Source organism: Lithobates pipiens, unplaced genomic scaffold (genome assembly GCF_037356315.1).
Source record: "Lithobates pipiens isolate NorthernLeopardFrog02 unplaced genomic scaffold, aLitPip1_a1.2 Scaffold_18, whole genome shotgun sequence".
Taxonomy (NCBI): Eukaryota; Metazoa; Chordata; class Amphibia; order Anura; family Ranidae; genus Lithobates; species Lithobates pipiens.
The window spans coordinates 620,814,054-621,052,543 of record NW_027507758.1 but is presented as its reverse complement, the minus strand read 5'-3'; the positions used below and the strand labels follow the sequence as shown (position 1 = coordinate 621,052,543).

The 238,490-nt window shown below is 46.0% G+C and overlaps 5 protein-coding genes and 1 pseudogene across 8 annotated transcripts; all 6 read right to left on the bottom strand.

Moving 5' to 3' along the window:
• Positions 1 to 16,548: 16,548 nt before the first annotated feature.
• Positions 16,549 to 235,172, bottom strand: LOC143986854 (uncharacterized). The gene is given in 23 exon segments (XM_077485262.1): positions 16,549 to 17,679; positions 25,817 to 25,961; positions 26,084 to 26,290; positions 26,371 to 26,595; positions 26,684 to 26,806; positions 63,299 to 64,545; positions 65,610 to 65,754; positions 65,844 to 65,969; positions 81,232 to 81,299; positions 81,302 to 83,029; positions 84,149 to 84,293; positions 84,383 to 84,480; positions 84,597 to 84,720; positions 84,807 to 84,941; positions 85,069 to 85,281; positions 114,888 to 116,332; positions 120,166 to 120,310; positions 120,400 to 120,621; positions 233,471 to 233,692; positions 233,774 to 233,871; positions 233,988 to 234,111; positions 234,198 to 234,254; positions 234,889 to 235,172. Coding segments are annotated over 23 exon segments (7,977 nt in total). The 5' UTR covers positions 234,997 to 235,172; the 3' UTR covers positions 16,549 to 16,852.
• On the bottom strand, positions 65,856 to 69,660 carry LOC143989505 (uncharacterized). The gene is made up of 3 exons (XM_077489645.1): positions 69,630 to 69,660; positions 66,527 to 66,655; positions 65,856 to 66,402 (listed from the first exon to the last, which is right to left on the bottom strand). Exons 2-3 carry the CDS (start codon positions 66,620 to 66,622, stop codon positions 66,172 to 66,174), a joined length of 327 nt encoding a protein of 108 aa, XP_077345771.1. The 5' UTR covers positions 66,623 to 66,655; positions 69,630 to 69,660; the 3' UTR covers positions 65,856 to 66,171.
• On the bottom strand, positions 136,846 to 139,198 carry LOC143989479 (uncharacterized; annotated as a pseudogene). Its single transcript, XR_013277037.1, has 4 exons — positions 139,096 to 139,198; positions 138,806 to 139,012; positions 138,554 to 138,695; positions 136,846 to 138,094 (listed from the first exon to the last, which is right to left on the bottom strand). The product of XR_013277037.1 is annotated as an uncharacterized LOC143989479 (transcript).
• Positions 139,242 to 152,152, bottom strand: LOC143989501 (gastrula zinc finger protein XlCGF66.1-like). The gene is made up of 4 exons (XM_077489642.1): positions 152,081 to 152,152; positions 139,782 to 139,896; positions 139,520 to 139,654; positions 139,242 to 139,433 (listed from the first exon to the last, which is right to left on the bottom strand). Exons 2-4 carry the CDS (start codon positions 139,875 to 139,877, stop codon positions 139,242 to 139,244), a joined length of 423 nt encoding a protein of 140 aa, XP_077345768.1. The 5' UTR covers positions 139,878 to 139,896; positions 152,081 to 152,152.
• Positions 165,346 to 176,029, bottom strand: LOC143989412 (uncharacterized). The gene is made up of 8 exons (XM_077489528.1): positions 175,970 to 176,029; positions 171,791 to 172,003; positions 171,542 to 171,683; positions 170,115 to 171,013; positions 169,825 to 170,034; positions 169,547 to 169,744; positions 169,281 to 169,422; positions 165,346 to 168,229 (listed from the first exon to the last, which is right to left on the bottom strand). Exons 2-8 carry the CDS (start codon positions 171,989 to 171,991, stop codon positions 167,319 to 167,321), a joined length of 2,703 nt encoding a protein of 900 aa, XP_077345654.1. The 5' UTR covers positions 171,992 to 172,003; positions 175,970 to 176,029; the 3' UTR covers positions 165,346 to 167,318.
• On the bottom strand, positions 206,869 to 234,920 carry LOC143989475 (uncharacterized). Of its 3 annotated transcripts, none has more exons than XM_077489617.1 (6): positions 234,889 to 234,920; positions 234,198 to 234,303; positions 218,710 to 218,833; positions 212,309 to 212,391; positions 212,053 to 212,185; positions 206,869 to 208,425 (listed from the first exon to the last, which is right to left on the bottom strand). In XM_077489617.1, exons 3-6 carry the CDS (start codon positions 218,792 to 218,794, stop codon positions 207,179 to 207,181), a joined length of 1,548 nt encoding a protein of 515 aa, XP_077345743.1. In that variant the 5' UTR covers positions 218,795 to 218,833; positions 234,198 to 234,303; positions 234,889 to 234,920; the 3' UTR covers positions 206,869 to 207,178. The 3 variants fall into 3 exon arrangements, with proteins under 3 accessions (XP_077345743.1, XP_077345740.1, XP_077345741.1); XM_077489614.1 differs by lacking the exons at positions 234,198 to 234,303; positions 234,889 to 234,920 and adding exons at positions 219,188 to 219,318; positions 222,764 to 222,973 and having other exon boundaries at positions 218,710 to 219,087; XM_077489615.1 differs by lacking the exons at positions 234,198 to 234,303; positions 234,889 to 234,920 and adding an exon at positions 219,188 to 222,439 and having other exon boundaries at positions 218,710 to 219,087.
• Positions 235,173 to 238,490: the final 3,318 nt, after the last annotated feature.

Sequence of the window (238,490 nt, the reverse complement as noted above, 5' to 3'; positions counted from 1 at the left end):
GAGTTTGAAGATGTGGGTTAGAGAGTATAGGATAGCGTCAGAGGGTGACCGTAGTATTTGAGAGGGAATAGGGTCCAGGTGGTTAGGAGGGCGTTAGAAAGGAGTTTAGCAACTTAGTTTATAGTAGAAGGTTTGAATAAGGGGAGTGTCAATTGTATCTGTTGACATGGGGTCTTAACGGGGGGAGATACCTGTAGAGTGGAGATTTCATCACAAATTGTATCAATCTTGTTTTTGAAGTGATAAGCAATCTCCTGGGCAGTGAGTGAGTCAGTGGGTGGAGGCTGTGCAGGACGAAGTAGAGAGTTGAAGGTAGAGAAGAGTTGACGGGGACTGGATGAGAAGGTATTAATACAGTATCTCACAAAAGTGAGTACACCCCTCACATTTTTGTAAATATTTTCTTCTGTCTTTTCATCTGACAACACTGAAGAAATGACACTTTGCTACAATGTAAAGTAGTGAGTGTACAGCTTGTATAACAGTGTAAATTTGCTGTTTCCTCAAAATAACAACACACAGCCATTAATGTCTAAACTGCTGGCAACAAAAGTGAGCACACCCCAAAGGGAAAATGTCTAAATTGGGCTCAATTAGCCATTTTCCCTCCCTGGTGTCATGTGACTCGTTAGTGTTACAAGGTCTCAGGTGTGAGTGGGGAGCAGGTGTTACTGGAAGTTTAACATGGCACCTCATGGCAAAGAACTCTCTGAGGATCTGAAAAAAAATAAAAAAATAAAGAATTGTTGCTCCACATAAAGATGGCATAGGCTATAAGAAGATTGCCAAGACCCTGAAATTGAGCTGCAGCATGGTGGCCAAGACCATACAGCGATTTAACAGGACAGGTTGGACATCATATCCAGATGTTGTCTTTGGGAAATAGACATTGGAGTGCTGCCAGCATTGCTGCAGAGTTTGAAGGGGTGGGGGGTCAGCCTGTCAGTGCTCAGACCATACGCCGCACGCTGCATTAAATTGGTCTGCATGGCTGTCATCCCAGAAGGAAGCCTCTTCTAAAGATGATGCACAATAAATCCAGCAAACAGTTTGCTGAAGACAAGCAGACTAAGGACATGGATTACTGGAACCATGTCCTGTGGTCTGATGACACCAAGATAAACTTATTTGGTTCTGATGGTGTCAAGCATGTGTGGCAGCAACCAAGTGAGGAGTACGACAAGTGTGTCTTGCCTACAGTCAAGCATGGTGGTGGGAGTGTCATGGTCTGGGGCTGCATGAGTGCTGCCGGCACTGGGGAGCTACAGTTCATTTAATGAGATCCCCCTGCCTTCGGAGACTGGGCCGCAGGGCAGTATTCCAACATAATAACAACCCCAAACACACCTCCAAGATGACCACTGTCTTGCTAAAGAATCTGACGGTAAAGTTGATGGCCTGGCCAAGCATGTCTCCAGACCTAAACCCTATTGAGCATCTGTGGGGCATCCTCAAATGGAAGGTGGAAGAGCAAAAGGTCGCTAACACCCACCAGCTCCGTATTGTCGTCATGGAGGAGTGGAAGAGGACTCCAGTGCCAACCTGTGAAGCTCTGGTGAACTCCATGCCCAAGAGGGTTAAGGCAGTGCTGGAAAATAATGGTGGCCACACAAAATATTAACGCATTGGGACTAACTTGGAAATTTTCACTTGGGGGGGGGGGGGGGGTGTACTCACTTTTGTTGCCAGCGGTTTAGACATTAATGGCTGTGTGTTGAGTTATTTTGAGGGGACAGCAAATACACTGTTATTATTATTATTATTATTATTATACAGGTTTTATATAGAGCCAACAGTTTGCACAGCGCTTTACAACATGAGGGCAGATATTACAGTTACATTACAATTTGGTACAAGAGGAATCAGATGGCCCTGCTCGTTAGAGCTTACAATCTGAAAAGGAAGGGTAAATTAATACAAAATGTAATAGCTGTGGGGGGATGAGCTGATGGAGGAAGTAAAACAGTGTTAGTTAGAAGCAGGGTAGGTTCTAGTTCTTTGAAGAGAAGGGTTTTCAGGGATCGCCTAAAGATGGATAGATTAGGGAACAGTCGGACAGATTGGGGTAGGGAGTTCCAAAGAATGGGAGAAGCTCTGGAGAAATCCTGGAGGTGAGCATGGGAGGTGGTGACAAGGGAGCTAGAGAGCAGGAGGTCTTGGGAAGACCAAAGAGAGTGACTACTTTACATTGTAGCAAAGTGTAATTTCTTCAGTGTTGTCACATGAAAAGACAGAAGAAAAGATTTACAAAAATGTAAGGGGGTGTACTCACTTTTGTGGGATACTGTAAGATTGGTAAAATAGGTCTGCTTGGCAGTGTGGAGGAAAGAATAGCATTTTTGGAGGGCAGATTTGTATTGGTTGAAGTCTTTGAGAGACTAATGCCGCGTAAACACGATCGGATTTTCCGACGGGAAATGTTGGATGTGAGCTTGTTGTCGGAAAGTCCGACCGTGTGAATGCTCCATCGAACATTTGCTGTCAGACTTTCTGCCAACAAATGTTTGATAGCAGGTTCTCAAATTTTCCACCAACAAAACTTTGTTGTCGCAAAGTCCAATCGCGTGTGTACACAAGTCCGTCACACAAAAGTTCACGTATGCTCGGAATCAAGCAGAAGGCGCCTCACTGGCTATTCAACTTCCCTTTTCTCGGCCCGTTGGACGTCTTGTACATCACCGCGTTCCCACATTCATAATTGTTGTCCAACATTTGTGTGACTGTGTGTATGCAAGACAAGTTGGAGCCAACAACCTTCGAACAAAAATCCATGTTTGTTTTTTGGCAGAAAGTCTGATCGTGTGTACGCGCCATTAGTCCTGTGCCACAGACGGTTTTTGAGAATTCTGGTGTCATCTGTTTGCCAGGGTTGTAGGGGCCAAGGCTTGATTGTGTGTGTAGCGAGGGGAGTGAGCTTGTCCAGGGATGTATTGTAGATTATGGTATGGGGTTGTTTTTCAAGGGTTGGGCTCGGTCCCTTAGTTCCAGTGAAGGGAACTCTTATGCCGCGTACACACGAGCGGACTTTTCAACATCCAAAGTCCGACGGACTGATTCCGTCAGACTATTCGATCGTGTGTGGGCTGCAACGGACTTTTGATTCGCAAAAGTCTGACGGACTTTAGAAATGGAACATGCTTCAAATTTTTCCGACGGAACTCTGCCGGACCCGGTCCCTCCGAAAAATTCGCTCGTGTGTATGCTATTCCGACGGACTAGAACCGACGCTAGGGCAGCTATTGGCTACTGGCTATGAACTTCCTTATTCGAGTCCAGTCGTACGTCATCACATTCGAATCCGTCGGAGTTTAGTGTGATTGTGTGTGGCCAAGTCCGCTCAGTCGAAAAGTCCGTCAGAACTCCGGCAGAACTCCTTCGGAAGTCTGTCGGACATAAGTTCTCTCGTGTGTACGGGGCTTTAAGGCGTCAGCATACCAAGACATTTTGGACAATTTCATGCTCCCAACTTCGTGGGAACAGTTGGGGGATGGTCTCTTCCTGTTCCAACATGACCTCACAAATGGGCTTCTGGAAGAATGGTCAAACATTCCCATAGACACACTCCTAAACCTTGTGGACGGCCTTCCCAGAAGAGTTGAAGCTGTTATAACTGCAAAGGGCGGGCCAACTCAATATTGAACCCTACGGACTAAGACTGGGATGCCATTATAGGTCATGTGCATGTAAAGGCAGGCGTCCCAGTACTTTTGGTAATATAGGGGGGGGGGGGGGTTTACTGGGTGTAAATAGAAAATAAGATCTTAGTACCTCCTCTGCTGCCACTTCCAGCAACGTCTCCTCTCTACTTCCTCCCGACTCATCGCTAACCTGGAACTTCCTATTTATAGTTGACATCACTTCCTGTCTGTATTCCATAGAGATTTCTTGTATTTGTAAAAATGAGATCACCACATTGTGGAGCTCAGAGGAACTGCAGTCCCAAGAAATGTCTCCTAAACCTAGTACACACGATGAGATTATTGGACGAATAATTGTCAGATTTCTTTTTTTTTTTTTTTTTCCCATTCTAGTCTCCAGATTGAAAATTAAGAAGTTACTAAAGTACAAAAATTCTCGCACGACAAAATAAAAATTTGGAAGTGATTTAATGTATTTGTATTGTATTTTCAGACAAAACCTGTGCTGATTAAACGAAAATCATACCATCTCGTATCGGACAAGAAACAATTTTGTGTTTGTCCTTTCGGAAAATTTAAGACGAAAACTGTGTACTAAAGATCAGATTATCGTACGATCGATTCGAAAGCAGTATGTTTTGTACAATTTTCTGATTGTGTTTACAGGCCTATAGTGTAAATGAGGCCTTGTGCTGTGTGTGTATGTACTGTATATCCTTATAGATGGGTCATCTCCACTCCCACCAAGGAGGATAGGAGTATATTACTGCCTAGTCCAGTCTTTCTCAGCCAGGGTTCCTCCAAAGGTTTCTGGGGGTTCCTTGAGCAATGAACAATTTTTGTCTCAGTAACAACTGGCATCAGTGATCTGTAAGGGGGGCAGTCTTCCCACTGATGACTATGTAAGAATGTCCTTCTCCCACTGACCACTGATATAAGGGGGTCCTTCTCCCATTGGTCACCAATGTAAGGGACCACTAGACTGACCACTGATATAAGGGGGTCCTTCTCCCATTGGTCACCAATGTAAGGGACCACTAGACTGACCACTGATAGAAGGAGGTCCTTCTCCCATTGGTGATCAATGTAAGGGACTACTAGACTGACCACTGATATAAGGGGGTCCTTCTCCCATTGGTCACCAATGTAAGGGACCACTACACTGACCACTGATATAAGGGGGTCCTTCTCCCATTGGTCACCAATGTAAGAGACCACTACACTGACCACTCAAGGTGAGCTTCTGGTTTAGTTAGAGAATAGGGATGAGTTGACAGTACAAAATGAACTTTGACTTTTCTGGCCCCTATAGTTATACAGTGGGAACCAAGCATAATATATATAGTACATGCAATATTTCTACCACTTTTATATATGATAGCCTCATGTTGTCATTGGTTCCTAAGGAAGCAGTGGGTGGTTTGCTGCTGCCATGTCACTAGGAACCACTGTCGTCGGAAAGAAGAAAACACGCCACTCCAGGTGAGATCAGAAAGCCTAATGATCCAGCAGGTGCTCACCTCGGCACACAATGAAATGAGAAGAAATGGCCGCACACTGCTGTAGATCAAAATCCTCTTTATTTGGACATCCCAAAAATTACAGGCATCAGAATGCTGTGTAGACACGTTTCGCACACTTTGCGTGCACAGTCATTACCAACCACTGTCGTCACCAGGAATCCCTCCATTGCTTGAAAGCTGTCATTCAGCTATGGGTACCACTTGGTACTATGTACCCTATATTTATTTACCATTTTGGAAGCCTATTAGAGCCTACGGCTCTAATCAGGATGCCTATTAGAGCCCAAGGCTCTAATCAGGCACTTTAAAAAAAAAAACGCCACTGTAATTCAGGTGCCCAGCACCCGACAAGGGGCCGGAAACCTGAATAGGGGGTGGCAGCGGCGACCATAGATAGATTCATGCAATGCATGAATCTATCTATGGTGAGAGAGAGGTGACAGGAGAGAGGGGGCGGTGCTCCTGCATCCTTTATGGAAGGTCTGAACCTCCCACAGAGGCAGCGAGACCTTCCTTCCATCACAAGTCCAGGTGGAGCTGACCAGTTCCCTCAAACCATTCAACCCCATACGTGCTGGGCAACCACACAAGCAGGCAGGGGGTACAGATCTCATTAGCAACATTAAAGTGATTCTAAGACCTCAAGGTTTTTCACCTAAGCTATGACTAAGCAATACATTGAAGTGTGAAACGCATTAGCTCCTATCTGTTCCTGCCATGGCTTTTATTTTTGTTTATAATTTTTGAATAAAAGGCAAAAACTGCGGCTGTCCAGATCTTCTTCCTGTTTTAATTGCTGTATGCATTGCCGGCACGTGGGCTTCCAAGCTGGATGAGAGGTTTTCCACTTCTGTTTGACCTACCTGGAGGGGTGATATTTTTCTCTCTTTTTCACCTTAATGCAATCACCTGTGCTCCAGCACCTCCCCAGACCCCCTTTTTCCTACCTGAGCCCAATCTGATCCAGCAATGTGCACGAGTGCAGCTGCTCCAGCCACTCTCAGTCTCCCTCCTCAATGGACAGATTGATAGCAGCAGGAGCCATTGGCTCCCGCTGTTGCCAATCAAATCCAGTGACACGGGAGCGGGCCAAGTCCCGCTGTCTTATGGATGCAGCAGCAGGACTTGGGAGCACTTTCCCTCGGGGGCACCGGATGAAGAGGAGGAGCCAGGAACGCCGGGGGGGGGGGGGGGTACCCCAGAAGAAGATGATCAGGGCTGCTCTGTGCAAAATCATTACACAGAGCAGGTAAGTATAACATGTTTGGTATTTTTATTTGTAAAAAAACAAATCTTTACAACCCCTCTAACTAGTTGCCGGTACGGCTCTCGTTCTGGGACACCGTCATATGATGGAGTCCCAGAATGGCTGCTCTCAGGGTGGCAATCACGGCTGCACCATGTTGCTAGGACACGGCGCGACCCCAATCTCGCCACATACAGCGCGACCGTGCCTGCGGGTCCCTCAGACTCAATGTGTCCTGCGATCGTGTCACGGAGCTGCAGAACGGGGAGATGCCTATGTAAACAAGGCATTTCCCTGTTCTACCTAGTGACACGACAGGGATCTACTGTTCCCTGTCATCGGGAGCAGTGATCGCGGTCATGTCGGTGGTAGCCCACCCCCCCCCCCACAGTTAGAATCCCTCCCTAGGACACACTTAACCCCTTGATTGCCCCCTATTGTTTAACCCCTTCCCTGCCAGTGTCATTTACACAGTAATCAGTGCATTTTTATAGCACTGATCGCTGTATAAATGACAATAGTCCCAAATTAGTGTCAAAAGTGTCCGATGTGTCTACCATAATGTCGCAGTCATGATAAAAATCGCAGATCACTTTTGTGCAAACCAATCAATATATGCTTATTGCAATTTTTTTTACCAAAAATTTGTAGGCGAATACATATCAGCCTAAACAGAATATTTTTTTTTTTTTATATTTTTAGGGGATATTTATGTAGCACTGACCCCCGAAGGAGCAGCTGGTTTTTCTGGGCTTACTGTTTACCTTCTGCACCTCGTTCTTGTCTAGGGGTTCCTGAGGTTGATGGAACAATAACACAGTCTCTCAGTTGGGAATAGAGGGTATGGGTAGTAAAGCTCAGGTACTTTTTTGGAAACTGCTGACACTTGAAATGTCTCTCTCTAGATGATCCAGGGAATAGCCATTTGCAACTGGATATTTCAACTAACGGATAAATCCCTGTTTTTGGATTTAGCTGCTGACAGGTGATTTAAGCTTAAAGGGGTTGTAAAGGTAAATGTTTTTTCACCTTAATGCATTCTATGCATTAAGGTGAAAAAACATCTCACACTGCCGGCGCCCCCAGTCCCCCCGTTTTACTTACCTCACCTCTCGAAAATCCCGCGCTCGCCCCCGCCATCCTCTTTGCGCTCAGCCTGGCCGCTGATTGGCTGGAGTGGATGGATTGAAGGCAGCGCAGCCATTGGCTCGCGCTGCTGTCAATCACATCTAATGATGCGGAGCGTCGGGGGGCGGGGCCGTGTGATACAGCGAGCGGCTATGGCCGCCGGCTGTATCATGGGAGCGCGCCTGCAGGTGCTTCTCACCATGCGAGGGAGCTCGCATGAACGTGAGAAGTACCTGCGGGAAGAAGCAGAGACAGCTGCCGAGGGACCCTAGAAGAGCAGGATCCAGGCCACTCTGTGCAAAACGAGCTGCACAGTGGAGGTAAGTATAACATGTTTGTTATTTAACCGGTTCCCGACCAGCGCACGCCGATGTACGTCGACAGAATGGCACGGGCAGGCATATTGGCGTACAGGTACGTCCAATCTTCAATGCCGCCCTGCCATCGGGAGCGCGCCGCCGGCGGCGCGCTCCCGAGCTGGTCGGGACCCCCGTGAGCCCAGTCGCGGGACCCGCGGACTCGATCGCCGCGGGCATACCCGCGATCGTCTCACGGGACGGCTGAATGGAGGAAATGCCGTGTAAACAGCATTTCTCCATTCTGCCTAGCAACTAGTGATGCTGATCTCTGCTCCATGTGATTGGAGCAGAGATCAGTGTTCACTAAATGAAAGCCCACAGTTAGTAACACACCCCTAGGAACACTTAACCCCTACACTGCCACCCACTGGTTAACCCCTTCACTGCCAGTGTCATTTACCAGGAATCACTGCATTTATAGAGCAGTGATTACTGTATAAATGACAATGGTCCCAAAAATGTGTCAAAAATGTCCGATGGGTCCCCCACAATGTCGCAGTCACAATAAAAATCGCTGATCGCCGCCATTACTAGTAAAAAAAAAAAAAAATATTAATAAAAATGCTATAAAACTATCCCTATTTTGTAAACGCTAGAACTTTTGCGCAAACCAATCAATAATCGCTTATTGCGATTTTTTTTACCAAAAATATGTAGAAGAATACGTATCGGCCTAAACTGAGGGAAAACATTTTTTTTTATATATTTTTGGGGGATATTTATTATAACAAAAAGTAAAAAATAATGCGTTTTTTTCAAAATTGTCGCTCTATTTTTGTTTATAGCACAAAAAATAAAAACCGCAGGGGTGATCAAATACCACCAAAAGAAAGCTCTATTTGTGGGAAATGTCAGCTCCCTCGGCGTGGATCAGGCCAGATGTCGGGGCCTCGTTCTAAGGTAAGTATTTCATAATGAGCTAGTATGCGGTGCATACTAGCTCATTATGCCTTTTGCTTTGCAGGTTTAAAAAAATGTATTAAAAAATTGCGGGTTTACTACCGCTTTAATAGAACAGCACTACGTGCTGTTATTATAATGTCAATATACTATATTTATTTATATACGCTCACTTTATTGCAAAAATTACTGTGAAATTCAAGACGAAGCTGGGTGTAGTAAGATGTCCGCTGTCTTCTTCTGACTGCAGGTGTTCTGTCAGATTAGCAAACCTGGTAGCGGTGGAACGCATGCGCAGCTGATGGAATGTCACTTCCATTACCTAATCTGAAGGGTCACCGATTCTAAAAAAGAACACCAGTGTTTCGTCAGATTAGGCGACCCGTCAGAATTCTCGTCGCCTCCATCTTGCTACACCCCACACTCCTCCACAGTAAGGATACACTGAGAATGGTGAAAGTGGACATCTTGTTACACCCACTGGAGTTTTACATTTTACACTTATTTTTAACAGTAAACTGAGTTTATATAGTGAAATACAGTAGTTAGAACTCTGACTGTTTAGATGTTGAATTTTAAAAGCAGCGGCAAACCTGCTGATCTCACAGGTTTGCTAATCTGACAGAAGTTTGCTGCTTTTAAAATTTAACATCTAGACTTTTGGCGGTTCCATAGTCGTTCGTATTGCGCAAGCACAGCACATTTGCAGTACAGGGGGGTCCTTATCCACCGGGGGGAACTTTCTCGGCAAGACACCAGCATCAATTACTACAGAACTACTGGAAAATGGCTGCTGTGCTCCTCATAAACAGGGCACATCACAGGGCTACAAGAAAATGGCTGCTGTGCGCATCAACAAAGTACATAACAGGGCTACAAGAAAATGGCTTCTGTGCTCCTCATCAACAAAGTACATCACAGGACTACAAGAAAATGGCTGCTGTGCTCCTCATCAACAAAGTACATCACAGGACTACAAGAAAATGGCTGCTGTGTTCCTCATCAACAAAGTACATCACAGGGCTACAAGAAAATGGCTGCTGTGCTCTTCATCAACAAAGTACATCACAGGGCTACAAGAAAATGACTGCTGTGCTCCTCATCAACAAAATACATCACAGGGCTACAAAAAAATGGCTGCTGTGGTCCTCATCAACAAAGTACATCACAGGGCTACAAGAAAATGACTGCTGTGCTCCTCATCAACAAAGTACATCACAGGGCTACAAGAAAATGACTACTGTGCTCCTCATCAACAAAGTACATCACAGGGCTACAAGAAAATGGCTGCTATGCTCCTCATCAACAAAGTACATCACGGGGGGCGTTGCCAAGAGCGGCATGTGAGCAGACGTATCTGACAGAGCTCCTTGTCAGTATCCTGCACTGATCCTTCTCCCGGTAGAAATTCCGGTCGGAACCAACACCGGACCAGACTGTACACGAACTGGAACCTGTGCGCCTCCATAAGGACCCCTGCAGAACGGTATTCTGACTAGGAAGCAGCTTAAAGAGGACAGCATGCATTCTGAAGCCCAAAATGACACCGCAGTCGTCCAGAAAGCACGAGGGGATAAGCCAAAAGAAGCTGGTAAGACCCATCCTAAAACTCCCAAAAATCGGGGGAAAGATGCACCCAGGGATATGGTATATTATACCCAGAAACTGAACGGGGTGCTGATACAGTCCCCTGAGGAGGATATGGAAGCCACCCCAGCCATATTTAATGCTGCAGGAGAGGGGTCAGCTCCCTTGCTGAGCCCTCTGCATGTCTCAGACCAGATCTCCCCAGAGTGGGATGAAGGTGAAGTGGAAGAGAAGACTGAGCAACCTACTCTGGCTGACATACTAAGAGCCGTGCATAAATGCACAGCATCTGTGAACACACTGCAAGAGCAATTTGGGGATTTAAAAGAGGAGCTGGGACTGATCCTCCATGATTTCCAAAAGATGAGGGACCACAGCTGTGGAGGGCCGTGTCAGTGAGGTGGAAGATAAACTGGCACACAATGATCAGAGATGTCCAAATAACGGCACGCATAGCCAGAACTAGTGAACTTAAAAGTGAGGACATTGAGAACCGCCATAGGAGGAACGCATGTCCACATAGTGGGGCTCCCAGAGAAGACGGAAGGCAGGGACCCCACGGAATTTGTGGAAAAATGGCTGATTGATGTATTTGGCAAGGAGATATTCACCCCCTTCTACTCTGTGGAACGTGCACACAGGGTCCCACTAGACCCCTACCACCGGGACATCCCCCCCCGCATCCTCCTGGCCAAACTTTTCAAGATAAGGAGATAATCCTACGACTGGCCAGAGAATGCCGTAATATACAGTACAATGGGAGCAGAATCTCCTTTTACTCCGACTTTTCTGCGGAGGTTCAGCATAGCAGGGCCAAATTTGTGGAAGTCAAGAGAAGACTCCAGCACCTCCAGGCTAATTATGCCATGCTATACCCTGCCAAGCGCCGTGTGTTAGTCAGAGGCCAGGCCCAATTCTTTGAATCTGCTGCAGAAGTCTCGAACTGCCAATGAACATTTACTTCACCAAAGTGGACGCCATGCTGAGGAAGCAGAATGACATTGAGATAGGGAGCAATCACAAACCCTTTTTGATGGAGCAACTAGAAAAATTGCACTACTTTGTCATAAGTTTGACGTTGCGACCAGGAGATGCATATCCTGAAGGAATTGAGAGCAAGTAATCTTCATGCGACTAAGAGACACCTGGATTGCAATATTTCTAGTATATTGCCGGCCCCTAGCTGCCTGTTTGCGCCAAGGCCAGGCGGGGTACCCCGTTGGGCCCACAAATTTGTGTTATTTCTTTTTACTTTTATACTGTTTCTATTTTTTACCTGCTGTTTTATATCAAACCCTCTCAGGAATGGGAAGTCATTGAGTACACAGTCCGATGTGAAGGAACGATTACAATATGTGGAGGTCTATTCCAACTCCACTGGTAAAAACTCATGTTTCAGTTTTAAGTCCATTGATTACTGCTGTTGTTAATTACTCTTTTCGAACTGGCCATGTTCCTTCCATTTTAAAAAGTGCTGTTATTAGACCACTGCTTAAAAAATTCACTTTTGATCCGGAAGTCCTTTCTAATTATAGGCCTATTTCTAATCTTCCCTTTTTATCTAAGGTACTTAAGAAAGCAGTTGCAAGTCATCTTCAGGATCATCTCAAGCATAACAGCCTTTTTGAAAAATTCCAATCAGGCTTTCGTTTTGCTCATAGTACGGAGACCGCTCTTGTTCGGGTTACAAATGATCTTCTTATGTCATCTGATGCCGGTTCTCCGTCTTTACTTATTATGTTGGATTTGTCAGCTGCGTTCGACACTGTCGATCATGGCATTCTTTTAGATAGTCTTCGTTATAATGTTGGACTAAACAATTTAGCCTTTAGTTGGTTCGAGTCATATCTTACAGATAGGATTGAACAAACTACATTGGGTCATTTTAAATCTAAACCGCATGTGGTTACCTGCAGAGTCCCCCAAGGGTCAGTGCTTGGCCCGATTTTATTTATTCTATATCTTACTCCCTTGGGCCATATTATAAATCGTTATAATATTTCTTTCCATTGTTATGCTGACGATACACAGCTTTATGTAAAAGCAGCAGCTGAAACTCCTTCAGTGCAGTCACCCCTTTCAGTCCTTACTGCCTGTCTGGAGGAGATAAAGGAGTGGATGGAACAACATTTCTTGCAACTAAATAGCTCCAAAACTGAGTTTATTATGATTGGAACATCTCACCAGATTAAATCATCGCTGATAACTAGTATTGCCTTTTCAGGCTCTAAAATTCCAGTTTCGTCTGTTGTCACTAATCTTGGTGTAAAAATGGATTCCCAACTCACTTTTGAAGCTCATATAAATCAAGTATGCAAGACTTCTTTCTACCACCTTCGTAATATCTCTAAACTTCGTCCTATCCTTTCTTTTTCCGATGCTGAAAGGTTGATTCATGCCTTTGTCTCCTCCAGGCAGGATTATTGCAACGCACTTCTCATTGGGATTCCGAGAAAGAGCATGCCATGTATACAAGTGTGAGGGAGCCCCTGACATGTATATAGGTGTGAGGGGGGCCCTGACATTTATACAGGTGTGAGGGGGGCCCCTGAAACGTATACAGGTGTGAGGGGGGCCTCTGATACATATACAGGTGTGAGGGGCCCGACATTTATGAAGGTGTGAGGGGGCCCCTGAAATGTATACAGGTGTGAGGGGGCCCCTGACACCTTTACAGGCATGAGGGGGCCCTGACACCTATACAGGTGTGAGGGGACCCCTGACATGTATACAGGTGTGAGGGAGCCCCTGACATGTATACAGGTGTGAGGGAGCCCCTGACATGTATACAGGTGTGAGGGAGCCCCTGACATGTATACAGGTGTGAGGGAGCCCCTGACATGTATACAGGTGTGAGGGAGCCCCTGACATGTATACAGGTATGAGGGTGCCTCTGACATGTATACAGGTGTGAGGGGTCCCCTGACATGTATACAGGTGTGAGGGAGCCCCTGACACCTATACAGGTGTGAGGGGACCCCTGACATGTATACAGGTGTGAGGGAGCCCCTGACATGTATACAGGTGTGAAGGAGCCCCTCACATGTATACAGGTTTGAGGGGTCCCCTGACATGTATACAGGTGTGAGGGAGCCCCTGACATGTATACAGGTGTAAGGGAGCCCCTGACATGTATACAGGTATGAGGGTGCCTCTGACATGTATACAGGTGTGTGGGAGGCTGACATATATACAAGTGTGAGGGGGCTGACATATATAAAGGATTGGGGGTGGACAGGTGTGAGGAGGGGGGCTGAGTGCATACATCTGTGAGGAGGGGGAGGCTGATATATACAGGCGTGAGGAGGGGGGCTGGGTGCGTATTCGGTGGGAAAGCCCATGGGCGGGCACTGGTGAATGTTGGTGGTCACGCTGTGGGGGGGGGGAGGGAGCCTAAAGCTGTGTAAGGGGCCCAAAAATTTCTGATGGCTGCCCTGCCCCAAGCTAGAATGAACCCGGAAGTGATGCGTATCAGGTCACTTCCGGGTTCAGTGCTACCATTCCTGTTCAATGCAGCCGGAAAACCTGTGAATGAAGCACAATCTACTCTGTATTATCTTCAGTGGGAGGACATGAGGGGTGCAATAGAACCTCGATGTCTCATTGAAGAGAATCTGTCCCAAAAAAAATTCTATCACATAGGGAGGCTATTGGTCCCTTATATGTTAGCGATAAAGTGATACTAAACTGAGAAGTGTTAAGTTCTGTAACATATATATATATATATATATATATATATATATATATATATATATATATATATATATATATATATATATATATATGTAATATATACTGTATATATATCATGTCACTGTATTTTGTTTATAAAATCCTGCAGCATGTTGTGGGATCACATGATCTCTCCCTGTTTTTTGGCACCTGCAGGGAAAGATCCTCAGGGGAGGGGCTTCTATTACTCTGCTGATGTATGCTGTCTACAGTGTGAGTCTGTGTCTGGCCAGCCCTGATTGGTGATGTGCCAGTCACATGACTAAAATAGATTTAAGAAGAACAATTGAAATTAAATTATAAATGACAAATAACAGTTTTACAGCTCCTAATAAATCTTTATTGAACATTTTTTGCAAATTATTATGGTGTAGGCGGAGTCACAGATGACTGACACTAGCTTTTATTGTTCAGACGGCATCCAAGGTTTTTTATTTACTTAACAGGTATTAGCAATTTTATTCGAAAAAACATTAGATATATTTAATACTAAGCTTTTTTTGTGCGTTTCACAGTGGATGTAATCAGTCAGCATACTATGTCTAGCCCCCCCCCCCCCCCCCCCCCATAGTGTTTAGCAGGACATGGAGGGGAATATTATTTGCAACTGTGTATACGGCCACATGTGGAACTCTATTGTCATATCGGCTGCTCAGATAAGACAAAGAATGAAATGAAGAGCTTGGAAATATGAGCATGCTCAGTAGAGGACACCAGCTGGTCTACAAAATCTCAACCTGCAGTGGGGACACAGAGAGGATGGGAGGGACAGCTGAAGACAGGATCAACCAATTGTATTCCAGAACTGGACAGCATACTCCAGGTATGGCCGGACCAGAGTCTTGTAGAGCGGGAGAATTATCGTTTTATCTCTGGAGTTGATCCCCTTTTTAATGCCAATATTCTGTTTGCTTTGTTAGCAGCAGCTTGGCATTGCATGCCATTGCTGAGCCTATCATCTACTAGGACCCCCAGGTCCTTTTCCACCCTAGATTCCCCCAAAGGTTCTCCCCCCAGTCTATAGATTGCATTCATATTTTTGCCACCCAAATGCATTATTTTACATTTTTCTACATTGAACCTCATTTGCCATGTAGTTGCCCACCCCATTCATTTGTTCAGATCTTCTTGCAAGGTTTCCACATCCTGCGGAGAAGTTATTGCCCTGCTTAGCTTAGTATCGTCCGCAAATACAGAGATTGAACTGTTTACCCCATCCTCCAGGTCATTTATGAACAAATTAAATAGGATTGGTCCCAGCACAGAACCCTGGGGAGCCCCACTACCCACCCCTGACCATTCCGAGTACTCCCCATTTATCACCACCCTCTGAACTCACCCTTGTAGCCAGTTTTCAATCCATGTACTCACCCTATGGTCCATGCCAACAGACCTTATTTTGTACAGTAAAGGTTTATGGGGAACTGTGTCAAAGGCTTTTGCAAAATCCAGATAAACTACGTCTACGGGCCTTCCTTTATCTAGATGGCAACTCACCTCCTCATAGAAGGTAAATAGATTGGTTTGGCAAGAACGATTCTTCATGAAACCATGCGGATTACTGCTAATGATACCGTTCTCATTACTAAAATCTTGTATATAGTCCCTTATCATCCCCTCCAAGAGTTTATATACTATTGATGTTAGGCTAACTGGTCTGTAATTCCCAGGGATGTATCTTGGGCCCTTTTTGAATATTGGTGCTACAGTACGTGCACTCGCAGACCACTCGCACTCACAATACACAAGTACTAACGATCCACACACACTACTCAGACAACACTCAGGTACTAAACAGGTATTATGACCCCTGTTATAACCTCCTTTTTTTAAACTCTGGTTTTAACTCACAATGTAGACCAGTTCCACTAGGACAGAGTTCCAGCAGACTCAAAGATGAGCAGGCTCACCATGAGTTCTACATAAGGTTATATAGGCCTCAAGCACCTGTGACCAATTAACCACTCCCCTTAATTAGTAGGCTGAAGGAAGCAAAGAAAAAAAAAAGCTGTTTAAAAAGTATCACAAAAAGGTGTTAAAAAAGATAAAAGGGGAAGCCCCAAAAAGAACCTAAAAATGCAACTCCGCAATCGCCAGCAGTCAAAAAGCAAGACTTGTTCACTCTCCATTCAAGGTCCCCACTGTTCAGCTTCCAACCAGCAGTTTGGCCAATCACACTTTAATTGAAAAAAGGTAAAAAAAAAAAAAAACACTCAAGTTACCCCCAAGCACTTAAACTCCCCCCAAAAAAATGAGTCCCCACATGACATGTTGCGGGCACGGCATTACAGACACTAGATGGAGCCAATGATCATAGGAAATCATTGTAGGAAATTTTTCGCCATGGTTGCACAAATGAATGTCACCTTCATTCAACTATATATTTTTTAAATAGACCTCTAAGTCTCCACAGCACAAAATGTACTCAGCCAATGTAAGGTGATGACTCCATTTTTATTTTTCTACTGCTATCAATGGTCAACACGGTACAACACTTCATCCACGTCTTTTGGTGATCTCTGATCTCCTTATGAACTATTTCTTACATGATGAAGATCAGCCATGGAGTATATCTGAGGTGTATATCAGGGTGTGCTTCTTCCCCACATGAGAGCTGTGATGTCCAGCAACATTCATATAGAAGACATTTCCCGCACTCAAGGCACTAATACACCTCGAGGGTTGTGTGGGATATCCCTGACGTACAGGAAGACAGGACTTCAGCGAGGAACAATTCCTTTACTCAGGACAGGAAAGTGGCTTCTCCCCTATATGCGATTTCTGATGTCTGTAAAGATTGGATGTCTGTGAAAAACATTTTCCGCACTCGGGACAGGAATACGGCTTCTCCCCCGTGTGAGATCTCTTATGTTTGTAAAGACTGGAATGCCCTAAAAAACATTTCCCGCACTCAGAACATGAATATGGCTTTTCCCCTGTGTGACATCTCTGATGTTGGACAAGTTCTGACCTTTGTGCAAAACATTTCCCGCACTCAGAACAGGAATACGGCTTTTCCCCGGTGTGCAGTTTCTGATGCCTGCGAAGGTTGGATTTCACTGAAAAACACTTCCCACACTCAGGACAGGAATATGACTTTTTTTCCATGTGAGATAATTGATGTGTGACAAGCTGTAATTTTAGTACAAAATATTTCCCACACTCAGGACAGGAAAATGGCTTCTGCACCGCATGAGATCTCTGATGTGTAGACAGATGAGACTTCTTTAAAAAACATTTCCCGCACTCAGGACAAGGATGTGGCTTCTCCTCTGTGTGAGATCTTTTATGCTCATCAAGATTGAATTTAAAATGGAAACACTTCCTGCACTCAGTACAGGAAAACCTTTTATCTGTTGGAAGGATGGCACTGTCCCTCACAGTCTGAGGTTCCTCAGGATAAGAGGAATACGATGGTCCATCTACACTGTGTGGTGCCGGATGGACATTTGAGGTAGTCGGGTTTTCTCCTGGACTATACTGTGTGATGTCCTCATCTTCTACTTTACAGTCTGGAGACAAAGTGAGACAATCCTCGGAGGTTTTCCTCATCTCCCGTCCATCTACTAAAATAGAAATACAAAGATTATTACTAGACATGAGCTGATTGGTTCCCCTAAACCAGGACTCCGCCCACATCAGGCAGCTTTGTCTCTAAGGATCTTACAATTCCCCCCTCAAGGTAACTAGTAAATGGGTCCTCTGATCTCCTACCAGATCATTTCTTTATTCATGGACCTTAGTCAGAGAGTGAGGAAACAACGAGAACTGTCTTTTATAGGAGTGACAGTGATGAGGGGATTATAGGACGAGTGTCCCCTCCCCCTCTATCACTCATTGCCATCTTCCCAACACAAGAAGTCCTGCACTTCCTTATTTAGTCCATGATTTAGTCATGAATAACAGCGGGGCTGAGCCCCACCAGAGGTCAGAGAGTGAGGATGGGGGGAGAACAACCAAGATGAAGACTGGACTGATCCTGAAGACCACCATCTTGGGTTATTGACTCCTCCCCCATTATCACTTTCTGTTTAAGGTTCCAGAGTTTGAGAATGTTATCACATTATTATCAATATTTAAAAGTCTGTGCTCCAATCACATCATCAGATATAAAATGTACAGCTGGTAGGAAATGGGTGTAAAAAAACAGAATATATATTATGTATATATATATATCAGTGGGTAGAGGGGTAAAGTCAGGAGTATGTAATGCACAACATATTGTATATGATACAATATGAACAGTTAGGACCATATAAAGTGCAAGACGACAATGAAATGTAAAAACAGAGCATATCATATAAGGGTCAGGACTAGGGATGGCTAAACTGTTCGCCTGGCGGTCGGTTCGCGGCAAATTTTGCGTGTTCACGATTCGCCAAACCGGCGGACAATTGCCGCTGTTTGCCCGGCGGACATATGTGTTTTCAGTGTGAGAATTTTGACCCATGATGACACATCCATCATGGGGTACAGGACAGCCAATTGAGACATTTCAGCACATGGACAATTGGACATTCCCCCTACCTTATAAATAGACCTGATCTGGCGGCCATTTTACATTCTGTTTTATGTCAGTGTAGGGACAGGACGCTGTGTGCAGCAAGTAGAGACTGTAGTGACACAAATCACTAGCTATTAGGTCCACAAAAGTCCTTTTAGGACTGGTATAGGTGTAGTACAGTATATAGGGTTCAGTGCACTGCTGTGCTGGTGATTGCAGCTGTCTTTTGTCAGTGTAGGGACAGGACGCTGTGTGCAGAAGGGGCAGTCAGTTTAATCAATAGCTAGCTATTACTACTAGGTCCACAAAGGTCCTTTTAAGGACTGGTATAGGTGTACAATATATAGGGTGCTGGTGTCAGTGCACTCTATCACGGTGCTGGTGTCAGTGCACTCTATCACGGTGCTGGTGTCAGTGCACTCTATCACGGTGCTGGTGTCAGTGCACTCTATCACGGTGCTGGTGTCAGTGCACTCTATCACGGTGCTGGTGTCAGTGCACTCTATCACGGTGCTGGTGTCAGTGCACTCTATCACGGTGCTGGTGTCAGTGCACTCTATCACGGTGCTGGTGTCAGTGCACTCTATCACGGTGCTGGTGTCAGTGCTCTCTATCACGGTGCTGGTGTCTGTGCACTCTATCACGGTGCTGGTGTCTGTGCACTCTATCACGGTGCTGGTGTCTGTGCACTCTATCACGGTGCTGGTGTCTGTGCACTCTATCACGGTGCTGGTGTCAGTGCTCTATATCACGGTGCTGGTGTCTGTGCACTCTATCACGGTGCTGGTGTCAGTGCTCTATATCACGGTGCTGGTGTCAGTGCTCTATATCACGGTGCTGGTGTCAGTGCACTCTATCACGGTGCTGGTGTCAGTGCTCTATATCACGGTGCTGGTGTCAGTGCTCTATATCACGGTGCTGGTGTCAGTGCACTCTATCACGGTGCTGATGTCAGTGCACTCTATCACGGTGCTGGTGTCAGTGCTCTCACGGTGCTGGTGTCAGTGCACTCTATCACGGTGCTGGTGTCAGTGCACTCTATCACGGTGCTGGTGTCAGTGCACTCTATCACGGTGCTGGTGTCAGTGCACTCCATCACGGTGCTGGTGTCAGTGCACTCCATCACGGTGCTGGTGTCAGTGCACTCCATCACGGTGCTGGTGTCAGTGCACTCCATCACGGTGCTGGTGATCATCTCCTGCACCCTCTTCATAGCCTACCCTGACCTTTCCTCTCCTCCATTGCCTTCATGCGCTCCCGAGTCCTGAATTGTCAAAATTTCACAGATAAAAAAAAGAATGCTTGTCGTTGTCGATCCCAGATTCACTTCGTACATGTGTTATGTCAGTCTCCATGTGGTGGGACTATGTGTGCACAGCTAGTAATTATTTTGTGGCTGAAATATGACCTGTAGGTTTTTAAAGTTCTCCTGCTTTTGGCTGCGTTCGCGGTTCGTGAAACGTCCCGTCGGAAGTTCGTCCATCTCTAGTCAGGACTCCTAATATTGGTATTCAGTAATCAATGGTAGTTTGGGTGTTTACTTAAGACAAGTTGCAGAGGTCTCACACCACTGCCTCCCATTTTCTGAGACTGTCAGGAACCATAAACCGGGCATAGACAGAAAGTGCAGTTAAAATCACACCTTTAATGAAAAAAAAAAAAAAACACAGTTCAGGAATGTGGTCAAAAATAGAAGCCAGGGTTTGGAAGCCAGAATGGGTAATCAGACGAACCAGGATCAGGAGACCAGAAGTCAGTGTTGTCAGGAGCCAAAAATCAGGAGCAGGAATCAGAAGAGAAGTCAGTCAGGCCAAGTCAGAACAGGGACACAACAAGACATACTGGAGATGTTGACCACCTGAGGGCACAGAGGGAATGAGCAAGGCAGTTTAAATAGCAAAAAGGGTCTGGCTGGACTAATGAGGCAGGTAATGGTAACCAGGTGAGTCACTTTGGAAACAATGAGTGGCTGGTAATTAACCAACAGCTGAGCAGCTTCTGTGCACTGAAAGAAAAGAGCAGCGAGTAAATAGCAGGAACCTAGCCCTGAACGACCTCTCCCGTTGGCACAAGGCTTGAGGAAAAATGTCTATGGAAAGCACGGAGGAGGGCAGGAGCATGTACATCTGAGGAAGAGAGCTAAGAGCGTTCCTCCAGACCATAACCCCTCCAGTGAACTAGATAATGTATACGTCCAGGAAACCTACAGAAGTCAATGATATATCATTGAGTTTTAAAAAGGAAACATGGAATACGTTGGAAATACGCATGTGGGAAGGAAGATCTAATGCGTAGGCCACTGGATTAACCTTACAGAGTATGCATAAAGGCCCAATATACTGAGGCGCCAGTTGTAGTGAGGAAACGCAGAGTCAGAGGTTACAGGAGGACAGCCAGACCCTGTCTCCAATTTGGTAGGAGGGCGCAGGTAGGTGTCAGAGGTGTCAGAGGTTAGCATGGAGTCTGTACCTCTCTCTGGGGCATTGCAAAGATTTTTGGACCTGCACCCAAGTGAAACAGTTCCCGAAGATGTTCCTCTAACGCAGGAATTCCCTGCGGAATGTGTCAGGCAATATGGATGGCTGGAACCCATAGTTCACAATAAACGGAGAGAATCAGGAAGCGACATTGATAGCTTTATTGTGAGCAAACTCTGCCCAATGTAACAGGTCCGACCAGTTGTAATGGTGGTCAGAAATACAGCAATGTAGGAACTGCTTCAAGGCTTGGTTGGCCCATTCGGTGGCCCCACTGGACTGCCGGTTATATGCTGAGGAGAAGGTAAGCTGAATTTCCAACTGTGCACAAAACGCTTGCCAACACCTGGACACAAACTGGCTACCACTGTCCAAGCAAAAATGTATGCCAGTTCTTTTGACACAGGGAACTTGTTTAGCGGAATACAATGACATTTTCAAAAACCGGTCGACCACCATAAGAATAACTATGTTGCCCTGGGAGTTGGGTAAATCCACAAAAAAATCAAGACAAGTGGGTCCAAGGCATCTCTCCACTGGGGACATAGTAGCTGTCATGAGGTTTTTCAGAAGGAGCATGAATCCGAGAGGACAGTATTCTCTTACCCAGGTAAAATGAGAACAGGGTGAATAGTGGCCAAAACATGGTCCTGAGGTATCACAGGAGTAGGAACAGACTCATCTTCCCTTATATTTTGTATACCCGGTAAGAATGAGACTACGTAAATGAAGTTTGACAGAAAAAGGGCCCACTGAGCCTTTCTGGAAGATAAATGTTTTGCCTCAGACAAGAATGTTTGATTCTTATAGTCAGTCAAAATGAGGACTGGCACAGTGGTACCCTCGAGGAGATGCTAAGAGCTAAAATGATGGCTAATAATTCTCTGTCCCCAATCTCATAATTGCATTTTTTAAGTTTCTTAGAAAAGTAGCCACAAGCTCTAAGCCCTTGTACACACGGTCGGAGAATCCGTCGGAATGTGTCCTATTGGACCGCGTCGTCGGATAATCCGACTGTGTGTGGTATGCATTGGACTGATTCAGTCGGAATATCCGTCGGACCCAATTTTCCAACATGTTGGAAATATTTCCCGACCAACTGGGCCGATCGGACATATTCCGATCATGTGTAGAGAATTTTGATCGGACAAAGTGCCACGCATGCTCAGATCAAATTCCTACATCAAAGCTATTGGCTACTAGCCTGAATGTAGTCCCATCGTAACGAAATTACGTCATCACGTTCTGAAAGATCGGATTTTTCGCCAACTTTGTCCGACCGTGTGTATGCAACAGTTTCGGACAAGATCCGACGGACAAAATCCGACGGGCAAAATCCGACGGGCAAAATCCGACGGGCAAAATCCGACGGGCAAAATCCGACGGATTTGGTTGTGGAAATCTCCGACCGTGTGTACAGGGGCTAAGAGGTAGGATGTTGAGAGAGATAAGTGCCTACTCCAGTCTCTGACGCATCAACTTCAAGAATGAAGGGTAACGTAGGATCAGGATGTGCCAGCACTGGAGCTGTAGCAAAAGCAAAAGCAGCCTTGAGGGAATCAAAGGCTTTAATGGAATCCGGAGATCAATTCTACGGGTTGCCGTCTTTCCTGGTCATATCAGTCAGGGGTTTGACCAGAGAAGAGAAATTACGAATACATTTCCGATCATTGGCAAAGCCAAGAAAACATTGTAGCGGACGTAGACCTAGGGGGGCGAGGCCACTTTAACGCCCTGTACACACGGTCAGACATTCCGACAACAAAATCCGTCTGATTTTTTCAGACGGATTTTGGCCCAAACTTGTCTTGCATACACACGGTCGCACCAAGTTGTCGGAAAATTCGATCATTCAGAAGGCGGTGACGTAGAACACGTACGACAGGACTATAAACAGACCAGTAGCCAATAGCTTTCGTCTCGTAATTTATTCTGAGCATGCGTGGCACTTTGTGAGTCGGAATTGTCTACACACTATCGGAATTTAAACGATCGGATTTTGTTGTCGGAAAATTTTAGATCCTGCTCTCAAACTTTTGTGTGTTGGAAATTCAGACGGAAAAAGTCAGATGGACCCCACACATGATCGGATTTTCCGACAACATGATCCGATCGCACATTTTCCGTCGGAAAATCTGACCGTGTGTATGGGGCATTAAGGCTGCTACTGAAGGACTTTGCTTGAGAGTTTGTCCTCCGAGACCTTTGTGTGTTTTTGGAGTATCCTGCACCCTCATCCCTCTATCCACCTCTGTTCAAGTATTGCAATAAATCATCAGAAGACACCCCTAGACAGAGACTGAGCTTTATCTGAGTGTTCTGGAGCTTGTACCTGACAAGATCCGATTGCACATTTTCCGTTGGAAAGTCCGACCGTGTATACAGGGCATAAGACTGCAGATAGTTTCTCTGGGTCCATCAAAAACCCGGCAGCAGAAATTACATAATCCAAAAATTAACCTGTTCAAGTTGAACCCCTAGGATAGTGAATCTGCAACATACTCCTCCGTAGCCTTATCCTCTGAGACAGACAGAGGGTAAACCCGGGAACGAGGAGGAATGGCACCAGGTTGATGGTCAATTGTGCAGTCATAAGGCCGATGTAGCGGCAAAATACCTGCATGACCTTTGTCAAAGACATCACTCAATTCACGGTACTCTTCAGGCAATGAACAGACTGAAGAAATGCGCATGACCTCAATTACTTTCTGAAAACATGTGCATTGTGGCGACCAAGACAGAACCTCAGTATTAAGCCAATCAAATGTGGGATTGTGCCTCTGTAACCAAGGATAACAAATGACAACTGGGTAATGAGGTGGGGAAATGAATTGGATTATCTCATGGTGAAGAGCTCCTACAGCCATGGTCAATGGCGTGGTTCCATGGGTCACATGGGCAAGCTGTAGAGGTCTCCCATCAATAGCCTCAATGTCAAGTGAGGAGGCACGAAACTGCAGCGGTATCGAGTGCTTAGACACAAAGTCACTATGAACAAGCCTGTAGCCCTCAAATCAATTAGTGCCTGGGTATCGATGGAAAACTCAGACCAGGAAAGGGTAATCAGAACTAGAGGCTTGTTTTTCAGGATAGCTAGGGAGGCAAAGATGCCACCTAAGGTCTGTTCCCTACAGGACCTCAGGTGCAAGTGTTACCCAAACAGGTTGAACAAGACTTCAATAAGTGACCTGCCTGGCCACAGTAAAGGCACAATCTCTCCCTTTTCCTAAAGGCCATCTCTTTGACAGAGAGATGTGTGAAGCCCAGCTGCATGGTCTCTACTTCACTGGAGGACTCGGGCCCAGGAGGCAAGAGAGGTGAGGGAGGCATGGGTGTAAATGCAAAGCTCAGAGCCAAATGACAGGAGACCTCCGCAACCGCTCCTTAAAGGAAGGTATCGTTTGGAGTCTGGTATCAATGAGAATGGCAAACGAGATCAACCCCTCAAGATTGCTAGGTATGTCTCAAGCTGCAATCTCATCTTTAATGTTATCAGAGAGACAATGGGAAAAATCAGCCATGAGAGCCTCATTGTTCCAACCAACCTCTGCTGCCACAGTACATAATTCAATAGTGTAGTTGGCAGCAACTCTCGTACTCCGTTTAACCCCTTGCTGAAAGTGCTATAGCTGAACAACGGCTACAACGCGGATGGCCAGCTCTGGGAGGATGTCATATGATGGCCTCCCGTGATTGCGCCCACCGTGGATTTGGAAGCCAGAGCAGGTAATCAAACGAGCCAGGAACAGGAGACCAGAAGTCAGTATTGTCAGGAGCCAATCAGGAGCAGGAATCAGAAGAGAAGTCAGCCAGGCCAAGTCATACACAGGAACGCACTGGAGATCATAGATCACAGAAGGACAAGGAGGAAAAGAGCAAAGCTGTTTAAATAGCCCCATAGGGCTGGCTGTAGGCTGGACTAATGAGGCAGGTAATTAAAACCAGTTGAGTCATTGTGGAAGTGAGTGGCTGGTAATTAACCGACAGCTGAGTAGCTTCTGTGCACTGGAAGAAAACAGCTGCTAGTAAATAGCAGGAGCCCAGTCCTGACAGAGACTATAAAGACATTTTCCTCCATCCTGGCACAGCCAACAAAAAAACAGAGGAAGTAAATCTGGGAGAATTGTTCTGTCCGAGATCTTACTAGATTTGGGTATGGAGCAGAAGACCCAAGACACATACCCCAACTACCTAGGTCCAACAACACCTATGGTGAAAGTCAACATTGTGTTTCCAGCTGAACCCCAGAATCTCCATAAACCCAGTCTAGATACATAAATTGTGTCTGCAGCACAGAGAAGGAAGATTATCCGAGAAAAATACAGGAATACAGGACGGGGGACACAGCTCAGGAAAGTGACCAGGGGATTACAGGCTGATATCACCCAGTCCTTGTTCTACTCAGGACCAATCGGTGAGAAGTATGGGTGGAGGAATGTATTTAGCAGGTTGGATCTATTTTAAGTTTAGTATTAACTTTACTATTGCACATTTATATGATTGGCAGCGCAGCACTGTTTTGGTATATATTTAATTAATGTGAAGTGAAAACGTTTTCTGTGTTAGAAGCAGCCAGGTGGAGTTTCATTTTGCAACTATTTGCGCAAACGTATTTTTGCACATTTTTTTACAGGTTTCACAATATTTTTATCACTATTTTCTAATTTTATATGAGATTGCGCTGATAGATACTCTGTATTGTATTTAGTGTTAATGACCCACCTGTGCTGATCTCTGTAGGAGTGTACTCCTCTATAAATGTCCCCGTTATTCCATCCTCCTCCATAGACTGCTGATCATCATCTCTCACATATGTCTCTTCTTCTTCTGCTTTAACCTCAACTTTTATATCAATCAGATCTTCACCCTAAACCAAAGAAGGATTGATAATAAGATCTGTAAAATATCAATTTGAATATTGTAACAACACATTAAAGAAAGACACATCATCTCCATGAGTCCATGCTCTAGATGCTCCGTCCCACCAACCTTGTAACAGTGAGGGATGGTGTGACCTTCCTGTGTGGAGTCCCGGGAATACAGAGGACGGGGACATCTCTCTGGTGGGTTCCTGGTATTTGGTGGCTCCATCATATCCTTGTGTCCTTCTGAAAACTCTTTCATCACTCCATACTCCTCATCCTCCTCTTTATACTCTTCTTTAACAACAATACTATCATCTCCGAGGTTTCCACTCTGAAAGATATTATAAAAAAATAATTGTAACAAACATGCTGTGTATAAATCAGAACTACCAATAATTGCCAATCATTTACCTGATGATGGTGAGGGATGGTGTGATCTTCCTGTGTGGAATCCCGGGAATACAGAGGGCGGGGACATCTCTCTGGTGGGTTTCTGTAGCTCGATGATTCTATCATGATGTCCTGGTATAGATCTTTGTGTTTCAGAAACTCTGACTCCTCCATCACCCCATCCTCATCATCCTCCTCTTTTATCTCTTCTTTAACCTCCACTTTAGAATCTCTCAGGTTTCCACTCTGAAAATAAAAAAAAATAATATAAATGGTAACAATGCAGATAATGTACAGATCCTAATGATACTATCAGTGATTGTTCCTCATCTACCTGATGATGGTGGGGGATGGTGTGATCTTCCTGTGTGGAATCCCGGGAATACAGAGGACGGGGACATCTCTCTGGTGGGTTCCCATTACTGGATCCATCTGTAGGAAACACACACACTGACTGAATACATTGTTTCTATGTGTTTATCAGATGATGGGGGATCTAGGTGGAGCCTCCGTACTGCTCTCTCCTTTACAATAAAGTCTCCTCTTACCCGGTGATGTGAGGGGCGGCTGATTGTCCATCATGGCGTCCTTGTAGAGATCCTTGTGTCCTTCTAAATACTCCCACTCCTCCATGGAGAAATAGACAGAGACATCCTGACACCTTATAGGAACCTGACACACACAATGATACAGTCACCATCCAGACACATCCCTTGTCTGTTACTGGATAATGTCCCAGAATTCCCGGCACCGCTCACCTCTCCTCCATTATCTCTCTGGTGACTTCTAGAATCTTCTTTTTATTTCTCTATTCCATCAGGGAGGGAGGGGGAGGCAATGTGATGGTCATATGATCTCCAGACTCCACAGGAGGAAAACTCTAGATCTGAACACAAATAGTAAAATCAAATAATATTCCCAGAATCCTCATCACCTCACCATTCAGATCTCTAGTGTACTAAAGCCCCACTTCAGCCAGGTTCAAAGCTTGTTGCAGGCATTCTGACATCATTACATTCAACACAGGGTTAATAGTCCATCCACATTCTATATCCATCAGAAAAGGGGGGGGAATGGATGGAGGGACAGGGAGCTGTGAGGTCAGTGTGATGTCATAGGATTCTCTGACTCTGGTTGGAGGGACATTGGAAGGTGGAGCTGTGAGGTCAGTGTGATGTCAGAGGATTCTCTGACTCTGGTTGGAGGGACATTGGGAGGTGGAGCTGTGGGGTCAGTGTGATGTCATAGGATTCTCTGACTCTGGTTGGAGGTACATTGGGAGGAGGAGCTGTGCGATGCGCTCTGTGAGGTTCACTTCTACCGGGTGCGTCCCACCTCTCCTAAACTAAAGGATGAACTTTGTCTTTGGGCTTTGTCAGGACACATCAAATTTCTTGTGATCTCCGTGTACTCCGGAGACTTTACTGATCACATTTTAGGGTGAATATCCGAGACTGGGATCTTTATGGAGACATTTGTTTTCAGGACATTTACTACAAATTACACTTTTCCCTCTTTGTTCCTATTTGACTGTTATAAAATAAAATAAAGACATACATATTCCAACCCCCCCCCCCCCCCCCCGCTAAATAAACCCCCTAAGACTGATGAGGTGAGAAGGTGATTGGTGGGAAAAGTGACACATCTCCATGCGAGGACACCATCTCTTAGGACTGTTGCTTAGTGAAGAGCAGATTGGATTTGAGGATCACTGCAGATCTACACACTTATTGATGCAGATGCTCACTCCCTCACCTTAAATCATACATGCATGCTATTTAGTATCCTGGATACATGTTTAGTGGCGGTGGTACCACACTTCTCTTCCCCTCCTGGGACACCATTTGGTGGCCCCCTGGTGGAACACTTTGGTCTATGCAGCCCTGAATGTCCTTGTTTTGTTTGATGCCTGGCCACAGGAAGTGAGACCCCTTGTTGGATCCTCCCGAGTCTTTATCTATTTTAACATTAACCCTTGGTTATTGCACCCCTTCAAGTGCTTGAACAAGCTGATAAAGGCAAAACGTGTTGGATGAGTTACTCCCTCTTTGTGTGATATGATAAATATATATGAAGTTAATTCATTAATATATTATTTACATACATAAGGAGGGGTGCTGTGGGTTTCTAACGATATTCCGATACTATGTGTTTACCACTATGAAGGGGTATATGTAAACCCCCGTTGTCATAGTTTTTAAAGCGGTAGTAAACCCACACATTTTTTTTATTTTTATTTTTTAAACCTGCAAAGCAAAAGGCATAATGAGCTAGTATGCACCGCATACTAGCTCATTATGAAATACTTACCTTAGAACGAGGCCCCGACATCTGGCCCGATCCACGCCGAGGGAGCTGACATGCTCCCTCTGCGTTTCTTCCGGGTATCGCGGCTCCGGCGCTGTGAGTGACCGGAGCTGCGATATCGTCACTCCCGCGCATGCGCGCGGGAGATTTCATTCCGGCCGGCCGGCCACTGCCGGATTTTCAGGCCGAGAATCCCCTTGTGCGCATGCGCCGCTGCAGTCAGCGGCGCATACCGAGGGGAATATCTCCTAAACCGTACAGGTTTAGGAGATATTTTTTTTACCTACAGGTAAGCCTTATTATAGGCTTTCCTGTAGGTAAGTTAAAAAATTGAGTATACAACCACTTTAACCAAATTGTACAATAAAGATTCTCTTTTAATTCAGTGAATACGTTTTGAGGAAAATTGTGAATTGCACTAAACTTGTAAAATGAATTAAATGAAACATGAATTACAAATAATTTTCTCGCCTTGACAAATGGAGTCCGACTACACTGGTCATAAGAAACCACTCGAAGGCTATGCAAGTCTAAATCTACCACCAAAAAGTACACCCAACCCTACTTCAACCTATTGTAATAGTGTAAATACCCAAAATGCACCAAACTTCATATATAGACTACTAACTAGTGCAGGGATATGCGATTAGCGGACCTCCAGCTGTTGTTAAACTACAAGTCCCATCATGCCTCTGCCTCTGGGTGTCATGCTTGTGGCACTCAGTCTTGCTATGCCTCATGGGACTTGTAGCTCTGCAACAGTCGGAGGTCCGCTAATTGCATATCCCTGAACTAGTGCTATGACATTTAATTAAATAAACAAATGTCACAAATGAATAAAAATCATAAATAATCAACCCAAAATGGTGTGTATAAAAAGGTCCATAAATAAAGTCCAGCAATCAATTATATACCCATGTGTGAATAGGTGAAAAAAAGCACACAAGTCCAAAAGAAATTCTTCAAATGTGTGAGCCGTGTTGGATCCACCACCACCTATGTGAAGATTTGCTCCTTACCAAAAAAACATGACCCCCCCCCATAACAGGGGATCACAGAAAGCGTGGAAATTATATTGCAGCCTCTCAAGGCGTCAAATGCTGACTGTATGATCTCATGAAGGACGGGTTTGTTTGTGTGCGTCGGGCCGGCCCACCATACTTAAGGCCTGATATACCTAGTGTCTGTAAGTGCATTTTTATATATTTTAATACAATTAAAGCTAAGGTTTTACACTATCTGGAGCCTTCCTATTTTTTATATACAACTGCATTTATCGGTGAGCTTCGTGCGGTTGGGGAAGAATTTGGAGAGGACTGGCTTAACCCCATGCTGTGGAGATTATACAGTCAGCGGGACAGTTTGACGGCTTGATAGGCTGCAATATAATTTCCACACTTTCTGTGATCCCCTGTTATGGGGGGGGGTCATAGTTTTCTGGTAAGGATAAAATCTTTACATAGGTGGTGGTGGATCCAACACGGCTCACACATTTGAAGGATTTTTTTTGGACTTGTGTGCTATTTTTCACCTATTCACGCTTGGGTATATGATCTTTGATTGCTGGACTTTATTTATGGACATTTTTATATACACCATTTTGGGTTGATTATTTATGATTTTTATTCATTTGTGACATTTGTTTATTTAATTGTAGTGGATGACATTTTGGACAAAGTGTCATTCATGTGTAAATTTAGTTTTTGCCTCAGAACAGTAGGGGTTCTGAGAATTAATTACGTAGGTTAACTTTGACATCAGTTTGGCTGGGCTGTGTTGGAAGTTCTGCCTGGTCATGTGTGTAGTGAGATGCACATGACAGGCTCAGAACTAGGCCTGGTTGGACATTTTGGGTATCAGCCTTCTCAGAACCAATCAGTGGGTGTGCCGAACCTCGCTGAGGAGTCTGGGAAGGGGCACTTAAGATGTTGAGGTCACTTGTTCAGGGAGAGGAGTTTGTGAGGCCCGTGTGGTCTGATCTTGTTTCCAACCGGGGTTGCCCCGCGAGGGGTCCCGGTCACGGGGTGTTCGACATCCTGCAACATGCTTCTGCTGGTTACCCCCAATAGACCCGCCTGGTCTGGAGTAAGGATCCATCTGTTCCCGAGTCTCGGAACTGGCTGGTCCGAGGCGCAGTAACTGAGGGAGGATTCAAGGTGTCCGGGTGTGCTCTCGGCTTGGAGGGGCACCACAGTTCGTGAAAGTGACCGGGGGAGGACTCTTCGGAGGAGGGTCGGCAAGTGGCATCCTGAGAAGTGCCTGGTTACTGAGATGGGAAGGATATTGATGAATCCACACTTTTTCCAGTACTATGAAGGAGACAGAGAACATTCCAGGTACTGAGGAAAAAGGTTCCTGTTCACTTTCAGTTATAACTTGTACACGTTCAGAGGATTTGACAAGTTCTGAATCAACGTGCTGATTGCCATGATCTCTGGCTAGAGATCTTTTCAGCCTTGAAAGTGGTTGTAAACCCTTACAAACCACATTGACCTACAGGTAAGCCTAGATGAAGGCTTACTTGTAGGTCCAAGAAATATCTCCTAAACCTACACGGTTTAGGAGATATTTGCCAAAACACAGGCACCGCTGTCTACGGCGCATGCGCCGTAGACAGCGGTGCACAGGTGCACTGAGTGCGCTGCTGTCAACGGCGATATGCCGCGAGTGCCTGTGCGGGAGTGACGTCATTGCGGCTTCGCCGAATGACAGCACCGGAGCAGCGAAACCCACCAAGAAGATGGAGGCTCCGTACACAAGGGGACAGCGGTGACTTCGCTGGCTCCTGTGTCAGGTAAGTGACACATAATGGACTACTATGTGATGACTAGTAGCCCATTATGCTTTACCTTTGCAGGGAATCAAAGAGGAAGAAAACCCATCAGGGCTTACATCCTCTTGAAGTGCCCAGCTGCGAGTGGCTACTCTCTGGGTGGAATAAGAGACTTTGTTGTATCTGTAGTTCAAGGTGCCTGAGTTCTTCACCCGTGCCCTCTGTTCCTATACGGGACTGTGTTGTTGGATGTTACCCTTGCAAAATAAAACCTTTCAAAAGGCACTTTATTGGTGTCAGCATCCACGTTGTTGGATACCAACCCTGGGAGCCCCTAGACGTGGAAGAACAAGCCAAGCGGAGGTAACCGGTAAGCCCAATAAGTCAAGGCCGCCCCACAATGGGTTATGGCCTCTACATAATTAATTGTAATAGCACTAGTTAGTAGTCTATTTATGAGGATGGCGCGTTTTGGGTATTTACACTATTACAATAGGCTGAAGTAGGGTTGGGTGTACTTTTTGGTGGTAGATTTAGACTCGCATAGCCTTCGAGTGGTTTCTTATGACCAGTGTATTCGGACTCCATTTGTCAAGGCGAGAAAATTATTTGTAATTCACGTTTCATTTAATTCATTTTACAGGTATAGCGCAATTCGCAATTTTCCTCATTTATCTTCTCTGTATTGTTGGTGTACAGTAGAATTGCAGCTTCCACTAGGTCCACTTATAAGACTAGTGTTAATTCCGTAGCGCAGTTTCTTTCCCAGTTTTCCAATTATTCTAAGGGGAGGTCAACACCCTTAAAGGAGAAGTCCAGCCTGAGCTTGTTTTGGCTGGGCTTCTCCTTTGGGTCACAGGAGTGCCATTTGTTTTGCACTCCTGTGACCCATTTTCCGCAAGAGAGGAGACTGAAGTCTGCTCTCCGCTGACTTCGCCAATATCGGTCCAGACACCGCGTCATCCTGACAATAAAGTCTGGATCCACCAGGTGCCTGGACTGATGCCCGTCTCAGCCTCTCGGCGAGCTGCTGAGGGACTGAGACTGCCGCTCCCCGCTCCCTCCACAGCTTAGCTCTCCAGTGAGCGAGGAGGAGCAGAGAGGAGAGATGCTGACCGACAGGGAGCAGCTCTCCGCTTGGGGAGCCGATAGAACCGAGACATCGAGGGCGTACGATGGCTCGATTCTCAGTGCAGAGGCGGCGGGGGACAGATGCTGCATCCGCCTACAAAACATACTTCTTTTTTAAAGTCCCATTTGTTTCTTATTTTTTTCTCATTGTCTTTTCCGGGATATAGTGTTGACTAGAATGTTCCGGCCCCGTAAGCGGGGAAATGTTCTGCCCCTGAAGGGGTTAATCTAGGTTTCCACACTATATATGTGTGTATCATCATCTGCTGGAGATAAAAGACATCACAGTGACTATGGAGGAAGAGGACGGACATGACGGGGGTTACTGGGTGTAAATAGAAAATAAGATCTTATTACCTCCTCTACTGCCACTTCCAGTAATGTCTCCTCTCTATTTCCTCCCGACTCACCTCTCACCCGAAACTTCCTGTCTGTACATGACATCACTTCCTGTCTGTATTTCATAGAGACTCCCAATCGCAATAAAAGTGAGATCACCATCTTGTGGAGCTCAGAGGAACTGCACCCCCGAGAAATGTCTCGTGTGAACTAGGGTTGCCACTTTTTCTTCAAGCCAAACCAGAACACTTTACTGGCGCACTGTATTTTTTATTTTTTGTAGTATACACTATAGACTATATATGGGCGGCACAGTGGTGTAGTGGGTAGCACTTTTGCCTAGCAGTAAAAAGGGTTGCTGGTTCAAATCCCAACCACGACACTACCTGCCTGGAGTTTGCATGTTCTCCCTGTGCCTGCGTGGGTTTCCTCCCACACTCCAAAGACATGCTGGTAGGTTAATTGGATCCTGTCTAAATTGTCCCTAGTATGTATGAATGTGAGTTAGGGACCTTAGATTGTAAGCTCCTTGAGGGTAGGGCCTGATGTGAATGTACAATGTATATGTAAAGCGCTGCGTAAATTGATGGCGCTATATAAGTAACTTAAATAAATAAATAGACAATAGGATTGTAAAAGACCTTGAACACCTTTGGATGGTTTAAAGAGGAAGTAAACCCTGATGGGTTTACTTCTTCTTTATCTCCCTACAAAGGTAAAGCATAATGGGCTACTATGCATCGCATAGTAGCCCATTATGTGTCACTTACCTGACACAGAAGCCAGCGATGTCACCACTGTCCCCTGTAGTACGGAGCGTCCATCTTCTTCCGGGTGTCGCTACTCTGGCCACTCACAGCGCTAGAGCAGCGATGACGTCACTCCCGCGCATGTGCATGGGAGCCGCCACTAACGGCATATCGATGTTAGCAGCGGCATGCTGCTGACGGCAATAGTGCGCCTGCGCGCCGCTGTCTACGGCGCATGCGACATAGACAGCAGTGACTGTCTTTTGGTAAATATCTCCTAAACCGTGTAGGTTTAGGAGATATTTCTTTGACCTACAGGTAAGCCTTAATTTAAGCTTACCTGTAGGTCAAAGTGGTGTGTAAGGGTTTACAACCACTTTAAAGAGAGTAGTAACCAGGGCTTTTTTTCAGCTGGAATGCCGGGGAACGCAGTTCCGGCACCTCCAGCACTGAATGTATGTAATAGCATGCGGTTTGGGGTGTGCTGGAGGGTCTATTGATGTTGGCTGCTGGGGGATCTATTGTCACTGGTGGGGATCTGATTTTGTGTGAGGGTCTATTGTTAGCGATGGGGAATATATTGTTGCTGGGTGTCTTATGTTGCTGGAATGGATCTACTGTTGAGGGAGAGGTCTATTTTTACTGGTTGCTGGAGGATCTAGTCATGCTGGCTGCTGGGAGATCTGTTGTTGCTGCTGGGGGGAGTCTAATCTTGCTTGGGCGGATATTTTCTTACTGGGTGTGATATTTTGTTGTGGGTAGTTCACTGTTGCTGCAGGGAATCTATTGTTGTTGGGGTGGATTCCATTGTTGCTGGGGGGAGTCTATTGTTGTGTGGGGACCTATTGCTGGGATTCTATTGTTGCTGGCTGCAGGGGATTTATTTTACTGCTTTTCTTTTTATCATCAACATGTTCCATACAAATGATTTAGCACCACAAAATGATACTTGGTTCTGTATTCTCTAAAAGAGGCAATACTGGTAGGTGGGTAGGGGGTGCAATCACGGGACGGTGGTCAGGGGGCAGAGACAAGGGGTGACTCAGATGGGGGGAGTTCCTGCACCTATTCCCTCGACAAAAAAAGCCCTGGCAATAACACTGTGTGCTGTGTATGCCATGGCGAACAGAGGGTGTAGCAAGTGGCAGCTTGTGCTCAAAATGTTTGGGGGCAGCGCAAACAAACTGAAATACTGAAAAAAAACTAAAACATCAATTGCAGCCTCACTCTGCCCATGTGGGCCCTAGTGGGACCAGTTAAGACGGCATACGGAAACACTGATTTTCACACGTCATGCGACATGAGCTCCCAATGTTGGACCGTTCTTTCGTACCAGTGTGAACCCGGCCTAAAGGGATGAGGTGGCAAACCTAGGACAGAATTTGGCTTGTTTTGAACAGCTTGACTAAGTGGGTATTCCACCAAATCCATCCTGCAGTTGCAATATTACTACTGCTTATAAATGGGGATGCTTATTACTGAGGGTGGGTGATAGGGAGCTCAATATTCATCAGTGACAAAACAAAGTCCATCCCGTAAAAAAACAAAAAACAAAAAAATAAAACCTGCCTCGGGTGTGTGAGATATCAATGCAAAATAATCCATCCAGTGCTCCTGCACACAGAACTGCTTATCAGCGCAATAGGCCGCACATTCACAGAGGTCATACAGCTGGTTAACACAAAGCATGGATGGTCGACTGGATCAGACTGCAGGCAGGTGCCCACTAGTGAAAGGGTGTCCGCAGGTAGGGGCAAGGGGGGTCAATGGCTCCCCCTCTGGAATCAGGGATCAGATCTTAAATTCAGCACAGTTGCGTTGGTATCGGGGTGCGGGCAGCCCGCACTTGGGTGCCACCCACCAGTGGGGTGACACCATCAAGGTGCTGTCAAGCCCCCCCATCAGTGTAGTGTGACTTCGGGCTCTTTTCCTTGTCAGAGGTTTCCGCCGATCGCCTCCCCTTTTTCCTGTCAGGGAGAAGTGACGGCTAGAGATGGACAAACTTCTGACGGGACGTTTCGCGAACCGCGAACGTGACCGAAAGTTCACAAACCGCAAAGTTTGCGGCGGGCCCCATTGACTTCAATGGCAGGCGAACTTTAAAAACCTACAGGTCATATTTCCAGCCACAAAATAATTACTAGCTGTGCACACATAGTCCCACCACATGGCCACTGACATAACACATGTATGAAGTGAATCTGGGATCGACAACTACAAGCATTTTTTTTTTATATATGACATTTTGACAATTCAGGACTCAGGAGCGCATGAAGGCAATGGAGGAGAGGAAAGGTCAGGGTAGGCTATGAAGAGGGTGCAGGAGATGATCACCAGCACCGTGATATAGAGCACTGACACCAGCACCGTGATAGAGTGCACTGACACCAGCACCGTGATATAGAGCACTGACACCAGCACCGTGATATAGAGCACTGACACCAGCACCGTGATATAGAGCACTGACACCAGCACCGTGATATAGAGCACTGACACCAGCACCGAGATAGAGAGCACTGACACCAGCACCGTGATAGAGAGCAATGAGACCAGCACCGTGATATAGAGCACTGACAGCAGCACTGTGATATAGAGCACTGACACCAGCCCCAAGATATAGAGCACTGACACCAGCACCGTGATATAGAGCACTGACACCAGCACCGTGATATAGAGCACTGACACCAGCGCCGTGATATAGAGCACTGACACCAGCGCCGTGATAGAGAGCACTGACACCAGCACCGTGATAGAGAGCACTGAGACCAGCACCGTGATAGAGAGCACTGAGACCAGCACCGTGATAGAGAGCACTGAGACCAGCACCGTGATAGAGAGCACTGAGACCAGCACCGTGATAGAGAGCACTGAGACCAGCACCGTGATAGAGAGCACTGAGACCAGCACCGTGATAGAGAGCACTGAGACCAGCACCGTGATAGAGAGCACTGACACCAGCACCGTGATAGAGAGCACTGACACCAGCACTGTGATAGAGTGCACTGACACCAGCACCGTGATAGAGAGCACTGACATCAGCACCGTGAAGGAAGTGAGCCAAATGTAGAAAAAAGGTCTGTGTGCTCGATTAAATAAATAGTTTATAGAGATATACATGGTCTACTGGTCACATGTGTTGAATTCCTCTGAGATCCATGTCTCATTCATTTTTAGAAATGTGAGGTAGTCAACACTGTCGTGAGCTAGGCGAGTGCGCTTATCGGTCACGATCCCCCCTGCTGCGCTGAACGTCCTTTCGGACAGGACACTGGACGAGGGGCAAGCCAACAGTTCCATTGCAAATTGGGCAAGCTCTGGCCAGTGGTCAAGCCTGCCCACCCAGTAGTCCAGGGGTTCATCACTCCTCAGAGCGTCTACATCGGCCGTTAACCCGATGTAGTCGGACACCTGTCGGTCTAGGCGTTCCCTGATGCTGGATCCGGATGACACCTGTAGATGGGTCGGCTGAAAGAATGACCTCATATCAGAAGTCACCAACACATCTTCAAACCGCCCTCTTCTTGCAGGCGCTGTTGGATTGGTACCCACAACTCTTTCTCTGGGAGTGGGAATTGCTCCTCTGCCAGCGCATGCAAAATCAGAATGCAGCATTTCTCGAAGGAAGGCCTGGAAATGCTCCATTCTGACAGCCCTCTGTGATGGTGGTAACATTTCTGCCATTTTGTGTTTGTACCGGGGGTCTAAGTACATTGCCATCCAGTACTGGTCCTTGACCCTTATGCTTTTTATACGGGGGTCCCTGTTAAAACATTGGAGCATGAAGGCCCCCATTTGCACTAAACTGGAAGCGGTGTGGTGGCCAGGCTCCTGCTCATCATCCAGGATAATGTCGTCCTCCTCGTTCTCCTCTCCCCATCCATGCACAACAACAGGGATCCCAGAAAAGTTTAAAGCATGCTCTTCTTGCTCCTCCTCATCCGCCCCGGCACCATCCTCCTCTGACTCCTCTTCAGACTCCTGTTGTTAACTTGTCTCAGATAGAGTAGCCCCCCCTGGAAATTCATCCAGCATTGCGACTTCCTCATCATCCCGCTCCTGCACCTCCACGGCTTGATCAATGACACGACGCAATGCACGCTCCATAAAGAAGGCATAAGGTACCATGTCACTGATGGCGCCATGGCTGCGACTGACCAGTTTGGTGATCTCATGAAATGGCCGCAGAAGTCTGCATGCGTCCCGCATGAGCAGCCACTGGCACGGTGAAAAAAAAACAGCTCCCCAGAACCTGTTCTGCCGCAGAGTTCATACAGGTAGACATAAACTGCACGTTTCTGCTGGAGCAGCCTATCAAGCATATAGAAGGTTGAGTTCCATCGCGTCGGGCAATCGCAAATAAGACGTCTGACCGGCAGATTGTGTCACCGCTGAATGTCAGCAAGGCGAGCCATGGCCGTGTAAGATCTTCTGAAATGGGCCGAGATTTTCCTTGCCTGCCGCAAGATGTCCTGGACCCCAGGGTATTTGATAACAAATTGCTGCACGACCAAGTTTAAGACGTGTGCCATGCATGGCACATGCAAAATTTTGCCCTGTTTCAATGCGCTAAGTAGATTGGCACCGTTGTCACACACCACTTTACCAACTGTCAAATTGAGTGGTGTTAGCCACTGATCTGCCTGTGAACGCAAAGCTGAAAGGAGTGCCGGGCCAGTGTGGCTCTTGGCTTCCAGGCACAACAGACGCAGCACGGCATGGCAACGTCTCACCTGGCATGTCGAATAGGTTCTGGGGAGCTTGGGCGGCGCAGTGGAAGAGACGCTAGCAGTGGAAAAGGAGGAGTCAGCCGAGGAGGAGAGGGAGGAGGATGGAGTAGGAGGAGGAGGAGAAGAAGAGCCAGGCCTGCATGCAATCCGTGGCGGTAAAACCAAATCTACACGGGTGCCACGGGTTACATGCTTGACGGCTGTCAGAAGGTTCACCCAGTGGGCAGTAAAAGTGATATACCTTCCCTGCCCGTGTTTGCTAGACCACGTGTCTGTGGTCAGATGTATCTTGCCACCGACACTGTGTGCCAGAGATACATTCACTTGCCGCTGAACATGGCCATATAGCTCTGGGATGCCCTTCTGTGAGAAATACTTCCTTCCTGGGACCTTCCATTGTGGTGTTCCAATGGCCACACATTTTTGAAAGGCCTCCGAGTCCACCAGTTTATATGGCAGTAGTTGGCGGGCTATCAGTTCTGACAAGCCAGCCGTCAACCATTGGGCAAGAGGGTTATCCGGTGTCAACATTTTTTTTATGCTCGGACATTTGGCCCATTTTTTGCAGAAAAACGTGAGCTTGGCATAATGGAAGGTGGAGTGGAGGACAATTGCGAGGAGAGAGGAGAAGAAGAAGTAGAAGACGGGGCTGGACGGTGAGAGCCTGGAGTGTGGCTTTGTGTGTTCCGTTGCTCCCACTGGGCTCGTTGATGGCAGCTCATGTGCCTTCTTAGTGTTGGGCTTACCGCGACTTATGCGTTGACTGCAAAGATTGCAGATGGCAACACTATTGTCAGCAGCGGACACGTTAAAAAAAGCCCACACTGCGGAGCCATGTACCAGCGTCCTGGGAGCGCCAGATGTGACCGTACATGGTTGATGCCTCGCTCCTGATACGTTCGCATTCTGCTTTGTCCCTCCTGTGCAATCTAAGTTCTTCCTGCTTCTACTCCCTATCTGCTGGTCCATATCTCCCTCTGAACTCCCCTCCTCTTCCTCTCTTGTGGGCACCCACGTGGCATCACTAGACATGTCATCATCGACGTCACCTTCCCCACCGCTATAATTAGAGATCTCGGAGTAGGCAGCAACACCGGGGACAAACCTCCTCCTTGGGCTGATCTGGGTACTGGGTACTGTCATCAGACTGCTGAGTGGCGGTTGTTGCTACCCCCTCTTCCTGATCCAATGCCATGAGTGGCTGCGCATCGGAAATGTCTTGATATGGATCAGAAAATAATTCCTGTGACTCAAGCGGAAGGTATATGGTGGTGGTGGTAGTGTCTTTGGGGGTGCACATAGCAGAGAGTGAAGAAGAGGGTGCAGATCGAGAGGATGAGGAGGGTGCGGAAAAGTAAGGCTGAGTGAGCCACTCAACCAAGTCTGGTGCGTCCTTTGACGTAATCGCACGCACCTTCTGCAATTTGCCACTTTGGCTCAAGTCTGTTGCTCCTGCCCTACCCCTACTACCCCTGTGGAAGGGCCTGCCTCTTCCTCTGCCTGTCATTTTTAAAATGACCCTGTGACAAAAGTCTCTAGAGAAATGCAGTATGTTTGTGGAAGAAGGTATATAACACCCTGCTTCAATCTGTTGTTTTTGTGGCCACTGGTCTATCACACCAGTTATAATACTTTTTTTATTGCGTTTGTCACTCTTTGTAGTATCGCTGCAGAACCGCTCAGCAGTCACAATGCTGCACAGTGGAAATGCACTATACTATGCTTTCTATATGTGCAAGTATTTTATACGTGTATTACACACCGATATACTGCACACCAAATAGTACACCTATACCAGTCCTTACAAGGACCTTTGTGGACCTAGTAGCTAGTGATTTGCAGACTGTCCCTCAGTCCCTACACTGATAAAGGACTGCTGCAGAATAGGGCAGCAAGCAGCAGCAGTGCACCACAACCCTATATATTGTACACCTATACCAGTCCTCACAAGGACCTTTGTGGACCTAGCAGCTAGTGATTTGCAGACTGTACCTCAGTCCCTACACTGATAAAGGACTGCTGCAGATTAGGGCAGTAATCTGCAGCAGTGCACCAGCACCCTATATATTGTACACCTATACCAGTCCTTACAAGGACCTTTGTGGACCTAGCAGCTAGTGATTTGCAGACTGTACCTCAGTCCCTACACTGATAATGGACTTCTGCAGAATAGGGTAGTAATCTGCAGCACAGCCCTGCACCAGCACCCTATATATTGTACACCTATACCAGTCCTTACAAGGACCTTTGTGGACCTAGTAGCTAGGGATTTGCAGACTGTACCTCAGTCCCTACACTGATAAAGGACTGCTGCAGAATAGGGCAGCAGTCAAGTATAATATTCTTTCTATATTTAGAAGAAAGTATATTATATGTGTACAACCCCAAGCACAATAACTGATTTCTGACAGTGAAGAATGCTGCAGGATGTTTTGAAATCCATCCTTAAGCAAATACCAGTGCAGACACATTATCAAAATGATTACTCAGGAAATCAAAGGGGAAACTTTTATAAAAAGAGAGGAGGGGGGATACAGAGGGAGGGGGTAAGGACAAAGAGGGGGTTACACACAGAGATAACCAAAAGAATGGCTTACAGCCAATAGTTGAGGATTTCTTAAAGAAGGGGATCTTAAAGGGAAATTGTCTCGCCCTACAATACTCCCATTAACCCAGTAAAGAAGGCAAATGGTGACTATAGGTTTGTACAAGACCTAAAGGCCACCAATAGCCTAATGGTTACCGATTGCCCCAATAGTGCCTGATGTGTCATCAACACTTACTGCCATACCACCCGATGCAGAGTATTTTACTGTGATTGATTTATTGAACGCATTTTTATTTCCATCCCTGTGGATGGGGAGACACAGCTAATCTTTGCTTTCTGTTTTTAAAGAAACGCCAACTAACATGGTGTAGAATGCCCCAGGGCTATATAGACTCCTCTGCAGTCTATTCCATTGTCCTCCAAACTACTCTCAGAGCTTGGATACCAGGACACTGTTCATCCCTGCTGCAGTATGTGGATGAACTCCTCATCTGCATTTCTACTCGAGTGGCCAGCCTGGAGGATGGGAGGGATCTTTTGAAATGTCTTTTTGAAAGTGGTCACAAAGTGTCAAAGAAATAATTGCAATGGTGTCAATAAATGGTTGCATATCTTGGTTTTGTACTCTCAAAAGGAGAAAGGAAGGTCAGTCACAAAAGAGCTATGGTTCTTGTGGGTCTATCCCGCCCACTTACTAAGAAAGACATTCTTACCTTTCTTGGTATGATTGGTTACTGCCGCCAATGGATACCTGACTGTTCCTCTTATGACAATCTCCTTAGACAAGCCACAGGTTCAGACATGCCAGACTGTATAAAATGGTCAGATGAAATGGGCAATGCTTTTGTGTATTTGAAAAATGCTTTGGTAATGGCTCCAGGGCTCAGCCTCCCTAACTATGGAAAAATTTTTCATTTGTTTGTGAGGGAAAATTGTAAGACTTTGTCAGGTGTCCTCGCTCAGGAGCATGGAGGCAAGTTGCGCCCTATTGCTTTTTTTTTTTTCAAAGATGATTCCGGTGCAGGTTCAAGGCATGCATGTGTGTCTCAGAGCTTTAGCATCCTGTGCAATGATGGTTGAGATGGCCACTTCTTTCACTCTGGGGCACGACACCACACTTCACACCACCCACAATGTATCAATCCTGTTGAAAAATGTACATACACAGCACATGTCTGCTCAGAGGTTGAGCGGCTATGAGGTGATCGTGCTGTCTAATCCAAAATTGCACATCAAATATGCTTCACTGCAGGACCAGCACCAATTTTAAATGCCCTTTTAGGATTAAAAGGAGAGCAGGATGAGGTTGTGCCACAACGTGATTGCATAAACCTCATTCACCAAGACACACCACCCAGATCTGATTTATCTTCCACAGCACTGCAGAGCACACACAGACCTACAAACAGAGAGAGCCAAGGGAAATGCTCTGGCTGATTTATCTGCTAAACAAGCTGCTATTTCACAAAATGCACAGATCCAAATGCCCATGCTAGCACCCGAATTGCCCTTTTTTGATCAGGTTCTTTCAGATTTGCAAGGATGTGCAGAAGAGGCTGATCTCAGAGATTGGGACAAAATAGGTGTGCAGAAAGATCTAAAAACTGGACTTCTCCGCAAAGAGGGGAAGCCATGTGCATCACTTTTTATTTCCCAGTACCATGGAATATTGGATACAGTTGACAGAAATGTTGCTCGCACCTCTCCTTTTTCTTCACAGGAAGCTACTCACCCCTTCAAGGTGGGAGACACTGTGGTGGTTTAACAGCTGAACAGAACTAAGAAGCAAGAGTATCCTTTTGGACCTCCTACCACAGTGGTTGCAGTGACCAGAACAGCCATCCTAGTGGAAAATTGCCAGTCCTGGATCCATGCCAACAGAGTGAAAAAGGTTGCCCAAAGCCCCAAGAGCAGGAAGGAAATCTTGGGTACAGGAGACCCCCAAGCAGAAGTCCAAGCAGACGAAGGAGGAGTTCCTGGGAAAGCAGGTCCGGCCAGAGAAGATGACCTCGCTTATTTCACCACAGACTTCCGGCAAGGCATTTTGCCTCCTGATCCTGATCTCTCTGACAGTGTTCCTACCCACCTGGATCATCACTAACTGTATCTACCACCCTGAAGATTTGGGTGCAATTCAAAGTGAAGAAGTGAAGAAAATGTAGAAATATCTAAAATCGACATAATCTAGTATTCTACTATACTCGCAGGGGCGTTTCTGGATGAATAGCAAAGTCTTTGTGTAATATGTCAATCAGTGTCCTTTCTCCTAAAGGGTGGGTAGAGTGTGTAGAGGAGATATGTATGTGTCTTTATCCAAGGCAATTTCCAACTTACTTTTAGTTTCTTATGCCGCGTACACACGAGCGGATTGTATGGCGTACTTAGTCCGTCATACAATCCGACGGACAATCCGGCGTACTTTCCACTGAACGGACTTGACCACACACGGATACACAAACAGTCCGTCGAAAGCTTGCTCGATGACATGTACAGCACGTACGACGGGACTAGAAATAGGAAGTCCAAGACACAGCAAAGCACCCTTCCGCCGTGTAAATCCTTTCTGGGCATGCGCCATTCTTAGTCCGTCGAACTAGCATACTGACGACTGTATTGTCCGCTGAAACCAAAGTACGACGGACGGATTTTTGGAAAAACCGAAAATCTTAGTACTCCGGACTGCACGCTGAAAAAGTCCGCTGAAGCCCACACACGAACGGATTGTCCGCTGAAATGTGTTTCAACGGACTAAGTACGTCAAACAGTTCGACTGTGTATACGCGGCATTAGTAGAAATTGAAGAATCCTTTGTTCGTTAAATACTTCAAGAAGAGTTGTTTTATTGTTTAGAAAGATAAGCAAAGACAACTGACATCTGGTAACATATGGCATGGTGATGGCCTCAGAAGGAGGGAAGGGACATCTGATGTTACATTCTCCAAAGTGTAGAGTTCTTTCTCTTCCCACCTCTCTGCCCTCTCTACCATAACCCTACTCCATTCTTATACTGTTTCATAATGTTATGTCAGCATATCCTAATAACACCCGTATTTGCATATATACCTTATATGGTTCAGTCTAAAGATAAGTAGCATAACTCCACCCATTGTCCTCCTTACATAGTAACTCAAAAATAGAAGTACCCATTCAGCAAAACCACTCCTCTCTGTACTCTGTGTTCTGTGACCTTCAAAGACCATCACCTATTACCGTACATATAACATTCATATGTTTCATATATATTTTTCGTTCAGAAACTTTTATCACTTAAAATGTTAATTAACTCAAAATATCTAACAAAAAGTATCTGTGGGAACACACACACACACACACACACACACACACACACACAAGAGAACATTACAGTGACACAAGCTAGAATCAAGAGAGAGACTGGAGATAGTTTTACTGATAAGATGCTTTTGCTAAAATGTAAGTATGCTTATGCTCAAAAATCAGGGTATGAAGAATGTTGGATATGTAGCAAATGACATCCTAGCACTGCCTGAATTGCCCTTTTGGCTGTACCTTTAAATATTTCCTTCTTTCTCAATGAGACTCCTCCTGTATTCTTGACTAACATATCCACTCGGTACATAAACAACATTGTTAGCTTTCCAATAGCAGGTAGAAGTCATTCCCCTGATTGGTGTTTTAATTTAGGGAATGAGACACGGACTAACCCCTCTTTCTGCAGCAGGTCAATATTTAAAGCGGAGGTCCACCCTAAAGTGGACCTTCCGCTCATTGGATTCCCCCCCCTCTGGTGCCACAATTGGCACCTTTCAGGGGGGAGGGGGGTGCAGGTACCTGTACAGTACAGGTATCTGCACCCACTTCCGGGATAGCTCTCTGCGGAAAGGGGCGTAGATTACGCCCCTTTCCGAAAGTCCCCCGCTGCCTGCTGGGAAACACACAGATCCCAGAGGCAGCGGGTCCATCCTTATTGCGCAGCGCGACTCGCGCATGCGCAGTAGGGAACCGGGAAATTAAGCCGAAAGGCTCCACTTCCTGATTCCCATACCCAAGATGGCGGCGGCAGCACCCGAGAGACGAGCGAGAGATCGGCTTCGGGTGCCGACATCGCGGGCGCGCTGGACAGGTAAGTGTCACTATTTTAAAAGTCAGCAGCTGCAGTATTTGTAGCTGCTGGCTTTTAAAAAAAAAAAAAACGCGGACTCCCGGCGGACTCCCGCTTTAACACCTCCATGTAGGAATCCAGAGTCTCTGCCCCTGCCTGCTCACTGTTTCAAGTATCTGACCCAGGGCTAAACCATACTTCGCATAACTTTTCTTCTTTCTCTGATAATGTAGGTGAAATATTTCACCAATTTATAATCGCAACACAGGACAAGTACACTCATGAGATTGTCGCTAAGAGACCTTTTGCACTGGGACAAAGTATCTATGTATGTTGTGGGAAAGTGTGTTATCCCTGGGTGACCCTCCATGTTAAGGGATGGTGTTACCTTGCATCCTTGGTACCTGTCATGGGAGTGGTAGGGGATGATAAAAGGGGACATTCCCTAGAGGCCACCTCCAGCAGGAAGCTAGGGACATTGCTAAAACATGGAGCCCATTTGCCAATAATGCAGGATTTGGGCTTGGAGGTATATTTTCATGGTTAAAAGACATTGTCCTTGTTATGATATTTATCCTTGCTCTGATTCTTTACCTCTGCTTTAAGTGTTGCACTTGCATAATTGCACGCCTTCAATCTCCTGATAATAAGGTTCTAGCCTACATGACATTCATGAAGAGTCATCAGGCAATCAATGCCACAATCAAAAAGAAGTATTAAACACAACACAGAATGTAGAGATCATCTTATATGATCTAAGAGGGGATTGAAGGGATATTTAGTTTAACCGCTTTCATTCTTTAAGAAATCGGTTTCCATTTTGTGTCTCTCTAACATCCACTTCGCAAATAGATATGCTCAAGTTTTGCTAATATAGTTTCGTTTTTCATGTTACTGTTATCTCCTTTAGTTGATTTTTAGAAATCATTAGTTTCACTTTGGTCATAAACTGTCTCTGTATATGATTGGATAATTTGTCAAAGGGCGGTACTTTCTGAAAGCCCCTTTAAATATTCACACCAAAGAATAAAGATTAGATTTGCTCAGAGAGACTTTGGGGGTCGTTTACTATAGCACCAGGAAGTACTGGGCACTATTGCAAATAATGTTGTCTTGTGTCATTGTCTCAATGGGCTAATCTGTCAGGCCTATGGGGATTGAACATCACATCTTACCAGAGGTATCGAGGGTTAAATCACCCCTAGACAATCTACATTCCTATCTCTAGTGACTAACGTGGCTCTAAACCTCTACTGTATACACAGAACTGTATATATGTTCTTCACCAATGTACTTTTTGTGCCGGGCTCCTGACCACTGCACTCTGCACCCTAGATTGTATATAATATACTCTTGACCACTGCACTCTATACACAGGGCTATATATAACATGTTCTTGACCACTGCACTCTATACACAGAGCTGTATATGACATGTTTCTGACTACTGCACTCTATACACAGGGCTGTATATGATATACTCCTGACCACTGCACTCTATACACAGGGCTGTATATGACATGTTCCTGTCTACTGCACTCTATACACAGGGCAGTATATGATATACTCCTGACCACTGCACTCTATACACAGGGCTGTATATGACATGTTCCTGGCCATTGCACTCTATACACAGGACTGTATATGACATGTTCCTGACCACTGCACTCTATACACAGGACTGTATATAACATACCCTTGACCACCTCACTCTGTACTCTGGACTATATACAACATACTCCTAAATACTGCACTCTGTATATGACATACCCCTGACCACTGCACTCTGTGCCATGAACTGTATATGATATACTCCTGACCACTGCACTCTGTGCACAGGATTGTATATAATATACTCCTGACCACTGCATTCAGGTTTAACTCTAAACTGATGACCTATAAAAGGCTTTTTAAAGCGTCACCTATGAGAAATGTTTGGATACCAAAGATTTTCATCATTGCACCGACACACATCATTTATTTCTTCATTCAATACATTTTTTATTATAAAATTTTACTTCTAACAAGATTGCAGTCATAAAATCAGCAAATAGTAAAGGTAGAAATGCAAAGTGGTCAGGAAAATGACTTGTCTGGAATGTGGAGACGGAGTAGTTATTAATTTGTGTACAGTACAATACACAATACATTATTATAACAGAGTATTGTAGAAAAGATCGCACCATAGAAAATGGGGAAAAAGGAGAAAATAAACCCGGATACTAAGGGCAGATTTTTGAAAGAGGAGCACCTTAACAATTACCACCATTTTATTCTCCAGGGCCTCTGCTTTCAAAATATAATTTTTGGGGGTTTTAACTAACTGTTAAATGTTCACAAACGATCCCACCTTGCAAGTAGTCAACTTCCACTTATCAACTGATCAAGCAGGTAAAAAAACAAACCAAACTCAAAAAAAAAGGAGGGGAAGGGGACAGAAATACTGTAACGTCTCTCCTTGTGTAAATGACCCTTATTTACAAAAAAAAAAAAAGGCAATCCTGATTGGCTACTGACCTCCAGCCTTAGCAATGGCCCCGCAGCAACAAATTCAGTGCTATAGCAAGATATTAGTGTATATCAGCATATATTGAACAAATCAGTAATTCACTTCAAAAATAGTTAGGAACAAAAGGGACCAGAAGGGAAAAGGGAGCACTTATCTTAATTGCTGGTCCGTAGGCATATAGCGTTCCACAGGTCTGTGCAGGGCATCCAAGTTATCCAGCACCTTTTCTCTCTCCCCCAGAAAATCAGACAAACAGCGCTGTCAGTATAGGTTTCATTCCACTGCCTCTCATCTCACCAATCACTCGGACAACTTAGTCTGGTTGGGAAGCAGAGAGCAACGAGCGAGGGAGGGGGGGGGGAGCGTTACACAGGAGTCCCCTCTCCGCTACACACCGCACGCCAGGCAACCCGCCGCCCAGCGTCTAAGGTGCCGGGCACGCCACACGTGTCCGTGCTCCAAGCTCGTACAGAGCAGGGGGAGAAGCAGGGGGAGAAACTCCACAGCGTCACGGAGATCCAGGAGCCGCGCGAAGTCTCGCGAGAGCCCCAGCGAGACTCTCGGCTCTTGCTCCGATAGCCTGACACAGACAGCGGCAGTCCCCGTGCTCCAGAGAGGAGAAAAAAAGAAAAAAAAAAAAACACTCGGGCTTAAAGGTAACAAACCGCAGCGGCTCAATTTAAACTGTCAAACGTTTCAGCGATATATGTCTAAGCATAAGAACCTGAAAGCCATACAAGCGCTGTGTACTGAGGGACTTTAGGCAGCAGCAGCAGGTAACCCTGGGAGGATCCACACGAGGACATCAGAACAGGCAGGGCAACAAGGGGCAGAGCAGCACCATGCTCTCACTCCCCACACACCTCCACTCCCATATGTCAAGAAAAAGATCCCCTGAGGAGCAAATACCCGCAGAGGGTCAACAGATCACCCGTGCCGCCAAGGACAAAACTAATCAAATGGCGGCAGCGTCAGCAGCGGCAAAATTGGAGCGTTATGCCCACTCTGGCCCACCCTCACCCAGCAACTCAAGCACTCAGCAGGGAAATTTACTTAATAAAGACGCCAAAAACTCCTCCACTGACAGAAGGAGCCAGGTCCAGTCTCTGGCCAACCCCATCTTACCAGCTGCTAAATTAGGGGGCAATAAGGGAGGGGGGGGAGGAAAATTACCAATAGCAACAATAAATTTGGAAACAACGCTAAGTAGTTCCCATGCACTGATGCCGAGTAATGTGGATGAGGAACCCACATTAAGAGACATTTTTAACGCAATTAAGGAGTGTAAAAACTCCATATCCAATTTTGATGAACAGCTAAGATATATAAAGGAGGAATTATTGACCATGAGGCAGGATTTGAATAGGACTATACTAAGAACTACCGAGCTCGAGGAACGTATGGGTGCGATGGAGGATGAGTTGAGGCCTATGAGACTGGAAATTGATTCACTTAAAAAAGCAGCTATTACACAAGCGGACAAACTCGACGAGATGGAGAATAGGAATCGAAGAAACAATATTAGGGTGCTGGGTCTCCCTGAACACTGTGAGGGGACGAATCTGATAGGCTTTCTTGAGGGGTGGTTCCGAGAACTCTTCGGGGCGGCAACATTTACCCCGATATTTGCAATAGAACGGGCACATCGTACCCCGGGAAAAATCCGCCATATGGGGGAGCGCCCTAGGCCTATATTGCTCAAGATTCTTAATTATCAGGATAAAGTGTCCCTACTGCGAGAGGCCAGAATGAGGGGAGACATTAGGTTTAAGGGAGCTAGGGTTTCTCTGTATCCTGATTTTTCTCCTGATCTTCAGAAAAGAAGAGCGGAATTTATACCAGTCAAAAGAGAATTGGTTAAATATAAGTTAGAGTATGCACTCCTCTACCCAGCCCGCTTAAGGGTGACTGCACTAGGAAAGACATTCTTTTTTAATACGCCAGAGGAAGTAACCCAATGGTTAGATGAAACTAAAAAAGACCTATAAATACACGTTACAGGGCAGTTAGGTGGTTTTTAAGGGATTTGGGGGTATATATTTTTGGGGGGGGCGGATAGGAATAAGGGGTAAGTTTGTTGAAAATTTTTACATTGGTATTATGCACAATATAGGTGGGGGGTAGGGGTGGAGCAGCAAGGGTGTGTGGAGTACAAGTGGGTATTTGTAGTGGGGGACAAAGGGTTCCCATGAGTGGGTGAAGGGTGAGAGCACCCAGTAGGATTGATATGGGCGAATGGTGGGAGTGTTGTAAGAAGGCCACAAATGTACCCCTAGGGGGTAGCCCTATGGGGCGAGGGGGGTGGGAGAGGGAGTTGGGTAAAAGGGGAGGTGGGAGAGATGACAGGGGAAGGGGGGGAAAGGGAATAAAAACAAAAACAACACAAGGACACATAAATTTGGGTGGGAGAGTTGGGAAGGGAGGGTGGGTTAAGGGAATGACAACAAAAGTAACACAAGGATACACAAACTTGGAGATACATTACTTAGAAAGGAATGGGAGAAAATATTATGCACTATATAGAGCACACGTATGTAAAAGGGAAAAAAGGGGAAGGTTTTTTTTTTCTCTCTTTTGGTATTATCATATTTATTATATTTATACACTTTTTTTTAAAGGGGAAAAAAAGAAAAAAAACTGCCCAATTTATAGGTTGCTAAGTAGTGATGCAGGTGAAAAGAATTAGGATAGTATCGTGGAATGTGCGGGGCCTGGGAGATCCGACCAAAAGAAAAGTGGTCTTGTCAGCTTTAGAGGGTAAAGGACCCGGATTATTATGCCTTCAGGAGACTCACTTGATGGGTGATACGATTCGGTGTCTACAAGGTCGGAAATTCCAGACCCAGTTCCATTCCGTATACTCAACCTATGCAAGAGGGGTTAGCATCCTTGTTGACAGGGTGGTTCGCTTTTCTTGTTATAACAGTCGTATAGATGTAGAGGTTAGATATATTTTCTTATATTGCCAAATTGAAAATAGTCCCTACGTGATAGCCAACATATATGTCCCTCCTCCATTTAAACTGGAAATCTTATATGAGTTACTAGCCTTTGTAATAGATAAACCTGATATCCCTGTGACAGCAGTAGGGGACTTTAACGAAGTTTTGGATAAATTCTTGGATAGGTTCCCAACTGTAAATATATCAACGATGAAAGATGCAACGAGGTTAGCTCGCTTCCTACACGAAGCTGGCCTACGCGATGCATGGCGCACTCGGCACCCGGGGGAGCGACAATACTCTTGTTACTCAGCAACTTTCTCCACATTATCAAGACTTGACATGGCTCTGGTGAATAGCAGTGCGATGTTACGAGTGGACGAGGTAGAATATGGCCCGAGAGGAGTCTCGGACCATTCCCCCCTAATATTGACACTTTGTGTAGGTAAGAAACAATATTCTGGCCAATGGAAAATGGACCCCGTATGGTTGGAACTAATGAAGGATACGGATCGGGTGACAACTATGTTAAAAGAGTTCATTAATGTTAATATGGGCACAGCATCAATGGGGGTCATTTGGGACTCTTTAAAGGCCTTTTTAAGAGGTCTTTTTATTCAACAAATCGCTAGGAGCAGGGCCGAGATGAAAAAACAGGAAGAGGAAGCCACCAAGGCGGTATTAGAGACAGAAAGACAGTATATTATAAATCCGAATCCTATTACACAGAAGGCTTGGCTTGATAAACAGCAAGAATATAGGACAATCATTAGGCATAAGACGGACAATAGACGTATACTGCAGAAACAAGCAAATTTTGGGGAGGGAGAGAAAGTGGGGCGAATGCTGTCATTTCTGGTTAAAATAAATACGGCCCCCTCAGCGATAATATCAATTAGAACCCTAGAGGGAGAGACTACTTCTGAACCATCCATTATTAATAACACATTTTATCATTATTATAGCTCACTAAATTCCAAGGGGGGAGTGAAGAGGGAGCTATGGCGGCCTTTTTGGGGAATCTGAACATGCCAACAGTAACAGCAGAAGACTTACCAGTATTGGAGGCCCCAATTACTATCGAGGAACTCCAAAGAGTGGTGGCAGAGATGTCTAACTTAAAAGCACCAGGACCCGATGGATTACCAATCGAGGTCTACAAGAGATATGGGGAGGTCCTGCTGCCACAATTATTGGAGACACTGAAGCAGGCCTTGCAGTGCGGAGCCTTGCCTTCCTCGATGTTGGAAGCCACGATAGTGGTTATCCCTAAAGAGGATAAGGACCCTATGGACCCGGCCTCATATCGCCCGATCTCGCTTTTGGGATCAGATATTAAAATATTAGCAAAGGTGCTTGCAACACGCCTAAAAAGAATTGTCCATAAGCTCATACACCCTGACCAATCGGGTTTTATCCCGAATAGATCTACTAGTATCAATATCCGTAGACTGTTTCTGAATGCTCAGATGCCAGTAGATAATGGAAGCTCCAGAGCAGTTCTGACTCTGGATGCAGCCAAAGCATTTGACAGCCTCGAATGGGAATATCTATTTAAAGTGCTTATCAGATTTGGGTTCGGACCAAACTTTCTTAAATGGATAAAATTGCTTTATACAGACCCAAGAGCGAAAACTAAAACTAATAATGAGCTCTCTGAGACTTTTTTTATTGGAACGAGGCACGAGGCAGGGGTGCCCCCTCTCCCCCTTGTTGTTTGTTTTGGCGGTGGAGCCATTGGCCATCGCTATTAGGGCTAGCCCTGATATACAGGGATTTAGGAGAGGACAGGTAGAGGAAAAAATTGCATTATTTGCCGATGACATTTTGCTTTTCCTGGGGGATGCTCAGGCCTCATTGAAAGCGGCAATGAAGATGATTGGAGAGTTTGGTCTTATATCAGGGTTGACCATTAATTGGGATAAATCCGCTCTGTTGCCGCTGGAACGAGGGTTTATTTGCGCTCCCCAGGATATTCTGAATTTGAAACAGGTTGAGAAGTTTAAATATTTAGGGGTGTGGATTACTAGGGATGTAAATTCATACCTGGAAGATAATTTATCTCCTCTCCTAGTAAAATTAAAACAAAAGGCCGATATCTGGAGTCGCCTCCCCCTCTCGATGGCGGGCCGCTGCAATTTGGTTAAGATGGTATGGCTCCCTCAAATTCTGTACCTCCTTCATAACTCACCATTATGGATTGGGGAAGGATGGTTTAAGAAAAAGGGTCCATCGAGGATTAGCTTACGGACTTTGCAGCTGCCGTTGGAAGAAGGGGGGTTGGCGATCCCATACCCTAGACTTTATTACTTAGCAGCCCAGCTGCAGCACTTAGCTGGAGCAATAGCAATAAATGAAGCTAATCCCTGCCACACGCTGTTAATGCTAGGATGTCCACACAGTACGCTTGTGGAGGCGTTAGAGGCAAACTCACTTAATATGCATTGTCCAACAACTACTCAAGTTACTAAACTCTGGAAAACAGTTAAGGCCCTACTGGGTTATCAGAAGATATCCGTGTTGGCACCCCTATGGGATAATAGAAACTTAGATGAGCTATTTAAAGTTGAAAGATGTAAGGAATGGGAAACTCAAGGGATACATAAGCTAGCGCAAATTGTTCAGGGTTCAGCTATTAGGTCATTTGCTGACTTAAGATCTGAATTCTCCTTATCAAACCGCTCATTTTACAAATATCTTCAGGTCAGACACGCAATTCAGGCCCAATTTAGATCGCAGGAGATACTGTTGATCCAGATCCCGGTGATATCTCAAATTATGTCTCGAGATACGCTTAAAGGCTTGATTTCATTCATATACACTAGGCTGGGGGACAAATTGTTAGATCGAAGTGGTATGATCAAAAGTAAAAGGAAATGGGAGAGGGACGTGGGACCAATGTCCGTACCCGACTGGGAGTGGATAATGGATCAGGGAACCAAGGTTTCTATTTCTCCGGCACAGAAAGCCTCAACTTTTCTTTTTTCACCGGGTATATCATACACCTAGGAAAATGTTTAAAATGGGGTGGAGAGACAATGATCAGTGTCCTAGATGTGGTCGGGTTGGAGACTTCATCCATATGTTTTGGAGGTGCCCGAAGCTTTTTAGATACTGGACACGGGTAATAGAGCATGTGAATGGGATCTTTAGCTTGACGTTGGATGCAACAGCGAGGACCTGTTTGTTGGCTATACCGGAGGGACATAAAATCCCTAAAAACTTATCTACACCAGTTACTAGATGCCTTTTTCAGGCAAGGAGGCTAATTGCTCAAAACTGGCAGTCACATTCTAGTCCATTACCTGAAATTTGGCTGGCGAATATAAGGAAGATAATTAGTAATGAAAGGGTTTTTTACACTAAACAGGGCAATAGTAAGAAGTTTGAAAGGATATGGAGTTATGGATTGATGAAATTAGGGATCCCCTTATAGGTAGTCGAGAAAAATTGTGTGTCTCGTAGAGTCTATATTCCTTTTGTTCCTTGCCTTTTTTCTCTTCTTTTTCTCCTGCATGTTGTTTAGTGTGTTTTTGCCTATATGCGATGAGGGGTGGGGGTGGGTTTGAGAGGAGGGGGGGTGGGGTAGGGGAGAAGTGGGTAGATTAAAACACCTAGGTGTAGAACAAGAGAAATGACCATGGTGGCTAGACTAAGAAGAGCCGTAGGCAGAGAGATTCGATATCTTGGCTGTTTACCTGTAAATCAATTATATTTAACAGAACACAAATGAAAAAATAAGCCACAATGATGTGTAATGTGGGAGGAGATATAGATGAACTTAAAAGTGAATTGAGTCTCCCGAATAAACTCACTGAGGTGGCAAAAGAAAAAAACAAAAAAAAAAAACTAACTGTACATTTTAACCGCTTGCCGACCGCCTCACGCAGACATACTGCGGCAGAATGGCACGTACAGGCAAACTAACGTACCTGTATGTTGCCCTTTAAGAGGCGGCCTGCGTGCAGGCGCACGGATTCATGAAGACTCGTTCTTGCTAAAAAGTGCTATGGTCTTTGGCCAGCAAAATGGTCTGGGGCTTAACCTCCTTGGCGGTATTCCCGAGTTTGGCTCAGGGTGAGATTTCAGTACTATAAGCGGTATTCCGTGACAGATTGAGCGGGACATGGCGGCTCGCTGATCACAGTGGGGAGACATCGCTGGATCCAGGGGACAAGGTAAGTAAACCCCTACATGGATCCTTTATTTTCTCCTTTTTCCCCAGACTCGGGATCCCATCGCAGGATCCATGTAGGGGTTTACTTACCTTGTCCCCTGGATCCAGCGATGTCTCCCCACTGTGATCAGTGAGCCGCCATGTCTCGATCTGTCACGGTGCTGAGCTCCGTTCCCTGCGAGCGTTGCGACGCACAGGGACAGAGTTTGGCACCAAATTCAAAATGAAAAAACACAGTATAGTGTAATCTTACAGATTAATGTACTGTATCAAATAATTACACATCCCCTTTGTCCCTAGTTGTTTGTCCAGTGTCCTGCATGCATTTTTATATTATAAATACTATTCTTTATGCCAGGAAACTGGAGATTGTCCATAGCAACCAAAAAATGTCAGTTTACATCAAAAGTGCCTTTAGACCAGCTAGAAAACAGCGATAATAAATTAGAATGCAGAATTGAGCGATAGTAATTTGTGGGGAAATTCGTCATCAAACACTAAAAGTAATGACAGCGACAATTCTGCAACTCAGCATATTTCATTGTTCATTGTTTTTGATTTGATTATATTATTGAATAATTTTTATTATATTATTATTTGTTATAATTATTTATAGTTATTTATTATATATATATATATATATATATATATATATACTGTGAGGGGTTAGCTCGGCAGTGGGTGTGTGTGACCCCCTGGATGGGTTCACAACACAAAATCAGGCACAGCAGACAGCGTTGTAGGTGCAAAAAACAAAAGATGCGGTTTATTTATGCTACATGCAGTGATACATATAACAGCCAAACAAAAATAAAACATGAAAATAAATCCTGGTCAGCTTGACCTCTAACTACACACTTAGATTCCCTGTCTAACAACTGAATGCAGCCTTGTGCTGCACCAGTCCCTGTCTCTGTTGTAGAGGTTTGCCACACAGGCGTTAACTCACCGCACAGAACAGATATCACACTCCCCAGTCTATACAACACAAAACTGGTTCCAGGATGGAGCATCTCCCTAAGCATGCTGTTTTTTTTTTTGTAGAGGTCTTAATGAGCCCACTTACTTCAGCTGGGCTCATTAACTCTTTCCCTCTAATTGTACACGTCTGCATAAAGCCTGAATCTAGGGCACACATACAGTGGTGTGAAAAAGTGTTTGCCCCCTTCCTCATTTCCTGTTCCTTTGCATGTTTGTCACACTTAAGTGTTTCGGGACATCAAACCAATTTAAACAATAGTCAAGGACAACACAAGTAAACACAAAATGCAATTTGTAAATGAAGGCGTTTATTATTAAAGGTGAAAAAAAATCCAAACCATCATGGCCCTGTGTGAAAAAGTGATTGCCCCCCTTGTTAAAACATACTATAACTGTGGTTGTCCACACCTGAGTTCAATTTCTCTAGCCACACCCATGCCTGATTATTGCCACACCTGTTCACAATCAAGGCATCACTTAAATAGGAGCTGCTTGACACAGTAAGGTCCACCAGAAGATCCTTAAAAGCTACACATCATGCCGAGACCCAAAGAAATTCAGGAACAATTGAGAAAGAAAGTAATTGAGATCTATCAGTCTGGAAAGGGTTATAAAGCCATTTCCAAAGCTTTGGGAATCCAGCGAACCACAGTGAGAGCCATTATCCACAAATGGCGAAGACATGGAACAGTGGTGAACCTTCCCAGGAGTGGCCGGCCGCCCAAAATTACCCCAAGAGCACAGCGACGACTCATCCAAGAGGTCACAAAAGACCCCACAACAACGTCCAAGGAACTGCAGGCCTCACTTGCCTCAGTTAAGGTCAGCGTTCATGCCTCCACCATCAGGAAAAGACTGGGCAAAAATGGCCTGCATGGCAGAGTTCCAAGGAGAAAACCACTGCTGAGCAAAAAGAACATCAAAGCTCGTCTCAATTTCTCCACAACACATCTTGATGATCCCCAAGACTTTTGGGACAACATTCTGTGGACCGATGAGACAAAAGTGGAACTCTTTGGAAGGTGTGTGTCCAAGTATATCTAGCGTAGAAGGAACACTGCATTTCATAAAAAGAACATTATACCAACAGTAAAATATGGTGGTGGTAGTGTGATGGTCTGGGGCTGTTTTGCTGCTTCAGGACCTGGAAGACTTGCCGTGATAAAAGGAACTATGAATTCTGCTGTCTACCAAGAGATCCTGAAGGAGAATGTCCGACCATCTGTTCGTGTACTCAAGCTGAAACGAACTTGGGTTCTGCAGCAGGACAATGATCCTAAACACACCAGCAAGTCCACCACCGAATGGCTGAAGAAAAACAAAATGAAGACTTTGGAGTGGCCTAGCCAAAGTCCTGACCTGAATCCTATTGAGATGTTGTGGTATGACCTTAAAAAGGCCGTTCATGCTCGAAAACCCTCTAATGTAATTGAATTAGGACAATTCTGCAAAGATGAGTGGGCCAAAATTCCTCCAGGACGCTGTAAAAGCCTCATTGCACGTTATCGCAAACGCTTGGTTGCAGTTGTTGCTGCTAAGGGTGGCCCAACCAGTTATTAGGTTTAGGGGGCAATCACTTTTTCACACAGGGCCATGATGGTTTGGATTTTTTTTTCACCTTTAATAATAAACACCTTCATTTACAAATTGCATTTTGTGTTTACTTGTGTTGTCCTTGACTATTGTTTAAATTGGTTTAATGTTCCGAAACACTTAAGTGTGACAAACATGCAAAGGAACAGGAAATGAGGAAGGGGGCAAATACTTTTTCACACCACTGTATTTCCCATCCTGGATACAACCAGGTGATTTTACCTGCGTGTTGCCACATACCCCCCCCCCCTCTTGTTTCAACCTTGGGGTTGTAACACAAGCAGTCAGACACGCATGTATCCGAGACAAAGCATCCACATTCCCCATTTTAACACCAGGGCGATGCTTAACTGAAAAGTTAAATTCCTGTAGGGCCAGGAACCACCTATTTACCCTTCTATTGGTCTCCTTGTTTTGAGCCATCCACTTTAAAGGAGCGTGATCAGTCACCAGGTCAAAGTGCCTACCTAGCAGATAGTACCGAAGGCAATCTAGAGCCCACTTCACTGCTAAACATTCCTTCTCAATCGTGGCGTAATTTATCTCATGGGACTTCAACTTCCTGCTGAGGTAAATGACTGGGTGCTCTTCCCCGTTCCAGACCTGGGATAACACTGCCCCTAACCCAACGTCTGATGCATCAGTTTGTACCACGAAGTCCTTAGAGAAGTCTGGTGAGTACAACACTGGCTGGCGGGGTGATAATGTCATGCTCTACGCCAGATGTTTGTCCCGGCAGCTCAGAGAAAATCTCTTTGTTACGAAGTACAAACTCTTTAACCTCCTGTTGTTGGGCTTTCGATAAGGTGTCTGCTATTCCAACCTCAGGAACTAAGCAATCAGGCTGTGCTTGTGACAAAGTCTCTGCGACTAGGGATTCCCTATCCCTCCAGGCTTTCAGCAGATTGACGTGATAGATCTGCTCCGGCTTTCGCCTTCCTGGCTGTCTAATCCTGTAGTTCACCTCACTAATTTTTTCAATTACTTCGTATGGACCTTGCCATTTGGCCAGAAATTTGCTTTCAACCGTAGGGACTAGCACCAAGACCCTATCCCCCGGGGAAAAAGTACGGGTCTTGGCCCCACGGTTGTACACTCTCTGCTGTGCTAACTGCTCTTGGGTTAAATGTTCCTTTACAATTGGCATTACCTGTGCAATTCTATCTTGCATCAGGGCGACATGCTCAATCACACTCCTGTGAGGAGAACTCTCATTTTCCCAAGTTTCCTTGGCGATATCCAGCAGCCCTCTTGGGTGTCTCCCATAGAGCAAGTCGAAGGGTGAGAAACCCGTAGAGGATTGGGGTACCTCCCTAATGGCAAACATTAGATAGGGTATTAGACAGTCCCAATTCTTTCCATCTCTATCCACCACCTTCTTTAACATTTGTTTAAGGGTTTTGTTGAATCTTTCAACCAACCCATCTGTTTGGGGGTGATACACAGATGTACGCAATTGCGTCACTTTGTACAACTTGCATAATTCTTTCATAACCCGGGACATAAAGGGTGTACCTTGGTCCGTAAGCAGTTCCTTACAAATACCCACGCGGCTAAAAACAAGAGATAGCTCTTTGGCTATGGTTTTGGCCGAGGTATTTCGGAGAGGAATTGCTTCCTGGATAACGGGTGGCATAGTCCAATATAACCAAAATGTACTGATGCCCCCTGGCGGACTTCATTATCGGACCTACCAAATCCATTGCGATCCTTTCAAAGGGGACCTCAATGATAGGAAGAGGTACCAGCGGGTTATGGAAATGTGGCATAGGTGCCGACTTCTGACACATAGGGCAGGAGGAACAATAATTTTCTATTTCCTTCATGACCCCAGGCCAATAGAATCTCTGCAATACCCTCTCTCTGGTTTTCTCTGTCCCCAGATGACCTCCCAGAATGTGCCCATGAGCCAAATCTAACACCAACTTCCTGTAAGGTTTGGGCACTACAAGTTGCTCAATGGTTTCTTCTGCCCTTTGAGCCACTCGATACAGCAGGTCCCTTTCCATAGTGAAGTAAGGATAAGGGCAAGTCTTATCTGGGTTCACTAACTCGCCATCTATTTTCACCACATTTTCCCGTGCCTTTATTAGGGTGGGATCTTTTAACTGTTCTGTGGCAAAATTTTCCCTGTGAACCTCAAGATCCGAAAACTCCACAGACGGCATGTTTTCATCTGAGGATGTTGGCTCCTCCCCAGTTTCTCGAGTTTCCCCCGCCAATACCGACAAGGGAAATTCAGGAGAGTCCTCACCACTCCCAGAGGAATTCTGGTCATCTTCCTGGTTTATAGGGGCACCAGTGGGGGGCTCAGGACAATCCCAGAATTCCCAGAATTTTGGAAAATCCCTTCCCACAATAGCATCATGTGGTAAGTGAGACACTAACCCCACCTGATGAGAGAGGTTACCTTTGGGGGTCTCAAAAAACACTGAAGTTACAGGATACTCTCAGGTGTCCCCATGCACACATATAACAGCCACCCTGTTCTTCCCAGAGATCTCTGTAGTAACTAATTCAGCTTTTATCAATGTTACCAGACTACCTGAATCCAGCAACACATCAACATTTCTACCATTAATACACATTTTACATAAATGTTTCTCAGGTCCCCGAATGGCAGTGCATGCAACTGTCGCAAACAGCGACTGACGTCTCTCCCTTATAAAGTCACATTGCATAGGCTCATCCACAACGGGGCAATTGGCTGCAATATGTCCCTCTTGCCGGCAGCAGTAGCAAATAATCTTTTTCGCTGTCTCTTGTCGCATGGGCTTCCTGGGCTGCTCCCGCCATTAGTTATAGTTACATCCCCAATATCATCCACCAACATTTTATCTAGACCAACCGGACCCAGCGAGCTTTTAACAATATTAGCAATGGATGCTGCGGCCATAACATTCTGGCTCCTAACGACATCCCCGGAGCTGCGCTCTCCGAACACAGCTAACGGGCCTTTCATCTTCTTCCTGCTCGTATCACGGCTACAGATCTTCTACAACGTGCTTGTTGCTGAGCTTCCAGACTCTGCAGGTGAGCTTTCTGCTGGGCTGCAAGGCTCTTTTGTAAAGCTGCATTTGTTTGCTGCTGATTTGCATTTGCTAGAGCCAGCTGTCTCAGTATCTCCTCCATGCTGGCCTTTAAAAAAATTGAAAAAAAAAACTGCCAAAATTCTCCACCAACTGTGAGGGGTTAGCTCGGCAGCGGGTGTGTGTGACCCCCTGGATGGGTTCACAACACAAAATCAGGCACAGCAGACAGCGTTGTAGGTGCAAAAAACAAAAGATGCGGTTTATTTATGCGACATGCAGTGATACATATAACAGCCAAACAAAAATAAAACATGAAAATAAATCCTGGTCAGCTTGACCTCTAACTACACACTTAGATTCCCTGTCTAACAACTGAGTGCAGCCTTGTGCTGCACCAGTCCCTGTCTCTGTTGTAGAGGTTTGCCACACAGGCGTTAACTCACCGCACAGATATCACACTCCCCAGTCTATACAACACAAAACTGGTTCCAGGATGGAGCATCTCCCTAAGCATGCTGTTTTTTTTTGTAGAGGTCTTAATGAGCCCACTTACTTCAGCTGGGCTCATTAACTCTTTCCCTCTAATTGTACAAGTCTGCATAAAGCCTGAATCTAGGGCACACATATTTCCCATCCTGGATACAACCAGGTGATTTTACCTGCGTGTTGCCACAATACATATATATATATATATATACATATATATATACATATATATATACATATATATATATATATATACATATATATATATATATATATATATATATAATAAATATTTATTTATTTATTATTATTATAAGTTATGATTTTGTATTTCAAATTTTATCATACCCGGGACGTCTATTAGACGGATTTGAGTGAATTATTTCTAAGAATTAATGGCCTACAATATAAAACGCCAAATTTCCAGGCAAAATAATGGTACCGCTTTCAGCACCTAAAATCTGAAATAATCATACTGTCAGGGAGGTTAGGTGGTTAACATGTGTGCAAAAAAAAAAAAAGAAAAGGAAATCAACACTAGCTCTGAAAGGGTTAATGTCAGCTAACTGGCATCACCCTCCCGTGGTCACACTCAGCAGCCAAGGTGGCTGACACAGACAAGCCCATCTGGAGGGACACTCAGGATGGCATGCAAACATAGCAGTCTACATGGACAAGTCAGGCAAATGCAGGGCTGGAGGGATGCCATGTTTGCAATGATAACGGCAGTAGGGAATGCACGTGAGCATGGTCAGCTGCATGGTCAGATCTAGGGGGGTGCTGGAGTGGGCTGCATCCTGCCAGATTTCAATTGTGCCCCCTCAACCCCCACCCGCAGCACATATATAGGCTACATTCACACCTCTGATTAGGGTCTGTGTGAATTGTAGCAGCAGCTCCTCCTTTGACTATTAGTGGGTAGGTTTGTCAGTTCACTGGCAGCGACACCTATTCTTGGCTCTATAAATAGCCAGTGATTACCTGCATTGATGGCTGGACAAACCCAGTTTGTGCTGATTGTCAAGAGCCTTGGAATACTAGATTGTCATGAACCTTGGAATACTGGATTGTCAAGAACCTTGGAATACTGGATTTTCATGAACCTTGAAATACTAGATTGTCATGAACCTTGGAATACTGGATTGTCATGAACCTTGGAATACTGGATTGTCAAGAACCTTGGAATACTGGATTTTCATGAACCTTGGAATACTGGATTGTCAAGAACCTTGGAATACTGGATTTTAATGAACCTTGGAATACTGGATTGTCATGAACCTTGGAATACTGGATTTTCATGAACCTTGGAATACTGGATTGTCAAGAATCTTGGAATACTGGATTTTCATGAACCTTGGAATACTGGATTGTCAAGAACCTTGGAATACTGGATTGTCAAGAACCTTGGAATACTGGATTTTCATGAACCTTGGAATACTGGATTGTCAAGAACCTTGGAATACTGGATTTTCATGAACCTTGGAATACTGGATTTTCATGAACCTTGGAATACTGGATTGTCATGAACCTTGGAATACTGGATTTTCATGAACCTTGGAATATTGGATTGTCAAGAACCTTGGAATACTGGATTGTCAAGAACCTTGGAATACTGGATTTTCATGAACCTTGGAATACTGGATTGTCAAGAACCTTGGAATACTGGATTGTCAAGAACCTTGGAATACTGGATTTTTATGAACCTTGGAATACTGGATTGTCAAGAACCTTGGAATACTGGATTGTCAAGAACCTTGGAATACTGGATTGTCAAGAACCTTGGAATACTGGATTGTCACGAACCTTGGAATACTGGATTGTCACGAACCTTGGAATACTGGATTGTCATGAACCTTGGAATACTGGATTTTCATGAACCTTGGAATACTGGATTGTCATGAACCTTGGAATACTTGATTGTCATGAACCTTGGAATACTGGATTGTCATGAACCTTGGAATACTGGATTGTCATGAACCTTGGAATACTGATGTATTTCTCCTTTCATTTTATTACACAGTGGTGGGTCTTCTGCCCTGTCTTAAGGCTAACCCCCTCTAGACGGCTCAGTGATCTGGAAGAATGCATTATTCTGTGTTTGACCGGTTGTTTATGTACTTTAATTACCCCCTGGGGCTTCTCTGTGTCATTACACATATCAGTCCTCCAATTCAAGCTATCGAACCAATCCCTGCTGACCCTGTTTCAAGTCCTCATTTTCATGGCTAAGAGGACCCAATTGAGGACTAAAGTGTACTTTACAATTGACCAATAGGAAAGTGGTTGTTGGGGTGGGGTGTTCAAACTGTTATGTATAAAAGTGTGTTGGTGAGATTCCTGTTTGAACTTCCATACAGCCTGCCTGGTGTTTTGTTCTGAGCTATCACAACTGGATTAGAACGGCACATAGCTGTAGTTCAAATCCCGGAGCATCGGATGACCGAACCATCAGACGTTGCGATCTGCAATCTGATTCCATAGCCGCAGAGGAGTGTCGGGAGAGTGGAACCAAGCTAGCAAGTGGCTCGTTAGACTGATGTACAGGAAGACAGGATTTCAGTGAGGAACATTTCCCTCACTCAGGACAGGAAAATGGCTTCTCCCCTGTGTGAGATCTCTGATGTCTAGAAAGATGATACTTCTGTGAAAAACATTCCCCGCACTCAAGACAGGAATATGGTTTTTCCCCCGTGTGCAATCTCTGATGTTTGGAAAGATTGCTCTTAGTTGAAAAACATTTCCCGCACTCAGGGCAGCAATATGGCTTTTTCCCCATGTGAGATCTCTCATGTGCAGAGAGATTAAACTTATCTGGAAAACATTCCCCACACTCAGGGCATGAAAATGGCTTCTCTCTTGAGTGAGATCTCTGATGTTTGTAAAGATTGGACTTCTGTGAAAAACATTTCCTGCACTCAGGACAGGAATATGGTTTTTCCCCCGTGTGAGATCTCTGATGTTTGTAAAGATTGGACTTCTGTGAAAAACATTTCCCGCACTTGGTACATGAAAATGGCTTTTCACCCGTGTGAGATCTCTGATGTTTGTAAAGATTGGACTTCTGTGAAAAACATTTCCCGCACTCAGTACAGGAATATGGCTTCTCACTTGTGTGCAATCTCTCATGTTTGTGACAAGAGTCTTTTAATGCAAAACATTTCCCGCACTCAGAACATGAAAATGGCTTCTCTCCTGTGTGCAATTTCTGATGTGTGTAAAGACCGGACTTCCGAGAAAAACATTTCCCGCACTCAGGACAGGAATTTGGCTTCTCGCCTTTGTGCAATCTCTCATGTGTGTGATAACTGGATTTGTTTGAAAAACATTTCCCACACTCAGTGCAGGAGTACAGTTTTTCTCCTGTGTGAAGCCTTTTATGTGTGACAAGAGCTGAATTTAATGCAAAACATTCCCCGCACTCAGAACAGGAATACGGCTTCTCCCCTGTGTGAAGTCTTTGATGAGTTTTAAGGTTGGACTTAAATGAAAAACATTTTCCACACTCAGTACAGCAATATGGTTTTTCCCCTGTGTGAGATCTCATATGCTCATTAAGAGTGCATTTAAATTGGAATCCCTTCCCGCACTCAGTACAGGAAAACCTCTTCTCTGTTGGAAGGACGGCACCGTCCCTCACAGTCTGAGGTTCCTCAGGATAAGAGGAATACGATGGTCCATCTACACTGTGTGGTGCCGGATGGACATTTGAGGTAGTCGGGTTTTCTCCTGGACTATACTGTGTGATGTCCTCATCTTCTACTTTACAGTCTGGAGACAAAGTGAGACAATCCTCTGAGGTTTTCCTCATCTCCCGTCCATCTACTAAAATAGAAATAAAAAGATTATTACTAGACATGAGCTGATTGGTTCCCCTAAACCAGGACTCCGCCCACATCAGGCAGCTTTGTCTCTGAGGATCTTAAAATTCCCCTCTCAGGCTGGGTTCACATACTGAATGTCCGTATTCAATTCCCATGAAATTCGAGTGTGACCGGCTCTCAATGGAGAAGGTTCACACAGGTCCGGGGCAGCCATGGTGCAGATTGCAAAACAGTCCTGTGCATTTTTGGGTCTGGTTCAGGTGCAAATTAAGGAAAAAAATTGGACTTGAATCACACCTGAACTGGTAAACAGAAACGCACCGGACCCCAGGCATGAAACTGCGGGCCACACATATGTGAACCCGGCCTCAAAGTAACTAGTAAATGGGTCCTCTGATCTCCTACCAGATCATTTCTTTATTCATGGACCTTAGTCAGAGAGTGAGGAAACAACGAGAACTGTCTTTTACAGGAGTGACAGTGATGAGGGGATTATAGGACGAGTGTCCCCTCCCCCTCTATCACTCATTGCCATCTTCCCAACACAAGAAGTCCTACACTTCCTTATTTAGTCCATGATTTAGTCATGAATAACAGCGGGGCTGAGCCCCACCAGAGGTCAGAGAGTGAGGATGGGGGGAGAACAACCCAGATGAAGACTGGACTGATCCTGAAGACCCCCATCATTGGGTTATTGACTCCTCCCTCATTATCACTTTCTGTTTAAGGTTCCAGAGTCTGAGAATGTAATCACATTATTATCAACATGTAAAAGTCTGTGCTCCAATCAGATCATCAGATATAAAATGTCCAGCTGGCAGGAAATCAACATTTTGCTGACAGCTGAACCCCAGAATCTCCATAAATCCAGTCTAGATACATAAATTGTGTCTGCAGCACAGAGAAGGAAGATTATCCGAGAGAAATACAGGAATACAGGATGGGGAACACAGCTCAGGAAAGTGACCAGGGGATTACAGGCTGATATCACCCAGTCCTTGCCCTACTCTGGACCAATCAGTGAGCAGTATGGGTGGAGGAATATATTTAGTGTTAATGACCCACCTGTGCTGATCTCTGTAGGAGTGTCCTCCTCTATAAATGTCCCCGTTATTCCATCCTCCTCCATAGACTGCTGATCATCCCTCACATACCTCTCTTCTTCTTCTTCTGCTTTAATCTCAGCATGAGAATCTCTCAGGTTTCCACTCTGAATATATAATAAAAATGACATCAATGGTAACAATGCAGATAATGTACAGATCCTAATGATACTATCAGTGATTGTTCCTCATCTACCTGATGATGGTGAGGGATGGTGTGATCTTCCTGTGTGGAATCCCGGGAATACAGAGGACGGGGACATCTCTCTGGTGGGTTCCCATTACTGGATCCATCTGTAGGAAACACACACACTGACTGAATACATTGTTTCTATGTGTTTATCAGATGATGGGGGATCTAGGTGGAGCCTCCGTACTGCTCTCTCCTTTACAATAAAGTCTCCTCTTACCCGGTGATGTGAGGGGCGGCTGATTGTCCATCATGACGTCCTTGTAGAGATCCTTGTGTCCTTCTAAATACTCCCACTCCTCCATGGAGAAATAGACAGTGACATCCTGACACCTTATAGGAACCTGACACACACAATGATACAGTCACCATCCAGACACATCCCTTGTCTGTTACTGGATAATGTCCCAGAATTCCCAGCACCGCTCACCTCTCCTGTCAGCAGCTCCATCATCTTCTTGGTGACTTCTAGAATCTTCTGCATGTTGTGTCTCTCAGGCTTTAGGGAGTCACATGGAGGCACTTTGGTGGTCATATCATCACCTGACTTCACAAGAGGAAATCTCTGTAATGAAGAACCAATAGGAATATCATATTATCCCAGAATCCTCCTCACCTCTCCGGTCAGGTCTGTGTTTTATTAATAGAGATAAGAGTAATGTCATGTGACCTCCCAGAATCCTCCTCACCTCTCCGGTTAGCAGGTAGATGATCTCCAGGGTGAGGTTTAGTATCTTCTCAGTCATGTGACTCCGGTCCTCCTCCATCCTCATTGGTGCCGTCATTTGATCTATACAGGTCTCCTTGTAGACGGATAACTTTAGGAAATGAAAGTAAGAATTATTTGGATGGTGTTGGTCACACAATAATAGGATGTGGATGTGAGGGGGGTAATAGGAGGGTCACTGTACATTTTAGAACTACTGCCCCCATGGGAACATATTTAGTTTGGACTATTTATTTAGAACTCTTGTTGAAGCCAATAAGGCTATATACTGTATTAATGTAATGATATTGTATTAATCATAGGTGCATGCTTGACATTACTTTAGTAAGGCTCCGTTACCTTCAGAAAGGTCTAGAAACCTTTAGTTTTAATGAAACATGAAATCTTGCAAAATAGTAACAAACAGAAAGACATGTCAGCTTAACCTTCTAAGTACACAACAAGCCCCTTTCTAAATCAACACGATAGTTTATTCTGTCTTACATTAGTTAGATTAAATATGCACTATTTGAGAAATGGAAAAAGATTAATAAACCACTTAAGCCCCGGACCAATTTGCAGCCAAAGGACCAAGCCCCTTTTTGCGATTCAGCAATGCGTTGCTTTAACTGACAATTGCGCGGTCGTGCGACGTGGCTCCCAAACAAAATTGCCGTCCTTTTTTTCCCACAAATAGAGCTTTCTTTTGGTGGTATTTGATCACCTCTGCGGTTTTTATTTTTTGCGCTATAAACAAAAATACAGCGTCAATTTTGAAAAAAATTCTATATTTTTTTACTTTTTGCTATAATAAAGATCCCCAAAAAATATATAAAAACAAATTTTTTTATCCTCAGTTTAGGCCGATACGTATTCTTCTACATATTTTTGGTTAAAAAAAAATCGTAATTAGCGATTATTGATTGGTTTGCGCAAAAGTTATAGAGTTTACAAAATAGGGGATAGTCTTATAGCATATATTTTTATTAATATTTTTTTTTTTACTAGTAATGACTGTGACATTATGGCGGACACATCGGACATTTATGACACATTTTTGGAACCATTGTCATTAATACAGCAATCAGTGCTATTTAAATGCACCGATTCCTGTGTAAATGACACTGGCGGTGAAGGAGTTAACCACTAGGGGGCAGTGTAGGTGTTATGTATGACGTTATGTGTTTTTTTATTGTAGGGGGGCGTGGCCTGGCAGGTGACATCACTGATCGTCCTTCCCTATAAAAGGGAACAGACGATCGGTGACAGCCACACAGGGAAACACGGGGAGAGGTTTGTTTTACACAGATCTCTCCTCGTTCTTCAGCTCTGTGACCCGATCGCGGGACACCAGCGGCGATCGTGTCCGCTGGTCCCGCAGCCACGGAGCACAGGGCCGGGTCGGGAACCATCTCCTGTTTCATGTCTGCAGCCTCTAACCATCTCCTGTATCATGTCTGCAGCCTCTAGCCATCTCCTATATCAGGTCTGCAACCTCTAGCCATCTCCTGTATCAGGTCTGCAGCCTCTAGCCATCTCCTGTATCAGGTCTGCAGCCTCTAGGCATCTCCTGTATCAGGTCTGCAGCCTCTAGGCATCTCCTGTATCAGGTCTGCAGCCTCTAGCCATCTGCTGTATCAGGTCTGCAGCCTCTAGCCATCTCCTTTATCAGGTCTGCAGCCTCTAGCCATCTCCTGTATCAGGTCTGCAGCCTCTAGCAATCTCGTGTATCAGGTCTGCAGCCTCTAGCCATCTCCTGTATCATGTCGGCAGCCTCTAGCCATCTCCTGTATCATGTCGGCAGCCCCTAACCATCTCCTGTATGAGGTCTGCAGCCTCTAACCATCGCCTGTATCATGTCGGCAGCCTCTAACCATCTCCTGTATCAGGTCTACAGCCTCTAACCATCGTCTGTATCATGTCTGCAGCCTCCAACCATCTCCTGTATCAGGTCTGCAGCCTCCAACCATCTCCTGTATCAGGTCTGCAGCCTCTAACCATCTCCTGTATCATGTCTTGCAGACTGATGTATGGGGGAACTCTGTGTGACACCATCCTGAGGGCGACGGAGGGTCATAGAGGTAGGGCTCTTCAGCCAGAACTTGTCAGCGCCATGATAGCCCTGAGTGAGACTCCTCACACCTGCTGCCTCCTTTAACTATACAGAAGCCCACCGCGGTCACCCACTATTTGCTCAGACACTTTAATGAATTTTAAAAAAAACTAAACAGTAAAGTTAGCCCACTTTTTTTATATAATGTGAAAGCCGATGTTACACCGCGAGAATCATGAGAGAATCATAATCTTTATTCTAAGCAAAAAAAAAAAATTGTGATTCTCATTTTAGCCAAAATAGTGCAGCTCTAGGGGAGGGGGGTCTGCACTGATGGAGGAGGGGGGTTATCCTGAGGGGGGTCTGCACTAATGGAGGGGGTTATACTGAGGGGGGTCTGCACTGATGGAGGGAGGTGGTTTGTCCTGAGGGGGTCTGTACTAATGAAGGAGAGGGGTGGTTTATCCTGAGGGGGCTCTTTACTGATAGAGGAGGGGGTGGTTTATCCTGGGGGGGTCTGTACTGACGGAGGAAGGGGTGGTTTATCCTAAGGGGGGCTCTTTACTGATAGAGAAGGGGGTGGTTTATCCTGCGGGGGTCTGTACTGATGGAGGAAGGGGTGGTTTATCCTGAGGGGGGATCTTTACTGGTGGAGGAGGGGTGGTTTATCCTGAGGGGGGTCTGTACTGATGGAGGAGGGGGTGGTTTACCCGGAGGGGGGTCTGTACTGATGGAGGAGGGGGTGGTTTATCTTGGGGGGGTCTTTACTGATGGAGGGGGGGTGGTTTAGCTTGAGGGGGGTCTGTACTGATGGAGGAGGGGTGGTTTGTCAGTAAATTTCATAATTTTTTCTAGTAAAAAACTGGTGTCGTTTCTAAATTTTGGCGCCCTGAAGGGGTTAATTTAGGTTTCCACACTATATATGTGTGTATCATCATCTGCTGGAGATAAAAGACATCACAGTGACTATGGAGGAAGAGGACGAACATGACAGGGGATAACTGGGTGTAAATAGAAAATAAGATCTTATTACCTCCTATGCTGCCACTTCCAGCAATAGCTCATCTCTACTTCCTCCCGACTCACCTCTCACCCGGAACTTCCTGTCTGTATCCCATAGAGACTTCCTGTCTAGGTATACAGAGATCCCCACCTTATAGAGCTCAGAGGAACTGCAGCCCCTAGAAACATCCCTTACACACGACCGGACTTTCCGGCAGACTAGGACCGAAGGTATTACTCTGTCGGACTATCCGATCGTGTGTGGGCTAGTCTGATCGTTTTTTGAAAAAAAAGTCAGACTGACCTAGAAATAGAACATGTTTCAAATCTATCTGACGGACTCAGTTCCTACGGACTAAAATCGTGAAAACCGTTCGTCTGTGTGCTGGTCCGACGGACCAAATACGATACAAGGGAGGCTATTGGCTAATGAACTTCCTTGTTTAGTCCAGTTTACGTCATCACGTACAAAACGAACGGGCTTTCGAACGGACTTAGTCCGTTCGTGTGTGGCCAAGTCTGTTCGGAAAGTCCCTCAGAACTCTGCTGAAAGTTCGCCGGGAAGACCGTCGGACCTAGTCTGCTGGAAAGTCCGATCGTGTGTACGCAGCCTTAGCCTTGGTTTCCACTAGTGCAACTTTTCATGCAACTTGGGATTAAAAAGTCGCATGACAAGTCATACCCCATGATTTCCAATGAGTACCGTTCATATCTGTGTGATTTCAAGTCGCAGCGACTTCATATTTGTCCCTGCACTACTTTGGTCCCACTTTGATGCGACCTGAGGTCCATAAACCTCAAGAATACACAGGCATTGCTTCAAGTCACGGCAAAAAAAATGGGTAAAATCGCAGCAAAAAATTGTAGCAAAATTGAGCGACTTTGGGGTTGCAATAATGGAAACCGAGCCTTAAAGTGGTTGTAAACCCACTTTTAAAAAAAAAAACAAAAAACTAACAGCTGCAACAAAGCCATAATGAGCTAGTATGCACAGCATATACTAGCTCATTATGTAATACTCACCTGAGATCGAAGCCCATACACAGCACCGGCCGGCGACATATTGTATACTTCATATTCCTTATTAAGGTTGGCCTCACAAATATCTAAGAAAGCCTCTAATATACTGGTTATTCTGTTTAGCTTGAATGACTCGCCCTATTGGAATGTGAACTGCCTATATGGACAAGCCAGCCCCATCTCCTTAAGGAATTTGCCATTTTCCTTAGAAGGTCATTTTGCTCTGAAGGTCGGCTTGACCATTTCCTACATACAAGACCTATATATCCTAGCTAGAACTGGTGGGGTTAGTCTCACCCAGAATGGCCATGAGGCAAGTGTCTGGTCCTGATCACCTGTGCTATGTTGCGTAATAGCAAACGGGACTCCATGGCAGGAAACAGCATTTTTAGTTAAGAATTCTTGATATTTTCTTTATCTTTATCTGTATGTGTCATTACTTTTAATAAGTGTTATACTTTTAAGTATTTATGTGATCTCTATTTGCACATATCGAACACAACCCCCAAAAAGTGACAAAACGGAGCCAGACCATCGAACCCCTTACTACTGGAGGACCTGTCACCTTATCAGGTACCACACTTAATGACTGGTTGCTTTTAGCTTGTTTCTTCATAGCAACTACATTTGTCTTCTTGTCTTGCAGAGTTAACCTTCTGTAGGAGTGTTTTTCTGAGGTTCCCCAGAAAATCCATACCAGAGCCTAAATCCTAATAGCTGACTAGAATAGTGGACTAGTGTGTGTGTCCCTGAACTATTCCAGGCCACATCCCCCCAACCCTTGCCTTGTGTTTGTGGTAGAATCTGTGGGTGGAGGGCTTAATAACAAGGAAGCCCCTCAGATATGCCCCCCTTTCTACATGAATGAGTATGGGTCCATAATACCTCTACTCAAAAAAAATAAAAAGATGTCACCTAAAAAAAAGGAAACCCAAATTTTTGCCAAGTCCTTTTTAAAAAATTACAAATCCCTCCAAAAAAGTCCCTCGTAAAATCTCAATTATGATGCCTGCTGCCACTGACTCACTCAAAGGAAAAACTTGACGACCCAATGCACAGGACCGATCGCCATTCTACACAAAGCCGAATGGCAGCTCCCATATTCGGGCATGATGATGTAACATTCAATTCACCACGCTTTTGCTTATGTGGTCGGGGATTCCCAGCCTTGTAAGTGAATGGGCTGGGTGGTGTCAGTGGTTGATAAAGACACAGTGGCTGAAAGCAGCTTCTGCTTCCTTAGCAACCATTGACAGTTGGATGCTGTCAATCTTCATCCACACCTAACGCCTTAAATCTTCGTCCCTACTAGTGACTGCATGACTAGCATGGCTCTAAAACTCTACTCTATACATAGAGCTGTATATAGTTACATAGTAAGCTAGGTTGAAAACAGACACAAGTTCATCAAGTCCAAACTATGTGTGTGATTATATGTCAGTATATAATTTTGTATATCCCTGTATGTTGTGGTCATTCAGGTTCTTATGTAATAGTTTTTTGAAATTATTGATGCTCCCCACTGAGACCACCACCTGTGGAAGGGAATTCCACATCCACATCCGCTCTTACAGTGAAAAACCCTCTACGCAGTTTAAGGTTAAACAGCTTTTCTTCTAATTTTAGTGAATGGCCTTGTGTCTTAATAAATCCCCTTTTGCGGAAAAGTTGTATCCCTATTGTGGGGTCACCAGTACGGTATTTGTACATTGAAATTAGACATGTGCAAAAGGAAAAAATGTGTTTAGTTTTGTTTCGTTTTAATTCGTTAATTCATTAATTTCGTTTAGTTATATTCGTTAACTTCCTTAAATTCGTTTACGGATTTCGTTTAGTTTTCTACCGAATTCGAAAAATCGGCCACATTTGAAAATATTTCAACCAAATTCGAAAATATTTCTACCGGATTCAAAATGATTTCAACATGATTCGACATTATTTCAACCACATTCGAAAATATTTTGTGACCCAACTTTAGGGCTATGTATCTCGGGGTCACTTGGTGCTAGAAACTCCAAACTTGGATATGTTGTAGTGCTAGTATTGTGTTTGCATACCAAATTTGGGGTTTCTAGTTATAAGTGACCCCGAGATATGTGGCCGCAAAATCGGGTCGCAAAATGTCATTCTCTGCTCTAATAACTAATAACATTTTGCGACCCGATTTTGGGGCCACATATCTCGGGGTCACTTATACATATCCAAATTTGAAGTGTTTAGCATCAAGTGACCCCGAGATACATGGCCCTAAAGTTGGGTCACAAAATATTTTCGAATGCGGTTGAAATAATGTCGAATCATGTTGAAATCATTTAGAATCCGGTAGAATCATGTTGAAATCATTTCGAATGCGGTTGAAATCATTTCGAATCATGTCGAATTCATTCGTTATATTTCTTTCGTATTCGTTGTAATTTGTTATTCTTTTATTAGGACATTCGGATGCATCGGCCGAATTTCTGTTCATTACGAAACAAATTGCACAAGCCTAATTGAAATCATATCCCCTCTCAAGCGTCTCCTCTCCAGAGAGAACAAGTTCAGTGCTTGTAACCTTTCCTCATAACTAAGGTCCTCCAGTCCCTTCATTCGTTTTGTTGCCTTTCTCTGGACTCTCTCCATTTCCAGTACATCCTTCTTGAGGACTGATGCCCAGAACTGGACAGCATACTCCAGGTGCGGCCGGACCAGAGTCTTGTAGAGCGGGAGAATTATCGTTTTATCTCTGGCATTAATCCCCTTTTTAATGCATGCCAATATTCTGTTGGCTTTGCTTGCAGCAGCTTGGCATTGTATGCCATTGCTGAGCCTTTCATCTACTAGGACCCCCAGGTCCTTTTCCATCCTAGATTTCCCCAGAGGTTTTTACCCTGGTGAGTAGATTGCATTCATATTTCTGCCACCCAAATGCATTCTTTTACATTGTTCTACATTAAACCTCATTTGCCATGTAGTTGCCCACCCCATTCATTTGTTCAAATCTTCTTGCAAGGTTTCCACATCCTGCGGAGAAGTTATTGCCCTGCTTAGCCTAGCATCATCTGCAAATACAGAGATTGAACTGTTTACCCCATCCTCCAGGTCGTTTATAAATAAATTAAATAGGATTGGTCCCAGGACAGAACCCTGGGGGACCCCGCTTTCACCCCGGACCATTCCGAGTACTCCCCATTTATCACTACCCTCTGAACTTGCCCCTGTAGCCACTTTTTAATCCATGTACTCACCCTATGGTCCATGCCAACAGGCCTTACTTTGTACAGTAAACATTTATGGGGAACTGTATCAAATGCTTTTGCAAAATCCAGATACACCACGTCTACGGGCCTTCCTTTATCTAGATGGCAGCTCACCTGATCATAGAAGGTTAATAGACTGGTTTGGTAAGAACCATTCTTCGTGAATCCATGTTGATTTCTGCTAATGATACCATTGTCATTACTTAAATCTTGTATATAGTCCCTTATCATCCCCTCCAAGAGCTTGCATACTATTGATGTTAGGCTAACTGGGCTGTAATTCCCAGGGATGTATCTTGGCCCTTTTTTAAATATTGGTGCTACATTGGCTTTTCTCCAATCAGCTGGTACCATTCCAGTCAGTAGACTGTTTGTAAAAATTAGTAACAATGGTCTGGCAATTATTTGACTGAGTTCCTTAAGGATCCTCGGGTGCAAGCCATCTGGTTCCGGTGACTTATTAATGTTAAGTTTTTCCATGTCTATTTCTAATTCTGTCCTCTGTTAGCCAAGAGGGTGCTTCCTGTGACGTGTCATGGGGATAAACATTGCAGTTTCGGTTACTGAAGCCCCCCCGATTCCCTCATGAAGACTGTGGAGAAGAATAAATTCAATATCTTCACCATCAATCCTTAGTAACCAGATTCCCTTCATAATTCTTTATGGGACCAATATGATCTGACCTCCCTTTCTTAATATTTATGTATTTAAATAATTTCTTGCAATTTTTTTTTACTCTCCTATGCTATGTGCCTTTCGTGTTCTATCTTAGCCGCCCTGATTGCACCCTTACATTTCTTGTTGCATTCTTTGTAAAGTTGGAATGCTGATGATGAACCCTCAGCCTTGTATTTTTTGAAGGCCTACTCATTTGCTTTTATATGCATTTTTGCATTGGATTTAAGCCACCCAGCACTTTTATTAGCTCTTTTAAATTTATTTCCCATTGGGATTCACTGGCTAATGCCCTTATTCAATATGTTCTTAAAGCATACCCATTTTTCCTCTGTGTTCTTTGTTCCTAAGATTTTATCCCAATTATTATCATCTTCTAGCAAGGATCGTAGTTTAGGGAAGTTGGCTCTTTTGAAATTCAGTGTCTGTATTCCCCTTTACAGGCGGTGGCCCGGTCTTCTGTCGCCGCTGTCGCCTTCCGGTCGCCTTCCGTTCTTCTTCTTCTTCTCCAGGAGATGTTGACACGTCGCTCTCTCCGGCCGGAATGCCAGAGCCGCGCTGCGCGGCCACTTATATAGTGACAATGGGGCGGTGTCACATGGTATATGTCACATGGGTTGGTCACATGGGTTGATGTCACATGGGGACTATGACATCGTAAGGGGGCGGGGTCACCATGTGACCAACCCATGTGACATATACTATGTGACACCGCCCCATTGTCACTATATAAGTGGCCGCACAGCGCGGCTCTGGCATTCCGGCCGGAGAGAGCGACGTGTCAACATCTCCTGGAGAAGAAGAAGAAGAAGAAGAAGAACAAGAACAAGAAGAAGAACGGAAGGCGACCGGAAGGCGACAGCGGCGAGAGAAGACCGGGCCACCGCCTGTAAAAGAGCTATAAGAAGGCGCGGTGGCCCGGCAGAAGAACGGAAGGCGGCGGCGACAGAAGACCGGGCCACCGCCTGTAAAAGAGCTATAAGAAGGCGCGGTGGCCCGGCAGAAGAACCGAAGAGGGGGACAAGACCCCCGAAGTCGGGAGAAGAGGCCGGCGGCGGGAGGAAGAAAGCCGGACTCCTCCGCTAGCAAAAGAGCTACAAGAAGATAGCGGAGGAGTCCGGCGAGAAGACCCCCGAAGACGGAAGACCCCCGGAGCTGTGCAATAAAATATTTTATCTCGTGTGTTGTGTTTTTTTTTTGGGTACTTTTATTTTACAGGTGAATGGGTAGGGGTACATTGTACCCCATACTCATTCACATAGGGTGGGGGGCCGGTATCCGGGGGCCCCCTTATTAAAGGGGGCTCCCGGATTCCGATAAGCCCCCCGCCCGTAGACCCCGACAACCAACGGCCAGGGTTGTCGGGAAGAGGCCCTTGTCCTCATCAACATGGGGACAAGGTGCTTTGGGGTGGGGGGGCCGCACGGCCCCCCCTTCCCCAAGGCACCCCCCATGTTGAGGGCACGCGGCCTGGTACGGCTCGGGAGGGCGGCGCGCTCGCTCGCCCCCCTTTCCTGGCCGGCCGGGTAGCGTGCTCGGACAAGGGTCTGTTGTGGACTTTGGGGGGACCCCCACGCCGATTTTTTTCGGCGTTGGGGTTCCCCTTTAAGTCCATACCAGGCGGCGGGGCCCGCAACGTCTCCTTTGCGGGCCCCGCCTACCTGGAGACGCGCTCGAAATGAGCAGACTTTCCTCCGAGCGGGAACAGTTTGCTCATTTCGAAAGTGGCCTACACACGGGCGGACTGTCTGCTCAAACCAAGTTTCAGCGGACAGTTTTTCGGAATTTCCGAAAAACTTTGTTCGTCAAACTGTCCGCTGAAACTGTCCGCTGAAGCCCCACACACGAGCGGACTGTCCGCTGAAACACTGTTCAGCGGACAAAGTTGAGCGAACAGTCCGCCCGTGTGTACGCGGCCTAAGTCTCCTCTCTTTGTAGCTCTACCCATAAGGAATCCACCTTCTCCCTTAGTGATGTAATCTCTGATATTCACTTGTACATCATTTTTGATATACAGGCATACCCTTCCCCCTTTTTTACCCTCTCTATCCCTGCAATATAGGGAATACCCTTGAATAGCTGCCAGCCAATAATAACTAAGTTTCTGTAATTCCTACAAAATCGAAATCCTCCTCGTACAACAGTAGCTCTAGTGCTCCCATCTTGTCCACCAGACTCCTGGCATTGGTGAACATGCCACGTAGTTTAGACCGGTCGCATACTATCTCCTTATTGGGTGGTCTGGGGTTGCAAATAAGACTTGTTACTATACTTACCTTGGGTTTAGGTGCTTTGGTCAACCTACCATTAATGCCCCAATACTACCCTCTGGAATATGTTCCGTGCTGACTTTCTCTACCTCCCAGCAGATATACACCTTCCCCATTTAGGTGCAGTCCATCCCTTCTATAGAGCTAACTGACTGAGAAGTCGCCCCAGTTCTCCAAGAACCCAAACCTCTCCTTTCTACACCAGCTCCTGAGCCACTTGTTTACTTCCCTAATCTCCCTCTGCCTTTCTGGTGTGGCTCAATGTACCGGTAGTATTTCTAAGAATACTACTTTGGAGGTCCTTTTCCTCAATTTAGTTCCCAGGTCCCTAAAAACGTTCTTTAGGACACTCCATCTGCCTCTGACTTTGTCATTAGTGCCAAAGTGCACCATGACAGCCGGGCCTTCCCAGCCCCTCCCAATAATCTGTCCACCAGATCTGTGATGTGCCGGATCTGATATATATGATATGTTCTTCACCAATGTATTTTTTGTGCCGGGCTCCTGCATTCTGCACCCTATATTGAATATAATATACTTATGACTGTTGCATTCTGTACCCTGGGCTGTATATAATATACTGCTGACCACTGCACTCTATACACAGGGCTGTATATAGTTAGTCAGGTTGAAAAAAGACACAAGTCCATCCAGTTCAACCTTAAAAACAAATAAATAAAATAAAAAATAATCATACAATCCAGATACCCAATTTTATGCCCACAATTGATCCAGAGGAAGGCGAAAAAAAAAACCCAGCAGAGCATGCTCCAATTTGCTACAGCAGGGGAAAAAAATTCCTTCCTGATCCCCCAATAGGCGATCGGATTTTCCCTGGATCAACTTTACCTATGTTAGTACCTAGTTATATTATGTACCATCAGGAAAGTATCCAAGCCTTTCTTAAAGCAGTCTACTGAACTGGCCAGAACCACCTCTGGCGGGAGTCTATTCCACATTTTCACAGCTCTAACTGTGAAGAAACCTTTCCGTACTTGAAGATGAAATCTCTTTTCCTCTAGACGTAAAGAGTGCCCCCGTGTCCTCTGGGTTGACCGTACAGAGAACAACTCAACACCAAGTTCACTATATGGACCCCTAATGTATTTGAACATGTTGATCATATCCCCCCTTAATCTCCTCTTCTCAAGAGTGAATAAATTTAGTTCCTCTAATCTCTCCTCATAGCTGAGTTCCTCCATGCCTCTTATCAGTTTGGTTGCCCTTCTCTGCACTTTCTCCAGTTCCCCGATATCCTTTTTGAGAACTGGTGCCCAAAACTGAACGACATATTCCAGGTGAGGTCTTACTAATGATTTGAACAGGGGCAAAATTATATCTCTTTCTCTGGAGTCCATACCTCTCTTAATACAAGAAAGGACTTTGCTCGCTTTGCAAACAGCAGCTTGGCATTGCATGTTGTTATTGAGCTTATGGTCTACCAAAACCCCCAGATCCTTCTCCACTATGGATTCCCCCAGTTGTACTCCCCCTAGCATGTATGATGCATGCATATTCTTAGGCCCCAAGTGCATAACTTTACATTTATCAACATTAAACCTCATCTGCCACATAGTCGCCCAATTAGACAGTGTATTGAGGTCGGCTTGTAAATTGGAGACATCCTGTAAAGACGTTATTCCACTGCATATCTTGGTGTCATCTGCAAAGACAGAAATATTACTTTTGATCCCAGACCCAATATCATTTATAAAGATGTTAAAAAGTAAGGGTCCCAGCACTGAACCTTGGGGTACACCACTGATAACCTTAGACCATTCAGAGTAAGAGTCATTAACCACTACTCTCTGAATTCTGTCTTCTAGCCAATTTTCTATCCATTTACAAACTGATATTTCCAAACCTGTAGACTTTACCTTACACATGAGCCGTGTGTGGGGAACTGTATCGAATGCTTTTGCAAAATCCAAGTATACCACGTCCACCGCCACCCCTCTGTCCAAGGTTTTACTTACCTCCTCATAAAAAGAAATCAGATTTGTCTGACAACTTCTGTCTTTCATGAATCCATGTTGTCTGTTGCTTAAAGTGTTTTTGTTCAGCAAGAACTCGTCGATGTGGTCTTTTATTAAACGCTCCAGTATCTTCCCAGCTAAAGAAGTTAAGCTAACAGGTCTATAGTTACTTGGTAAAGACTTTGATCCCTTCTTAAATATAGGCACCACGTTCGCCCTGCGCCAATCCAGTGGGACTATTCCCGTCATTAATGAGTCCCTAAAAATTAGATACAATGGCTCTGAAATTACAGAGCTCAATTCTTTTAGGATCCGTGGGTGGATGCCATCAGGGCCAGGTGCTTTATCCACCTTTATTCTGTCTAAGTATTTCTGGACCATATCACTTTTGAGCCATTGTGGATCATTTGGGGCTGTGTCACTATCACCCCCATTATGGACATGCGCTCCCCCATGCTCTTTTGTGTACACAGAGCTGAAGAAAGTGTTTAATAAATTAGCCTTCTCTTTGTCCCCAGTCACCAACTCTAGATTGTTTTGTAAAGGGCCTACATGCTCAGACTTGACCTTTTTACTATTAGGCCGCGTACACACGCGGGGACTGTTCGCTCAACTTTGTTTGTCAAACAGTTTCAGCGGACAGTCCGCTCAAACTTAGCATGGACGGACTTGCCCACACACGATGAACGAACAGTCCGCTGAAACCGTGCGCGATGACGTGAACGGCACGTACGACGGGACTAGAAAACGACGTCCTATACACTGCAATGCAACCTTCGGCGTGTAAATCCTTTCTGAGCATGCGCGGAACTTAGTTTGACGAACAAGCCTACACACGAGGGGACTGTTCGCTGAAACAAAGTTTCAGCGGACAGTTTTTCGGAAATTCCGAAAAAACCTTGTTCAGCAGACTGTTCGCTGAAACTGTTTGCTGAAAGCCCACACACGAGCGGACTGTCCGCTGAAACACTGTTCAGCGGACAAAGTTGAGCGAACAGTCCCCGCGTGTGTACGCGGCCTTAATATATTTGAAGAATTTTTTGGGGTTTGTCCTACTATCTTTTGCAATCTGTCGTTCGTTTTGAATTTTTGCATCCTTGATTTCCTTTTTACATATTCTGTTAATTTCTTTGTAACATTTAAATGACACTAGTGATCCTTCATTTTTATATTTTTTAAAAGCTCTTCTCTTACAGTTTATAGCTTTTTTAACTTTGGCCGTGAGCCACATAGGTTTTGTTTTTAGCCTTTTAAACTTATTGCCCATGGGAATATACTTTGCAGTGAGGTCCCCAACAGTCTTTTTGAAGAATTCCCATTTCTGTTCTGTGCCCATATGACATGTTCCTGACCACTGCACTCTATACACAGGACTGTATATGACATACCCCTGACCACCTCACTCTGTACCCTGGGCTGTATACAACATACTCCTAAAGAATGCACTTTGTATATGACATACCCCTGACCACTGCACTCTGTACCCTAAAGCTGTATATGATATATTCCTGACCACTGCACTCTGGGTCATTATTTAGGGTTAACTCTAAACTGATGACCTGTAAAAGCCTTTTAAAGCATCACCTATGAGAAATCTTTGGGCACCAAATATTTTCATCATTACACAGACACGCAATTTTTTTCTTCATTGAATAAGTTTTTTATTATAATTTTACTTATAACAAGATTGCGGTCATAAAATCAGGAAATAGTAAAAGGAAGAAATCCAATTGGTCAGGAAAATGACTTGTCTGGAATGTGGAGGCGGAGTAGTTATTCGTTTGTGTACAATAAAATACACAACGTGTTACATTATTATAACAAAGTATTGTAGAAAAGATCTCACCTTACAAAATGGGGAAAAGGAGAAAATAAGCTCAGATACTAAGGCCAGATATGTGAAAGAGGAGCACCTTAACAATTACCACCATTTTATTCTCCAGGGCCTCTGCTTTCAAAATATAATTGTCGGGGTTTTAACTAACTGTGCATCCTGGGGTCACACTCAGCAGCCAGACAAGCCCATCTGGAGGGACACGGAGGATGGCATGCAAACATAGCAGCCATGGCAGCCTACATTGACAAGTCAGGCAAATGCACGGCTGGGGGGATGCCAGGGGCTGCCATGTTTGCAATGACACTGGCAGTAGGGAATGCATGGGAGCCAGGTAAGTAAATGCTGCATAGTCAGATCTAGGGGGGTGCTGGAGTGGGTTGCATCGCCCCAGATTTCAATTGCGCCCCCCCAACCCCCACCCACAGCACATACATAGACTACATTCACACATCTGATTAGGGCCTGGGTGAATTGAAGCGGCAGCTCCTCCTGCGGCTATCAGTGGGTAGGTGTCTGCCGGCCATGATCACTATAATGACAGTTCACTGGCAGCCACACCTATTCTTGGCTCTCTACACAGCCAGTGATTACCTGCAGTGATCGCTGCTAAACCCACTTTGTGCTGATGTACAGGAAGACAGGACTTCAGGGAGTGACAATTCCCTCAGTCAAGACAGGAATACGCTTCTCCCCTGCGTGAGATCTCTGATGTCTGGAAAGATGGTACTTTTCTGAAAAACATTTCCCGCACTCAGGACAGGAATATGGCTTCTCACCTGTGTGAGATCTCTGATGTCTGTAAAGATTGGATTTATCTGAAAAAAATTTCCCACACTCAGAACATGCAAATGGCTTTTCTCCCGTGTGAGATCTCTGATGTTTGTAAAGATGTGACGTGTTTACAAAACATTTCCCACACTCAGCACAGGAATACGGCTTTACCCCCATGTGTGATCTCCGATGTATGGAAAGACTAGACTTGTGTGAAAAACATTTCCCACACTCAGGACATGAAAATGGCTTCTCCCCCGTGTGAGATCTCTGATGTGTGTAAAGACTGGACTTGAGTGAAAAACATTTCCCACACTCAGGACAGGAAAGTGGCTTCTCCCCCTGGTGAGATCTCTGATGTATGGAAAGATTGGATTTCTGTGAAAAACATTTCCCGCACTCAGGACAGGAATGAGGCTTTTCCCCTGTGTGAAATCTCTGATGTCTGGAAAGACTGGACTTATCTGAAAAGCATTTCCCGCAATCCGGACAGGAAAGTGGCTTCTCCCCTGTGTGAGATCTCTGATGTTTAAACAGATTACACTTCACTGAAAAACTTTTCCCACACTCAGCACAAGAATACGGCTTCTCCCCCGTGTGCAATCTCTGATGTGTGTAAAGACTGGACTTGTATGAAAAACATTTCCCACACTCAGGGCATGAAAATGGCTTCTCTCCTGTGTGAGATCTCTGATGAGAGAAAAGATGTGACTTGTTTGTAAAACATTTACCACAATTAGCACAAGCATATGGCTTTTCACCCGTGTGCAATCTCTGATGTATGGAAAGACTGGACTTCTCTGAAAAACATTTACCGCACTCAGGACATGAAAATGGCTTCTCTCCCGTGTGCGTTCTCTGATGTTTGTAAAGATGTGACTTGTTTGCAAAACATTTACCACAATTAGCACAAGGATATGGCTTCTCCCCCGTGTGAGATCTCTGATGTTTGGAAAGATTGGACTTCTGTGAAAAACATTTCCCGCACTCAGGACAGGAATACGGCTTTTCCCCTGTGTGAGATCTCTGATGATTGTAAAGAAAGGACTTCTGTGAAAATAATTTACCGCACTCCGAACAGGAATACACCTTCTCACTTGTGTGCAATCGCTCATGTTTGTGATAAGTGGATTTGCTTGAAAAACATTTCCCGCACGCAGTACAGGAGTACGGTTTTTCTCCTGTGTGAAGCCTTTGATGTGTGACAAGAGTTGATTTTAATGCAAAACATTTCCCACACTCAGAACAGGAATACGATTTCTCTACTGTGTGAAGTCTTTGATGAATTTTAAGATTGGACTTTTGTGAAAAACATTTTCCGCACTCAGTACAGGAATATGGCTTCTCCCCTGTGTGAGATCTCATATGCTCATTAAGAGTGGATTTAAACTGGAATCCCTTCCCGCACTCAGTACAGGGAAAAATCTTCTCTGTTGGAAGGACGTCACCGTCCCTCACAGTCTGAGGTTCCTCAGGATAAGAGGAATACGATGGTCCATCTACACTGTGTGGTGCCGGATGGACATTTGAGGTAGTCTGGTTTTCTCCTGGACTATACTGTGTGATGTCCTCATCTTCTACTTTACAGTCTGGAGACAAAGTGAGACAATCCTCTGAGGTTTTCCTCATCTCCCGTCCATCTACTAAAATAGAAATACAAAGATTATTACTAGACATGAGCTGATTGGTTCCCCTAAACCAGGACTCCGCCCACATCAGGCAGCTTTGTCTCTGAGGATCTTACAATTCCAAATGGGTCCTCTGATCTCCTACCAGATCATTTCTTTATTCATGGACCTTAGTCAGAGAGTGAGGAAACAACGAGAACTGTCTTTTATAGGAGTGACAGTGATGAGGGGATTATAGGACGAGTGTCCCCTCCCCCTCTATCACTCATTGCCATCTTCCCAACACAAGAAGTCCTGCACTTCCTTATTTAGTCCATGATTTAGTCATGAATAACAGCGGGGCTGAGCCCCACCAGAGGTCAGAGAGTGAGGATGGGGGGAGAACAACCAAGATGAAGACTGGACTGATCCTGAAGACTGCCGTCATTGGGTTATTGACTCCTCCCTCTCATTATCACTTTATTTTTAAGGTTCCAAAGTCTGAGAATGTTATCACATTATTATCAACATGTAAGAGTCTGAGCTCCAATCAAATCATCTGATATAAAATGTCCAGCTGGCAGGAAATTGGTGTAACAAAAGAGAATACATATTATGTGTATATATAGCAGGGGGTAGAGGGGAGAGAGCAGACGACAAGAATGTACAACGTATTGTATAAGATACAACAGATAGGACTATATAGTATCAGAATGATGTAATGTACAACATAGAGTATATAGTGCAGGGGTCAGGAGTATGTAATGTACAATATAAATTATATAGTGTAAGGGTCAGGACTCATAATATTGGTAATCAGTGGAAGCTTAAATGTTTACTTGCGACACGTTTCAGAGGTCCCACAGACATATCCCTCCACCCGGCACAGCCAGCAAATAACAGTGTAAGTAACACTGAGAGAATTTTGCAGTCAGCTGAACCCCAGAATCTCCATTAGTCCAGTCTAGATATATAAATTGTGTCTGCAACACAGAAGGAAGATTATCCGAGAGAAATCCAGGAATACAGGACGGGGAACACAGCTCAGGAAAGTGACCAGGGGATTATAGGCTAATATCACTCAGTCCTTGCCCTACTCTGGACCAATCAGTTAGCAGTATGGGTGGAGGAATGTATTTAGTGTTAATGACCCACCTGTGCTGATCTCTGTAGGAGTGTCCTCCTCTATAAATGTCCCCGTTATTCCATCCTCCTCCATAGACTGCTGATCATCCCTCAAATACCTCTCCTCTTCTTCTTCTGCTTTAATCTCAACTTTAGAATCTCTCAGGTTTCCACTCTGAATATATAATAAAAATTACATCAATGGTAACAATGCAGATAATATACAGATCCTAATGATACTATCAGTGATTGTTCCTCATCTACCTGATGACGGTGAGGGATGGTGTGATCTTCCTGTGTGGAATCCCGGGAATACAGAGGACGGGGACATCTCTCTGGTGGGTTCCCATTACTGGATCCATCTGTAGGAAACACACACACTGACGGAATACATTGTTTCTATGTGTTTATCAGATGATGGGGGATCTAGGTGGAGCCTCTGTACTGCTCTCTCCTTTACAATAAAGTCTCCTCTTACCCGGTGATGTGAGGGGCGGCTGATTGTCCATCATGACGTCCTTGTAGAGATCCTTGTGTCCTTCTAAATACTCCCACTCCTCCATGGAGAAATAGACAGTGACATCCTGACACCTTATAGGAACCTGACACACACAATGATACAGTCACCATCCAGACACATCCCTTGTCTGTTACTGGATAATGTCCCAGAATTCCCGGCACCGCTCACCTCTCCTGTCAGCAGCTCCATCATCTTCTTGGTGACTTCTAGAATCTTCTCCATGTTGTGTCTCTCAGGTTTTAGGGAGTCACATGGAGGCACTGTGATGGTCATATGATCACCTGACTTCAGAAGAAGAAATCTCTGTATTGGACAACCAAGAGGAATATCATGTTAAAAACCCAGAATCCTCCTCACCTCTCCGGTCAGGTCTGTGATTTATTAATAGAGATAAGAGTGATGTCATGTGACCTCCCAGAATCCTCCTCACCTCTCCGGTCAGCAGGTAGATGATCTCCAGGGTGAGGTTTAGTATCTTCTCAGTCATGTGACTCCGGTCCTCCTCCATCCTCATTGGTGCCATCATTTGATCGATACAGGTCTCCTTGTAGACGGATAACTTTGGGAAATGAAAGTAAGAATTATTTGGATGGTGTTGATCACACAATAATAGGATGTGGATGTGAGGGGGGTAATAGGAGGGTCACTGTTTATTTTAGAACTACTGCCCCCATGGGAACACATTTAGTTTGGACTATTTATTTAGAACTCTTGTTGAAGCCAATAAGGCTATATACTGTATTAATGTAATGATATTGTATTAATCATAGGTGCATGCTTGACATTACTTTAGTAAGGCTCCGTTACCTTCAGAAAGGCCTAGAAACCTTTAGTTTTAATGAAACATGAAATCTTGCAAACTAGTAACAAACAGAAAGACATGTCGGCTTAACCTTCTAAGTACACAACAAGCCCCTTTCTAAATCAACATGATAGCTTATTCTGCCTGCTTACATTACTTAGATTAACCACTTAACAACCGGCCCATAGCCGAATGACGGCTACAGGGCGGTTGTTTAACTCTGGGAGGCCGTCATATGACGTCCTCCCAGAATTCCGCTCTCGCGTGCCCCCTGGGGCGCGCACTCCAGAGCATCCATGACCGCCGGGTCCATAGGACCCGGGCGCATCACGGATCACGGTAAACGGCCGCTCATCACGGCCGTTTACCACGTGATCGCTCCGTCAAGTGACGGAGCGATCACTTGTAAACAAACCGGCATCATGTTATGACGCCGGTTCCTCCCTCCCCCTCTCTGTACCGATCGGTACAGCGGAGGGAGAAGAGAGCGGTGTCAGCAGCGCTGTGGGCTGCATCTGCAGTGCCCACATCGCTGCTCACAGAAAATTAACCCCTCAATTCCCTGCCATTACTCTGCAATACCCTGCAACACCCTGCAATGCTCTGCAACACCCGCCAATACCCTGCAACACTCTGCAACACCCGCCAATACCCTGCAACACTCTGCAACACCCTGCAACACCCTGCAACACTCTACAATGCTCTGCAACACCCGCCAATACCCTGCAATGCTCTGCAACGCAATACTCTGCAACGCCATACTCGGAGATACCCAGCCATAGTCGGTGATACCCTGCAATACCCAGCCATAGACATCCCCCCTCCCGCCGCCCTCCGGTGCTTCTACCGACTTGCCAATACGATCAAAGCCAGAATCTTTTTTTTTTCAGGCTTCCCAGCTTAGAGGTGAGATGTGGGGTCTTATTGACCCCATATCTCACTGTAAAGAGGACCTGTCATGCCATATTCCTATTACAAGGGATGTTTACATTCCTTGTAATAGGAATAAAAGTGATCAAAAAATGTATTTTTTGGGGAAAAAAATGTCAAACTAAAATAAATAAAGTAAAATGAACAATACATTTTTTATTTTTTTTTAAAGCGCCCCTGTCCCCATGTGCTCACATGCAGAAGCGAACGCATACGTAAGACCCGCCCCATATATGAAAACGGTGTTCAAACCACACATGTGAGGTATCGCTGCGAACGTTAGAGCGAGAGCAATAATTCTAGACCTCCTCTGTAACTCAAAACATATAACCAGTAAAAAAAAATTAAATTGTCGCCTTTGGGGATTTTTAAGTAGCGACGTTTGGCGCCATTCCACGAGCGTGTGCAATTTTGAAGAGTGACATGTTAGGTATCTATTTACTCAGCGTAACTTCATCTTTCACATTATGCAAAAATTGGGCTAACTTTACTGTGTTTTTTTTTTTAAAGCACAAAACGACCACCATTGTATTCTCCAGGGTGTTTGCTAAAAAAACATATATAATGTTTTGGGGGTCTATGTAATTTTCTAGCAAATAAATGATGATTTTTACATGTAGGAGAGAAATGTCAGAATTGGCCTGGGTGCTCCAGAACGCCTGATGGCGCTCCCTGCATGTCTCACACATGTGGTATTGCCGTACTCGGGAGTAATAGCAGAATGTGTTTGGGGGTGTAATTTGTGGTATGCATATGCTGTGTGAGAAATAAACTGATAATATGACAATTTTGTGACAATTTTGTGAAAAAAAAAAAAAAAAGTTAAAAAAAAAATCTTGATTTTGCAAAGAATTGTGGGAAAAAATGACAACTTCAAAAAACTCATCATGCCTCTTACTAAATACCTTGGAATGTCTTCTTTCCAAAAAGGGGTCATTTGGGGGGTATTTGTACTTTTCTGGCATGTTAGGGTCTCAAGAATTGAAATAGGCTGTCAGTACTTCAGGTGTGATCAATTTTCAGATATTGACGCCATAGCTTGTGGACTCTATAACTTTCACAAAGACCAAATAATATCCACCAATTTGTACTTATTTTTACCAAAGATATATAGTAGTATAAATTTTGGCCAAAATTTATGAAGAAAAAAAATTACTAATCTGCTAAATTTTATAACAGAAACAAAGAAAAATTCATTTTTTTTACAGAAATTTCTGTATTTTTTCTTTTATAGCACAAAAAATAAAAAAACGATTAAATAACACCAAAAGAAAGCTCCATTAGTGTGAAAAAAAGGACAAAAATTTCATATAGGTCCAGTGTTGCATGACAGTAATTGTCATTCAAAATGTGAGAGCACCGAAAGCTGAAAATTGGTCTGGTTATTAAGGGTGTTTAAGTGCCCAGTGGTCAAGTGGTTAAATATGCACTATTTGAGAAATGGTAAAAGATTAAAGAGGAAGTAAACCCTGATGAGTTTACTTCCTCTTTGATTCCCTGCAAAGGCAAAGCATAATGGACTACTATGCATAGTAGTCCATTATGTGTCACTTACCTGACACAGGAGGCAGCGAAGTCGCCGCTGTCCCCTGTAGTCCGCCGCATCCATCTTGTTGGTGGGGTCTCGCAGCTCCGCAGCTGTCATTCGGCGAAGCCGCGATGACGTCACTCCTGCGCATGCACACGGGAGTCGACATGCGCGGCAGCTCCATTCTTGGAAATGCCGCGCTCAGTGCGCCTGCGCACCGCTGTCTACGGCGCATGCGCCGTAGACAGCGGTGCCCGTTTTCGGGCATATATCTCCTAAACCATATAGGTTTAGGAGATATTGCTTGGACCTACAGGTAAACCTTAATCTAGGCTTACCTGTAGGTCAAAGTGGTTTGTAAGGGTTTACAACCACTTTAATTAAAAGCGTTCTACCTTAAATTGTACTTTGATATGATGTGTTCTGATGGGATGAAATCAATAAAGATCAATATAGATTAAATCAATAAAGATGAATCATCTTTTAATTACGTACACTGTGGTAGTGTGGTGCCTCTCCAGGGGAAGGACACAGGATTCTCACCCAGGCGGGTTGAGCGGCTCCAGGGGGTTTGCTTCTTTGGGACGAAACTGGCTTTTTAGTTTCCTCATTATTTAGGAAAATCTGCTTTGGGACCTGGAGCCCGGGGATTTCATAGCGATCCGGGTGAGATGAAATCCCCCCAGTCCTGGGTCCTGATTGTGTGATCCACCAGCCCATGGACTGGTCAGGTGTGTGCTGGGCTATTAATAAACACCTGACCATGGTTCTGGACTCCACCCTCCCAGAGACCAGGCTTGCAAGGGAGAAGCCAGAGAGTGAAGGTCTGCACTGAGAAAGCCAGAGACCCAAGCCTGAGGTTGCTGACAGGAGTCAGGAGGGCTCCATGTGGGAGCCTGAGCCATGGTGCTGCTGCTAAAGAGAGCCAGGTGGCCTATATATCAAGCATAATGTACAAGTGAATGTGAGAGATGACATCACTAAGGGAGCTAGGAAGGAGGTAGAATCCTTATGGGTAGAGCTCCAAAGGGACGAAGCTAAGGGGAAAATAATGCTGGGAGTATGCTATAGGCCCCCTAACCTGAGGGAGGAAGGGGAGACTGATCTCCTATCACAATTTGGATTAGCAGCAAGGATGGGAAGTGTTATAATGGAGGATTTTAATTATCCAGACAGACTGGGCGGAGGGAACCGCGCATTTATCTAAGGCTCGCCGGTTCATAAATGTCTTGCAAGACAATTTCATGGTTCAGATGGTAGACGCACCAACTAGAAATAAAGTTTTACTGGATCTACTGATTACCAACAATACAGACCTCATAACGAATGTGGAAATACGGGGCAATTTAGGTAACAGCGATCACAGGTCAATTGTCTTCAGTATAAATCACACAAATAGGAAACATAAGGGGAATACAAAGCCGCTAAATTTCAAAAGAGCCAACTTCCCTAAACTACGAACCTTGCTAGAAGGCATAAATTGGGATAAAACCTTAGGAACAAAGAACACAGAGTAGAGATGGGCTTGCTTTAAGAGCATATTAAATAAGGGCATTAGCCAATGCATCCCATTGGGTAATAATTTTAAAAGAGCAGACCAAAGTCCTAGATGGCTTAACTCCAATGTAAAAATGCATATAAAAGCAAAGGAGAAGGCATTCAAAAAATATCAGGTTGAGGGATCATCATCAGCATTCAGAATTTATAAAGAATGCAACAAGAAATGTAAGGGTGCAATAAGGACGGCTAAGATAGAACATGAAAGACACATAGTGGAGGAGAGCAAAAAAAAAAATCCTAAGAAATTCTTTAAGTATGTAAACAGCAAAAAGGGAAGGCAGACCATATTGGCTCCATAAAGAATGAGGAAGGACATCTGGTTACAAAGGATGGGGAGATGGTGAAGGTATTGAATTTATTCTTCTCCTCAGTCTTCACGAGGGAATCAGGGGGGCATCAGTAACCAAAACTGCAGTGTTTGTCCTCAAGACACATCACAGGAAGCACCTCCATGGTTAACAGAGGACAGAATTAAAATTAGACTTGGGAAACTTAACATTAATAAATCACCAGGGGACCAGGTGGCTTGCACCTGAGAGTACTTAGGGAACTCAGCAAATAATTGCTAGACCATTATTCCTAATTTTTACTGACAGTCTACTGACTGGAATGGTACCAGCGGATTGTAGAAAAGCCAATGTAGCACCAATATTTAAAAAGGGCCCTAAATACATCCCTGGGAATTACAGACCAGTTAGCCTAACATCAATAGTATGTAAACTCTTGGAGGGGATTATAAGGGACTATATACAAGATTTTAGTAATGAGTACGGTTTCATTAGCAGTAATCAGCATGGATTCATGAAGAATCATTCTTTCCAAACCAATCTATGAAGAGGTGAGTTGCCATCTAGATAAAGGAAGGCCCGTAGATGTGGTGTATCTGGAATTTTCAAAAGCATTTGACACAGTTCCCCATAAACGTTTACTGTACAAAATAAGGTCCGTTGGCATGGACCATAGGGTGGGTACATGGATTGAAAACTGGCTACAAGGGTGAGTTCAGAGGGTGGTGATAAATGGGGAATGGTCAGGAGAATGGTCAGGAGTGGGTTATGGGATCCCCCAGGGTTCGGTTCATAAACGACCTGAAGGATGAGGTAAACAGTTCAATCTCTGTATTTGTGGACGATGCTAAGCAGGGCAATAACTTCTCCGCAGGATGTGGAATCCTTGCAAAAAGATATGAACAAATTAATGGAGTGGGCAACTACATGGCAAATGAGATTCAATGTAGAAAAGATATTAGGGCTGATACTGATTAAAATTTTCGTGTTCGATTAATCTATTTTTTTTTAATCGACTAATTTCGATTAATTATAATGCACATACAGATCCAACTACTTTTAGCTGATCTCCTTGCATTGTAACTCGGCATAAGTCAGGGGTAAATGTGGTATACACTATATACAATCACCCGACACTAGTTTCCACAATCCATGACTTAACTTCACAGTTCACACAAATACGTTTTAAATTCAAACTGTAGCACTGACGTAAGTCATTTTTTTTTCTTCACAGTAGCGTGACAATCCCTCCACCTCCGGTCTAACTAATCACTCTCGCCTTATGGCATGGACCCCTGTGCAAACAGGTGGTCATGCAAGTGGGTATCAAAAGGGTTAACACGGACCATATGCCTCTCATGTCTCCTTAGATCTCAGCAAGGACGCCAGGTCATGGGTAGAAAGAAAATATCTAAGTGCTCACTGCTTAAGTATAAGATTTAATTTTTGTGTTCAAACACAAACTACTCACATAAAGATGATAAAAACATAGCATGTAAAGCCGACAATCGTGTTAGTTCTGTAGGGTAGCAGCGGGTGACGTCATGCGTAGCACCTCCGCCGTACACGTTATGTTCAATCAGAGCTTCAACATCACCGGACTCCTCCCCCCTTCCCTTCGTTAGCAGATGGAGGCACTTGGGGAAGGGGGGGGGAGTCTGGTGACGTCACAAACATCTCCGACGGAACTCCTTGAAGACCTGGGAGCCGGGGAAGAGGTATTTTGATTGATCAAAAAAATTATAGATTAATCAAGGAAGTAATCTTTAATTTCCACAGCCCTAAGAAAAATGTAAAATAATGCATTTGTGTGGTAAAATATGAATGCAATCTATACACTGGGGGGGGGGGGGGGGGGGAGAACCTCTAGGATGGAAAAGGACCTGGGGGTCCTAGTAGATGATAGGCTCAGCAATGGAATGCAATGCCAAGCTGCTGCTAACAAAGCAAACAGAATGTTGGCATGCATTAAAATTCCAGAGATAAAACGATAATTCTCCCGCTCTACAAGACTCTGGTCTGGCCGCACCTGGAGTATGCTGTCCAGTTCTGGGCACCAGTCCTCAGGAAGGATGTACTGGAAATGGAGCGAGTACAAAGAAGGGCAACAAAGCTAATAAAGGGTCTGGAGGATATTAGTTATGAGGAAAGGTTGCGAGCACTGAACTTATTCTCTCTGGGGAGCCTTGAGAGGGGACATGATTTAAATATACAAATACAATACTGGTGGCCCCACAATAGGGATAAAACTGAAGGGAGTTTAACAAGACACGTGGCCACTCATTAAAATTAGAAGAAAAGAGGTTTAACCTTAAACTACGTAGAGGGTTCTTTACTGTAAGAGTGGCAAGGATGTGGAATTCCCTTCCACAGGCGGTGGTCTTAGCGGGGAGCATCGATAGTTTCAAGAAACTATTAGATAAGCACCTGAACGACCCCAACATACAGGGATATACAATGTAATACTGACATATAATCACACACATAGGTTGGACTTGTGTCTTTTTTCAACCTCTCCTATTATGTAACTATGTCTGCAGCCTCTAACCATCTCCTGTATCGGGTCTGCAGCCTCTAACCATCTCCTGTATCGGGTCTGCAGCCTCTAACCATCTCCTGTATCATGTCTGCAGCCTCTACCCATCTCCTTTATCATGTTTGCAGCCTCTAACCATCTCCTGTATCATGTTTGCAGCCTCTAACCATTGCCTGTATCATGTCTGCAGCCTCTAACCATCTCCTGTATCATGTCCGCAATCTCTGACCATCTCTTGTCTTGTATCATGTCTGCAGTCTCTGAGGGAGAGCCTGGAGAGGCATCAAAATTGAGAGCCCCGTCCGGATGGGGATCACGGAAGGAGTCAGACGTGTGTGGACTGTGGAGAGGAAACCATAGGATAAAAACAGAGCCACCAACCTTGAGCTTCCTGACTGAGCCCTGCACGGTGCACCTGAAAGGAGATCAGTAACGGGGGGGTCACTGATGTAAGGGGGGAGTGAATACAATGTAATGTAAAGGGGCACTGATATAAAGGTTCCCCCTTATATCAGTAACCCCACTTACCTTAGTGTATTCACTCTGCGGAAGGTGGACTCTGGTCACCAGAATCCCACCACATCAGCTTTACATCAGAGTCTGCAGGATTCCCCCTTACAGTGCAAGGGGGGATGCTGCAGACCCCGATGTAATTAATAATAGAAACCCCCTAGGAGTGGGATTTTAATGGCAGTACCAGACAGCAAAATATGTATCATATGAAAATCATTTTATTATACAAAATAGAAAAATACATAAAAATACAAAAACACGGATGCATGATGATACAAACAACAGAAGTGAACCTAGACAGAGTACATATGCCTGAACCCAACGATGTTTTGGAGATACAACATATTCTCCTTCATCAGGGGTTAATTGCGGGGAAGAACTATATCCCAGTCACGTAACAGAGCGTATCTGAGCATCCGAAAATATTAAAAACCATGAAGAAACGGGATTCGTGCAGCATGGGATTGCCCCCAGGTCACATCCAGGGTGAGGGGACAGGAAGCTCTGTGTCCAGCTGCTGGCTATTGTTTCATGGATCCTCATGATAGGCTTTTTTTCTGCTGAAGTTTTTTTGAGCTTTCTAATCTATGGACTCCAGCTGCTCCTATTTTTTCCTCTTAGTGCTGCTCACCTGTATGCTAATAGACTTTGGAATTTAGATTCCAGGTTGTTTTTAGGACCTCAGTGCACACACTACTTTCCTGGTGGTCCATGATTTGGGCCCCCAGGCCGATTGGGGGGATAGGCTTTGGAGGGGATTCGGGTATCCCCTTTTGTGGTCTTTGCCCCCCTCCACAGTCGGTCTTCTTTAATTATCTGTGACTTATACAACTGGCCGATGTGACCTGGGGACATTCCCATGCTGCACAAATCCCGTTTCTTCATGGTTTTTAATATTTTTGGATGCTCAGATACACTCTGTTAAGTGACTGGGATATAGTTCTTCCCTGCAATTAACCCCTGATGAAGGAGAATATGTTGTATCTACGAAATGTCGTTAGGTTCGGGAATATGTACTCTGTCTAGGTTCACTTCCGTTGTTTGCATCATCATGCATCCGTGTTTTTGTATTTAAAGTGGGGTGCCCCCTAAAAAAAATAAAAATAAAAAAAATAAAATAAAAATTAAGACCTCTTTCACGCCGAGGGCATTTTGCAGGCGCTATAGCGTTAGAAATAGCGCCTGCAATCCGTCCTCAAACTGCTGCTCCATTGTCTCCAGTGTGAAAGCCCCGAGGGCTTTCACACCGTAGCGTTGCGCTGGCAGGACGTCAGGAAAAGTCCTGCCAGCAGCTTCTTTGGGGCGGTGTGTTTACCGCTCCTCCACCGCTGCTCCCCATTGAAATCAATGTATTACCACCGGCAAAACGCCGCTATTGCGGCGTATTGCGGGCGGTTTTAACACTTTCTCGGCCATTAGCGGGGGTAAAAGCGCCCGCTAGCGGCCGAAATGCGCTGCAAATCTGACGGTAAAACACTGCTAAAGATAGCAGCGTTTTACCACCGACGCTATAGGCTCTGCGGTGTGAAAGGGGTCTTAAAGTCAGCAGCTACAAATACTGCAGCTGCTGACTTTTAATAAATCGGACACTTACCTGTCCCAGGGTCCAGCGATGCGGGGGAACGAAGCCCCCCCTTGTTCCCCGCTCCGCTCGTCATTCTTACCGTGGGCACCTGGCTGTGGCTTCACAGCTGGGCACATACCCGCGCATGCGCGAGCGGCGCAGTGATACGCTGCACAATCATCTGGGACACATGACCGGTCCTGGATGAATGTGCGGCGCCGAGGGGAAGTGATATCACCAGCCTGGGCAGACTACGAGGGAACCCCTAGCAACAGGCATTTAGAGGTGAGTAAAAAACATTTTTTTTCCAATTATCTTTTTTTTAAAGAATTTTAAACTATTTTTTAGGGGGGTCTGCACTGATGGAGGGGGGTATCCTGAGGGGGGGTCTGCACTGATGGAGGGGGGTATCGTGTGGGGAGTCTGCACTGATGGGGGTATCCTGAGGGGGTCTGCACTGATGGAGGGGGGTATCGTGAGGGGAGTCTGCACTGATGGGGGGGTATCCTGAGGGGGGTCTGCACTGATGGAGGGGGGTATCGTGAGGGGAGTCTGCACTGATGGGGTGGTATCCTGAGGGGGGTCTGCACTGATGGAGGGGAGTATCCTGAGGGGGGTCTGTACTGATGGGGGAGGGGTGATTTGTCAGTAAATTTCATAATTTTTGCCAGTAAAAAATTGGTGTTGTTTGTAAATTTTGGCGCCCTGCCAGTAAATTTCACTTCGGGCGGTTGGCAACACTGCCCTGAAGGGGTTAATCTAGGTTTCCACACTATATATGTGTGTATCATCATCTGCTGGAGATAAAAGACATCACAGTGACTATGGAGGAAGAGGACGGACATGACGGGGGGTTACTGGGTGTAAATAGAAAATAAGATCTTATTACCTCCTCTACTGCCACTTCCAGCAATGTCTCCTCTCTACTTCCTCCTGACTCACCTCTCACCTGCAACTTCCTGTCTGTGCCTGACATCACTTCCTTTCTGTATCCCATAGAGACTTCCTGTCTAGGTATACTTGAGATCACCACCTTGTGGAGCTCAGAGAAACTGCAGCCCCTAGAAACATCTCTTTAAAGCGGAGGTCCACCCTAAAATGGACCTCCGCTCATCGGAATCCCCCCCCCCTCCGGCGCCACAATCGGCACCTTTCAGGGGGGAGGGGGGTGCAGTTACCTGGATAATCCAGGTAACTGCACCCACTTCCGGGCTAGCTCTCTGCGGAACGGGGCGTACGTTACGCCCCCGTTCCGCAAGCGCCCGCCCCCTTCAGCAAGTGCCCCGCTGCCTGCTGGGAAACACACAGCTCCCAGAGGCAGCGGGGACCATCCGGATTGCGCCGCGCGGCTCGCGCATGCGCAGTAGGGAACCGGGAAATGAAGCCGAAAGGCTCCATTTCCTGATTCCCATACCCAAGATGGCGGCGGGACCCGGCAGCCGAGCGAGCGATCGGCTTCGGGTGCCGACATCGCGGGCGCGCTGGACAGGTAAGTGTCACTATTTAAAAGTCAGCAGCTGCAGTATTTGTAGCTGCTGGCTTTTAAAAAAAAAACAAAAAACGCGGAGTCCCGGTGGACTCCCGCTTTAAAGCGGAGGTCCACCCTAAAATGGACCTCCGCTCATCGGAATCCCCCCCCCCTCCGGCGCCACAATTGGCACCTTTCAGGGGGGAGGGGGGTGCAGTTACCTGGATAATCCAGGTAACTGCACCCACTTCCGGGATAGCTGTCTGCGGAAAGGGGCGTAGATTACGCCCCTTTCCGCAACTGCCCGCCCCTTTGCGCAAGTGCCCCGCTGCCTGCTGGGAAACACACAGTTCCCAGAGGCAGCGGGGACCGTCCGGATTGCGCCGCGCGGCTCGCGCATGCGCAGTAGGGAACCGGGAAATGAAGCCGAAAGGCTCCATTTCCTGATTCCCATACCCAAGATGGCGGCGGCAGGACCCGACAGACGACCTAGCGATCGGCTTCGGGTGCCGACATCGCGGGCGCGCTGGACAGGTAAGTGTCACTATTTTAAAAGTCAGCAGCTGCAGTATTTGTAGCTGCTGGCTTTTAAAAAAAAAAAAAAACGCGGAGTCCCGGTGGACTCCCGCTTTAACCACTTTCAGACCGGACCAATTTGCTGGTCAAAGACCAGACCACTTTTTGCGATTCGGCACTGCGTCGCTTTAACTGACAATTGCGCGGTCGTGCGACGTGGCTCCCAAACAAAATTGACGTCCTTTTTTCCCCACAAATAGAGCTTTCTTTTGGTGGTATTTGATCACCCCTGCGGTTTTTATTTTTTGCGCTATAAATAAAAATAGAGCGACAATTTTGAAAAAAACGCATTATTTTTTACTTTTTGTTATAATAAATATCCCCCAAAAATATATAAAAAAACATTTTTTTTCCCTCAGTTTAGGCCGATACGTATTCTTCTACATATTTTTGGTAAAAAAAATCGCAATAAGCGATTATTGATTAGTTTGCGCAAAAGTTATAGCGTTTACAAAATAGGGATAGTTTTATAGAATTTTTATTAATAATTTTTTATTATTTTTTTTTTTACTAGTAATGGCGGCGATCTGTGATTTTTATTGTGACTGCAACATTGTGGGGGACCCATCGGACATTTTTGACACATTTTTGGGACCATTGTCATTTATACAGTAATCACTGCTATATAAATGCAGTGATTCCTGTGTAAATGACACTGGCAGTGAAAGGGTTAACCAGTGGGTGGCAGTGTAGGGGTTAAGTGTTCCTAGGGGTGTGTTACTAACTGTGGAGGGGTTGGGCTTTCATTTAGTGTACACTGATCTCTGCTCCAATCACATGGAGCAGAGATCAGCGTCACTAGTTGCTAGGCAGAATGGAAAAATGTTGTTTACACAGCATTTCCTCCATTCGGCCGCTCCGTGAGACGATCGCGGGGATGCCCGCGGCGATCGAGTCCGCGGGTCCCGCGACCGGACTCACGGGGGTCCCGACCAGATGGCAGGGCGGCATCGAATATTGGACGTACCTGTACGCCAATATGCCTGCCCGTGCCATTCTGTCGACGTACATCGTCGTGCGCTGGTCGGGAAGTGGTTAAACAGCTCCCAACTGTCTCCGATTTTGAGGGACTGTCCCTCATTCGGAACAATGTCCCTCTGTCCCCCCGTTTCCTCCTCATTTTAGTCTGATCTATATAGTTGTGTATATAATGCACTTTTTATCTTTCAAAAAGCGTTTCTCAGCGCTAAACCTTTCATCCAATTCTAAATAGCTGCTTTTGTAAATTTAATAGCCAATATAAAGGAATAGTAGAGGTAAAAAAAAAAAAAAAAAAAAGCATTTGTGGGTTTAACTAATCTTTTTTGTATAATACTCCTTTAAGGGGGTGTGGCAGCTGCATACTTTTGCTAATAGGTGTCCCTTCTTTCCCATTTCAGAAAGTTAGGAGGTATGCTTAAAGCAGGGTTTCTCAACCTGTTTTATGCACACCAAGGGCAGGGGGTACACCGCCCAGAGCCGGCACCACACTAGCACTGCCTCCACCTTTCCCTGTACAGAAGCTGTATAGAGTGACAGTCTAAACAAGCGACTCTCCGGGCGGCTCAGTGGTGTCGGTAAGGGGCGGAGGGGGCCCGCACCTTGGTGACACCCGCAGAGGGGTGACACCATCCCATGGGCAGCGGAGGGTCATGGAGGCAGGGCTCTTCAGCAGGAAAACATGTCGGTGCCATGCTAGCCCTCAGTGAGACGCCTGTTAGAGAAAATAAGTATTATACCTTCAAATGTCAGCTATGAATATGCATAGAGATATAGCTTGATCTTCATTAAGTTTAAAATGCTTATAAATATGTTTTATATAACCCTATTATACCTCAATATGCTGAATAATCATATAACTATGAAAATGCTTACATTAGCAGAAATTGAAAAACATAGCTCACAACAATGAAATGTTTAGAATCTCGTATATAGAACATCCTGTGGCAGGGTGTTGCCTGTATTCCCTCCTTCCTGCTTCATGTTGAAATAAAGGTTGAAATTATATAGGAAATTACAAGCAGGAAGGGGGAAGGTTTAAGGGTGATAAAAAGGAGCATGTAATCCTATGACAGGCAGAAATGGGTTTTTGAAGCCTGAACGTACATGTAACCATTTCTCTTGCATATGCAATAAATGTCTTAACTTGAATCGAGAGACGGTCTGAGAATACAGATTATTCTCCAACAACGCCTCACTCCTGCTGCCTCCTTTCAGAAGCCCACCGTGGCCACCCGTAGAGTGACAGTCTGAGCAAACAACTTTCTGAGGGGCTACACACTGAATCCTCCTCTGCCTGCTGCCCAGGTGTATGAGGGGAAGGGGGTTTGCATAGATTGAGGAAGGGGTTATCCTGAGGGGGGTCTGTACTAATGGAGGGGGTGGTTTGTCCTGGGGGGGTCTGTACTGATGGAGGGGGTGGTTTGTCCTGGGGGGTCTGTACTAATGGCGGGGGTGGTTTATCCTGAGGGGGTCTGTATTGATGGAGGAGGGGGCTAGTTTATCCTGAGGGGGGTCTGTACTGATGGAGGGGTGGTTTGTCCTGAAGGGGGTCTGTACTAATGGAGGGGAGTGGTTTATCCTGAGGGGGGTCTGTACTGATCGAGGGGGGTGGTTTGTCCTGAGGGTGGGTCTGTACTGATGGACGGGGTGGTTTGTCCTGAGGGGGTCTGTACTAATGGAGGGGGGTGGTTTGTCCTGAGGGGTGGGGTCTGTACTAATGGAGGGGGGTGGTTTGTCCTGAGGGGGGGTTGTACTGCTGGAGGGGGGTGGTTTGTCCTGAGGGTCCTGAGGGAGGGAGTCTGTACTGAGGGGTGACTATAGTTGGTGGAGGAGGGGGGTGACACTATGTTTTACCACACCAGGTGACACCAACCCCAGTGACGCCACTGGCCCTCCCCTCCTCCCCTTGTGTGTGGGACACACATCAGGTATCTCCCGATGTGTCACGTAGATTGGGTCTGAAATGTCCGGCGGTCGCTGTAACAAAGTCCCGCCTCTTAGACCTGCTCTTGTGATAGACGGAACACTGATACAATGCTGGGAAATTGAATCAGTGTGACGTGTATCACAGGAGCTGGGATGTTACAGAGGCCACCCGGGCGGGCAATTCAAATCCAAGCTGAGTGACACAGCGGGAGATGGTGATCCAGGCACTGGTAGGCTGCATTTGGTGGGCACTGCAGTGGTAGGGTGCATGTGTCTACCCGTGTGTTAATTTTGTATTATGTGCGTGTGTCTGCCAGTGTGTTCATTTGGGATTTTGTTGGGTATTTGTGTGTCTGCAAATGTGTTAGTTTGGGATTGTATGTGTGGGTGTCATTGTGTTAATTTGTGATTGTGTATGTGTTTATATATATATATATATATATATATATATAATGTGTGTGTATGCGTGTATCTGTCATTGCAGCATGCACACATACAATGATATTGCACACGAACAAAAAACCATCACAAAAACACACAAAAATCATCACAAACATCATACTGACATTACACCCAAACAATAGAAATTACTTTCTCGAGACAGGGGTACTTTTTTAGACCAGCAGGGGTACTTCACTGTAAAAGGTTGAGAAACACTGTCGTAAAGGGTAAGTTCACTTTTTTTTTCTAAATTCCAGCCCCCCCCATGTACCAATATAGCATTCATGTATTTTTTTCCCAAAAATATCAAAGCTTTCCATAAAATCTACAGACACTTCCTTCACTTGTCCTCATCCGTGTTTCCAGATGTATCCATTAGTACAGGGGTGGACTGACAACTCATGGGGCCCCCGGGCAATAGGAGATTATGGGGCCCCTGGGCAATAGGAGAAGATTATGGGGCCCCTGAGCAATAGGAGATTATGGGCCCCCCAGGCAATAGGAGATTATGAGATTATGGGGCCCCCAGTATACACACACAGACACACAATATACACACACAGTATAGACACACAGAATCCACATACACACACGGAAAAGGTACTGGAGAGGCAGGGAAGCTATAATCTTGGAATAAAAAAAAAAAAAAAAAATGATTTTTACATACTGTCCCTGGTTTTATTGAGGCTGCCAACCCTGATGGGGCCCCTTAGTGGCATGGGGCCCTCAGGCAGTGCCTGAGTGCCCGAATGGTCAGTCCGCCCCTGCATTAGTAATGTCTTACTTCCTGATCAGACTGTAGGTCATGACACAGGAAGGAGTTGACCAGCTGACCCTGCATCATCCACCCATTCCCAGCTGCACGGTTTTTAAATAAAATGCAATCAATCAGCGATCACCCTTCTCACTAAATACACAATCAGATTGCCTAGTGTATGGCCATCTTTATACAAGTACATAGGAGGGAGTGGACAGAAACACTCAGCTGTTTTTTTTAGTGGGGGGTTGGGTGTTTTGGAGCATTTTCACTCATCACACATAGGGCAGTCCATCCACCTGAATGGGCCGTCCTACACACCGCAATCGCCCCAAAGAAGATTCAACTATTTTTTTAGAGCGGAGCTTGGTGCGATTTTTGGTGCAGCGCATTTCTGAAATGCAAGGAAACGATCGGATGTGAGTGGAGCCTCATTGTTCTTGTTATTGCACCGATTTTACTTTCAGGCCCCATTCACATCTAGCATAGTGGGAGCTAACATTTTGTGTCTCATTTTTTCTGTGACACGCATAGGGCAGCCCATTGATTTCAATGGGATGCACTACATGTGGCTCATGGGACATTTTGGAATTTTGTGGGCTGCGTTTTTTACTGTGCATTTTGCATTTGCCACTTGTTTTTTTTTACATGGCAAAATGTATGCTTGCTTCTGTGTTTGGTGTGGTGAATGCGCAACTAGTAATTTTAGGTGTATAAACACGGCCATACACTATACAATCTGATTGTACAATCTCCTTTAGATTTACCAATATTATATAATAGGAGGAAATACCTATCTAGCCAATCACTCTATATCCAATCAGGCAGGCATTACACTAAATAGCTAATGGTAGATCTAAAGGAGATTGTATAGCGGATGGCCACCTTTATAGTGAATGGCCACCTAAAATTACTAGCTGCGCTTTTAGTGCTATTAAATTATTAACAGCACATCATACACATAAGAAAACACACATTTTGGCATGTGAAAAAACAAGAGGCAAATGCTGCAAAACGCACAGTAAAAAACACGCAACCCACAAAACGCCATGCTTGCTTACAGCAAGAGGCTTGCAGAGGAAGGGCCTCCTTGTCCATGATCGAAAGTTCCACCCACTGATCGCTGGACTCAAGAGCAGAGAGTCAGCCTGAAGGTACTTTGATGGGGGTCCCTTGTGACCGGGCGGGAGGGGGGCAGTCATTGGGGAATGAAAAAGTGGGAAAGATTGAGGGGGTGTAAGAGTAAAGGGGGATAGACTGGGGTGAAGGGGATTTGTGCTAGGAGGGGGTAGATGGATTTTGGGTAAGAAGAGGAATGACCCCCTATATCCTGCCCTAATGACCCCTGGTCCTCCATCTTGCTGACCCCTGTACCTTGCTCTATTGACCCCCCTTTCCTTTGTTCCGAACCATATACAGACAGGAATGTGACTCAGAAAAGTGTGCTGCATTAATAGTTTCTTTGCCATGCCCAAAAGGTATCCTATAGTGTATACTAAAAAAATGTACTGTGTGCCACTAAAATTTGGGGTTTGGCTTAAAGAAAGAAAAAGTGGCAACCCTACCTGAAGTCCTCCAGTGTTCCTCTGACCTTTTTCAAGATGGTGGCTGTCACAGACCCCCGTCCTCAACAGAATTATGTCCACCGTATACGCTTCCTTTGTCTGGTACCAGCACGATCCAAGACCCCTTAGCCCACCCAGTCACTTGTAGAAGCAGCAGCGTAGAGTGGAAAAAATAAGACTATTTACAGGTACAGAGAGATATACACTCAGAGGACAATTCCCCCCTCTTTGCATAATGACACAGGGCGGGGTAAACTTTACCTGCTCCGTTAATAAGAGGCACACAGGTACGTTCAACTTTTCAACAGTAGACCGCCTTATCAGCAGGGAGGCTGTTGGAGAAATCCCCCCTTCCCTCTCCACCCTGCCCCCGGTCTACATGATAGAAATACATAACAATCCATAATAGGTTGCTTCCAAGGCAGACAGAAACAATAGAACAATGGGATGCAGCCACACCTCAAACAATCTAGAAGTTAGGAAGGTGGAATTAATTTATCTTTATATATAGCTTGAGGGATATTGTTCAGAAATATTAATGTCCCAAGTGAAAGAGCCCCTTCATTCTTGCAGCACAAACCACACATATGGTCCATAATAAATAATACTTTAAAGATAAATAATAATATAATGCCATAATAAAATAATACTTTAAAAGATAATGTTGTGTCACACTCACCAACAATGCACCCTCACTGTGCCCATTTGAAGCCTCATCAGTGCCAACAATTCAGCCTCACTGTGCCCATCAGTGCAGCCTCACTGAGCCATCAATGCAGCCTCACTGTGCCCATCTGCAGCCTTAATGTGCCAATCTGCAGCCTCACTGTGCCAGTCTGCAGCCTCATTGTGCCAATCTTCTGCCTCGTCAGTGCCCATCAATGCAGCCTCACTGTGCCCATCAAAGCAGCCTCACTGTGCCCATCTGCAGCCTCATCAGTGCCAACAATGCAGCCTCACTGTGCCCATTGGCAGCCTCATCAGTGCCAACACTGCAGCCTCACTGTTCCCATCTGCAGCCTCACTGTGCCAAAAATGCAGCCTCGTTAGTGCCCATCAATGCAGCCTCACTGAGCCATCAATGCAGCCTCACTGTGCCCATCTGCAGCCTCATTAGTGTCAACAATGCAGCCTCACTGTGCCCATCTGTATCCTCATCAGTGCCCATCTGCAGCCTCACTGTGCCCATCTGCAACCTCACTGTGCCCATCTGTATCCTCATCAGTGCCCACCTGCAGCCTCACTGTGCCAACAATGCAGCCTCACTTTGCCCATCTGTAGCTTCATCAGTGCCCATCTGCAGCCTCGCCAGTACCTTGATTACCCACAGCGGGTGTCTCCTCATCCATAAATAAACGGCCAATTGAACACTGATACAATGCTGGGAAATTGAATCAGTGTTACGTCTATCATATATGAGTAGGTGGGGCTTTGTTACAGTGGACGGCTGCCAAACAGTTAAGACTGTAGCTGCATGACACAGCAAGAGACAGATGTTGTTTGTGATTACTACAGGCTGAGTGGCAGGGCAGGCTCAGCTCGGAGATCATGCCGCACTTACAGGTGTCTGTGAGTCCATCGTAAATGTGGGAGTATCCCGCAAGTTGCGGGAGATTTGAGATGTCTGGGTGTGGTTGAATGGTGAGTCTGATTAGTGCAGATCAGACTGAAGTTCTCGGTCACCCTGTGCCCCTAATAGACACATGGTGATTTACACATAGGAGGGGCTGTGGAGCTGGACAAGGAGTTCCAGAGCCCTCCAAAGTAAGCTGGGTTCCACAAGCCCCTCCACCCAAAGTGACTCCCGTCACAGTGGCCATGGCTTTGGGGCTTCTGAGCATGCCAGCAGGAAGTGACAACAGCAGGGACCTCCATTGCCAGTTTCCAAGGTGGTGCTGTAGAGTCTGCAAGTTGCACTAAGTATGCTCGGCAATCACATCACTTGCTCCCTGTCGGCTCCACTTTTAAAAGTAATTCCTATCTTTTTGAATTTGCTGCACTGGCGGTTTTGCTTCACAGAGGCTGGGACCTTGCTTCTCTTTTGGTAGATACCTTTGTATCATTCTTCCTAGCACATTGCATGTAAGTGTTTGGGACTATTTTAGCGTGCTGGGTTTCACATGTATTCTCTGTCTATTCACGGACTATATCCTTTAGGTGTTTCTATCTTTCTGTCTATGGAGACCGCTGCACGAGCAGACCATCCTCAGATTACAGGGTAAGGGGTGGGGTAAGAAGTGAAGATAGATCAAAAGAGAGCCACATGATTGACATTGTCCTATCTTCACAGCAAAGTGGAGGGAGCTGTGCAATAAACTATTTTAACCCTGTGTTGTGTTTTTTTTTACATTTTTTTCACAGGTGAATGGGTAGGGGTATGTTGTACCCCATACTCATTCACATAGGGTGGGGGGCCGGGATCCGGGGCCCCCTTATTAAAGGGGGCTACCGGATTCCGATAAGCCCTCCGCCTGCAGACCCCGACAACCATCGGCCAGGGTTGTCGGGAAGAGGCCCTTGTCCTCATCAACATGGGGACAAAGTGCTTTGGGGTGGGGGGGCCGCACGCCCCCCCTTCCCCAAGGCACCCCCTATGTTGAGGGCACGCGGCCTGGTACGGCTCAGGAGGAGGGGGGCCGCACGCTCGTCCCCACCCCCTTTCCTGGCCGGCCGGGTAGCGTGCTCGGATAAGGGTCTGGTATGGATCTGGGGGGGACCCCATGCCGTTTTTTCGGCGTAGGGGGTAGGGGGTTCCCCTTAATATCCATACCAGACCTAAGGGCCTGGTATGCTCTCGGAGGGAGAACCCACACCAAATTTTTTTCATAAATTTGGCGTGGAGTTCCCTCTTGAGAGCTCATTCTCTGATTGGCCGCGGCAAAAGTCGCCTGGCCTGGGGCGACTTAAAGTCGCGTTGTAAGTCGCCCCAAGTCTTGTTCAGTTCGTGTCCAAGTTGCCTCCAAAAGTCGTGTTGAAAGTCGTGTTGCCCCTGTGTGAACGGACCCTTAGGCCGCGTACACACGAGAGGATTGTCCGTCCAACTAAGTCCGTCAGACAATCCGACGGACAGTCCGTCCTACTTTTGAATGAACGGACTTGGCCACACACGATGAACAGACAGTCCGTTGAAAGCTTGCGCGTTGACGTGTACAGCACGTACGACGGGACTAGAAATACGACGTCCAATACACTGCAATGCAACCTTCGGCCGTGTAAATCCTTTCTGAGCATGCGCCATACTTAGTCCGTCCAACTAGCCTACTCACGAGCGGACTGTCCGCTGAAACCAAAGTTGGACGGACTGTATTACGGAAATTCCGAAAGACTTAGTCCGCCAGACTGTCCGCTGAAAAAGTCCGCTGAAGCCCACACACGAGCGGACTGTCCGCTGAAACACGTTTCAGCGGACTAAGTTGGACGGACAATCCTCTCGTGTGTACGCGGCCTTAGGCTTAGGATTGTCTGCCCAACTAAGTTCGTCAGACAATCCGACAGACAGTCCGTTCAACTTTTGAATGAACAGACTTGCCCACACACGGCACTTTTTGAGCGGACTAATACGGCGGACTAAGTCCGCCATACTATCTGCCCAACTTTTGAAATGAACGGACTCGCCCACACACGCGGAGGAAAGTCCGCTCATTTCGAGCGGGTATCCAGGTAGGCGGGGCCCGCGACGGAGACGTCGCTGGCCCCGCCACCTGGTATGGACTTAAAGGGGAACCCCAACGCCGAAAAAAAACGGCGTGGGGGTGCCCCCAAAGTCCACAACAGACCCTTGTCCGAGCACGCTACCCGGCCGGCCAGGAAAGGGGGGCGAGCGAGCGCCCCCCCTCCTGAGCCGTACCAGGCCGCGTGCCCTCAACATGGGGGGGTGCCTTGGGGAAGGGGGGGCCGCGCGGCCCCCCCCACCCCAAAGCACCTTGTCCCCATGTTGATGAGGACAAGGGCCTCTTCCCGACAACCCTGGCCATTGGTTGTCGGGGTCTGCGGGCGGGGGGCTTATCGGAATCCGGGAGCCCCCTTTAATAAGGGGGCCCCGGATACCGGCCCCCCACCCTATGTGAATGAGTATGGGGTACAATGTACCCCTACCCATTCACCTGTAAAATAAAAGTACCAAAAAAAAACACAACACACGAGATAAAATATTTTATTGCACAGCTCCGGGGGTCTTCCGTCTTCGGGGGTCTTCTCGCCGGACTTCTCCGCTATCTTCTTGTAGCTCTTTTGCTAGCGGAGGAGTCCGGCTTTCTTCCTCCCCGCCGCCGGCCTCTTCTCCCGACTTCGGGGGTCTTGTCCTCCTCTTTGGTTCTTCTCCCAGGCCACCGCGCCTTCTTATAGCTCTTTTAGAGGCGGTGGCCCGGTCTTCTGTCACCCTCGCCGCCGCCGCCGCCCGTTCTTCTTCTTCTTCTTCTTCTCCAGGAGATGTTGACACAACGCTCTCTCCGGCCACAATGCCAGGGCCGCGCTGCGCGGCCACTTATATAGTGACAATGGGGCGGTGTCACATGGCTTTATGTCACATGGGTTGGTCACATGGTGACCCCGCCCCCTTACGATGTCATAGTCCCCATGTGACATCAACCCATGTGACCAACCCATGTGACATAAAGCCATGTGACACCGCCCCATTGTCCCTATATAAGTAGCCGCGCAGCGCGGCCCTGGCATTGTGGTCGGAGAGAGCGTCGTGTCAACATCTCCTGGAGAAGAAGAAGAAGAACGGGCGGCGGCGGCGACGGCGACAGAAGACCGGGCCACCGCCTCTAAAAGAGCTATAAGAAGGCGCGGTGGCTCGGCAGAAGAACCGAAGAGGGGGACAAGACCCCCGAAGTCGGGAGAAGAGGCCGGCGGCGGGGAGGAAGAAAGCCGGACTCCTCCGCTAGCAAAAGAGCTACAAGAAGATAGCGGAGAAGTCCGGCGAGAAGACCCCCGAAGACGGAAGACCCCCGGAGCTGTGCAATAAAATATTTTATCTTGTGTGTTGTGTTTTTTTTGGTACTTTTATTTTACAGGTGAATGGGTAGGGGTACATTGTACCCCATACTCATTCACATAGGGTGGGGGGCCGGTATCCGGGGCCCCCTTATTAAAGGGGGCTCCCGGATTCCGATAAGCCCCCCGCCCGCAGACCCCGACAACCAACGGCCAGGGTTGTCGGGAAGAGGCCCTTGTCCTCATCAACATGGGGACAAGGTGCTTTGGGGTGGGGGGGCCGCGCGGCCCCCCCCTTCCCCAAGGCACCCCCCCATGTTGAGGGCACGCGGCCTGGTACGGCTCAGGAGGGGGGGGCGCTCGCTCGCCCCCCTTTCCTAGCCGGCCGGGTAGCGTGCTCGGACAAGGGTCTGTTGTAGACTTTGGGGGGACCCCCACGCCGATTTTTTTCAGCGTTGGGGTTCCCCTTTAAGTCCATACCAGGCGGCGGGGCCCGCGACGTCTCCGTCGCGGGCCCCGCCTACCTGGATACCCGCTCGAAATGAGCGGACTTTTCTCCGGGCGGGAAAAGTCCGCTCATTTCAAAAGTTGGGCGGACTGGCACACATGGGCGGATTGTCCGCCCAAATGCGAGTTCAGCGGACAGTCTTTCCAACATTCCGAAAGACTTAGTCCGTCAGACTGTCCGCTGAAAAAGTCCGCTGAAGCCCACACACGCGCGGACTGTCCGCTCAAATGTGTTTCAGCGGACTAAGTTGGACAGACAATCCGCCCGTGTGTACGAGGCCTTAGACTTCTCTGCTGCCTTTTACACAGTTGACCACCTGCTCCACCTCAGCAAATTACGCTCCCTTGGCCTCCGCGATTCTGATTTATCCTGGTTTTCCTCCTACCTATCTCAGCGCACTTTCAGTGTCACTTACAACTCCATCTCCTTCGCTCCCCTTCCTCTTTCTGTTGGGGTACCCCTAGGTTCTGTCCTTGGGCCCCTCCTATTCTCGCTCTATACCTCTTCCCTGGGCCTGTTGATAACCTCCCATGGTTTCCAATACCATCTCTATGCCTATGACATCCAGATCTATCTCTCCACTCCTCAACTCAACCCCTCACCGATCTCCAACTTACTGAATGACATATCGATATGGATGTCACACCACTTCCTCAAACTCAATCTTTCTAAAACTGAGCTTGTTATATTTCCTCCCCCCCCCCCCCCCCCGTGACTTCACCATTAATATCAACAGCACAACCACTGGTCCCTCCGCACATGCCAGGGTCCTGGGTGTAAGCCTTGACTCTGACCTCTCCTTCAGCCCCCATATCCGATCACTGGCTAAATCCTGCCGCCTTCATCTCCGCAACATCTCCAGAATTCGACCCTTCCTGACTAATGACACCACAAAGCAACTCGTTCACTCCTTGATTATTTCCTGCCTTGACTACTGCAACTCTCTCCTTAATGGCCAACCCTTAAGCAGGCTATTCCCCCCTTCAGTCTATTATGAATGCTGCTGCTAGATTGATACACCTCACCAATCGTTCAGTGACTGACTGCTGCCCCTCTCTGCCAATCCCTTCACTGGCTTCCCCTACCCCACTGTGTAAAATTCAAAATGCTAACATAGAAAGCCATCCACAACATCGCCCCCATCTACATCACCAACCTCATCTGCAGTTATCGCCCATATCGTCCCCTTCACGCCTCCCAGGACCTCCTTCTTTCTAGCTCCCTTGTTACCTCCTCTCATGCTTGCCTTTAAGACTTCTCCAGAGCCTCTCCCATCCTCTGGAACTCCCTGCCCCAGTCTGTCCGATCAGCCCCTACCCTGTCCACCTTTAAGAGCTCCCTGAAAACTCATTTATTCAGGGAAGCCTATCCCACACCCCCCTGTCCCCGTGCTGACAGCGCGAGGAGAAAAAAAAAAGCCGATCACCGGCGGCTGTGAGAGGGACTTCAGTTCCGATAATGGCCAGATCATCAGTGCCCACCTGCCCCCTGCCAGTGCCACCTAATTATAGGAAACGTGCCTCCCATTAGTGCCCATAGTGCCACCCATCAGTGCCCATAGTGCCACCTATCAGTGCCCACAATCTGCCTCAACAACAGTGCTGCACCTCATATGCCACATATCCGTGCCCATCAGTGCCACCTATCAGAGCCACCTATCAGTGCCCATCAGTCCCATCTATCAGTGGTACCAATCAGTGCCCATCCGTGCCACCCATCCGTGCCATCTTATCTGTGCCCATCTTTGCCCATCAGTGCCGCCTTATCTGTGCCCATCAGTACCGCCTTATCTGTGTCCATCAGTACCGCCTTATCTGTGCCTATCGGTGCCACCTTAACTGTGCCTATCGGTGCCACCTTAACTGTGCCTATCGGTGCCCACCAGTGCAGCCTATCAGTGCCGCCTCATCGTCGTATTTCAATGAAGGAGAAAAATGACCTGTTTGCAAAATTTTATAACAAAGTATTAAACATGATTTTTTATATTTTTTTTATTTTGCATCTTTTTTTGTTTGTTTAACAAAAAAGAAATCTCTCAGCTGTAATTAAATACCACCAAAAGAAAGCTCTATTTGTGGGAAAAAAATGATAAAAATGTCATTTGGGTAGTGTTGTATGACCGCGCAATTGTCATTCAAAGTGCATCAGCGCTGAAAGCTGAAAATTGGTCTGGGCAGGAAGGGGGTGTAAGTGCCCAGTAAGCAAGTGGTTAAGCTGGCCAACCGCTCCTTGTTTCCACTACGGTACAAAAGATGCATTGTCACTCTAAAGCCATGTACACACGATCGGACTTTCCGACGGGAAATGTTGGATGTGAGCTTGTTGGCGGTAAGTCCGACCGTGTGTACGCTCCATCGGACAATTTTTGTTGGACTTTCCACCAACAAATGTTGGCTAGCATGTTCTCAAACTTTCCGCCAACAAATGTTTGTAAAATAATGAAGTTGCTTTGCTGGTGATATTCAAACGTATTTCTTTTTTTTCTAGTGATCTTCAGAATAATATTTTTTTTTTTTGTGTTTTTTTCTAGTGATCTCCTGAATATTTTTTTTTCTTCTAGTGATCTCCCGAATAATTTTTTTTCTAGTGATCTCCCGAATAATCTTTTTTCTAGTGATCGCCAGAATATTTTTTTTTCTAGTGATCTCCAGAATAATATGATTTTTAGTTTTGTGTGTCAAGTTACCACAACACCATTCTTATCTTTTTAACCTCAAAGATACAACTATTTTGGTGTCCCTTGTTAATTTGGCATTGTATTTTTGAAATGTATCTGCCTACTCACAAACTGTCCTTTCTGAAGTAAATCACATAGCCAAGTATTTGTCAAAGCAAACATTTTTAATTCAATAGGGAGCACAAGGTCATATCAAAATAAAGAGGAAGGCAACGATGGAGAAACAGGTGGAATTGGTGAAGCCTTTGTACCCCAGGGCAGACATTAATTATTTGATTGTCAAAATTGGTAACCCGAGGAGTCCATTTAATCGGGAGCACAATACGGTCCAGGACTCTGAGAGATCGGAAGCAGCAGCAGATGACATAAATGTCCTGAGGCTGTGGTCTTCCAACAGCTTGCGTTTTTTGACAGACCACACTGAACCCAGGCCATTGCTCTCAACACTTCAATGAACGTGTTTCGGGGGTGCAACCCCTTCCTCTTACCAATTTTAGTTTGGAGGAAGGGGTTGCACCCACAAAACGCGTACGTTGATATCCCATACCTCCCAACTTTTAGAGATGGGAATGAGGGACACCTATCAGGTATGCAGGCATAGGACACACCCCCTTAGAGGAGAATTGTACAAAAAAAATAAAAGATTGGTTCAACCCACAAGTGCTTTCTTTACCACTACTATTCCTTTGTATTGGCTTTTGGAATTTACAAATGCAGAAATTTAGCAATCAAATGAAAGTTTTAGCACTGGAAAACACTTTTTGATAGATAAAAAGTGCATTTTATATACATCTATATAGATCAGACCAAAATGAGGGACAAATTAGGAGGAAAGAGGGACAGAGGGACATTGCTCCAAATCAGGGACAGTCCCCCGAAATCAAGGACAATTGGGAGCTATGCATACAGGACCGCAGTATGGAGACCCCATATACAGTACCTAGCCACGTGGTACAGGAGAGTAAAGGAGTTACGTGAGAGCACGCATGAGGTCCATGCAGACCCATTCTGTCATTGGTACACAGACTCCAAAGATCTCTTAAATACATAACAGACTCCTAATAGTATGTTATGCATTGTAGGGAAACTGGAGGAAGCTGTGTGTTGTGCGTTTTGTGTTTTTTTTTTTTTTAAATGAAGCAGCAAGCATTTATTTGCTGGTGTTCCGTCAGATATGGCGACCCGTCAGAATTGGCAATGGAAGTGACGTTCCGGTTTTTTTTGTTTGTTTTTTTATAATTCAAAGTGTAAACAGTCCAATGGGTTTCAAAAATACTGTATTTCACCATATAAGCTCCGTTTACTGTTAAAAATAACTGCGAAATGCAAAACTCCGGTGGGTGGAGGGCTTAATAATAAGGAAGCCCCCAGATATGCCCCCCTTTCTACACGAATAAGTATGGGGTACATAATACCTCTACTCAAAAAAAAAAAAGGAAGCCCAAATGTCCTTATGTATATGACATATGCCTGACCATTGCACTTTGTACCCTGGGCTGCATATGATATACTCCTGACCACTGCATTCCTTACCCTGGGCTGTATATCACATACCCCTGACCACTGCATTCCTTACCCTGGGCTGTATATCACGTACTCCTGACCACTGCACTCTGTATACTAGTCTGTACTCTATGCTGGGATGCACTGTATACCATATGCTCTTGACCACTGCACTCTGTATGCTCGGATGTATATAGTATACTCCTGACCACTGGACACATTTTCCTGGGATGTATATGATATACTCCTGACCATTACACTCTGTATCATTGGATGAATACAACATACTCCTGACTACTGCACGCTGTATGCTGGGATACAATGTATTTGACAAGCTCCTGACCACTGCACTCTATACCCTGGACTGCATATATTATACTCCTAACCAGTGCACTATGGGCTGTATATGATATTCTTCTGACCACTGCACTCGGTACCCTGGGCTGTATAGGTTATTCTGACCACTGCACTCTGTACTGTATATATTATACTCCTGACCACTGTACTCTGTACCCTGGGCTGTATATGATATACTCCTGACCATGCACTCTGTACCCTGGGCTGTGTATATCCTCCTGACCACTGCACTCTGGGTCATTATTGATGATTAGCGCTAAACTGCTGCTTTTAACACTTTTAAAGAGTCACCTGTGAGCAATGTTTGAATATCGCAGATTTTTGTCATTGCACCGACACACGCTTTTTTCTTCTTCATTCAATATTTTTTTATTATAAATTTTACTTATAACAATATTGTGGTCTTAAAATCAGGAGATATTAAAAAGATAGAAATCCAATTGGTCAGGAAAATGACTTGGTCTGGAATGTGGAGGCGGAGTCGTTATTAATTTGTGTACAATACAATACATAACGTGTTACATTATTATAAAAAAAAGTATTGTAGAAAAGATCTCACCATAGAAAATGGGGAAAAGGAGAAAATAAACTTGGATACTAAGGCCAGATATGTGAAAGAGGAGCACCTTAACAATTACCACCGTTTTATTCTCCAGGGCCTCTGCTTTCAAAATATAATTGTCGGGGGTTTTAACTAACTGTGCATTTTACCGTGTGTGTGTAAAACAAAAAAAAACAGCAACGCTGGCTATGAAAGGATTAATGTGAGCGAAATGGTATCACCCTCCTGTGGTCACACTTTAAACCAGGGGTGTCCAACCAGCAGGCCACAAGCCTCAATATGTTCCAGAGAGCTTAGCACGTGGCTCGGGGGGCCGTCTAGAGGAATGTCGGGGATGCCATGCAAACATAGTCAGGCAAATACACGGCTGGAGGAATGCCGGGATGCCATGCAAACATAGTCAGGCTAATACACGGCTGGAGGGATGCCGTGCAAACATAGTCAGGCTAATACACGGCTGGAGGGATGCCGTGCAAACATAGTCAGGCTAATACACGGCTGGAGGGATGCCGTGCAAACATAGTCAGGCAAATACACGGCTGGAGGGATGCCATGCAAACATAGTCAGGCAAATACACGGCTGGAGGGATGCCATGCAAACATAGTCAGGCAAATACACAGCTGGAGGGATGCCATGCAAACATAGTCAGGCAAATACACGGCTGGAGGAATGCCATGCAAACATAGTCAGGCAAATACACAGCTGGAGGGATGCCGTGCAAACATAGTCAGGCAAATACACGGCTGGAGGGATGCCGTGCAAACATAGTCAGGCTAATACATGTCTGGAGGAATGCCATGTAAACATAGTCAGGCAAATACACGGCTGGAGGGATGCCATGCAATCATAGTCAGACAAATACACGGCTGGAGGGATGCCATGCAAACATAGTCAGGCTAATACACGGCTGGAGGAATGTTGGGGATGCCATGCAAACATAGTCAGGCAAATACACGGCTGGAGGGATGCCATGCAAACATAGTCAGGCAAATATATGGCTGGAGGGATGCCGGGGCTGCCATCTTTGCAATGACACCAGCAGTAGGGAATGCACAGGAAACAGGTAAGTAAATGCTGCATGGTCAGATTTAGGGGGGTGCTGGAGTGGGCTGGAGGGATGCCGTGCAAACATAGTCAGGCAAATACACAGCTGGAGGGATGCCATGCAAACAAAGTCAGGCAAATACACAGCTGGAGGAATGCCGGGGATGCCATGCAAACATAATCAGGCTAATACACAGCTGGAGGAATGCCGTGCAAACATAGTCAGGCAAATACACGGCTGGAGGGATGCCATGCAAACATAGTCAGGCAAATACACAGCTGGAGGGATGCCATGCAAACATAGTCAGGCAAATACACAGCTGGAGGGATGCCATGCAAACATAGTCAGGCAAATACACGGCTGGAGGGATGCCATGCAAACATAGTCAGACAAATACACGGCTGGAGGGATGCCATGCAAACATAGTCAGGCTAATACACGGCTGGAGGAATGTTGGGGATGCCATGCAAACATAGTCAGGCAAATACACGGCTGGAGGGATGCCATGCAAACATAATCAGGCTAATACACAGCTGGAGGAAAGCCGTGCAAACATAGTCAGGCAAATACACGGCTGGAGGGATGCCATGCAAACATAGTCAGGCAAATACACAGCTGGAGGGATGCCATGCAAACATAGTCAGGCAAATACACGGCTGGAGGGATGCCATGCAAACATAGTCAGGCAAAAACACGGCTGGAGGGATGCCATGCAAACATAGTCAGACAAATACACGGCTGGAGGGATGCCATGCAAACATAGTCAGGCTAATACACGGCTGGAGGAATGTTGGGGATGCCATGCAAACATAGTCAGGCAAATACACGGCTGGAGGGATGCCATGCAAACATAGTCAGGCAAATACACAGCTGGAGGGATGCCGGGGCTGCCATGTTTGCAATGACACCAGCAGTAGGGAATGCACGGGAAACAGGTAAGTCAATGCTGCATGGTCAGATCAAGGGGGGTGCTGGAGTGGGCTGCATCCTGCCAGACTTTAATTGTGCTCCCCCAACCCCCACCCACAGCACACACATAGACTACATTCACACCACTGATTAGGGCCTGTGTGAATTGTAGCGGCAGCTCCTCCTGCGGCTATCAGTGGGTAGGTGTCTGCCGCCCATGATCACTATAATGACAGTTCACTGGCAGCCACACCTATTGTTGGCTCTCTACACAGCCAGTGATTACCTGCAGTGACCCACTTTGTGCTAATGTACAGGAAGACACGACTTCAGTGAGGAACATTTCCCGCACTCAGGACAGGAATACGGCTTCTCCCCCTTGTGAGATCTCTGATGTCTGCAAAGACTGGATTTCTGTGAAAAACATTTCCCGCACTCAGTACAGGAATATGGTTTCTCCCCCTTGTGAGATCTCTGATGTGTGGAAAGTTGGGACTTCTGTGAAAAACTTTTCCCGCACTCAGGACAGGAATATGGATTTTCACCCATGTGCAATCTCTGATGTTTGGAAAGATTGCTCTTCACTGAAAAACATTTCCCGCACTCAGGACAGGAATATGGCTTTTCCCCTGTGTGAGATCTCTCATGTGCAGAAAGATTAAACTTATCCGAAAAGCATTTCCCGCACTCGGAACATGGAAATGGCTTCTCTCTTGTGTGAGACTGCTGTGTGTAAAGACAGGACTTCTGTGAAAAACATTTCCCACACTCAGGACACGAATATGGCTTTTCCCCTGTGTGTGATCTCTCATGTATAGAAAGATTAAACTTATCTGAAAAACATTTCCCGCACTTAGGACATGAAAATGGCTTCTCCCCCGTGTGAGATCTCTGATGTTTGTAAAGAGTGGACTTCTGTGAAAAACATTTCCCACACTTAGGACATGAAAATGGCTTCTCCCCCGTGTGAGATCTCTGATGTGTGTAAAGAATGGACTTCTGTGAAAAACATTTCCCGCACTCAGGACAGGAATATGGCTTTTCCCCTGTGTGAGCTCTCTCATGCGTAGAAAGATTAAACTTATCTGAAAAACATTTCCCACACTCAGGACAGGAATACGGCTTCTCCCCTGTGTGCAATCTCTCATGTTTGTCATAAGAGGCTTTTAATGCAAAACATTTCCCGCACTCAGAACAGGAATACGGCTTCTCACCCGTGTGAAGCCTTTGATGAATTTTAAGATTGCACTGTTGTGAAAAACATTTTCCGCACTCAGGACAGGAATACGGCTTTTCCCCGGTGTGAGATCTCATATGCGCAGAAAGATTGCACTTCTCTAAAAAACATTTCCCGCACTCAGGACAGGAATATGGCTTCTCACCTCGGTGAGATAATTTATGCCTATTAAGATTGCATTTAAAACTGAAACACTTCCCGCACTCAGTACAGGAATATGACTTCTCCCCTGTATGAGATATTTTATGTATATTAAGATTGGATTTAAAACTGAAACACTTCCCGCACTCAGCACAGGAAAACTTCTTCTCTGTTGGAAGGACGGCCCCGTCCCTCACAGTCTGAGGTTCCTCAGGATAAGAGGAATACGATGGTCCATCTACACTGTGTGGTGCCGGATGCACATTAGAGGTAGTCGGGTTTTCTCCTGGACTATACTGTGTGATGTCCTCATCTTCTACTTTACAGTCTGGAGACAAAGTGAGACAATCCTCTGAGGTTTTCCTCATCTCCCGTCCATCTACTAAAATAGAAATACAAAGATTATTACTAGACATGAGCTGATTGGTTCCCCTAAACTAGGACTCCGCCCACATCAGGCAGCTTTGTCTCTGAGGATCTTACAATTCCCCCCTCAAGGTAACTAGTAAATGGGTCCTCTGATCTCCTACCAGATCATTTCTTTATTCATGGACCTTAGTCAGAGAGTGAGGAAACAACGAGAACCGTCTTTTATAGGAGTGACAGTGATGAGGGGATTATAGGACGAGTGTCCCCACCCCCTCTATCACTCATTGCCATCTTCCCAACACAAGAAGTCCTGACCTTCCTTATTTAGTCCATGATTTAGTCATGAATAACAGCGGGGCTGAGCCCCACCAGAGGTCAGAGAGTGAGGATGGGGGGAGAACAACCAAGATGAAGACTGGACTGATCCTGAAGACCACCATCATTGGGTTATGGACTCCTCCCTCATTATCACTTTCTGTTTAAGGTTCCAAAGTCTGAGGATGTTATCACATTATTATCACCATGTAAAAGTCTGTGCTCCAATCACATCATCAGATATAAAATGTCCAGCTGGTATGAAATGGGTGTAACAATACATATTATGTGTATATATAGCAGTGGGGGGAGGGGAGAGAACAGAAGTCAGGACTACCGTATATACTCGAGTATAAGCCGAGATTTTCAGCCTCTTTTTTGAGGCTGAAAGTGCCCCCCTCGGCTTATACTCGAGTCATCGCTGTCTGCCCGCTCGATCAGCGTGTCGAGCAGACAGACAGCGGCCATTCTATTCAAAAGCCGCGCCTCCGGCTCCGCCTTCGCCTGTGATAGGCGGAACACTGAATTTCCCAGCAGCCTGTGTTCCGCCTATCACGGACGTCGTATCATCCTCGTACTACGGACGAGGATGATACGACGTCTGTGATAGGCGGAACACAGGCTGCTGGGAAATTCAGTGTTCCGCCTATCACAGGCGAAGGCGGCGGCGCAGCTTTTGAACTTTACAATGGCCGCCGACGAAGAGGGCACGGGACGGCACGGCACGGGACGGGACGGGACGGGGGCAAGGCAAGGCACGACACGGGACGGATGCAAGGAGGCAAGGCACGGGACGGAGGCAAGGAGGCAAGGCACGGGACGGAGGCAAGGAGGCAAGGCACGGGACGGAGGCTCGGGACAAAGGTAGGCTGGACACACACACACACACACACACACACACACACACACACACACACACACACACACACACACACACACGGATGGAGACACACACAGGGATGGATGGATGGATGGATGGAGACACACACACACAGGGATGGATGGATGGATGGATGGATGGAGACACACACACACAGGGATGGATGGATGGATGGATGGAGACACACACACACAGGGATGGATGGATGGACACACACACACACAGGGATGGATGGACGGACACACAGGGATGGACGGACACACAGGGATGGACGGACACACAGGGATGGACGGACACACACACAGGGATGGACAGGCATGTCTCACCCTCGGCTTATACACGAGTCAATAAGTTTGCCAGTTTTTTTGGGGGTAAATTGGGGGCCTCGGCTTATATTCGGGTCGGCCTATACTCGAGTATGTAGAACATATAGTATAAGATACAACAGATAGGACTATATAGTATCAGAATGATGTAATGTACAACATAAAGTATATAGTGCAGGGGTCAGGAGTATGTAATGTACAATATAAATTATATAGTGTAAGGGTCAGGACTCATAATATTGGAATTCAGTAATCAGTGGAAGATGAAATGTTTACATGAGACAAGTTGCAGAGATCCCACACCGCTGCCTCCCATCTCCTGAGACTGCACTCAGTGACTTGGGTCTGAGACTATACAGACATATCCCTCCACCCGGCACAGCCAGGAAACATCAGAGCAAGGAATCCTGGGAGAATTGTTGTGTCTGAGATCTTACTAAATCCGGGCCTGGGGCAAAAGACCCAATGCACATACCCCAACTGCCTAGGTCCTACAACGCCTATAGTGAAAGTCAACATTTACCCCGGAATCTCCATAAATCCAGTCTACATAATACATAAGGAGGATAAGGATACATACATTGTGCCTGCAGCACAGAGAAGGAAGATTATCGGAGAGAAATCCAGGAATACAGGACGGGGAACACAGCTCAGGAAAGTGACCAGGGGGGGGATTACAGGCTGATATCACCCAGTCCCCTCCCTACTTTGGACCAATCAGTGATCAGTATGGGTGGAGGAATGTAGTTAGTGTTAAGGACCCACTAGTGGTGGACTGAAATTTCGCCCGCCAAAACATATTGGCCACCATTTTTAGGCGGTCGAAAGAAAAACAAAAGTGCTGATAATGGAACCAAAAAAGGGGCAGGGCCGTCCCGCCGGGTGCCACACATGTATCATCCCCGCGCGTCCCTGTCAGTCCCCCCTCCCATGAAATGCAGCCTCCCCAGTGCCTGGTAGCGCGATCTCACGCTGTGTGTATTACTAGGCACTGGCAGGCTGTATCTCAGGGACACTGGTAGGCTGTACATGATGGGCACTGGCAGGCTGCATGTCATGGGCACTGATAGGCTGTACATGATGGGCACTGACAGGCTGCATTTCATGGGCACTGGTAGAATGTACATGATGGGCACTGGCAGACTGTCATGGGCACTGGCGGTCTGCATGCCATGGGCACTGGCAGACTGCTGCATCTGATGGGCACAAGAGATGGTTAGAGACTGAGGACATGGTACAGGAGATGGTCAGAGACTGAGGACATGATACAAGAGATGGTCAGCGACTGAGGACATGGTACAGGAGATGGTCAGAGACTGAGGACATGATACAAGAGATGGTCAGAGACTGAGGACATGGTACAGGAGATGGTCAGAGACTGAGGACATGGTACAGGAGATGGTCAGAGACTGAGGACATGGTACAGGATATGGTCAGAGACTGGGGACATGATACAAGAGATGGTCAGAGACTGAGGACATGGTACAGGAGATGGTCAGAGACTGAGGACATGGTACAGGAGATGGTCAGAGACTGAGGACATGATACAAGAAATGGTCAGAGACTGAGGACATGGTACAGGAGATGGTCAGAGACTGAGGACATGATACAAGAGATGGTCAGAGACTGAGGACATGGTACAGGGGATGGTCAGAGACTGAGGACATGGTACAGGAGATGGTCAGAGACTGAGGACATGGTACAGGAGATGATCAGAGACTGAGGACATGATACAAGAGATGGTCAGAGACTGAGGACATGGTACAGGAGATGGTCAGAGACTGAGGACATGGTACAGGAGATGGTCAGAGACTGAGGACATGGTACAGGAGATGGTCAGAGACTGAGGACATGATACAAGAGATGGTCAGAGACTGAGGACATGGTACAGGAGATGGTCAGAGACTGAGGATATGATACAAGAGATGGTCAGAGACTGAGGACATGATACAAGAGATGGTCAGAGACTGAGGACATGGTACAGGAGATGGTCAGAGACTGGGGACATGGTACAGGAGATGGTCAGAGACTGGGGACATGATACAAGAGATGGTCAGAGACTGAGGACATGGTACAGGAGATGGTCAGAGACTGCAGACTGCATTTTTCTTGACTTTTCTTGCACTAAAGGTGCCAATAATGGCCAACAATAAATTCATATTAATTTAAATTGATATTAATAAAAAATTTGAATATAATACAATTGTATATAAAATTATATATATATATATATTTTACACTGTCATTTTCGGTATCAGTTTTTGGCCTAGTGCATCCTTCATTTTCGGTACCAGAATTTCCATCCGGGGCACCCCTATGACCCACCTGTGCTGATCTCTGTAGGAGTGTCCTCCTCTATAAATGTCCCCGTTATTCCATCCTCCTCCATAGACTGCTGATCATCCCTCACATACCTCTCTTCTTCTTCTTCTGCATTAATCTTAACTTTAGAATCTCTCAGGTTTCCACTCTGAATATATAATAAAAATGACATCAATGGTAACAATGCAGATAATGTACAGATCCTAATGATACTATCAGTGATTGTTCCTCATCTACCTGATGATGGTGAGGGATGGTGTGATCTTCCTGTGTGGAATCCCGGGAATACAGAGGACGGGGACATCTCTCTGGTGGGTTCCTGGTATTATGTGGCCCCATCATGAAATCCTTATACAGATCCGCGTTTCCTTCAAAAAACTCCTTCATCGCCCTATACTGCTCATCCGCCATTTTAAACTCTTCTTGAGCATCAACTTTAGACTCTCTCAGGTTTCCACTCTGAATATATAATAAAAATGACATCGGTGGTAACAATGTAGATAATGTACAGATCCTAATGATACTATCAGTGATTGTTCCTCATCTACCTGATGATGGTGGGGGATGGTGTGATCTTCCTGTGTGGAATCCCGGGAATACAGAGGACGGGGACATCTCTCTGGTGGGTTCCCATTACTGGATCCATCTGAAGGAAACACACACACTGACTGAATACATTGTTTCTATGTGTTTATCAGATGATGGGGGATCTAGGTGGAGCCTCCGTACTGCTCTCTCCTTTACAATAAAGTCTCCTCTTACCCGGTGATGTGAGGGGCGGCTGATTGTCCATCATGACGTCCTTGTAGAGATCCTTGTGTCCTTCTAAATACTCCCACTCCTCCATGGAGAAATAGACAGTGACATCCTGACACCTTATAGGAACCTGACACACACAATGATACAGTCACCATCCAGACACATCCCTTGTCTGTTACTGGATAATGTCCCAGAATTCCCAGAATCCTCCTCACCTCTCCTGTCAGCAGCTCCATCATCTTCTTGGTGACTTCTAGAATCTTCTCCATGTTGTGTCTCTCAGGTTTTAGGGAGTCACATGGAGGCACTGTGATGGTCATATGATCACCTGACTTCATAAGAGGAAATCTCTATATTGAGGAACCAATAGGAATATCATGTTAGAATCCCAGAATCCTCCTCACCTCTCCGGTCAGGTCTGTGTTTTATTAATAGAGATAACAATGTCATGTGACCTCCCAGAATCCTCCTCACTTCTCCGGTCAGGTCTGTGTTTTATTATTAGAGATAACAATGTCATGTGACCTCCCAGAATCCTCCTCACCTCTCTGGTCAGGTTTGTGTTTTATTAGTAGAGATAAGAGTGATGTCATGTGACCTCCCAGAATCCTCCTCACCTCTCCAGTCAGCAGGTAGATGATCTCCAGGGTGAGGTTTAGCATCTTCTCAGTCATGTGACTCCGGTCCTCCTCCATCCCCATTGGTGCCGTCATTTGATCTATACAGGTCTCCTTGTAGACTGATAACTTTGGGAAATGAAAGTAAGAATTATTTGGATGGTGTTGATCACACAATAATAGGATGTGGATGTGAGGGGGGTAATAGGAGGGTTGCTGTACATTGAAGAACTACTGCCCCCATGGGAATACATTTCGTTTGGACTATTTAGTGTTTGTTACATTTTTGAGAACCCAGAATTCTCTTGGCCTGCTGGATCCAAATTTTATTTTTCTCTTTTGGATTTGATTTGTTTCTAAACTGGTTTTGAATAGTTTTAGATCTGCAGACAAGGAATGATAAATACGATCCTTCCTTTGGCTTGTTTGCTCTGAGGCAGTGCTGGGAGGTCAATGTCGGGTCATCATGATGTCCAGGAAGGGGAACTTGCTGACTTTTGGCCCGAGCTGGCGGTTAATCAGGATAATTACCATAACTCTGCTAACTGACAGGAGTGGTATCACTGTCACTCTCTGCAGTAAGAGAAGGAATTGGATGGGATTGGATTGGATAACAGGAGGATGTTTCTGGTGGAGTTATGGTGGGGGAGAACTCTGCATCCCTCCAATAGCAGCCTAGTGGGGGCAATATAAGGACAGTGCTGGGGGAGGGGTTTGTTCTCTTGGTTGCCAAGTGTTCTCTAGTATTAAGGGCATTGTACAGAATGACAGTGGGTTCCTGAGGCATTGAATTCCAGCTCTGGGCACTGTCAGAGCCCGTGTCTGGACTAAACCCCCAGATGAAGAGCAGTGATCCATAGCCAACCTTTAGGCGATGCTGCACAAACAGACCTACTCTAAGTAGGAGTGCCCTTCTCAACTCCACTTTGTTTCCTGTTATATACACTATATTACCAAAAGTAATAGGACGCCTGCCTTTACACAGATATGAAGTTTAATGGAATCCAAGTCTTAGTCCGTAAGGTTCAGTATTGAGTTGGCCCACCCTTTGCATCTATAACAGCTTCAGCTCTTCTGGAAAGGCTGTCCACAAGGTTTAGGAATGTTTGACCATTCTTACAGAAGCGCATCTGTGAGGTCAGGCCTTGACGAGAAGGCTTGGCTCACAGTCTCCACTCTAATTCATTCCAAAGGTGTTCTATCAGATTGAGGTCAGGACTCTGTGCAGGCCAATCAGGTTCCTCCACCCCAAACTCGCTCATCCGTGTCTTTATGGCCCTTGCTGCCTTGGTCCTTCAGCTCTGGTATGGATTTTAAGTGGAAGCCCTATATGGTATGGGGTTGTCTTTCAGGGGTTGGGCTTGGCCCCTTAGTTCAAGTGAAGGGAACTCTTAAGGCGTCAGCATACCAAGATATTTTGGGCAATTTCATGCTCCCAACTTTGTGGGAACAGATTGAGGATGACCCCTTCCTTTACCAACATGACTGAGCACCAGTGCACAAAGCAAGGTCCTTAAAGACATGGATAAGCGAGTTTGGGGTGTAGGAACTTGACTGGCCTTCACAGAGTCCTGACCTCAAACCGATAGAACACATTTGGGATAAATTAGAGTGGAGACTGGGAGCCAGGCCGTCTCATCCACATCAGTGCCTGATCTCACAAATGCGCTTCTGGAAGAATGGTCAGACATTCCCATAGACACACTCCTAAACCTTGTGGACAGCCTTCCCAGAAGAGCTGTTATAGCTGCAAAGGGTGGGCCAATTCAATATTGGACCCTATGCACTAAGATTGGGGTGCCATTAAAGATCATATGTGTGTGTAAAGACAGGCACACCAATACTTTTGGTAATATAGTATATATCTTGACCAATGAGATGGTAAGAAGGTCAAGGCTGTCTTCCTTTTCTGGCAGGAGCTCTGTAGGTCAGACCAAGAGCCCCCTCCCTTAGTGTTGCCCTGAGCCATACAGCCTCTTCCTTTTGAGCCCTGCTGCCCAACAACCATATCAAAGTCCTTCAGCTACACTTCTCACTCAGAAGCCCCAAAACATAGTTGCCAAAAGTCCCGGTTTTCCCGGGACAATCCCGATTTTGGGATTCTCGTCCCTATCGGGGGTCGTCCTGATTTGGGATTTTGCCTTTGTCCAGGGAAATCAGGAATGTTTTTGGCTCTGCAACCATTCTGGCTCCAACAAAATGGCCGCTGACAGCGCCGCGAGATCTCTTTTCCCTTGTGTACAGTGGAGAGGGGAGGCGGCTCGATCTGTGCAGCCAATGAATCAGCTTCTCTCTCTATAGAGCTCCCTGATAGGAGCTAGGGTGAAGCCATGCCAGAGGATGGATGACAAAAGCAGACAGGTGAGGGGCGGCTGGTCTCTAGATGAACACATGGGAACAGGTAAGCAGACAAACTATTGCATAACCATGACAGTACCCTCCCTCTTACGAGGCCTCTCCCTCCCCCGCCTGGGTCCAGGCTTAAAGGGAAACTCCAGATGGAACCTCCTCAACAGACTAGGAGCAAAGACCTCAGATGCAGTGATCCAAGACCTCTCCTCAGGACCAAACCCTTTCCAATGTACGAGGTACTGAAGAATGCCTTTACGGAGCCGGGAATCCAAAACTTGACTAACCTCGTATTTTAGATTATCCTCAGAGAGTGGAACTGAGGAAGGGAGAGGACGAGAGGACTTGAGGACTAAAGGCTTCTTAGGAATGGGTAAGGGCATGAGAAGATCAGGAGCCTGAGCAGGGTCCCCCAGACCCTTAAAGATGAGCTGGGCATCCATAACAGGACCACCAGACTGGGCAGAGGTCAGTGGATCCCTGAGGTCAGGTTGGTTAGAAGGTTACATGTCATAAGAGTCAAGCTGGGTAGCTGCAACACAAACAGAATGCAGGGAACCCTGAGAAAAAGATTGAAAACCCCTCCTGGCCGAATGAGGTATTCTATGCAAAGGATGGATTGAGCCTCTTAAACGGGTTTGAACAGACATAGTAGCAGTAGGGTGAGGCCAGGTCACAGAAGGTCCTGAACAAGAAGCAGGAAGCTCATTGGGCATGGGCTGGACTGGCATAACTGGTGCAGAGGCCGACTGAATAGTATTGTCAGGTGTAGCGACCATCTCAACCGCATCACAGGGCATAGCAACTGTGGAACTTGCAGACAAGTTAGCCTGGCTGTGCATCCAAGGGAGATTAGGGACAGGCAAAGGTAAATGGTTATGCGAACTGGAGTGGATGATCGACTCAGGTTCATAGGTGGGCCCCTCATCCAGAGTACCACATGACCCAGAGAGTGCATCAGTCCGACTATTGCAGGACGCATCCCAGAGATCGCTATATACAGTGGGAAGAGCAGAAGATACTGGGATGGTGGTAACAGGAAGTCTCTCCTTTGGGGTACCCTTGAGTAGGCAGGAAGAGGAACAGGAGGAACCCCAAGCCAGGATCTGTCCAGCAGACCAGTCAACATGTGGAGAATGGAGCCGTAACCAAGGAAGACCTAATATGATAGGAGATGAAGCCTTAGGTAAGACAAGGAAGGATATCCACTCCTGGTGGAGTGTCCCTGCTGACATCTTAACAGGAAGAGTTTGGAAGCGGATAGGGCCCCCTGGGAGAACCATGGCATCAATCGCCAAGACCACCAATGGCGTTGTAAGGGGCAAAAGGGTAAGTCTCATGGAGGATGCAGTTTCCCAATCCATGAAATTGGCAGCGACTCCGGAATCCAGATGTGCTGAGACCGAACGGGAGGAAGCACCGACATGAAGCAACACAGAAAGGAGAAGACGAGAAGGTGAAGGTGATATTTCAGGGTCTAATACTCCACCTTCCAGATGTATTAGCCCTGAGCCTTTTTCCGGAGGAAGAGAACAAGTGTCACGGAAATGACCTTTGGCCCCACAATAGAGGCATAGGCCCAGAGTTCTGCGCCTAGCACGTTCTTCGGGAGATAATTTAGTCCAGCCCAACTGCATAGGTTCCTCAGCAGGCAGGGGGTGCTCCTCGGATCGAAGAGAAGGGACTGGGGGCTCAGGCTGCCTAAAGAACGGGGAGTGCTGGCGTCTTTTTTCCAGGGCCCTCTCCTGAAGGCGAATAATGATCTGGTTACACAAGGTGATGACACTGTCCAGATCAGGAGGAAGGGATCTTCCTGCTAATTCATCCTTCACTCTATCAGAGAGGCCATGTAAAAAGGTTGCAACTAGGGCCTCATTATTCCAGCTCAATTCAGCTGTGAGGATACGGAACTGAAGAGCATACTGTCCCACAGACGCGGACTCTTGACGGAGATGTAAAAGAGCACTAGCTGCTGAGGAGGCACGACCCGGTTCCTTGAAGATATTCCGAAAAAGTTTCAAGAAATCAGACAGGCTAGAAACCACTGGATCATTCAGTTCCCACAGAGGGGCAGCCCAAGCTAGTGCCTTGCCGGACAGGAGGGATATGATATATGCTACTTTTGCCCAATTGGACAGGAAGTTTTGGGGCTGAAGCTCAAAATGAATTGTGCACTGGCTAAGGAACCCCCTGCAAGCCTTGGAGTCCCCAGAGAAACGGGACGGAGCTGGCAGTAGTAATGCATGCGTGGATACGACTGGTGCAGCTGCTGACTGTACTTGAGGCTGCAGGTTCGGGGGTTCCCAAGGAAGCCTGTAGCTGCTCGAAGCGGGAAGCCAGATCTTGAAGGAATAGCATCACCTGGGTCTCATGCGATTCTTGGGTCTCAAGTCTGCGAACTAAGCCCTGCAACGGATCGACTGTAGGAAGCGGCATGTCAGCCGGGTCCATGGCTGATCAAACTGTCAGGTCACCTTGAGGCGAGGTGACAGATGCACACCGTAGGGATGAGGAGTGCACAGCAAGGTTGTGGACCCTACGGCTGACTGCTGCAGACGGGAGACAGATCCTACTGGGGTTAGAGCGTAAGATTCCCTGGGGCGCGGATGGACTTGGCTGCAACTGGCTCCAGGTTGCGACCCCCAGGGTCCCCCAACTCTACTGGGAATGCCTGATGGAAGGAGGGACTCTACTGGGAATGCCTGATGGAAGGAGGGACTCTACTGGGAATGGCTGATGGAAGGAAGGACTCCGCTGGGGACACCTGATGTAAGGAGGGACTCCACTGGGGACACCTGATGTAAGGAGGGACTCCACTGGGGACACCTGATGTAAGGAGGCACTCCACTGGGGACACCTGATGTAAGGAGGCACTCCACTGGGGACACCTGATGTAAGGAGGCACTCCACTGGGGACACCTGATGTAAGGAGGCACTCCACTGGGGACACCTGATGTAAGGAGGCACTCCACTGGGGACACCTGATGTAAGGAGGCACTCCACTGGGGACACCTGATGTAAGGATGCACTTCACTGGGGACACCTGATGTAAGGAGGCACTCCACTGGGGACACCTGATGTAAGGAGGCACTCCACTGGGGACACCTGATGTAAGGAGGCACTCCACTGGGGACACCTGATGTAAGGAGGCACTCCACTGGGGACACCTGATGTAAGGAGGCACTCCACTGGGGACACCTGATGTAAGGAGGCACTCCACTGGGGACACCTGATGTAAGGAGGCACTCCACTGGGGACACCTGATGTAAGGAGGCACTTCACTGGGGACACCTGATGTAAGGAGGCACTCCACTGGGGACACCTGATGTAAGGAGGCCCTCCACTGGGGGCACCTGATGTAAGGAGGCCCTCCACTGGGGGGGGCACCTGATGTAAGAAGGGACTCTGTTGGGGACACCTGATGGCATCTGGTGACAGGGGACACACTCGGGGGTTCCCACTGATTCTACATTATGGCGAGTTGAACTATTTCATTTTATATTACAATGTAATAATAATGCGCTTCAATCATCCACACACCATAACAACCATGGTGCCAGGATAATTGAAGTGATAACACCAGGTGCTTGGAGTATCTTTATCTGCTAATTGTTAAACTTTATGGAATACACATATTTCTATTGTGGTGTAGGATCTGGGCCTGCTGTCCCTCCATCCCTCTTTCCCTCCTTCTCTCTCCTTCCCTCCCTCCCTATTTCTTTCTTCCTCCCTCCATCCCTCATTCACTCGGATCACACCCCATTTAAGCCATGCCCACTATTCCACCTTAAAATGCATGCCCGTGCCCTAATTATAAGATTTTGCCCACAGACAAAAAAAGTGTCCCTATAAATGTATTTGCAATGTTGGCAACTATGCCAAAGTTCTTCAGTCTTAGTACCCTCTCAGCTCCTCTACTTCCCTCATAACCTTCAGTATTTTCCTCCTTCTGACACAAATGATGGAACGTATTCTTCATCACAGGCTGAGTAATGTTTTCTTCCTCCTGACCAGTAATGTAAGGGGCTCTATGATCCATACTCCTGACCCCTGCACTCCATCATTGTGTTGGCTACATATTGTAATGATTGCCCATTGGCTGCCTGTTTAGTGTAATAATTGCCCTTTGTAGGTCATGTATGGTCAGGATGGTCATCGTCTTGTCAATTTATTGTCAGTGCTGTTTGTTTGGAGGACAATATTACTAGAATTTATCTCCAAAACAAAGAAAATGTTCCAGCCCCATAAGTGGGGAAGTTCTGCCCCTGAAGGGGTTAATATAGGTTTCCACACTATATATGTGTGTGTATCATCATCTGCTGGAGATAAAAGACATCACAGTGACTATGGAGGAAGAGGACGAACATGACGGGGAGGGGTTACTGGGTGTAAATAGAAAATAAGATCTTATTACCTCCTCTGTTGCTAGTTTCAGGAATGTCTTCTCTCTACTTCCTCCCGACTCACCTCTCACCCAGAACTTCCTGCCTGAAACTGACATCACTTCCTGTCTGTATTCCATAGAGACTTCCTGTCTGGGTAGACTTGAGATCGCCACCTTGTGGAGCTCAGAAGAACTGCAACCCAGAGAAACCTCTAATAGTGTGAACATGGCCTTGTGCTGTGTGTGTATGTACTGTATATCCATATAGATGGGGGTCATCTCCACTCCCACCAAGGGGACCAAAGGGGGGAGTGGATATCCTTCCTTGTCTTACCTAAGTATGCTTATTCCAGCCTTTTCAGTCAGGGTTCCTCCAAAGGTTTCTAGGGGTTCCTTGAGCAATGAACAAAGTTCTGCCTCTCAGTTATCACCAAGGATAAGCTCCAGCGTGTTCACACACCCCACGTGCAGAGCCCGCCAGGAAGTCGGCGCAGCGCTGCGCTAATCACAGGCAGTGAAACATTGCCCCGATGCGCGGCTAAGCTCATCCCTAGTTACCACTGACATCAATGATCTGTAAGTCTTCCCACTGATGACGATTAAAGAATGTCCTTGTCCCATAAGTCACCATTGTAAAAGACCACTACACTGACCACTAGCAAGGGGCTTCCAGGTTTTGTCTCAACTGAGGTTCAAATCGAATTTTGCATACTGGGATTCCAAACCTCATTGACATTCTGAACCCAGGGCAATTTGGCTCATCCCATGGGAATCCTGTCAACCAGTGAAACATTTCCCCCATCTCATTCATCCATCAGCTGGTCATTTCACGAGACACTGGTGAATGTAAACAAAGGGGCCTGAAGCAAATTCTTTAAGGAGTGACCCAATCCTCATAGACTGCACATTCTATCTGTTTATGAACAGGGAATGTTTTGTAAGTCTTTGGAGGTCCATTTGTGCCTAAAGTTTGCCTAGTGGTAGCACCAACCCTGCTCTCCTGTACATCCTGCCCCCACCATACCCTCCCCACACCTCTCCTGTACATACTGCCCCCATACTACCGTCCACACTGCTCTCCTGTACATACTGCCCCCATCATACCCTTCATGCCCCTCTCCTGTCCAAAATGCCCCATCATACCCTCCACACTTCTCTCCTGTATATACTGCCCCCATCCTACCCTCCACACTTCTCTCCTGTAAACACTGCCAGGGCCGTCTTTAAGGCAGGGCCAAAGGGACAGCTGCCCTGGGCCCTGTCATTGTTGTGGGGCCCAAAGCAGCTGCCTCATACTTGCCAACTATCCCAGTTTACATTCCCTTGTCCCTTGAAGTTTTAGTCCTGTGCTGCTACTAATGCTGCCCAGCTCTGCCCTATTGTTGTTTACATGTAAATACTGGCATTCATATGTAAATAGAAGTGACATGCATATGTAAATAGCTGAGGCCAACTGCATTTATATGTAAATAAAGGCAGCATTCATAGGTATATCATGCCCCCCTGCAGTGAGGAGAAGATGTGCTGTAACCTATAGCAACCAGTGAGCAGTATTACTGTACAGCAATCTCTAACAGCCAATCAACAAGCAGAAATGTGCTGTAACCTCTAGCAACTAATCAGTGAGCCTTCTGGAGTGCTGTAACCTCTAGCAACCAGTCAGTAAGCAGTAATGATATGGTGTAACCTCTGGCAACCAATCTCAATCGCTGCCTGATCTGATACAGTAAACTGATTTTAAGTCTAGCTGCTATTTATTGTATGTCTCAGAGAAGGTGGAGAGCGAAATTGCATGGGGGGAGGGGGGCCCTAAGAAAATTTTTGCCCATGGTCCAATCAATATTAAAGACGGCCCTGAATACTGCCCCATCATGCTCTCTACATTCCTCTCCTTTAGATACTGCCCCATCATACCCTCCCCTGTACATACTGCCCACTGTCATACCCTTCACACTCCTCTCCTGTACATCCTGCCCCATCATACCTCCACACTTCTCTCCTGTACATACCGCCAACTGTAATACCCTCCACACTCCTCTCCTGTACATACTGCCCCCATCATCCCCTCCACACTCCTCTCCTGTAAATACTGCCCCCAACATAATCTCCACGCTCCTCTCCTGTGCATACTGCCCCATCATACCCTCCGCACTCCTCTCCTGTATATCCTGCCCACATCATACCCTCCGCACTCCTCTCCTGTACATACTGCCCCCATCATACCCTCCACACGCCTCTCCTGTACATACTACCCCCACCATCCCCTCCACACTCCTCTCCTGTACATACTGCCCCCATCATACCCTCCCCTGTACATACTGCCCACTGTCATACCCTTCACACTCCTCTCCTGTACATCCTGCCCCATCATACCTCCACACTTCTCTCCTGTACATACCGCCAACTGTAATACCCTCCACACTCCTCTCCTGTACATACTTCCCCCATCATCCCCTCCACACTCCTCTCCTGTAAATACTGCCCCCAACATAATCTCCACACTCCTCTCCTGTGCATACTGCCCCATCATACCCTCCGCACTCCTCTCCTGTATATCCTGCCCACATCATACCCTCCGCACTCCTCTCCTGTACATACTGCCCCCATCATACCCTCCACACGCCTCTCCTGTACATACTACCCCCACCATCCCCTCCACACTCCTCTCCTGTACATACTGCCCCCATCATCCTCTCCTGTACATACTGCCCCCATCATACCCACCACACTCCTCTCCTGTACATACTGCCCCATCATACCCTCCACACTCCTCTCCTGTACATACCACCCACTGTCATACCCTCCACACTCCTCATCTGTACATACAGCCCACCGTTATATGCTCCACATGCCTCCTCCACATTCCTCTCCTGCGGATTCAGATGTAGGAGTAAACTGAAGAATCAAATGTAAAGGGGAATGAACACTGTGGATTAGGATGTAGAAGGGGACTCTGCTGATTCAGACCTAAAGGGGGAACTCTATTGACTCTGCTATAAAGGGGGACTCTTGTGAAGAACTCCATATACTCAGAAATGTTATTTAATCACAAAACTATATGTATAGTGTATACTACATAAAAAAATTGCAGTGCTATGCATTGTACAGAGGTAATGAATTTAACCCCTTCCCGCCCACGGCCATCATATGACGTCTTGGAATTTCAGTGGGAATATCTGAATGATGCCTGCAGCCACAGGCATCATTCAGATATCCTTGTTTTCAGACGGCGATTCTGTGCACCATAAGAATGATCATAGCGGTAGTTCCACCGCTTGATCGTTCTTACAGGGGATGGGAGGGGACACCCCCCCTCCTGCCGACATCCGGTGATTCTCCGGGGTCTCCCGTGCCATCGGGGACCTGGAGAAAGAATCGTCTGGCGCCGGATGATGTTGATAGAGATTTCCGGTCACCAGTCATCTCCATGAACGTCGGAGGCCCGGGCGCAAGGTTATGACGTCACGCCCGGGTTCCCGGAAGTAAAGCCGCGATCGCGGCTGTCAGCTTGGGATCGGTGAAATTTTTTTCACGCTTTGATGCTTTCCAGCCTGGAGGAGAGATGTGGGGTCTTATTGACCCCACATCTTTCCATAAAGAGGACCTGTCATGAATGATTCCTATTACAAGGGATGTTTACATTCCTTGTAATAGCAATAAAAGTGATCAAAAAAAAAAGTTGTCGCCAAATCACTGGGAACCCTCAATTACACCCCTTTCATCTTGGGAGGGTTCTATGCTAATTCATATACAGATTTCATGATAGCACCACCCTCATTGTTCTGGATACTTTGTATATTCCAATTGTTACTTTGTGAAAGTTGTATGGAACGTCTATGTCAAATTTTGTTCCTTTGTATTACTAAATAATAAAATACTTTGAAATTAAAAAAAAAAAAGTTGTAAAAATAAAAAAAATTAAGTAAAATAATAAATAAAATAAAAAAATTAGTTTTTTTAAAACGCCCCTGTCCCCAGTAGCTCGCGCTCAGAAGTAAACGCACATGTTAGTCCCGCCCACATATGTAAACGCCATTCAAACGACACATGTGAGGTATCGCCACGTGCGTTAGAGCGCAAGCAACAATTCTATCTCTAGACCTCCTCTGTAACTCTCAATATGTAACCTGTAAAAAAATTTAAAGCATCGCTTATGGAGATTTTTAAGTAGTGAAGTTTGGCGTCATTCCATGAGTGTGCGCAATTTTAAAGTGTGACGTGTTAGGTCTCTATTTACTCGGTGTAACATCATCTTTCACCATATACAAAAAATTTGGGCTAACTTTACTGTTTATTTATTTTTTAAATCATGAAACGTTTTTTTTTCCAAAAAAAAAGCGTTTGAAAAATTGTTGCTCAAATACTGTGCGAGATAAAAAGTTGCAATGACCGCCATTTTATTCCCTAGGGTGTTTGCTAAAAAAAAAAAATGTTTGGGGGTTCTGAGTAATTTTCTAGCAAACAAATTATGATTTTTACGTGTAGGAGAGAAGTGCCAGAATTGGCCCGGTATTGAAGTGGTTAATGAACTACAAAAAAATAAATATTTGCCGTGCGCTGCTAAAGTGTTCGGCTTGAAGAAGGTGGTAACTTAATTTTTGACGCTCCTCTGTGATGTTGAGAGGACAATTTACAGCCAATTTTTAACCCTGGTTATTTTTCTAAGATGTACTTATTACTCCAAAAGAAAACAATCTTATTTCTTTAACCACTAGGGATCCGCGCTATAGCCGAATGACGGCTACAGCACGGACCTGCTTTGCCGGGATGACGTCTATTGACGTCGTCCCGTGCACGAGCGGCCTGCGCGCCCCCTGAGGGGCTGTCTATGAGACTCGCCTGATCATGGATCGAAGCAAGGGGTCGATCCCAACCCCTTACCATGTGATCAGCTGTCAGCCACTGACAGCTGATCATGTGACACAACAGAGCCGGTAATCAGCTATTTTTCCAGCGCGAGGAGAGAAAAAAAAGCCGATCACTGGCGGCCATGATCGGGACATTATTCCCGATCACGGCCAGCTTATCAGTGCCCACCTGCCCCCTGCCAGTGCCACCCAAATAATAAAAAAGTGCCACCCATCAGTGCCCACAGCGCCACCCATCAGTGCCCACTGTGCCACCCATCAGTGCCCACAATCTGCCACAACAACAGTGCTGCACCCCAGTGCCACATATCCGTGCCCATCAGTGTCATCTACCAGTGCCCATCAGTGCCACCTATCACAGTCACCTATCAGTGCCCATCAGTCCCATCTATCAGTGGTACCTATCAGTGCCCCTTAGTGCCACCCATCCGTGCCACCTATCAATGCCCATCTTATCTGTGCCCATCAGTGCCGCCTTATCTGTGCCCATCAGTACTGCCTTATCTGTGCCTATCGGTGCCACCTTATCTGTGCCTATTAGTGCCGCCTTAACTATGCCTATCAGTGCCCACCAGTGCAGCCTATCAGTGCCCACCAGTGCAGCCTATCAGTGCCCACCAGTGCAGCCTCATCAGCGCATTTCAATGAAGGAGAAAAATGACCTGTTTGCAAAATTTTATAACAAACTATGAAACATGATTTTTATTTTTTTTGCATCTTTTTTTGTTTGTTTAGCAAAAAATAAAACTCCCAGCTGTGATAAAATACCACCAAAAGAAAGCTCTATTTGTGGGGAAAAAATGATAAAAATGTCATTTGGGTACAGTGTTGTATGCCCGCGCAATTGTCATTCAAAGTGCATCAGCGCTGAAAGCTGAAAATTGGTCTGGGCAGGAGGGGGGTTTAAGTGCCCAGTAAGCAAGTGGTTAGTGTTCATTCATCCCTGAAGAAGAAAAGCAATTTGGAAATGCGTTGGGTGTTGATCAGCTTCATTTCCCGTTTTGGTGATCTTAATTTGAGTACTGGGTATTTGCAGACTTCAATCAACCAATTTTATCATGTTATCATTTTAACAATTTTTATATATTTTGTAATTAATCACCTCAACACCGGACACTTTCACCCCCTTCCTGCCCAGGCCATTTTTTAGCTTCTAGCGCTGTCACACTTTGAATGATAATTGCGCAGTCATGCTTCACTGTACCAAATTTTTTTTTTATATTTTTCTTCACACAAATAGAGCTTTCGTTTTGGTGGTATTTAATCACTGCTGGGATTTTTATTTTTTACTAAAAGAAAAAAAGCCGAAAATGTTGAAAGAAAAACTTTTTTTTTCTTAGTTTATGTCAGTAAATTTTGTAAATAGGACATTTTTCTCCTTTACTGATGTGCGCTGATGAGGCAGCACAGATGAGGAGGCACTAATATACCGCACTGTGGGGCACTGATAGGTGGCACTGATATGCAGCCCTGATAAATGCTGATAGGTGGCGCTGATGGACACTGATAGGCGGCACCGATAGGTAGCAGTGGTGGGCACTTATGGGCAACACTGATGAGCAGGCACTGACTGACATCACTTATGGGCACTGATTGCCACTGCTGGGGCTTTCCTGTAATCAGGGCACTGAAGATTAGTGCCCTGATTACCTGCCCAAGTCTCCCCTGCGAGGAGATGCCACTGAACGGCACTCCTCGCCACACACTCTGTCAGTGTGAGGCGAGGACAGATGATTCACAGCACTTCAGTATTTACATGTGACCGGCTGTGATTGGACACAGCCGATCACATGGTTAAAGAGCCTTTGCAGAGATCAGGGGTGCGCAGCGCAGCAATCTTGGCCGCGCCATGTTGCTAGGACACGGCACGGCCAAGATTGCTGCGCTGCGCACCCCCCCACTGACACACCATAGCGGCCGTTCTGGGGTGCTGTCATATGACGTCCCAACCATGACACTACCTGCCTGGAGTTTGCATGTTCTCCCTGTGCCTGCGTGGGTTTCCTCCGGGTACTCCGGTTTCCTCTCACACTCCAAAGACATGCAGGTAGGTTAATTGGCTTCTGTCCAAAATTGGCCCTAGTATATGAATGGGGACCTTGGACTGTGGGCTCCTTGAGGGTAGGGACCCATGTGAGTGTGCAATGTACAGGGATAGGGACAATTGTAGACACTCACTCAGGTTGAACTGGATGGACTGGTGTCTTTATTCAACCTTACTAACTATGTAACTATGTAACGAGAGTCACACCGTCCCTCCATCATTTGACGGTGGGCAGGTGGCAAGCGGTTAATAAAGACTTTTTGTTAACTCCTAAAGCACTTTCTATTCACTTAGAAATGACTTATTGCATTAAAAGTCCCATCATAAAGGTTTTCCTATAAGTACATTTTTACTGTGGATTGGTCAGACTCCCCTAATTATGCAAATCAGGTCCTCATGGCCTCTGCCCACTAACTTCCAGAAGCTTCTACAAGCTTCCAGAGATCTGCCTGTGTAGAGCCATCCAGCCTGACCTGCAGTAACCCCGACCCAGTTTCTGACTCACAAAGCTTACCATGAGTCATAAGCATAAATCTGCCTACACTGGCACTAGAAGCACACTAGAGGGTGCTATGTGTGCAAACTAAACCCATTTTACATGTGAACTGTTAGCCCTTGTACACACGGTCGGAGATTCCGACGGAATGTGTCCTATCGGACTGTTTTGTCGGATATTCCGACTGTGTGTGGTCTCCATCGGACTGTTTCCGTCAGAATATCCGACGGACCAACTTGCCGGTAAAATTTTCCGACAAAATGCTCCGATCGGACATACTCCGATCATGTGTAGCCTACTCTGATGGACAAAGTGCCACGCATGCTCAGATCAAATTCCTAGACCAAAGCTATTGGCTACTAGCCTGAAGGTAGTCCCGTCGTAACGAAATAACGCCATCACGTTATGTACAATCGGATTTTCCGACAACTTTGTCCGACCGTGTGTATGCAACATCACTTCCGGACCTCTTCCGGAATTAATCCATCGGAATTACTCCGACGGATTTGGTTGTCGGAATCTCCGACCGTGTGTACAAGGGCTTAGACAGGACAATTCCGTTTGTTGCAGGCTGGCTGATAAGTTGAGCTGGGAATTTTTCTTTGACATGCTTCTCCCTTCTATGTGATCCTTGCTGTTAAGGCCAGTTATAGGTTGGGACAGTTACCGTTTGTTTGTACCGCTTTTATAGTGTTACCCAAATGGTTGGTGGTTTAATACTGTTGGTTTAGCTTATGCTCTTCGATGTCTACTGTACTCATAAGTACATGAGTGTGATCTCAGTTAGTAGTATGAAACCATGTCTGACGAAGAAAAATAAGGGGTCCATTCCTAAAAAAAAAACGAGTTGGACAAATGTAAAAAGCATTTGCCCAGCCATTATAAATTCTGAAAGTAAATTTATTAAAATAGTGATTTCCTATGATCCTCAGCTCCATCTATTGGCTATAATGTGGTTATTTTACCGAAATACCTCCAGCTAAACAAATACTAAATCATCGCCATTAGATGGAGTCAGTGTTCAAAGAAAATCACTATATACAATAAAATACGAATAACGTTCGTGATGGCTGGGCGATTGCTGGTTTAGATCATTTCAACAAATGTTTTAAAAATAGACCTCTAAGTGTTTGTGAAATCTTACACCTAAAAATGTGCTCAGCCAATGAAAGGTAATGACTCCATTTTTATTTTTCTACTGCTATCAATGGCCAACACGGTACAACACTTCATCCATGTCTTTTGGTGATCTCTGATCTCCTTATGAACTGTTTCTTACATGATGAAGATCAGCCATGGAGTATATCTGAGGTGTATATCAGGGTGTGCTTCTTCCCCACATGAGAGCTGTGATGTCCAGCAACATTCATATAGAAGACATTTCCCGCACTCAAGGCACTAATACACCTCGAGGGTTGTGTGGGATCCCTGATGTACAGGAAGACAGGACTTCAGTGAGGAACAATTCCCTCACTCAGGACAGGAGCTTCTCCCCCATGTGCAATCCCTGATGTCTGTAAAGATTGGACTTCCCTGAAAAACATTTTCCGCACTCAGGACAGGAATACGGCTTCTCCCCCGTGTGCAATCTCTGATGTTTGTAAAGAGAAGACTTTACCGAAAAACATTTCCCACACTCAGGACAAGAATATGGCTTTTCCCCCGTGTGAGATCTTTGATGCCTGACAAGATCTGATGTTTGCACAAAACATTTCCCGCACTCAGAGCAGGAATATGATTTTTCTCCTGTGTGAGATCTCTGATGTCTGACAAGCTTTGATTTTTTTACAAAGCATTTCTCACACCAAGAACAGGAGAACAGCTTCTCTTCCATGTTCAATATATGATGTTTGTAGAGATTTGACTTCACTGAAAAAGTGTGGACTCTCTGATGTGTGGAAAGAGAGGACTTGTCTGAAAAACATTTCCCGCACTCAGAACAGGAATACGGCTTCTCTCCTGTGTGAGACCTCTGATGTATGTAAAGAGTAGACTTCCTTGAAAAACATTTTCCGCACTCAGGACAGGAATAAGGCTTCTCTCCCATGTGAGACCTCCGATGTCTGTTAAAATGGGACTTCTGTGAAAAACATTTCCCGCACTCAAGACAGGAATATGGCTTCTCTCCTGTGTGAGTTCTTTTATGCACAGTAAGATTGGATTTAAAATGGAAACTCTTCCCACACTCAGTACAGAAAAAGCTCTTATCAAGGACGGCACCGTCCCTCACAGTCTGAGGTTCCTCAGGATAAGAGGAATACGATGGTCCATCTACACTGTGTGGTGCCGGATGGACATTTGAGGTAGTCGGGTTTTCTCCTGGACTATACTGTGTGATGTCCTCATCTTCTACTTTACAGTCTGGAGACAAAGTGAGACAATCCTCTGAGGTTTTCCTCATCTCCCGTCCATCTACTAAAATAGAAATACAAAGATTATTACTAGACATGAGCAGATTGGTTCCCCTAAACCAGGACTCCGCCCACATCAGGCAGCTTTGTCTCTATACAGACATATCCCTCCACCCATCACAGCCAGCAAACAAACCCAGGAGAATTGCTCTATTGCTCTGAGATATTGCTAGACCCAGGCATGCGGAAGAAGACCCAAGGAACTTGCCCCAGGTGCCTAGGTTGAGGAACGTCTATGGTGAAAATTAACATTTTGTTGCCAGCTGAACCCCAGAGTCTCCACAAATCCAGTCTAGATACATAAATTGTGTCTGCAGCACAGAGAAGGAAGATTATCCAAGAGAAATACAGGAATACAGGACGGGGAACACAGCTCAGGAAAGTGACCAGGGGATTACAGGCTGATATCAACCAATCAGTGAGCAGTATGGGTGGAGGAATGTATTTAGTGTTAATGACCCACCTGTGCTGATCTCTGTAGGAGTGTCCTCCTCTATAATTGTCCCCGTTATTCCATCCTCCTCCATAGACTGCTGATCATCCCTCGCATACCTCTCTTCTTCTTCTGCTTTAACCTCAACTTTTATATTTATCAGATCTTCACCCTAAACCAAGAGAATGATGGAAAATAACATCTGTAAAATATAAGCTCACATAAAAAATATTCACACATCATCTCCAAGAGTCTATATTCCAGATGTTCCCTTTCACCAACCTTGTAACAGTGAGGGATGGTGTGATCTTCCTGTGTGGAATCCCGGGAATACAGAGGACGGGGACATCTCTCTGGTGGGTTTCTGGTATTAGGTGGCTCCATCATGTCCTTGTGTCCTTCTGAAAACTCCTCCATCACTCCATACTCCTCATCCTCCTCTTTATACTCTTCTTTAACAACAATATTATCATCCCAGAAGTCTCCACTCTGAATATATAATAAACATTCATTGTAACAAGCATAATGTGCATAAATTATACAGTAACTACCAATAATTGTTCCTCATCTACCTGATCGGGTTTTGTGTAATTGTGATCTTCCTGTGTGGAATCCCGGGAATACAGAGGACGGGGACATCTCTCTGGTGGGTTCCCATTACTGGATCCATCTGTAGGAAACACACACACTGACTGAATACATTGTTTCTATGTGTTTATCAGATGATGGGGGATCTAGGTGGAGCCTCCGTACTGCTCTCTCCTTTACAATAAAGTCTCCTCTTACCCGGTGATGTGAGGGGCGGCTGATTGTCCATCATGACGTCCTTGTAGAGATCCTTGTGTCCTTCTAAATACTCCCACTCCTCCATGGAGAAATAGACAGTGACATCCTGACACCTTATAGGAACCTGACACACACAATGATACAGTCACCATCCAGACACATCCCTTGTCTGTTACTGGATAATGTCCCAGAATTCCCGGCACCGCTCACCTCTCCTGTCAGCAGCTCCATCATCTTCTTGGCGACTTCTAGAATCTTCTGCATGTTGTGTCTCTCAGGTTTTATGGAGTCACATGGAGGCACTGTGATGGTCATATGATCACCTGACTTCACAAGAGGAAAACTCTGTATTGGAGAACCAATTGGAACATCATGTTAGAATCCCAGAATGCTCCTCACCTCTCCAGCCAGGTCTGTGTTTTATTAATAGAGATAAGAGTGATGTCATGTGACCTCCCAGAATCCTCCTCACCTCTCCGGTCAGCAGGTAGATGATCTCCAGGGTGAGGTTTAGTATCCTCTCAGTCATGTGACTCCGGTCCTCCTTCATCCTCATTGATGTGGTCATGCAATCTACACAGGTTTCTCTGTTGAAGGATAGGGGAAATTACGTTGTGTATGGGCTGTATTGATGGTACAATATTAGTGTGATAGTCAGGCGTCAGGTTCGGAGACCAGTAGGATAAGTACAGAAGCAGGTCACCCTAGCGGATGACGTAGGCCAAGGTGCAGAGTCTAAGCACTAACTGATGGTAGAGATGGGTTTTGCTGCATATTAGTACCAGTTTGTGGTCCTCAGGATCACCCTACTAGGAGGTGAGCAACCCGGGGTCCAGTAGGAGATAGAACAGATAGCGATAAGCAGCAGTTGTCAGTAAACAAGCCAAGTAGGGGGGACAAAAGGGGACACTGTTGCTAAGGGGGGGACAAGAGGGGGCACTGGTGCTCATTGGGGAGACAAGGGGGCTCTGGTGACCAGTGGGGGGACAAGGGGGGTGGTGGTGCTCAGTGCAAAGACAATGGAGACAATGGTGCTCACTGGGGAAACAGGGGTGCACCGGTGCTCAGTGAGGAGACAGAGAACACTGGTGTTCAGTAAGTGAAGAAGGGGAGGGCACTGGTGCTCAGTGGGGGAACAAGGAGGCAGTGGTAATCAATGGGGAGACAAAGGGAGCACTGGTGTTCAGTGGGGACACAAGGGGGGCACTGGTGCTCAGTGGGGACACAAGGGGGCACTGGTGCTCAGTGGGGACACAAGGGGGGGCACTGGTGCTAAGGGGGCACTGGTGCTCAGTGGGGACACAAGGGGGGCACTGGTGCTCAGTGAGGAGATAAGGGAGGTCACTGGTACCCAGTGGGGAAAAAAGGGGGTACTGATATTCACTGGGGGAAAAATGAGTACTGATGCTCACTGGGGGGACGAAAGGGGTAACTGGTACTCAGTGGGAGGACAAGGGTGGCACTAGTGCTCAGTGGGAGGACAAGGGGGGCACTGGCGCTCAGTGGAAGGACAAGGGGGGCACTGGCGCTCAGTGGGAGGACAAGGGGGGCACTGGCGCTCAGTGGGGAGACAAGGGGGAAATGGTGCTCAGTGGTGGGGACAATAGGGACAATGGTGCTCAATGAAGAGACAAAGAGAGCAATGGTGCTCAGTGGGGAAAGAAAGAAGCACTGCTGCTCAGAAGGAGAACAAGGGGTGCAGTGGTGCTCAGTGGGGACACAAGGGGGGCACTGGTGCTCAGTGGGGAAAAAAGGGGGCACTGATGCTCACTGGGGGGACAAGAGGGGCACTGGTGCTCAGTCGGGGGACAGGGGAATGGTGCTTAGTGGTTGGGACAAGAGGGGCACTGGTGCTCAATGAAGAGACAAAAAGAGCACTGGTGCTCAGTGGGGAGAGAATGAGGGGCACTGTTTCTCAGTGGGGGAACAAGGGGTGCAGTGGTGCTCAGTGGGGGGGGGGGAGAAGGCAGGCAGTGATGCTCAGTGGGGGGGGGGGAAGAGAAGGCAGGCAGTGATGCTCAGTGGGGGGGGGGGGAGAGAAGGCAGGCAGTGATGCTCAGTGGGGGGGGGGGGGGGGGGAGAGAAGGCAGGCAGTGATGCTCAGTGGGGGGGGCTAAAATAAGAGCACTGGTGTTCAGTTGGGGAACAAGGGAAGCAGTGGGGAGAGGAAATATTTATTGCTTTCATCACATGTTAATATATATGTGGTTCACTTAATGTCATCATAACTATGTAATTTTTATGGATTGACAGCTTTTGCCGTTGTGCTTTCACTTTTCTTACGTCACTCATTCATTTATCCATCATTCTAATTTATTTTCTAATTTTAGTTGCACATTTTTTTATATATATATATATATATATATATATATATATATATATATATATATATATACACACACATACATACACACGTTTTTGCTTACATCCATCATACAGGCCTAGAACAAATATTGGGTTATATGTATTTTCAGTGACACACATTGAAAATTGAACCTGTGTCTGGTGGAGTCATGCTGGTTCATTAGTTGAATCAGCTGTTCAGTTAATTGATCAACTAATTAATTCAATGTGTGTTTAACTATGAACTATATTTATTTGCCATATGTTTCAATGTCTGTTAGCTATGAGTAAGCACTCTTGGTAGTGTGAAACGCGTTAGCTATTGTCGCTTTGCTGTCACCCACTTTTGTGTGACCTTGTTTCACGAATAAAAGGCATTTGAATTTTTCTTGGAGTGCGAGTCTTCCAATCATTTGTAACGAGAGGAAAGAGGCACTGGTTCTCAGTGGGGGGACTGTCATGAAATGGTTCACCTGCTGGTGGCGCTGTGCCTTCCAGACCTATAGGCTGCAGTGTCCAGCAGCAGGTGTCTCTCAGGAGCCAGAAGCTCATAGTAATCAGTCATCACCTGTTGCTCATTGCTGGAAGAGTATTTATTCTTTCCTGTGCTACTTCCCCTTGCCTTGGTGTCCCTCATCAATGTACCTGTACGTCTGGTCCTGTTCCTCTATACTCTCTCCCTGTTCCTGCTTGCTCCTTGGTCCCTCTCCCAGATCTCCTGTGCATGACCCTGGCTCTGATACTGACTACGCTTCTATTACACCTCTACTACGCCATATCCAACTGTCCGTATATATTTGGTTTAAGTAGTTGCTCATTGTTTTTTTTTTTTCTGTTCATTCATTTGATTCTCTGGCTTTGGTTTATGCAGTTCTGGTATATTGGAGGTGCCTTTATATTATTATTAAAGGGGCTGTAAAACATTCAAGGTTTTTAACCTTAATGCATTCTACACATTAAGGTGAAAAACCTTCTGTGGTGCTGCAGCCCCCGCTTTACTTACCTGACCCCGATCCTTCTCCGGCCGGGAACTAGCACACAAGCTCTAGCTGGTGTCTCGGGTCCTGATTGGATAGATTGATAGCAGCACAGCCATTGGCTCCTGCTGCTGTCAATCAAATCCAATGACGCAGGCACCGGGAGTCCTGCATTCTGTGTGAATGGACACAGAAGTAGGACTCGGGAGCACGCCCACATGGGTGTCCACCTTAGGAGAGCCTTCTCCAACATGGGCACTCGATGCGGGGAGGAGCCACCAGCACTGCCAGGGGACCTGAGAAGAGGCGGAAAGACGAACTGCACAGTGGAAGTAAGTATGGCATGTTTGTTATTTAAAAAAAAAAAAAGCGCCCGGTATCTCTGACATAACACCAAGGCCAGAAAAGACCAGGGAATCCATTTTGTCTCTGCTATTGCTGGCTGCAAGAAGCATCCAGAGGAGGTATTATACTATGCTTTGCCAGTGACAGAGGAAAGGGAATACAGTGTTAATTTCGTCAACGAAAACGTTTGTCAAAATTTACGGCATTTTGACGAAAACGAAATGAAAAGTACAGCACATTTTCATCCACTGACGAAAACTATGAGGAAAATGTATTCCGTTTTCGATATTGAATGAAAACAAAACAAAAATGTGAGGCAGGGACATTTACCCTTGTGAACGAACTTCTGGTTTCCATGGAGCTCCACCTGCTTCCGCTCCCTGCAAGCAAGCGACTATGTGCAGGCAGCATTACAGGCCTCAGAGTCTCACACCGTGACGAGTACGACTGCCAGAAACCAGAGCAACTCTGTGCATTACAGCCAGGCCTCCCGAGTCCCGACTCACGATGATCGCCCACATCCAGAGCAGAGAGCAGACAAAGCACCCACTGTGTGTACATTATAATTACAGCAGGCCTAAGGTGAGGCCTTCCCTCAGACCACCGTCTGTCTAGAGCACTGTGTGTGCATTACAGGCCTTCTCTGACCACTGGCAGTGGCATCCAGGGCACTGTGAATTACAGGCCATCCCTCAGACCTGAGACCACCATCCAGCACTCTGCAGCATTACAGGCCCTGTCAGACCACCATTCAGAGCACTCTGCAGCATTACAGGCCCCCTCGGACCACTATCCAGAGCACTGTGCACCATTACAGGCCCCCTCACTCCACCATTCAGAGCACTGCGCAGCATTACAGGCCCCCCTCGGACCACCATTCAGAGCACTGTGCAGCATTACAAGCTTCCTCGAACCACTATCCAGAGCACTCTGCAGCATTACAAGCCCCCTTAGACCACCATTCAGAGCACTGTTCAACATTACAGGCCTCCTCAGACCACCATTCAAAGCACTGTGCAGCATTACAGGCCTCCTCGGACCACTATCCAAAGCACTGTGCAGCATTACAGGCCCCCTCGGACCAGCATTCAGAGCACTGTGCAGCATTACAGCCCCCCTCAGACCACCCTGCAGCATTACAGGCCTCCTCAGACCACCATTCAGAAGCACTCTGCAGCACTACAGGCCTTCTCGGACCACTATCCAGATCACTGTGCAGCATTACAGGCCCTCTCAGACCAGTATTCAGAGCACTGTGCAGCATTACAAGCCCCCTCAGACCAGCATTCAGAGCACTATGCAGCATTACAGGCATTCTCGGACCACTATCCAGAGCACTGTGCAGCATTACAGGCCCCCTCAGACCAGCATTCAGAGCACTGTGCAGCATTAAAGGCCTCCTCGGGCCACTATCCAAAGCACTGTGCAGCATTACGGGCCCCCTAAGACCAGCATTCAGAGCACTGTGCAGCATTACAGGTGTAGCAGATAACATTTGGGATCAAATGTCACACGCATTGTAAATTTAGTTTTTGGTCTCGGGACAATAAAGGTTCTGAGGGTTAATTATGTAGGTAGGCCTTAACACCAGTCTGGCCAGGCTATGTTTGAAGGTTCAACCTGGTCATATGAACAGTGAGGGGCACATGACAGGCCAGAACCAAGTCTGGTTGGGTGTTTGGGTATCGGCCTTCTCGGAGCCAATCAGCTGGAGTGCTGGGGCCCGCTGAGGAGTCTGGGAGGGGGTACTTAAGCGCGTGTGGGTCACGTATTCGGGGTTCCGGAGTTGTTTGTGAGACCCGTGAGGGGTCCCGGTCACGGGGTGTTCGACATCCCGCAACATATTCCTGTCGGTGGCCCCTGATGGACCTATCTGGTCTGGGGTAGGGATCCGTCTGTTCCCGAGTCTCGGAACCAGCTGGTCTGAGGCGCAGTAACTGAGGGAGAATTCAAAGTGTCCGGGTGTGCTCTCGGCTTGGAGGGACACCGCAGCTCGTGGAAGTGACCGGGGGAGGACTCTTCGGAGGAAGGCCGGCAAGAGGCATCCTAAGAAGTGCCTGGTTACTGAGTTGGGAAGGACATTGACGAATTCATACTTTTCCAGTACCATTGAGGAAGCGGAAAACATTCCAGGTATGGTGGAAAAAGGTTCCTATTCACCCTTAGTTGATTGTTCAAGTTTTGAGTCAACGTGCTGACTGCCATGATCACTGGCTAGAGGTCTGTTCAGCCTTGAAGTACCCAGCTGTGAGTGGCAAATCTCTGGGTGGAAATAGAGACTTTGCTAAACCTGCAGTACAAGGTGCCTGAGTTCTTCACCCGTGCCCTCTGTTCCCTAAGAGACTGTGTTTGTGAAAGTTCTACTGCAAAATAAACCTTTTTAAAAGGAATTTATCTGTGTCAGTGTTCAAGTCGTTGGGTATCAACCCTGGGAACCCCTAGACGTGAAGGAGCAGGCCAAGAGAAGGTCTGGCCAGGTAAGTCCATTAAGTCAAGGTCGCCCTGAAACGGGTTATGGCCACTACACAGTTCTCCTCGGACCACTATCCAGAGCACTGTGAGCACTACAGGCCTCTGCGGACCATCCAGAGTGGCTAAATCTGTATCTGTGAGTTTGTCAAAACCTTAACACCATAAATAATAACATATTTGATTTTTAAACTCCAGGAGTATATAATGGAGTTTGGAAATTCTATAGAAATGCTTAAATCATGCATTACAATTTAACTAAACACGTTTGATTTTAGTTGACAAAAATTATTTTACTATACTAAAATGTACTGGAGATATTAGTCGACTAAAATGTACTGGAGATTTTAGTCGCCTAAAATACAATTAAAACAATTGCAGAAGACTAAAATGTGACTAAAACTAAAATGGCATTTTAGTAAAAGGACTATACCTAAAACAAAATCAAAATTCGATGCCAAAATTAACACTGCAAACATTAACCCTTTCATGACTAAGCCTATTTTTGGAATTTGGTGTTTACAAGTTAAAATCCATATTTTTTGCTAGAAAATTACTTGGAACCCCCAAACATTATATATATTTTTTTAGCAGAGACTCTAGAGAATAAAACGGTGATTGTTGCAATATTTTATGTCACACGATATTTGCGCAGTGGTGTTTTAAACGCAACTTTTTGGGAAAAGGGACACTTTCATGAATAAAAACAAAACAAAACAGTAAAATTAGCCCAATTTTTTTGCGTAATGTGAAAGATAATGTTACGCCGAGTAAATAGATACCAAACATGTCACACTTTATAATTGCGCGCACTTGTAGATTGACGACAAAGTACGGTACCTAAAAATCTCAATAGGCGACGCTTTAAATTTTTTTTACGGTTACCAGGTTAGCGTTACAGAGGAGGTCTAGTGCTAGAATTATTGCTCTCGCTCTGACGATTGCGGCGATACCTCACATGTGTGATTTGAACACCGTTTACATACGCGGGCGCGACTTCCGTATGCGTTTTCTTTGCTTCGCGAGCTCGCGGGGACGGCGGGCGCTTTAAAAAAAAAATATATATTTTTTAATTTATTTTAAAATGACTAAATTGTTTTATTGCTGTCACAAGGAATGTAAACATCCCTTGTGACAGTAATAGGTGGTGACAGGTCCTCTTTATGGAGGGATCGGGGGTCTAAAAGACCCCCCACCCCTCCTTTACACTTCAATGTATTCAGATCGCCGAAAACGGCGATTCTGAATACCGGATATTTTTTTAAAACCGGCGCCATTGGCAGCCGAGTAAACGGGAAGTGACATCATGACGTCGCTTCCGTGTTTACGATGAGGAGACTGGAACGAAGCCGATTACGGCTTCGTTCCAGTTCCTCCCCAGCAGCCGGAGGGGTCGGATCACTAATCGGTGCTCCCGATCGAGTGGGAGCACCGGTAACAGCGGCGAGAGGCGGCGGGAGGGGGGGATGTCCCCTCCCGCTCCTCCGGCATGACAGCCGAGCGGCTTTTAGCCGCATCGGTTGTTATGCCTGGATAGCCAATCGCCTGCTGAAAAAAAAGGTACTGGGATGATGCCTGCAGGTGCGGGCATCATCCCGGTATAACCCCCGGAAGCCGAGTACGCAGATCTGCGTACGCTCAGGGGGAAAGGGTTAAAGGAGCAGACCAGAGATCAGATGTTAGAATGCATTCGTCTTGCTCATTCTCTAGTTGATTAGGGCAGGATGTTTGATGATGTTCAGCCACTGATTCAGGTTGATGCAGAGTTGGCTTTGTCCAGTATTTCTAAAGGCAGTGATGACTTTTCTCCTCCGTTTAGTACAGCTCAGGTAGAATCCATGGTACATTCTCGAATTATACAAGGAAGGTGTAAACTGAGTTTTGCTCAACCCCTACTACAAGCCTGGTCCGACATATTGCACTCAATCAGCTTGCACCAATCCACTCCTGCTGCTAGATACCAGCTTGCTCAAGTATCCCCCTCTCTATCACCCATGGCGACCCCGGTTGCAGCCCAGCATACTTCCAACCACATGTCAGTGCCCCGTCTCCACTAGCTGCACTTTCCCCTTCTACTCCATTGCCCTTGACAACCCCCGCAGAAACCATCCTCAGCAACTACTCCCTCCTTTTCATCACCTCTTAGTTCTACTCCTCCATCAGCTGAACTCCCTGCTTGCAGCCCTGCAATTACTTGGAAAAACGTCAACGTCTAAACCTAAAAAGAAACAAAAACTTTTTCCAACTCGCATAATTCTGCCTTTATCTCCTGACCCAGCCCAGTCTGCCTCCGCACCTGCCGATCTCGTCAAGCCTGCCACCATGCCAGTTGTTCTGGTCATGCCCATACCAATGGAGCCTTCTGTTCTAGACCTGCCTGCCACTGCGTCAACTATGGGTCAGTCTACTCCTGACTCCTCCTCCGCCCTTCCATATTCAGGATTCTCAGTGCCCAGGCCTCATCCTACCGCAATTGTATCTGTTCAAACCTGTCTAAGAAGCTCTATCTATCCTTGGGACAGACTGACTCATTTGGCCAAGTGGGGCCCTCTACCTTTTCATAAAGCCACTATGTATCAAGCAAATTTTACAGCCTCCCAGTCTGACTCTACTGAGCTTCGACCCGCTACCCATATCCAGTCTGATGTTGCTGATCTCCTGCCTGACCTCGCTGATCCTCTGACCAATGCCCAGCCTTATGGTCTTGTTCCTGATACTGTGCCTGACGCCCAGCCTGCCCCAAAGGGACCTGTGCCTGATGCCCAGCCTGCCCCAAAAGGCCCTGTGCCTGATGCCCAGCCTGCCCCGGAGGGTCCTGTGCCCGGTGACCCACCTGAAGGTCCTGTGCCCAATGACCTGCCTGCCTCTAATGGTCTGTTGTCCCAATGACCAGCCTCTGATAAACCAGTGCCAGGTGTCCAGCCTGCCACCGATGATCCTCTGAGCAATGACTAGCCTGATCCAGACAATCCTCTGTCTGCCACTCAGCTGGGTTTTACGGACTTTGTATCTAGTGCCCTGCTAGATTTCCTCGACTCTATGCCTGCTGCTCAGCTAGATTTGAATGCAAAGTATGGGAGTCCACTTGTTAACGGGTTTGAAACCTTTGAGTCTTCTCATGCCTTATATGGGTTACCTGCTTGGCCTGAGATTCTTTTTAGCCTCAGTTGAGTCCCCCTGGCAGTATGTTGTTCCTAGGGCACCAAAGCTTGGTGGGCTGGATATATCCTCAGTAATTAGTAGCTGCATTTGCCCTCACAGCCCAAACAGATGTGATTACCACGATTCCAGGTGCACTAGGGTAGCTAGTCCTGGATGCCAGAAAAGCTACATGGTTATGACAAGACACTCTGGTGTCAGAGTCCTGGTATTGACCCCAGGGCTAAATTTGCAGATAATGTGTGGGACCTCAAATTTGGGGTACCTGCTGTTTTGAGGGACGCGGAGTAGCGAATTTTGTACCTCTCTGAGAATCTGGCCAACATAACACCTAGTCAGTTCCTTAACCCCAGAGGTGGGATACCCAGTCAGTCACCTGACCTAGGCGGTGGGACCTATTAATTGATCTTGGCAGCAGCGCAACCCATTTGGAACCTGGCACTTCTTCAGCTTAAGAGGAACCTTTTCTCTGGACTTGTTTTGCAGATGGATATCTTTTTTGAACCCATACAACTATGGCTGGTTTGCGTGTTTGGAGGCTGCTCCTTAGAAGGAAGGGGGGGACTGCCAGGAATTGGTTCACCTGCTGGTGGCACTGTCTTGTTGCTGAAACGGTATTTAGTCTTTTCTGTGCCCATTTCCCCTTGAATTGGTGTTCTGCCCATGTGCCCCTGATCTTCAAACCATGTACTTGTCCTCTGGTCCTGGTCCCATTCCTGATCCTCCGCCTACCTCCATGCTCCTGTTCCCGTGTACCCTCTCCCTGTTCTGGCTTGCTCCTTGCTCCCTCTGCCTGATCTCCTGTGCATAACACTGACTACGCTTCTCAGTCATATCCTACTGTTTGTATATATTTGGTTTAGGTAGTTGCTCATTGTTCATTTACTCATTATCATTCTCTGGTTTTGGTTTATGTGGTTCTGGTATATTGGAGGTGCATTTATATTGTTAGTAACTTTATTCTTAAAAAATGACATTATTTTATATCATGTTTGTGTTTAGTGTTCTCATTGCAAGTCCTCTGCGCAGTGAGGAGACAAGGGGGGCAGTGGTGCTCAGTGGGGGATGCAAGGGAGGCAGTGGGGAAGCAAAGGGGGCAGTGGTTCTCAGTGGAGGTACAAGAAAGGCAGTGGTGCTCAGTGGAGGTACAAGAAAGGCAGTGGTGCTCAGTGGGGGGACAAGGGGGGCACTGGTGCTCAGTTGTGGGACAAAATGGGACACTGGGGCTCAGTGGGGCACTGGGGCTCAGTGGGGCAACAAGTGGGCACTGGGGCTCAGTGGGGGGGGGGACTTGTGCTTAGTGGGGTACCAGAACCACATAAACCAAAACCAGAGAATGAGTAAATGAACAATGAGCAACTACCTAAACCGAACAATGAGCAACTACCTAAACCAAATATAGACAAACAGTAGGATATGACTGAGAAACATAGTCAATGTTATGCACAGGAGACCAGGCAGAGGGAGTAAGGAGCAAGCCAGGACAGGGAGAGGGTACACGGGAACAGGAGCATGGAGGTAGGCGGAGGATCAGGAATGGGACGAGGACCAGAGTACAGGTACACGGTTTGAAGATCAGGGGCAATAAGGGGGCACTGGGGCTCAGTGGGGCAACAAGGGAGCTCTGGTCCTCAGTGAGGGAGAGAAGGGGAGCTCTGGTGCTTAGTGGGGGGACAAAAGAGGGCACTGATTCTCAATGGGGAGACAAAATGGGACACTGGTGTTCAATGGGCTCAGTGGGGCAACAAGGGAGCTCTGGTCCTCAGTGAGGGAGAGAAGGGGAGCTCTGGCGCTCAGTGGGGGGACAAAAGAGGGTACTGATTCTCAATGGGGAGACAAAATGGGACAGTGGTGCTCAATGGGGAGAGAAGGGAGGCACTGGTGCTCAGTGGGGGAGACAAGGATGGCACTGGTGCTCAGTGGGGGAGAGAAGGGAGGCACTGGTGCTCAGTGGGGGAGAGAAGGGAGGCACTGGTGCTCAGTGGGGGAGAGAAGGGAGGCACTGGTGCTCACTGGGGGAGACAAGGAGGGCACTGGTGCACACTGCACTATGGTTAGATGGGGGGCACTGGTGCTCAGTGGGGGAGATGGGGGTATTGGTGCTCAGTGGGGGAGGCAAGGAGGCCACGGGTGCACAGCATGGTTAGATCGGAGTACTGGTGCTCAGTGGGTGAACAAGGGGGGCAGTGGTGCCCAGTGGGTGAACAGGGGGGGGAGTGGTGTCCAATGGGGGGACAAGGAGGGCCATGGTGTTCAGTGGGGGGGAGAAGGGCAGTGGTCCTCAGTGGAGGGGACAAGAGGGGCTTTGATGCTCGAAAGGGGGATAAAGAGAGCACTGCTGCTCGGGAAGGGGGGGGGGGCACTGGTGCTCAGTAGGGAGAGGAGGGGAGCTTTAATGCTCAGTGGGGGAACAAGAGGCAGTGGTGCTCAGTGGGGAGAGAAGGAGGCACTGGTGCTCAGTGGAGGGACAAGGGGGGCACTGGTGCTTAGGGGGGACAGATTAGGAGTACTGCCAGTCAGTGGGGGAGAGGGGCAATGGTGCTCAGTAGATGATGGGGGGGGGGCACTGGCTGTTTGATACCTTCTGGAATTCTGTAGTACAGGGGTCTCAACCTGGTAGCTCTTCAGCTGTTGTGGAACTATAAGCTGGAGGGCTGCCAGTTTGAGACCCCTGCTGTAGAAGATGTATCCCCTCTCTCACTGTTCTTGTCTGCTGATCTTTCCCCAGACACAGTGACAGTCCAGACATCACTGCTGCCAGTAAAGAGCAAACAGCAAAGGAGACTTCCTCTACTCTCTTCTCTGCTGGGCTGAAACTGATGACATTATCTAATGCAGAGCCTAGCAGAGGAAGCTGATGTTGGAAGTCTTCCTTTGCTGCTGGTTTTTTATTTACTTGGCTGAGGTATCTCTTCATTCGCATCCACAGCAACCCTCAAGATGTGCCCAGGCCTGGCTTGTCTACAGGAGTAGTGATACCGCTGCTGTCACTACTTCTGTCAGCGGTACCCTCCCCCCCAGTTTCGGCCCTGGATGAAATATTTGAATCTTTTGGGTTCATTCACCAGAGGGGAGATCGGAGAACCGATCACCCTCCACTCCATCAGTCATGCTGGTGCCAGGCCTGCAGGAGAAGCAGTGGAGCACAGGGTACATGGTGGAGATAGTTGGGCACGGGAAGGGGGTTTGGTATTTTCGAAGGAAGGATGTGAAAGTGCAAATTCAGTGCAAGCCAAATTTGAATCTCATCCCTCGTTACAAGCGACTGCTAAGGTGAGACATCTCCAAAATGAAGAGAATGTTCCTACCCCGTAAGCGGGGAAATGTTCTGCCCCTGAAGGGATTAATCTAGGTTTCCACACTATATATGTGTGTATCATCATCTGCTGGAGATAAAAGACATCACAGTGACTATGGAGGAAGAGGACGGACATGACGGGGGGTTACTGGGTGTAAATAGAAAATAAGATCTTATTACCTCCTCTCCTGCCAGTTCCAGTAATGTCTCCTCTATACTTCCTCCTGACTCACGTCTCACCCGGAATTTCTTATTTATACCGGATATCACTTCCTGTCTTCCATAGAGACTTCCTGTATGTCTCCGTATAAGTCAGATCACCACCTTGTGGAGGTTAGAGGGACTGCAGCCCCAAAAACACCTCATACTGTGAACACGGCCTTGTGCTGTGTGTATATGTACTGTAAATCCTTATGGATGGGGTCATCTCCACTCCCACCAAGGGGGATAGAAATATATTACAGCTTAGTCCACCCTTTCTCAACCAGGGTTCCTCCAAAGGTTACTAGGGGTTCCTTAAGTAACAGACAGTTTCTGTCTCTCGGTAACAATAATTTCATGATGATGTAAGAATGTCCTTCTCCCACTGACTACTAATATAAGGGAATCCTTCTCCTATTGGTCACCAATAAGGGACCAATACATGGACCACTTCGAATGATCTACAGGTTTGGACTGAACCCATGAGAATTTGGCTTGTTTGGGGGTTTGCGAATGGCTGAACTGCCTGGTCATAGTAATACTTCTGCTGCTAAATGTGGCAGCTTCCTGCTCAGGCTGGTTGATAAGGAGTCAGCGGACACAGGCACCCTAACACTCGCTTACATATTACCCCTGGCCCATTCAGTTGTCAATTGGGGATTCCCAACAACAGGTAAATGTAAACAAAATGTAAAAAAAAAAAAAAAAAAAAAGGTGTAGAGCACCCAAAAAAATTCATCCTAGGCTCTTCTGGTCTGGTATGGATTTTAAAGAGGAAGTAAACTATCCTATTTCGTTTGTACCTATAGGTAAGCCTATAATAAGGCTTACCTATAGGTACTGTAAATATTTCCTAAACTTGCACCGTTTAGGAGATATTTACTATATACGCTAGCTATTACGCCATCGGAGCATGCCCTTTGAAGGAACGGCCGCCCGTGATGTGACCGGCGGCTCCCGGCTCATGCCCGAGAGTGATATCATCGCAGTTCCGGCCAATCACAGCGCTGGAACCCACAAACCTGGAAGAAACACCGGGAAAGATGTCAGCATTGTGCGGGCACCAGTGCAGGGCTTCGTTCTAAGGTAAGTATTTCATAATGAGCTAGTATGCGATGCATACTAGCGCATTATGCCTTCGTCTTATAGATTTATTTATTTTTTTACATTGGGGTTTACAACCTTTTTAAGAGGGAATTCCCTCCTGAACCATACCAGGCCATGCCCTCAAAATAAGGAGAGTAGCTTGCCAAGTTCATTCCCTCCTGGTTGGACTGAGTACAATGTATGAGCTGGTATTGGGAAATATGAGGAATATGTACAAGATAAGGCATCAGGAAATTTATATCTGTCTGCAGAAAACAGGGGAGATATTGGAACTCTAAATTATGTTAACTCTTTAGTTGAAGAAGAGCGTTGAAGAGCTGAACTGGCTTGGTTTGATGTCACACCCAAATCTTATTGAAATCATTGGGAGCTGAATCTGTCAAATTACAAATACCCATTTTCTGTGGTAATAGGCAAAGGGTTGTCAAAAATGGCATGGGGGTTGGCACTTCCCTGGGGAACATGTACTAATGCTACTAAGGAAAAAAGAGTTTTAAATTGGCAGCAAATTACATTTCTCTTCCAGCCTTATTTTTTTTTTTATTTTACAAAAGATTTTATTGAGATTCAATCCAATTAGGCCAACAAAGAGATGGTTACATTGCATGTGAGACATACAAAAAAAATCAAGTGCCATGAAACATACACATCGGCAATGTAAAAAAATTGTAATTAAGTTTCAAATTCAGTACTACGTTTTAACGAAAGAAGATAAGTCTCTAAATGGGGGAACTTAGAAATCCAGATTTATTGTATTGTATACTTACTTGAGTCAAGGACATCCAGCTAAACATGGTAAAACATGAAAGGTCTAATCAAAGAGCTTTCATGTTTTACCATGTTTAGCTGGATGTCCTATAGGGTTACATATGGGTGAGAATGCAATGTACAACCATAAAAGTACTTTCACTGTAACCATCCTAACCAGGACTTCGCCCTGGGGCCTACAAGGCCTATAAAATAGATACACAGAATAAGGCTATTGTAAAAAAAAAAAAAAATTAGAAAGGAGTAAAAGAACAAGGAAAAGAAGACAGAAATAAGGGGAAGGAGAGAGAAAGAAGAGTCCTACGGGGTGTGCGCCAGAGAAGCATTAAATTAAAAGAAGCATATTATCAAGTCTAGAAGGTTGGGTATACGCTATACACAGTTGCCAGACCCTAAGAAATGTATCATGTGTGTCCGAGAGGAAAGCCATCAGCTTCTCATTTACCATGATATCATTCATTCAGTTTTTTACTGTTTCAAAGCTAAGTACCGGAGTTTTCCAAGCTCTCGCAATAGTCAATTTAGTTGCAGTAAATAGATGCAAAGCTAATTGGCACTCCGGACAGAGCAATTCTGCAATCGGTTTGCAAAGAAGGGCCTCAAAGGGGTCTTTTTTAAGGTTAGTGTGAAATATATTACAAAAGAGAGTATAAACCCTGACCCATAGTCTGCATACCTTCGGACAAGACCGCTAAATATGTGCCATAGTGCCCTCTTATGAGGAACCTCAGAAGCAGAGAGGAGATTAAGATGGGATGAAACGAGCCAGCCTAGGTACCACCTGTACAGCCCTTTGTAGGCGTTCTCCAAAATGAGAACATTTTTTGAACATTTAGAAAGAGCTATAGTCATGACCTGCCAATCCTCTGGGTCTATCTGCCTCCCTAACTCACTCTCCCATTGAAGATGGTAAGACCTCAATGGGGGTTTCTTAAAGGAGATTATAGATAAGTAGATTAATAAAATGAGACCTGGGGAGTGAGGTCATGTCCTACAAAGACTCTCAAAGGGGGTCAACGTGTATGGTGTAGGTCGAGATTTTATAATGGTGGTCTCTGCAGTGGATTCGCCACGAGATCACAGTTATCGGCGGCGGGAGGGTGGGTGGCACATTCTCCCACGCTCTCCTCTGCTTACTGGAGCCGTCGGCAGCGGCGGAGGCAATCGGGTCGTGCCACTTCCTTGGTATAGAGACGAGTGAGGCTAAGATGGCCCCCACTCATCTCCATACCATAGCAGGGCGGGAGCGACGTCAAAACGTCACTTCCGCCCATACCTCTTAAAGGCACATTTTTTCAATGTCATTTTTTCAAATGACAATTTTTTTTTTTATTGCATTTAAGTCCAAATATAAGATCTAAGGACTTTTTGACCCCAGATCTCATATTTAGAGGACCTGCTGTCATGCTTTTATTTTTTTTATTACAAGGGATGTTTACATTCCCTGTAATAGGAATAAAAGTGACCCAAATTATTTTTTTTTAAAAACTGTGTAAAAATAAATAAAATAAATAAAAAATGTTTGTTTTTTTTTAAAGCGCCCCGTCCCGACGAGCTTGCGCGCAGAAGCGAATATAATAATAATACATTTTATTTATAACGCACTTTCCATCAATAGACCTCAAAGTGCTACATAATTACAATAAAAACAAACAAATAACATAATTCAAAAAAATTTGCTAAAAAAAAAAATCCCTTTTTAAAAATGTCAGTAGACTGAGAAACCCTCAAACTATCAGGCAAAGCATTCCACAAACGTGGTGCCGCAGCACAAAAAGCCCCATCTCCCATGGTTTTCAATCTAGTTTTTGGAATCTCTAGACAATTCATATTAGTTGAGCGAAGGGAGCGAGGTAACTTTTGCAATCTAAGAAGTTCCTTAATATAAGGTAGAGCATGTCCATATATGCATTGATGGGCAAGAAGAGAGACCTTATACTCAATCCTAGCAGAAACCGGAAGCCAATGCAGAGATTTAAGAATTGGAGCGATATGCTCATGCTTCCGCACTCTCATTAGGATCCTCGCTGCAGAGTTTTGAATATACTGTAACCTCTGCATGCTCTTTCTCGGAATCCCAATGAGAAGTGCGTCGCAATAATCCAGCCTAGAGGAGACAAAGGCATGAACCAACCTTTCAGCATCGGAAAAGGAAAGAATAGAACGAAGTTTAGAGATATTACGAAGGTGGTAGAAAGAGGTCTTGCATACTTGATTTATATGTGCTTCAAAAGTGAGTTGGGAATCCATTTTTACACCAAGATTAGTGACTACAGACAAGACTGGAATTTTAGAGCCTGAAAAGGCAATACTAGTTATCAGCGATGATTTAATCTGCTGAGACGTTCCAATTATAATAAACTCAGTTTTGGAGCTATTTAGTTGCAAGAAATGTTGTTCCATCCACTCCTTTATCTCCTCCAGACAGGCGGTAAGGACTGAAAGGGGTGACTGCACTGAAGGAGTTTCAGCTGCTGCTTTTACATAAAGCTGTGTATCGTCAGCATAACAATGAAATGAAATATTATAGCGATTTATAATATGGCCCAAAGGAGTAAAATATAGAATGAACAAAATCGGGCCAAGCACTGACCCTTGGGGGACTCCGCAGGTAACCACATGCGGCTTAGATTTAAAATGACCCATTGTAGTTTGTTCAATCCTATCTGTAAGATATGACTCAAACCAGCTAAAGGCTAAGTTATTTAATCCGACGTTATAACAAAGCCTATCTAAAAGAATGCCATGATCGACAGCGTCGAACGCAGCCGGCAAATTCAACATGATAAGTAAAGATGGAGAGCCGGCATCAGATGACATACGAAGATCATTTGTAATTCGAACAAGAGCGGTCTCCATACTATGAGCAAAACGAAAGCCTGATTGAAATTTTTCAAAAAGGCTGTTATGCTTGAGATGATCCCGAAGATGACTTGCAACTGCTTTCTTAAGTACCTTAGATAAAAAGGGAAGATTAGAAATAGGCCTATAATTAGAAAGGACTTCTGGATCAAAAGTGGATTTTTTAAGCAGTGGTCTAATAACAGCACTTTTTAAGGCTGAAGGAACATGGCCAGTTTGAAAAGAGTAATTTACAACAGCGGTAATGAAAGGACTTAAAACTGAAACATGAGTTTTTACCAGGGGTGTTGGAAAAGGATGCAAGGAACAGGTAGAGGGCTTCATTTGCCTAACAATACCCTGTACCACTTCCAATGACACCTCTGGTAAACGATCCATTTGTTGCGGCACAAAACAGTTTAGACGGACAGTTTGAGCCAAAGGACCAGACAGAGAAGAACGAATATGATCAATCTTGGATCTGAAAAAATCCATAAATTCATTACACCGCTCTTCCGAAATAGCAGTAGATGATGGTGAATTTGGCTAAGCAGTTGATTTATAGTTGAAAAAAGCTGCTTAGAATTTCCTGGACTATTTCGTCTAACTTTAGAATAGAACTGTGACCTAGCCTCCTTAAGGCACTGTGCATATAGATGTTGATGCTCCCAGTAAATTTGTTTATGCACAGTGAGGCCAGAGGCTCGAAAGCGCCGTTCAAGAACCCGCCCCACTGCCTTCATCTTACGAAGCTCATCTGTATACCACGGGGCTGAGTGAGTAAAAGTAACAGCTCTCGTTTTAAGTGGGGGCATGAAAGTCCAACAGGCCGCTAAGCTGGCTATTATAATACGCCACTGCATCATCAACAGAGCAAAATTGTGTAGATAGATGCTGAAAATCCGTTGCTAGACGTTCCGGATTTATATTTTTTAAATTTCTAAAACAAAATGTCCCGCCTATGCTTAGAACAACTGGATGGAGATGTCAGATCCATCGAAATAGCCATATGGTCTGACGCACCTAGGTCATACACCTGCAAATTAGTCAGAGGAGCAGAATTCGTAATGACCAAATCCAAAGTAGGCCCCCTAGCATGTGTAGGGACATCAACGAGTTGCTTTAAATTAAAACAATCCAGCAACTGAAGAAATTCAGCTGCGGGATGGCATGAAGGGGTATCAACATGAATATTTAAATCTCCTAAAATAATAACATTTACATTTGATGTACAAAAAGTTGTTAAAAGATTTGATAACTCAGCAATAAATGATGAACTAAATTTCGGTGGCCTATAAACAAGAATGAATAACACAGGGGAAGGAATTTTACATTTAAAAGCAAGACATTCAAACGACACTAAATCTGGTAATAATTGCAGAGATAGCTCCAAATGGCTGCGATAAAAAACGAACAGGCCCCCAAATTCCAAATGCCAAGAACGCGGTGACGTACAACGGGACTAGAAAAAGGAAGTTCAATACCCAGTAGCCAATAGCTTCCATCTCGTAGTTGAATCTGAGCATGCGTGAGTTTTTGCGCGTCGGAAATGCATACACACAATCGGAATTTCCGATAGAACGTTTTTTAATCGGGAAAATTGAGAACATGCTCTTAAATTTTTGCTGGCGGGAATTTGGCCAGCTAAATTCTGATGGAGCATACACCCGGTCGCATTTTCCGATAAAAAGCTCTCATCGGTCTTTTGCTGGCCGGAATTCCAATCGTGTGTACGCGGCATTAGAGTTAGAGCGACTGCACTGCCAAGTACACTTGCAGTGCAAAGTGGATTTGCCTTTCGTAAATAACTCCCAATATTTTGTACTTTTTGCTATAATAAATATCCCCTTTTTATTAAAAAAAGCTATTTTTTCTAAGTTTAGGCTGATATGTATTCTTCTACATATTTTTGGTAAAAAAAAAAAAAAATCGCAATAAGCGTATATTGATTGGTTTGCGCAAAAGTTACAGCATCTATAAAATAGGGGATAGATTTATGGCATTTTTATTATTATTTTTTACTAGTAATGGCGGCAATCTGCGATTTTTATCGGGACTGCGACATTACGGCAGACACAAACTGGATGTAAACCTGATTCATGAAACTTGAGCAGGACACATATCTGCAGCGTTTTCTTATCTCTCTTCAAAGCACTATGTTCCACAGCGGTCTCCTGCTCCATTCTTCTGTTATCAACCTGACAACTCCTGACAAGTTCCCAGTCAACTGAGTTTTGTGTTGGGGAGGATGCTATAAATAGGATCAGGCCTGTAGCGACAGGACAGGCAAAACAAGCAATTGCTTGGGGCCCCGAGCTTGCCTGGGGCCCCAGCCGCTTCTTATAAGCAGGATTTTGACACAGCACAGAGCGGAGTGCACTGAGCACGCCCCTCCGCCTCCTATGTTTTCCTGTACACAGAGGAGGAGGTGGGGAGCAGCACACCACTCTGCCACAACAACGCAGCTGATCTGAGGTAGGATTTTAGCCGCAATCGCATAGACTCACTCCCAACAGTCCTGCCAGTGTGCCCCCCACCAGCACCAACAGCAGTTCCCCCCCCACCCCACTCTGAATGTCCACTCTCTCCGCTCAGCCTGAGTCTGCTCTCCGGAGTCCTGCCAGCAGCACACCCCCCCCCCCCTCTCCTGCAGCTGAATGTGCTCTCTCTTCTGCCAGGTTTGTGACAATTTCTGTGGGACTTGCAGAGGAGGGAGGCATGGGGGAGAAGGATGGGGTTGTTATGGGATGAGGGGGGGGGGGTGACACAAGAAGGATGAAGCTGGGATGAGATGAGGGGGGATAAGAAGGATGGCACTGAGTTGGGATGGGGGGGGGACAAGAAGGGATAAGAAGGGGAGGCAAGAAGGATGGAGCTGGGATGGGATGAGGGGGGGATAAGAAGGATGGCACTGAGATGGGATGAGGGGGGACAAGAAGGGATAAGAAGGGGGGGGGCAAGAAGGATGGAGCTGGGATGAGTGGGGACAAAAAGGATGGAGCTGGGATGGGATGAGGGGGGAAAAATGATAGAGATGGGATGGGATGAGGGGGGACAAGAGGGATGGAGATGGGATGGGATGGGGGGCCAGAAGGATAGAGCTGGGATGTGGGGGGCAAGAATGATGGAGCTGGGATGGGATGAGGGGGGGACAAGAAGTATAGAGCTGAGATGGGATGAGGGGGGACAAGAAGGATGGTGCTGGGATGGAATGAGGGGGGACAAGAAGGATGGTGCTGGGATGGAATGAGGGGGGACAAGAAGGATGGAGCTGGGATGGGATGGGGGGACAAGAAGGATGGAGCTGGGATGGGATGAGGGGGGACAAGAAGGATGGAGCTGGGATTTTTTCCCTCCTCCAGTGTCCCTCATTCTGAAGTTCAAATGTTGGGAGGTATGCAGGAGGTAGGTCAGTCATGTATGTCAGTGGGTAGGTCAGTCATATATGTCAGTAGGTATAAATATATGACAAAATTTATTACGCAAAAATGTTTTTAAATATATATTGGCTGTATCTATTTCACGCAGACAGAGATACACATCTAGCTAAATGATGGAGCAAATGGTGACTCAACACTAGCATAGAGTGACATATCCCGACATGTTTCGCCTTTTAGGGCTTCCTTAGGGGATGTTTATTGAGAGGTAGATGTGATACTGCGACTTAATGTTGAGCCAAATGGAGACCACGGACACTAGGCCGCACACAGAAAGGCTGGCCAACAGGAGCCCAGGGATAGGGCCAAAAAGGCCAGTCTCTGTAAATGAGTTGTTGTCTCATGAAGAGAGATGCCTCAGCGTGGCAGACCCATCTAGTGTCAGACACTAGATGGGTCTGCCATGCCATTTGGCTCAACGTCAAGTCGCAGTATCACATCTACCTCTCAATAAACATCCCCTGAGGCGAAACATGCATCACTCTGTGCTAGTGTTGAGTGACCATTTGCTCCATCATTTATCTAGATGTGTATCCCTGTCTACGTAAAGAGTGCCCCCTTGTCCTCTTTGTAGACTGTAAAGTGAATAACTCAACACCAAGTTCACTATATGGACCTCTTATATATTTGTACATTCCTCTAATCTTTCCTCATAGCTGAGCTCCTCCATGCCTCTTATCAGTTTGGTTGCCCTTCTCTGCACTTTCTCCAGTTTCCCAATATCCTTTTTGAGAACTGGTGCCCAAAACTGAACTGCATATTCCAGATGAGGTCTTACGAATGATTTGAACCGTGGCAAAATGATAGCTCTCTCTCTGGAGTCCATACCTCTCTTAATACAAGAAAGGACTTTGCTCGCTTTGGAAACCGCAGCTTGGCATTGCATGTTATTATTGAGCTTATGATCTACCAAAACCCCCAGATCCTTCTCAACATTAAGCCTCATCTGCCACATGGTCGCCCAATTAGACAGAGCATTGAGGTTGGCTTGTAAATTGGAGACATCCTGTAAGGACGTTATTCCACTGCATAGCTTGGTGTCATCTGCAAAGACGGAAATGTTACTTTTGATCCCAGACCCAATATCATTTATAAAGATATTAAAAAGTAAGGGTCCCAGCACTGAACCTTGGGGTACACCACTGATAACCTTAGACCATTCAGAGTAAGAATCATTAACCACTACTCTCTGAATTCTGTCTTTTAGCCAGTTTTCTATCCATTTACAAACTGATATTTCCAAACCTGTAGACTTTACCTTACACATGAGCTGTGTGTGCGGAACTGTATCGAACGCTTTTGCATAATCCAAGTATACCACGTCCACCGCCACCCCTCTGTCCAAGTATCCCACGTCCACCGCCACCCCTCTGTCCAAGTATACCACGTCCACCGCTACCCCTCTGTCCAAGGCTTTATTTACCTCCTCATAAAAAGAAATCAGGTTTGTCTGACAACTTCTGTCTTTCATGAATCCATGCTGTCTGTTGCTTAAAATATTTTTTCCTGCAAGAACTCGTCCATGTGGTCTTTTATTAATCTCTCCAGTATCTTCCCAACTATAGAAGTTAAACTAACAGGTCTATAGTTACTTGGTAAAGACTTTGTTCCCTTTTTAAATATAGGAACCACATTGGCCCTGCGCCAATCCAGTGGTACTATTCCTGTCATTAATGAGTCCCTAAAAATTAGATACAATGGCTTTGAAATTACAGAGCTCAATTCTTTTAGAATCCGTGGGTGGATGCCATCAGGTCCAGGTGCTTTATCCACCTTTATTCTGTCCAAATATTTCTGGACCATATCACTTTTGAACCATTGTGGATTTGGGGCTGTGCCACTACCACCCCCATTATGGACATGAGCTCCCCCATGCTCCTTTGTATACACAGAACTGAAGAAATGATTGAATAAATTAGCCTTCTCTTTGTCCCGTCACCCACTCTAGATTATTTTGTAAAGGACCTACATGCTCAGATCAGACCTTTTTACTATTAATATATTTGAAGATTTTTTGGGGTTTGTCCTATCTTTTGCAATCTGTCTTTCGTTTTGAATTTTCGCATCCTTGATTTCCTTTTTACATATTCTGTTATATTCTTTGTAACATTTAAATGACACTAGTGTTCCTTAATTTTATATTTTTTTAAAAGCTCTTCTCTTATAGTTTATAGCTTTAACTTTGGGCGTGAGCCACATAGGTTTTATTTTTAGCCTTTTAAACTTATTGCCCATGGGAATATACTTTGCAGTATTCCCACTTCTGTTCTGTGCCCATTGATGCCAATATTCTCTCGCAGTCTAAGTCCCGGAGAGCAACCCTCATCCTTGGAAAATTTGCTCTCTTGAAATTAAGTGTTTTTATCTTCCCCGTATGTGATTTTTGCTTACAGCTAACATCAAATGAAATCATGTTATGGTCACTGCTACCCAGTTGTTCCTTTATCTGAACATTAGTAATATGTTCTGCATGGTTTGAGATTACCAGGTCCAACAGAGCATCGTTCCTAGTTGGGGCCTCAATAAACTGGACTATAAAATTGTCCTGTAATAGGTTTATATATTTCTGCCCTTTAACTGTTCCAGCAGTGCCATTACTCCGGTCAATTTCTGGGTAGTTAAAATCCCCCATTATTATCATTGTCCCAGCCCTTTCCATCTGTGCAAGGAATGGAGTCTCCACCTCCTCATTAACATTGGGTTGTCTATAACAAACTCCAATGATTAACTTTGAACTATGCACATCTGTATGCAGTTCCACCTATAATGCTTCAGACTCATCACACTCTCCATCCACCAGGTCCTCTTTCAGACTCGCTTTGAGATCACTTCTCACATACAGACCCCTCCACCTTTCCTTTTTACTCTGTCTTTCTGAAAGAGTGCATAGCCAGGATTATTAATAGCCCAGTCATGTGAGGAATGAAACCAAGTTTCAGCAATACCGATTACATCATAGCTCTCCTGATGCACCTGACCCTCCTCCTCATGTCTCTCATCTTTCTCTTGGCAATGCCCCATAGATTCTCTATGGGGGTTTGGGTCAGGCGAGTTTGCTGGCCAATCAAACACAGTAATCCAGCGGTTATTGAACAGGGTTTTTGGTGCTTTTGGCTGTGTGGGCAGGTGCCATGTCCTGCTGGAAAATTAGGTCAGCATCCCCATAGAGCTTGTCTAAGGAAGGAAGCATGAAGTACTCCAAAATCTCCTGGTAGGTGGCCGCTTTGGCCCTCGACTTAATGAAGCACAGTGGACCAACACCAGCAGATGACATGGCTACCCAAATCAACACTGACTGTGGAAACTTCACACTGGACTTCAAGCATCTTGCAGCGTGTGCCTCTCCATTCTTCCTCCATACTTGGTTTCCCAATGAGATGCAAAATGCTCTCATCAGAAAAAGAGGACTTTGGACCACTGAGCAACAGACCAGGTCTGTTTTTCTTTAGCCAGGTAAGATGCTTCTGACGTTGTTTGTTGTTCAGGAGTGGCATGGCAAGAGGAATACGACATTTGAAGCCCATGTCCAGGATCCGTCTGTGTGTGGTGGCTCTTAATATACTGACTCCAGCCTCAGTCCACTCCTTGTGAAAATCCCCATCACTTTTGAATGGCCTTTTCCTGACAATCCTCCCCAGGCTGCGGTCATCCCTGCTGCTTGTGCACCTTTTTCTTCCAAACTTTTCCCTTCCACATAACTTTCTATTAATGCGCTTTGATACAGCACTTTGGGAACATCCAACTTCTTTTGAGCAATTACCTTTTTAGGCTTTCGCTCCTCATGGAGGGTGTCAATGATGGTTTTCTGCGCAACTGTCAGGCCACCAGTCTTTCCCATGATTGTGATTCCTACTGAACCAGAGATTTAAGGGCTCAGGAACCCTTTGCAGGTGTTATGGATTAATTAGCTGATTAGAGTGGGACACTTTGAGCCTAGAATATTGCACCTTTTCACAATATTCACATTTTCTGAGATTGTGGATTTGGGGTTTTCATGAGCTGTAAGCCACAATTATGACAAATCACGGCTTGAACTATCTTGCTTGGCATGTAATGAGTCTATCTCATATATTAGTTTCATCATTTAGGTTGCATTCGTGAAATAAATGATTTTTTTCGAGTTTCGAATGGTGCCGGATTTAAAAATATATATAGTATTCAGAATCGCCGAAAACAGCGATCTGAATACTTTGAAGAGTAAAGGAGGGATCCATAAAGAGTACCTGTCACCACCTATTACTGTCACAAGGGATGTTTACATTCCTTGTGACAGCAATAAAAAGTAATAATAAAAAAAAAAAAAAATTTAATTTTAAAATAAACAATAAATAAGAAAAAACTTTTTTTTTACAGAGCCCCCCCGACGCCGCGAGCTCGCGCAGCAAAGAAAACACATACGGAAGTCACGCCCGCATATGTAAACGGTGTTCAAATCACACATGTGAGGTATCGCCACGATCATCAGAGCGACAGCAATAATTCTAGCACTAGTCCTCCTCCATAACTCTAACCTGGTAACCAGAATTTTTTTTTAAAGCGTCGCCTATGGAGATTTTTATGTACCGTAGTTTGTCGTCATTCCACCAGTGCGTGCAATTATAAAGTGTGACATGTTTGGTATCTATTTACTCGGCATAACATTATCTTTCGATATTATTTCACATATTATGACATTTCGTGGTTCCTAGCCTTTAGGAACTCATGATCTGCATCGCCGCACAAAACAGGGATTTGTGTGTTTACACACACACACACGTTCCTGTTCTGCCTCTCATGCCCGTGATAGCTCGTGGCCGGCGGTCATCGCGACCGGTCAAGAGCATTTGCACCCCAGCGGGAATGTGCGTGTGCCCCTGCTTTCCTGCCTAAAGGAGCCGATATATAGTTACGACGGCTCACGGGATCGTGCCGACCTGCCGCAGTATAATGACGTCGGCAAGTGGTTAAAGAAATACGTGCGGACGTTCGGGGTCCATTCATAAAAAAAAATTGCATACCAATTCGGTTCCCTTGTGACTCCCGGTTATAAGTTGTACTTAAGCGTTAGTACGCTACACTCTATAACACTACACATAAAATAGGCCAAGCGACTTTTGGTAGATTAAATGACTATATTGAAGAAACGCAGTTAAACAATAACACAAATCATTCAACAGATTCAAGCATAACATACTAGGTAAATGAGCACCGACCTATAAGCTTACAGTAAATGTAACTATAGCAATGTTAAATTAAACCATAGAAAGTGCAACTAGAGTTTAAATAATGCTATCAAATAACCCAGGAAGATAAAAAGGTCCTTGTGTGCGCATTATGCACACAGCTCCAATGGGCGTATGCATTCCTATGGAGTACCCCTGGAAGTAACGGCACAGTACCTGGTGCCTTATCATCAGTTTTGGCCGGCTTTCGTTGGGGCCCTTCTGTAGATAGTGCACAAGTCGCTATCCGTTTCAGAGCTTGAAGAAGATGGCTAGTAGCCTGCCAAACAATGGGGAGGGGGGGGGGTCTCTTCTTAATTAGCTATGTCAGTATTTATATAGTTCAGCTCACCCATCTTGGTATACAGGCATCTGGTCCAAATCACTTGGCAGTCATCTAAAATTAGGTCCCACAGGGCTTAGTCTCTCTGCAGGTCCGGTCCTCCACAAGGCTCTGTCTGTCTGTCAGCTCTGGTTTAGGCATTCACGGTAGCAAGTCTCTCAGGCTCTTGTGGTCACAGCAAGTGACCCCGCATCCGGGCGGCACAGCTTCCGCTCAGCAAAGACCTCTCAGTCTCTAGATTTCCCCGGAAAAAACAGTCCTATGCCTCTCCTCTGCGTGCAAAGATTTCAGCTCCTGTCGTTTTTGCAGCCATTCACTTCCATTATACAGCACCCTTTAAAGACTACATTTCCCATGATGCTTTTCAGCATAGCAAGTGTCCTTCTCTAATGTTCTCATTGGCTATTACTCTCCTGCCCTTTGTTTGTTGGGGGGTAGTGGAAAAACAAGCAGGGGATATTACACAGATCCTGCTCTTGTCATTTGCAGTGAGAGAGGGGTAGAGAAGATGGGTGCATAATTCACTCTCTGTATGCCGACCAGCTCACTGCCAGCAGTAGGAATGAGCTCAGGCGTGTTCGCATGGAACACGCGCAGAGCCCGCAAGGAAGTCGGTGCAGCTCTGCGCTAATCATAGGCAGTGAGACATTTCCCGATCACTGCAGCCGTGCATCGGGGGCAATGTCTCACTGCCTGTGATTAGCGCAGCGCTGCACCGACTTCCTGGCGGGCTCTGCGCGTGTTCCATGCGAACACGCCTGAGCTCATCCATAGCCAGCAGAGAAGGGGGGGGGGGGGATCTGCACACAACTCTATTTACTGTTCATAGTGGTGGGAAAAGGAGTCCACACACAGCCGGCAGCAGCACCCGGCTACAAATGCATGAGCACAATCTCAGTTACTTGTATGAAACGACCCCTTACATAGTAAGCTAAGGGGGCCTATTCAAAAAAATATCTTGTGTGAGAGCGTGACAGGCATTCGTCCAGCTGTGATACATTCTGCTTGCATTTTCATAAACACAGTGATTTCCTATGACCACCAGCTCCATCTTCTGGCCCTAAGGAGGTATTATTTCTAAACCTAAATTAGGGAAAATAGTTCAATACCACGTTACGGCTGCTAGAAGGACCCAATGATCATAGGAAATCACTATATGAAATAAAATAAGACTGACATTCTTCATAGCTGAATGAATGCTGGTCACATTTATTCATCTATTTTTATGACTTCATTTTTATTTCTCTACTGCTATCAATGGCCAACACGGTACAACACTTTATCCATGTCTTTGGTGATCTCTGATCTCCTTATGAACTGTTTCGTACATGATGAATATCAGCCATGGAGTATATCTGAGGTGTATATCAGGGTGTGCTTCTTCCCCACATGAGAGCTGTGATGTCCAGCAACATTCATATAGAAGACATTTCCCTACACTCAAGGCACTAATACACCTCGAGGGTTGTGTGGGATCCCTGATGTACAGGAAGACAGGACTTCAGTGAGGAACAATCCCCTCACTCAGGACAGGAAGGTGGCTTCTCCTCCATGTGAGATCTCTGATGCCTGGAAAGATGAGACTTCCTTGAAAAACCTTTCCCGCACTCAGGACAGGAATGTGGCTTCTCTCCTGTGTGCAATTTCTGATGTCTGTAAAGATGGGATGTCCTTGAAAAACATTTTCCACATTCAGGACAGGAATACGGCTTCTCTCCTGTGTGAATTCTCTGATGCATGGAAAGATGCGTCTTCCTTGAAAAACATTTCTCACACTCGGGACAGGAATACGGCTTTTCCCCCGTGTGAGACATTTGATGTGTATCAAGTTGTAATTTTTGTATAAAACTTTTCCCGCACTCAGAACAGGAATATGGCTTCTCACCAGTGTGCAATCTCTGATGTGTGTAAAGAATGGACTTCTGTGAAAAGCATCTCCCGCAGTCAGGACAAGAAAATGGCTTCTCCCCCGTGTGAGATCTCTGATGTGTGACAAGTTCTGATTTCTGTACAAAACATTTCCCACACCAAGAACAGGAAAATGGCTTCTCCCCTGTGTGCAATCTCTGATGTATTGAAAGATGGGACTTCTCTGAAAAACATTTCCCGCACTCAGGACAAGGAAACGGCTTCTCACCTGTGTGAGATCTCTCATGCACAATAAGCTTAGATTTAGAAGGGAAACACTTCCCACACTCAGTACAGGAAAGCCTCTTCTCTGTTGGAAGGACGGCACCGTCCCTCACAGTCTGAGGTTCCTCAGGATAAGAGGAATACGATGGTCCATCTACACTGTGTGGTGCCGGATGGACATTTGAGGTAGTCGGGTTTTCTCCTGGACTATACTGTGTGATGTCCTCATCTTCTACTTTACAGTCTGGAGACAAAGTGAGACAATCCTCTGAGGTTTTCCTCATCTCCCGTCCATCTACTAAAATAGAAATAAAAAGATTATTACTAGACATGAGCTGATTGGTTCCCCTAAACCAGGACTCCACCCACATCAGGCAGCTTTGTCTCTGAGGATCTTACAATTCCCCCCTCAAGGTAACTAGTAAATGGGTCCTCTGATCTCCTACCAGATCATTTCTTTATTCATGGACCTTAGTCAGAGAGTGAGGAAACAACGAGAACTGTCTTTTATAGGAGTGACAGTGATGAGGGGATTACAGGTTGAGCTAGTAGAAATGGGTGTAACAAAAGAGAATACATATTATGTTTATATATATATATATATATATATATATATATATATATATATATATATATATATATATATATATATATATAGCAGTGGGTAGAGGGGAGAGAGCAGAAGTCAGGACTATGTAATGTACAACATATTGAAGAAGACACAACAGTTAGTCCAATATGGTATGAGGATTATGTAATGCACAAGGATATTGTATTAAGTGCAGGGGTCAGGACTATGTAAAATGCATTATAAAATATACAGTGTAAGGGTCAGGACTCATAATACTGATATTCAGTAATCAGTGGAAGCTTAAATGTTTACATGAGACAAGTTGCAGAGATCCCACACCGCTGCCTCCCATCTCCTGAGACTGCACTCAGTGACTTGGGTCTGAGACTATACAGACATATCCCTCCACCTGGCACAGCCAGGAAATCACAGGGTAAGTAACCCTGGCAAAAAAATAAAAATTCTGTGAGAGGCTTTTATAGATCCTTGATTTGGGGCACATGCCCCATGTGCCTAGGTTGAGCAGCACATATAGGCAAAAATCAACATTTTGCTGGCAGCTGAACCCCAGAATCACCATAAATCCAGTCTAGATACATAAATTGTGTCGGCAGCACAGAGAAGGAAGATTATCGGAGAGAAATACAGGAATACAGGACGGGGAACACAGCTCAAGTGACCAGGGGATTACAGGCTGATATCACCCAGCCCCCACCCTACTCTGCACCAATCAGTGAGCAGTATGGGTGGAGGAATGTATTTAGTGTTAATGACCCACCTGTGCTGATCTCTGTAGGAGTGTCCTCCTCTATAAATGTCCCCGTTATTCCATCCTCCTCCATAGACTGCTGATCATCCCTCACATACCTCTCCTCTTCTTCTGATTTAACATGAACTTTTTTATCCATCAGATCTTCACTCTTAACAAAGAGAAAGATAAAAAATATAATCTGTAAAATATAAACTTTAATGACGTGACATTCCCAAAAATAACACACTCATCGTCTCCACAAGTCCATGTTCTAGATGCTCCATCCCACCAACCTTGTAATGGTGAGGGACGGCGTGACCTTCCTGTGTGGAATCCCGGGAATACAGAGGACGGGGACATCTCTCTGGTGGCTTCCTGGTATTAGGTGGCTCCAACTTATCCTCGTCTCCTTCTGAAACCTTCTCCTTCATTCCATCCTCCTCTTTATACTCTTCTTTGACAACAATATTATATTCCCTGAGGTTTCCACTCTGAATATTTAACAAAACATTCACTATAAGACACATGCTTGTGTATAAATCACAATTTCAAATGATTGTTCCTCATCTACCTGATGATGGTGGGGGATGGTGTGATCTTCCTGTGTGGAATCCCGGGAATACAGAGGACGGGGACATCTCTCTGGTGGGTTTCTACTACCTGACGGCTCTATAATGATGTCCTTGTGCTCATCAGAAAGCTGCTTCATCCCACCATAGTCATCATCCTCCTCTGTATACTCTTCTTTAAAAACAATATTATAATCCCTGAGGTTTCCACTCTAAATGCATAATAAAAGAGTAAGTGTAACAAATAAACTTGTTTATACATCTTAACTATCAGTGATCGTTACTCATCTACCTGATCATGGTGAACCATGGTGTGAAACCTCTGATGTCTGCAAAGATGTGACTTTGTTGAAAAACCTTTCCCGCACTCAGCACAGGAATGCTGCTTCTCCTCCGTGTGACATTTTTGATGTCTGTGAAGATGGGATGTCCTTGAAAAACTTTTCCCACACTCAAGACAGGAATATGGCTTCTCACCCGTGTGAGTTCTCTGATGCATGGAAAGATGTGACTTTCTTGAAAAACATTTCCCGCACTCAAAACAGGAATACGGCTTCTCCCCCGTGTGAGACATTTGATGTGTGACAAGTTGTAATTTTTGCACAAAACTTTTCCCGCACTCAGGACAGGAATACGGCTTATCTCCTGTGTGCAATCTCTGATGTGTGTAAAGAATGGACTTCTGTGAAAAACTTTTCCCGCAATCAGGACAAGGAAATGGCTTCTCTCCTGTGTGAGATCTCTGATGCGTCACAAGTTCTGATTTCTGTTTAAAACATTTCCCGCAGCAAGGGCAGGGAAACGGCCTTTCCCCTGTGTGAGATCTCTGATGTGTGGTAAGATGGGACTTCTTTGAAAAACATTTCTCGCACTCAGGGCAGGAATATGGCTTTTCACCTGTGTGAGATCTTTTATGGACGTTAAGGTGAGATTTAAAATGGAAACTCTTCCAACACTCAGAACAGGGAAACCTCTTAGTTGTTGGAAGGACGGCACCGTCCCTCACAGTCTGAGGTTCCTCAGGATAAGAGGAATACGATGGTCCATCTACACTGTGTGGCGCCGGATGGACATTTGAGGTAGTCGGGTTTTCTCCTGGACTATACTGTGTGATGTCCTCATCTTCTACTTTACAGTCTGGAGACAAAGTGAGACAATCCTCTGAGGTTTTCCTCATCTCCCGTCCATCTACTAAAATAGAAATACAAAGATTACTACTAGACATGAGCTGATTGGTTCCCCTAAACCAGGACTCCGCCCACATCAGGAAAGCTTTGTCTCTGAGGATCTTACAATTCCCCCCTCAAGGTAACTAGTAAATGGATCCTCTGATCTCCTACCAGATCATTTCTTTATTCATGGACCTTAGTCAGAGAGTGAGGAAACAACGAGAACTGTCTTTTATAGGAGGAGAAGGAATAGGTTCTTGGGATTTTCAAGGTGCCAAATATCAATAATACATAATCTGTTAAAAAGCAACAATTAACTCTTGCCCAGAAAACCTTTTCCGTACAACGTATTGAATAAGATACAACAGTTAAATCAATATGGTATGAGGACTAGACAATGAACAAGATGTGTATATCCGAGGAATACAGGACAGGGGAGCACAGAAAGTGACCAGGGTATTACAGGCTGATATCATCCAGTCCTTTCCCTACTCTGGACCAATCAGTGAGCAGTATGGGTGGAGGAATGTATTTAGTGTTAATGACCCACCTGTGCTGATCTCTGTAGGAGTGTCCTCCTCTATAAATGTCCCCGTTATTCCATCCTCCTCCATAGACTGCTGATCATCCCTCACATACCTCTCTTCTTCTTCTGCTTTACCCTCAACTTTAATATCTATCAGACCTTCACCCTAAATCAAAAGAAAACAAAAATATATGATCTGTAAATTTTAAGCTCATATAAAAAAATCCACATCATCTTCATGAGTTCATGTTCCAGATGCTCCGTCCCACCAACCTGATGATGGTGGGGGATGGTGTGATCTTCCTGTGTGGAATCCCGGGAATACAGAGGACGGGGACATCTCTCTGGTGGGTTCCCTTTACTCGATGGCTCTATCATGCTGTACTTGTAGAGATCCTTGTGTCCTTCAGAAAACTGATTATACGCATCATCCTCTTCTTTAAACTCTTCTTTAACAACAATATTATAATCCATGACGTCGCCACTCTGTATGAGTATTAAAATATTAATTGTAACAAACATAATTGTGTATAAAAACTATGTAAACGCTCACCTTGTAAAACAACCCAATCAGTTTAAAATAGAAATAAAAAGGTAAAACATTTGTATATAGATATAAAAAAAGATGATAAACTCTTGTTTTCCCTTCCTTATAAGTGATCACTTGCCCTCTGTTCTCAGATCATTATATAAACACCGTTATTGCTTAAAACAGTGAGGATCGCCATTATAAGCAATAGTTTTAACTGTCATGGATGGCTTTCATTCATGACAGCTTGCTTACAATTGTGATGCTGTAAATGGCTGTAGCTAATCACATGGCACAGGGTTCCAGGTAGCATGTGATAGCAGAAGGCCAATCACAGCATCATAATAGCAAGTTATGAATGGAATCCATTCATGACAAGTTTTTCTTACACGTAATCATGTGATCGCTATGATTAGTCACAGCAATCACGATACTCCGGGCGCTCACAGCTGTTGGGTACTGAGCACAGTGTTCTACTGTGTCTGGTCACGGAATTGCGGCGCTACGACAGTGCGCAAATGCTGAGTGACATGAGCAGTATGTTGCCTAGCCTGTAGCTGTCGCCTGTCCATAGTAAATGTACTGTAGGCAGGCTGACGTATAATTTACCCACATGGGGCCCTCCCTATGCCCATTCTGACATCATTACATACAATGCTAGTACAACAGTCTTGCTTTGCTATTGAGGATTCCAAGTGTCCACCCACATCAGAAGAAAGATATAAGCTAGATGGAGGGACTTCGGAAGGAGGGGGCTGTGAAGTCAGTGTGATGTAATGGGGTTCTCAGACTCTGGATGGAGGGACATTGGGCGGGGGAGCTGTAAGGTAAGTGTGATCCGTTGCACCCCTACATTACATACTCCTGATCCTTGTACACACCCTGGACACTGCAGTCTATGGTATGTATCCTAAATCCAATACTGACTGCAAAACTCCCCACCCCCTGTGCATTACACACTTCTGCACTGTATACAGTGGGGCGTCAGCAACCAGTAGATTGCAGACAGGTGACTGGTAGATCGTGGTCTGGGCTTGCTGTCCCGCCATCCCAGATCATCAAACAGATGCAGAGGGACTACTTGTAAAGCTGGAGCTTGTAGTAGGGAGTAAGAGCCGCATAAGCCGATGCCTCCCTCTGTAATGCCGGCTCCTGTCCCATGTGGCGTTATACCAACTGCACTCCACTGCTTATCCTGGCTAGTGGCCTCCAGAGCGGTGCCGGCAGCAAAATGTGAAGCAATACACCGGACATAATAGTATAAGGCTGCTTTCACACTGATGTGCTGCAGGTTACTGACACCGTGGGCGCAGGGCAGTGTAGCTGCGCTTAGCCATAGACTTCTATTATATTCTGTGGGTTTGGTGCGCTTTCTGAATGTAGGAGCTTTGGTGAGCTTTCAGAACGTGCTCCACACCTGCAGGATATAATAGAAGTCTATGGCAAGTGCAGCTAGCCAGATGCACTGTGGCGCAGGAAAACCACAGCACATCAGTGTGAAAGCAGCTTTATAGGGGGGCTCAGAACAGTAAGGGTTCATTTACATTTTCAGTTTAGAGGGGTGGTAAAACCCCATAGTTAAAATGTGTTGTTACCACTCTCGCCCCAATCGCACCCCTTTTAGCTGCAGTAGCCAGGGGAGTACACATGTTGCAGCTGCAGCAGAAGTTATACACTCTGTCATGGGTGGTGGCTGTAGCACCTGCCAAGCATGACCCATTCAAGTGAATAAGGCCGCTTTGCAACCTTGCGCAGTACAGCACACAAGGGGTTAAAGCGGGCAGCGTTGCTTTCTCACCACCTGCTTCAACCCCTGGGACCCCGCAGAAGCATCCAGTTGCGGGGCGCTTGCAGTGTGGCCCAATTTAATTGAATGGGTTGCAATTGACAGGGGGAAGCACCCACCAAAAGCATCAGGGGGGCTTAATTCCTGCTGGGACACATGTACACCTTTTGTTTGGGTACAGCGTTGCGCAATTGTCAGTTAAAACTACGCAGTGCTGAATCGCAAAAAGTGCTCTGGTCAGGAAAGGGGTAAATTCTTCCAGGGCTGAAGTGGTTAATGTGCATGAAAAAAAAAACATTTGGAATTTTTTATTTTTTTTTACTTACCTTATTAGGCCTGTTGCTATGTGGTCCCTCGTAGTCTGCCTCCTTCAGCGCCTGGGCTCCTGATGTCGCTTCCCTCGGCGCAGGAAGGGAGGTCGCCTCTCCCCCCTCCCTCTAGGCAATCATCTGGGACATGTGAGAGGTCCCAGATGATTGCGTGGGCAGTCACGGCGCACGCATGCGCAGTGGGTGCCCGGCTGTGAATCCGCAGCCGGGCGCCCACAGTTAAAATGCCGCCGCCACCGATCAAAGGGGGAGATGATCGGGGCTTTGATCAACCACATCGCTGGACCCTGGCACAGCTAAGTGTCCGATTATTAAAAGTCAGCAGCTGCAGTATTTGTAGCTAGGCATGAGCTCAGGCGTGTTCGCATCGAACACGTGCAGAGCCCGCCAGGAAGTCGGCGCTGCGATGCGCTCATCACAGGCAGTGAGAAGTTGCCCCCGATGCGCGGCTGCAGAGATCGGGCAATGTCTCACTGCCTGTGATTAGCACTGCACTGACTTCCTGGCGGGCTCTGCACGTGTTCCATGTGAACACACCTGAGCTCATCCCTATTTGTAGTTGCTGACTTTTTTTTTTTTTTTTTTGTGGGAACTTGGCTTTAATGCCCAGAACTCTTTTTTTTTCCGCAATACTGCACTGCGTTATTTTAACTGACAATTGCGCGGTCATGAAAGGGGGGGGGGGTAAATCTTTTGTCGTGTGAGTGGTTAAAAAAATTTAACTTATCCTTCAAGGTGGGCTCAGAAATAGTAATCAAAGCATATTTTATAGGTACCGGGGTTTCATTTAACCACGCCGCGCTCCACGTGCGCCGCTTGTCCCTTCCTTAAAGAGGGAGTCCATCCGAAAAAAAAAATGAATAAAAGCCAGCAGCTACAAATACTACAGCTGCTAACTTTTAATAAATGGACACTTACCTTTCGTGGAGTCCAGCGATGTCGGCTCTCGGCTGCTACCGGCGCCATTCTCGGTGAGGAAATCAGGAAGTGAAGCATTGCAGCTTCACTTCTCTACTGCGCGAGCCACGCAGCGCAGCACAATGGGAATGGTCCTCGCTTTCTCTGGGACCCGTGTGTGTCCCAGCAGACAGCGTGCCAGGACAGGAAGAGGCATAGACTCCAGTGGGAGTCTATGCCCAGAAGTGGGTGGACAGGTATCTGCACCCCCCTCCCCCCTGAAAGGTGCCAACTGTGGCACCGGAGGGGGGGAGGGTTCCGACGAGCCGAAGTTCCACTTTAGGGTGGAATTCCGCTTTAAGTGTCCTTCATTCTGAAGTCGAAAAGTCGGGAGGTACCCTTGAACCGAAAAATTAACTTTGTCTTTTGGGCTTTGCCAGGACACGTCATATTCTTGTGATCTCTGTGTACTCCGGAGACTTTACTGGTCGCAGTTTAGGATGAATATCTGAGACTGGGATCATTATGGAGACATTCGTCTTCGGGAAATGTCCTACAAATGACATTTTCCCCTCTTCCTTACTATTCTTATAAAATAAAGACATACATATTCCAACCTCCCCCTCCTCCTTCCCCCACCACTAATAAAAGTCATATAATCCGTTAGTATAGACTGCTGAGGTGAGAAGGTGATTGGTGGGAAAGGTGACACATCTCCGTAATGAAGAGAATGTTCCGACCCCATAAATGGGGGAAATGTTCAGCCCCTGAAGGGGTTAATCTAGGTTTCCACACTATATATGTGTGTATCATCATCTGCTGGAGATAAAAGACATCACAGTGACTATGGAGGAAGAGGACGGACATGACGGGGGGTTACTGGGTGTAAATAGAAAATAAGATCTTATTACCTCCTCTACTGCCACTTCCAGCAACGTACCACATGGAACTTCCTGTCTGTAACTGACATAATTTCCTGTGTCTTCCTGAAATCACTTCCTGTCTGTTTTCCATAGAGTCTTCCATAGATACTTCCAGTCTGAGAAGAAGTGAGATCACCATCTTGTGGAGCTCAGAGGAACTGCAGCCCAGAGAAACGTCTCGTAGTGTGAACACGGTCTTGTGCTGCGTGTGTGTGTAAGGACTGTATATTAGAGTTGCAACCTTATCCCTTTAAACCCGAACACATATGAATTACACGGGTTCTGAGGCTAGTTTAATGCAGATAAGGCACCAAGTGAGTATCATTACCACCTTAATCAGCCACAGAACCTGTGTAATTAATATGTGTTTGGGTTTAAAGGGATGAGGTGGCAACCCTACTGTATATCCTCATATAGGGATGAGCTCAGTGTTCGACTCGAACATCGGCCATTCATCTGTTCGGCGAATTCAGAACTTTGTGGACCATTCGCACCAAATTCGTGTGGTACGAATGGCCCACAATGCACTACGCCATCGCAGTGCATTGCTGGCTCACGATTGGCCAAGCATGCACTGTGACCCCGCAAGCTTGGCCAATCACAGCGCCGGCAGCGAGCCTGTGGCCAATTATAGCTCAGGGGGTTTAGTACACGCCCCACACTATATAAGGCCACCAGTGCGGCGGCCTTGTGTAGTGTGTTCCGGCGTGCAGGGAAAGAGCTATATAGGCAGGGACAGTGTTCTTTTCTTAGGCATCTGCAGGAGTTAAAGTGGGTGTTGTCTGCCTCCAGAACAGTATACACCTGAATCTACCCTTTTTTTCTGGGGTTCTGTAATATAGCCATCTGAAGGAGTTAAAATGGGTGTTGTGTGCCTCCAGCACAGTATACACCTGAATCTACCCTTTTTTGCTGGTGTTCTGTAATACAGCCATCTGCAGGAGTTAGTGGGTGTTGTGTGCCTCCAGCATAGTATACACCTGTATCTACCCTTTTTTGCTGGTGTCCTCTAATACAGGCATCTGCAGGAGTTAGTGGGTGTTGTGGACCTCCAGCACAGTATACACCTGTATCTACCCTTTTTTGCTGGTGTCCTCTAATACAGGCATCTGCAGGAGTTAGTGGGTGTTGTGGACCTCCAGCACAGTATACACCTGTATCTACCCTTTTTTGCTGGTGTCCTCTAATACAGGCATCTGCAGGAGTTAGTGGGTGTTGTGTACCTCCAGCACAGCACAGTATACACCTGTATCTACCCTTTATTGCTGGTGTTCTCTTATACAGGCATCAGCAGGAGTTAAAGTGGGTGTTGTGTGCCTCCAGCACAGTATACACCTGAAGATACCCCTTATTGCTGGTGTTGTCTGTTGCATATCTTGCATATTAGCCTTTAAAATTAGCGCTTTTGATTTCGAATGTTCGAGTCCCATAGACTTTAATAGGGTTCTAAAGTTCGTATGAATTTTTGGTCCATTCAAAGGTTCTGGTGCGAACCGAAGGCATAATGAGCTAGATACTGGCTCATTATGTAATACTCACCTGAGATCGAAGCACTCGCTGTGGTGCCCGTACATAGCACCGGCTGGCGTCATCACTCCTGGGGGCTACTTTCTGGGTATCGTGGCTCTGGCACTGTGATTGGCTTATATATATATTTTTTATTTTTTTATTTTTTTGCTATATTGCACATCACAAAAAAATAAAACAAAAACAAATATAGTCATCAGTTTAGACCGATACGTATTCTTCTACATATTTTTGGTAAAGGAAAATCGCAATAGGTGTATATTGATTGGTTTGCACAAAAGTTATAGCATCTACCAAATCGGGGATAGATTTAGGGCATTTTTATTATTATTTATTTTACTAGTAATGGCGGTGATCTGCAATTTGTAGTGGGACTATGACATTGCGGCGGACAGATCGGACACTTTTGACACTTTTTTGGGACCATTGACATTTATACAGTGATCAAAGCTAAAAATAGTCACTGATTACTGTATAAATGACACTGGCAGGGAAGGGGTTAACACTAAGGGGCGATCAAGGGGTTAAATGTGTTCCCTGGGTGTGTTCTAACTGTAAGGGGGATGGGCTACCAGGGACATGACAGAGATCACTGTTCCTGATCACTGGGAAGAGTAGATCTCTGACATGTCACCTGTCAGGACAGAGAATCATCCCATTCTGCCTCTTTAATAGGGGATCACGGGTCCCCGGCGGACATCGAGTCCGCCCAACCCGTGGGTGCTGCGATGCACGCGGCGCCTGCAACTGCGTCTGCGTGAGCCCGGTACAGCTACGGTGATTTGCACAGGAGAGCCGACCTACCGCCGTATAATGACAGCGGCTGGTCGGCAAGTGGTTAAAGAATAAATTCACCTTTAGAAGAAACATGTTACCCCCATATTTAGGTAGGGTGTAATATATATATGTGTGTGTGTGTGTGTGTGTGTGTAAAGCACTGTGTAAACTGACATTGCTGTACAAGTACCTGTAATAATAATATTATTCACCCATGTCCTACCACCAGAGCCCTCCTCCCTACGACAGAAGGTGGGGGTTCCACTCACTGCAACTGCTGTCACATTTTGAAAAAGGCGTGGCTGTGCAGGTAAAGCCCAATCTGTGAATAAGCAAATAAAAGTCCCATCTGCCGCTATAGCAGATGGAATTGTAGTTTTGATTGACAGCAAGCATGTTGATAGGCACACTCGTAGTCCATACACATTTCCTCCAACTCTGTAACTGAAAGCCCATACAGAGGTACAGGCAAGAGAGTTGCAGGCAGTGTGTGCAAGGGCTTGGTTTTGCACCGGCAATCAACTGATATAAGGGGGTCCTTCTCTCATTGGTCACCAATGTAAGGGACCACTACACTGACCACTGATATAAGGGGGTCCTTCTCTCATTGGTCACCAATGTAAGGGACCACTACACTGACCACTGATATAAGGGAGTCCTTCTCTCAATGGTCACCAATGTAAGGGACCACTACACTGACCACTGATATAAGGGGGTCCTTCTCTCATTGGTCACCAATGTAAGGGACCACTACACTGACCACTGATATAAGGGGGTCCTTCTCTCATTGGTCACCAATGTAAGGGACCACTACACTGACCACTGATATAAGGGAGTCCTTCTCTCATTGGTTACCAATGTAAGGGACCACTACACTGACCACTGATATAAGGGAGTCCTTCTCTCATTGGTTACCAATGTAAGGGACCACTACACGGACATAAGGGTGATCTTCTCCCATTGGTCACCAAAGTAAAGGAGAACTACACTGAAAACTGATATAAGGGGTTCCTTTCCACACTGATCACCAATGTAAGGGACCACTACACTGCCCACTGATATAAGGGAATTCTTCTCCCATTAATCACCAATGTAAGGGACCACTATACTGACCACTGCTATAAGGGTGATCTTCTCCCATTGGCCAACAACATAAAGGAGAACTACACTGACCACTGATATAAGGGGTTCCTTTCCACATTGATCACCAATGTAAGGGACCACTACACTAACCACTGATATAAAGGAATCCCTCCATTGGACACCACTCACCAATATAAGGGACCACGATACTGACCACTGATATAAGGGGGATCTTCTCCCATTGGTCACCAACGTAAAGGAGAACTACACTGACCACTGATATAAGGGGTCCTTCTCCCATTGGTCACCAATGTAAAGGACCACTACACTGACCACTGATATAAGGGGTCCTTCTCCCATTGGTCACTAAAGTAAGGGACCACTACACTGAAAACTGATATAAGAGGTTCCTTTCCACATTGGTCACCAATGTAAGGGACCACTATTCTGACCACTGATATAAGGGAGTCCTCTTCCCATTGGTCACCAATGTAAGGGACCACTACACTGACCACTGATATAAGGGGTCCTTCTCCCATTGGTCACTAATGTAAGGGACCACTACACTGACCACTGATATAAGGCGGTCCTTCTCCCATTGGTCACCAATGTAAGGGACCACTACACTGACCACTGATATAAGGGGTCCTTCTCCCATTGGTCACTAATGTAAGGGACCACTTCACTGACCACTGACATAAGGGGGCCCTTCTCCCCTTGGTCACCATTGTAAAGAACCACTACACTGACCACAGCTCTTCTGAATCTGAACCATAGGGTTTATAGAACTAGCTACAAGTGTAGGACACTAGGCAGAAAAGAAACACAGCACTGCCTATGGTAGTCCTAGCTGGTATAAAACTCCTTCTCTGCTATAGGCAATCCAAATTTTTCTGCCTAGTGTCAAGCGTAAGGACGTAGCTCCCTGCTGGGACCTCCGGTTCCACAGTATTTATTCCCTTTTCATTCTTTTCCCTGGGGTTTTCTTTCTGTGGAGATCTTTAATCAATAGCTGGGCAGCGGGCTGGATAATCTAGATCCAGTGGTCACCCCAGTCTGGCCAGCGAGTGTGCACAGACCTTCAGCTACATGCTAATTGGTTGCAACAAAGCCCCATCTTGGACCAGGGTGGCCACCGAGTTAAACATCTCACGAGGACACATATGACTGGGCTCCAGAGTCCATGTCACAGTGTTACCCTGGATGACAGGTCCCCCCTATTTCAGTGGAGTTAAGGATCTGTCATGGGAGCTTTACCAGCATGCTCTGCTGGATCGGTAAGTAGTCCCCCCCCTTCCAACCCTGGATGGAGTGTGGGGTATGGGTACTCTCTGGGGTGTTCAGTCCAGTGGGGTACCCTGGCCTTCAGGCTGGGCTCCTGTTTTTCACCTCCCCCCTATGCTGCTGTAGTTTCCTGGCATAGGGTGTGCTGCGCTGGGGTGGTTTTCCTGGGGCTTTTGTACCTGCCTGGTTTGGATAGTCTTGCCTATGTTCCTGAAGAGGCAGAGGCCCCTTGGTCTTGGCCAGAGGAGATCTGTCAGTGCTTCTATGTCCCCCTCCCCAATTACAGTGGTCAGCGGGTGGGACCTGCCTAGGGTTGCCACTTCATCCCTTTAAACCCGAACACATATGAATCACACAGGTTCTGTGGCTGATTAAGGTGTTAATTAAACTCACTTAGTGCCTTATCTGCATTAAATTAGCCTCAGAACCCGTGTAATTCAAAGGTGTTCGGGTTTAAAGGGATGAGGTGGCAACTCTAGACCTGCCTCTGTGGAGACATGTGGTGCTAGACTGTGTTTCCCATTGCTCATGCTATTGCAGACAGGGGAGTTCCAGACCCCCGATCCCAGTGTCCCCCCTTTCTCGTGCTGGTACCATATGGTCGGTAGTGATGGACGAACTTCCGACGGGACGTTTCGCGAACGCGAAATGCGAACGGACCCAAACGTTCGCGAAACCGACCGTTCGCCGCGGGCCCCATTGACTTCAATGGGAGGCGAACTTTGCAAACCTTCATGTCGAATTTGCGGCCACGTGGTAATTATTAGGGGGTAAAACGTAGTCCCACCATCTGGACAATGACATAATACATGTATGAGGTGAATTTGGGATCGATAACTACAAGCATTTTTATTTTATTTGGGAAATTGTTCTAACAATTCAGGACTATGGAGCTAATGAAGGCAATGGAGGAGAGGGAAGGTCAGGGACCAGGGTAGGCAAAGAAGAGGGTGCAGGAGATGATCACCAGCAGCGTGACATACCGGAATGACACATGCACCGTGATAGAGGCATCTGACAGCAGCACCGTAATACAGAGCACTGACAGCAGCACCGTGACATACAGCGCTGACAGCAGCACCGTGACATACAGCGCTGACAGCAGCACCGTGACATACAGCGCTGACAGCAGCACCGTGACATACAGCGCTGACAGCAGCACCGTGACATACAGCGCTGACAGCAGCACCGTGACATACAGCGCTGACAGCAGCACCGTGACATACAGCGCTGACAGCAGCACCGTGACATACAGCGCTGACAGCAGCACCGTGACATACAGCGCTGACAGCAGCACCGTGACATACAGCGCTGACAGCAGCACCGTGACATACAGCGCTGACAGCAGCACCGTGACATACAGCACTGACAGCAGCACCGTAAGCAGCCCCAGGAGGAAGTCAGCACAGCACAGGGATGGTGTGATCCCCTCATAATAAGAACCCCCAGGAGGAAGTCAGCACAGCACAGGGATAGTGTGATCCCTTCATAATAAGAACCCCCAGGAGGAAGTCAGCACAGCACAGGGATATCATAAGCAGCCCCAGTAGAAATATGACACCGCTCAACCTCTTCAAAGAGGAGGGTAGGGGCATATAGTACGGTGTGCTTTTTTGGGTCAAGGAAGTGAGCCAAATGAATTAAGAAGGTCTGTGTGCTTGATTAAAAAAATAGTTTATAGACATATACATGGTCTACTGGTCACATGTGTTGAATTCCTCCGAGATCCATGCCTCATTCATTTTTAGAAATGTGAGGTAGTTAACACTGTGGTGAGCTAGGCGAGTACGCTTATCGGTCACAATCCCCCCTGCTGCGCTGAACGTCCTTTCGGACAGGACACTGGATGAGGGGCAAGCCAACAGTTCGATTGCAAATTGGGCAAGCTCTGGCCAGAGGTCAAGCCTGCCCACCCAGTAGTCTAGGGGTTCATCACTCCTCAGAGCGTCCACATCGGCCGTTAACCCAATGTAGTCGGACACCTGACGGTCTAGGCGTTCCCTGATGCTGGATCCGGATGACACCTGTCGATGGGTCGGCTGAAAGAATGACCTCATATCCGAAGTCACCAACACATCTTCAAACCGGCCTCTTCTTGCAGGCGCTGTTGGATTGGTACCCGCAAATCCTTCTCTGGGAGTGGGAATTGCTCCTCTGCCAGCGCACGCAAAAGCAGAATGCAGCATTTCTCGAAGCAAGGCCTGGAAGTGCTGCATTCTGACAGCCCTCTGCGACGGCGGTAACATTTCCGCCATTTTGTGTTTGTACCGGGGGTCTAAGTACGTTGCCACCCAGTACTGGTCCTTGACCCTCATGCTTTTTATACGGGGGTCCCTATTAAAACACTGGAGCATGAAGGCCCCCATTTGCACTAAAGTGGAAGCGGTGTGGTGGCCTGGCTCCTGCTCATCATCCAGGATAATGTCGTCCTCTTCATTCTCCTCTCCCCATCCTCGCACAACAGGGATCCCAGAAAGGTTTAAAGCATGCTCTTCTTGCTCCTGCTCATCCGCCCCGGCACCATCCTCCTCTGACTCCTCATCAGACTCCTGTTGTTGACTTGTCTCAGATAGAGTAGCCCCCCCTGGGAATTCATCCAGCATTGCGACTTCCTCATCTTCCCGCTCCTGCTCCTCCACAGCCTGATCAATGACACGACGCAATGCACGCTCCAGAAAGAAGGCATAAGGTACCATGTCACTGATGGCGCCATGGCTGCGACTGACCAGTTTGGTGATCTCCTCAAATGGCCGCAGAAGTCTGCATGTGTCGCGCATGAGCAGCCACTGGCGCGGTGAAAAAAAACCCAGCTCCCCAGAACCGTTTCTTTCGCAGAGTTCATACAGGTAGACGTTAACTGCACGTTTCTGCTGGAGCAGCCTATCAAGCATATAGAAGGTTGAGTTCCATCGCGTCGGGCAATCGCAAATAAGACGTCTGACCGGCAGATGGTGTCGCCGCTGAATGTCAGCAAGGCGAGCCATGGCCGTGTAAGATCTTCTGAAATGGGCCGAGATTTTCCTTGCCTGCCGCAAGATGTCCTGGACCCCAGGGTATTTGACAAGGAATCGCTGCACGACCAAGTTTAAGACGTGTGCCATGCACGGCACGTGCGTGATTTTGCCCTGTTTCAATGCGCTAAGCAGATTGGCACCGTTGTCACACACCACTTTACCAACTGTCAAATTGAGCGGTGTTAGCCACTCATCTGCCTGTGAACGCAAAGCTGAAAGGAGTGCCGGGCCAGTGTGGCTCTTTGCTTCCAGGCACAACAGACGCAGCACGGCATGGCAACGTCTCACCTGGCATGTGGAATAGGTTCTGGGGAGCTTGGGCGGTGCAGTGGAAGAGACGCTAGCAGCGGAAAAGGAGGAGGCAGCTGAGGAGGAGAGGGAGGAGGATGGAGTAGGAGGAGGAGAAGAAGAGTCAGGCCTGCATGCAATCCGTGGCGGTAAAACCAAATCTACACGGGTGCCACGGGTTACATGCTTGACGGCCGTCAGAAGGTTCACCCAGTGGGCAGTAAAACTGATATACCTTCCCTGCCCGTGTTTGCTAGACCACGTGTCTGTGGTCAGATGTATCTTGGCACCGACACTGTGTGCCAGAGATACATTCACTTGCCGCTGAACATGGCCATATAGCTCTGGGATGCCCTTCTCTGAGAAATACTTCCTTCCTGGGACCTTCCATTGTGGTGTTCCAATGGCCACAAATTTGCGAAAGGCCTCCGAGTCCACCAGTTTATATGGCAGTAGTTGGCGGGCTATGAGTTCTGACAAGCCAGCCGCCAACCGTTGGGCAAGAGGGTTATCCGGCATCATCATTTTTTTACGCTCAAACATTAGGCCCACGGAAGCCTGCCTTTTTGCAGAAAAATGTGAGCTTGGCGTGATGGAAGGTGGAGTGGAGGACAATTGTGAGGAGAGAGGAGAAGGAGAAGTAGAAGACGAGGCTGGACGGTGAGAGCCTGCAGTGTGGCTTTGTGTGTTCCGTTGCTCCCACTGGGCTCGGTGATGGCTGCTCATGTGCCTTCTTAAGGCGGTCGTCCCTAGGTGAGTATTGGGCTTACCGCGACTAACGCGTTGACTGCAAAGATTGCAGATGGCAACGCTATTGTCAGCAGCGGACACGTTAAAAAAAGCCCACACTGCGGAGCCATGTGCCGGTGTCCTGGGAGCGCCAGATGTGACCGTACATGGTCGATGACTCGCTCCTGATACATTTGCAGTCTGCTTTGTCCCTGCTGTGCAATGTAAGTCATTGCTGCTTCTCCTCCCTATCTGCTGGTCCATATCTCCCTCTGAACTCCCCTCCTCTTCCTCTCTTGTGGGCACCCACGTGACATCACTAGACACGTCATCATCAACGTCACCTTCCCCACCGCTATAAGTAGAGATCTCGGAGTAGGCAGCAACACCGGAGACCAACCTCCTCCTTGGGCTGATCTGGGTACTGGCGTCAGACTGCTGAGTAGCGCTTGTTGCTACCTCCTCTTCCTGATCCAATACCAAGAGTGGCTGCGCATCAGAAATGTCCTCTTGATATGGATCGGAAAATAATTCCAGTGACTCAAGCGGAAGGTATGTGGTGGTGGTGGTGGTGGTCGTGTTGTTGGTGGTAGTGTCTTTGGGGGTGCACATAGCAGAGAGTGAAGAAGAGGGTGCAGATCGAGAGGATGAGGAGGGTGCAGAAGAGTAAGGCTGAGCGAGCCACTCAACCAAGTCTGGTGCATCCTTTAAAGTAATTGAACGCACCTTCTGCAACTTCCCACTTTGGCTCAAGCCTGTTGCTCCTGCCCTACCCCTACCACCCCTGCGGAAGGGCCTGCCTCTTCCTCTGCATGTCATTTTTTAAATGACCCTGTGACAAAACTCTTAGTCCCTATACCGCTGAAGGACTGCTGCAGTATAGGTGAGCGGTCAGCAGTGGTGCACGTCAACCCTATCTATTGTGGACCTATAGCGGTCCTTACAGAACAGCAGACTGTACCGCACTCAAGCCTATGTACCGTAGCACCCTATACCAAGTTACCAGTCCTTATAAGAACTTTTGTGGACCAAGCAGGTTGTGTATTAGTGTTTAGCAGACTGTACGTCAGTCCCTATACCGCTGAAGGACTGCTGCAGTATAGGGCAGCGGTCAGCAGTGGTGCACGTCAACCCTATCTATTGTGGACCGATAGCGGTCCTTACAGAACAGCAGACTGTATCGCACTCAAGCCTATGTACCGTAGCACCCTATACCAAGTTACCAGTCCTTATAAGAACTTTTGTGGACCAAGCAGGTTGTGTATTAGTGTTTAGCAGACTGTACGTCAGTCCCTATACCGCTGAAGGACTGCTGCAGTATAGGGCAGCGGTCAGCAGTGGTGCACGTCAACCCTATCTATTGTGGACCGATAGCGGTCCTTACAGAACAGCAGACTGTATCGCACTCAAGCCTATGTACCGTAGCACCCTATACCAAGTTACCAGTCCTTATAAGAACTTTTGTGGAACAAGCAGGTTGTGTGTTAGTGATTAGCAGACTGTACGTCAGTCCCTATACCGCTGAAGGACTGCTGCAGTATAGGTGAGCGGTCAGCAGTGGTGCACGTCAACCCTATCTATTGTGGACCGATAGCGGTCCTTACAGAACAGCAGACTGTACCGCACTCAAGCCTATGTACCGTAGCACCCTATACCAAGTTACCAGTCCTTATAAGAACTTTTGTGGAACAAGCAGGTTGTGTGTTAGTGATTAGCAGACTGTACGTCAGTCCCTATACCGCTGAAGGACTGCTGCAGTATAGGTGAGCGGTCAGCAGTGGTGCACGTCAACCCTATCTATTGTGGACCGATAGCGGTCCTTACAGAACAGCAGACTGTACCGCACTCAAGCCTATGTACCGTAGCACCCTATACCAAGTTACCAGTCCTTATAAGAACTTTTGTGGAACAAGCAGGTTGTGTGTTAGTGATTAGCAGACTGTACGTCAGTCCCTATACCGCTGAAGGACTGCTGCAGTATAGGTGAGCGGTCAGCAGTGGTGCACGTCAACCCTATCTATTGTGGACCGATAGCGGTCCTTACAGAACAGCAGACTGTACCGCACTCAAGCCTATGTACCGTAGCACCCTATACCAAGTTACCAGTCCTTATAAGAACTTTTGTGGAACAAGCAGGTTGTGTGTTAGTGATTAGCAGACTGTACGTCAGTCCCTATACCGCTGAAGGACTGCTGCAGTATAGGTGAGCGGTCAGCAGTGGTGCACGTCAACCCTATCTATTGTGGACCGATAGCGGTCCTTACAGAACAGCAGACTGTACCGCACTCAAGCCTATGTACCGTAGCACCCTATACCAAGTTACCAGTCCTTATAAGAACTTTTGTGGAACAAGCAGGTTGTGTGTTAGTGATTAGCAGACTGTACGTCAGTCCCTATACCGCTGAAGGACTGCTGCAGTATAGGTGAGCGGTCAGCAGTGGTGCACGTCAACCCTATCTATTGTGGACCGATAGCGGTCCTTACAGAACAGCAGACTGTACCGCACTCAAGCCTATGTACCGTAGCACCCTATACCAAGTTACCAGTCCTTATAAGAACTTTTGTGGAACAAGCAGGTTGTGTGTTAGTGATTAGCAGACTGTACGTCAGTCCCTATACCGCTGAAGGACTGCTGCAGTATAGGTGAGCGGTCAGCAGTGGTGCACGTCAACCCTATCTATTGTGGACCGATAGCGGTCCTTACAGAACAGCAGACTGTACCGCACTCAAGCCTATGTACCGTAGCACCCTATACCAAGTTACCAGTCCTTATAAGAACTTTTGTGGAACAAGCAGGTTGTGTGTTAGTGATTAGCAGACTGTACGTCAGTCCCTATACCGCTGAAGGACTGCTGCAGTATAGGTGAGCGGTCAGCAGTGGTGCACGTCAACCCTATCTATTGTGGACCGATAGCGGTCCTTACAGAACAGCAGACTGTACCGCACTCAAGCCTATGTACCGTAGCACCCTATACCAAGTTACCAGTCCTTATAAGAACTTTTGTGGACCAAGCAGGTTGTGTATTAGTGTTTAGCAGACTGTACGTCAGTCCCTATACCGCTGAAGGACTGCTGCAGTATAGGGCAGCGGTCAGCAGTGGTGCACGTCAACCCTATCTATTGTGGACCGATAGCGGTCCTTACAGAACAGCAGACTGTACCGCACTCAAGCCTATGTACCGTAGCACCCTATACCAAGTTACCAGTCCTTATAAGAACTTTTGTGGACCAAGCAGGTTGTGTATTAGTGTTTAGCAGACTGTACGTCAGTCCCTATACCGCTGAAGGACTGCTGCAGTATAGGGCAGCGGTCAGCAGTGGTGCACGTCAACCCTATCTATTGTGGACCGATAGCGGTCCTTACAGAACAGCAGACTGTACCGCACTCAAGCCTATGTACCGTAGCACCCTATACCAAGTTACCAGTCCTTATAAGAACTTTTGTGGACCAAGCAGGTTGTGTATTAGTGTTTAGCAGACTGTACGTCAGTCCCTATACCGCTGAAGGACTGCTGCAGTATAGGGCAGCGGTCAGCAGTGGTGCACGTCAACCCTATCTATTGTGGACCGATAGCGGTCCTTACAGAACAGCAGACTGTACCGCACTCAAGCCTATGTACCGTAGCACCCTATACCAAGTTACCAGTCCTTATAAGAACTTTTGTGGAACAAGCAGGTTGTGTGTTAGTGATTAGCAGACTGTACGTCAGTCCCTATACCGCTGAAGGACTGCTGCAGTATAGGGCAGCGGTCAGCAGTGGTGCACGTCAACCCTATCTATTGTGGACCGATAGCGGTCCTTACAGAACAGCAGACTGTACCGCACTCAAGCCTATGTACCGTAGCACCCTATACCAAGTTACCAGTCCTTATAAGAACTTTTGTGGACCAAGCAGGTTGTGTATTAGTGTTTAGCAGACTGTACGTCAGTCCCTATACCGCTGAAGGACTGCTGCAGTATAGGGCAGCGGTCAGCAGTGGTGCACGTCAACCCTATCTATTGTGGACCGATAGCGGTCCTTACAGAACAGCAGACTGTACCGCACTCAAGCCTATGTACCGTAGCACCCTATACCAAGTTACCAGTCCTTATAAGAACTTTTGTGGACCAAGCAGGTTGTGTATTAGTGTTTAGCAGACTGTACGTCAGTCCCTATACCGCTGAAGGACTGCTGCAGTATAGGGCAGCGGTCAGCAGTGGTGCACGTCAACCCTATCTATTGTGGACCGATAGCGGTCCTTACAGAACAGCAGACTGTACCGCACTCAAGCCTATGTACCGTAGCACCCTATACCAAGTTACCAGTCCTTATAAGAACTTTTGTGGACCAAGCAGGTTGTGTATTAGTGTTTAGCAGACTGTACGTCAGTCCCTATACCGCTGAAGGACTGCTGCAGTATAGGGCAGCGGTCAGCAGTGGTGCACGTCAACCCTATCTATTGTGGACCGATAGCGGTCCTTACAGAACAGCAGACTGTACCGCACTCAAGCCTATGTACCGTAGCACCCTATACCAAGTTACCAGTCCTTATAAGAACTTTTGTGGAACAAGCAGGTTGTGTGTTAGTGATTAGCAGACTGTACGTCAGTCCCTATACCGCTGAAGGACTGCTGCAGTATAGGGCAGCGGTCAGCAGTGGTGCACGTCAACCCTATCTATTGTGGACCGATAGCGGTCCTTACAGAACAGCAGACTGTACCGCACTCAAGCCTATGTACCGTAGCACCCTATACCAAGTTACCAGTCCTTATAAGAACTTTTGTGGAACAAGCAGGTTGTGTATTAGTGTTTAGCAGACTGTACGTCAGTCCCTATACCGCTGAAGGACTGCTGCAGTATAGGGCAGCGGTCAGCAGTGGTGCACGTCAACCCTATCTATTGTGGACCGATAGCGGTCCTTACAGAACAGCAGACTGTACCGCACTCAAGCCTATGTACCGTAGCACCCTATACCAAGTTACCAGTCCTTATAAGAACTTTTGTGGACCAAGCAGGTTGTGTATTAGTGTTTAGCAGACTGTACGTCAGTCCCTATACCGCTGAAGGACTGCTGCAGTATAGGGCAGCGGTCAGCAGTGGTGCACGTCAACCCTATCTATTGTGGACCGATAGCGGTCCTTACAGAACAGCAGACTGTACCGCACTCAAGCCTATGTACCGTAGCACCCTATACCAAGTTACCAGTCCTTATAAGAACTTTTGTGGAACAAGCAGGTTGTGTGTTAGTGATTAGCAGACTGTACGTCAGTCCCTATACCGCTGAAGGACTGCTGCAGTATAGGGCAGCGGTCAGCAGTGGTGCACGTCAACCCTATCTATTGTGGACCGATAGCGGTCCTTACAGAACAGCAGACTGTACCGCACTCAAGCCTATGTACCGTAGCACCCTATACCAAGTTACCAGTCCTTATAAGAACTTTTGTGGAACAAGTGAGTTGTGAATGTTTAGCAGACTGCAGCAGAAGGGCAGCAGTCAAGTATAATATCCTTTCTATATTTGGAAGAAAGAATATTATACATGTACAAGCCTATTACTGTACCACTGATACCAGTCCTGAAAAGAACCTTTGTGGAACTAATAATAACAGCAAGTCTTTAAAATTACCCTCACTGCCTGACAACACTGCTTCCTTCCTGTCCCTATACAAATTGGCAAAAAAAGAGAACGATTAGTGGTTACTGGAACAGCTCTTTTGTGGACCTTGATAGTAACAGCTAATGATGATGATGATGATGATGATGATGAAAGACTAATCTGGCTGTCCCTGTAGCATACACCGTCCTTTCCCTTTCTCTAAACTAACAAAAGACACTCAGGCTGCTGCAAGAATCAGCAGCACAGCAAACCTATCAACACCTAACACCTATACCAGTCCTGAAAAGAACTTTTGTGTACCAAATAGCTAGTGGTTTATCTCTCCCTACTCCACACAGGAACCTGTCCCTATCTTAACAGAAGAAAGAATGTAAAATGGCCACCGGATCGGGTGTATTTATAGGTTAGGGGGAATGTACAAGTGTCCATGTGCTGTCATGTCTCAATTGGCTGTCCTGTATCACATGATAAACGTGTCACCAAAGGTTAAAGTTCTTGTATACATTAAACACGTAAGTCCGCCGCGGCGAACGACGGAAAAAGGCGTTCGAACGTGCGGACCGCGAATGTCGGAAATTCGCCGCGAAACGACCGCCGGGCGAACCGTTCGGCCATCACTAATGGTCGGTCTGCTAATTTAGGCTGGGGATTTGTAGCCTATTACAACAGGCTGCTGCACTTGCCAATTTGTTTGTGGGCACTCGGCCCTTCCCTTGCATCACTTCCGCCCACACTCTTTACTGAGCCAGTGGTGAATGTGAGAAAGCCAGGTGTCCTGTCAGAAAGCCACTACCCATCAGAATATGTAACGGAAGTGACGTTGCCTTTGCGGCCATCTTGGTACACTCGCATTCATCCGCAGTAAGCCTACAGTCTGAAGTCGCCAAGCGGACATCTTTTTACACCCACTGTAGGCCTGCATTTCGCTTTTTTTTTTTTACCAGTAATCTGAGCTTATATAGTCAAAAACAGTATTTGGAAGTCTATGTGACTGTTTTGAAGTTGAATTTTAAAAGCAAGCTTGCTGATCTCACAGGTTTGCTAATCTGACAGAACACCGCTGCTTTTAAAATTCAACATCAAAACAGTCAGCCGGATTTCAAATACTATATTTGACTATATAATCTCAGTTTACTGGTAAAATTAACTGTGAAATCAAAGACTTCAGTGGGTGTAAAAAGATGTCCGCTTGGCGACTTCAGACTGTAGACTTACTGCGGCTGACTGCAAGTGTACCAAGATGGCCGTGATGCAACGTCGCTTCGGTTGCACTTTCTGATGGGTAGCGGCTTTCTGATAGAACACCGGTGTTTTGTCAGATTCGGCAACCTGTCAGAATTTGTAACGGAAGTGATGTTCCCGTCGCTGCCATCTTGCTACACCCCGCACTCATCCACAGTAAGGATACAGTGAGAAGGCAGCAAGCGGACATCTTGTTACACTCACCGGAGTCTTGCATTTCACACTTATTTTGACCGCTAAACTGAGCTTATATGGTGACATCCGGTGTTTTTAAATCCGTCTGACTGTTTTGATGTTGAATTTTAAAAGCAGTGGCAAGCCTACTGATCTCACACGTTTGCTGATTTGACAGAACACCGTTGATTTTACAATTCAACATCAAAACAGTTATATGGATTTCCAAATACTGTATTTCACTATATAAGCTCCATTTAGTGGTAAAAATAAGTGTGAAATGCCAGACTCCAGTGGGTGTAACAAGATGTCCGCTTGCGGCTCTCTCACTGTATCCTCACTGCGGAGGAGTGCAGGTGTAGCAAGATGGCGACAATAGAACATAACTTCTGTTTCAAAATCTGACGGGTCGCCTAATCTGATGAAACACTGGCAGCCTTCTGCAGTAGGTGGGCTTGTAGTTAGTGGGCGACCACTCTAGGAATGTGCAGCGGCCATCTTTACTAAGGGCACTGCCCTGTTCCTGCCTCCCTGCTGTGTGCCCCTATTGGTACGGTATGGCGGTCAGCTGTACTTGGGTACTACTAGTCCCAGTATATCCTATTTAGCTCTCATGTGGCTGTGCTAGTTGCGGTCCCTGGAACCCTTGCCCTGTTTTCAGGGCTTGCGGTCCACTGTACTGCATTGTGTTTGTTTCTGGTGCAGTTTTGGGCTCTAGTTTACAGATAGTAGCCCAGCAGGTACACATTTCAGGCTCTACTACCAGTGCATCATGCTTACACAGCAGGCACATATATGTATGTTTGCATCTATATCATATGGATATGTACCAATGAGAGAGGGGTTGCCACTGTTCTGGCATAGGTGCTGAGGGCTGCTCCTTTTATAAAGGTGTTGCAAAAAAAAAAAGCGGACCTCTCCTTCTGGGATGAAGGTACTGGTGGAGGAATCTTCCTCCCTATGGATCTTGTGGTGCACACGGTGCCATATTCTATGTTTACCACTGCCAATGAGCCTCTGCAGCCAGTGTTGGCTGTGGCCTGGATGTCGTGCAGTGGGAGCTGTGTTATAGTGGAAGGTCTGTATACAGGGCAGGTAAGCCCACAGGGCACAATCGGTATCCACTATATGTCTGCAAGGACAGCGCTGTGGCCTGGGTGACAATGGCCCTGGTGTCTCGGACACTTACCATGGGTCATGTTTTGGCGTCAAGCTTGAGCACCAGATCTGTGGATAAGGTGTATTTGGACCTGGTGAACCAATTGGTCCAAGGCCAGAAGTACGGATGTGATGCATCCTTAGGTGCTGCTCCGCTCATTTCAAGCTCTCTGTCTCGGCAGTGGTGCTTCAGATCTATTGCTGGGGCTCCTCTAATGGGGCTCCAGGTCCTTCAAGGCCACAGTAGATGGGGCCACGTGCCCTGTGATTCTCCAGTTCACCAAGCCTGCAAATGAGTCCATCTAAGCATACAGGTTTGAACTGCCCATTCCTGGGGTGGGGTTTGTCTTTGCTGGTCCTCGGGCCTGTGGGCCTCCCTTATTTCCAACCTGTGGGTCATTGAGGCGTTTTTGGCCATCATCAAAATAGGATTTTATTCCTATCCACCAGATAAATTCTTTCCTTACAATTTTTGCCTTCTGCCATTGCACCTTTGGCTTTTGGGCCCTGTGCGGTGCAGAACCTGCTGCGCCGGGGAGTAATTGTCCCTGTTCCCAAGCCTGGATCAGTCCTGGGGCTTTTACTCCTTTCTCTTCTCTGTGCCGGTAAAGTATGGGGTTCACCGGCTCCTGGATCTGTAGGCCCTGAATTGCTTCATGGGGGTTCTGGCTAGACTCCGCCTGTTCGTTTGTGACATTCTTTTATCTGGGATATTTTTGAACATACATGGGGGATTGCCATAACTAGCTGTTTGGATGACCTGCTCCTAAGGATGGATCCCCAGGTTGCACTAGTGGACTACATGGAGATCACAATGGGAAGACTTCAAAAGGGTCCTGTTCCTCAGAGATTGGCCCCCGACCAGGACACTGGTGTATTTGGACCTGATCCTTGACTCGAAGCTGGGCTGCCTATTTCTCCTGGTGGACAAACTCCTGCAGTTTCAGACTGCAGTACAGCTGCTCTTGTACTGCAAGTGGTCTTCCCTGTGGTCTTGCTCACCGACTCTGGATCTTATGGTGTCTGCCTTCGAGCTGGTTCTGTATGAGCAGTTCCATATGGAGTTTTGCAGTAGGAGAAGTGTCCAAATGGGATGCGTCTAAGGCTTCCCTGGATAACTGGATTATCTGGAATGGTCGAAGTAGGCCTCTCTCCTATGGTGGTTTTGGCTCCCTGACCTGTGAGCTGGGAGGTCCTTCCTTACCCTCTGGACAGTCTTTACGATGGATGCCAGCCTGTCTGGCAGGGGAGGAGCCCTGAGCTTTGGATTGGCATGAGATGATTGGGCTCCAGAGGTGGCTTGCTTACAAGTCATTGTCCTGGAGCTACGAGCAATCAAGTTATCTATGGGACACTGAAAGGACTTCCTCGGGGGGCTCCCGGTCAGGATCCAATTGGACATTTCCACCACAGTGGCCTCTGCCACCAGGGCAGCACAAGATGTGTTGCAGCGGTGCTGGAGGCTTCCTGTTTCCTGCTTCTCTCTGCCGTGAACATTCCCACCGCCATGAATTGACAAGCAGATTACCTCGGTCCTCCACCGCTGGATTAGGGGAAGGTGTCCCATCTGCTTCATCAGATCTACCTACGCTGGGGGACCGCGGATGTAGATCTTCTGACATCCTGCCTCATGGGGAAGGTGCTATGGTTGTGGTCTAAATGCAGGACCTCCTGGCGGATGCAGTGGAGGCACAGGTAGCATCGTGGGACACGTATCAGGTCACTTATGATTTCCCTCCTCTCAAACCTGCTTCCTTGCCTGCTGCGCAGGATCCCGGGATGCAGGCCAAAGTGTTTCAGTCACTCTGGCATCTCTAGACTGATCTGTGGTACACCGTCATGGTCCAGCTGGGCAGGGGTGCCCCCTGGAGGGTGCCTTTTCAGGATGACTGCCTGTTCTTGGGTTCCTATCTACTGTATTGAACAACATGGGGTTATCAAGTTTGGTGTTTATCAGGAGGTTGAAGGCTTGCAAGTCTGCCACTTGGATTGTTTTTCATTACTCTTGGAAGCTCCTTTTTCCTGGTGCAAGGCTCTGAGTGTCCAACCGTGTCCCTTCTTGGTGGCTCGGGTATTGCCTGTTTTTTGACAGGGTTTTACACAATCCCTTGCCTTGAATACCATTCTGAGGCCGTTTCTGCCCGCGCTGTCCTTCTTTCAGCATCCCTTGTCCCTGTGCTTCATGCAGTTATCATGGGGTTTGTTGTATGGTGTCCACCGTGTCCAATCCTGTTCAACCATTGGACTTGCATTTGGTTTTCCAATTACCTTCCTGTAGAGAGTATTCAGGATATTCCCTTGCTTAGTCTTTTGCATAAATTTGTCTTCTTGGTCACCTTCACTTCTGCAAGGCAGGTGTCTGAGCAAGTGTACTTCTACACAAGGAGGTGGTGGTTCTTCCTCTGTGCACATCCCTTCTATCTTAGGTGGTTGTGGATTTTCATCTTCTGAGACCAATGGCCTTCCTTATGTCCATGGCCGTCACATCTTCAGGTAGTTGCTTTGCACCTCTTGGATGTTCCTTTGTGTCTGTCCACTGCAGCCTTGTCAGTTTCTCTTTTCCTGTTTTCGGAAAGGCTGAGGAAACGCCTGGCGGCTTCCTTGGCGACATTTTCCATTGAATCAGACAGCTGCTGGTTTTGGCATATGCTGTAAAGGCAAAGTACAGTCAAAGCTTGTCTGGCATAGTCAGGGGTCAAGTCTTGGGAAAAAAGTGTGGGAACGCACCTGTGGTTCCCCCACCCCTCCCACTGACACTGCAAAAAAGTACCTAAAATGGATGTATTCTGTGCTAAATAGTGAAAATATCAATATTTAAACTATAAACATGTAGCTAGTGCTATTAGCAATGTGTTTAAGTTAAACAAAAGTAAAAAAATATATATTTTTCCATTTACACGAAGGTCAGATTGATATAACCCAGCCAGCACAGAGTTCCTCCTTACATCAGAGTCTGCAGGATTCCCCCTTACAGTGCAAGGGAACTCTGACATAAAGAGGAATGCTGCAGGTCATGATCTAAAGGGGAACTCTGATATAAGGGGGGCTCTGGTGACCAGAGACCACCTTATATCAGAGTCCACTGTGTTCCTCTTTACATCAGAGTTCCCACTTACATCAGGGTCTGCAGCATTGCCCTTTACTTTAGAGTCCACAGAGTTCCCCCTTGCACTGTAAGGGGGATTCCTGCAGACTGATGTAAACAGAATGCCGGAAACTCTGATGTGGGGGGGACTCTGGTGACCAGAGACCACCTTCCACAGAGTGAATGCACTAAGGAGGGGGGATCCCGATATAAGGGGGAACCTTTATATCAGTGCCTCCTTACATTATTGTAGGCCAGACTGGCCTGGCGGTGCTGTCACTGACCTCCTATCAGGTGCACCGTGAAGGGCTCAGTCAGTCGGCTCCAGCTTGGTGGCTCTGGTTTTATGCTATAGTCTCCTCTCCACAGTCTACACACATCTGACTCCTCCAGTGACCCCCTACCCGACAGCGCTCCCACTCTTGACTCCTTTCCAGACTCCCCCTCAGAGACTGCAGAATTGATAAAAGACAAGAGATGGTCAAAGATTGTGGACATGATACAAGAGATGGTTAGAGGTTGCGGACATGGTACAGGAGGTGGTCAGAGGCTGTGGAAATGATACAGGAGGTGGTCAGAAGCTGCGGACATGGTACAGGAGATGGTCGGAGGCTGCGAACATGATACAGGAGAAGGTCAGAGGCTGCAGACATGGTACTGGAGATGAGCAGAGGCTGCGGACATGGTACAAGAGATGGTTAGAGGCTGCGGACAGCCATATTTTTTTCCGGGCGCCACTGCAGGTAACAGACATTTATGGGTGGTTGGCAACACTGGCGGATCCGGGGGGGGCAACTGCCCCCTCCGAGAATACCGCCAGCAGACAGCGAGGCCGGTTCCGCGGGTGCCAGCATGGCCGGTTCCGCGGGTACCAGCGCGGCCGGTTCCACGGGTGACTGCACTGAGTGGACGGGTGAGTGGGGGCATCTGGGCGGCTTAGGAGGGCTGCTGGCCAATCAGGAAGCCAGCGGGCAGGGGAGCAGGGAGATGACATCATCTCTCACTGCCCTGCATCCCTCCAGTTCCGCCCTCACTGTGCGGGAAGCAGTGTGCAGCAGAGAGATTACATCATCTCTCTGCTGCCTATCTTCACTCTGGGACTCAACAAAAGAACACCTTAGCAGAAAAGTGACACAGTAGGTGACAATCCGCAATGTGTGGCAGGCTACATGGCAAGTGGCAATCCGCAATGTGTGGCAGGCTACGTGGCAAGTGGCAATCCGCAATGTGTGGCAGACTATGTGGCAATCCGCAATGTATGGCAGGTGACGTGGCAAGTGACAATCCGCAATGTGTGGCAGGCTACGTGGCAAGTGGCAATCCGCAATGTGTGGCAGGCTACGTGGCAAGTGACAAACAGCAATGTGTGGCAGGTGACGTGGCAAGTGACAATCCGCAATGTGTGGCAGACGATGTGGCAAATGGCAATCCGCAATGTGTGGCAGGTGACATGGCAAGTGACAATCCGCAATGTGTGGCGGGCTACGTGGCAAGTGGCAATCCGCAATGTGTGGCAGACTATGTGGCAAGTGGCAATCTGCAATGTGTGTCAGGTGACGTGGCAAGTGACAATCCGCAATGTCTGGCAGGTGACGTGGCAATCCGCAATGTGTGGCAGGTGACGTGGCAAGTGACAATCCACAATGTGTGGCAGGCTACGTGGCAAGTGACAATCAGCAATGTGTGGCAGGTGACGTGGCAAGTGAATATCCGCAATGTGTGGCAGACTACGTGGCAATCCGTAATGTGTGGCAGGTGACGTGGCAAGTGACAATCCGCAATGTGTGGCAGGCTACGTGGCAAGTGACAATCAGCAATGTGTGGCAGGCTACGTGGCAATCCACAATGTGTGGCAGACTACATGGCAAGTGGCAATCCGCAATGTGTGGCAAGTGACAATCCGTAATGTGTGGCATGCTACGTGGCAAGTGACAATACGCAATGTGTGGCAGGTGACGTGGCAAGTGGCAATCCGCAATGTGTGGCAGGCGATGTGGCAAGTGACAATCCGCAATGTGTGGCAGGCTACGTGGCAATCCGCATCTGGTGGCAGGTGACGTGGCAAGTGGCAATCCGAAATGTGTGGCAGTCGACGTGGCAAGTGACAATCTGCAATGTGTGGCAGGTGACGTGGCAAGTGACAATCCGCAATGTGTGGCAGGCTACGTGGCAAGTGGCAATCTGCAATGTGTGGCAGGTGATGTGGCAAGTGACAATCCGCAATGTGTGGCAGGCTACGTGGCAATCCGTAATGTGTGGCAGGTAACGTGGCAAGTAACAATCCGCATTTGGTGATAAGTGACGTGGCAAGTGACAATCCGCATTTGGTGGCAGGCGACATGGCAAATGACACCCTCAGGGCTCCCACTGATTCTGCATTATGGTGAGTTGAACCATTTAATTTTATATTACAATGTAATAATAGAAATTATGCACTTCAATCATCCTGACACCATAACAGCCATGGTGCCATAATGATTGAAGTGCCATTACCAGCCATTTCCCATATAAATTGCCCCCAAAAAAACATATTTTATAGCAGTGCCCCTCCCGAGACTAGACTCTGGATCCGCCCCTGTGCCCCACACAGTAGTTTCCTCCTCTGCCTCCTTTCTCCCCCCTGGTGGTATCATCCTCTGTCCCCCTTCATATCGTGATCCCCACTGCAGTGTCCTGCTGTTCCCTTTTCACCTCTCCACATAAGTGTCCTCCTCTGCCCCCCTTCACCCCCCCCCCCCCCAATACAGTAATGTCCTCATTGACCACCCTCACAGTGTTGTCCTACTCTGCCCCCTTCACCCCCCCCCCCCCGTCATGTCCATGGCGGACAAGTTGGGTGAACTAGAGACACTGTTGTACGAGGAGGATTTGGATTTTGTGGGAATTTCAGAGACTTGGTTCAACAGTGTTCATGATTGGCTGGCAGTGGCAACCATTCAAGGGTAATCCCTTTATCGCAGGGGTAGAGAGGGTAAAAAATGGGGAGGGATATGCCTGTATATCAGAATTGCATCCATGTCCATATTTTCATTGACTCCATTATACAACAGCAATACTTTACCTTTACTTGTAGGTCATTATTGAGTCTACTACCTATTGATTTAGATACATATATATCTTTATTACAGTTGTCATGACACATATGGCCAATGGGGCAATTCAGAACACACACTCTGTTTCACCTTCTTTCTTCACTATGGTCATCCCCCACTGGGCCCCCGACTGGTTGCTGAGGGTCACGCCTCTTCAGCTCCCCGTTGGAGCAATTTCCGTTGCCGCCATTTGGGATCAGTTCTTTGGATCAATCGACCATAATGTAAGTATGGAGTGCTTCATAGAGGTCACATGCTTTTTCTCCAACCCCAAGTATCATTGAATATTATATCTTACTGATATTTACTATTTTCTAGATATCTTGTAAATACATGAACTCCTGAGGAAGCGAGCAGAGCTTGCGAAACGCATCAAGTACAAAAGATGTATATGTATATCATGTATCTCCTAAACTGTATTGAATATATTTATGATCACAAACTATATGCTTCATGATGTTTTTATGCTCATTTATGATTATGTTTTTGGAATTTCAATAAATTCGAATTAATTTATTCTACTCCGTTGTTATGACTTCTATGATCAATTCATTTAAAGTCCCATGGGCTAACCTTTTCTTTGCTATATGTAATTCGGGATGGAGTTGTGTCATTTCAGGAGGCAATATCCAGACTGCCCTCTTTTTTTCTAAGGGGAATACAAAGACACTGAATTTCAAAACTTCCCTAAACGACAAACCTTGCTAAAAGATATTAATTGGGATAAAATCTTAGGAACAAAGAACACGGTGGAGAGATGGGTTTGCTTTAAAAGCATTTTAGCCAGTGCATCCCATTGGGAAATAAATTTAAAAGAGCGAACAAAAAACCTGGGTGTCTTAACTCCAATGTAAAAATGCATATAAAAGCAAAGGTGAAGGCCTTCAAAAAATACAAGGCTGAGGGATCATCATCAGCATTCAAACTTTACAAAGAATGCAACAAGAAATGTAAGGGTGCAATTAGGGCGGCTAAGATAGAACACAAAAGACACGGAGGAGAGCAAAAAAAAATCCCAAGAAATTCTCTAAGAATATAAAGAGTAAAAAAGGAGGACAGACCATATTGGCCCCATAAAGAAGGAGGAAGGGAATCTGGTTACAAAGGATGGTGAGATGGCGAAGGTATTGGATGTATTCTTCTCCTCAGTCTTCACTAGGGAATCAGGGGGGCTTCAGTAACCAAAACTGCAGTGTTTGTCCTCATGACACGTCACAGGAAGCACTTCCATGGTTAACAGAAGACAGAATTAGAAATAGATTTGAAAAACGTAAGATTAATAAGTCACTGAGACCAGATGGTTTGCACCCGAGGGTCCTTAGGCAACTCAGTTAAGTACCGTACTTATCGGAGTATAACACGCACCCCAAGTTTAGGAGGGAAGTTTAAGGAAAAAACTTTTAGGAGGAAAGTTTAAGGAAAAAAAACTTACATTTTAAATGCCCATCAATGCAGCCTTATCAGTGTCCATCTGCAGCCTTGCACAGCGCCCATCTGCAGCCTTGCACAGCGCCTATCTGCAGCCTTGCACAGCGCCCATCTGCAGCCTTGCACAGCGCCCATCTGCAGCCTTGCACAGCACCCATCTGCAGCCTTGCACAGCGCCTACCTACAGCCTTGCACAGTGCCCATCTACAGCCTTGCGCAATGTCCATCTGCAGCTTTCCCCAGTGTCCATCTGCAGCCTTGCCCAAAATTGCAGCATGATGGGTTTTTAAATTTAGCGCCTCCGAGATACACAGAGCCGGATGTCCTGTGTATTTGGCTCCTCTCGGCTCGTCCCCGCTGTCTCTGAGGGCCCAGGCCAATTTTCAGCTTTCAGTGCTGTCACACTTTGAATGACAATTGTGTGGTCATAAAACACTGTACCTGTATGAAATTTTTATCATTTTTTTCACACAAATAGCACTTTCTTTTGGTGGTATTTAATATTCACCACTGAGTTTTGTTTTTTTTGCTAAACAAAAATTTAGCAAAATAAGTTTCTGTTATAACGTTTTGCAAATAGGTAATTTTTCTCCTTCACTGATGTGCACTGATGAGACTGCACTGATGGACACTGATGAGGCGGCACTTACTGTATGAGGCAGAACTGATTGCCATCACTGATGGGCACTGTTGGTGCTGCAATGATAATCAGGACACTGATGATCAGTGCCCTCATTATCAGTGCAGATGTCCCCATTCACACAAGCCGGTTACCGTCTCTCTCCCCTACTCCCGTTGCGACAGGAATGCCAATAACCGGCAGGTGTGTTTACATTGTGATCAGCTGTGATTGGACACAGCTGATCATGTGATTAAAGAGCAGCTGTGATTGGCTCTTTACCCCGATCTGTGATCAGCTGTGTCTGGGGGACACCGCGATCACAGAGCGCCCCGCAGCCCGATCATGGGAGGGCGTCACGTGGCACCCTCCCAGAACTGGCCGACCGTGCTGTAGCCCTCATTTTGCGGTCAGCTAGTGGTTAAACAATGCGCATAAACATTACACCCACGTGCAATTTGACCCTAATTACACCTAATTTCCTCCTCCTCATCCCACTCTTCACCCCTTAATTAACACTAATCCTACTCTTCACCACCCCAACCCCTTCTACTGCACTGTCCCCCTCTTCACACCCCTTTCTCTCATCACCTTCCTGTCTCCCTCTTCCCCTCCACATCTCCTGGTTTGCCCCCTCCTCTTCGTCACCAACCCCCTTCTTCCCGTTTCCCCTCTTCACCACCATTTTACCCTACTCTTCATCTCCCCATCCTTCTGTCCCCTCTTCACCCTCCTGTCCCCTCTTCACCTCCTCATCCTCCTCTTCACTTCCTCATCCTCCTCTTCACTTCCTCATCCTCCTCTTCACCCTCCTGTCCCCTCTTCACACTCCTGTCCCCTCTTAACCTCCTCATCCTAATCTTCACCGTCCTGTCCCTTCTTCACCCCCTCATCCTCCTCTTCACCCTCCTGTCCCCTCTTCACCTCCCCATCCTCCTCTTCACCCTCTATTCTACTGTCCCCTCTTCACCTCCCTTTCACCCTCCTGTCCCCTTTTCACCTCCCCATCATCCTCCTGTCCCCTCTTCGCCTCCCCATCCTCCTCTTCACCCTCCTGTCCCCTTTTCACCTCCCCATCCCCCTCTTCACCCTCCTGTCCCCTCTTCACCTCCCCATCCTCCTATTCACCCTCCTGTCCACTTTTCACCTCCCCATCCTCCTCTTCACCCTCCTGTCCCCTCTTCAACTCCCCATCCTCCTCCTCACCCTTCTGTCCCTTCTTCACCTCCTCATCCTCCATGGTGGCGGAGGAGTAGTGGGTGGAGATCGGGAATTGTAAATGATACAGTATGGTCAGAGATCATAGCCGACCAATGTCCCTGCTGTTAGGAAGTGGTGGATCTCCGGTGTCGGCACAGTGATCCTGACCCGTTACCTGCCTCCTCCCACTCTGGTGGACTGGGGTAGTGCACACTTTTAACCTCTCTCTCACCCCCCACCTTTGATGAGGTGGAGCTCTAATGGGAAGAGGTGGGGCCTAAAGAGGAAGGGGTGGAGTTTTCAGATAAAGTGGTGGATCTCAAACAGGAAGAGGTGGGACATATTTAGATGGGGGGGGGGCGCCCGATTTTAGTCTTGCCTAGGGCAGCACAAAACCAAAATACACCACTGTTACTGTCTCCTCTTCACCCCCCTTTTCCATCTTCACCCCCCACCCCTCTCTACATCGCCCCTCTTATGCCCTGTACACACGGTCAGACATACCGACCACAAAATCCGTCGGATTTTTTCAGACGGATTTTGTTCGAAACTTGTGTTGCATACACAAGATCGGACAAAGTTGTCGGAAAAACAAACAGAACCCCGTTCTGTCAGGAGAGCGATCTCTCTCCTCCTCTAGTCAGTTCTCCCCCCCCCACAGTTTGAAACACCTCCCAGGTAACACATTTAACCCCTTGATGGCCCCCTAGTGTTAACCCCTGCCAGTGACATTTATACAGTAATCAGTATTTTTATAGCACTGATCACTGTATAAATGTCAATGGTCCCAAAAAAGTGTCAAAACTGTCCGCCTCAATGTCACAGTCCCGGAAAAAATTGCTGCTCACCACCATTACTAGTAAAAAAAAAAATATATATATAATAATAATAAAAATGCCATAAATCTATCCCCTATTTTGTAGACGCTATAACTTTTGCACAAACAAATCAATATACGCCTATTGCGTTTTTTTTTTACCAAAAACATGTATAAGAATATATATCGGCCTAAACTGATGAAGAAATCAGTTTTTTGTTTTTTTTTACATTTTGGGATATTTATTATAGCAAAAACTAAAAAAATATATATATTTTTTTTAAATCGAAATTGACGCTTTTTTTATTTATAGCGCAAAAAATAAAAACTGCAGAGGTGATCAAATACCACCAAAAAAAAGCTCTATTTGTGTGTGTGTGTGTGGGGGGGGGGGAGACGTCAGTTTTGTTTGGATACAACGGCACAATTGTCAGTTAAAGGGACGCAGTGCCGTATCGCAAAAAATGGCCTGGTCATTAAGGGGGAAAATCTTCCAGTCCTGCACAGAAAAAAAAAATCATTAAAATTCATAAAAAATAAAACCTTTGGAATTTATTTTTTTCACCTCACCTCTAAATGCCTGTTGCTAGGGGGTCCATCATAGTCTTCCTCCTTCAGTGCCTGGGCTGGTGACATCACTTCCCCTCGGCACAGGAAGAGCTCCCTCCCTCCTGTCAGTCATCTGGGACATGTGACAGGTCCCAGATGACTGCGTGACCAATCGCAGCACCGCTCGCGCATGCGTAGTGGGTGCCCGGCACTAAATAGGACAAGTTTTCTTATATGGAAAAGGGAATCTCATTATAGATTGAGCAATATTTTATGTCAGGGAACAGTTCCGTCTCTATTAAACCTATTTCCTAGACAGTGTCCATCTTTCGTGCACATGTTGGAACACCGGCAGTTACTCTCATTTTGGTATTCTATTCGTTCGAGTAAGTCCCTGGGTAGAGATTTAACTCAACTTGAAATTCTTTTGACACAAGATCAAAAATCAAAACACGTTTTATCAGCGCTCTACAAGATGTTGATAATTAAAAATCATCCGGAGCCCCCGGAATATATAAATAAATGGGCTAATGAGTTCAAATTGAGGTTGGGGAATGGGAGAAGGCATTTAAGCTATCACATTGTCTATCACCGACAATTAAAGCACAAGAGACGAATTACAAGCTGCTCTCAAGATGGTATTGGAGCCCAGTGACACTACATCGTATATATCCAGAAAAACCGGATATATGTTGGCGGTGCCATACAGAGAGGGGCTCACTGCTCCATATTTGGTGGAAATGCCCCCTAATTTTTTGTTTCTGGGAAAAGGTTATGCAACTATACACATTAGTTACTGGGGAGATAATCCCAAATACGCCGCAAATTACCCTTCTCTCTATGTTACCAGGAACATATAAAAATATCAAAAAGAAGCTTCTTGGGCACTGGTTGACTGCAGCAAGAACGGTGATACCGCGTCACTGGCAATTAACTCAGTCTCCTTCGATAAACGAATGGGCCTTAGAAATGGACAATATAGAGAGGATTGAGATATTTATAGCACAAGAATTAGATTCGTACGAAAGGTGCCTCCTGGTTTGGAACCCATGGAGGCAGTAGAGGAAATTGGTTAAAAGCTGAAGGTAGAAGGAGGAAAGTAATGTTAGGAAAGACTATGCTGGAGGAGAGAAAAGGGGAAGGGATAGAGGGGAGGGGGGAGGGGAAAGGGGGGGTGGGTGGGGCCCCCATCTCCGTGTTTTTTTTGTTTTTGTTTTTTTCTCTTCCTTTTTTTTTCTCTTCTCTTCCTTTCTTCTTTTTCTTATGTGTGTTAAAGTACTTATGATATGTATTCACTATGTATGCAAGTAATGTATATGTTTGAAATTGTTTAAATATGTGTAATGCTTTACTATAACTTGAAATAAAATTAGAATTGACAAAAATTTACGCTTTTTTTATTTATAGCGCAAAAAATAAAAACTGCAGAGGTGATCAAATACCACCCAAAAAAAGCTCTATTTGTGTGTGTGGGAGACGTCAGTTTTGTTTGGATACAACGGCACAATTGTCAGTTAAAGGGACGCAGTGCCGTATCGCAAAAAATGGCCTGGTCATTAAGGGGGAAAATCTTCCAGTCCTGCACAGAAAAAAAAAATCATTAAAATTCATAAAAAATAAAACCTTTGGAATTTTTTTTTTCACCTCACCTCTAAATGCCTGTTGCTAGGGGGTCCTTCATAGTCTTCCTCCTTCAGTGCCTGGGCTGGTGACATCACTTCCCCTCGGCACAGGAAGAGCTCCCTCCCTCCTGTCAGTCATCTGGGACATGTGACAGGTCCCAGATGACTGCGTGGCCAATCGCAGCACCGCTCGCGCATGCGTAGTGGGTGCCCGGCTACGAAGACACAGCCGGGTGCCCACAGTTGCAATGTTGGCGCCGCTGAGCGGAGGGGGGGGGGGGGGGGGGGACGAGCGCTGGACCCTGCAACAGGTAAGTGTCCGATTATTAAAAGTCAGCAGCTGCAGTATTTGTAGCTGCTGACTTTTATTTTTTATTTTTTTTATGGAAACTCCTCTTTAAGTGGTTCATAGATGTCTAAGCCCTTGTACACACGGTCGGACATTCCGACAACAAAATCTGTCGGATTTTGTCCGAAACTGGTGTTGCATACACACAGTCGGACAAAGTTGTCGGAAAATCCGATCGTTTGGAACGTGATGACGTTATTTAGTTACGATGGGACTACGTTCAGGCTAGTAGCCAATAGCTTTGGTCTAGGAATTTGATCTGAGCATGTGTGGCACTTTGTCCGATCGGAATTCTCTACAAACGATCGGACTTCCTCCGATCGGATCATGTTGTCGGTAAATTTTTATATCCGGCTCTCAAACTTTGTTGGTTGGACATTCCAACGGAAAACGTCCAATGAAGCCCACACACGGTCTGATTATCCGACAACGCGGTCCGATCGGACATTTTACCGTCGGAATGTCCGACCGTGTGTACAGGGGCTAAGGGTTTGTGAAAGCTGACACCACAACATTTACTCAACTAAAATTTTCCAACGAAAGATGCGATTTTAATTTTTCAACTGCTATCAATGGCCAACACGGTACAACACTTCATCCATGTCTTTGGTGATCTCTGATCTCCTTATCAACTGTTTCTTACATGATGAAGATCAGCCATGGAGTATATCTGAGGTGTATATCAGGGTGTAAAAAAAAAAAAAAAAAAACAACACAAAAAACAAACAACTCTGTTGCGCTATAGGTATATAGATAAATCTTGTTTTGAGAAGTTGACACAATATGCATGAAACAACATAAACAGATATAATAAAAATGGTGCAGCGCTAATGTCAATCAACGTCCATAGTAATAATCCAAATGCTATCCAATTGCTGATTGCTAGAAGCAATGTATCATAAGCGTGAAGAGACCATCACCAGCATCCAAAACACTGCCTCTTATCCTCTATTGCAGGGATATGCAATTAGCGGACCCCTCAGCTGCTGCAGAACTACAAGTCTCATGAGGCATAGCAAGACTCTGACAGCCACAAGCATGACACCCAGAGGCAGAGGCATGATGGGACTTGTAGTTTTGCAACAGCTGGAGGTCCGCTAATTGCATATCCCTGCTCTATTGGGATAAATAATGCATGTGATGTTATTCAAACATCAGCTCCAACAGCAATCAGCCCTAAGAATATTCTCCAGCGTCTCCACCACAGCACCGAAGTCTCAATTAGATATAAAAGAAAAAAAAAAACTCCTCATTGTGCAGACATCCCATCAAAGGTTTATTATAAAATTCCAAATACACTCACATTTCAAGAGATAAAAATTAGCACGATAGAAACGTCCGGCGTTTCAAACCCACAAAATGGCCGCTGCAACCCGGCATGAGGTCGCGTCACGCGTCCCTTGACATATATCAGGGTGTACTTCCTCCCCAGATGAGAGCTGTGATGTCTGGCAACATTCATATAGAAAATATTTCCCACACTCAAGGCACTAATACACCTCAAGGGTTGTGTGGGATCCCCGATGTACAGGAAGACCGGACTTCAGTGAGGAACAATTCCCTCACTCAGGACAGGAATATGGCTTCTCCCCCGTGTGAGATCTCTGATGTCTGTAAAGACTGGACTTCACTGAAAAACATTTCCCGCAGTCAAGACAGGAATATGGCTTTTCCCCTGTGTGAGATCTCTGATGTCTGTATAGACTGGACATCACTGAAAAACATTTCCCGCACTCAGGACAGGAAAGTGGCTTCTCCCCCGTGTGAGATCTCAGGTGTTTGTAGAGACCGGACGTCTGCGAAAAACATTTACCGCACTCAGGACAGGAATACGGCTTTTCCCCCGTGTGACTCCTTTGATGCTTGACAAGGACTGATTTTGTTACAAAACATTTCCCGCACTCAGAACAAGGATAAGGCTTCTCACCCGTATGAGACCTCTGATGTATGATAAGATTGGACTTCTCTGAAAAACACTTCCCGCACTCAGAACAGTAATATGGTTTTTCCCCCGTGTGAGACCTTTCATGTCTGACAAGTTTTGATTTTTTTATAAAGCCTTTGCCACACATAGCACAGGAATGCGGCTTCTCTCCTGTGTGCAATCTCTGATGTGTGGAAAGAGAGGACTTCTCTGAAAAACATTTCCCACACGTAGGACAGGAAAATGGCTTCTCCCCCGTGTGAGATCTCTGATGTGCGACGAGGTTTGATTTCTTTGAAAAACATTTCCCACACTTAGGGCAGGAAAACGGCTTCTCACCGGTGTGAAACCAATGATGTATGACAAGTTCTGATTTTTGTACAAAACATTTCCCACACTCAAGACAGGAGTGTGGCTTATCACCTGTGTGCAATCTCTGATGTCTGTAAAGAGGTGTCTTGCCTGAAAAACATTTCCCGCACTCAAGACAGGAATATGGTTTTTCCCCCGTGTGAGATCTCTGATGTATGGAAAGATAGGACTTGTTTGAAAAACATTTACCGCATTCAGGACAGGAATGTGGTTTCTCTCCTGTGTGAGATCTTTTATGCTCTTTTAGACCAGATTTAAACTGGAAACATTTCCCGCACTCAGAACAGGAAAACCTCCTAACTGTTGGAAGGACGGCACCGTCCCTCACAGTCTGAGGTTCCTCAGGATAAGAGGAATACGATGGTCCATCTACACTGTGTGGTGCCGGATGGACATTTGAGGTAGTCGGGTTTTCTCCTGGACTATACTGTGTGATGTCCTCATCTTCTACTTTACAGTCTGGAGACAAAGTGAGACAATCCTCTGAGGTTTTCCTCATCTCCCGTCCATCTACTAAAATAGAAATACAAAGATTATTACTAGACATGAGCTGATTGGTTCCCCTAAACCAGGACTCCGCCCACATCAGGCAGCTTTGTCTCTGAGGATCTTACAATTCCCCCCTCAAGGTAACTAGTAAATGGGTCCTCTGATCTCCTACCAGATCATTTCTTTATTCATGGACCTTAGTCAGAGAGTGAGGAAACAACGAGAACTGTCTTTTATAGGAGTGACAGTGATGAGGGGATTATAGCAGTGCTCGACAAAACCCGGTCGCCAGGTCGCATTGGCGACTAGAATCAGCGACCTTGCGCGTGGGGCAGCATAGCTGGGGGTATCCCGTCTCCGTGGACCCCCCCGCGCGCGATCGAGTCGGGCCGCGCCGCAGGCGGCCGGTAATTGAGCCCCCGGCTTTGAGGCCTTCTGTGATCCTATGGTTCCTTCTGGAATCTGGCGCCCTCTTGTGGTGGCCGTTGGAATTACAACCAACAATGCTAATGGGCCAGTCTTTCTCCATCCCTTTACTTAGAACCCCTAAACAAAAAAACATATATATATATATATAAAATATTATATATATATATATATATATATATATATATATATATATATATATATATATATATATATATATATATATATATATATAATTTTTTTTTTTTTTTTTTATTATTATTTATTCTAACACCCTAGAGAGTAAAATGGTGGTCGTTGCAATACTGTCTGTCACACCATATTTGCACAGCGGACTTACAAGCGCACTTTTTTTGGGGAAATTTTTTTTATTTAATAATAAAAAAAAAGACAACAGTAAAGTTAGCCCAATTTTTTTTTTTTATATTGTGAAAGATAATGTTACGCCGAGTAAATCGATACCCAACATGTCACGCTTCAAAATTGCGCCCGCTCATGGAATGGCGACAAACTTTTACCCTTTAAAATCTCCATAGGCGACGTTTAAAAAATTCTTCAGGTTGCACGTTTTGAGTTACAGAGGAGGTCTGGGGGGTAGAATTATTGCTCTTACTCTACCGATCGCAGCGATACCTCACATGTGTGGTTTGAACAACGCTTTCATATATGCGTTCGCTTCTGCACGCAAGCTTGGCAAGACAGGGCGCATTTAAAACAATTTTTTTTTCTTATTTTAACTTTTATTTTTATTTTTTTCACTGTTCTTTTAAAAAAAAAAATGTGTGTCACTTTTATTCCTATTACAAGGAATGTAAAAATCCCTTGTAATAGAAAAAAGCATGACAGGTCCTCTTTTATATATGAGATCTGGGGTCAGAGAGACCTCACATCTCATATTTACACTAAAATGCAATTTAAAAATGTCCCTCTAAGAGCTATGGGCAATGACTTGGAGACAGGTGGGGGGCGGCACTATCTTCCCCTCACTCGTCTCCATGTCAGGCCAGGGACAGGTCCAGATCGCCGTCACCGACCCGGCTCCTAACTTTTTTAGCTGGCTCCTAGATTCCAAGCAAATTTGTCAACCCCTGGATTATAGGACGAGTGTCCCCTCCCCCTCTATCACTCATTGCCTTCTTCCCAAAACAAGAAGTCCTGCACTTCCTTATTTAGTCCATGATTTAGTCATGAATAACAGCGGGGCTGAGCCCCACCAGAGGTCAGAGAGTGAGGATGGGGGGAGAACAACCAAGATGAAGACTGGACTGATCCTGAAGACCACCATCATTGGGTTATTGACTCCCCCCCCTCATTATTACATTATGTTTAAGGTTCCAGAGTTTGAGGATGTTATCACATTATTATCAACATGTAAAAGTCTGTGCTCCAATCACATCATCAGATATAAAATGTCCTGCTGGTAGGAAATGGGTGTAACAAAAGAGAATACATATTATGTGTATATATAGCAGTGGGTAGAGGGGAGAGAGCAGAAGTCAGTACTATGTAATGTACAACTTATTGTATAGGATAAACAAGTTAGGACTACATAGTATCAGAAGGATGTAATGTACAACACAGAGTATATAGTGCAGGGGTCAGGAGTATGTAATGTACAATATAAATTATATAGTGTAAGGGTCAGGACTCATAATATTGGTATTTAGTAATCAGTGGAAGATTAAATGTTTACATGAGACAAGTTGCAGAGGTCCCACACGGCTGCCTCCCATCTCCTGAGACTGCACTCAGTGACTTGGGTCTGAGACTATACAGACATATCCCTCCACCCGGCACAGCCAGCAAACAACGGAGCAAGTAACCCCAGGAGAATTGTTCTGTCAGAGATCTTTCTAGACCTGGGCATGGGGAAGAAGACCCTCAGCACATACCCCAGGTACCTAAATTTAACACCGCCTATAGTGAAAATGAACATTTTGCTGCCAGCTGAACCCCAGAAGCTACATACATTATATTACCAAAAGTATTTGGACACCTGCCTTTACACGCACATGAACTTTAATGACATCCCAGTCTTTGTGCGTAGGGTCCAGTATTGAGTTGGCCCACACTATAACAGCTTCAACTCTTCTGGGAAGGCTGTCCACAAGGTTTAGGAGTGTGTCTATGGGAATGTTTGACCGTTCTTCCAGAAGCCCTTTTTTGAGGTCAGGCCCTGATGTGGAGGAGAAGGCCTGGCTTGTAGTCTCCGCTCTAAAGCCCCATACACACTATCAGATTTTCTGCTGATTTTTTCCATCAGATTTACCAAAACCATATAATATGAGGTCAAGCCTTAGGGGTTTCAATGTGTATGCAATCAGGCAGGCCCTTCTACTACATGGTTTTGGTAAACCTGAAGGAAAAAATCAGCAGACAATCTGATAGTGTGTATGGGGCTTAATTCATACCAAAGTTGTTCTATCAGGTTGAGGTCAGGACTCTGTAGGCCAGTCAAGTTCCTCCACCCCAAATTCACTCATCCATGTCTTTATGGACCTTGCTTTGTGCACTGGTCCAAATCATTTGGTGGAGGGGGGATTATGGTGTTTGGTTGTTTTTTTAGGGGTTGGGCTTGGCCCCTTAGTTCCAGTGAAGGAAACTCTTAAGGCATCAGCATACCAAGATACTTTGGACAATTTCATGCTCCCAACTTTGTAGAAACAGTTTGGGGATGGCCCCTTCCTGTTCCAACATGACTGTGCACCAGTGCACAAAGCAAGGTCCATAAAGACATGGATGAGTGAGTTTGGGGTGGAGTCCTGACCTCCACCCGATAGAACAACTTTGGGGTGAATTAGAGCAGAGACTGCAAGCCAGGCCTTCTCATCCAACAAGAGTGCCTGACCTCACAAATGCGCTTCTGGAAGAATGGTCAAACATTCCCATAGACACACTCCTAAACCTTGTGGACAGCCTTCCCAGAAGAGTTGAAGTCGTTATAGTTGCAAAGGGCGGGCCAACCCAATATTGAACCCTACGGACTACGACTGGGATGCTATTAAATTTCATGTGCGTATTGGTAATATAGTGTAAATCCAGTCTAGATATATAAATTGTGTCTGCAGCACAGAGAAGGAAGATTATCCAAGAGAAATACAGGATGGGGAAAGCTCAGGAAAGTGACCAGGGTATTACGGGCTGATATCACCCAGCCCTTGCCCTACTCTGGACCAATCAGTGAGCAGTATGGGTGGAGGAAAGTATTTAGTGTTAATGACCCACCTGTGATGATCTCTGTAGGAGTGTCCTCCTCTATAAATGTCCCCGTTATTCCATCCTCCTCCATAGACTGCTGATCATCCCTCATGTACCTCTCTTCTTTAACCTCAACTTTTATATTGATCAGATCTTCACCCTAAACCAAGGGAAAGATCAACAATTTCACCTGTAAAATAAAGGCTTTAATATTGTGACATCACATAAAAAATCATCAGTTTGTCCCCACAAGTCCATCTTCCAGATGCTTCATCCCACCAACCTTGTATAGGTTAAGGATAGTGGAATCCTGGAAATACAGAGGACGGGGACATCTCTCTGGCCGGTTCCCATTACTGGATCCATCTGTAGGAAACACACACATACATAGTACACAGTTACATAGTAGGTGAGGTTGAAAAAAGACACAAAGTCCAACCTATGTGTGTGATTATATGTCAGTATTACATTGTATTAGACATGTGCATTCGTTTTCGTCCGAATGCATTTTCGCCCGAATTTCAGCTATTTTCGTTTTCGTTTTGACAAACGATAACGAAAGCACAAAATCTGAAAAACGAAAGATCCGACATAAATAAATGCTTTATTTTCGTTTTCATTGTTACAACAGTTCGATATAGAATAGGAGATTCGACATGACTCTGACAACAATCTGTGTCTATAGAACCTGTGGTCGAATGTGCCTAACCTTACCTCTATTAGTCCAAGATTATATAGAGAAAATATTCGAGAGAGAAAAAAGATTTGACAGAGAGAAAAGATTCTGCAAGTTACTGTCCTAAAAAGTGTTTGGGGACCCGGGTCCTGCCCCAGGGGACATGGATCAATGCAAAAAAAAAGTTTTAAAAACGGCCGTTTTTTCGGGAGCAGTGATTTTAATAATGATTAAAGTGAAACAATAAAAGTGTAATATTCCTTTAAATTTCGTAGGGGGGGGGGTTGTCTATAGTATGCCTGTGAAGGGGCGCATGTTTCCCGTGCTTAGAATTGTCCCTGCACAAAGTGTCATTTATGCAGGAAAAAAAAGTCCTTTAAAAATCACTCGCAGCTATTATGAATTGTCGGCTCCGTAATACAGAGAACACTCATTGAAAGTCATTGATAAAAAAATAAATAAATAAATTAAAAAAAAGCGTGGGGGTCCCCCAAATTCAATTACCAGGCCCTTCAGGTCTGGTATGGATATTAAGGGGAACCCTGCCTCAAATTTAAGAAAAAATTTGACGTGGGGTTCCCCCTAAATATCCATAACCAGACCCTTCAGGTCTGGTATGGATATTAAGGGGAACCCCGCGTCAAATTTTAAAAAAAATTGACGTGGGGTTCCCCCTAAAAATCCATACCAGACCCTTTATCCGAGCACGCAACCTGGCAGGCCGCAGGAAAAGAGGGGGGGACGAGAGAGCGCCCCCCTCTCCCTCCTGAACCATACCAGGCCACATGCCCTCAACATTGGGAGGATGCTTTGGGGGTCTGTGACCCCTCAAAGCACCTTGTCCCCATGTTGATGAGGACAAGGGCCTCATCCCCACAACCCTGGCCGGTGGTTGTGGAGGTCTGCGGGCGGGGGGCTTATCAGAATCTGGAAGCCCCCTTTAACAAGGGGACCCCCAGATCCCTGCCCCCCCCCTGTTTGAAATGGTAAGGGGGTACAAAAGTACCCCTACCATTTCACAAAGAAAGTGTAAAAAATGGTTAAATAAAACAAACACACTTTTGAAAAATTCCTTTATTAAAAATAAAAAAATAAAAAAAAAAAGATTCCAGCGGCGGTAATCCACTCTTGCTATCCAGCGACGGACGATCATCTCTCCAGCGATGTCTCATCTCATCCAGCACAGCGATCCATCCTTCTTCTGTCTCCTCCACGGAGACACTGCAGGCATTCCGGCGGCTGACGTTTCTTATATACGGAGGGCGGGGCCACCCGTCACCTGACCCCGCCCCCCTCTGACGCAAGGGGAAACCCGGGGTTCCCTGTGACGTAGGGGTGACCCGCACCCCTCTGATGTAACACAGGCAGGTTTCCGTTACATCAGAGGGGGGCGGGGTCACCCATACGTCACGGGGAACCCCGGGTTTCCCCTTGTGTCAGAGGGGGGCGGGGTCAGGTGACGGGTGGCCCCGCCCTCCGTATATAAGAAACGTCAGCCGCCGGAATGCCTGCAGTGTCTCCGTGGAGGAGACAGAAGAAGGATGGATCGCTGCGCTGGATGAGATGAGACATCGCTGGAGAGATGACCGTCCGTCGCTGGATAGCAAGAGTGGATTACCGCCGCTGGAATCTTTTTTTTATTTTTTTATTTTTAATAAAGGAATTTTTCAAAAGTGTGTTTGTTTTATTTAACCATTTTTTACACTTTCTTTGTGAAATGGTAGGGGTACTTTTGTACCCCCTTACCATTTCAAACAGGGGGGGGGCCATGATCTGGGGGTCCCCTTGTTAAAGGGGGCTTCCAGATTCTGATAAGCCCCCCGCCCGCAGACCTCCACAACCACCGGCCAGGGTTGTGGGGATGAGGCCCTTGTCCTCATCAACATGGGGACAAGGTGCTTTGAGGGGTCACGGACCCCCAAAGCATCCTCCCAATGTTGAGGGCATGTGGCCTGGTACGGTTCAGGAGGGAGGGGGGGGGCGCTCTCTCGTCCCCCCCTCTTTTCCTGCGGCCTGCCAGGTTGCGTGCTCGGATAAAGGGTCTGGTATGGATTTTTAGGGGGAACCCCACGTCAATTTTTTTTAAATTTGACGCGGGGTTCCCCTTAATATCCATACCAGACCTGAAGGGTCTGGTTATGGATATTTAGGGGGAACCCCACGTCAAATTTTTTCTTAAATTTGAGGCAGGGTTCCCCTTAATATCCATACCAGACCTGAAGGGCCTGGTAATTGAATTTGGGGGACCCCCACGCTTTTTTTAAATTTATTTTTTTTTTTTTTTTATCAATGACTTTCAATGAGTGTTCTCTGTATTACGGGAGCCGACAATTCATAATAGCTGCGAGTGATTTTAAAGGACTTTTTTTCCTGCATAAATGACACTTTGTGCTGGGACAGTTCTAAGCACGGGAAACATGCACCCCTTCACAGGCATACTATAGACAACCCCCCCCCCCCCTACAAAATTTAAAGGAATATTACACTTTTATTGTTTCACTTTAATCATTATTAAAATAACTGCTCCCGAAAAAACGGCCGTTTTTAAAACTTTTTTTTGCATTGATACATGTCCCCTGGGGCAGGACCCGGGTCCCCAAACACTTTTTAGGACAGTAACTGGCAAATTAGCCTTTAAAATTAGCACTTTAGATTTTGAACGTTGGAGTCCCATAGACTTTAATAGGGTTCTAAAGTATGCTATATAGTTAGCTCCGTCGAATCTTCTTTATACATTCGACACACTTCAAAGACAGATTCGACCGTAATTCATGTGGATTTTCGGACGAATGCAATTTTTGAACGAAAAACAAAATAAATAAAAACGAATTTCGGGAGTAACTAAATAAATTAAGTTTTCGGACGAAAACGAAATATTTTACTCTGCACATGTCTACATTGTATATCCCTGTATGTTGTGGTCGTTCAGGTGCTTATATAATAGTTTCTTGAAACTGCTTTTGCAAAATCCAGATACACCACGTCTATGGGCCGTCCTTTATCTAGACAGCAACTCACCTCCTCATAGAAGGTTAATAGATCGGTTTGGCAAGAACGAATCTTCAGGAATCCATGCCGATTACTGCTAATGATAATGTTCTCATTACAAAATTTTGTATATAGTCCCTTATCACCCCCTCCAAGATTTTACATACTATTGATGTTAGCTAACTCGTCTGTAATTCCCAGGGATGTATTTTGGGCTCTTTTTAAATATTGGTGCTACATTGGCTTTTCTCCAGTCAGCTGGTACCATTTCAGTCAGTAGACTGTCAGTAAAAATTAGGAACAATGGTCTGGCAATTACTTGACTGAGTTCCCTAAGTACCCTCGGGTGCAAGCCATCTGGTCTCGGTGATTTATTAACGTTAAGCTTCCCAAGTCTAATTTGAATTCTGTCCTCTGTTAACCATGGAGGTGCTTCCTGTGATGTGTCATGAGGATAAACACTGCAGTTTTGGTTACTAAAGCCCCCCGATTCCCTTGTGAAGACTGAGGAGAAGAATAAATTCAATACCTTTGCCATCTCCCCATCCTTTGTAAGATGTCCTTATTCTTTATGGGGCCAATATGGTATGTTCTCCCTTTTTTATTGTTTACATACTTAAAGAATTTCTTGGAATTTTTTTTTCTCTCCACTGCTATGTGTCTTTCATGTTTTATCTTAGCCATCCTTATTGCACCCTTACATTTCTTGTTGCATTCTTTATAAAGTCTGAATGCTGATGATGATCCCTCAACCCTGTATTTTTTGAAGGCCTTCTCCTTTGCTTTTATATGCATTTTTACACTGAAGTTAAGCCTTTCAGGACTTTTGTTCTCTCAATTAAATGTATTACCCAATGGGATGCATTGGCTAATGCACTTATTTAATATGCTCTTAAAGCAAACCCATCTCTCCTCCACCTTCTTTGTTCCTAAGATTTTATCTCAATTTATGCCTTCTAGAAAGGTTTGTAGTTTAGGGAAGTTGGCTCTTTTGAAATTCAGTGTCTTTGTATTCCCCTTATGTTTCCTATTTGTGTGATTTATACAGAAGCCAATTGACCTGTGATCGCTGTTACCTAAATTGCCCCATATTTCCACATCCGTGATCAGGTCTGTATTGTTGGTAATCAGTAGATCCGGTAACGCTTTATTTCTAGTTGGTGCGTCTATCATCTGACCCATAAAATTGTCCTGCAAGACATTTAGGAACTGGCAAACCTTAGATGAATGCGCGGTTCCCTCTGCTCAGTCTATGTCTGGATAATTAAAATCCCCCATTATGCTAACACTTCCCATCCTTGCTGCTAATCCAAATTGTGATAGGAGGTCTGTCTCCCCTTCCTCCCTCAGGTTAGGGGGCCTATAGCATACTCCCAGTATTATTTTCCCCTTAGATCCATCCCTTTTAGCTCTACCCATAAGGATTCCACCTCCTTCCTTAGTGATGTCATCTCTCACATTCACTTGTACATTTTTTTTTTTTATATATAGGCATACCCCTCCCTCTTTTTTACCCTCTGTCCTTGAGATAAATGGCATACCCTTGAATGTTTGCTAGCCAATCATGAGAGCTGTTGAACCAGGTCTCTGAAATTCCTACAAAATCCAAATCCTCCTCGTACAGGCTCCTGGCATTGGTGAACATGACCAGTCGCATATTATCCTCTTATTGGGTGTTCCGGGATTGCAACTAGGACTTGCTACTATACTTACCTTGGGTTTATGTGCTTTGGTCAACCTATCACTAATGCCCCCAATACTACCCTCTGGAATATGTTCTGGGCTGATTATCTCTACCTCTGGACCCTCCCCTCCATCGCCTAGTTTAAAATCCCCTCTAACTTTTCTGCCATCGTCATTCCCAGCTGATCTGCACCCTCTTCATTTAGGTGCAGTCCGTCCCTTCTATAGTACCGGTTATCGACTGAGAAGTCGCCCCAGTCCTCCAGGAACCCAAACCCCTCCTTACTACACCAACTCTTCAGCCACTTGTTTACTTCCCTAATCGCCCTCTGCCTTTCTGGTGTGGTTCGATGTACCAGTAGTATTCCCGAGAATACCACCTTGGAGGTCCTTTTCTTCAATTTAGCTCCCAAGTCCCTCAAAATCGTTCTTTAGGACACTCCATCTGCCTCTGACTTTGTCATTGGTGCCAACATGCACCATGACAGCTGGGTCTTCCGCATCCCCTCCCAGTAATTTGTCCACCAGATCCGTGATAAGCCGAATCCGAGCGCCTGATAGACAACATACTGTTCGGCACTTCAGGTCTTTGTAACAGATTGGCCTCTCTGTCCTAAGAATTGAGTCCCCTACCACCAGAATCTGTCTTTCCTTTGCCCCCACTCTTGCTGGAGGAGTTCTTCCCCCGGCAGTTAGGAGAGTCCCTCAGCTCCACCAGTGCTGGTCCTTGACTGGTTTCACCAACCTCACTCAATGGATCGGCCTCCCTGGCACTTCCCCTCTACCTTTCCTGACTGTCACCCATTTACTCTTTGCTAGTGCCTGCACCTCTTTGTCTCCACCCGCTTCTGTGCTGGCCCCTGCCGACACCAGCCGTGTACATTCCTGGCTCTCCTTTAGTATGGAGGGACTTCTCAGTGCTGACAGTTGCTTCCCCAGCTTCAGAACCTGGGCCTCCAGGGAAACAATGAGCTTACATTTTGCACAGCAGTATTCACCCTCAATCGGATGATCAAGGAACGCATAAATGCCGCAAAGATGTACACTGAGTCACCTCTCCACACCCGCCGGGCATTGTAACTATTACATTTAAAGAGGATTGGGGATTATACCCTGTCCAAATTGCCTAACAACTAGCTTCCTGACACTAATACTCAACAAGACAATACACAGGTACTCAAGAAGACAATACACAGGTACTCGCTGACCTACGTGCACCCACAGAACTACTTGCACACATTGACTGAATACATTGTTTCTATGTGTTTATCAGATGATGGGGGATCTAGGTGGAGCCTCCGTACTGCTCTCTCCTTTACAATAAAGTCTCCTCTTACCCGGTGATGTGAGGGGCGGCTGATTGTCCATCATGACGTCCTTGTAGAGATCCTTGTGTCCTTCTAAATACTCCCACTCCTCCATGGAGAAATAGACAGTGACATCCTGACACCTTATAGGAACCTGACACACACAATGATACAGTCACCATCCAGACACATCCCTTGTCTGTTACTGGATAATGTCCCAGAATTCCCGGCACCGCTCACCTCTCCTGTCAGCAGCTCCATCATCTTCTTGGTGACTTCTAGAATCTTCTGCATGTTGTGTCTCTCTGGTGTAATGGAACCACATGGAGGCACTGTGATTGATGAGCCATTGGGATGGCTGGAGGCTGTCATTCGATCCCCAAATGATTTCATTACTACTTCATAATCCTACATTAGAAAAACCAATTATCATTAACAATCCTCCTCACCTCTCCAGTCAGTTCTGTGTTTTATTAATAGTCATGTGGCCTCCCAGAATCCTCCTCACCTCTCCGGTCAGCAGGTAGATGATCTCCAGGGTGAGGTTTAATATCTTCTCAGTCATGGGACTCCGTTCCTCCTCCATCCTCATTGGTGCTGTCATTTGATCTATACAGGTCTCCTTCTAGACTTTGGGAACTGAAAATATTATTTGGATGGTATTGGTCACACAATAATAGGATGTGAAGGAGGGTATAGGAGGGTTGCTGGACATTTAATAACTACTGCCCCAATGGGAAAACATTTAGTTGGAACTGTTTCATTTTTGCTACAGAATCCTGTTGGCCTGTCAGATAAGAAATTCCTATCCTCTCTTGGGTTTGTTTTGTTTCTGAACTGGTTTTGCCAACTTTTCGATCTGCAGACAAGGAATGTGTCAGGTCTGACTTTCTCTGAGCTGGCCACTCAGCTGTCGGCTAATTGCCAGCTCCCATCTCTCTCCACAGTTACTCAGCTGTTGATGATCCTGTTCGTCAGTCCTGCCTACTTAAGCCGTCTAGTCCAGAAGATCTCTGACTTCGCCTTGGTCACATCACAAGAAACTACTTACTTACCTTGTCCACTGGATCCTGCGATGTCCTCCCGCTGTGTGTGCAAACTGTGGACTCCGCCAGATCTATCACAGTGCCGAGTAGGGATGAGCCGAACACCTCCTGGTTCGGTTCACACCAGAACCTTCGAACAGACCAAAAATTCGTAAGAAGTTTAGAACCCTATTAAAGTCTATGGCACTCGAACATTCAAAATCAAAAGTGCTAATTTTAAAGGCTAATATGCAAGATATGCAACAGACAACACCAGCAATAAGGGGTATCTTCAGGTGTATACTGTGCTGGAGGGCACACAACACCCACTTAACTCCTGCAGATGCCTGTATAAGAGAACACCAGCAATAAAGGGTAGATACAGGTGTATACTGTGCTGTGCTGGAGGCACACAACACCAGCTAACTCCTGCAGATGCCTTTATTATAGAACACCAGCAATAAAGGGTAGATACAGGTGTATATTGTGCTGTGCTGGAGGCACACAACACCCGCTAACTCCTGCAGATGCCTGTATTAGAGAATACCAGCATAAAAGGGTAGATACAGGTGTATACTGCGCTGGAGGCACACAACACCCACTTTAACTCCTGCAGATGCCTGAGAAAAGAACACACTGTCCCTGCCTATCTTGCTCTTTCCCTGCACACCGGAACACACTACACAAGGCCGCCGCGCTGGCGGACTTATATAGTGTGGGGCATGTACTAAACCCCCAATTATGGCTCTCCTCACTGCTGGCGCTGTGATTGGCCAAGCATGCGGGGTCACAGTGCATGGTTGGCCAATCATGAGCCAGCAATGCACTGAGATGGCGTAGTGCATTGTGGGCCGTTCGTGCCACACGAATTTGGTGCGAACGGTCCACAAAGTTCTGAATTCGCCGAACAGACGAACGGCCGATGTTCGAGTTGAACACCGAGCTCATCCCTAGTGCCGAGCTTTGTTCCCTGCGAGCGTTGCGACGCATGGGGACGGAGCACGGTGCCAAATTCAAAAAGTGAAAAACACACAATACATACAGTACTCTATAATCTTACAGATTACATTACTGTATCATTATTTTACATCCCTTTGTCCCCAGTGCTTTGTCCAGTGCCCTGCATGCAGTTTTATATTATAAAAACTGTTCTTTCTGCCTGGAAACTGGAGATTGTCCATAGCAACCAAAAAGTCCCTTTACATCAAAAGCGGGTTTAGACCAGCTAGAAATCAGCAATAATAAATTAGAATCACTCGCTGAATTGAGCGATAGTGATTTGTGGGGAAGTCCGTCATCAAACACTGAAAGTAATGACAGCGACAATTCTGCAACTGAGCAAATTTTATTGTTTTTTATTTGATTACATTATTGAATATTTTTTATTATTATTATTTGTTATAATTATTTATAGTTATTATATCATAATTTATGATTTCATATTTCAAACTTTATCATACCTGAGATGTCTACTAGACTCTTCTTTGGACAGATTTAAGTGTGATACTCCTAATGCCGCATACACACGACTAGGTCCGACGGTCTTCCCGACGGACTTTCAGCGGAGGTCCGACGGACTTTCTGAACGAACGGACTTGGCCACACACGAACGGACTAAGTCCATTCGAAAGTTCGTTCATTTTGAATGTGGTGACGTAAACGGGACTAAACAAGGAAGTTCAGTAGCCAATAGCTGCCCTTGCTGGCATCCCTTCTGGCTCCAGATCCTGCTTGCTGTTTCACTACATTGATACCTGACTTCTGGCTTGGCTGACTATCCTTTCCGGTTACTGAACTTTGGCTATGTTTTGACTTAGTTTGTTCTTTTTACTTTTATTATTAAACAAGTGTGATTTAACTGTACTTCTGTCTCTGCCGGATTTCATGGTTTCTGACAGAATGATACATTCAATCCTTATTCTGTCTTTGTGTTTTGCTCTGAGGCAGTACTGTGAAGTCAATGTCAGGTCATCATGATGTCCAGGAAGGGGAACTGATACATTTTGGCCGGAGTTGTTGGCTAATCAGGATAATTGCCAGAACTTCGGCTGCACAGGTCCAATCTCTGGCAGCCTGCTGACTGACAGGAGTGATGTCACTCTCTGCAGTAAGAGAAGGGATTGGATTGGATAGCAGGAGGATGGTGCTGGTGGAGTAGAGAGCTATGGGGGAGGTGTCTGTTCTCCTCCATCTAATGGCAGCCCAGTGTGGGGAGGAGGACAGCAGGGGTGAGGGCTTAGTCCTTTTGGTTGCCAAGTATAACGTAATATCCAGGACATTGTATAGAATGGCAGTGAGCTCCTGGGGCTCTGAATTACAGCACCAGGCACTGACAGACCCTGTGTCATGGCAAGGTATTGGATTGATCCAGATGCACAGCACTGACCCCTGGGCACTCAGTAGTCACTGCAGAAACAGACCTCCTCTAAACCCTTGTACACACGGTCGGACATTCTGACGGAAAATGTCCGATCGGACCGTGTTGTCGGATAATACGACTGTGTGTGGGCTCCATCGGACTGTTTCCGTCGGAATATCCGACGGACCAAGTTTTCCAGCTTGGCTATAAAACTTTCCGACAACATGATCCGATCGGACCTTGTCCGATCATGTGTAAAGAATTCCGATCGGACAAAGTGACAACGTATGCTCAGATCAAATTCCTAGACCAAAGCTATTGGCTACTAGCCTGAACGTAGTCCCGTCGTAACGAAATAACGTCATCACGTTCTGAACAATCGGATTGTCCGACCGTGTGTATGCAACAGTTTCGGACAAAATGGTTGTCGGAATGTCTGATCGTGTGTACAAGGGCTAAGAGTTAGTGCCCACCAAGGGGTGAAGGACTGCCCATCTTCATTCCACTTGGTATTTTGGGAAATTTTATTCGACCAGTGAGACTCCCCTGAGCCCTACAGCTTCCCATTCCCTCAGAGCCCTGCTGCCCACTAACCCTATCAACGGCCCGGATTCCTTAAAGACATCACAGTGACTATGGATGAAGAGGACGGACATGACGGGGGGTTACTGGGTGTAAATAGAAAATAAGATCTTATTACCTCCTCTACTGCCACTTCCAGCAATGTCTCCTCTCTACTTCCTACCGAGTCGCCTCTCACCTGGAACTTCCTGTCTGTACCCGACATCACTTCCTGTCTTGCAGTAGAAGTGAGATCAGCACCCTGTGGAGCTATGAGGAACTGCAGCCCGGAGAAACGTCTCGTAGTGTGAACACGGCCTTGTGCTGTGTGTGTGTGTATGGACTATATATTATTATTATTTATGGTACTTATATAGCGCCATCAATTTATGCAGCACTTTACATATATATTGTACATTCACATCGGTCCCTACCCTCAAGGGGTGAAAATCGAAGGTCCCTAACGCACATACACATACTAGCATACCTCCCAAGTGTCCCTGATTTCGAGGGACTGTCCCTGATTTGGAGCAATGTCCATCTGTTCTTCATTCCTCCTCATTTGTTCCTCATTTTGGTCTGATCTATACAAATGTATAAAAAAAAATGCACTTTTTATCTATCAAAGATGTTTTCCAGCTCTAAACTTTTCATCTGATTTCTAAATTGTTGCATTTGTAAATTCCAAAAGCCAATATAAAGGAATAGTAATGGTAAATAAGCACTTGTGGGTTTAACCAATCTTGTTTTTTTTTTTTTGTACAATTCTTCTTTAGGGGGGCGTGACAAGGGGCATGTCCTATGCCTGCATACTTTTGCTGATAGGTGTCCCTCATTCAAAAAATCCACAGCAAATGGATTTTCTATGGATTTTTTGATTTGATTTTGATGTGACCCACGTTGTTTCAATTAAAGATGGGATTTTAAGTATTTTTCCAGTGTGCGGCTATCCAGAGTATATGTCCTGCTTGTTTGCTCATGGTGTGTGTAATGGTCAACACCTGGGGCTCATCAATAGGAGACAGAGCTTCAGTCCTCGAGGATTAATTTGGAGCGGTGGTTCATCCTTTCTATCAAAACATTGGGAGGTATGCATACTAGGGCCAATTTAGACAGAAGCCATTTAACCTACCAGCATGTCTTTGGAGTGCGGGAGGAAAACCACACAGGCACATGCAAACTCCAGGCAGGTAATGTCATGGTTGGGATTTGAACCAGTGACCTTTTTTACTGATAGGCGAGAGTGCTAACCACTACACCACTGTGCCGCCAATATGGATGGGGTCATCTCCACTCCCACCAGGGGGGGGGGGATATAAATATAGTACTGCCTTCCATTTGAATGTCCGTAAAGAGGCCACATTTTCACTAATTACATTGCCCTATCCCGGGTTTGTTTGCTTGGCAAAATTGGCAACCTATTTGTTCATAGCAGCCAGAAGGACGATCGCTCAAGCACAGAAGAAAACCGAGGTCCCCTTTCAGGAAGTGAAAAATCGCTTGACGTTAGGGTTGCCACCTGTACGGGATTCACCGGGTTCTGAATCATCTGCCCGGTTTTCAGACTGCCTGAAACCCGGACATACCATTCGGGCAGGGGGAGCTTCATTAGGAGACTTGCCACTGTGGAGAGAGTCACAGCAGCAGTGTCATTGCTTCTCAATAAATACACACACTGTGCTGGTCTGTGTGTTGGGAATCTGAAGCTCTTTTCTGTCCCCCCACCCCCTCCAGGGTCTCTGTGACCCCCCCCCCCCCCCTCTCCAATCACTAGCTGGAATGAGCATGCCCCCTCCTGAACCATACCAGACCACATGACCTCAACCTATGGAGAGCATCTTGCCAAGTCCATAGTGGTTATTTTCCTAAGGAAAGTTTACTAGGGTGGAAAGTTTCAGGAGGATTTCTTTTGCATCTATTGCATTCAAGGGTTAAGATAAGGAGAATTGGAAGAGACAGCAAGCGAGTCTGCAGCCCGATTGGTCACAGCCCACTCACAGCATCTCCCAAGCAGCAGACTTATCTATCTATACAAACATCTCCCATCCTCTGTCCAGATTATGTGAAGTTAATTTATGACCATTCATGTAACCCTGTGTATATATGGTGAGTCTACACCTCTGTTTGTACTTACTCAAAGCCTGGATAACACGGGATTACATGAATGGTCATCAATTACCTTCACATCACCTGGACATACAGAGTAGGGTTGTCCCGATACCACTTTTTTTTTCTTGTCAAATTTGTTTATTGAATTTTAACAATTAGTATACATAAGTACATATGGTGGCAGTAAAAGAAAAGATCACTTATATGTAGGGCTGTGGAAATTAAACATTAATTCCTTGATTTGTTAAGGAATCTAATGTAAATAATGATAATCAGAAAATGTCTATTTGCTTATGTGCATTCATGTTCCTATGCTCCTTACTTATTGTGTAGTATACAGATTGGCTCTCTGTTCAGAGTTTAAAATGGCGTCTGTACCCTACATCCCACGCGTTAGAAGAATGCATTTGAGATAAGAGAACCAGCTTCAACCGAACTTCAAGCATCAAGTTTCTCCATTTCTCTTGTATTTTAACCAATAAGATGTACCAATTAGACTGACATAGTAATGACGTATCTTTCTGTATAAAATATCAACACCGCCCACGAATAAATCAGAAGTTAGAAGTAGCCCAGCTGAACATGTCTCAGAGAGTGTTTACTTCTAATGTGCATGCACATTTATACTCTTTAATTGGAAATACCAGCAGATAACCTCAAACTAGTTTGTAGTTCTTATCCATTTCAGATTAATTGATACATTTTTTTGATCGATCAAAATTCTTTTGATCGGTACTCACCTCTAAGCCGGATCCCAGGTATTCAGGGAGTTCCGTCAGAGATCCGGTGACGTCACGGACATCAATGTCACTGGACTCCTCCCCCCTTCCCCAAGTGCCTCCGTCTGCTAACGAAGGGAAGGGGGGGAGGAGTCCGGTGACGTGGAAGTTCTGATTGAATGGAACGCGTACGGGGGAGGAGCTACGCATGATGTCACCCGCTGCTGCCCTACGGAACTAACACGATTGTCGGCTTTACATGCTGTGTTTTTATCATCTTTCTGTGAGTAGTTTGTGTTTGAACAGAAAAATGAAATCTTATACTTAAGCAGTGAGCACTTAGATATTTTCTTTCTACTCATGACCTGGCATCCTTGCTGAGATCTAAGGAGACGTGAGAGAAGTTTATGGTCCGTGTTAACCCTTTTGATACCCGCTTGCATGACCACCTGTTTGCACAGGGGTCCATGCCATAAGGTGAGAGTGATTAGTTAGACCGGAGGTGGAGAGATTGTCATGCTACTGTGGAAAAAAAAAATCACTTACATCAGTGCTACAGTTTGAATTTAAAACGTATTTGTGTGAACTGTGAAGTTAAGTCATGGATTGTGGAAACTAACTAGTGTCGGGTGATTGTATATAGTGTATACCACATTTACCACTGACTAATGAAGAGTTGCAATGCAAGGAGATCAGCTAAAAGTAGTTGGATCTGTATGTGCGTTATAATTAACCGAAATTAGTTGATCGATTTAAAAAAAAAAAATCGAACACAAAAATTTTAATCAGTAACAGCCCTACATATATGGTAATAATATTGAGTTGTAGTTCCAACATGAACTAAAAGTAGTTTAACTAAAACAATTTTAGCATAGCTCTAACTACTCAAAAGATTGCGTCATACATTGTATAAGAGAGGATAAAACCAACTTGGACCAGGTCAATATAAGATAACTTCAGATAAAAAAAAAAGGTCTTAATTATTATCAAGAGTATCGTTATTAAATAAAAATAAAAAGAAATAATTTATTATAGAAACTAAAATCTTATACTACATATTGGAACTACGTACAATTGGTTCAATACAATTTTTTTAAGACCGAGTACAAGTACCGATACTTCTTTTTCAAGCAGTCGCCGATACCACTTACCAATACTTTTTTTAATGTCATGTGACAGTTTGACTGATAGGCACTGATAAGTGGCACTGACTGATGGCTGGCACTAATAGATGGCACTGACTGATGGGGACTCATAGATGGCACTGACTAATGGGGACCGATAGGTGGCACTTATGGGCATTGATAGATGGCACTTATTGGTACACCCTGCACTCGGCCGCAGTAAGCAGCAGCAGACATCTTGTTACACGCAGCCCAAACTATATGGACTGGGTGTAACAAGATGTCCGCTGCTGGCTTACTGCAGTCGAGTGCAGGATGTACTGAGATGGGTGTCAGGATGTTCAGCCTCTGACCGTGACCGAATGTGATGGCTCCGGTCACCGATCCTGATGTGGCTGTGCCCTGCACCCCTGCCAGCTTACCTAGCTAGTTCCACTGCAGGTGAGGACCCGCTCTCTGCTCTGCTGACTCCGGCCGGCCTCTCCGTCCACCTACTGTCTCGGCCCACCCTCTGACTCTGCCCGTCAACCAGGTATCGGATAAGGCATCGGGAGCATTTTTGCGAGTACAAGTACTCGCGCAAATGCTCATTATCTGTCCCAAATACGGATACTAGTATCGATATCGGGACAACCCTAATACAGAGTGCTGGGGGCTGGCATCTTATAACAGGAAATTGTTTTCATTGAGTAGTCAGCCACAAGGTTACATCCTGTGATGTGTTACTAACAATACAGTTGTGGTTGTTATACCCCTCCTTTTTCTGTGTAAAAACTGAGGAGACTAAAGAATTTAGTAGAGTTGCCTTCTCCTTGTCATCTGTAACCATCTTCACTTCATCATCCTTTATGGGGCCTTTGTGTTCCGACCTCACCTTTTTACTTTTGATATAGTTCAAAAAATGTATTTGGATTTTTCTTACTCTCCTCCACTATGTGTCTCTAGTGCTCTATCTTAGCCACCCTGATTGAGTTCTTAGCCCTTGTACACACGGTCAGAGATTCCGACGGAATGTGTCTGATCGGACCGTTTTGTCGGATATTCCGACTGTGTGTGGGCTCCATCGGACTGTTTCCGTCTGAGTATCCGACAGGCCAAGTTTTCCAACTTGTTGGTAAAATTTTCCGACAAAATGCTCCGATCGGACATACTCCGATCATGTGTAGAGAATTCCGATCGGACAAAGTGCCACGCAAGCTCAGATCAAATTCCTACACCAAAGCTATTGGCTACTAGCGTGAACGTAGTCCCGTCGTAACGAAATAACGTCACCACGTCAGATTTTCCAACAACTTTGTCTGACCGTGTGTATGCAACAGTTTCGGACAAAATCCGACGGATTTGGTTGTCGGAATCTCCGACCGTGTGTACAAGGGCTTACACTTCTTGTTGCATTCCTTTTAGTGTTGGAATGCTGACAATGACCCCTCCGCTTTATATTTTTTTAAGGCCATTTATTTTGTCTTTAATAGGACTTTTTATGCTATGGTTCAGCCACCCAGGTTTAACCTTTGTTCTTCTGTATTTATTGCCCATTAGAATGAACGTGGTGATACCTTTAATTAATATGTTCTTTTTCTTCTGGTGTTTAATGTATCTAGGATTTGGTCCCTTTTAATATCTTACAATATTAAGCAAAGTTTTCAAAACTTGGCTCGCCTGAAATTTAGTGTTCTTGTACTACCCTTGTGCATCCTTTTCCTATCATTTATGCTGAATGTAATTATCCTGTGGTCCCTAGATCCCAAATTGTCCTGTATTTCCACATCTGTGATCAGATGTGATTCATTTGTAATTAATATATCTAGCAATGCATCTTTTCTAGTTGTGGAATCCACCAATTTGGACATGAATTTGTCCTGTTGGACATTTAATACATTTACGGGCCTTTAATGAGTGAGCTGTCCCTTCTGCCCAGTCAGCATCTCTGGATAGTTGAAGTCCCCTATTACGATGACATTTCCCTGCCTCGCTGCTGTTCCTAACTGTGAAAGTAGATCCAACTCCTCCTCCTCCTTCAGGGTGGGGGCCTGTAACATACCCCCACTATTCATTTCCCACTTGCTTCTTCTCTTTGGAGTTCTACCCACACGGATTCCACCTCCCCCATGCCCCATCCTTGATGTCATTCCTCTCTTCCACCAGTAAGGCAATCTTGATATACAGGCACATCCCTCCCCCTTGTCTACCCTCCCTGTCCCTCCGATACCAGGAATACCACTGGATATTTGCCTGCCAGCCAGCCAGCCATGTGAGCTGTCAAACCAAGTTTATGTTATTCCTATGAAGTCCACATCCTCCTCGTGTAACAGCAGCTCCAGCTCCTCCATTATCTTAACTAGGCTCCAGGCATTTGTGAACATGCCCCTCAGTTTTGTACGGGTGCGTATTATTTCCTCCTTAGGTTTTCTGAGGCTGCGATTTTGAGCTGTCCACTCATTCACTCCAGAATTAGATGCTATGGATATAATATCACTAGTGCCTCTGCTATTTCCCTCTGTTCTACGCTCACTGCTGCCTCTATCTTCCTCTAAACCCTCCCCCTGCCACCTAGTTTAAAGGCCCCCTCCACATTTTTGGCCATCATTTCTCCACAATAGAGCTGCACCCTCCCCATTAAGGTGCAGACCATGCCTACTAAAGAGCCGGTAACCAAATGATAAGTCAGCCCAGTTCTCCAGGAACTGAAAACCCTCTTTCCTACACCAGCTTCTCAGCCACTTGTTCAGTTCCCTAAGCTCCTGCTGCCTCTCTGGTGTGGCTTGAGGCACAGGCAGTATTTCTGAGAATACTACCTTGGAGGTCCTGCACTTCAATGTGGCTCCTAAATCCATGAAATCATTTTTAAGGATGCTCCACCCTCCTCATACTCTGTCATTGGTTCCAACGTGTACCATGACCGCTGGGTCCTCCCCAGCTCCATCCAATAATCAGTCCAGCCGATCTGCCGAACCCGAGCATCCAGTAAACAACATACCATTTAGCAATCACGGTCTTTGTAACAGATTGCCCTATCTGTCTAATAATTAAGTCCCCTATTACCAGTACCTGTCTACCCTTGCATGTGTCCTTGCCCCATCCCTTCTTACCGGAGTGGTCATTCCCCTGAAAGATAGGGAAGGGAGGCTTCTCTAGCAATGCCACCCCTGAGTTGATATTCCCAACATCACGAAACTTGGCATATTTGTTGGGATGTACCAGCTCAGGACTAGCCTCCCTGAGGCTCTTCCCCTTACCTCTCCTTCTAACTGTCACCCAGCTACCTACCTCTGGCTCTTGTACCTCCATATCCACCCCCTACACTGGCCCCTGCCAGCACCTGCTAAGGAATGTCGAAGTTCCTTTCCAGGTTGTTGATGCTGCGCAGTGTAGTGTTGCCACCAATTCTCTAGATCCAGGATCTGAGCTATCAGAGAAACGACTAGCTGACATTTCGCACAGCAGTGTGCGCCCTCCAACGGCTCTTCAAGGAACGCATTCATGAAGCAAGATGTGCACTGGCTGGCATCCCCAATCCTGTTGGACATTTTTACCCGCTACTATAATGGGGATATTAAAAGGCTACTCTCGGTATTCTACACTACTCCAAATTACTCTTTGTGCTATTGCTGTTTTAAGTTACTCAAGGTTACTCCCATTACTCCACTTTGTTTCAAATTACTCTAAGTTACCAGTACTCAAGTTACCACAGGTATTACTTCCAGTACCCAAGATCACTACAGGTATTACTTCCCAGTACTCCAAGCTACTACAGGTATAACTCGCAGTACTCCAAGTTTTTACACTGTTTACAAAAGCTTACACCACAAAGTTTACTCAGCCAAAAAAAGGCAATGACTCAAATTTTATACTGCATTCAATGGCCAACACGGCACAACATTTCATCCATGACTTTGGTGATCTCTGATCTCCTTATGAACTGTTTCTTACATGATGAAGATCAGCCATGGAGTATATCTGAGGTGTATATCAGGGTGTGCTTCTTCCCCACATGAGAGCTGTGATGTCCAGCAACATTCATATGGTAGGCATTTCCCGCACTCAAGGCACTAATACACCTCGAGGGTTGTGTGGGATCCCTGATGTACAGGAAGACAGGACTTCAGTGACAAACAATTCCCTCACTCAGGACAGGAAGGTGGCTTCTCTCTTGTGTGCAATCTCTGGTGTCTGTAAAGATTGGACTTCTGTGAAAAACATTTCCCACAATCAGAACAGGAATACGGCTTCTCTCCTGTGTGCAATCTCTGATGTGTGACAAGCTCTGATTTTTGAAGAAAACATTTCCCACAGTCAGAACAGGAATGCGGCTTCTCCCCTGTATGCAGTCTCTGATGTCTATAAAGATGTGACTTTTCTGAATAACATTTCCCACACTCAGGACAGGAATATGGCCTTTTTCCCATGTGCAGTCTCTCATGTCTGTTAAGATGTGACTTATCTGAAAAACATTTCCCGCACATCGGACAGGAATATGGCTTTTCCCCTGTGTGAGACCTCTGATGTGTGACAAGTTGTGATTTTTGTACAAAACATTTCCCGCATTCGGAACAAGAAAACGGCTTCTCACCTGTGTGCAATCTTTGATGATTATAAAGACAGGACTTATCTGAAAAACTTTTCCCACACTCAGGACAAGAATATGGCTTCTCACCCGTGTGCAATCGCTTATGATTTATAAGATTGGATTTATCTGAAAAACGTTTTCCACACTCAGAGCAAGAATACGGCTTCTCACCTGTGTGGGATCTTTTATGCACATTAAGATCAGATTTAAAATGGAAACACTTCCCGCACTCAGCACAGGAAAACCTCTTCTTTGTTGGAAGGACGGCACCGTCCCTCACAGTCTGAGGTTCCTCAGGATAAGAGGAATACGATGGTCCATCTACACTGTGTGGTGCCGGATGAACATTTGAGGTAGTCGGGTTTTCTCCTGGACTATACTGTGTGATGTCCTCATCTTCTACTTTACAGTCTGGAGACAGAGTGAGACAATCCTCTGAGGTTTTCCTCATCTCCCGTCCATCTACTAAAATAGAAATAAAACGATTATTACTAGACATGAGCTGATTGGTTCCCCTAAACCAGGACTCCGCCCACATCAGACAGCTTTGTCTCTGAGGATCTTACAATTCCCCCCTCAAGGTAACTAGTAAATGGGTCCTCTGATCTCCTACCAGATCATTTCTTTATTCATGGACCTTAGTCAGAGAGTGAGGAAACAACGAGAACTGTCTTTTATAGGAGTGACAGTGATGAGGGGATTATAGGACGAGTGTCCCCTCCCCCTCTATCACTCATTGCCATCTTCCCAACAAAAGAAGTCCTGCACTTCCTTATTTAGTCCATGATTTAGTCATGAATAACAGTGGGGCTAAGCCCCACCAGAGGTCAGAGAGTGAGGATGGGGGGAGAACAACCAAGATGAAGACTGGACTGATCCTGAAGACCCCCATCATTGGGTTATTGACTCCTCCCCCTCATTATCACTTTCTGTTTAAGGTTCCAAAGTTTGAGGATGTTATCACATTATTATCAACATGTAAAAGTCTGTGCTCCAATCAAATCATCAGATGTAAAAAGTCCAGCTGGTAGGAAATGAGTATAACAAAAGAGAATACATATTATGTGTATAGCAGAGGGGCAAGAGCAGAAGTCAGGACAAATTGTTGCATAAAGGTACAACGGTTAGGACTATATAGTATCAGGACACTGTAACACACAAGATAGTGTATATAGTGCAGGGGTCAGGAGTATGCAATGTACAACACAGATTATATAGTACAGGGGTCAGGACTATGTAATGAACAACAGAGTATATGGGGCAGGGGTCAGGACTATGCAATGCACAACATAGTTTATTTAGTGCAAGGATGAGAACTATGTAATGTACAATGAAAATGGAGTATGAACAACCACTAAAAGTCACCCAGTGCACAAGGATGTTAGACAATTTGCATCTGCGTTCCTAAATCCTCTAACCCTCACAAAAGTAAAAAAACACACAACTCAACAGAGATTTTAGGTTGCACTTGTACTAATTCAAAAAGTTATAGCACCTCAAAAGGTGATAATGTCATAATAAAACAATAAATGATCCCCTTAGAAATCTACATATATTTATCAATAAATAAATAGTTCACACAGCCGACAAGTGAATAATCCAACTCCTAAATTATATCACGAGTAAAAAAAAAATTTTTGTATCACAAACAATATTGGTGACTTGTCTTTGTTTCCTGTGTCACAGTGCAGAGCAAAAAAGGATATTTACAAAAATGTAACAAAATATTATCAGATTGTTAAACTGCTTCATAAAAATATACAGAAAGGGGTCAAAATTCAATGCACAATAAATCTATATCTTGTCCAACTGAAAGTGCATTCCAGCTCAGGAAAGTGACCAGGGGATTACAGGCCGATATAACTCTGTCCTATTCTGCACCAATCAGTGAGCAGTATGGGTGGAGGAATGTATTTAGTGTTAATGACCCACCTGTGCTGATCTCTGTAGGAGTGTCCTCCTCTATAAATGTCCCCGTTATTCCATCCTCCTCCATAGACTGCTGATCATCCCTCACATACCAATCGTCTTCTTCTTCTTCGTCTTCTGATTTAACCTCAACTTTTAAATCTATCAGATCTTCACTCTAAACCAAAAACATGAGAGATAATATTATCTGTAAAATCTAAGCTTTAATATTATGACATAACATAAGTCCATGTTCTAGATGCTCCATCCCTACATACTCTCATCATTCTTTTTATAATCTTCTTTGACATCAGTAGTGTAGTCCTCTAGGTTTCCAATCTCAATATTTCATAAAACATTCATAGTAACAAACTATGCTGTGTATAATTCATAACTACCAATAATTGTCAGTCATCTACCTGATGATGGTGGGGGATGGTGTGACCTTCCTGTGTGGAATCCCGGGAATACAGAGGACGGGGACATCTCTCTGGTGGGTTTCTGTTACTTGATGGCTCCATCATGATGTCCTTGTAGAGATCCTTGTGTCCTTCAGAAAGGTGCCTCATCACTCCATACTCCTCATCCTCTTCTTCAAACTCTTCTTTAATAACAATATTATAACCCCAGAGGTTTTCACTCTGAAATATATAATAAAACATTAATCGTAACAAATACACTTGTGTAAAAGTCTTGACTATTAGTGATTGTTCCTCATCTACCTGATGATGGTAAGGGATGGTGTGACCTTCCTGTGTGGAATCCCGGGAATACAGAGGACGGGGACATCTCTCTGGTGGGTTCCCATTACTGGATCCATCTGTAGGAAACACACACACTGACTGAATACATTGTTTCTATGTGTTTATCAGATGATGGGGGATCTAGGTGGAGCCTCCGTACTGCTCTCTCCTTTACAATAAAGTCTCCTCTTACCCGGTGATGTGAGGGGCGGCTGATTGTCCATCATGACGTCCTTGTAGAGATCCTTGTGTCCTTCTAAATACTCCCACTCCTCCATGGAGAAATAGACAGTGACATCCTGACACCTTATAGAAACCTGACACACACAATGATACAGTCACCATCCAGACACATCCCTTGTCTGTTACTGGATAATGTCCCAGAATTCCCAGCACCGCTCACCTCTCCTGTCAGCAGCTCTGTGATCTTGGTGGTGACTTCAGGAATCTTCTTTTTATTCTATCAGGGAGGGAGGTGGAGACAATTTGATGGTCAAATGATCACTAGACTTCACGGGAGGAAAAAAAAAATCAATATTTGAACATGAATAGTAAAATCAAATGACATTCTCAGAATCCTCCTCACCTCTCCGGTCAGGTCTGTGCTTTATTAATAGAGATAAGAATGATGACATGTGACCTCCCAGAATCCTCCTCACCTCACTGTTTAGATCTCCATTTTATTAAATCCCCACATCACATTTTAGGATGAATATCTGAGGCTGGGACCATTATGGAAAAATTTGTTTTCAGGACATTTACTACAAATAACATTATAAAATAAAGATACGCATATTCAAATCCCCCCTAAATAAATCGCCCACCCCCCCCCCCCCCAAAAAAGTCATATAATCTTTTAGTACAGACTGATGAGGGGAGAATGTGATCTCCAAAATGAAGAGAATGTTCCGCCCCCGTAAGCAGGGAAATGTTCTGCCCCTGAAGGGGTTAATCTAGGTTTCCACACTATATATGTGTGTATCTCCATCTGCTGGAGATAAAAGACATCACAGTGACTATGGAGGAAGAGGACGGACATGACGGGGGGGGGGGGGGGGATTACTGGGTGTAAATAGAAAATAAGATCTTATTACCTCCTCTGCTGTAACTTCCAACAATGTCTTCTCTCTACTTCCTCCCGACTCACCTCTCACCCGAAACTTCCTATTTATACCTGACATCACTTCCTGTCTGCATTCCATAGAGACTTAAATTTTCAGTAGAAGAGAGATCACCACCTGGTGGAGCTCAGTGGAACTGCAGCCCTGAGAAACAGTGTGAACATGACCTTGTGTTGTGTGTGTGTATGTACTGTATATCCTTATAGATGGTTTCATCTCTATTCCCACCAAGGAGGATAGAAATATATTACTGCTTAGTCCAGCCTCTCAGCCAGGGTTCCTCCAAAGCTTTCTGGGGGTTCCTTGAGCAATGAACAATTTCTGTCTATCAGTAACGACTGACATCAATGATCTGTAGGGGGGGCAGTCTTTCTACTAAGAACGATGTAAGTAAACCTGGGGAAGGATCCAGGATACCCTGAATCCTACAGACCTATATCCCTATTACAAGTGGATATCAAGATCTTGGCGAAGATCTTGGCCACTAGGCTAAATCGAGTTATACTGTCTCTTGTCCACCCCGATCAAACCGGATTCATGCCGGGGAAGAACACGGCTATGAACATCCGGGGGTTGTTTATGAATCTACAGGCGCGCCATGAAAACGCGGGCTCGCGAGTCATTGTAGCGTTAGACACAGCGAAGGCGTTCGACTCGGTAGAATGGCCCTACCTGTGGGAATGCCTCGGTAGCTTCGGATTCGGACCCAACTTCCAGAAATGGATACGTATTCTATACCAGTCGCCTAAGGCCACAGTTTTTGTCAATGGGTGGATCTCAGAGCAGTTCCCACTGGAGAGGGGAACTAGACAGGGATGTCCCCTATCCCCTCTCCTGTACGCCCTGGTGGCAGAACCTCTGGCCATGGCTATTAGGGCATCCCCAGATATAGAGGGCCTGCGTGTTGGAAATACATTGGACAAAATAGGTCTTTACACGGACGACATGCTCTTATATTTGGCTGACCAAGGTCCATCTCTCCGGGCTGCACTGACCATCATTGAACGCATGGGCAATTATTCAGGGCTACGTATGAACTGGGACAAGTCCCAAATTCTCCCTATTGACCAGTTTCCACCACCACAGAACACCCCAGAACTTCCTTTGCAGAGGGTGGGGGAGATTAAATACCTGGGGGTGCAGGTCACAAGAGACCTGAGGGACTACTGCACATGTAATATAGAACCCCTATTTACGCTGCTCAAACTTAAGACACAGGCCTGGACCAAATTGCCTTTGGGGGTTATGGGCAGGATCAATTTAGTGAAAATGGTACTCTTGCCCAAAATTCTATACATGGTCTGGCACGCCCCGCTACGTCTCCTCAACACTTTTGTATGGGGTCACGGCCGGCATAAATTGGCCTGGCAGACGCTTAAAAATCCTGCGAACATGGGGGGAGCCTCGCTCCCGGACTTACAAGAATATTACATTGCAGCACAGTTATCCCATCTTCACTATTTTAATACAACAGAGGCCTCTAGATATCGAGCCCTGGTAGGAGACAACCGGGGTAATCCTATAATGACCCCACTGCAGGCCATCTTCAGAGGCGGACAAGTACACAGGCGGACTTGTAGATATAATGATGGCATGCTGGAACACCATCAAAAAACCTGGGAAACGGCCTTATGGAAATTAAATATAGGGCACATCCACTCACACACACCACTCTGGGCCAACATCTATTTGGTGGAACTACAACAGCTCCCTGACGCGGGACTTTGGGCCTCGTACGGGGTGGTACACCTATATCAGGTGATGACGGAGCTGGGTCCGAAGTCGTTTCGCTCTCTCCAGGAGGAATTTGCACTACCGCAACGCCTACAGTTTGGCTACCTCCAATTGCGCCATGCGTTGAAAGCCCAATTTAGAAATACAGAGCTGTCTCCAACACGCCCCCCGCTCATTGATATACTCCTAGACGCAGACTCCAGAAAACTGATTTCCAATCTCTACTCCACACTTCACCTCCCCAAGACAGTAGTAGTCATCCAGAAATCCAAGGCAAACTGGGAACCAGATCTGGGGGACATTACCGACGCTGACTGGGATGAAATCCTAGATAATGTCCCGAAGATGTCTCCCAAGCTCTCGGATAGACTGACACAACTATACATTATCCACAGATCATACCTAACACCACAGAGACTCGCTAAATTCAGACCGGACCAATCATCCAGCTGTCACGCTTGTGGTCACAACCCAGGTACGTTCTATCACCAAATGTGGGAATGTGATAAATTGCAGCCGTACTGGCTACAGGTAGTTCAATTCTTACACGATGTAATGGGCTCTCCGGTGGTACCAGGCCCAGGCCCTAGTTTGCAGCTAGGAAGGCAGTAGCCCGTATGTGAATGAGGAGTTCTCCTCCAACTATTGGCAACTGGAAAAGGGATGTCAACAACATGCTGCCGTTCAAAAAATTTATATATCAACACAGGGGATGTTTGCAAAAGTTTTCCAAAATATGGGACAGATGGATAGGTGATGGGGAAACCTGTATGTAAAATTGGATAAATGCAGGGGTTAACTACAGTAACGTCAGGATGAATCGGCAATGAGACACTGAGAGTAAAAGAAGGAAACAGGAAAACTACCTACTTGAAGGGGGGGGGGTAGGGGTATGGTATAACAAGTGCACTTTCCCTTGGTCGATCACGGCATGGTGTGTTAGTTGTGTATTCTGATGACTCTGTAACATCTGGTTGGCTTGTACTGCTATGCCATTACTCTGTTTCATGAGTTTGTTTTATTGAGTGTTGAATATGTTTGTAACCGCATATACTTAATAAAGTTGGTTTTCCCAACTCATGGCCCTACCTTGGATCCTACCCACCATAAGGAAAAACTTTCATGACCTTACAAGGCAAACTCCATCTATTTGGGACCAGACCATTGCAAGTCTTTGGATTTCCCAATACAGACCTATTACCTTATATGGTCCTTGATTACGTAGCCAGAAACGTATTACTTTCTTTCATTCAATCCGGCATGTTTCAGAGCTCCACTGTCCTCTAAGCCCTTGTACACACGGTCGGAAATTCCGACGGAAAATGTCAGATCGGACCGTGTTGTCGGATAATCCGACCGTGTGTGGGCTCCATCTGACTTTTTCTGTCGGAATGTCCGACCAACAAAGTTTGAGAGCTGGATATAACATTTTCCGACAACATGATCCGATCGGATTTTGTCCAATTGTTTGTAGAGAATTCCGATCGGACAAAGTGGCACGCTTGCTCAGATCAAATTACGAGACCAAAGCTATTGGCTACTAGCCTGAACGTAGTCCCGTCGTAACGAACGAACGTCATCACGTTCTGAATGATGGGATTTTCCGACAACTTTGTCCGACCGTGTGTATGCAACACCAGTTTTGGACAAAATCCGTCGGAAAAAATCCGACGGATTTTGTTGTCAGAATGTCCTACCGTGTGTACAAGAGCTAACAGTTTGATTATCTTTTATGTCAAACTACCCCTCTTTTCAACACCATTTCCCAAATGTATTTTGTTCTTTCTTCCCTAGCCCAATCTGCCCTTCTTCCATATATATCTGCATGGGAAAGTGAACTA

Bases quoted from the DNA above. Each gene is read 5' to 3' on its own strand.
- LOC143989475 (XM_077489617.1), bottom strand. From the start codon at position 218,794: ATGGAGGAGTGGGAGTATTTAGAAGGACACAAGGATCTCTACAAGGAC. The intron at 212,186-212,308 runs GTTGGTGGGATG...CCCTTGGTTTAG, and splicing joins CTATCCTTAACCTATACAAG to GGTGAAGATCTGATCAATAT. The intron at 208,426-212,052 runs GTGGGTCATTAA...TTTCTATTTTAG, and splicing joins TCCTACAGAGATCATCACAG to TAGATGGACGGGAGATGAGG.
- LOC143989412 (XM_077489528.1), bottom strand. From the start codon at position 171,991: ATGGATTATAATATTGTTGTTAAAGAAGAGTTTAAAGAAGAGGATGAT. The intron at 171,014-171,541 runs GTGGGTCATTAA...TTTCTATTTTAG, and splicing joins TCCTACAGAGATCAGCACAG to TAGATGGACGGGAGATGAGG. The intron at 168,230-169,280 runs GTGGGTCATTAA...TTTCTATTTTAG, and splicing joins TCCTACAGAGATCAGCACAG to TAGATGGACGGGAGATGAGG.
- LOC143989501 (XM_077489642.1), bottom strand. From the start codon at position 139,877: ATGACCACATCAATGAGGATGAAGGAGGACCGGAGTCACATGACTGAG. The intron at 139,655-139,781 runs GTGAGGAGGATT...TCTCCAATACAG, and splicing joins TCTACCTGCTGACCGGAGAG to AGTTTTCCTCTTGTGAAGTC. The intron at 139,434-139,519 runs GTGAGCGGTGCC...TGTGTGTGTCAG, and splicing joins TGGAGCTGCTGACAGGAGAG to GTTCCTATAAGGTGTCAGGA.
- LOC143989505 (XM_077489645.1), bottom strand. From the start codon at position 66,622: ATGACGGCACCAATGAGGATGGAGGAGGACCGGAGTCACATGACTGAG. The intron at 66,403-66,526 runs GTGAGGAGGATT...TCTTCATTACAG, and splicing joins TCTACCTGCTAACCGGAGAG to AGATTTCCTCTTGTGAAGTC.